General features: G+C 32.1%; 10 protein-coding genes and 1 long non-coding RNA gene across 18 annotated transcripts; 7 read left to right on the top strand and 4 right to left on the bottom strand.

Moving 5' to 3' along the window:
• The first annotated feature begins 8,017 nt into the window (after positions 1 to 8,017).
• Positions 8,018 to 42,651, top strand: LOC134726692 (E3 ubiquitin-protein ligase RBBP6-like). The gene is made up of 19 exons (XM_063591107.1): positions 8,018 to 8,170; positions 12,242 to 12,440; positions 13,711 to 13,810; positions 14,286 to 14,313; positions 23,478 to 23,531; positions 24,127 to 24,215; positions 24,613 to 24,721; positions 25,300 to 25,454; positions 25,913 to 26,082; positions 26,984 to 27,236; positions 27,702 to 27,783; positions 28,927 to 28,966; positions 29,761 to 29,788; positions 30,446 to 30,540; positions 31,227 to 31,401; positions 32,506 to 32,625; positions 34,146 to 34,745; positions 37,708 to 39,072; positions 39,716 to 42,651. The coding sequence occupies exons 2-19, from the start codon at positions 12,275 to 12,277 to the stop codon at positions 40,692 to 40,694; spliced, it is 4,608 nt and encodes a 1,535-aa protein (XP_063447177.1). The 5' UTR covers positions 8,018 to 8,170; positions 12,242 to 12,274; the 3' UTR covers positions 40,695 to 42,651.
• A 3,804-nt stretch (positions 42,652 to 46,455) lies between these two features.
• On the top strand, positions 46,456 to 64,605 carry LOC134725887 (transmembrane protein 26-like). Its single transcript, XM_063590148.1, has 3 exons — positions 46,456 to 46,765; positions 62,319 to 62,466; positions 63,418 to 64,605. Exons 1-3 carry the CDS (start codon positions 46,569 to 46,571, stop codon positions 64,144 to 64,146), a joined length of 1,074 nt encoding a protein of 357 aa, XP_063446218.1. The 5' UTR covers positions 46,456 to 46,568; the 3' UTR covers positions 64,147 to 64,605.
• Positions 64,606 to 69,861: 5,256 nt separating this feature from the next.
• On the bottom strand, positions 69,862 to 73,920 carry LOC134726691 (uncharacterized). Its single transcript, XM_063591106.1, has one exon. It carries the CDS (start codon positions 73,918 to 73,920, stop codon positions 69,862 to 69,864), a length of 4,059 nt encoding a protein of 1,352 aa, XP_063447176.1.
• A 4,498-nt stretch (positions 73,921 to 78,418) lies between these two features.
• Positions 78,419 to 88,740, bottom strand: LOC134725886 (uncharacterized). Of its 2 annotated transcripts, none has more exons than XR_010108609.1 (5): positions 88,701 to 88,740; positions 82,224 to 82,289; positions 81,148 to 81,213; positions 79,620 to 79,687; positions 78,419 to 78,616 (listed from the first exon to the last, which is right to left on the bottom strand). It is a non-coding gene; the product is annotated as an uncharacterized LOC134725886 (long non-coding RNA). The 2 variants fall into 2 exon arrangements; XR_010108608.1 differs by having other exon boundaries at positions 88,709 to 88,740.
• A 12,432-nt stretch (positions 88,741 to 101,172) lies between these two features.
• Positions 101,173 to 111,174, bottom strand: LOC134727268 (dnaJ homolog subfamily B member 1-like). Of its 2 annotated transcripts, XM_063591648.1 has the most exons (7): positions 111,078 to 111,174; positions 108,112 to 108,218; positions 106,746 to 106,897; positions 106,037 to 106,156; positions 103,348 to 103,445; positions 102,313 to 102,419; positions 101,176 to 101,403 (listed from the first exon to the last, which is right to left on the bottom strand). In XM_063591648.1, the coding sequence occupies exons 2-7, from the start codon at positions 108,192 to 108,194 to the stop codon at positions 101,256 to 101,258; spliced, it is 708 nt and encodes a 235-aa protein (XP_063447718.1). In that variant the 5' UTR covers positions 108,195 to 108,218; positions 111,078 to 111,174; the 3' UTR covers positions 101,176 to 101,255. The 2 variants fall into 2 exon arrangements, with proteins under 2 accessions (XP_063447719.1, XP_063447718.1); XM_063591649.1 differs by lacking the exons at positions 108,112 to 108,218; positions 111,078 to 111,174 and adding an exon at positions 107,905 to 107,995 and having other exon boundaries at positions 101,173 to 101,403.
• A 2,346-nt stretch (positions 111,175 to 113,520) lies between these two features.
• On the bottom strand, positions 113,521 to 115,735 carry LOC134726690 (paired box protein Pax-6-like). The gene is made up of 4 exons (XM_063591105.1): positions 115,673 to 115,735; positions 115,142 to 115,243; positions 114,329 to 114,561; positions 113,521 to 113,842 (listed from the first exon to the last, which is right to left on the bottom strand). Exons 1-4 carry the CDS (start codon positions 115,733 to 115,735, stop codon positions 113,521 to 113,523), a joined length of 720 nt encoding a protein of 239 aa, XP_063447175.1.
• Positions 115,736 to 124,109: 8,374 nt separating this feature from the next.
• LOC134727267 (chitotriosidase-1-like) lies at positions 124,110 to 137,590 on the top strand. The gene is made up of 12 exons (XM_063591647.1): positions 124,110 to 124,390; positions 124,739 to 124,802; positions 125,194 to 125,301; positions 125,980 to 126,108; positions 127,329 to 127,503; positions 127,924 to 128,176; positions 129,934 to 130,058; positions 130,998 to 131,118; positions 132,904 to 133,092; positions 133,976 to 134,098; positions 134,648 to 135,047; positions 136,822 to 137,590. The coding sequence occupies exons 1-12, from the start codon at positions 124,388 to 124,390 to the stop codon at positions 137,016 to 137,018; spliced, it is 1,887 nt and encodes a 628-aa protein (XP_063447717.1). The 5' UTR covers positions 124,110 to 124,387; the 3' UTR covers positions 137,019 to 137,590.
• Positions 137,591 to 138,885: 1,295 nt separating this feature from the next.
• LOC134725885 (uncharacterized) lies at positions 138,886 to 140,759 on the top strand. The gene has a single exon (XM_063590147.1). The coding sequence runs from the start codon at positions 139,111 to 139,113 to the stop codon at positions 139,717 to 139,719; it is 609 nt and encodes a 202-aa protein (XP_063446217.1). The 5' UTR covers positions 138,886 to 139,110; the 3' UTR covers positions 139,720 to 140,759.
• Positions 140,760 to 157,081: 16,322 nt separating this feature from the next.
• LOC134725884 (multidrug resistance-associated protein 1-like) lies at positions 157,082 to 169,958 on the top strand. Of its 2 annotated transcripts, none has more exons than XM_063590144.1 (28): positions 157,082 to 157,250; positions 157,615 to 157,791; positions 158,012 to 158,134; positions 158,325 to 158,453; positions 158,674 to 158,735; positions 159,054 to 159,185; positions 159,324 to 159,494; positions 159,752 to 159,929; positions 160,112 to 160,366; positions 160,561 to 160,626; positions 160,948 to 161,085; positions 161,238 to 161,384; positions 161,800 to 161,884; positions 162,187 to 162,253; positions 162,566 to 162,692; positions 162,864 to 163,040; positions 163,308 to 163,475; positions 163,841 to 164,158; positions 164,495 to 164,714; positions 164,876 to 165,186; positions 165,785 to 165,984; positions 166,166 to 166,292; positions 166,739 to 166,840; positions 167,044 to 167,190; positions 167,468 to 167,626; positions 167,862 to 168,028; positions 168,358 to 168,552; positions 169,286 to 169,958. In XM_063590144.1, the coding sequence occupies exons 1-28, from the start codon at positions 157,215 to 157,217 to the stop codon at positions 169,395 to 169,397; spliced, it is 4,296 nt and encodes a 1,431-aa protein (XP_063446214.1). In that variant the 5' UTR covers positions 157,082 to 157,214; the 3' UTR covers positions 169,398 to 169,958. The 2 variants fall into 2 exon arrangements, with proteins under 2 accessions (XP_063446214.1, XP_063446215.1); XM_063590145.1 differs by having other exon boundaries at positions 160,112 to 160,370; positions 160,565 to 160,626.
• Positions 169,959 to 187,786: 17,828 nt separating this feature from the next.
• On the top strand, positions 187,787 to 193,105 carry LOC134726689 (uncharacterized). Its single transcript, XM_063591104.1, has one exon. The coding sequence runs from the start codon at positions 187,787 to 187,789 to the stop codon at positions 193,103 to 193,105; it is 5,319 nt and encodes a 1,772-aa protein (XP_063447174.1).
• Positions 193,106 to 194,251: 1,146 nt separating this feature from the next.
• On the top strand, positions 194,252 to 238,135 carry LOC134725883 (multidrug resistance-associated protein 1-like). 5 transcript variants are annotated; one of them, XM_063590139.1, is made up of 28 exons: positions 194,252 to 194,347; positions 200,187 to 200,363; positions 200,584 to 200,706; positions 200,900 to 201,028; positions 201,244 to 201,305; positions 201,623 to 201,754; positions 201,896 to 202,066; positions 202,322 to 202,499; positions 202,682 to 202,936; positions 203,135 to 203,200; positions 203,518 to 203,655; positions 203,808 to 203,954; positions 204,340 to 204,424; positions 204,711 to 204,777; positions 205,111 to 205,237; positions 205,409 to 205,585; positions 205,853 to 206,020; positions 206,391 to 206,714; positions 207,276 to 207,495; positions 207,657 to 207,967; positions 208,567 to 208,766; positions 208,945 to 209,071; positions 210,136 to 210,237; positions 210,439 to 210,585; positions 210,885 to 211,043; positions 236,388 to 236,554; positions 236,874 to 237,068; positions 237,982 to 238,135. In XM_063590139.1, the coding sequence occupies exons 1-28, from the start codon at positions 194,300 to 194,302 to the stop codon at positions 238,103 to 238,105; spliced, it is 4,326 nt and encodes a 1,441-aa protein (XP_063446209.1). In that variant the 5' UTR covers positions 194,252 to 194,299; the 3' UTR covers positions 238,106 to 238,135. The 5 variants fall into 5 exon arrangements, with proteins under 5 accessions (XP_063446209.1, XP_063446210.1, XP_063446211.1 ...); XM_063590140.1 differs by having other exon boundaries at positions 202,682 to 202,940; positions 203,139 to 203,200; XM_063590141.1 differs by lacking the exons at positions 236,388 to 236,554; positions 236,874 to 237,068; positions 237,982 to 238,135 and adding exons at positions 211,301 to 211,467; positions 211,664 to 211,858; positions 212,656 to 213,117.
• The last annotated feature ends 949 nt before the right edge of the window (positions 238,136 to 239,084 follow it).

Raw genomic sequence — 239,084 nt, 5'->3', positions numbered from 1 at the left:
TTTTAGATAGAGATAAACTGTAATCAGCAATAATGTTCAGCAAAGTAAGATCTACAAATAAGTCAACTTGACCGAAATGGTCAGTTGACCCCTTTAGGAGTAATTGACCTTTATAATTATTTTTAACCATTTTTCGTAAATCTTAGTAATCTTTTACAAAAATCTTCTCCTCTGAAACTACTGGGCCAAATTAATCCAAAATTGGCCACAATCATCTTTGGGGTATCTAGTTTAAAAATGTGTGGCGTGACTCGACCATCTAACCAAGATGGCCGCCACGGTTAAAAATAGAACATAGGAGTAAAATGCATTTTTTGGCTCATAACTCAAATACCAAAGCATTTCGAGCATATCTGTCATGTGATAAAATTGTTTATCAGGTCAAGATCTATCTGCCCTGAAAATTTCAGATGAATCGAACAAACAGTTGTTGGGTTGCTGACTCTGAATTGGTAATTTTAAGGAAATTTTGCTGTTTTTGGTTATTATCTTGAATATTACTTTAGATAGAGATAAACTGTAATCAGCAATAATGTTCAGCAAAGTAAGATCCACAAATAAGTCAACTTGAACGAAATGGTCAGTTGACCCCTTTAGGAGTAATTGACCTTTATAATCAATTTTTAACCATTTTTCGTAAATCTTAGTAATCTTTTACAAAAATCTTCTCCTCTGAAACTACTGGGCCAAATTAATCCAAAATTGGCCTCAATCATCTTTGGGTATCTAGTTTTAAAATGTGTGGCGTGACTCGACCATCTAACCAAGATGGCCGCCACGGCTAAAAATAGAACATAGGGGTAGTATGCAGTTTTTGGCTTATAACTCAAAAACCAAAGCATTTCGAGCATATCTGTCATGACTTGTGATAAAATTGTTTATCAGGTCAAGATCTATCTGCCCTGAAAATTTCAGATGAATCGAACAACCAGTTGTTGGGTTGCTGCCTCTGAATTGGTAATTTTAAGGAAATTTTGCTGTTTTTGGTTATTATCTTGAATATTATTTTAGATAGAGATAAACTGTAATCAGCAATAATGTTCAGCAAAGTAAGATCTACAAATAAGTCAACTTGACCGAAATGGTCAGTTGATCCCTTTAGGAGTAATTGACCTTTATAATTAATTTTTAACCATTTTTCGTAAATCTTAGTAATCTTTTACAAAAATCTTCTCCTCTGAAACTACTGGGCCAAATTAATCCAAAATTGGCCACAATCATCTTTGGGGTATCTAGTTTAAAAATGTGTGGCGTGACTCGACCATCTAACCAAGATGGCCGCCACGGTTAAAAATAGAACATAGGAGTTAAATGCATTTTTTGGCTCATAACACAAATACCAAAGCATTTCGAGCATATCTGTCATGTGACAAAATTGTTTATCAGGTCAAGATCTATCTGCCCTGAAAATTTCAGATGAATCGAACAACCAGTTGTTGGGTTGCTGCCTCTGAATTGGTAATTTTAAGGAAATTTTGCTGTTTTTGGTTATTACCTTGAATATTATTTTAGATAGAGATAAACTGTAATCAGCAATAATGTTCAGCAAAGTAAGATCTACAAATAAGTCAACTTGACCGAAATGGTCAGTTGACCCCTTTAGGAGTAATTGACCTTTATAATTATTTTTAACCATTTTTCGTAAATCTTAGTAATCTTTTACAAAAATCTTCTCCTCTGAAACTACTGGGCCAAATTAATCCAAAATTGGCCACAATCATCTTTGGGGTATCTAGTTTAAAAATGTGTGGCGTGACTCGACCATCTAACCAAGATGGCCGCCACGGTTAAAAATAGAACATAGGAGTAAAATGCATTTTTTGGCTCATAACTCAAATACCAAAGCATTTCGAGCATATCTGTCATGTGATAAAATTGTTTATCAGGTCAAGATCTATCTGCCCTGAAAATTTCAGATGAATCGAACAAACAGTTGTTGGGTTGCTGACTCTGAATTGGTAATTTTAAGGAAATTTTGCTGTTTTTGGTTATTATCTTGAATATTACTTTAGATAGAGATAAACTGTAATCAGCAATAATGTTCAGCAAAGTAAGATCCACAAATAAGTCAACTTGAACGAAATGGTCAGTTGACCCCTTTAGGAGTAATTGACCTTTATAATCAATTTTTAACCATTTTTCGTAAATCTTAGTAATCTTTTACAAAAATCTTCTCCTCTGAAACTACTGGGCCAAATTAATCCAAAATTGGCCTCAATCATCTTTGGGTATCTAGTTTTAAAATGTGTGGCGTGACTCGACCATCTAACCAAGATGGCCGCCACGGCTAAAAATAGAACATAGGGGTAGTATGCAGTTTTTGGCTTATAACTCAAAAACCAAAGCATTTCGAGCATATCTGTCATGACTTGTGATAAAATTGTTTATCAGGTCAAGATCTATCTGCCCTGAAAATTTCAGATGAATCGAACAACCAGTTGTTGGGTTGCTGCCTCTGAATTGGTAATTTTAAGGAAATTTTGCTGTTTTTGGTTATTATCTTGAATATTATTTTAGATAGAGATAAACTGTAATCAGCAATAATGTTCAGCAAAGTAAGATCTACAAATAAGTCAACTTGACCGAAATGGTCAGTTGATCCCTTTAGGAGTAATTGACCTTTATAATTAATTTTTAACCATTTTTCGTAAATCTTAGTAATCTTTTACAAAAATCTTCTCCTCTGAAACTACTGGGCCAAATTAATCCAAAATTGGCCACAATCATCTTTGGGGTATCTAGTTTAAAAATGTGTGGCGTGACTCGACCATCTAACCAAGATGGCCGCCACGGTTAAAAATAGAACATAGGAGTTAAATGCATTTTTTGGCTCATAACACAAATACCAAAGCATTTCGAGCATATCTGTCATGTGACAAAATTGTTTATCAGGTCAAGATCTATCTGCCCTGAAAATTTCAGATGAATCGAACAACCAGTTGTTGGGTTGCTGCCTCTGAATTGGTAATTTTAAGGAAATTTTGCTGTTTTTGGTTATTACCTTGAATATTATTTTAGATAGAGATAAACTGTAATCAGCAATAATGTTCAGCAAAGTAAGATCTACAAATAAGTCAACTTGACCGAAATGGTCAGTTGACCCCTTTAGGAGTAATTGACCTTTATAATTATTTTTAACCATTTTTCGTAAATCTTAGTAATCTTTTACAAAAATCTTCTCCTCTGAAACTACTGGGCCAAATTAATCCAAAATTGGCCACAATCATCTTTGGGGTATCTAGTTTAAAAATGTGTGGCGTGACTCGACCATCTAACCAAGATGGCCGCCACGGTTAAAAATAGAACATAGGAGTAAAATGCATTTTTTGGCTCATAACTCAAATACCAAAGCATTTCGAGCATATCTGTCATGTGATAAAATTGTTTATCAGGTCAAGATCTATCTGCCCTGAAAATTTCAGATGAATCGAACAAACAGTTGTTGGGTTGCTGACTCTGAATTGGTAATTTTAAGGAAATTTTGCTGTTTTTGGTTATTATCTTGAATATTACTTTAGATAGAGATAAACTGTAATCAGCAATAATGTTCAGCAAAGTAAGATCCACAAATAAGTCAACTTGAACGAAATGGTCAGTTGACCCCTTTAGGAGTAATTGACCTTTATAATCAATTTTTAACCATTTTTCGTAAATCTTAGTAATCTTTTACAAAAATCTTCTCCTCTGAAACTACTGGGCCAAATTAATCCAAAATTGGCCTCAATCATCTTTGGGTATCTAGTTTTAAAATGTGTGGCGTGACTCGACCATCTAACCAAGATGGCCGCCACGGCTAAAAATAGAACATAGGGGTAGTATGCAGTTTTTGGCTTATAACTCAAAAACCAAAGCATTTCGAGCATATCTGTCATGACTTGTGATAAAATTGTTTATCAGGTCAAGATCTATCTGCCCTGAAAATTTCAGATGAATCGAACAACCAGTTGTTGGGTTGCTGCCTCTGAATTGGTAATTTTAAGGAAATTTTGCTGTTTTTGGTTATTATCTTGAATATTATTTTAGATAGAGATAAACTGTAATCAGCAATAATGTTCAGCAAAGTAAGATCTACAAATAAGTCAACTTGACCGAAATGGTCAGTTGATCCCTTTAGGAGTAATTGACCTTTATAATTAATTTTTAACCATTTTTCGTAAATCTTAGTAATCTTTTACAAAAATCTTCTCCTCTGAAACTACTGGGCCAAATTAATCCAAAATTGGCCACAATCATCTTTGGGGTATCTAGTTTAAAAATGTGTGGCGTGACTCGACCATCTAACCAAGATGGCCGCCACGGTTAAAAATAGAACATAGGAGTTAAATGCATTTTTTGGCTCATAACACAAATACCAAAGCATTTCGAGCATATCTGTCATGTGACAAAATTGTTTATCAGGTCAAGATCTATCTGCCCTGAAAATTTCAGATGAATCGAACAACCAGTTGTTGGGTTGCTGCCTCTGAATTGGTAATTTTAAGGAAATTTTGCTGTTTTTGGTTATTACCTTGAATATTATTTTAGATAGAGATAAACTGTAATCAGCAATAATGTTCAGCAAAGTAAGATCTACAAATAAGTCAACTTGACCGAAATGGTCAGTTGACCCCTTTAGGAGTAATTGACCTTTATAATTATTTTTAACCATTTTTCGTAAATCTTAGTAATCTTTTACAAAAATCTTCTCCTCTGAAACTACTGGGCCAAATTAATCCAAAATTGGCCACAATCATCTTTGGGGTATCTAGTTTAAAAATGTGTGGCGTGACTCGACCATCTAACCAAGATGGCCGCCACGGTTAAAAATAGAACATAGGAGTAAAATGCATTTTTTGGCTCATAACTCAAATACCAAAGCATTTCGAGCATATCTGTCATGTGATAAAATTGTTTATCAGGTCAAGATCTATCTGCCCTGAAAATTTCAGATGAATCGAACAAACAGTTGTTGGGTTGCTGACTCTGAATTGGTAATTTTAAGGAAATTTTGCTGTTTTTGGTTATTATCTTGAATATTACTTTAGATAGAGATAAACTGTAATCAGCAATAATGTTCAGCAAAGTAAGATCCACAAATAAGTCAACTTGAACGAAATGGTCAGTTGGGCCCTTAATCCAAAATTTGTCACAATTATCTTTGGGGGTATCTAGTTTAAAAATGTGGGGCATGACACGACCATCTAACCAAGATGGTCGCCACGGCTAAAAATAGAACACAGGGGTAAAATGCATGCAGGTTTTGGCTTATAACTCAAAAACCATAGCATTAAGGAGCAAATCTGGTGGTTTGAAATTGTTAATCAGATCAAGATCTATCTGCCCTATAATTTTCAGATAAATCTGACATTCCGTTGTTGGGATGCTGCCCCTGAATTGGTAATTTGAAGGAAATTTTGCTGTTTTTGGTTATTATCTTGAATATAATTATAGATATAGATAAACTGTAAACAGCAATAATGATCAGCAAAGTAAGATTAACAAATAAGTAACAATGACCGAAATGGTCAATTGACCCTCTAAGGAGTTAGTGTCCTATTTATCTGGAATGTTTCGCCAAGGTATTTTGCTGAGTCAACCAATTCTAAATTATGCCCAAGAATGTTGTAACTTGTGGGATGTTGATTGCGCTTGTTGGTTAGGCATAGGAGTTGGAATTTGCTGGGACCATGAGAATTCCATTTGCCAATCAGAATCCCATCTCAGCAAGTTATTCGTGTTTTCTTATAGTTTTAGTCTGCAACATTTTGGATCCTTTTGTACAGTACACAGTCATCTGCGACCGTTTGCAAATGAACGAACTGTCAGTGATGACTACGTAGTCCGGGAGGTCGTTGATAAACAGAAAGAATATTAGTGGTCTAAGTACTCTGTCATGTTGAACTCCTGATTGGGCAGGTGCAATGTGAGATGATTTACCATCCACAACGACTCTCGGATTTCTGGAGCTTAAAAGTCCCTGGTCCATTGGTTGCTTTGTACAGTACGATATTGAACGCAACCAAGTTATCCATTTCTCTCTCTCGATTGAGTCGATTGTAATAAACGATTGTGTCTTCCCATATCAGTGATGAGTTATCTGATTTAATTGAAAGCCACTGTTAACCGTGCCTTGATATTAATTTAAACATTTTGATTGAGGGTGGTAATGGGGATACTTTCATGACGAATAACAGGCCGGTTGCGTTCAATATCGTAGCGGCTATACATACAATACAATACAATATTTTTATTTTCCAAATTAAAGGGCCCATTAAGAGCATAACATTAATTATGACATAAACATGACAGAGTGATTAAAGAAACATAAAATAATAATTCAAATGCACGAGGAAAGGATCAGTGGTCAAGGGGAGATAATTTTGATATCTTTTATAGTATTTAAGTTAACTAATTTTCTTATTTTCTTAGTTGCAGGCCTTTTATCGAGGTTAATACTGTATGCACATAGAAAAAGATAAAAATCTGCTATTCATCAGTAATCATGATCCATGAAAAAAAACCTTTTCTGTTTAAATTATCTAAACTGGGTTATTTTTTTTTATATAATCAGCCATATCTTTTCTGAGGTTATTGTAAAGAGAGCATTCCAGAAGAAAGTGCATTTCATTTTCAATACAATTTGAATTACAATATAAACATATCCTTTAATGTCGATGTAATATTTCACATTTACCACATACATTGGCAATTCTTTCATGTCTCAGCGGCCAGTTTCTATTCTTTAACAGTGATCGCTGAGTCTGTATTTTGTTAACAAATGTTTTTGTGGGTGCTTTAAATCTCAATAGTTTTCATAGTCAAATGAGCGTGGCTTTTTGAGTGAAAAATAAGTGTTCAATTTGCCTTGATTCTGTAAATAAAAATCTCGCATTTTCTCCCAATCATTTTTAAAAGTTAATTTGAGCTGTTTTTTCAGTTAATTTTTTAATTTATTTTAGCCTATTTTTTTTACATATATTTAGAGCTGCGTAGATTTTTTACTTTTTTAACGTGTAGCTATATTGATAGCCAGCTAGGCTAACTTGTCGTTTGATTGATTGATTGATTGATTGATTGATTGATTGATTTTAACAAAAACAAATTTATCATCAAAACTCTTTCGTCAAAATGTGCTTTATAGGTGGCTGTCAATTTACTTGATTTTCACAGTTTTGTGTGCTGAAAAGTGATATTAAACTTGTTTCATATTTTTAAAAAAGGTGCCTGTAAATCAAATCATTGCAGAGTAAAATAAAGTCAGTGCTATATCTCCGTAATTTGTGGTAACTTATCTATGAATTCAACTTTATTCGTCTATACACATATCCAACAATATCGTATGTATATATAATTAGCGCTATTTTGTGCATTTTTCCTTTGATCTTTTTTTGTGATAATTTTCATATCATGCTTCTCGCTTGATATGGAAAAATTATTGCTAGAAACTAAGGAGGCCACGTGGCGTTGTTAACGAAATTGACATTGAAATTGACAACGTCGTCATAGGTAAAATAGCGATAAAAAGATTATCATTGGTCATCTCAACTCGATTGCTTTTCTCACTTTCGCTGTTCCAGCTCAAGCGAGAAAATCAATCTCGTTGAGATAATCAACGATAATCTATAAGTACCCATGTTTCAACTAAAGAAGCCTGATTTGGCCGTGTGAAAATAGACGTATTTACACTTGTATGCAAATTTGTCCGCCATCACATAACATCACACAGGTTCCCGTAAACTTTGACTTCATAATTCAAAATATTTGACGTCACAACTAAAAAGTGATTGTTGCTTGACGTCAAAAGGTTATTCAGAGGTGATATAAGGTCATTCGGAGGCAAAATACAGCTAAATACCAAAAGTGTAAAGATATTAATATCCATGAATTATCTAGATAAATTAAATCGCAAAAAGTTAAACATGTGATGACAAACAAACTATCTTCTAAATTCAGTGTTATATTGAATTTCCTTTTATGTACGTAGCATAATTCTAAATATTTTTGGTACTATAGATATACCAGAACAAATATCCGTCTTCAGATCCAATCCATTTAGTATTGTGTCCAACGTAGTTTCACGAGAATTTACGAGAGGATTTTCCAGAATGACGCCATATGCAAGGATATCACAATGTGAATGTCACGACTTTTTGTAGAATTAGAACTTATTTGCTGTATTTAATCGAAACATGTAAGTATCTTTCACACTATAGACTCAATCTCATCTGATTAATTAGAATGGCGTGTCATGATAGATTGTAAGTGGTGAACCTTTTTGATTCTTTTGACTTGGCATCATGACATGGATAACAAAAGTAACAACATGCCTTTGGCTTTCAAATGATTTCTAGCAATACGATGTAAACTGTACTGCCTAAGTTAAAGAATAAACAAGAGAAGGGTGTAAAAATTTAAATCAAGAAACTAATGAAACAATCATCATAAAGAATATAGCCAAAACCTATTCGGCTGTTGTGTTTATAGAGGGGTCTCATTTAGGGTTCTGATCCAGGATCCCGCTTACTGTTTTGTCAGATTCCTGTATCCCTCTAAAACTATGTAAGAAAGCAATTCCCGTTTTTTTTGTAAGTTTTCTGCGTCCCACTGTCCCACTAGACTTCATTTCATGGTTTCATCATCATCATGGCACAATAACAGGTCAGGAATAACCACCAATTGGTGTATTATACCTCAATTGACGTATAATCCACCAATTGAGGTATATTGGTATAGACCAATTGATGTATAATGCAAGTTTTTTGTAATTAAATGCTAGTGTGAGATAGGAGCATGATTTTGCAATTGCAACCTATTTCCTGACCCTTATTGAGTCCTCTGAAAGTTTCAGTTTTGTCAAGGCCTGTTGCATCACTTGAGAATGCATGTGTACAACAATTCTTTTGTGGGAACATTTGTGCTATTGACCATGATTGACTTTTTATAATGAAAGTTAAGTATTAACAAAGAGCTCCATTCACCTGTGGAGTTGTACTCATGACTGCAGACAGTCATGATGTCCATTGACAGGTGATTGCAGGTAAATTTGCCAATCAAGAATTGACAAGATAACAATAGAAGAAACTTCAAATGTAATTATTGATTAAATGCAATATGTTATGTTACAATACTAAACTAGGAATACTAAACTACAAAATATCTGACGCCACTATACATATATAGCTATGGAAAATTGATTTGATAATTGTATGCGTCTAAAGTTCAAGCAGCCGAGTCAGCCTTCATTAGTGATAATTAAGGTGTATCTGACCTTAACCTGTCAGGCTTTAAAAAAAATCGGCAATCCCGCATTATGCTAATACCCCAATGAGACCCACTATAGAGGGGGGCAGGACCAAATGACACTGTTATGCAAGACCAAAAATACAATCTAGTGAGAGATTTTGTAAATTTTGCAGAGGAAAATTTGAAAATGAGATACATTTCTAGGTTGAATGTCCGCATTGTAACAAAATTTAATCTAAATATAAAATTAATGATATTAATTCAAATAATTTGGATGAAAATTTTACCAAAATGTTAAATCCTATGTCTGGAAAAAAATTATCTATTTGTATGTATATTGAAAAAGTTCTTCATTTGAGAGAACACCATACCGTTAAATCTGACAGATAATAATCTTTTTCAGTAGTTTGTGCAAATTCACATACATCTTATATAGGTTATTGTGTGTTTAAAGTAAATTTATGAAAATTTAGACTACTTGGACTAGAACACAGGACCTCTGTATAACAAAGGCAGTGTGTTAACTGACTGAGCTAAAAAAAATACTTCTTTAGCTCAACAGCTAACGGCTGACTCTAAGTATCTAACATGTTTTAAGGGAAGTAATTCCATCTCAAACATATTTTATTGTCACTAGTCAGTAAAAAGTATCTCTGCTTAAGCTATATATTGTCAACTTTGGTACCACTATTAAACAGTGATGTTGAATTGATAGAGTTCAGGGCTTTCTGGTTGGTAGCTGTCTCCATATGTTTTGTCAAGTCAATAGGCATTGTTAGCTTTGCAAGAAATGTAGTAACCATGGTCTTGACCCTTGGCACTTGACATGCACCATTTGAAATCAGATCTCAAGGCAGATAAGCTCGGATAGAAAAGAAGCCATAGATATCATATTTGAGTTCACTTTGAGGTTCAGTAAGGCCAAATAAAATAATATGTGTGTTTCCTGTTTCATCTTTGAAAAAAATAGGGTAGGTAGGTAGGGATTTTTTTTTATTTTACCATTTTTTTTTACATTGAGTCTATGGGAGAGAAATCCTGACTTTAACAGTGCTTATTGAAAAATGACCAAAAAAACCTTAGGGTAGGCTATTTCTAAGCTTAAAATATAGGGTAGGTAGGGAAACAGGAAACACACATGCTTTTTTATTTGGCCTAACATAACTGTTCAATGTTTTCAATAGCATCAACTTAATCCATTGTCAATATTTCACTTTTAATCATCCAGATTGTCCACTGAAAATTTTTCGAGATTCAAATTTTCAAATAGCAGAAGATTTAAAATTTAAAGGGAGGGGCAGAAGAGGGTCTGAAAAACTTGAAGATTTTGGCTCCTGTCAGACGCATCATGTGTATGATGCATTATTTTATGTTTTAAAAAAAAAAATAATCGGTCAACTTTACTTTTCAAGCTCCGCTAAGGTGTGGCCTTACTTTAAAGATTATAATTCAAGAAAATTTCTCGTCTGAACAAGCCAACTTTTACAAATTAAAAGTTGTTTATAAAAATTTATATCTCATAGATGATGGTAAATTACGTTTTTTTGGTAATCAGTTATACTGCATGTTGCTATCAATAACATGGGGAAACGCCTTTCATTGCAGGGAATACAACACATTTTTGTACACACATTTAGCAATTGGAGTTATAATTTTACAATACATATATAGTATACGTTTAGATACAAAGTGAAAACTATCGTGACGTGCGCCACTTGGGTGCTTACATTTGTCACTCTATGTGTTATTTCTGGTCGAAATGTGCAATTGGTGCATTGCGCTTGACCTTCTGAATCACTTCATTGGAACTAAGCTGTCATTGTGAGGGTTCTCCCTTGTTATTTCAAAAATGAAACATGAAAATGCATCAATCCATTACCATCAGCAGTCACGTCTCAGTCATTACAGCTGAACAGACGTGCTGGGCCAACTCTTCTTTACCCGCTATCTTCGATGAGGGTTTACAGATAGATGATCAACGACTTACTACTTAAGATGACAGAAACCAATCCAAGCCGTACAGATAGACGTAGAAGTTGGTGTACCCGCGTTAACATGCACTCCAAAACCATTGTATCATGGGGAGTATTATGCCGATTAACATCCGAGGGCTGTATCCTAGGTGTTGGGTGATACGACCCTCATTTCACTGCCTCACATCTTTGGTCCTGATAACGCTTCCTGTCATCTTTAAAACTCCGTCCACGATTCATCTAGGTTAGCGGGCTGCCAAGCTGACCAAACTGGCCCTGAAAGCAGCCGTTGTGAAGAATTAAGATTCAAAATAGTAAACAAACCAAATCTACTCACCAAAACCAAGATGGCAGCCCCCATTTGGCGTTCTTTGCTACCTGTTCCTGACCCATGGCAGAAAATATTTTAACGCTCATCAATTGCCTTCCGGCACCGAGCTGACCATGCGAGGGCTGTATAGCCAGTTAAGGTTGTTCAACACTTCCATTTGTTGTTTGAAAATGCAGTTTCCTGTTGATCAATCAATATAGCTACTGTTACTTAAAAGAGAACATTAAGTTCAATAAAAAAAACAATTCAATTTTAAAACTCTTAAAACACATAGCCTATGTACATGAAAATCACATCAAGTTCTTAAATATTTTGAATACAATTCAGAATTGTCATGATTGTTTGTATATTAAATGTATAATTTCTCGCTACATTGAAGACCTGTTGGTGACCTTCTGCTGTTGTGTTTTGTTTTTTTTTTTTTTTATTTTGGTCGGGTTGTTGTCTCTTTGACACATTCCCCATTTCCATTCTCAATTTTATAATCCATTTTATTTTCAATGTTTAACCTTATGTTACAATGTAGCTACCTAAGGCAGTGTTGTTACATGTACAAAAAAATGTAGTATGTAATAAGTAAATTTGTACGATGAAACAGCATGTTAAGGAAGTTAGTATTTAGATCATTGATAATTTGTATGCAATGTGATATGTCACAATTTAAAGATTTCTGTTTCTCAAATAACATTCTATTTCATATCATAATTTTTTTCAGATTTTTCATTTGAAGCTGTAACCCACTTCCATCATGGCTTGTATTCATTACAAGTTTAAGAATAGTTTGGACTTTGATTCCATCACGTTTGATGGCTTACATATTTCTGTAAAGGATCTGAAGGAATCCATCATGCACAGGAAGAAGTTAAATGATACAGATATGGATTTACTCATCATAAATGCATTGAATGCTAAAGGTGTGTATGATCATTTTGTTATTTCAACTCATGACCATGTTTGCTGTCTAACTTCCATGACTGGACCATTTTGACAGATAATTTAATTCACTAATTGAACATGTTGAATTTAGAGAAATTTGACATTTGTTAAGGGTTTCCTGATATACATGTACATGATGTTATAGTAAGACTATATAGCTACCCCTCAAGTTTTTATTAGGATTTCTTGGGGGAAAAAAATTAACCTAACAGAATTATAAAATAAAGGGAAAGGAAAAAAATATGTGCACAAATTATTTTGGTTTTAATTTTACTAATTTAGATTGATCTCTTCATTCTCACATTTGAAGTTACATCAGTTAACTTTAGATCTATTGAAACTAAATTACCTCTTTTGGTGTTTATGTTTAGACCAAATCAAGATAAATTCAAAGAATTTCCATTGGGCTTAGATTGATCTGGAGTGAACTGATCTAGTTTAAATAGATCTAAGTGTGAACAAGGTCTTCTATAAAATTGCAAAGTAGTATCAAATGTTGGTATGGAACCTTTATGGCCCAAAATATTACACCACTGTACTTCTTCAGAATCTTAGAGTACTGTAAATTCAGAAATTATTGTGTGCATTTATTGTTATGATTTTGTCATTTTATACTTAAAAATGCTATTTTTAATTTTATGATTTTGAGAAAAATCTTGTTTAATTCATATCAAACATTTCGAAATGCGAGTTTAAATTATTGCGGTCACATTTTTTGCAATAACAAAAAACTCACAATAATTTATGAATTTACTGTATTGACATCTCTTTTTGACACTGATAGGGAGAAGTGTTGTGATTTATACACAATGCTTATTACTGCAAAACACAGACATTGACAGATCAAGTTTTAATTTTGGTGGAGTAATGCCCCTTTACAAACGAAAATGTTAACTTTAGCTTGCTTGACTAAATGTTAGGAAACTTATACACAATGCTTATTACCACAAAACATAGATATAATTTAAATTTCAGTTGCCTCATATCTACAGTCCTAGAGTAAAGCCCCTTTACAAATGGAAAAATTGCTGAATTTTTCAGTTCTGTTCTCTAACTTAATTTTTCCTCAATAAAATGTTGTTAAATGTATACACAATGCCTTACTTTTACAGTCCTTCAGTCATGTTACATGTAAATGTATGTGAAGGCATCATCTGTGCTTATTTTCCATATATATATACGTATATATATATTAGAAAATAGCAAATAATCCTCTTGTTTCTAATGTAAATTCATTCAACTTTTCAGCATACAAAGATGAAGATGAAATGATTCCAAAGAATGCCTCTGTGATTGTAGCCAGGATACCCAAATCTGATGCTCCCAAATCAAAAGGACCTAAAACTTTGTAAGTATAGCTTGTGTGTTAAAATTCTTGTCTGTTACACTTCCAAAACTTCACAATTCAGTATTTTGAAAGCTTGAATTCACTTCACTAAAGTAGTTTTCTCCATTATGTCTTCATTTTTTTGAAAAAAGTAAAAATAATGTTAAGTGGAAAAGGAAAAAAAAACACTTTTGATTTAGCAATTTCTACTCATCATTAGACTTTGACTATTCTAGGCCTATTGTGTCAATTTAAACTTCTGCAGGGGATATTTTGATACTTTTCAAATAAGAAATTACATCAGGAAATTGTATATTATAATTTTTAAAAATACTTGTCGCTAAAATTTGGTATTGTTTTTCAACACTTATGTTATAAATATTATTCATAAAACTTTGTGTATAAAATAAGTTTTGTTATGTATATGATGCTTATAAATAAGAACTTTTGTGGTTCAATATATAGACATTAATTTTTTTTTGGTTTTATTTTGCAGGAAGGCCTATATAGAAGATCCAAAGCCAGTATGTTATTTATTTTTATAGTGGTATAGTATTGGGGTTAAATAAGGGCTTACAAGAGGGTTACAGTATTATGTTATGATGTTTGATTGTATTGTTTAATATAAATCATGTACAATTACTTTTCAGATATATATGTTGTTTGTTATGATAGATATCTGTTAAGAATTACTTGTGTTTTGATATAAATACAATGTTTAATTATGTAAACATTATCCAATCATATTATTCACAATGACATATTTGTATGAAGGGATATAAACAGTATGTACACTTAATTGCATTTTAAATTTACTGTGACAAACTTGATAATATACCAATCTGCTTTCTATCCCCATGATATAGAATATATAAATAAGAAGGTGTTTATGATTGCCAATGAAACATCTCTCCATCATAGACCAAATGATGAAAAAAAAGTATGTCCTAGGTTTTTTTTTATAACAAATTCGTCCCCATTTTAGTCTTTGCAGTGTTAATTGATTCAACTTATATTTGAAGTCTTTTTATTGATATTTTATTCCAAATATGTTATTACACATGTGTTGCACATAATGACAAATACATGAAATTTAGTTTAAACTTTGTCCTCATCATAAAGCCAGTAGTTTTGATATTGTGCAAAATATTAATAAACTACCTAATTTCATTTATTTAAATATTTCATGGTTGTAAATATGCATTGATTTATTAAATTTGAACATGTTGACTATGGTATGTGCTATCTGACTGCACATCAGTCACTTAAAAAGATCTGTTGTGTATTAAAATTCATTGTTCAGATTAATCTGGAACAAAAGACAAATAATCATGAATGAATGAAGTTTGTTTAACATCAGTACTGTAAATTCAGAAATTATTGCGAAAATTGTGACAGAGTTGTAAATGGAATAATTTAAACTCGCATATTGAAATATTTATATGAATTAAACCAGATTTTCTCAAAATCTTAAAATTTTAAATCGCTTTTAAGTCTAAAATGACAAAATCGCAATAATAAGTGAACGCAATAATTTCTGAATTTACAGTATTTTAATGTATATTTTGGCAAACTGCTACTATGCAAATCAATGTTATGTACATTTCTCATTAAATGTCAATTTACCATATTATATTTGTATTTTAATAACCAGTATGTATGTTTATTGACTTTTAACCTATGTTATAATTCCTGGCAGTACTTATTGTATATCTGTTGGATTATTCCCCCTTAATTAGCAAAATTCCCTTTCATTAGCTATTTATACATTTTAAAAAGAGGATAGCATGGTAGTTTAAACGAAACAAGAAAATCAACTTCGTTTTTCCCAGGAATTATTTAAATCTGCAGATAATTGTTTTTAGACCAGCATTAAAAAAGGAAATCTTTGCAATAAGGCAGTTTGAACTTTTCAATTATCATATCCTTACAAGTAAAATTACATTTAAAGGTGATATATTTTGTATTAGTACATTTTCTGTCAATTAATTTTGAAATTTTTGGGAGTAAAATATTGATTGCTGTTATGTTTATGATAATCTACAGATTTTTTAAAAAAAATTATGTTAACATCAGAAATAGCAGTCTTCCAAAATAAATTCCTAATTTCCAATTTCTACTAATATTTAGATATCTGTATATCATTGACTGTTGTTAGCTTATGTTGTCACAAATCAGGAGTACTCTTTAAGAGGCAGCTATGTGTGATTTTGTTACATTTTATATTTAATATCGTTTTAATGATTATTATGTTTTTTCCATATACAATTGTTATATCTTTTTTACGAAGATACTTTTTGAGGTTTAATCCTCAATTTATTTACCAATGTTATTTTTTTGTTACACTGTCTTGGAAATACTATTTTGATAATAAAAGTAGACGATTGAAGAATAAGTATTGTTCATTGGAGTTAAAATTTAACTGGGAACCAATTATTATCCTTTCACATCTATTTTTTTTATATTGTGGAATATTTGGTTTTGAATATACATTAAGTGTAGTTCTGTTGTTCATCATGTTCACACAGACTTGACTCCAATCATTGGATTTCCAGTTTTCTTATTGAAGGTCAGTGGTATTCTGCAGGCACTCTGGCTTCTTCCACCAATAAAAATTGGTCGCTATGAAAGCCCAAAAGCGGTCCTTAAAAGTGGTGTTAAAACACTCAAAAATCAAAATCAAATCACAAAGATTCAGTTGTTTTGTTAGCAATAAGAAAATACATTTGATATCCCAAGTTGATATACTATCTTCCATAGGTGTTAATTATATCCCCTAGGCCTACTAAATATAAAAATTACGAGATATGAATGCCATTGAGACAACAACCATTAAAGGACTACAGAAAAAGATTGAGCCATTACCAGTCACCGTAAAGCCTACAACAATGAGCTACACCCATAGTTAGCTTTGAAATCTTTATAAGAGATTGTTTGTTTGTATGTGCATGTGTCCAGCATCCTACCGGGTCTTACATTTGTCAAACATGCTACTTCGATTTGATTATAAGTTCAAGATCTATGTTTAGTTCTTGCATACACAGGTGACACTGTCTTTATTGCAAACATGTTATTCTTGTGTAGATATATATTAAAAGGAAACATTCTTACCTTTATATTATGTGTCTGATAGTTGACAAAATTGTTTTAATACTACAAAAATAATAGAAACATATATGAGTGTTTCTCTGTATGTTAAACTGAAGTTATGATGAATACAATGTATTTGTAAATTGAAAATTCATGGAAAACTGATATGTATGCTGACTTCATAGAATCATATATAAACTATTTAATTATAAGACATTTGATAAATAAATGGACTCCAGAACTGTGACAACCATGTGATGAACTTTATAAACATTATCCATGAACTGACTTGATCAGTAATATGAACATTACGTGATGTGGTGCTAAATGAACTTTACATAATATGGTTTTCGATGAACTTTATTAGCTGGAGATAATATGGACTTCCTATTGCTGGTTTGGTGGACTACAATATGAGGATATCATTTATCTACAATGATCTTGATATCTGTCAAAATAAAAAATACACCAGTATCTCTCTTTGTTTCATTGTTGGTGTGTATGATTGTGTGTGAGAGTGCAGAATTATGCTCTGTCCAGAAACTACAACAACATTGAGCAGAGAAGAAGGCATAGAACAACTATACACAGAACCAGAGCTAATACTGTAATGTTGTTTTCAAACTTATTTTGGGTGACTTGTCAAGAACAAGGTAGGGAACTAATAATTGTCCTTTTAACTGTTTCAGAGTGCATAAAAAAATGATGTAATTAATTCTTTAATATTCATGTTAGTCTTGAATCTTGTTCTTTATATATATAGAAAAAAACAAGAAGGAGTTTTTATGTTGAATCTTGCACATGGTACACTTCAGAATGTATCAAATGACAAGATGGTTTCTATCATTACAGAACAAAATACAAGTTTATCTTTTCAATACATCAGGAAATATTGCTCAGAGAAAATCAGCATTTTGATCATTCTTTAAACTACTCCCAGGTGATGGAATGTCTTTATCATTTTTCACAACTTTATTTTAGAATTTTCAGTTTCAATACGGTCCTTCCACTCTGTATTGAATTAAGCCTTACAACTGATTTTAACATTACTGATTAGACTTGTGTAGACCTGACTACGTGACTATCATATGTAAATACAGACCTGGTATCAATACTGAGTTTCTACATTCATTATTTGATTAATGTGGTAGGTTTCTTTTTATCAATTATATATTGGAAGGGTGTATACTCTATGAAAGTTATGAAAATGTTATTTCTCAAAATTTACACATTGATCTGAATTGCCAACCTCCATTATTCCTATAAATTGACGGAAACTCGTTATGTTTCAAGTGTTTTCTGAAGGTTAATGGGTAAAAGCACCTATCGATTTGATTTAACAGTACTTCAGAATTCAAATATATTCAATCATATCAATATAATATGGTCATTTACATCTATCATTATTTGTCCTGAACATGCATGAAATATTTGCCACTGGATCAATCAATCAGTTACCACTACTCACAATAATGATATATTTTTCTAAAAATATCTTTCCCGTTTCAATTGGTACACCAAAAAGAAGGAACTCTTGTTTCATAAAAAGGCCATGGTTCTTAATAAGTGTTTCTATACTTACAGACATAAAAGTATGCGACAAATATGAAATGGCATATGACTAATTACCATAAGATACTTCATGTATCGTCATACCAATACATATGTCAATTATTAAGACCTGTTCAATTGTTGATTTTAAAGAAAGTTTTTGTGGATAGAACTCTATCTTTTGACATACAAGTAGATATGGTGTTCTTGATAATATTAATAAAGTTGAAACAATCTTACAGTTTAAACTACACACATTTACCCCATTATGGTAATTTGTAAGACTTCCAATATTTATGCCCTGCTGCTAATGGGGCATTAAGTTTTCCCCTTGTCAGTTGTGTCTGTCTTTCCTTTATGTCCCCAAAATTGGGTTCAGTTCTCTAACTTAAGTGTGCCTCAACCAATGTTATAAAACTTAACGCAATGCATAGATCAAATTTAAATTTGGTTGGAGTCATTTTTACAGGTCTAGAGTTTTACGCTCTCAAATGGAAAAAAATGCGATACTTTTAACCACAAAACTTAAATCAGTTTTGAGTTTAGGTGGCCTCACTTTAATTGTTCCTGAGCTGTGTCCCTTTGTGACAATACACACAAAAGGGAACATCATCTCTTTCATGGACACCTCCATTTTTGTCTCCTGAGAACACTTTAACGAGGGACATAAAAATACGGTGATCAATGATGCGCCAACATGGTCATCTGCAATCCATCTTTTTTCTACATCAGGCGTACAGATTACATTAAACAATTAATGTTTACTAACTCCTGGTACCCTGCACCTGTTGTGAGCAAAAAGTTTCAAATGTTTGTTCTAATTACTGATTATATCACAGTTCAATTAAAAGAACTTTGCATTAAAGTCATGGTAAATCATTCATAAACAAATTCAGCTAAAATCACCTGTTAAGCTCAATGTTAATAAAAACTGCAGAGTAAAAACATTATTTGTTCCTTGTATGAAAATTTAAAGTTGATACTCCCTTTCAATAAGGAGAAAATCTTGTCAAGCCTCACATCTCTCATATTCTAAAGCTCTGACAAAGAACTTTATATTTTCATACACTGCATGAATAATGTGTATTTTTGGAAAGTAAGCTGAGTCCCAGACTTCCAATTTTTATGCCCCACCTACAAAAGTATAGGAGCATTATGTTTTCTGGTCTGTGCGTTCATTTGTCCGCCTGTTCGTCCATTTGTTCGTTCGTCTGTCCAGTTTCAGGTTGAAGTTTTTGGTCGAGGTAGTTTTTGATGAAGTTGAAGTCCAATCAACCTGAAACTTAGTATATATGTTCCTTATAGTATGATTTCGAATTTTAATGTCAAATTAGAGTTCTGACCCCAGTTTCACGGTCCACTGAACATAGAAAATGATAATGCGAGTGGTGCATACGTGTACTGGGGACACATTTTTGTTTGGCATGTTTTGTATCAGAAGTTGGACCTTCATTATGGCTATCTGACATTTGAAGTTTTAATTATAAGTCTTTACAAACTTATCCTCAATATTTTTTGTATTTCTGTCCGTAGACTATGAGCTGTAAAACAGCCTGACAAACATATGACTAGCTAAAAGTCTGAAGTCGTTAATAGAAGATGATTGAAACAAATAATCATAACCATATACACTGGTTGGAAATCAGACTCAAATATATCATAAGTTGCCAGATAAATCATCATTATTACTGCTTCTAGTAACTACAGCCATGTATCACCCAGAAGTACTCTTGATTTTATTGATTATGTGAATCCTATTTTAGTGTGAGTTACATATGTTTGTTGAATACTGTAAAATCAGAAATTATTCAAGCGTATATTAATTGCAAGTTTTGAAGAACGGACAAAAAATCGAGCATATATATGACATGTATCTGTTATAAGAACTTGAGCTTTAATTATTGCATTACTCATCCATTTCATAACATTTATTTGCAGTATTAGAAACCTCAATAATTTCTAAATTTACTGTAACCATTAATAATGCTTGTTACCAAAAGATTCTCAAACCAAATTCATAAGTTATTTGAGAGCATCAAAACCAAAAAGGCCTAAGACTTTAGTTTTAGTAATATAAAACATTAATGGAAAGAAAGAATAGTCATTCCAAAAGTTGTTCTTATTCACATCTGTCCCTAATGACATTGAAGGTAGGATGCATGTTTTATGAATAAAAGGAGTTGAAGGTTATACATCAATGAGCCAGCAATCAAGCATAGGACATACAGAGGGAAAAATTGAGAGTTAAAATGGTAGATAGTTAAGACATTTTGAATGCATGTCCAATCTGTTTGTTCTTCACAGTTTGTTGGTGAACTTTGGATAATTTGTTGAAAAAGTGAAAAGACTGAAAATTGCATCCTATCAGTTTACAGTTTAAAGGTAATAAAATTTAAGGGATTCACTAATGAAACTTTGATAGTGAGCAAAAATTATATATGCTGATCAGTCCATTTTATCATTTGATTTTCAAGATATGTTAAGTGATTTAAAACATATGAGATCATCCATTTGTAGACTTTATACAAAGATGTATATGAATTATGCTAATCAGCTAAAAATTCCTTCATGGAAAATACTTTCATTGAAGCTTAGTTTCCTGGAATCACATTTTAATTATATCTTTAAAAATCTAACCAGTCTAAAATTAACTTGAAAGGCAAATGTATAATCTTTATTTCTGAAATGGTGAAGTTCTTCTGACAATTTGCTAACAGTTTCCTTGCTCTAACCCAAGAACATGCATAAAATATTTGCCACTTGACATTATGCAAGCAACAATCAATTAATCCTTGATAGATTGGAATATAGCCATTCATGTGGCTTCTGTACAATAACTCATGAACTTTTTAACCAAATCTGTTCAAATTTAGAAATTTTGTTATGTCAAGTTTCATATTAAACAAGAACTATCTTTAAAAAAGATATCCGACATATTTAAATTTGAGTATATGTGTAAAACTATCAATTATGTTTTCTCTGTTTGTGCTCAGTATTCTCAGTCCTCGTATCTTTCTGTTTACATTCACCAAAACCCCGCCGAAATCACACATGCGTAGGGGCGTTCTTAAAGTCATGTACGTTCGAACAACAAAGTTTACTTCAAAAATTATATAATTGTCCCGAAAAATCAGCTGTCATGGATGCAAAGAGCTATTGGAGAAACAATTATTTTAATAAAAATATAAATCTTTGTAAGATCTAGTTCAAATATTTATAGTTTTTCACTTGCTTTCCATCACGATATTATTAACGAGACGTTCTTTCAAACACAACCAAATCACCCACCATGACAGCATTTTGTCCAATCACAGAAAGGATTTTCAAACATGTGTATTCTGCTGCCATAGTTAAGCGTCCTTAAGTTCAAAGGGCACAAACCGAAACTATACAGACTACGTCGAAAAAATTTCCTTCTTGACATTCATTAGATATGATCCTTGATTGGCTTTGAAAAAGCGGGCCCAGAATATGGCAAATCAACCTAACCTTAAAGTGTCATACATAGGAATAAATCAATTTCATTCTTACTGACTACACTTTTAAGTTAAATAACAGTTACCTTCAAAATACAGAAAATTCAGTTTTCTGTCTATTTGATAGCTCATTTAGTCTTGCTTTGAAAATTATGTTGAAACATAGGGATGCTAATCAGGCAACAGTATCAAAAACTATTTGTATAAAAAAATATATGTCTAATACCTGGTATTCAGAAGTTGTCTGTCATATGCCCTTTGTCTTTGTCCTCATGGTTCATTGACTTATTTAAAAAAAAAATGTCTCAATTATTATGATTAATGGGATAACTATCTTTGGTATATGTGAAAGCCTGCTTGTCTGGCAGACATTGTTCGAATGACCTTGTCCTTATGACATCAATGTTCAAGGTTAAATTTTACTATTCAAGTCCATATATGGAATAATTGTAAAGTGTACATTTCTGACTGACCTTGATAAAATTTTAATGGATAATTGATCAATGTCAAGCTTTTGTGTTTAGATCTGTATCATAGAAAATATATAAGCAATAGATCAACTGTGTTTATAAAATAATTAAAAAGCAAACATGTCTGTTTCATCTCACCTTGACCTTTGTAAATGAATCTAAGGAAGTTTTTTCAGTTTTATGGTTTGGTCTGTTTCTCCAGTACAATAAGCAAAATAGGTCAATTAAATTTGGTTTTTGGAATTACTGTAAGGTGTGCATGTGACATTTACAAGATTTGAATGGTTGTCTTTTCCTGAGATAATATGATCTATAGGTCAAATATAATTGTATACTGAATCAAAGCCTTATAAACATGTAGTCTAGCATGGTTCCATTGCCCTCATTTTCTTTATGGTTTCTCAATCACTGTCAAGCTTTGTAACTACAGGTAGGTCTATTTCTCAGATAAGTAATAGGTGTTCACTTCACGTTCAAGATTACAAATTCAGAGAAGCAGTCTTTCTTGACACGAAAACAAAACTGTCTTGAGTATAAAAGTCTATCAAACTTGTCTGTTATCAAACACTTTGTTTTCTTTCAAGCACTTATGTTCTCCAATTAGAATAGTATTTGCTTAAATGCATGTTGTTCCTTGTTATAATAATAGAAAATCCAGATCTAAACTTGTCTATTTTAAAAAAAGAAAATTATCCAAGTACAGATGTCAATTTACACAGACATAGATTTAGAGAATTGAAATGATTTTGTCAGACAGTTCCTGATGTAGTCAAATGTCTATTGTATTCAGCCTTGATACAGAAGAAGTTATGGTTGAAAACATGTACAGTTAAATGTATGATAAAGAGCCTTGCAGAAATGACTGGTAAACAAATTTATCAATTTAAGAATTATACAAAAAAAAAAATACAACAGTAAGTTTATTTGATCGCTCAAAGTTTTCCTTTGTATATTGTTCTTTGACAAGTCACCTGAAAGTAGAGCGAGAGAGAGAGAGGAGATGATGTTAATTGTCCTATTGTGTGTTATATGAAAGTTGATTTTTAGGAGGCAGGGTTTTTATAATTTATTTAAATGCTTTTGATTGTCTTTTATAAAAAGGGACCGCAAGTGAAGTTACCAGATCCAGTCATTAACAAGGACAACCTTGCAGAGGTGGGTTTACTTTTATAAAATTTCATAAATGCAGAAGGATACTTTATGAATACTTAAAATAAGATCATGTTGACTTTGAGAAAAGAGGAACAGACATATATTGTTAATTGTGACAAGGAAAGTCAATCATTGATATGCAAGATGTAAATTAATATTTTATATAGACATTTTTTTTTATTAGAAATATTCTCTGAAGTTACTTCTATAGATCCCACATGTACTTAATGGTTTGTAAATCATAGATCCATAGTGACAACATAAAATCTGAAGGAAATTTCTTTTATTTTGTGTTAATTAAACATTATAAATATGGAGGATGCGTCAAAGAGACAACAACCCTACTGAAAGCAGAAAACAGCCCAAGGCCACAAAAGGTTCTTAGCCAATAGTCGGAAATAGTAGTTCAAAGATCATACTTATGCCTCATTACAATTTGTGGCTTTGCAATCTTATATCTTGTTCAGCAACCTAAAAAAAATAATGGCTACAATTTTGAAACATTATCTTTTTTTTCATATAGATTTTCCTGCAGATTTAAGAAAAAATAGTTTTATGAAATGTATTTCCATGCACCAAACATGTAAATTTGTTGTAGATTGCTGATTTGGTGACAGCAGTAGGATCTGAAGAGGACAAGATTAAAGCCATGATGTCGCAGTCCACTAAAGACTTTGATCCAGCCAAGTAGGACTTCTTAAAATACGCATTGCCATAAGATTTCTCTGTATAATGTGTACCTCATTAAGCCATAGAACACCTTAGATTCAAAATTTTTGAAGAAAATGTCAATAACGACTTAGATCTGATATATCAAACACTTTCTTAAGATACTAGGCGTAAAAATTTATACTCCTTGGAGCTTATTGGTCTACATTAGACTCATTAGGTTTGCGCAAATTAAAACATTTAGAATGCCAAATAGGAATTTGAAGAGCATTAACCAAAAAAAGGTTCAAAATGTTACATCAAAAGAAAGATTTAACATAGTGTAATTTATAACTTAACCAAATTGGAAATATTTTGAAATACTGTATGTTCTTCAGAGAAAAGTGATCATGTAAAATTTTACTTATTATTTCAGTTATCAGAAGAAGCTGCCCATAGGAACACCATCACCATCCTATATATGTTTTAAATGTAACAAGCCTGGACATTTCATCCACAACTGTCCAAATGCTGCTGCAAACACGGTTAGTTTTATATTCAACAAACCAATACAGGGCATGCATAGCTACTTTAATGGTATCATTGGTATAGTAAACTTCTGCTGAAGTCTGCATACAAACCCATAGAAAATGTGTCAATTGTTGAATATTTCATTTCATGGTTCACCTGTACCAATGAAATCCACAAAAATTGGTATCCAACGGATAATAATGAATCCACAGTATAGTGAAATATTCATTCCAAAAGCTATACAGTGTTAAAACACAACTAGTCCCGGAACTAATGCTGATGTTGATACAGTAGATAGTCAAGATTATATAAGATAAATAACACACTGAAAAATCTCCATTGTATTCTTTGATAAAGATTTCAAATCTCACCATGATAGTCAACAATTTATCTGTTTTAGAATCGAATGGTCTGTGTATTCAAATAATTATATTGCAAAAGTAAATTGCCTTATAGTAATTGTTTAAATATGGAACACATGTACATTATTCTCTCAAAAAATCATTTGTTTTGTTATTTTGTCATCAGTGGCAAAATATAAAAATATTTTATACTTATATATACTTTACAACAAAAGTTTCTTAAATTTCAGGAAACAACTGGTTCCCCAAAAACAACAGAAGTAAATGATATTAGAATGAAGAGACCAACAGGAATTCCTCATACTTTCCTTACGGTTGCTAAGAAATCAGAACCAGGAGCTATGTCACTTGGAGGGGGCAGATTTGCTGTGCCTACTATAGATCAGTATGTATTTTGTGAAAGGATTGTGTAGTGTTGTAAACTCGTCAATGTTTCTGTACCATAATAACAAGATGTGGTATCATTACCCATGAGAAAACTCTCCACTAGAGATGAAATGATGTAGAATTTAGCAGCTATAAGTCACAGCCTTCAACATTGAGCTAAAAAGATCATGCATATTGCAAGCTATAAAAGGTCCGGAAATGATGAATTTAAAATCAATCAAAAATGAAACAAATAGCGTCTTTGACTCAGTGAAACTTTTTTATTTCAATAAGTTGAGAACTATTCTACCATTGCTTTTCAAATTTAAACATGTTACTGCTGTCAGTGTGTCTGAAGTTATTACAATTCTCACATGCACAATGACTTCCTCAACCAATTAAAAAGGTTGATTTTTTAATGAATTTAAACCATACATGTATAGAAAAAATAATATAAAATGTTCATTTCTATTACAGGCAAGCATTTAAGAAAGGAAAGAAAGAGAGACCCCCATTTTTACCAGCTCTACCAGAAGAGAAGAGAGAGGATGTGTCAGTACCTTCAGAACTAACATGTTTATTATGTAAAGATCTATTAACAGATGCTGTAGTTATACCATGTTGTGGAAATAGTTACTGTGATGAATGTAAGTGTATTTTTACTAAAAAACAATGAATTTGATTTAACAATGGATATTTGAAAAAAAAAGAGATATAACTGTCAGGCCTGTAGCCAGGAATTTCCAAGGGGGGTTCATTGGACTCACAAACTTGATTTTAACAGTCACAATTCGAACAAAACATTGACTTTAACAGTGCTTATTTGTTTTCAAGGGGGGTATGACTGGATTCATTTATTTTCGTGAGTCTCAATTTTTGTGGATTAGGGAAAACTTACATGTTTTTTTATATTAAATTTTGTGGTTTTGCCAAAGTCTGTATCCTAGTTTATAGGAAATTTGTCCTTCGTTGTACATTTAATTTTGTGGTTCACCTTTACCCATGAAACCCAAGAAAATTGGTATCCGATGAATAAAAATGAATCCTTAGTAGTTAGAACACAGTCATAAATTTTAAAAAGACAAAGCACATAAATCATCTTATTATTTATATAAAGGATTATACTTTAAATGTGGAATATTTGAAATTGAAGGAAAATTGAACTTTGCATTTGGTTATACATTTTGTAGTTCATTACTTTTTTATAAAAAAAAATAATTGATACTTTTAAAAATATTATCTGGAAATCAAAATTGTGTGTAATAGGTGAATCATCTGAAACTAAGACCAACTTATACATTGCACACTTCTAAGCATGGTATAAAAATAATAGGATCTTTAAAAAAAAGATTGATCTTGGCTTCATAAATTTTGAGCTCAATGTTACTAACATTATGGATTGTTTTTAAGTTTTATAAAGTGTTTTAAATTACACTAATTACAGCTATGTACAGCATCTTCCCATTTTAGAATTTCTTCACAAGATTGAAGAGTTTATGGTCAGAAATCATGATTTTCAAACTGTCCTATTTTACTTTTTCATTACAGGTATAAGAAATCATTTAGTAGAGGATGATGATCACAAATGTCCCACCTGCCATGAGGAAAATGTCTCGCCTGATAAATTAATTATCAACAAGTCATTACGAGTCTCAGTAAATAACTTTAAGAATGAAACATTGTATCAGAAACCAGAAAAGCAGAGGTCTCCCTCACCCCCTCCGCCACCCCCACCAAGAATAACACCTACGACCAGTACCCCAATAGAAGTTACATCATCTCCACTAAGGTTAGATACAGGGTAAGTATTCTAAAATATAACCATGTTAAAACAGATTTTGTTTGTTACCATAAATACATGAGGTTTTGGCAACGGTTTAACATATAAGGGAATTGATTTATTGCATTACTTTTAATTTATTTTCATAAAATTACATAAATAAAAATTTGTAAAGCCTTACCAATTATGAAAATGTAAATGCTGCTGAAAATGTTGTACATGTAAAAACAAATGGGAGAAATTATTAGATGAAAGTTTTGAGAATGTCATTTTTTTTAGTTTTATATAATAAATCCCTAAGTGTTTTCAATAACAGATCATTTCTATATTTAACTTAAATCATTATATAAAAATGCTGGAATTACTGTTATTTAAGATGTTTGAAAGCTGAATGCTAAATTATTAGAATCATTGTCAAATGACTTTTGTTTTATCACACTAAAGAAATCCTAGCTGCATATTACATTTATGATTTAAAATTTTCAGTAAAACAATAGATTTAACAGCTGAACCTGAACCAGAAACACCTGTCTTAGACGAGAATCAAGCTATAGAGGAAATGGGAAAGGTAAGAAAAAATAACAGCAAAAATTTACGAGTTAACAACAACTTATAGCCATGTATCAAAAGAACTGATAATTTTCTTGACATTAATTCAAAATATTCTCTAATGATCCAAACAGCCTACATATCTAAACGAGGTAGATGTAAGCAACTTTAGGTTACCATACGGCTTTTAACAATCAGAAGAACCATACTGTATAAAAAGCTATAGAGAGCCTATACATGACAAAAGGTGAAACAATTCATGAAAACCAATGGCCTGATCAATGGTCTAATTTTACAGCCGATTGCAATGAGTGTGTAGGTAAAGGTAAAGGTAATACCTTTGGTTAGATTACTCGCTAGCTAAACTGTAAAGTCATTATAAATAAGGTTTACTATCCTCCTTTAAGAGTAGACTGGTCTGACAGATAACCAATCTATTTGTCTGTAGGACTAGACTACTTTGAAATAATGGCAGTATACCTTTCCTCATAATGACTTCACAGTTCAGCTAGAAAGCAATCTAACCAAAGATATTAGCTTTACCTACACACTCAATACAATCAGCTGTAATTAATCTCTAACGGCTACATACTATATTGGAAATAAATATTACATGAACATACTGATGAAATTTTTATACAAACACTGTCAATTGTTGACTTATAATGAAAAGACAACCGTTTATTTATGAGGATTATAAACATACATTCATCTGAATGACAATCATAGCGGGCTTTAATATGTGTAAAGTTAGCAAGTTAGAATAAATACTGAATAAGTCTATGAATATATATTTAATTTGCAAAGTCAAATTTTGATTTTATAGTAAAGGTATTAGTCACACTTAAAACTTATTATTTAGAAATATGATAAGTATTGACAACTCAGTAGGAAAAGCTAGACTTTCATTCTCAAATATTTTAAAGATAATGTTAAATTGTTACTTTTCCCAATCTGAAAAAAAACAACCACAAATATCCCAGTAAAAATGGAAAAAAATGTGAAATGGAAAGGTACATAGATAAAAGGTAAATAGATTGTTATCTAATAAAATAGCACCTATTGTAAGCCATAGATAAAAAAAAATAAAACTATTAGGAGTCAATACTAGATTAAAAGAAGTGTGGAAAATTACTTTCTAACCATGTGTATGTTGTTTCAGGGCATTGCTGTTTTGAGTGGAAGAAAGGCTGTTACTGCAGGTATGCTTTAGTCTCAATGAGAAATAGATCTATTAAAACGGTAGCACATTTTAATTCAAATCATAATGCAATAATTGTTTGAAATGTATTAAAAGTGGAATATTCTTCCCAATTTATCTCTGCTAAACAAACCAAATGAATTATATAAAGGAATAGGCATTGATTTGAACAGTTTAAAACATGAACATATAATGACAGTAATACATATTAAGCTAAAGTTGTTGGTAATTGTCTTACTCAAGATCATAGATAGTAACTTTTGAACTAAGGTGTCAAACAAAGGCAGTGTTGCTACACATCATGTCAGCCAAGTTAGGACATGAACTTTCATCTCAAATAAAATGTAAACAGCTTGAGAAATTTTCTATCAGTTGGTATATAGAAACAAGAAGATGTGGTATGAGTGCCAATGAGACAATTTTCCATCCAAGTCGCAAACAATTTGTAATAGTAAACCATTATAAGTCAAAGTACTGTCTTCAACATGGATCCTTGGCTCACACCAAACAGCAAGCTATAAAGGGTCCCAAAAAATAGTTATGGTAGTTTACAACCAAAATTTCTTCCATTATGATGATGTTTTACTATATCAAGTAATCATTGTTAAAATTTATTATCAGTGGACTTTTCTTTCGGATTTAAAAGCAGTCATAGAAAATATGAAATTTATGATCTAGAACAACTTCAATCATGCAAAGAAGGTTTTGTAGAAACAACCTTTAGTACAGATGTCTTCTAATTTCTTATGTGCTTATGTCTAATTACATAATTGTATGATTATGTTTATATTTCAGATCAAGACCAGACTTCTGCAACAAACAGGTATCGATTAAAATTTCTAGAGGAAGGAAAAATGAAACAAGACTCAGTCAAAATTAATTAAATTTCTTATTGTATGATTAAAAAAGAAGATGTGGTATTGATTGCCAATGAGACAACTCTTCACAAGAGATCAACTGACACAGAAATGAACAACTATAGGTCAGCCTTCAACAATGAGTAAAGCCCATGTGTATGAGAATAGTTTGCATAGATGTAGTGGATGTATTGTTAAGCTTAATTAATATTGATACTGAAAAAGACCAGTATTTATTTTATTATATTTAATGAATACTTAGCCAAAAGGGAAATCAACAATCTAATCTGTATAAAAAAACTAGAAAAGAGAAACACTTATGAACCACATCAACAAAGGACAACTACTGAACATCAGACAATATGCTAATTATACAATGAATATGTACAACTTACTCTTAGTCTCTAGTATCCTGGTTGAAATAACATACATTTGTATTGCTGTTTTTCATTCATGCACCTTCAACACCTTCAGGAATGAAGACATTACATTCCACCGAAAATATACAACCCAAACAGTAATGATTTATAGTTTTCTCAATTTGTTTGATTATTGTATATTTTAAATTATTGAATTTATATATTTAAATGTATAACTAATGTTTGATTGTTTTCCTTATACAGAGTAGCTGAGTCTAAGTCTTCAGTAGAGAATTACGTAGCTCCAGTACAAGTACCTATACCATCTTTAGGAGCATACAGACCATCCATGCCACCTGGTAGGTGTTTATCATACTACACCAATATTGGTTGTGGCCACCTCCATTATATTTGAGTATAAAGAAGTTCAATTGGAAAATATTTATTTTCTCATTTCTTATTGGTTGAGTGTGAAATTTAAAAGGAAACTAATCTTCAGGTCTTTTCACCAAATGATTGCAATAAAAGTGATAGTGTCCTACATTTACAAAATTTGCTTCATTTTTCCAATTTAAGCAATCATTCTTAATTGGACATGGACATTTTATAAAGAGGTAACATTTTCAGTATGATTAGAAATTAGATAAAAGGACACAATGACAAAATTTGATGGAATTTTAAGAGTCTGCAATGAAATGCAGAGCATCAATGTATGAAGAGATTTAGTGGGATAAAAAAAAAAACTTTTGAAATTGCTATTTACTACTGCTCACCTGTATAAACATTGAGGAAAATACATTTATATCTATTTAAAAAGTTTTGAAAATATTGAATTGTATATGAACAAAAATCTGCTTTATTTTACTTGAGTCTGGAAAAATTAAACAATTTTACACAACTATTGGAGAAAAAGTCTCCCATATTTATTGTTATTGTTAGATTATACTTATTTTAAAAAATGTGCTTCTCTTTGTAACTTACAATTATCATTTTATAGTTTTAACTGTGCTAAAGTATAATAATGATACCTACTATTTTCTTTCAGTATCTCTACCGAACACTATGCTACCACCCCCAGGATACAGACCCCCATTGTTATATCCTCCTAGTCTGGTTCCTCCTCCATACAGTGTACCTCCACGATTTATACCACCTCAGGTGTCCAAACCACTGTCAGAACATGAATTTTACAGAGAAAAGAATAGACTTTTAAAAAACAAGTATGTACAATGTACAACAAATGGGACAGGTATTTTGTTTTACACAGGTTAAACTAACTTTTTAAAGAATAATCATTGTATGTCTGATATTAGAGTTAAATTATGGCAACTCCACTGTTAATACAAAGAGTGCTTTAGAAATCTCGTATTAAATTCCAAATCATAACTATTTAGAGCATATGAACCTACTGTGGAGTCATTATTATTCTTTGGATAACAATTTTTCGTGGTTTTAGTGGGCACAGGTATCAAAACTATTTAGATCATATACTTTGGATTCATTAAATACCAATTTTCGTGGGTACAAGTTAACCATGAAGTCATGCTCAACAAATTACACACTTTCTATAGGTTTTGTATGCAGAGATTTACAAAACCACTAAATCAAATACCAAAGAAAATCCAAGTTTCAAAATCCTCAAAAATTGAAACCAATGAAAAAAATTACACCACAGTATTAACAGTTAATTTCTTTATACATATAGATATAGGAAGATGTGGTGTGAGTGCCAATGAGACAACTCTCCATCCAAATAACAATTTAAAAATTAAACCATTATAGGTTAAAGTACGGCCTTCAACACGGAGCCTTGGCTCACACCGAACAACAAGCTATAAAGGGCCCCAAAATTACTAGTGTAAAACCATTCAAACGGGAAAACCAACGGTCTAATCTATATAAACAAAATGTACATTCGTGAACAACAATATTACACCAGACCTGCATGTGCACCACACAATATTTTATTTCAGACTATATATAGATAATACACTCCCTACAAAAACTAAACAAAACAAAAATATCACAATGTAAAACACAGGAATGAACTAAAAAAAAACAAACTTGTTGACTTCTTTAGCTCAAAGGGGAAAGCAAACGCCCCAAGAACACACATTGGAAGTTGATTATTGTGTTTATAAATGAAGTTATTATAGTGCAATGCATGTGTGATGGAAAAATGTACACAAATCCACACAATTATAGTTATATTGGAGAAGATTGTGAATATCGGTTTTCATCATGTTCTTCATACTACTATGTAGATACATGTTTGAGTATTGACTTTTTTTTATTATTTAATTCTTATTTGTTGTTTTTTTCAGTCCATTAGATGATTACACAAGACCACCAATAGAAAAGGAAAAAAAGGAAACTAAAATAGAATCAAGGTCTAAAAGTCCAAAACTCAACAAAATATCCAAATCTTCAAGATCTAGGTCAAGGTATGTTGTTATATGATACTCCAAAAATAATGTTTTCAATACAAAATCTGAAATTAATGACACATATTCAATATTTCTCTCAAAATAGAAGGAATGATTTTGTTGTAACAGTTATAAATTCTATTGAAAGGAGTAGGTTCAGTAAGACCCCTTTTTGGCCCAAAAATATAGCAGTTTTACAAAATTGTGATAATTTAATCATGAAGCTATTTATTGGAAGGTAGAATGATTCTGCTACATAAATATGGGCTGTTTTTGACAATACAATGCACATATATGGGGTACTAGCAACATAAAGTCATGCTAAATTACTGAAATCTTCACAAAATTAGCATTTTAGTTAAATTTTAGACGGTTTCTGTCTAAAATGAAAGTGGCCGCATTCGTGTTCATTCATAATATTGAAATGCAAGTTGTATATGACGATAATACATAATATATATAAAGGTTCAGGATGAACACAGATTCGGCCACTTTCATTTTTGACAAAAATCATCTGAAAAGTGATAATTTTTGGCAAATTTGATAGATTTTTCATATTTAAGCTTGAATCTGAGCGTTTTTAATGACTTAATCAGTTTAAATCTTTCAAAAAAACTAATTAAATCAATTGAAATAGACACTTAAGTGTTTAAAAAGTGTCTAAAATATTTCGTCAGATGAACTTGAAAATTGAGGCCAAAATCAGCCTTTACCAGACCTACTCCTTTGTTGCTAATTCCTTTCATTTTATACATGTAAGTCACATATTTGAAAATATCTATATATATACAAAGATAAAGAAAACTGAAATCGTATTCTGAGCTTATTATCTGTGCATTGATATTTAAAATGCACACTTTCTTCTTATTTTTAAATAGGATGTGCTATATCCTCAAAATATAAAGACATTTGAATATATTTTTTTTTCTTTTAAGTAAAAATGTGTTTTAGAAAACTATTTTTTTTTAAATTTAAGAAAGTTGAATTGTAAAATATTATTTTTACTTTGTACTCTTTTAAGTTCACCCACAGAGGCTTGTTTAGTGGATCAGACAAGGTTTTACTGTCAATCGCTATCCTATGGCTTGTTTAGTTGGTCAGACGAGGTTTTACTGTCAATATATAGGATAGCGATTGCCATTGACAGCAAAACCTTGTATATAGGATATCGATCGCCATTGACAGTAAAACCTTGTATATAGGATAGCGATCGCCATTGACAGTAAAACCTCGTCTGACCTTCAAACAATCCCCTGTGTTTCACCCCAAAAATAATATTGTAATGTAATAGTTTGATTGATTGATTGTTAAGGGTTTTAATGCCACTTTTGGTCTAACTACTCGTGGACGAAGCAGAAGGACATGATGATTCCATTTAATAAGGTTTACATACAAACCAAGAATAGAATGTACATTTTATAAGAAGAATATGTCCCCCAAAAAAATCATCTTGATAGTCCATTTGAATGCATTGTATTATTACAAATAAATTATGTGTTAGTTTATGTAATTTGATTCCTCTTTTTTATGTTTTTCAGATCAAAAACCCCCAAAGCAGTTTCAAGAGATAAAAAGTCAAAATCACGATCTCCACCACCAAAGAAACGTTCATATTCAAGAACTCCACCTCCAAAGAAACGTTCATATACTAAGAGTAGATCACGATCACCATACAGGAAGAAAAAGTCATTTTCAAGATCACGTTCACGATCTTTAACACCAAGGAGAAGTAGATCACCAAGACCTAGATCCTTTACACCAAGACCAAGGTCAAGGTCATGGACACCTAAAAAATTCAGGGGTAGATCAAGGTCGTATACAAGGTCACGAACAAGATCCAGAACTAGGTCACCAAGATTTAGAAGGAGGACATATTCCAGATCTCCCCCATTAAGACGAAGGTCATATTCTAGAAGTCTAACACCTAGAAGAAGGTCATTTTCCAGAAGTCCACCACCCAGGAGGAGGTCAAAGTCCCCATTTTTCCGAGGAAGACCTAGATCTCCTGGTTATTATGGAAGGGACTGGTCACCACCGCCACCATACAGAAGTTACAGGAGTCCACCGCCCAGAGGATTCTCCCCACAGAGATATGGTCCAACACCTTATGGTTTTGGGGGAAGAGATTTTCCTGCTAGGTGTGTTAAGTTCATCCAATTACACAAAATACATATTCTTTCAATATCTGTGTCATTGTTACTAATTGTACATGGCTGATCATTACATGTGTTGTATTGGATCAATCTTGTTACCACCATTCAAATACCAGTAAAAGTGGTTTAGGTTCTTGCAATCTATTATCTACACCATACACTGCTCTGCATAAGGTTTGGTTTCAATATTTTATTTGGCCATTTACACAAAAAATAATTGGATTTATAAAGATGCCATTTCTGTGCGTCTCAAATTTACAAAAAAATGACAGTGATCAAATATATAAATTATGAATGGAAGATCTCATCATATGTAAACCATATAGAGTTCAAAAGTCATTTGAGTTTTTCAAGGCATTGACTCTATTGAATAAAACAGCAAATTCTTAAGTGCCAGATTGTGAAGTTCAAAATCAATGGAATGTTGGAAAATGGGCTCAAAATATCTGTATGAAACACCTTTTGTCTTCAGTCCATAAATAAGTTGAGGTAGCATCCATGAGTTGTTCTATAAACATGCATTTAAAAAAAAGCAGAAAACAAGAGTGAGATACAAACAAAATAACAGAATTAAAAATGCATAATCTTGGTTACCTGAACCAGTTGTAAATGTTCAAAAAGAAATAAAACAGAAAATAAAATACATAACAAAAATGCAAACTTAGAAGACCATCCATCAGAAAGAAGTCATAGTGTCATCTTTTTTTGATTCTGATCTTAATTGACCAAGATTGTCAGTTTTCCTATGGAATGTCATGGTTAATCTAGGCACTAAGGCTTCCACCTCCACAAAATAGCCAATAATACCGAAGGTGGCCTGAACAGCAATTAATCAGTCCAAACAAATGATTGGCCACCACTGTCAAACAGTACTGTGGATTCATTATTATACTTTGGATGCCAATTTTCATGGATTTCGTGGGTACAGTTGACCCACGAAATTAAATGTTTAACAAATGACAAATTTTCTTAATGCTTGTATGCAGACTTATTCTAAACCACAAAATTAAATATACACGAACATGTAAGTTTTCCTTAATCCTCAAAAACTGGTACACACAAAAATAAATGAATCCACAGTATAAAAAAAAAACCACTTTTATGAAAGTGTATAACAAGTTCAATAGCAGCAAATTTATAGTCAATACAATAGTCTGAGTAGACGCTAAAAATAATCTAACTAAGACGAGATCACTTACTTTTAACAATGGTACCCAAGAAAAATATCTTAGAAACTCCTTGTGAAAAGAGAGTATAAGACCTAGACAAATCAAATGTGCCAACTTGGAGCCAGAAAATTCTAAATACATGACAATATGAGAAGTGATGAATAACAAATGAAAAGGAAACAATAAGAAAATTACTTCTGACTTGGTAAACGTATATAAAAAGAAAAATGGTGTGTGTTGTATAATATGCATACTTATACTTTATTTTCCTGCAAGCATGACCCTAATCCTATTGGTTGGTATTCTTTTTTTAGCTGTATAGATCTATGTGAAATATTGTAAGCTCTTTGTGTCTGTCTTCTTTCCACCTAAGAGAGTTGATTGATTTATCATTTCAACTGTTGAAACCTTAAGTCCAAATTGAACCAAAGAAAATATTTGGAAGGATCTTTATACAAAAATGTTCTTCCAGTTTGGAATTTCTGAAAAACAAACACATAGTGGCAAATTTTAACAAATATCATTTCCTCTAAAACTACAGCGCAAAATATTTGATTCTAGGAGATAAATGATTGGAAACTTTTGCAAACATCCCCTATTGATTAGGGGCTTACTGTGGATTCATTAATATTCTTTGGATACCAATTTTCGTGGGTACAGGAGAACCCGAATTCAAATGTTTAACGAAATACAAATTTTGTAAGGGAATGAGTGTAGACTTTGCCAAAACCATGAAATTAAATATCCGCTAATATGTATGTTTTCCTCAAACCATGAAAATTGGTACCCACGTAAATAAATGAATCCACAGTACATGGTGTCACATACCTGTAGATTTGATTAAAACCCAATAAAATCCAGAAAATTAAGTTTTATCTATTTCTTTGGATTAAAATAGTCAATTTTAACTATTATATGTAGAAGAGTCATTGAAGTCGTTAATGATTCTCATTTTGGTTCTAAACCAGAAAATACAGGTCAAGTTCTATTTTGACTTGATTTTCATGTTGTATTGATCAACAGTTTCTCAGCTATTGCAGGGGCGGATCCAGCCATTTTAAAAAGGGGGAGGGGGGTTCCAACTATATGTCCCCATTCAAATGCATTGATCGTCCAAAAAAAGGGGGGGTTCCAACCCCGGAACCCTCCCCCTGGATCTGCCACTGTATTGTTAGAAACCAGTAAACTTTATTTGGTCTGTAGAATCATTGTAAGGTTAATATATAGATATTGGTTGATTGGGACCTGATTCAAAAAAAATTCTATCTGCCATAAGACCTGTCAAGAACTTTTTAAAAAAGAAAATTGACTTTTCCAATGAAAATTGACGTAGTAGAACTTTTTATTTCAAACGACAGCTTTCATCTGAAACTCTCATTGATAGATTGGTGTTAAACGTCACTTTATACACTATTTCATTGTGGTCAGCTTTTATTGGTGCAGGGAGCCATAGTGCCCCCCCAAAAGAACTTTGAATTTTAATAGGAAAACTGACATTCCTAGCTAAAGTTAATTAGGATTTGAATCACGTGCACTTGCCCGGAGTGAAATTCTAACTCATAACCTTAGTATTGACAGGCTAGTAATACAGTAGTTCAACTACTCCGATAAGTCCTCACAGAGGCCCCCTTAAAATTTTTCAACCTATTATTCAAACACATTCAGTTATTCAATGGAACAGTGTGGCACAATACATCTTGTTACTTGTATGGGTTACCAGAGAATGAATGAGGAAATATTCCAAGATTATGTAGAGAAGTATGTTTTTCTATTTGTAGGTTTGACCAGAGAATTTATGAGGAGATATTTCAAGATTATATAGCTAGATATGGTCTTCCTCCACCCCCACCCCCACCCTCAGGACAGTTAGAAAGGGGCATGTATTATGATACAAACAAAGGTGTATATAGGAGAGGATCCAGATCTAGGTCAAGGTCACCTAGAGGATCCAAACGTGACAAGCCTAGGGATCGTAAAGATGACAAATATTCTAAAGGTAGAGACAAAGACAAGAAAACAGATAAATCTGATAAATCTAGTAAGACAAAAAGTAAAAAAGATGATGACAAATCTAAAAGTAAGAAGGAAAATGAAAAGTCTAAAGGAAGAGAGGACAAACCCAAGGAAAAGACTAAGGACAAGGATAAAGAAAAGGAAAGCAAATCTAAGGATAGTAAATCCACAAAACCTGTTGAAAAGACAGAATCAAAATCTGAAAAGACAAAAGAGACCGATAAGAAAGGTCCTGAAAAGAAAATAGTGAAAAAAGTGGTAAAATTAAAAGATGGAACAATTGTAAAGAAAGAATCACTTGCACTTAGATTAAAAACAAAGGGAGCTAATCCAAAATCTCCTGTGAAAGTTGCTAAAGTTGTAACAGCTAAAGCAGCAGTCAGTGAAAGTGATGACAAATCAACTTCTGTAAATAGATCAGGAGCTCTCAAGACAATTCAAACTACAGAAAGTATTAGAAACTTACCTCAAAAGGAAGCTCTGCACTCAAAGAGAAGCAATTCTAATCTGATAGAAATTAACACTCAGCATGTTTTGCCGGAGTCGAAGAAGCCTGAAATCAAAGAATCAGATGATGAGGAGCCTAAATCGAAGCTTGTTGATGAAGCGAGCAAACTTGAACCTATGGAAACTGAACAATCGAAGATGGATAAAGAAAACACCGATTTGGAAAATAAAGATGGTGCAATAAATGGAGAAGGAAGTGATCAAACTAACAAAACCGTTGATAAAAAGGAAGAGGTTCCAGCAAAAGAAGTCACTCCTGTAAAATCTCAAAAGAAGGTTAAGGTCGTGAAAAAAGTTAAAAAGGTTAGAAAACTTGTTGATGTAGAGGCTTCACAAAGTGATTCTGCGTCAGATTTAGAAAAGGTCAAATCAAAAAAGAAAAAACGTGTTCAGGAGATCAATGAAAATAATGAGAACTCTGAAGATGAAAGTCCAGCTAAAAGAATAAAACATGATGCTGAAGAAGATATGGAAATTAACAAAAACACTTCTAAAAGTGAAGATCAGCTGATGTTATCTCCACCTGAATTGTCAAAATGGGAAAGGGAAGATTACAATGAAGACAAATCACCAGATCTCAGGGACAAACTCAAAAAGAAAACAGAGAAAAAACCATTGCCAAGGTTGGTATATAAATCAGATGTCAATCAGAACTCAAAAAAATCATTTTGGAATCTTCTAAAAAAAAAAAGTTCTAGTATCAGGGTGTTGATATGATCACATATTTATTTATAATTTGTTTATGGCTTACGATATCAGTAATGTTCAAACTATTTAAATGATGAAACTTAACCAATAATAGCTCGAGAATCATGAAGGATCGATTAATTTAATTCAATTAAACACTCAAAATGCATGAATTCAAAAATGTCTGAAAGTAATTTCACTCCACTTGCTATATAGCTAGGTTTCTTAATAGTTATTCTATTAACGATTCAAGATGAGCTTGTTAAATATGCTATGAAATCAATAGACACATAGGAAAAAGGAGATATGAGGTTTTATGTCAATGAGACTGCAACCTTACACAAAAAAACAAACATGAAAAGACTTCTTGAGGTCTAGATATGGTCCTAACAATAAGTAAGGTATATAGATCAATTATCAAGCTCTCACCTGCACAGAGTCTGTAAAAGTTGTTAATATAGAAGTTGTGTTAAGCCTGAAATGCTCATTACTTTTATGTGCCATTTGGAGTAATTAATTATATCAATCGTATTTTGTATATAATTCTATCATTACTAATTAATCCTTTTCATATTACAGATCCATAATTGAAAGTGCAGAGAAAGCTATAACACAGAAACAACCAAAACCAGCTACAGTTGCCTCTGCTGTGGTGCCTGCACACCCTCAAAAGAAACCCACGGTCCATGACCGATTACAGAAATCACCTGTTAGACAAAATGACGAAAGACACCGTAAATCTCCAGTCTCCAGTGATCATAATAAAAAATCCCCTGGCCAACAAAAAAGAAGAGTTTACATGGATGATAATCAGAAACAGAATCAGAAAGATGACGATGATGGTCGAAGGGTACTCAGTAGGGAAAACTCCATGCAGATTACAGTCTCTTCTGATAAAAATGAAAAAGAGTGTGAACGAGTTCACAGGAGAGTTTCAGAAAGTGAAAAGGTAGATAAACGTAGGGTCTCAGAGAGTGAAAAATCAGATAAGCGTAAGGTAGTGGGAGGAGAAAAAAGTAAAATTGATGTCGCTGAAAAATCAGAGAAAATAGACAAGCAAAAATCATCTAGGAGGAATGAATCTCCAGAAAAAGAAAGTAGACAAAAAGTTTCAAATAAAGTTTCCACTAAAGTGAAACAGACAATTGCAAAGAGTGTGAAAGATAAGAAAAAAGAAAGTAAAGATAATGAAAAAGTGAAAGATACTGATCAGTATGAAGGAGATAAAACAAAAATGGAGAAAGTAAACGGACAGGAAGAAAATACCAAAGCAGAAAATGAAAATCAGATTAAAAGGAAAAAGTATGAGAGGAAAGAGTCTGTTATTGATGAGTCAGCCTTTGTACCTGATTATAATGAACACAGTGATTCAGATGTTGAATCTGAAGGCGAAGGATCAAGCATGGAGGAAGAAAAAAGTGATAAGGAAGAGAAGAAACACAAAAAACACAAAAAAGAGAAAAAGAATAAGAAGAACAAAAAACATAAACATAAACATAAAAAGAAGAAGCATAAGAAAAACAAAGAGGAAAAGGAGACTACTAGTAAAGTTGAATGAAAGTTCATTCTCATCATTGGTGCTATTATTTAGGAGAATGTGATAGCTAACATACTTTTAGTGCTAAATTGGGTATTTTTTATTTTTTTTAAGTTTTTTAATCTGATGCCTACGAAATTCATTTGCAGTTTATAAGGTTCTTCAACAAAGGATTTGGGTACATAAATTAGAAGAGAGTACTTACAGGAGCTCTTTAGGTCCATAGTAGTCTCTTTTGGTGGAAACCCTCTCTTGTGGGATATGATTGAGTATGGTATGTTTGATTTTGGAGAGAGTCAAAAAAGATTTGTGTGGACTGTATAATTGTTAATCAGTAAAATGATGGATGTTGTTTAAAATCTGTTTCTAAAACGAGAAAGTTTGACTGTTCATTTACCTGAATATATCCAAGTTTTGTATTCCCCTAAGATTGTATTTTAACAGGTTTGCAGTTGCAGAATAAGAGTGATTTTAATGATAAGTTCTTATCTTTCTATTGATCTTGCTTTTGGTTTGTTTATTTGATATTTCTGGTTATATTAGAGAAATAGTCTGTACATACTGTCTTTGAATTGGCTTATTATTCTAATAAGGATGTGTGTATAAAGTTCTTCTGATCAGATTAGCTAGGTATTTTATATAGGATCTGGTTGTTTTGTTATGGTCAGTATTGGTCACTTGTGATTAAAAGTGAATTTGTTTTGTTAACTAAAGTATTGATTTTATTCCCCAGCAAAACAGTTGGCCATTTTTATGTTTCATTTCAATATTTATTCTTAAAAAAAACCATGTGCTTGTCAGCTAATCTTATAGCATGGATTCCTATTTTATGGTACATTTTCTATTTTGTGGTGCATTATGGGAGTGAATGCTTTTGCCATGTATAGTAGTGGGATAGATGTAAATATTGTTCTGAGTTATTTATAGAAAAAAACAAATCATTCATTCCTATAAATAAAAACATTTGTATGTATCGTAAGTATATTGTAGGTAAAGTGATTTATTTAATCTGAATTATTTAAAGTGGGAAAAAGATGAAGAGGTCAACCTTTTATTATCAATGTGTTGTTTTAGCCTTAGGAAACATTTGGTTTTATAAACAATCTGTGAAAAGGAAAATGCTAAATAACTTGTTCTTCTAAAAGTAAGCTTTGTAACAGTTATTGTTTTATATACTATTTGAGAACATATGTTTGGAGGTATGAATGTAGAATATGAATATAATTTTTAACATTGATAACCCAAGGTGGACAGTATACATTCATGTAATTTGTATGATAAACCTTTTTTGATAGAAATTTTGTATATATATTTGTAAATACTAATGAACTTGTACAGAATAAATAATTAAAACTTCATATGATGAAGTTTGTTAAATGTACATTTACAAGTACATATGTTTTGGTGTAAATTTGGTAAATCTATTTAATCATGAGTTACATGTCAAGTGCACATATAAGCTATAGTAAGTAATCATTCAGGACCTCTTTTATCATGTTTTTCAAAGCTGTAAATACTCATTGCAAAGATATCTAATTGTTAAACTTCAAATTAAAAATCATGGTATTACAAAATCATAGATTAGCAAGGGTTTCTTAAGGGGCATTAAGACTTATGTTTTTTTTTGTTAAGCCATTAATTTTAATGACATGTTGCAAATATGAACCCAACTGTTTTGATTTTTTGCAGAACCTCAAATTCTCTTTGAAGAAGAGTTTTTTATAATAATTATTCTCTTCAGAATCCTGTTTTTTTAAATCATTCAACTTTTTATAATTGCAGTAAAAATGTGTGTAAAAATTATTGTTTATTCAGAATTGAAATATTTTCTCCATTTTATAAATGTATAATTGATATGAAAGAGAATGTTTATGAGTAAATTGTTGCAATAACTTGATACAGGTTATACCTTTGTCATTGATTGTGTTCATATTAAATGCAGTGGTGAACTGTCAATAAAAATGAAAAAGAAAATTTATTTTTTGTTAATATTTGTTATATCCTGCTATGTGAATTTTGACATTTAGCATTATGGTCCACGTTTTACTTGCAAAGCTCAAATGAAACAACCCGTGGGGCTATATCTCACATTTAGCATCCATTTGTTCATAAGTTTCCGTCTGTCAAATGTAAGATTTGGGTTTTAAATTATTGTTTTCCCAGTAACGATAACATAGAAGCTGTAAATGGTGTATCATATATTAGCAATTAGCCTTTAAAGTCACGAATTGGTTAAGTGTAACTTTTATTTATGTACGTATCGTGAGGTCCTTAGGTGGATTTGATGATAAAATTGCCTTCAAAACAAATATGTTGATTGTAATAACTTCTATTTCATTTTTATTGAGATATTAAAATATTGAAACAGGTGTAATATATGAGATGAACTTATGAACTTCAGATACACTCAATTGCATCCGACTTAAGTTACAGTTACAATAAAGAGAAAATAAACACTGATTCATAAGGCCAGGATTCTAAGTTTGTCCTTGAAGGTGTAGTATGTTGTGCAATGCTCAGAGTAAGACTGCAAATACCGCATTGGCTTAACGAATAACGAATTGTATTGATTATCATAACTCCCCTTTTGGTGTTGTGTCTGTTGTGTATGCTTTCCCAATTATTGAAAGTCTCTTATTATATCTACCAACTAAATGCAAATAAGACTGAATGTGATTATGCATTACTACATGTATTTATGTTATACAGTTAGTGATTGTTGGTGGATAGTAAACATAGTAATCGCTAGACCAGTGGACTTCTTAACCTTTGTATATTCAACGACTTCTAAATCAGCGAAACTTGAAGACAACTTGTAATATCTGGAGTGTGACTGTCTATTTCTGTGGTATCATTGGTTTCTTTTCTAGATCAGAAGTGGGCCACGTATTGTTTCAATGTGTCATTGGTGTCCCTATCAGTTCGGGAGTTTGACAGATTGTTGCGATTGCATCATTTGTATCAATGGTATCAAAGATTTCTGTACCAGGTCGGGAGTGTGACGGATTATATCAATGGTATCAATGATTTCTGTACCAGGTCAGGAGTGTGACGGATTATATCAATGGTATCATTGATGTCTGTACCAGATCAGGAGTGTGACAGATTATATCAATGGGATCATTGATGTCTGTACCAGGTCGGGAGTGTGACGGATTATAGCAATGGTATCATTGATGTCTGTACCAGGTCAGGAGTGTGACGGATTATAGCAATGGTATCATCGATGTCTGTACCAGGTCAGGAGTGTGACGGATTATATCAATGGTATCATTGATGTCTGTACCAGGTCAGGAGTGTGACGGATTATAGCAATGGTATCATCGATGTCTGTACCAGGTCAGGAGTGTGACGGATTATATCAATGGTATCATTGATGTCTGTACCAGGTCAGGAGTGTGACGGATTATATCAATGGTATCATTGATGTCTGTGTCGGATCAGGAGTGTGACGGATTATATCAATGGTATCATTGATGTCTGTACCAGGTCGGGAGTGTGACGGATTACGTTCATCTTTTCTACCATGTCTTCCCATTTCGTTTATTGTTTGCGATATTCAGTTATTTTGTTTGATTTTCCTTCATATTTTTGTGATGTTGTTTTATGTACAAGTATCTGTCCATTTCTTAATTTTCCTATCAAAAAGAGGAAATTAAATTTAACTTTAAGACAATATTTTATGAGAAAAAGTGTGACGGTTAGATTTCAAGGGTTATATAAAATGAAGGAAATAGAATGCGTCACAAAGAAATATTTACAAGTATAACTATTATCAGTTAATGCCTTAGTTTTCAAATGCGGTAAATATATCCTTTTGTCAGTATAAGTCAATTATGTTAAATAGCTATTTGACAATTGCAGTCTTCCATTTCGTATTATTTAATGTACTGAAACCATTTGAAAAAACGAAATTGATGATCCCAAATTGCGACGGTATACACGCCTTATCCTATATCACAACAATGAGAAATGTGTCGAGTTGAGGCATTTTACATAATTTTTAGGTATTGACGGAATTATTTCGCCACGATTTGATTTAAATGAACATTGAAGACCATATAATACCAGAAATTGTATAGTAATGTTATTTCAATATACGAAACTACCGCATAAGTGTTGTTAAATATTCATTTAAGATGGTTAACGTCAAGAATAACTTGATATTCTTTACACAAGTTAAAATTCGTTGTCATGCAGTCCATTGTCGGATTAGTGGAATCATTTTCATTTTAACCAAAAGATATAGTATACAGATTGGGAAAATTTCACTTATAGATGACAATTAAAAGGTGTAATAATAAAATCCGAAAGATAAAAGTTAAACTAATTGAAACGTTTTTCGCCCGGTCACCATGCATGGGGTCTATTTTCATTGAAACGACAAAGTATTGTCTATTATGTGTCATAGAGTCAACAGTCAACAGATTTGTTTTGGGAATGAACATTAATTGCTAAATCCAAAATTAAATTTTGTTAAAAGACATTAGCCGTAAACACCAAACATTTTGATTAGAGTTGCTTGGTTAAAAGCGGTAAACAGAAAATAATTGAATAAACGACCATACAAAAATATAGGAGAAGTTAAATTGAAATATTGAGTTCGATGCTTACGGCTAACGTCTTCTCTAAGACATAAGCTGATTGTTTGTCTTGTGTACCATCTCAGAATATTGTTCTCTGCTGTTTATTATGTGTCACAGTGTAAATATGTTTGTATTGCAATATAATATAACTACTGATTTAATAAAGAATTAATTCATTCGTTTATTGTTAATGCGTAATATTAAATACATATATGTAACTTTAGATAATATAATTAATGTTCATTGTTAATATAAATCTTTTAGGACTTGTCTGTGTCATGTAGATATAAATCCATTATTGGATTAGTTACCTAAACTTTTCTAACCGAGTCCTCGCTTGGTTTAAACATTGTTAGCAATCAGAATTTCATAGCACTGTTAAACTGAAACCAATTTTTAAACCAAACAATAAACAATTCAGTAGTCGGTTTCACAAAAAAGATACGACTAAAATTGATAGTAAGTATTCTGTCAGAATTGTTTTTGACGTACGATAAATCTTAGTCGTTAGTTTTCTTTTTAAACCAACTGAAACCGAAGCACTGATATTGGCCTGAATGCAAAAATGCAACAAATTCACCTACGGTAAACCCAAGGACTTTCACACAAATGACAGTAAACTTCAGATCAACAATAAACCAAATCAAAACTATAAACACATGTAACAAGACGATCAGCATGCACATAGAAATTTATGTAAATATCCTCACAGAATAAACCAAATTACTTATCACCGAAAAAAATATACAAATTTCAGGTCGAATAAAAAGGTTCAAGTTACTAAATGCTTGAGAAAGTCAGGTGTTAATATAAAAAAGAAGATGTGGTATGATTGTCAATGAGACAACTATCCACAAAAAGACAAAAATGACACAAACATTAATGTTGGTATTTTTCCCCTTCAATTTCTAATTACTAGTAAATATCTTAATAACCTTTATAACTATGTTTAAGTGAAATATTTTTTGATTGCATCTTGTCCAGAAAATGGTAAAAATTTATAGAAATGGCAGTAATTGGAATGTACCATTAATATTAATATGAATGTCATTTAACATGTTTATAACAAAATACATGACAATAAATATTTGATTTAAAAGGGCAAAATAATTAATTTAATATAAAAAATGTCGATTTTACGAAATTTCGCACGGTCCAATAGACCCTATTTAAATACCTTATAAATAACAACATCCACCTGTATATATAAATATATCCTGTTTATAACCAACCTAGTGTTAACTTTGTGTTAAAACCCAATAATTTATGTATTCGGATTTATAAATGGATAGAATTTAACAAGAAAACAATGTTAAAAAAAACTTGGAATATTATATCAGCTGTAGCTGTTCGTGTGATTTTAATGGTCCATTGCTTTTTAGCAGTATGGAGAGCTGCTGATGTGAAAAATAATGATTTATACTGGCTTATGGCCTTGACCAATGTGTTTATGGTGGCCGAAGGAATATTTAGAATAGTAAAAAAAGAGTCTCAAGAATCCAAATGGTAAGTAAGATTTCCAATATAACATATAGAATTCCTACTATTTTGGTATATTCTTGTTAAAATAATTGTATCGTTATACGGCAACGAGAAAATATCACTTAGGACTACGATAGGACATCTTTGTTAAGATTATCCTAGGATACCTTCGATGTACAGTCTGAGACAGATCATAAGACATCTATATGTTTTTACTGAGATATATCTTAAGATAAATCTTCGAACACTTTCGATGACACGGTCCCAGATTTACATACACTTCTTTCCTTAGTTTTTGTGTTTTAACGTTATAAATATGTTCATTCGCCGTAAGTCTAGACATTGTACCTAAAATGAAAAGAAAACATGATGACAAGGGAGGCTTATTATCTTAGTTGTGCTCAACGATTCACTTGTCATCCTTCTTCTTTACCTTAAAACATGGGCAAATTTCATAAAATTATTTTTGAACATATATTAGGAAATGGTTTGCAAATGATACAGACATGAAAGTAAAATTAATTCGCTGAAAATAATCGAAAGTCTTTAGAAAATATAGGCAACATCGTAGATTAGAAGTTTTAATATATTCTTATAAGTTAATATACATGTAACTTTGTGATTTTTCTGATTTTGTTGGAGGGGGTAGGGGGAATGAAAGGATTTTCTAATACACTATAAGTGATCGGTATAGTCTTAGTAGACATTAATTAACTTTTCTTTTGATAATTAGTCATTTTAAGAAATTTTCAGTTTTCCAGTTGCATAATTATTTAAGTACAAGTTGTTCCCTTTGGCCATTGGTTCGCATTATCGAATACATACATCAATTCACAAATTTATACAGCACGTTTTCCTGCAATATAAATCAAATTTTGAATTAACTATTCATATAAACACTTTTTGTATTCCCCTCTTTTCTTCCCGGAATTCTTTTGAGGTCTTTTATTTACAGTCTCTCGATTTGTTCTACTTGATTCATTTCGCGATGCTTTGTCGTCAGATATCTCGGCACATACAATATATGAAGTTATAATTTGTTATTTTTTCGCATTTTTGTCTTTTCACAACATTAAGCATATCTTTATGTTTGTTAAAACGTATTAAAGGTTGGTACTTTTTTAATTTTACGATGTTTTTTAAATTTAAATTTTTCCTTTTGATAATTTGAAATACGACGTTTTTATTAAATGAAACTGTTATAGAAAACGATTGATTGGTTGAGTGATATTTTTAAATCTGATCTGACCAACCTTTACCTTGCAAAAGAACATTTGCACTCGTTTGTTGAAATATGCGTGCCTTATACAATAACTCATTTCATAGTTTGTTTTATTGAATTTAAAGTATAACAAATAATCCCAAAACTATATTTAAGAACACCAGCATGATACAAGTAGGTTTTAAGGACGTTGTGATATCGTTTTCCATTGCATGGTATGAAAAACCTACTTCATCATAAAACAGTTATAATTAGTCTGAATTTAAAAAAAAAATGGTACATTTACCACCATTTTTATTTTATATTATCTAACCATGCATGTTTACAGTTTGAAATACATTCGGTCGAAAACTGTTTTTTTCTCTGTGACAAAATAGATATAGCTATACCTTTAAGAAATCAATGTTTCGTGCAAGAAAAACGTCTGAACCTGAAATTCATAAAATGTACTTTTTATACAATTTTCTCTACTCCACGATACAGATACACTTACTTGATGAATTTTCTTGGGTATTTTTCAGCCCGTTTTTATATAGGCTGACTCTTAACAATTCTGTTTTCGGGAACATAGAATTTGCTTTCTCATTGACGCATTGAAATAATTCTTTGTCGCAAATGAGATGCAAATTGCCACAAAGCATAGATATGGGGCGCATTGCATTTGTGCCAATTTTTTAACGTTGATTTATAGCAGAACTGTGTTTTATCAAAGTCTTTTAAACATTACATGCACCTATTTTAAAAACTTTGTTCAACTCGATCTTTGCTATCGGAATATATCCAGAAAATTGGACTGAATGCTTAATTATAACTGTGCCTAAAAGTGGTGATCTTACGAATCCGATTTATCATAGACCTACAATATTAGTAAGCATCCTTTCGAAGTTGTTCATTAGTATTGTAACTGACCGTTTGTTATCGTGGTCTCAGGACGAAAACTATTTAATAGGCAACAAATTTGGATTGCAGCAACTGTTGACGCTATATTTACTCTGCATGGAATTATTTCACATACTCTTCAACATAAATTAAAGTTATATTGTGGTTTCGTAGACTTTCGAAGGGCGTGTTGATAAGGTGGGCAGGAGAATTTTTTTATACAATCTTCTCAAACCTGGAGTTAGCAGTAATTTCGTATCAATGGTGAATTCTATTTATTCATCTGTGCATTAACGTGGAGTTCTATCAGAGGCTCTTGACAACCATATTGGTGTAAAACAAGGCGAGCCCTTGTCTCCCTTACTTTTCTTAATTTTTTTTATAAATGACATTATTCAAGATATTTCCACTGGTGTAAACGAATATGTCATATCTTTGAATGTAATCCTTATATATGTAATACTATTTGCTGACGACACCGCTTTATTTGGAGAAACACCAACTGTTCTGTAACACCTACTTGATATTTTACTTTACTGCAATAAATGGAATATCGTAGTAAACGCTGATACAACCAAAGTATTGGTATTTAGAAATGGATTGACCAGTAGACACTCCATTCTTTAATTTGATTCTTTGTAAAATCCTCTTTTATTACTATCTTTGTATTATTACATTACAACGGAAAGTTTTTACATACTCTAAAACGTTTAAGCACAACAAGGATCTAGAGCCATGTCATCTTTAATGAACTCTCTCAAACAATTCGTTATCACTCCAGAAGAACAGATGTTTCTTTTAGACAGTATGTCGGTCCATTTTAGGCTATGCATCAGAAATATGGGGTTTCCAACGTGCTAAAGATATCGAACTCATCCATAATCGTTTGTAAATTTGTGTTAAAATTGGGTCGAAATGTACCAACATATTTTTATATGGCGAACTTACAAAAAAAAATATTGAAATATTGGTTACATATTATTACAAATAAACCGAAAGTTGTATACAATATGTATAAACTCTTGTATGACGATGCTATCAATGGTTATGTAAACTGGGCCTCAAATATTCGTGATATATTATATGATCTTGATTCAAATGATTTATGGCTAACCCAAGATACTACATGTAGCACAATTTGTATAAATAACATTAAAACTCGTTTTAAGAACAATACTTGTAGAATTGGTCAGCAACTATTCAGGAATGTAGTAAACTGTATTTATTTTTAGATAGATTGAAATTAACTTTCATATATTGAAAATATCTGTCTTATAGCAATAATGTTAGTCTGTTAACAAAGTTACGGAGTGGAACATTAAAGTTAAAATTGAAGTTGACCGTTATAATAATATTCTTAGAGAAAATCGTTTATGTGAATGTTGTAAAGCAGCGTGTTCATTAAGAACCGATTGTCGATTGAAATGGTCGTTTATAATCAAATTCCCATGAATCCCAGTAAAGTGTGTGTTATTGAAGATGAATACCATTTTGTTCTTGTTTGTCCAGCTTATAGATCTGTACGTTCACAATGTTTACCAAAGTACTATTGTCATTATACTAATACTATAAAACTATTAAATTTACTACAAGCTTCTAGTTAGTCCCCTACGATCAAATTATGTATTGATTGTACTTGTTGAGAGATGAGACTTTAATAAAACATTGAATTATGTAAAAGCTGCATAGAATATTCGATCTAATATAGTCTCATAACTTCATTTGTATGTCATTGTATTATACTATTGTTCTCTGGTGTCTATTCATGTTTTATATTATGTAATATATGTTGTTAATTTTGCCATAGCATGTTTATGCTTGTGCAATAAAGATTCATTCAAACATTACATGAACTAGTATCGTTTATTCAAGGTATTAACATTTAATACTTGTATGATTTTAATATGTCGACTAATTACTGATTAAAACTGTCTATATTGAAAAATTATATTTTTTTTATACTGTTTACCTGTAATATTAGCGCAAATGATATTTTTGGGACGTTTTGAGGAAAAAATATGAAAAAAGGCAAAATCACAAAAAAAAACCGAACTCAGTAGAGGAAAATCAATTCGGAAAGTCCATAATCACATGGCAAAATCAAATAACAAAACACATCAAAAACTGTCATATTCCTGAATTGGTACAGGCATTTTCAAATGTAGAAAATGGTGGATTAAGCCTGGTTTTATGCGCTAACCCTCTCAATTTCATGACAGTCTCATCAAATATTTAGACACAGCTTATTGAAATCTTATGCACACAAATGGAAGGTTGGACATGGCGTTTTAAGCATGAAAATGTAATAATTGAGTATTATGATGTTGTTAACTTTGTTCTTAATATCATGTTCACTATTTGCAAGCCTATTAAACTCAATTCAACACAAAATGGTAATATTTTTATTGATTTTGCCAATCAACTCCTTATTCAGAAGATGTGGTATGAGTGCCAATGAGACAACTATCCATCCAAGTCACATTGTTAAAAAAGCTAATAGCTATAGGTCAACGTACGTCCTTCACGCAGAGCCTTTGCTCACAATAAATAGCAAGCTATAAAGGTCTCCAAACCAAGAGGACTATAGTGTAGAACAATTCAAACAGGAAAATAAACGGTCTAATCTATATAAAAAACGAGAAACGAGACACTTTTGAGAACCACAACAAATGAAAACCACTGAACAACATGTTCACACTGTCCCGATTTTTATATAAGATGGACACCCGAATGCGAAAATTGTAAGTTCGTACGAAGTTGGTCCCGATCTCGTTAAAATACCAAACAGTGACCGAAGCAAGTACGATGAATAACGAATTCAATACGATGGTGCCAAAATTATATACGATAGTAAAAGATGAACATATACGAAGGTTAACCGAAGACGGATATTTAAGCTTCATATCTCAACCGAAGCCTACACGATGGATTACGAAGGCAACACGATGGATTACGATGATGGCGCGATACCCATACGATGTCTAAAAGACGTTGTGTACAGCTTACGATACAAGGTCACAGTGGCAGTTGTAATACAAGGCAATATCACCCGGGCGTATGACATTTGCGCCGATTTTGAAAATTTTCATTCTTTCATTGGCGCCGATTTTATATTTGCTCCTATTTAGATTTTATACAGGTAAGTTAAAACTTGTAGTACATGTACTGTGCTATACCATTGGTAAAATCTGGTTATAATTGTTTTTCTTCCATGTTTAAGTTAATTTTGATTCATTTTGTTCTGGAACTTCGTTGTAACTTGATTGACATATTGCACACTGAAACGGACCGAGGAGTCAATTCTTTAATCATCGAGGGCCATACATTTCGGGAGGTCAGTGTTCTTAAACATAACTACATATCAGAACTTATAAATGTACCATAAAATCGTGTAAAGCCAGAGTTACCACGGATTCTATTGTCAAAACACAGATCGAGCATAACCGTGTGGCAGATGTCCGAAAGACAGATGCCAAAGAACTACGGATACGGTCAAGAAGGAAAAAAGTCTGGAGATGTATCTTGTAGGCCTTCTTCCACCTCCCAGTGGTGAGCAGGGAATAACAGTTATATACATGTTGTGATTGATAATTCATTACATTTGTACAAGTGGCTAATGGAAGAGATCTATACTGATAAATGACAAATAACATGACTTGGATGGAGAGTTCTCTCATTGACACTCATATCACATCTTCTTATATCATTTCACCTGTAATTTACCTGTAATGAAAAAGGCGCAAATGAAAACAAAAATAGGCGCAAATGAAAGAAATAATCGGCGCAAATGCAAAACGCCGTATCACCCTTGTGGACACTCTAAAACCAATATGCTTCAAAAGATTTTAACCGCATTTGGTATATTGTTCCTCCTTGTAATGATCTGACATTTCTTACGTTCAAGGCCAAAGGTCAAGGTCATGTAGATGGACTTGTTTTTGATCCTTTAGGTATTTCCAGTTACTGAATGTTTTGGTTGATTTCTAAAAAAATAGTTTATGTATAAAATATGCATATTCAATTTACCATTTTCTGCATGTGTCATATACAAATATAGTGTCCATATTTGTTCCCAATATGATACATACGAGGGGATGCCACGCTCGGCATTGTCTAAGCCCTTGTTTGAACTGTAAAACGTGTGCACTAGTCTGAATACTCACCCATAATTATGCCCATGTTTATTGATCTATCTTAAAGGTAAGGTTATGGGTTCGTTGATCCCTTTTATTAAAAACGAGCTGCTCTTTCCAGGAAAATATCATAATAATAAAGACAAAAGGAAGGATGTGGGGAAAGCAACAAATGCGGCAAAATATGACATATAGAAAAAAAAATGGTTATAGAGTAAACATTCGTGTGACAACAACTCAGACGATGCATAAAATATCAGAATAATGAAGAAAAAATGTGTTTCCCTATATACGTGTACATCAGTGTTGGTGTGCGAGGCGCGTTTATGATTTTCATTATGTTACTTGATATGAAAAATTGACAAAAAAATAACATTTTACTTGTAAAAGTAAATCCTGAGCCTGTTATAACTGCTCATCTTGTTCCATTTGAATTAATAGAAACAACGCTGTCGTCTTTCTTGTTCTCATAGAATCATATGATATGAGCTCTATGTTTTGTGAACGTCTTTCTTATAACTGTCGTATTAGACATAACTGTCGCATATCGCGCATGACACTTTAAATGTATTTTAGCGCGAAAATAAACTTACATTTAGCTAGATTTATTGCCGTGGTACTTCCATCTTGTCGCCTTCGTACTTTTATTCGATGGCAACACGACGGGATTACGAGGTCTTCACGAAGTCGTGTTGCCATCGTAAGACCTTCGGGTAGCTTCGTGATTCATTCGTGTAGACATCGTAATGTCAAAACTGCCCGATGGAAACGATGGAAACACGAATGCAATACGATGTTCAAAGATGCATTCCCGGTGCCATAACGATGGTCAGGATGGTGATACGAATTCAATACGAACCCTCAATATCGGACGCACCTTCGGGGATTTTTTAACATGTTAAAAAATTTAGAACCCTTCCCGAAGTTGTCCCCGAAGGCTAGACAAAGTGGCCGATGGTTCTACGATGGTTAAAGATGGCACTACGAATAGCCCGATCTGGATACGATCAGTCCCGATTTAGAAAATTTCCATAATCGTGTTGCCATCGGCGTAAAAATCGGGACAGTGTGACGCGGGCATAAGGAGAGATGCATAAACATGCAACGGGTGTAAACGTTTTAACAGTCATCAACCTTCACCTTAGTCTGAGACAGTAATGTTACATTACAACACAGAAAGACTCACAATAAAATATCATTTGAAATGGTTCAACTCGATCAAAAAGACATTTAAAACAAGTAAACACACAATGAACGAATAAGTTTGATCTATGGCACAATATAAATACAATATTAATAAAAAAAACAACAAAAAAACAAAAAAACAGAAAAAAAGAAACAGTGTTCCTAATCTGGGACAAACTGGCGTTAAATAAAACGTATACAGGTAATTTTATCTACAATAACTTTGTTTTTAGTAGTACGAAATAAACATTTTTTACAAAATTTGGAAATTTGTTATTCGCAGTCAGAGAACAGAAGTGAAAAAAAATATGGTCATACATTGTTCTTATCAACGGTGTTTTAAAAATATAAACAATAGTGAGAAAATATTCAACACAAAATGAGAATTTATTAAATTACAAAGATGCATTACAAATTGTGTCAACAGGTCAAATAACCACGAAAATACCATTTGAGAGGACTCGCAATTACTGAGAGCCAAAAAACAATTAATAATAAACAAATCAAAATGTCCGTAACAACCAATGTTTATTCTTTAAGAGAAGTGAATATTTAAGCGTCCAAATTTTTTCTTTATAAAGTATTAAAAAAATCTGTTTCACAAGTTACCAAAGATAACACAATATATAACACTTAATATTGCTTAGTAGCAATATAATATTTCCCACAGAAAGTAACCAAAAGTTAGTATGCTCGAATAAGTATAAATAAAAAATATGAAAGGAAGCTCATGATTACACATTAAACAGACCAATGATTTGTTGGTTTTTAATACTAGTAGCTGTACCGGATATAACCCGGAACTTTGAAAATATTAATAATGATTAAGGAGGATCGTGGGTATAAATTTTTCAGAAAAAAATTAAACATTTATTTTTCATTACAAATTTCATTTATTACCTTAAGTAGTTGTTACTTTATCATATGGTACAAAAATCTTTCCAAAAAATCAATTCGTGTTGGCCCTTTATGTGACTTTTAAAATTGTAAATATCATTGATTAAGCTTCAAATTATCTCCCTTTGGTGCACAAATGCCATTTTTTGGCATTAAAATTGAAATATCTTTTTTTTAACTCATTGGTGACTTATTCTTTTCTTGTTGCTTTCGAATAAGCTGTACATAAAGTAAATACTTGTAAAATTTAAGCGAATTCTGTAATTTAGTTCTTTTTTTATATCGATATTACCTCTATTTCTCCTATTAGTTCAACAAAAAAAGGACATTAACAAAAATGTATGCTTCTTTCGATGGCAGATTGTGAGCGTACATAAATTTTTCTATTAAGTATAAGATAAAGTTCTTTTATAGAAAAATATAGCGAAATCCTATAGTAAATTAAAAAAATGATTAAGACCCGCGAGCCCCCTTAATTTAATAGAGCATGAAGGAAATAGAAGAAAAAGATCAGATAGAAGAAGTGTCCAATAGTTTTAAAAAATTTTAAAATGCACGCATTTTCGTTTTAACGTGGTCGCTGTCTAAAGAAAGAGTTCGTACAATGTGCACTTATTATAAAAAGAAGGCCGATCGCCGTCAACCAACGGGTCAACAAGGTCGTTTGATTTTAGATTGTATAATACCCCCATTACGAACTATAGTGAGCAGGTTACAAGCTGAAGTGAGATATTGAGGGGGAAAAACATTGTATATGCAATTGATGCAAGTGGAATCAGATTAACTTCTCGCTTCCAACAGAAACCCAATTTTGCAATGGGGATGCAGTTATATTAAAAGGGGAGGAGGGTGGATTGTTAGAATCTCAAATTCAAAAATTAAACATTTTTTTTTGTATTTTGTTTTAAATTTATTTTGTATTGAAATCTTTACGTTCCTAAAATAAACTCACCATTGATACCAGGTTTTTTTTCTTCCTCTCGCTGAAATGCGAGATATTATTATCCAAATGAAAAAGGTAGGAGACCAGCACCAATGATAGGAAAACATGTATCTCAACGTTAGTAAGAAGGCACTCGTGAGAAATTCTGAAATCAAGCTCCGAAAAAGGACATATTCGTACCTTTAATGTTTGATTAATAGTTCATTGCGATAAATGTCAGTGGTATAATTACATTGAGTCAATGGCTTTGATTATCTGCATGAAAAATGTTGAAAACTTATGTAATATGTCATTCCATTTTCACGAGAAAAAAGAATTGCATTGCGGGAGTCACTGTAAGATATACATATTTAGTGTACCTAGAATTCAAAGTCTTTGATTAGTCAACCAGAAGTTAAAGGGACGCAACATATTTTATGATACGAAGCACAGAGATATAAAATGTATTGTAAATATTTATGTTTTGCTAGTTTGTCATATTAAAATATCTACAAAGCAGCATTGTACCCCGCGATATGTAACGGCAAATTAAAAGTTTAGAACTTGATTTGTTATTTATACTAACAATTGTCCTATGCAATACTTACTTTCACATCACTGCATAAAATAAGGATGATTATCAAAAGATGAAATTGCAACACCGCCCGGATAGTAATTACTTATACTTTAACTTTCGGTCAATCTTATTAAAAACCTATCTCTCATCGCTCCTGTTTCTGATATGTCGCTCCCCACGAATTAAGTTTGTATTTCGGTACACTGTTTACGAATATAAACTCTTTTGTTGGAGGAACCAGAGGGTCGGATCCAGTCATTTTCAAAAGGGATGGTTCCATGCCTAGGATAAAGGGGTCAAACTGTATGCCAAAAAAGGGGGTTCCAAGCCCCTCCCCTTCCCATGGATTCGCCAAATTGCGAAGTAACCGGAAAAGAATACCGTTCATACCACAAGAATAAATCGAATAAATACCATTATTCCATCTAAAATAATTTTAGGATTTAAAAATCTTAACATGGCCTTTTTATCAATTACAAGCAAAATGTATTTTATATGTAACGTCAGTTAGTTTTCAGCTTACGATACTTGGTAACTTATATCGTAGAGAAAATACAGTCTATCAGATTTTTTAAAAATCTAATTCAAATGATTTTTTAAAATCCAATTTAAATGATTTTTTTTTAAATCTAATTTAAATGATTTTTTAAAAATCTAATTTAATTGATTTTTTTAAAATCTAATTTAAATGATTTTTTTCCGTTGAAGCTACTCTTGATTAGAACATTTGTGAACATGTCAACGATTTGTTGTGACTTTCGTAGATTATGCAACAATCGGTGAGATATAAGAACTTAAACTATGCCAAAACATCATTTGTGTTTGTTTAGTGCATATATAAAATATATATATATTTATAGGCTATGGATTTGTAATGAATTTAAAAAAAAAGCGTGCACAAAGGACTTAGTTTAGTACATATGCATACATTGCTTCAATGACACAATTACGATTACAAGGGGCTCGTTACATATGACTTTATATTATAGAGATTAAACCAAAGATCAGCTCAGCTTAAGCCTGGTGATCAGCTCAACACGGAAAAAAGCAATTGGACCAAGGTCAACCCCTGCTATTAAAATAAACTAATTGGATCATTCGACTAAATGTGATGTTTAGATAATATATCATATCATAATTATTACAAATAATTCTAACATGACATTTGGTTCTTTTCTTTATTATTCGCCTTCTTTTGGACATTTAACTTTTTATATCTTGAGAAATGACATGCTTTAACCAATCGGCTGTGAAATAATCTTTTACTACTTAATTGGACTATTTTTATGTATACTATTCAAGGTCACTTAATAATACTCTCAAGCACCGAAACAAATCGAAAAAAGTACTCAGTGAATTTCAACTGCTCATTTTTCCTTTTTTTGCCATTCATGATATTAAGAAATCATTTTTTCCAAATGATATAGATCTTCAATTCCTAGATTTGATTTTGCAATAGCGTTATTACAGCTCTTTGGCTTGTTTCTGCTCAAATCACTATGGATAAACGAGAGTCAAGGTCAAGAGTTCAGAAGTTTATTTATATAGCTGTGCTTAAGGACTCACTCACTATATTGTTCTATACTGCTGTGCTTGGACAACTCGATCACTATTTTGTTCTAATACCACTGTCTGACCGTTCATGACAAGAAATTGAATTACACATAACCGTTTCGTGACCTCTAGCTAAGTTCAGTATTTTATCGAAAAGATCGTCCATTAAAGTACATACATTTACATTATTTACTTTAAATAGATACGTTTTGTAATGTTCAGCTCAAATGATAAAACTAAAAGTAGGTAATTTAATTATCATTTCTATACCACCCTTGATAATTTCAATAAATGTGAAAAAATATTTACATTTCTTGCGACAGTCAATGTAACAAATAAAAGTTTAAGTACTTTGATTAATTATTGCGTCCTTTTGTCAACATTTGTTTTGCACCAACATAGATTCAATATTTTATTAAAGTATCGCCATTTGTAATACATATCATACAAACTCCATTAGTTTACACATATTGTATTTGCTTGCTCAAAGCAAAATGGATCAGACACAAGTAAAACCTACTTATAAAGTCTTCTCCACAATACAATATTATACAATTATATATCAATACTAATTTAATGTCTCTTTGGTCGGGTTGTTGTCTCTTTGACACATACACCATTTTAATTCTCAATTTTATGCATTACATAATATAAACAACATAAATATTACTCAACTTTCCTGAAAAAAAAGAAAAGGGACGAAAAAAGAACGAAAAAGATTAGGATGATGACTATCATCATTCCTTTGGCTTTCATTTTTAACCAATAGTATCAAATCATGATCTTCATCATGTCGTACCAATATACAACTAGTATAAGGGTTTTCTCCTAAATGTATCAGCTCAATGTACAAAATTCACAAATTTATCTTTTGAGCTTAATAATATTTAGTGCTATTCTTCTTGTCCTCAGACTGGAAATATGGACACCTGAATTGTTTAAATTCTATTTTTTTTTACATACACTTAAATCATATCCATTTAAGTCTTTTTGTGTTCTTATAATGTTTTTTTTTTTTTGGCTTGCACAAATGTGTTTAATGTTCTGGTCTTTTGGTTTCGAGCATATCTGTTGAGAACAATCATAGAACAACGGGTCATTTGGCCTTTGGAAACTTGAAACTCCGTACGTGTTTCTTATGTACATGAGTACAGAGGATTTTGTATCTAACATTAATTAACTTCTGTCTGATTAAAAAACACACACACACACACAAAATCAACTTTTTTGTTAATATATATACAAGTAAATTGATGGATTTACTTTTTGGTAATATATCAACTTTAAGAAATTCATATTAAATGATAACGTCTATTCAAATAACGCTGAGTGAAATTCTTTAATCAGAATCATTTGTAAAGTTTCTTTTTTTCTTTTTTTCAACAAATTAGTTTCCCTCTATTTTATTACCTGTCATGGAATTACGCTCCGATGGCAGTCTATTAGGATGTATAATGTTTATTTTAAAAGCTATTTAAAGTTATTATACTGTAGAAGAAAATACGATCATCCCATGAAAATGAGGAAATGGAAATTTAAGTTTTGACCTTTCCTCGTTTGAAGAAAAGGTAGCAACACGCCCTACTTTCAAAAACAAACAGAAGGTAGTCAGGAAAAGGCCATAATAATATGTTAATTATTAATTTATATAAATTCTATGAAATATTATCTCGGTATAGGATTTAAAGACTTTACAAAAATTCAAGATAAAAAATACCAATCAGAGACCAAGGTTTTGTACGAGCAAATGAAATTGAGCTACGCATAATGTTGGCAAATTAATGGATATAATAGTCTTTTTTTTATTATAATGTTCTTTGGCACCATCTTACGGTGGTCATATCTCACAACACGTTCGCTGTACCCGTGCTAGTTGTGGCGGTTTTTTTTTAAATTATTATTTTAACGAACGTAATCTATGTTATTGGTAAATTATTAAGTAATAGATTTCGTTAACACAAATTCCTTAAAACATTTACTTAATTATTCCATAAATATGCAGATTTAGCTCAGAAAACTTATTTTGAACGGGATAGGACATCCACATTTTTACAGAGATGTTATTTACAATACTCGGAAATTTAGAAACGATCCTGGTAAATTATCCATCCTTTTAATAATATTACCAATTCAGCACTGTAATTAAATCTTTGAATATTGTTTTAAATTGTATAAATATGTTTTATCAGTAAATTAAAAGCAAACTTACTATTATTGTTATACATATGCACATTCATGGATCTACAGTCTGTCGATACCTGTATCTTGGCATTGCACAAGGTCATGCTTTTAGCTCTCTGTTTAATGACGGTTTTACGCTAAATCAATTGGATGTTGGATATGTGTACTGATAGATATTTTAGTCTTATAAGCATGATTTTTTTTAGCTGATATTTGATATAAACTAGCTATCAATAACTGCAAGTACTCTCAGATCAGTATTTAGGGTCTTTTTGTTGTTGGGATGTACAAATACCCGGCCACACCTACTCGTTTGTTGCTGTGGTACATATTTTTTTCGTTCCCTTTTTGTACATTGATTAGGCGTATAAATAATAATACAAGTTATTTACCCGGTAATACGTCTTATTCGGTCAGGCATATTCGTGAAAAGAATATAAAATATTAATCCCCTCCCTAAGACAAAATACTTAGGCACTCTTTTTTTATGAAATAAAGCAAGACCAACTCTTTTAATTATATGTCTTCTAGTTTGGAATTGGGAATATTGGTATAAAGTGAAGAAAAGTCAACTGGTTTAATACTATTGCAAGATGTTTGACCAACAAGGGAAAATATTGCCTTTTTTTCTTAATATCACGTGATATAAAATAGTACATGTACATGATACATGCATGTCATGTATGTTGAAATTAAAATAATCAACATAACTCTGATCATCAATAACGAAGTGCGGGATAAAGCATTCAATTAAAGCTACCTGTTTTAGTTAGCACTTTTAATACACAAAGAACTCATATGATATTGTAGTTAAAAGAAAAATAATTTGACATTGACAAATCCTACCTGTTGAAATGATATGTTTGTCAACACAATATATATGAGATTAAACATATATTGTCAGGAGCTGTTATACTACAATAAAAAAAAAAACTGTGCATCAACAATACAGCATTGCATGACCTATCTTATTTTCCAGTATCGTTGAACAAATCTTAAGACTTATTTATATCCAAAAAGATTCTTTATTCATAATTTAATTAATATGTGTCAATACTTAAAAAAATTGTTGACAATCGTCCGTGTCAATCTTATTTTCAAAAATACAATACATTGCCGTATGTTCATACGATGCTATCTTATAACGTAAAAATGTATGTCTGATTTGCAAGCAAATACTACATACCTAGTTTTTTTCTCACAGTCACTCAATGTTACTATACAAGTACCCGGCCACGTCCACTCTGTTTTTTGTACGACGTATTTCTATATGTATCCATCTGATGAGTTAACCCTTTTTCAACTTATTCTATAGTTCGTTCTTATGTTGTCTGTTACACCACTGTCCTAGAAGGGATGGTTGGTATCCCGCTAACATGTTTAACGTCGCCACATTCTATATATGTATATGTCTGTCCTTAGTCAGGAGCCTGTTATTCAGTGGTTGCCGTTTGTTGATGTGTTACATGTTTTATCTTAAGTTAATTTTTTGTACATAAATAAGGCCGTTATACTTTTCGCGTTTGAATTGGTCTACATTTGTCATCGGCATCAGCCTAGAATTATAACACAGTCAACGATGTATGGTGGCATGGTGGAATATCTTACAGATTAAATATTTGTATCAGTCGTCTGCAGTCACATCAATATGTGTTTTTATTATACACTTCTAAATACGTGACAACGTTACTACTGACATTTTTTTCGTGAAGTCTTCTATTTCAGGATATTTTAACTTTCAATAGAAGTTTAAAATCTGTTGAACTCGCCAATGATATTAACTTCGTGATGTCCCAATACTTCATAACTGTTAATTAAATATATGTGTGTCAAATACGAATGTGGAAATATCTAAGTTTCATGGATTAAAACAGTCATCGTGATTTTGAAATATGAATTAAAAAATTTAGCATTTGCAACTCCTGCGAATGATAAACAAAAATGAAGAAAACGCTTCACAAAATAAGACTGACGAATTAGTCTTTGTTTGGTTATTCTAAATTTATTCTTTTTTCTTCTTCTTTTAGGTTTAGTCCGTGTATATTGTTTTACGTAGCGGGGACAGTTCCAGCTATATGGATACTTGAAATTGACAGACTTGAGAAATTTACAGAAATCAGTGAATCAGTCAATATAACAAATGCTCAAAACGAGGCACTATCTGCAATAAGTGGAGTAAGTGTACAAACACAATAAATACTTGTAGTAATCACTTATTTGTAATAATGCTGAGTTCACACGTAATTCGAATTCGATTCGCAATAACTAATTCGAATAAGTTTAAATCGCATTCGAAACGTTTTACGTCCAAACGTCAATTCTAATTCGAATTGCAATGCGCGTTTAGCTCGCTTTACCGGCCATTCTAATGCGAATTGGATAATTCGGATTAGCCAATTCGAATCAATTGGAATTAAAATAGAAGAGTGTGTGAACGCGATTCGCATTCGATTCGACTTCAATTCGAATTAAATGTACGTGTGACCGAGGCATAAAACACAATCTTCAGTGTATAATGACATTTAGAGAATTACTACATCTATTAATCACAGTATTGATTATTTTCAAAAGTCATTTAATTAATTTACGTATCAATCCACGAACAGTTAAAAGTAAAATAACAAAAATATCCAACTCCCAGGAAAATTTAAAAGTCTCTTATCAAATGGAAAAATCAAAAGCTCAACACGTCAAACGAATGGAAATCCACCGTTATATTCCTGGCATTGATAATTTGGTACAGCTATTTCCTTATGTATAAAATGGTGGATTAAACCTAGTTAAATAGTTAGCTCAACCTCTCACAGTCGCATACAATTTCATTATATTGACAACAAAATTGAAAATGGAGTCGGGGAATGTGTGAAAGAGACAAAAAAAACCGACCAAGTAGGCAAAAATATCAAGAAAAAAAAAATCATAAATAATACTCATCAGTTTCGCTTCAATCAAAATAGCAATTACGAAAACCAAAAATTAAATTGTTATGTCCACTCAACAATCGTCCTGAACATGCAGGAACTAATTGCCACTGGACCTTAAACAACTAACAACCAATAAAATTTAACAAAGTCCAGATTTTACTGTTGCTAAATTAAATTAATATTTCTTCTATTATGCTAACAGGTAACACTACCAGTTAAACTTGATGCGGACACTTGGGTATCCGTGCTAGAACAGGCTATGTTATTCATATTCATTCTCGCAAGATGGATGTTGCCTAGAGGACGAATAACACGTGATCAGTTATCCCAATTGCTATTTGTTTATATTGGATCAGCGTCTGACGTCATGGAGTTATTTGTCGTGTTTGAAGAACCTGAAATTAGGTCAGACTTATACCTGAGCTATGCTACATTAGGAGTCTGGTCATTGAGCTTGATTCAGTTTTGTTTGATATTAACTTCAACCAGGGATATCGGTGGTAAAATAGTTGCAAGGGAGACTGACCTTGAAGCTGAGGTCCCAGAAAATACCCCAAAGGGTGAAGAAAAGGAAAAAATGCCAAGTTGCTGCGATAGAGTATTTGAAGTCGAAATTTGGAGCTTATGTATTTCCATGTTTTTACAAGATGGTCCGTTTTTAGTTGTCAGACTGTACTCAATAATTGTTAAGGGTGTATTGTCTTACGGAATACTTTTCTTTACGGCCAAAAATGTGCTTGTTCTTTTTTTACAGTTCTATCGCATAATAGTAATTTGTAAGAAAATTAACACTGTTGGCTCAGAGGAAGAAGACAAACCGACTCCTTTAAAAGATAGAAAGTCAGTCCCGCCTGCAAAGAAAGCATCAAAACAATCACTTATATCAAATATTGGTTCCACCTCAACTAAAAACAGTTTTCTCGATCCATAGCAGATTGTCAACATACGTACCAAACCAAAAACGATATTCTTGTTTTTAATACAGCGCTGACTAAATAAAACGTTGGTAAATAGTTCCACACTTGATTTACTGACTAACACCCTGATGACATCACATTTATTAAAATATCAACTTGATATTTTGATATTTTAAAATGTGTACAATAGAGAAATCAAGCTTACATTATATAGACAAATGTATGCTATTCATGTTGGCATACACACATTAAAAAAAAATCTTTCTTAATATATGTTCGAGGTCAAATCAAAAGCCGTAGTATAAACACACTGTAAGTATTGATGAAAGATATCGTAAGAATTTACTTTGAGGATTGATGATGTACATATATAAACATTAAACAGTAGTTAATATATCTTGCCATGTTTGTAAGAACCGATGTAATCCGTCCATACATGTCTGGGTATTTCCATGAACTGTGATAATAATCTTGTTATTAAGGTCTTTCCTTTCTTAAATGGAAAGACCTTACTGTATTTCGTTTGTTTATTAGGTCTTTCCACTTTTCGTGGAAAGACCTATTGTTTTTCTTCTGATTATTTTTTTTTTTTTTTTTTTTTTTTTTTTTTCTTCTGCCGTCTGAGATGCTTTTTTGTTTTACAACATATCGAATGGATGTTTGGCCAATGATGTTGTTTAGTAATGGAGGTTTCAAAACTCACCCTGTGTGACCGAACACTTATTCTTATAGGAGTTATCTCCCCGCGTCCCCTTTTTCTTGTTATCGCTATATCTCAAAAACCGTATAAGATTTTTACAAACTGTTTGCACCAAATTGTTCGTATACTCTAAAGAATGATTTGTTTTACTTTGACTGGGGTGATCAGAAGACATCTTATGGGAGTTATTTCCCTTTGAAAATTTAAAATAAACGATATGTTGGATTAATTCATACAGTATAACTTGTAGAGGCCTACAGTCTTTTGATATGAAGTCCTTGGTCCATATAAAGGAAATTGAGGTCAAGGTCAAAGGTCAAGGTCATGTTATAAATTTTGAATTTTGCTTGTTATCGTTATTCAATAGAAACTGTAACAGTTGATGATATGATATGTTTGCAAAATCACTGTTTACAATAAGGCGCAACTTCAACTTATTCAGTCGAAGTGTTTTGGTTAACCCTTATAGGAGTTTTCTCCCCTTATGTATTTGAAATCGTTATTTCTCCACAACCATACAAGTGATTGACCTCGGACCTTCCAATTTGAGTTCACTGACCCATGACCTTGAAATTAAGGTCAAGGTCAAAGGTCAAGGTCATGTTAAAAATTTAGAATTTTGCTTGTTATCGTTATTCAAAAGAAACTGTAACAGTTAATGATACGATGTGTTTGCCTAATTACTGTTTACACCAAGAGGCAACTTCAACCCATTTGAGTCGAAGTGTTTTGTCAACCCTTTAAGGAGTTTTCTCCCCTTTTGTTTTTGAAATCGATATTTCTCTACAACCATACAAGTGATTGACCTTGGGTCTTTTGATTTGAGATCACTGACCTATGACCTTGAAATTGAGGTCAAGGTCAAAGGTCAACTTGACGTTCTAGATTTTGACCTTTGCTTTAAATTTGCTTTTGTTCATTATAAAACAATTAAATCTTCTGTATATACCTATATTTAATCCTATTTTTCTATATCAGTTGAGGTACTAAATTACATCAACAAGGAGTGACCCTTTCTAACTTTTACTCTAAATTTCATTCTAATTATCGAGGTGGAAAGACCTTCAATTGTTCTCTGAAGAATTGGTTTTTAATTATTATTATTATTCTTTTTCTTCTGCCGTTTTTCAAAGTTAATCGGTGATAAAAGTACGCAAGATATCAAAATGATCTTTGGTATCTAGTATCGGGTTAATAAAAGCTATCTTGTATAAGGGGCACCGAAGTGTACTATTTACTTTATAGGAGTTATCTCCCCAATTACAAAAAACACTGTTATCGCTATATCTCATAAACTATAAGACTTAGCGGCAAATGGTTTTTTTTTAAATGTTCCTTGCCAAAAGTTACAACTTCAAGTTACTTTAGCCGAAGCGATCCAGTGACCTATTATAGGAGTTATTTCCCCTTGAATTTTTAAATTTTCGATATGCATATAAATCTCATGAACCGTAAGTCGTAAAGACTGCGGGTCTTCAGATTTGAGTTCATTGGACCAAAACTTGAAAATATAGGTCAAGGTCAAAGGTCAAGGTCATATTTTAGATTTTTAAAAGTTTTTAATTTCCCTATAATTCCTGAACGGTTAAAGATACAGAAAATTTAAGCAGTGAAAAATGCTTGGCACTTCAAGGGGCAACTTTTTTACATAATGACTATATTGATTTTACCATCATGTAAGGGACATAACTCCCACTGATGGTTTTTAAAAAGTCATTTTTAGGCAAAACTCTTAAACTAAAGGTCCTTGACCCATAGGGTCTTTTGCAATGACATTGTGGAGCAATGACCTTGACGAAGGTCACAAGGTCAAAGGTCAAGGTCATATTTTAGATTTCCATATGTCTTTGATTTCCCTATAATTATTGAATGATTATAGATACAGAAAAGTTAAGTAGTGAAAAATGCTTGGTACTTCAAGGGGCAACTTTGTTACAATATGACTGTATTGGTTTAACCATTGTGTAAGGGATATAATCCCCATTGGTGGTTTACAAAAATACATTATTAGGCAAAACTCTTAAACAAAAGGTCCTACAGCCATAAGGTCTTGTGCAATGACATTGTGGAGTAATGACCTTGACATAGGTTGCAAGGTCAAAGGTCAAGGTCATATTTTAGATTTCCACATGTCTTTGATTTCCCCATAATTCTTGAATGATTATAGATACAGAAAATTTAAGGAGTGAAAAATGCTTGGTAAATAAAAAGGCATCTCTGTTACAATATGACTGTATAGGTTTTACCATTGTGTAAGGGACATAATCCCCATTGATGGTTTACAAAAAGACATTATTGGGCAAAACTCTTAAACAACAGGTCCTACACCACTAATGTCTTGTGCAATGACATTGTGAAGCAATAACCTTGACGAAGGTCACAAGGTCAAAGGTCAAAGGTCATATTTTAGATACTCATTTAAAAAGTTTTATGTGCATTTGAATGCATTTCTTGGTTGACATTGACCTTTGACCTTACTACTTCTTAAGGGATATCTCAGGAAGTAGAATTTGACCGGAAAAAATCAAGAGATAATTCAATTTAATACATCATTTTGGCCTTTATCGTTTTCGTCAAAATCTCGAGATACATTTGATGAAATTAAAGTGATTTTTCAAACTTTTATTGGAGGAAATCAAGCATGATCCCATATTGATAAAAATCAAAGTGATTTTCCTCTCACAAACTTTTAGTGGATGAAATCAAGCATGATCCCATTTAGACTTCTGCTGGATTATATTGATTACAATTGCACAACTATTCTCATTGCAATTTCTATAGGGTACCATTATTTACAATCCTTATAATTAGAAAAAAGTAAACATGTTGCCTGCTCTATGGTCGTGGTGTTGTCTCTTTTGCACATTCCCCATTTCCATTCTCAATTTTATTTATGACCTTTAGTTGTTTATTTCTGTATTATGTCATTGACAATCATGCCAAATCTTCTTTTTTTATATACATTTTGCAAAGAAATTAATGAATGTGTGTATCATTCCGACAAAACCAGAGAATCCCGAAACGTCTAAACATATAGTAGAACCTATTACAACAGTTCCAGGATACAGTAGTTATATTTGATTATATCATGTGACTTCCATCACCATGTGACAGAAATGTAGGCATCGTCATTTCCAACACAGGTTGAGCGAACGGGTGAAACATGATAATCTTATACTGCACAAAATAATTAGTTACGGGAGATACACTGCAGAAGGACGATTTGCGGTAATTATCATGGTATGGTACTGCATTCTTTTTATAAAATTTGATATCCTTTTTAAAATGTTGATATTGAAGTTTGTGTTGTTTTAACTCCAATACCAAAATCAGTAAGACATTTACCGCACCGAGTTTGCCTTCTTCATTATCAACATACTGATAATTAATCAAAACCACGCAGAGACTAATCAACAGTACTCTGTTTGCAAATTTGTTAATAATTCCAAATACTAAGGATGTTCTTATCCCAGGAATAGATGATCTTAGCCGTATTTGGTACTTTTTGGGGATTTTTGGGTCCTTGGTCCTCTTCAACTTCATACTTGTTTTACTTTCTAATTATTGTGATCCGAGCGTCACTAATCAGTCTTAAAAAGACAAAAGACACGAGCGTCTGGGGCACCAAATTATAAGCCTGTTGCCTTTGATAACTATTATGATTTTATTTGTATCCTTGATTCCACAAATGAAAAACGAAATTTATGGTGAGCCGCCTATGCCGTTTTTTCTCTTGGTAACGTGGACGATGTTATCAACCAGCCATATACCATAGTCTGCAGATTTCACTAGTATAGGACTTATGGTGTTTTAAATACATTGATATATGTAACCAGAAGTGATTTCTTGAAAACCGCAAACCTGTTACTCTACTATTTCATACTTAAAAATATCTACCAACAATAGTTTATTGTTATCAACTACAATGATATCTTACTGGAGGTAATCCTTATGTTGAACGAAAATGATTGTGACTAAATAATTGGACATAGACAGTAAATATATTTATTGAAGTGACACGAATTGTTTGCAATAAAAAAAAAAAGAATTCATACACAATATTCATACGTAATAAACAATCAATATCAAGCAAAACATCTGGCTTATGAGACATTATATATGAAATATTATTTACAAATTAAAACAATGTAACAATAAATATATAAATATGGTTTTAAAAAAAATGTCACACCACTAAGTGGAATAAATGAAGACTTCTTTCTGTATTAATATTAAAATCATCCAAATATGACATATTTAAACAATAGTTTGATTAGTCAAACATTCAAGTAATCTTGCACACCACTGAAGTCTTTTGGTTTGATCTGAAATAGAAAACAAATTAATTGAGATCGTTTTAGGTGGAGTTCGTGTTGATCAGCTTTTTCCCCCTGTTGTGTTTTGTGTACTTTTGTTTGCCATTTTATCTTTTTTCTTATTTGCCATGGAGTTGTCAGTTTATTTTGCACTTTTCGGTTAAAATGGCTTTTTGATATGTGACATTATGTATAAATTTTACTTGGTGGGGGAGGGGTAAGGGTACAGGGAGGGGGAAGGATATTATTTCACCAATCTTTGGAATCTGAATAGTTTAAACAGAAAAGTCTCTCCCCCCCCCCCCCCCCCCCCCCCCCCCAAACACACACACACACACAGCACTGAAACTTAAATGGTCGTTTCCCTTTTATGTAGTTTTTGTAATAACATTCTGGCAACATGTGCGAGGGGGATAGGACCTTTATCGTGACTTCTGGATAGGGTGTTTTTAAGCTTAGGATTTCGGGATCGACAATTTCAGGATCCGGGAAATGTTTTTTTTTCCAATTTCGGGTTGTCGGGATTTAAATTTATTAAAATTCGGGACCTTGGGATTTTGCGTTTTTGAGTCCAGGATTTCGGGATCGGGACCCCTCCTATCCCACCCGGCCCTTCATCTGCGTATGGTGCGTTTCGTTGTTGTTGCTTGCTTAACTCGCAGTGTCATTTACAGGTACCAATTATATTCATATACAGTATATATATCTAATACTTATCGGCTATCTTTAAGCATTATGGAAACAGCATCGTGATAACTGTAGTAAGTTGGAATGCCTTTAACTTCTACTTTTGAGCAACCTTTGACATAGACATGATCAATCAATGTACCACCTTCTGTTGTGGCCTCTTCCACTAGCTGTTGAAATCCTTTTGAAGTCATATAGTCCAGTATGGATCTTTCTCCCTTTAATATGTCTTGATTAAAGTCACCTAAAACAATGATATTGTTTGAAAGTTCAGTCAATTTGCTTACAAACGAAATAAATGTTTTAAGAAATATTCCAATTTGATACTTCTGAGTTCTATATATTGTTGCCACAAGGACATTCATGGTGGGAATTCTGAAAGTCATACATTCTAGATTTTCCACGGTAATGTTACAATTTTCATATTCAGAATCTGTTTTTACATATACTCCTACTCCTCCGTGGCCCATAGCTTGCAAATTCATAAACACAGAATTAGTCGGTGTGTAGGCTGCAGATCTTGGTTGGTGATAAAAATCATAGTTAGGAAGATAAACATGATCAGAGGAAGATTCAAGCCATGTTTCAGTCAGACAGACATAATCTGCATCTGTACAGTCTGAATTAGCCACTAAATCATTTTTATGAGCTCTTAGTCCTTGGATATTGTGATAAACAATAGTTACAAGTGTTTCTTCAGATGATGCTTCTACATTTTCAGTCAGATAATGTTTCATTGTTTTTATGCCTGTTATGATATCAGGATCACAGTATATTTTTTTACCAAGTGTTTTGTCATCAATTGGTAATATATGAAGCCCTTCTTTTGTAGTAACTCTACTCAATGCAACATATGCCTGGCCATAAGTGAAGCATTTATTCAAATCCACAACTGCTTGTGAAACTGTCAAACCCTGAACTTTATGAACAGTACATGCCCAGGCTAACTGCAAAGGAAACTGTTTTCTCGTTCCATTTTTGAATGGTATGTCCTCTGTAGATGGTTCCAATCCAACGCATCTTTTCCCATTTATTGTTTTTTTAATCTTAGCGTTTTTTCCTACTCTCTCATTGTCAAAATTGATAAAAATAACATTCGGCAAAGACCCTTCTAAAAATTCTGCAATGCTGACAATAGTGCCCATTACCCCATTTACCAAGCCATCATTGACGGCTTCATTCTTTTTCAGCATTACGCGGGCTCCTTCAGCTAATAGAATTGAAGTTGGGAGACAAATATCAGTTTGTGAAAAATTTGCTGTTTTCTTTCTTAGTTTTCCTGTAGCTTTATTTTTTTCAAAATCTTGTGCTTCAATTAACTTAGGTTCACTGGACAGTTTAATAACCATTTCAGTATTGTGAATATTAATCTCATTATTAGTAGCATAAATGTGTAAAGCTTCATCTGTCCCACTACCTATACACTGCTTTAACATTTTTAAATCTGAGGATTCTAAAGGAGAATATTTGTCTTTTATCCTAAGTCTATTCAATAACTGAGCAAACAAACCATCTTCACGTTGTCTCATGACTTCATCTAATTCTACAATAGTGAAGAAATCGTTCCACAGATAGTTCAAAGGATTCGATGGATCATCTACATAAAGTTTATCAGTTTTTCGGCATTTTACTGGTGGTAACTGAAAAAAATCTCCAACAGCTATCACTGAAACCCCACCAAAAGGATCTTTTTCAGGTCTTTTCTTGATCTGACGCAACCGTTCATGAATGAAGAATAACAACCTCTTGTTGACCATTGAGACTTCGTCTATGATTAAAATTTGTAAATTTTCTAATTTTGACCTTAAAGTGTTCAGCTTATCTTCACCAAGCATCGCTTTGTCAACAGTAAGAGTTTTGAAAATAGAAAGAGCATGGTGAATCGTCAATCCATTTATATTGAAGGCTGCAGTGCCAGTTGGTGCAGTCAATAAAACTGTCAAATCGTCTGGACTAGGAGAGCAACGAGCAAGAATTCTTGTGGTTTCATAATGTAAGCATTTAATCAGATGGCTTTTTCCTGTTCCAGCTCCGCCTGTTACAAAGACGTGAAAGGGAGGGGGATTTTTACCATTGGCTTTTAGGTTGCACCATTCTCTTACCTTATAGAAAATACGCCTTTGTTTCATGTTTAAACCTCTCAACAAGGGTATAACTTCCGACCTTAGTAAACAAGTTTTAATCCCATTTCCACTAACTATTTCTGGCTTGTTACTTTTATTTAAATCTGGTATTCCAAATTCAGGACTGTCGACTTCTATGACAGTTGAAGATTTGGCTGCTTCAGTGCATTCACGTCTTTCACTCTCTGTTTCTGGACATAGGTCTGCCCACGCATCTTCTTGGTAATCATTTTCTTCCAATTTTTTTTCTGCAGCTTCTAGCTCTTTGCCACTTTTCACAAAGTTGGACATGTTAGTATTTACTATTTGTTCGACTTTAACAAGAACCTCTTTCTGATTATACCTGACCATTCCTGATTTGTAAAACAATTCATATGTCAAAAATTGTGGCGGTTTCAACTGTTCCTCTAATCTGTAAGGTAAATATAACTGTAAAATACTTTGGTAGTACTGTTCAGGCGATGTTTCAATGGAAAATCGTGCATATTTGATAATAGCAGGCTGGGTTCTTGTCCGCTTTCTGATGTATCCCATATCATTTTTAAGTTTGAATGTGGTATCTTCATTTATTTTATTTGGAATCTGTGTTTCTGCTAAAACTGAAAACTCGGAGCAAAATGAAGCTAAACACATCTGATTAAATAATTCAAGTTCTGGTCGACTTTTATATCTATCAGTAATGCTTTTCATCCAAAGTTCGATATCATCACCGTCATCAATGTCATCATCATCATCGATTTCCTTTGAAGGTTTTTTTGTATTTGCGCTTTTAGATTTGATTAAAAGTTCTTTTAGAGGAATACTCATTTTACATGGATTTTCTCCAACTGGAATGAATTCAACTTTTCTTGAACATTCTTTCAAACTTAAGCCGATCACTCTAAAAACAGCTTCTTGGGCACTCAGCTCTCGAAAGTGAAAGTATGCAGTACCTACTTGTTTCATTGTATGTTGTGCATTCAAATTTCCATCAGCGGCCTCATTTTTTGTTTGTTGTAGCAACAATCCAAGTTCACGTTCTGATTTACTGATGTAACTTATTATATAAACAACACAAGAATAAGCATCTAATATGTATTGTATGTCCATATTTGCATCCCATGCTTTCAGGAGATGCGGGTTGTACTGATTGATAAACATTTCATTTTTGTTTCTTTTTAACACCACAGTATTTCTATATGTAACTGACCTAAAGCATTCTTGAAAATCTTCCTGAGATACTCCTGCCCTTATGAATAACTCCGTAGTAGTTAAATTTTCCTTTTCACAGTCTTTGATTACAGCCCATAGAGATTCTAATATCTTTTTAGCTTCTAATGAACTAATTCCCGATTTTGGTTTTTCAACAACATCATCGTCAACATCTTCATCAGTGTCATCAGCAACACTACATTCTTCTTCATCATCCTTAGGTGGGCGTGATATAAATGTTTTTTCAGAGGGTGGTCTTGGGAAATTAAAACGACACACAGTTCCCTTTTTTCTACAACTTTTTGAATGTGTTTTGCTATGTTGTTGTACAGTTGTGACAATGTCTTTTAGCTCTGAGTCCTCGGTTTCCAGCGGTAGTTTACATGTTATATATTTGTCAACAAACTCAGTTACAATATCATCTTCATCTTCATTAAATTTTGGGGCATCTTCTACCCAGAACAAACAGTGCGTGTGTGGAGAACCTCTCTGTTGAAATTCAACTCTATAAAAGTAGTCTATCACATGACCAATTGGTTGAGCATCTGACATTATAACATCTTTTAGAAATCTTTTAAATCTACGATCAAACATTCGTGCAGGTGTAACAGGATTACTACAAAGGACTTTGCACTTTTCATCCCAAGTAAGTTCGTCAAACTTACGAATATCTCCTTGTTGCTTCAATATTGTTTCTATGATTTCTTTCCATCTGAAGTCTGCAGAAGAAAACGAGGCAAAGAATGTGGGAATACCTAACTGGCGAATCATAGCAAAAATATTCTTTTGTTCAGCTTGTCAATAAGGAGGTGTTCCTCTTACAGGTTTCATAAACTTTATTGCCTCATCTTTTCGGAATAACCCATGTAATGTGTCTTTATCACATAGCATTTTGCCTGTTACTTTCTTTCCATTTGAAAACACCGATCCTTTCCTTAAGGAAATTTGAACATTTGACATAACTCTATCTAGTTCAGACATATATTGACAAAAGAATATATAAGAAGTATCTCTTGCAAATCGGTTTTCTACACTCATTAATCTCAGATTGAAATATCTTAATAAAGATAACTTTTCTTCTCTCTCTTCATTCAATGTGTTTTTACCTGTAGGATAATGTACTGGAAACGTTTGAGCTTCAATACCCTTTGTTCTCAAAAGACTTACAGGGTTATTTTCCTCTGCAGGTGATAGATTGAATTCCTTATCAAACAATGCATCTAAAGCTTCCTGTGCAATATCAGCAGGCTGTAAACATGTGTCCAACTGAACGCCCTGTAAAGTATCATCTAAGTATGTATCCGCTTCATTTGTTTGTTCCTCTGTATTTGACCTATCTTGCAAATTATCATTTAGCGTTTCATTTGTTGTTGTTGAAGTGTCCATGCTCTCTACTTCAGGGCAACAGTCGTTATTTTGTAAAGGAATAGGGTTCAACCACTTTTCATTGATTACTATATTTGAATACCACTCATTTTTTTCTTTTAAAAATAGCAATGCTTCTTCTAAATGTTTAGTATCAACAAATTGATATTCCTCATAACCCTTATACTGTAATTTCCTTTTGAGCTTCACTTTAACTAAACAATTGTCATCTTCAGATCTAGGCAAAGTAGTAGTTACCTTAAAAATATCTGACGGTACACAAACACATGGTCCATTAACTGCCTTTTGGCCACCTTTAGGTAGAGCAATTATCTTCATGAAAGGTATATTAAGAGAAATTAAATGTTGTTCTAGTTGATTTAATTTGCTAAGTTCATTAGGAACATCATCTAATAATAAGTTGTTAAAAAAAGATTCAGCAGGCACTTTTCCTTTCTGGATCTTTCTGTGACATGTGTAACAAATCCAAAGGGATTGTCTACTAGTTCCTTGATACTTACATTCATCTTCGCATTCGTCTAAACATTTATGCAAATACTTATCAGAAATGCAAGTGTCTGCTACATCTTTTACAGAATCCTTTTGATACAAATCCTTCTTATATTCCATGACTTGATTTTGAAAACAAAGTCTAAAACAGCAAGCACAAATATATTCAGGTCCTTCACATACATCTTTCTTAAATTTTTTAATAACTTTTGTTATGTCTTTGCTTTCTTCTTTAGAAAGAATTCTTTTAGACAAAATCTGAGATTTAACATTTCTTCTGTGTTCATCATCAGTAGCATACTTGTGAATGCTTGCCTGTTTCACCTTATTTTGATATTCATCATCAGTAGCATACTTGTGAATGCTTGCCTGTTTCACCTTAGTTTGATATTCATCATCAGTAGCATACTTGTGAATGCTTGCCTGTTTAATTCTATTTTGATGTTCATTGTCAGTAGCATATTTGTGGATGCTTGCATGTTTCAGTTTATTTTTGAATTCATCATTATTTTTATATTTTTCAATGCTTTCATTTTTTTTTTCCTTCTCTGTGTTTTTCGTCTGCTATATACTTATCTTTTGAAGCTTTTTTAATATCTAATTTATATGTGTAATCATTCTGATACTTCTCCTTTCCTTGTCTTATTTTCTGAGCTTTGTACGACTTATCGTTCGAATACTTTTTCTTTAGTGCTGATAATTTGTTGTACCTTAATTGAGAATCAGTGTGATACTTTAATTTTTGTTTTTCGCATTTTGATACGTTTTGTTGTTCAGTTACATCTTTACCTGAATGTATTTCTTTCTGTGACGATTTAACAGAAGAATTGTTTTCATCATTTAGACTACTAGCCCGTTGATCCAGTTTTTTGTGTTTCTTTGAAACAAATAAATCATTTTGCTCACATTTTCTCTTCATTGCAACTCTATTACTTTCAAGTGGTATGTCCATCTCTGGTAAAACTGATAATACAACCTCATAGTGTTGTAAGTCTCCGTTGTGTTGAAGATAGATTGCACGTTCATTTATTTCACTGTTTGTAAAAATTTGAGACGATGAATACTTTATCCATACTCCATTATAAAACGTATAAATATCCGTTTTAAGAAGGTCTGCTGCAGCGATTATTTCCAATGCAGTTCCCCATGAATTGTTCTCTCTCATTTTACGACCACTTATATGTTCTTCCACTGAATCATATTGATTTTCTAATAGACTGGTCAATTGACATGAAATACTCAAGCTATGCTTTATTATGTCTTGTCTAACTTTTGTATGGAATTTTTGTCTTTGTGAAACAGCATAAGATATTGCTCTAAAGAGACAGTTTCCATCTGCTATGATGGGCTTTGTTTCCAAGGGAATGCCAATATTACACGATTCTGTACTGCACGTCTTATTCACTTCTTTTGAAGATATATTAAATATTGTACAGAGTTTCCTTTTAGAACAAAGATCTAATGGCTTGAAAGCAAAATTAGATCTACAATCAGACATCATTTCTATATCAGAAACTTCATTTTCTTTAATAAATGTACATGGAGACCCTACCTTTGAAAAATCTACTGATTCCATGTCATCTGATATGTCCATTAACCTGTCGGATTCAATGTCATCTGATACATTGTGTGATATGTTCATTAATCTGTCTGATTTAATGTCATTTGAAAAATCAGATACACGACTCTTGGTTTTTTTCAACAATCCTCCCTTTATATTGTCGATTGTTTCTTCATTAGTCTCATTTTCTTCAATACTATGCTTAGTATCTAAATAACCTAGTATTGGTACACTATCTTGTATTTCAATATGTTGCACATTATCTTGTAATGTCATATCTACATTACTGTCAACTGTGTCTTGCATTGCAACAGTAATTCCTGTTACATCAAAAGGTACAGATTGGTCATCCTGGACAAAATTACAAAAGTGTTGATAAACAGCTTGAATGTCAGGAAGTTCAAATACAATACTAGAACCATAATTATCTACTAGACCAAAACGATTTCTTGCATGAGAATCAAACATATATATTTTGTTATTCTGCTTTATTACTAATGATGTTGTTGCTCTTACAGTAACAAAGCATCCATCTGAGTCTATTAATGCATATTGCAGGGCTTGGTCCAAAGGTAAGACGCCATCAAAATCTGGGTCAACGTCATGTACAAATGCACAAATGGAACGTTTCTTGCGACAATGAATAATACGATTTCTTAGATCTACAAATTCTGGAAGGTCTTCCACACAGAGATAATTATTAGTACCGTGCACAGATGTATAAATGTCGTTACCTTCAATTAGTATATTGTCAAGATAAAACTTGTTCCATGCAAAAACTGGTTTCAATTTACTGTGCACTATTGCGGATAAACAATTACTAACACATTGTTTCCCAGCGTTTTCACCAAACCTGGTATTTCCTTGATGGAAACTACCCTGAATGACTCGATTATTTTGTTCTAGTGTTACTTGTGATCTTGATAAATCATATAAAACTACCGGATTTTCAAACCTGATATTTACATGCATACCTGTTTTCTGTTCACCTTTCCATAAATTGGAATCTACAGATTTGTCTGCTTTGTTATCAATGTCATTTTTATTATTTCTACCCAGACATGCTTGCTTGTTTTCTAACTGATTGTGGATTGAATCTGAATAACGTTTTAGTTTACTCAATTCTGAATTGTTCAAATTAGTCTTAACTAAATGTATGTTGCAGTCAACAGAAGGAGTAGTCAATTCATTAACAGTTTGATACTGTTCAGTGGTATTGGCAACAGTATGCCCAGTTAAATCAGTAACAGTGTCATTGCAATCAGAGTTAACAGTTAATTCATTATCAGTGAGATTTCTTTTGACAACAGAGTTAACAGTCAATTCATTATCAGTGTGATTTCTTTCAGTATTATTGACAACAGAGTTAACAGTCAATTCATTATCAGTGTGATTTCTTTCAGTATTATTGACAACAGAGTTAACAGTCAATTCATTATCAGTGTGATTTCTTTTATTGACAACAGAGTTAACAGTCAATTCATTAACAGTGTGATTTCTTTTATTGACAACAGAGTTAACAGTCAATTCATTATCACTGTGATTTCTTTTATTGACAACAGAGTTAACAGTCAATTCATTAACAGTGTGATTTCTTTTATTGACAACAGAGTTAACAGTCAATTCATTATCAGTGTGATTTCTTATATTGACAACAGAGTTAACAGTCAATTCATTATCAGTGTGATTTCTTTTATTGACAACAGAGTTAACAGTCAATTTATTATCAGTGTGATTTCTTTCAGTATGATTGACAACAGAGTTAACAGTCAATTCATTATCAGTGTGATTTCTTTTATTGACAACAGAGTTAACAGTCAAAACAGTGTCATTTATTTCAATTTTATTGACAGCAAATTCATTAACAGTGTTTTCTCCTTCAGGATAACCATTATCAGTGCTTTCTCCTTCAAAGTTATCAATATCAGTAGACTGTTGCAAAGCCTCCTCTGCCAACCTTCTTTCTCTCATTCTTAGTTTTTGTTCTTTGGCTTTGGAGGCTTTGCTCTTTTTTGATTTACGTGCCATGACCTGAAATGAAAAAAAAATGTATAAAAATATTGTTATGACAAAATGCAGTTTTGTAAAAGATTAACTATTATCAGTACCAAACTTATGTCATGTCCAACTTTGTTTTTAAAGCTTGAAATGCCAAACAAAAAAAAATATAAATAAAATTTTTAATCAAATCAATAGTACAATGATTGATTAACCTGTTTGTTTCAAGGATGTAACCTTAAAAACATTTTTGTTTACACTTTGTGAAACTGTTCATTTGAACAAAAGTTTTTATTGTATTTGAGAAGCTGATGAAACGTTTAATATATATATATATTCAAATTAAGAACTCCATAATGAACACAAAATAATATACATCTAAATGCATATTGAAAAAGTTTCAAGCATTAAATAAATCTATAGAAAAAATGCATAAACATACATGTATCCATATTCATAAAAAAATATAACTGCTTGAAACCATTGACGGGTAAAGAATGCTATGCTAACTTAAAATAAACATTGTATTGCATTTATCAAATATTTTAAATTTGAGTTATCTTTCTTTTATCATATAAATTGCACATTTATATACCATGCTTAACTTATTTAATATATGATTAAATGGTTTTCTTGACAAGTCTGGTTATTTAAATACACATCATTTTGTGAAATATCACCCCTTTTTTTTGGTGAAGTTTGTGTTGTTTATTCTTTAGTTTTCTATGTTGTGTCATGCGTACTATTGTTTGTCTGTTTGTCCTTTTCATTTTTTGCCATGGCATTGTCATGAGTTTGACTGTCCCTCTTTTGATTGATGAGTATAACAATATTATTAATAAATTGCATGAATGGCCTGGATAAAATGAAAAGAATGTTCACTTCTCTGCACTAAAGGGTTGGCAAAGTATTATATAGGCAGGATAACCCAAGTGGACAAACTTTTATAGGGTATGCAATACTCCCAGAAATGGGAAATATTGAGCAATATCAATTGTTAAGCTTTTTTATAAGTATGCTGAAAAAAAATACTTACTCTATTGGTAAAGTATAGAAATCAGCTATGGATGTAAACCAACTAGGCTAAAATTCCAAAATAAAATGCTGAAAAAAAAGTGATAATAAAAGCTTTACTATGGTATTCATGAACGAAGATATCACATATTGTTGATGTAAATAGTATTCAAACTACCTCTTTGACTCTTTAACATGTTTAAACATTCAATGTACATGATTAAAATAAATGTCATAGTGCACGGATGCCCCACTCGCACTATCATTTTCAATGTTCAGTGCACCTTGAAATTGGGGTCAAACTTATAATTTGGAATTATAATAACAAAGATCATATCATAGGGAACATGTGTACTAAGTTTCAAGTTGATGTAACTTTAACTTTATCAAAAACTACCTTGACTAAAAACTTTAACCTGAACTTCGCACGATCATTTTCTATGTTCAGTGGACCATGAAATTGGGGTCAAAACTATAATTTGGCATTAAAATTAGAAAAATCATATCATGGGGAACATGTGTACTAAGTTTTCAAGTTGATTGGACTTCAACTTCTTCAAAAACTACCTTGACCAAAAATTTTAACCTGAAGCGAACGGACCCACAGACGGACAAACGAACGAACGGAGGCACAGACCAGAAAACATAATGCTCCTCTACTGTCGTAGGTGGGGTATAAAAATATTATAAAAGCATTGCATACATGTTCTGCTGAAATAGCTGAATAATTGTAAAATCAAGAATGAACGTCATTTTATGCTTGTAACCGACAAGCTATAAGACTACCTAAAGTCACAAGAAAGAGGTACAAATTATCAACCAAACGCAAAATTAACTATTGATACAGAGAAATATCTGACCTTTCATGCCTTTATATCAATTTTAAACTGTAATGTAAAAACTGATATCAAAATGGCAGTACTGTAATATGATTGATTGTTGCTTACTGGTTACCTAACGTCCAGTGGCAAATATTTCATGCATGTTCATGACGATAAAAACTATAACAAGTAAAGTCATGATAGTATGAAAATACTCAGTCAAAGTCATGTTTTTTAAACCATGACAGAATGTGTTTATTTTTAACCTAGTTCATTTATATGTTTTGGATTTAAATATGACGTCAATTTTCACAGAATTAGTACACATTTTTATTTAGGGGCCAGCTGATTTTCTTGCTGTGTTGAAGACCCATTGGTGGCCATCGGCTGTTATCTGCTCTTTGGTCAGGTTCTTTGCTCTTTGACATATTCCCTATTTACAATAAACTCTCTCTAGAAGGCCAAGTAAGGTATGAAGTGAAGTTAAAGAACCCTTGATTGTGAAAGGTTATGCCAAATAAAGCTAAGGTAGCTAGTCAGTCTATTCCTGAGATATAACTAAGTGACAAATACATTTTTTTTTAATGATCTTTGTTATGACTATAGGTAAATGTACTTCAGAATAAGGTCTGGAATCAAGAGCAGGATATATATATGATATAAGCTTCTTCTCTTTTCAAGTAACAGTATTTTATGTGTATGTAGGTGACCTCTCTTGATTATACTTACTGCTTTGACAATGTCTGATACACAACAGCTTTATAAAAATGTCTTCTACAGTACTTCTTCAAAAATCTGCAAAAGAAAAAAACACTAAAATTTATATCACCATTTAACAATCTTTCTAAATACATATATGCAACATTTATCATTTATAGAAAAAAAAATCTTCCACAATTGATGATAAAAGACTGAAAAAATAATAATCAAAAAGTTAAAAACAAAAAAAGTCTTTTGTATTTGATATTTTTGTCCAATATACATGATTTTATTTTATTAGTTGGTATTGGCCTTGAATATTCTCAGATCTGTACTTGGTGCCTTTTTGATTTTGGGATGTATAACATGTATAAGTATCCCTCCATATCAACTCTGTGTTTTTGTTCATGTAATTCTATTTGTATCTATCTATCAAGTTAAGCCTTTTTTAACTGATATTTATGATATTTCTTCTTATGTTGTTCTGTTATACCGTTGTCCCAGGTTAGGGGAAGGTTGAGTGCTCGCAAACATGTTGAAAAAACTCCGCCACATTTTGTTTTATGGGCCAGTTCCAAGCCTGTAGTTGCTGTTTCATGTCTATCATATTTTAATTTTTGGTAATTGTTTTCTTATAAATTATGCCCTTAGTTTTCTCAATTCAATTGTTTCATATTTCTCATGTTGAGGGCCTTTTATAGCCAACCATAGGCATACAGAATGTGTTTTTCTCATTTTTGAAGGCCGTACAGTTTGGTTATAATTGCTTACATCTACTTCATTTGAACTTTGTGACCAAGCGAATTCAGACTATTTACCACATGATCAACTTGACAGTATCATATGCATGATATGTTGAGCAGGATCTGCTTACTCTTTTGGAGCACCTGAGATCACCCTCATTTTTTGTTGGGGTTCGTGTTGCTTAGTCTTTATTTTTCTATGTTGTGTCTAATTATTTGTCTGTCCTTTTTTTTTAAATTCAAGCGTCACTGATGAGTTTTTTGTAGACGAAACACACGTCTGGCGTATATACTAAATTCAATCCCGGAATCTTAATGAGTTTATTTATGTATATGTAGGTGACCTCTCTTGATTATACTTACTGCTTTGACAATGTCTGATACACAACAGCTTTATAAAAATGTCTTCTACAGTACTTCTTCAAAAATCTGCAAAAGAAAAAAACACTAAAATTTATATCACCATTTAACAATCTTTCTAAATACATATGCAACATTTATCATTTATAGAAAAAAAAAAATCTTCCACAATTGATGATAAAAGACTGAAAAAAACATAATAATGAAAAAGTTTTAAAAAAAAAGTCTTTTATATTTGATATAATCATGATTACATTGTATAGTCCAAGTAACATGAGTTTTTTTATTAGTTGGTATTGGCCTTGAATACTCTCAGATCTGTACTTAGTGCCTTTTTGATTTTGGGATGTATAAGTACCCCTCCATGACCACTCCGTTAAGTTAAGCCTTTTTTAACTGATTTTTATAGTTTCTTCTTATGTCATGTTGCCGTGTTTGTGTACACAACTATGAAGTGTTCCCTCCAATGATAGGAGCACGTACATTTTTTGGAGACGTCTCAGGTGTTTTCCTATGGTAATAATAGCAACATGCAGTATACATGTAACTTACTAATTAACCATCATTCATGATATAAGTTTTTATAAACAACTTTAAATTTCTGAAATTTGGCTACTACAGACGAAAATTTTTCTCTTATTATAATCTTTAAGTAAGCTTGCATTATTTCTGTTAATCAACATGTTGCAATTGAAATTACAAAATCGCAAGGCACAAAATCCATGATATCAATTAAAATCATACAGGTTACTACCACTAACTCTTTGCTGAAATATATACTTTCTTTAACTTTTTTTTTATAGTGAACAAATGGCCCACTCCTTTGACAACATGGGCCATCAACTCTAAAAATGGCCCATTGATTTTATTATTTGGTGGCCCTGGGCCCATAGAGAACAAATCTTTCCAGATCACTGGTTGTAGGAAGTACATATAAATGTGTAATACATGTACATACCGAGAGACAAGGGTAAACTTAATAGCCCCTCCGCTATGTCGGGGGCATAATAATTAAGCATGTACACCTTCTAACCATTTAATACACCAAATATAGTTGACCTATTGATAATAGTTTGTAAGACACAGACTTATCCATAAAACAGAGCTCCAGATAAGAATTCACAAATTGGGGTTTTTACCCACCATTTTCTTATATAATTGGGTGATAAAGTTTTTTAATTGCATTATCAATTCCAATTCACCCCTCAGGTTTATATCAAATTGGGTTTTTCACCACCAAGCTCCTTAATGAATTGGGTTTTTTCATCGACACAATATTGAATATTTAGGCAATATCAACCCATTTTTCCCCATCTTAAATATGTTTCTTTCTTTGTTTAACTGTTTTATTTGGTTTGGGGTTATGGTTAGGGTTATTTGCTAGCTGTTTTATTTGGTTTATTCACTGAGGAGCAATTGTAGGTTTAAATTGTGTCCCATTTCAAACCTTTTGCCAGTTTTGTATTTTCTCACAAAAACGGATATGTGTATTCACAGGCACTCGTCTTATACCTTAATATAATAAATTCTGAGACCAGTGCCTGTGTGCATGGTATGTGTATTCATTATATAAGTAGGCAGTGTCTGCGCGTACCCGCATGCGGGTATGAATAGTCAAATTGCCGTTCTAGGCTGCGCATACCCACATGAATAATAATAGTATATAAACTCTAATTATACCTGAATGCTTTTGTTTTATTCAATTGACATAAATCTGGGTTTAGTTGTATTTTATTTAGAACTTTTGGTTTCTGATGCTTTATCATTTCATAATTGATTTGGCCTTTTACATTTTTCAACTGATTTCGATTTTGATGAAACCCCGTGTTTATTAGCAATGTTCTCATTATGGTACGCACAAACGCCCGTGCATTTGATGTACGCTTCCTAAAAACACTAGCTGAGTCTTGTTATCATCATAACTTTCCCTCAGATTTTCAAAAGAAGCTGAAAACATGCTTCTATTCAATATTTTTACCGGACATTCACTTTCGTTTTAATTCAATGTATGTTATGATAAATCCCGAGCAGTGCGAAAAAAATATGACTCATGAAACATGCTCATTAGATAAACGCCGAGAAGATCGAAATGTTTACAAAAACACGTGTACCTATTGAGCAAGGGAAATCTCAAACAGGGACCCATTTCAGGTACTTGATGCAGGGATCTATTTTTAGAACGACAGGAAATTTCCAATTATAAATATTATAAAAATAGTTTACGCGACGACTTTAAACAGATAAGGGTAAATAACGCAAACGGTAGTCAATAAAAGGGTTGAAAACTCATGGTTTTGGCATATAATTGGGTTTTCCGTTGAATTAATTGGGTTGTTGAACCCTGCAATGGACAATTGCATTGGGTTTTCTAATATTTGTATTGCGTGATCACGCAAATACGCAGCTTATCTGGAGCTCTGATAAAAACTAAAAATTGACCTTTAAACCATGAAAATGAGGTCAAAATCATATGAACCATGCCAGACAGACATGTACAACTGACAATCATTCTTTGGATTAAATATACATGTAGTTGATCATATGACCTATTGCTTATAATATCTGAGAAAAAAACTCTGCCATAAGAACTCTGGGGCGGATGCAGGAATTTTCGAAAGGGGGGGTGCTAACCCAGGGCAAAAGGGGGGTGCAAAACATATGTCCCGATACAAATGCATTGATCGGCAAAAATAAAGGGGGGGTGCGCACCCCCGGAACCCCCCCTCTGGATCCACCACTGGAACTTAACATTGAACAGTGAATCATGAAAATGAGGTCAAGGTCAGATGATACATGTACATGCCAAACAGACATATACACCTTACAATCCTTCCATACAACACATATAGTGTAGTTGACCTATTGCTTATATTTTGAAAAAGCCAGACCAAAACACAAAAACTGAGCAATGAACTGTTAAATTGAGGTTGAGGTCAAATAAAACCTGCAAGACTGACATAGGTATACCATGTATACGTCATGGTGATAAAATATTTCCATAAACCAAATATAGTTGACCTATTGCATATATAGTTTAAGAAAAAAAGACCAAAACTCAAAAACTTCACATTGACTTAGTACTGCACCATAAAAATGAGGTCAAGGTCAAATGGCACCTGCCAGTTAAACATGTAAACCTCACAATCATTCCATACATCAGATTTAGTGAACTATTGCTTAGAGTATCTGATATATGAACTTGTCTAGGAAAACTTAACCCAGTGTTTTCCCTAGGCTATTCATGCATTGCGGTACCGCTACGCATAGAATTTTGGCAGCTATGCATTCATCATACCCGCTATGTGTGAAATTTGTATTATCTTCTAGTATACAGTGACAATTGACAAAACTCTACAGGTGTTTCAAAATCACTGGACTGATAATTGATCATAATTAGATGCAACGCTCTGATTTTACAACCATGTTGATTAGAGATAACAACATTCAAGATCCTCGTATTTTTTTAAGCCTCCGTAACTTTGTCAGACTTGTGAGACAGCCTTTTTGGTGCCTTTCATGGTCTCGCACTTACTGACAGTAAAGCCATGTATATTAATTAAACGATGTTTGTGACCAAAATTATGTGTACACTTTTGAAATGAAAACAAAACTGGTTCCACTTCCTCATAAAATTAACGGTAACCAGTCACTGAAGTTGTCCTAATAATCAATCGTCTAAAATAAACACGAAGACAAGCGGGCAGTTACGAATTAATATCTTCTGACGCAAAAATGTTCAATGTTTTTTTATTTTCTGTTATAATTATATTTTATTCAGTCTATGAAACATAAATCAATCAATAATTACCAAAATTTGACATTTTCAATACACGTGGTACTGACTGTTTTCACGCTTTTTTTTTTTTTTTTAATAATCACTTATTAGGGAGAAGGTCAAACCTGGTCTACGAAATTTTTGCAAGGAAGAGAGTATCAGTTTATTAATATTGATGGCGTTGAGTGACATTCTGCGTTAACTTACGGTAAGTAACAATTAACTAGAGGCTCTAAAGAGCCTGTGTCGCTCACCTTGGTCTATGTGCATATTAAACAAAGGACACAAATGGATTCATGACAAAATTGTATTTTGGTGATGGTGATGTGTTTGAAGTTCTTACTTTACTGAACGATTTTGCTTCTTACAATTATATATCTATCATGAACTTTGCCCATTAGTAACAGAGAACTATATTTGGAAAAAATTTACATAAATTTACCAAATTAATGAAAATTGTTAAAAATTGACTATAAAGGGCAATAACTCCTTAAGGGGTCAATTGACCATTTAGGTCATGTTGACTTATTTGTAGATCTTACTTTGCTGAACATTATTGCTGTTTACAGTTTATCGCTATCTATAAAAGTATTCAAGATAACCAAAAACGGCAAAATTTCTTTAAAAATTACCAATTGGAGGGCAGCAACCCAACAACCGATTGACCGATTCATCTGAAAATTTCAGGGCAGATAGTTCTTGACCTGATAAACATTTATATCCCATGTCAGATTTCCTCAAAATGCTTTGGTTTTTGAGTTATAAGCCAAAAACTGCATTTTACCCCTATGTTCTATTTTTAGCGATGGCGGCCATCTTGGTTGGTTGACCAGGTCACGCCACACATTTTTTAAACTAGATACCCCAAAGATGATTGTGGCCAAGTTTGGATTAATTTGGCCAAGTAGTTTCAGAGGAGAAGATTTTTGTAAAAGATTACTTTAATTTACAAAAATTGTTAAAAATTGACTATAAAGGGCAATAACTCCTAAACGGGTCAACTGACCATTTTGGTCATGTTGACTGATTTGTAGATCTTACTTTGCTGAACATTATTGCTGTTTACAGTTTATCTCTATCTATAATAATATTCAAGATAATAACCAAAAACAGCAAAATTTCCTCAAAATTACCAATTCAGGGGCAGCAACCCAACAACCGATTGACCGATTCATCTGAAAATTTTAGGGCAGATAGATCTTGACCTGATAAACATTTTTATCCCATGTCAGATTTCCTCAAAATGCTTTGGTTTTTGAGTTATAAGCCAAAAACTGCATTTTACCCCTTTGTTCTATTTTTAGCCGTGGCGGCCATCTTGGTTGGTTGACCAGGTCACGCCACACATTTTTTAAACTAAATACCCCAAAGATGATTGTGGCCAAGTTTGGATTAATTTGGCCAAGTAGTTTCAGAGGAGAAGATTTTTGTAAAAGATAACTTTAATTAACGAAAAATGGTTAAAAATTGACTATAAAGGGCAATAACTCCTAAACGGGTCAACTGACCATTTTGGTCATGTTGACTTATTTGTAGATCTTACTTTGCTTAACATTATTGCTGTTTACAGTTTATCTCTAACTATAATAATATTCAAGATAATAACCAAAAACAGCAAAATTTCTTCAAAATTACCAATTCAGGGGCAGCAACCCAACAACCGATTGACCGATTCATCTGAAAATTTCAGGGCAGATAGATCTTGACCTGATAAACATTTTTACATGTCAGATTTGCTCTAAATGCTTTGGTTTTTGAGTTATAAGCCAAAAACTGCATTTTACCCCTATGTTCTATTTTTAGCCGTGGCGGCCATCTTGGTTGGTTGACCGGGTCACGCCACACATTTTTTAAACTAGATACCCCAATGATGATTGTGGCCAAGTTTGGTTTGATTTGGCCCAGTAGTTTCAGAGGAGAAGATTTTTGTAAAAGTTAACAACGACGGACGACGGACGCCGGACGACGACGGACGACGGACGCCAAGTGATGAGAAAAGCTCACTTGGCCCTTCGGGCCAGGTGAGCTAAAAAAGTGCACACAGATATGCACTAGACCAGTCAGACTATTGGCAGTGTACGTTAACTTGTCCCAGCTTATTTAAACTAGACACTGGCTTCGGGCTACAACTCAATGTCTCAGACTGACATCACGGGTGGCTGATACAGCAGGCTTGCCATTGATTGTATTACATACAATTTATCTGTGTTTACAACTAAGTATATAATAAACTGTGATATTCATACTAATGGAAATAATATTCCAGAATACTTTTTCCTTTTAGAACTTATATAATGAAGGAACTTCTATCCTGTGACAAAAATGCGTGCAATATTTAGGGATACCCGTACGGTGACTGGTGAGTCCGTACGTTATTATTTACCATTGGCATTGTATTGTCCGTAATATTTTTGGGACCTTCTTGTGTTTTTCAGGGATGACATTTCAATCACGATTGCTCGAAGTGATAGGAGGTAGTCCAAATAAGTATGATGTCTGGCAAGGCTTTCTTTCGTCCCAGAAAAAATTAAAAAAAATAGCCTTGCCAGACGTCATGATTGTTTGGACTAGGTCCAGGATGAACAAATGGAAATTATTAGGTCACTTGTTCAAGCTTCGTCACATATGATTGATAGCGCGAAGATTAATTATATAGAGATGAAAGTGTACTGTAGATAATCATTCTCAGGTCTCGTGAATCTTACCAAGTTACCTTTTTTAAATATTATTTCTTCTTCCTCGTGTGTAACGCTATAAACATCACAGTCAGCTAGGCGCTTTAATCATACATCATATATTAGGACAAGTCGTCCTAATATTAGGACAAGTCGCCCAAATGTTAGAAAAACCAACTCGTCCTCTAGTTATTTTTTGTTTGTTTTTGTTTGCGTGAGCCCTCTATCTAGACATCTTTGATATTGAGTGTACATTAAATTATCAGAGATCTATTAGCCTATATGTCCAATGTATTTTTGTTTTACAATTAACTTTATGACTAGACCTGTGACAGAGCTCAACGTAGAGGCCATAGACTATATATAGATGCATGACATTTCATTTATATAGACAAACAGATTTGACACTAGGTGACAGAAAGATAACAAAGAAAATTAGTCAATAAAGGGCATACGATACAGGTACAGGAGAGGTAATGATGTTGCTAACGTAAACTGAATAACATATTATTTAAACTAAACTGTTATTTTCGCGACGTCAAACTGTGACACATCTGCATTTCGGGAATTGGTGCCTTTTTCGACTGATTGTATCATTCAAACTGATTTAATTTTAAATGATTTGCTGGACCACCTCTTTTTCAAAATGACATTCGGTTTGAATACGGTTTATTTATGACAGTATAATTAAAAGAAAATGGAAGGAAAGACCTATCAATTATTCAAGAAGAATTGAACTTTAATTTATATTTGCTGTTTCACATATTTAAAAAGCATTGTATATGGGTTTTTTTATTACCGTTTTTATTCATTTTTAAATCCAATATTTTAATATTAATTTTATGACATAAGACATTACATAATACATGCCATCAAGGTTTTGTATACTAAACAAATCCTTGATGCCAACAACCATAACTCGATGATATCGGTTAAAAGTTATTGCAACATTTATTTTTGGGGCTTTATATATGACAATTTACAAATGAGGACATAGTAATATATTTTTCACAAAAATTATTAATAGTTACATTTTTTTTGTTTTCAATTCTGTATAGTAGCCTTATTTCATAAATCTTGAATTGACTTTAAGTATACATTTCAGTACACGTTATTTCATTTGCTGTATTCATAATGTGAAATCTAACGTAAAATGCTACTAGTAACACGAAAACAGGTAAATCTGTGCCAGCTTATGCATGGATAGTGCGATAGAATCGCTTCTTCGATTAGAAGCTTCTCCTTGTTATAAAAAAAACCCAAATGTATTGCAAATGTTAAGCATTTTCTGTATAAATCTTATGTTTATATTATTGTTTTGTATAATATTGTTCTAATGTTGCTATTGTGCCGTCCAGCTTTTGACGTCCAATTTATGAATATTGTAAAATTGTGATCCTGTAGGATAGTCATTGACATAATTAAAAAAACGTTTTCCTTAATGCGTCAGTCATACTTCAAACTATCCTAACATTTTTCAATTATACCATTTACAACTTTTTATATTACTTATAACTATTTATATTTTAACATCTAAAATACCATACACTCAAAAAAGAAAAATGAAAAAAAAACATGTACAATAAAAAAAAAAGCAAAAGCCATGGAACTCACATATACAACAAACAAAAGCAATAGCCATGGAACTCACATATACAACAAACAAAAGCAAAAGTCATGGAACTCACATATACAACAAACAAAAGTAAAAGTTAATAGAACTCACATATACAACAAACAAAAGTAAAAGTCATGGAACTCACATATACAACAAACAAACGCAAAAGTCATGGAACTCACATATACAACAAACAAAAGCAAAAGTCATGGAACTCACATATACAACAAACAAAAGCAAAAGCCATGGACCTCACATATGCGACAAACAAAAGCAAAAGCCATGGAAATAAACTCATCATACTTTTGTAGATACCAGGACTAAATCATGTATATAAGCAGACGCGGGTTTGGTCTACAAAAGACTCATCTGTGACGCTCGAATCCAAAAAAGTTAAACAGACCAAATAAAGTATACAAAACCAAAAGCAAAAGCCATGGAACTTACATAAACGACAAACAAAAACAAAAGCCATGGAACTCACATATACAACAAACAAAAGTAAAAGCCATGAAACTCGCATATAGTATACAACAAACAAAAGCAAATGCCATGGAACTCACATATACAACAAACAAAAGTAAAAGTCAGGAAACTCGCATATAGTATACAACAAACAAAAGCAAATGCCATGGAACTCACATATACAAATAACAAAATCAAACTCAAATATGTATGAAATATTTATTTCGGGCGAAACTGAGATTTTGTATTCTAAATTAATCAAAACGAGTTTTCTATAGAAATTATAGTTAGACCACTACAAACACATTGTTGCACAATATCGGATCCAAACACATAAAGCAATTGAGCAAAAGATGTATGAACCTCTTTAAAACAAACAAGTGGTACCTAGAGACTAGTGCTACTATACTAGTTACACGAAAACAGGTAAATATGTGTTAGCTTATGCATGGATAGTGCGATAGAATCGCTCTCCGATTAGAAGCTTCTCCTTATTATAAAAAAATTATATATTCCAAAAATGTGAAGCATTTTCTGCATAAATCTTGTGTATTTTTTGTTGGTTTATTATTGTTGTAATGTTGTTATTGTGTCGTCCAGCTTTTGACGTCCAATTTATAAATATTGTAAAATTGTGATCCTGTAAGATAGTCATTGAAATTATAAGAAAAAAAAGTTACATCTTTTCCTCAATGATAAGTAATACTTTATACAACCTTTACAATTCTTAGATTATATATTTACAACTTCTTATAGTACTTATTTCTATTTATGTTTGTACATCTGAAAAACCATCCACACACAAGTAAACACATGCAAAAAACAGGTACAACAAACAAAAGCAAAATCAATGTAACTCTCATATACAACCAATTAAAGCAAAACCAATGGAACCACATATACAACAATCAAAAGCAAAAGCCATGAAACTCACATTAACAACAAACAAAAGTAAAAGCCATGGAACTCACATATAGTATACAACAAACAAAAATAAAAGCCATTGAATTCACATATACAACAAACAAAAGCAAATTTCATGGAAATCACAAATACAACAAACAAACAAAAAAGCTATGGAACTCACATATTCAACAAACAAAAATAAAAGCCATTGAACTCACATATACAACAAACAAAGTGGTAACTCCAGTATTTTGGATAGGTATGCTTTTCCTGCATCACCGATAACACCTGTCTAGTTGCTCGATGTAATTAAAACTAATGATAAATCACATTTGGATGTATGAAAATATTGGAAAATACATTTGATATCATATCATCGCTTGGAGGACAACTCTCCACCAAGGCAGCAAACGACGTACACGTAAGCAACTCTAATATGTAACCGTACGGCCTTCATCAATGAGCAACACTCGAACCATATACACTATTCTAGAAACGGCTACCAAATGAAAAATTTAAAACAATTCAAACGAGAAAGACTACTTGATTATAGCTGGTGAAATATACATGTGGTAATCTGTGTCTCAGATCACAGGTACTTGAAAAAGATATTGAACGACGGTCAACCAAATCGTAACGGCGTCATTAAAAGAGGGACGAAAGATACCAGAGGGACAGTCAAATTCACAAATCGAAAATAAACTGACAACGCCTGGCTAAAAATGAAAGAAGACAAACAGATAAACAATAGAACACATGACATAACATAGAAAACTAAAGAATAAGCAACACACACCAACCCCTAAATGTTTGGGAAGATGAAATCAACTTAACCATAAACGAGCCTTAGCTAACTAGGTTTCTAACAAGACACCAGTCCTGGATTATCATATTTACTGGTAAGGATTTATATTGTATGTTCTCCAATAGGTAAGTCCTGGATTATCATATCCTCTGGTGAGGATTTATATTGTATGTTCTCCAACAACAAATGGAAGTTTTAAATGACATTGACCGGCTATGCAGCCCTTGCACGGTCGGTATTATGTTCTCCAATAGATATTTGTAATGTATACTATCCACGCCAAGTACACCATACAGTAGGTATAGTTTCTCAGTAACTCTGCAGCTGTTTCAATTCCTGCAAAGAAATAGAAATTTATAATCAGAACACAAATTGTTAGGCATTTTTGGTTGATCCAACATAACACAAAGCGTTAATCATAATTATTTAATACAGGTATACAGTTGAAGAAATAATTGAAATACAAAGGGACATTAAGGTTTATGTACCCTTCTGTAGCCATTTTTGTACGAACTTTTTAAACTTCAATTGTATCAAAACTACAGATATAATGAATAATAGAGATAGGCCATTGTGTACATATTCCAAGGGGAAACTTGATGCAAAGCATTATTATTTTACTGTTTCATTGCATTTAATAGAAAAAGAGGACTTTGTGGGAAATAAATCAAGACTTTTATAGAAAATCCACAGCCTTTATCCTTGTATTCTCATATTTGGCAATTTGATGACTGATAGATATAGGATTATTGTATGCAGTGCTAGCATTGATTTCCTTAGAACAAGTTTATAAATGTTGTTATTGGTGAAAACAAATATAAATATGGCCAAAATCAAGTACAACTTTTAGGGTGCGCTCGACTTTAGTGATTCAGCACGAGGTGTTTTGAAATTTGGAGGTTGCTTAGAACTTTTTGTAAAAAATAAACACTAGCACATCAGAGAAAATCAAGTGAGTAATTTATGTTTCAAATTTTATAACAAAAATCTCTGTATTAAAGGCTGTGGATTTTCCATAAAAATCTTGATGTATTTGCCACAAAGTCTTCTTTTTCTATCAAATGCAATGAAACAGTAAAAAATAATGCTTTGCATCAAGTTTCCCCTAGAAATATGTACTAAATGGCCTATCTCTATAAGGGTACATTAACCTTAAAAGAGAAGAACTATGATTGTTCATGATTTTCTCTATAGTAAATGTATATGGAGTATTTCATGCATACAAAAGGTAGAAAAACATATACGTCACAACAAACAAAAGCAAGCAATAACCAACCATCAACATCCATAATTTCATTAAAAAAAAACACCACACAAACAAAGAAGGCAACGATCCAGGTATTATTTGTTTGGTTTCCATGCAAAATGAATTGTTAATACCGGATTCCTTTAATAACCACTTTAGTATATTTGGACCGGTTCTATTTGGTGTGATTTACATAAAAGTCCAGATTATTTTGGTTTTAATATACAGGCATATCAGCATATTTCTCATGGATGTAGGATAATTGTGTATTATTATTTTATGTCGATCTATTTAACGCGAGTGTTTCTAGACTTCTAAACTATTTTGTTAATTCCGAATTGTATGATTGAGCGTTTTATCCATTGCATAGTCTTATACTTTATGTGTATGGATAGAAACTTAATAGTAAACGGATACGTATAAATACTGTGGCCTGGTATCAGTTCATGTTTGTCTTCCTCGGGGATCAGGTCTATAACTGAGACACCTTTTATTAAAATTCAACCTTATACTAAACTGAAAGTTTGAACATGACTGTATACGAACGGTAATCAAGACACTTATACAACATTTAATTTGTTCTCAATTTCGTTTTATTAAATCAATTTACATTTTTTCACTATGAAGTTAGATTTCAGCCGTGATAAAAATTTATGATTTTAACTTAAATGAAGGCCATTTCTATAAAGGATGTGAAAGTCATCTTAAATATATATTTATATATTATATTTGTCAATGTTGCTATAAAAACTGTTGGTAAACAAGGACTGTACAGATTACTGGTGTTATGTTTGTACTTGTACCTTTTTTTTTTAATTGTCTATAAGATTGTTATGGAACAGTTAGTACTTTGTCCCCTTATATGATTTTTTATTACATGGTTTTAATGTACAATTCGAATTACAAAAATCTAGTTTAATCCTGTACAATTGTTTGTGCACCTGTCCCGAGTCAGGTACCTTGTTAGAGAACGACTATTTAACTTCAAAAGAGGGTATGTTTTTTTCCTATATAAATATTATGATCCTCATTGTTTAGAAAAAAAAATATTGTGGTCTAGCAGATGGCAAAAGAAAAATCTGAATCTATAGATTTTCACCATACCTCATAGTGTTGAATTTTGAAAAGTAAATAGCTTGATTAATAAGGTCGAAAAACAAATCAAAATAGTCGTGATATGTGCCAAAAAAACAAAACGACTCAGACCCCAAAAAACAAAACACTCTTGAAGCTCCCTTATCATCCTTATGGTTATTTTTTTGCAATTTTGAGAATTTGGTGTTAAGGGTAGATCATTTATGGTATTTATAAATCTTTTCGACATATTTGATGTACATTGTATATTGTTGAAGACTGTATTTTGGTTATTTACGTCTGTGGTTGCTGTCTCGTTGACTTCCATCTCAGTTTCTGCTTTGTTCATATCTCTAGCAATGGCCAACAGTTAAATATTCCCGTTATTACAAGGGAAAACAATGTGCTTACAAATCAATAGTAAAATCTAAATTAATTAGAAAGTATATGAAATTTCATACGAATCCCCCAACAGGACGAATAAATGCATAAACAAAACAATTGAACACCCGATAAAAACAGACCGACTTTTCAAAACAATAATTCACGTAAAACATTTTGAAGTAAACCATTGTAAAATTAAAAATTAAAAATGACTTAGAACAGAAACTAATTACCCGGCCGGCGCTCATGAGTTCACACCCGGTTTTTAGAGGCGATTTTGTTGACCAGTCATTAGTTTTCTAAGTAGTGCTTTGTCGACTTGTTCATACTTTCGTAGTTTTTGTGGTATTTGTTTTGTCAGTTTTTCTTCGACTTTTGAGTTTTGAATGTCCTTTTGTTATCTCCGGATTCTTATTTACAACACGCTACTAACGGGAAAATGTTTTAACATTCGTAAATAGTACTAAACACTGGCATATCATATGTTGAAATCAATTCCCAAATCGCTTAACGAAGAGGGGTTCGAGCGTATCCCATAATATCAAACTTTGGTTTTATAACTATTTTTTTCTAAAATTCAGTCAAAATTTAGGACACTATAATTAAAGTAATGGGACTGTGCTTGTTTGTTGTCGTTAAAGTGTCATAAAATGTATTTAATGTTAATGCCTTGGTTTAAATAAGTATGTTTTTGTAGACCACACACCCTAATTTCCATTTTATCGACATACTGTCCCTTCTCTTCTCAAGACAAAGAATCGTACCATTATGTCACCACTCTTTCAAACATTGAGTTAGTCTATCGTGCTGCGTGCAACTGCAAGAAAGTAGTAAACATTAACATGATTGAGTTGTCTTCTTTCATATTTTCATAACATTTACCCGTTCATCGAAATATTTATTAAATCGAAACCAATTATTTTCTCTATTCATTCAGACCAAGGATGGTCCAAAGTTGTAAAAATATATGTATTGTTTCTGTATTTTACAGTGATATTGTTTGGTAAAAAATGACAGCATTTGTTTCTATCTACGTTGTAGTCTAGTAATATTTTGATGTTACACCACATCTTAATTAAGGTCTCATTTGTACCTTATCGACATCTTCAAATAGAACCTATGGTCTTCATCTTGCAATGAAAAGTGTGTATTCGTTCTTTCCAATACTAATATTAGTAGTCATAATAATGTAAAAAAGACAGCTGTATATATAAGTTGTTCAACTTGGGGTATGTTTTTGCTTTTATGGTTTTTGATCACAAGCCTTCTTTTCAATTTTATTAAGGATGCAATGCTGATATACAGCAGGAAATTCTTGAAATGAAATACTCATATTACATTCTCATTGTATCCTTTTATTTTACCAGTCTCATATTTTATATGCATCCTGTAAATTATCGCCGAGTCGAGGATAACATTTGTAAAAATAGGAAGAAAATGAGTTTTGAGTAAAAATAGAAAGCAGGATGTGCAACTTGGCAAGGTACAGCTACTGCTTGGCCCTAGCTGTATATGTTATCTGTTTATTTTCATTCTTATATCGTGAATTTACTTGTTCATGTACAACATGTTTACTGAGCACAACCCGGTAGAATGGATATTTTTTAATTGAATTCATGACGTTAATTTCGATGCACCATGTTTAGAGAGTACCAACTGGGACTTCAGTAACACCATTGAATAGGGGTGGTTGTCATATTTATCTTTTATGCAACAAAAATTACATTTTCAATTTACTTAGTAACAGTATAACAGAAACAAATGATGACATGTTTCCGATTACAACACAACCCTGAGAAAGTAATGAGTCACATGCTTGTACCTGTAAGACGTATATGTATATAAAAGTATGTTCCATTACCAAGCTTGCTTGTTATATGTGAAGGCACAATCGGTAATTTTACGGGAAATATATCTGCCAATAGCTGTAAACAAATATTCCTTTCAAAATTATCACCAAGTTTCATTACCAGTACGTCAATGTTGTTTTTATAAGTGTTTTGACGATTTTAAATGTCTCCTTAATGATGTTTGATTCCAAAATATTTGAAACAGCCGAAAAAAGGAATGCATTTGAGTTCGCATAGCAGAAGATGTTATACCAGGCCGACACACAGTCTAGCTCTTTTGTGAATTCACCCTGATTTGTCTTTACTAAATCGATTTAAGAAATCTGAACATTTTACCTTCCGGAGCACATGAGATCACCCCCAGTTTTTGGTGGGGTTTGTGTTGTTTATTCTTTAGTTTTCTATGTTGTGTCATGTGTACTAGTGTTTGTCTGTTTGTCTTTTTCATTTTTAGCCATGGCATTGTCAGTTTGTTTTCGATTTGTTAGTTTGACCGTTCCTTTGGTATCTTTCGTCCCTCTTTTAGTTTACTAATATATTGATATTACACCACATATGAATTTATGCATCATTTGTAGTTTATCAACATCTTCAAATAGAAAGTAGGGTCTTGATCTTTCAATTGGGAGTGTGTTTTCTTTCTTTCAAATACTAATTATAAAACAAGACAGCTATAGAAGTTATTCAACTTGGGGTTTGTTTTTGCCTTTTATGATTTTCGACCACAAGCTTATTTTCAAATGTATTAAGGATGAAATGCTCGTGTACAACAGTATCTTTCGAAAATGAAATACTTGTATAATCTTAAATACTTTCTCATTGTACTCTTTTCATCTTATCAGTCTAATATTTTATATTTATCCTGTAAATTAGCATCAAATGGAGGATGAAATTGGAAAAATAGCAGGACAGGAGTTTTGAGAAAAAATTAGAGGGAAAATGTGCAATTTGGCAAGGTACTGCTTGGCTCTTGCTGTTTATGATCTTTCCTAATTATTTTCATTTTATAGCGTGAATTTACTCGCTCGTCCACCACATATTCACTGAGCTCTAGCCGGTAGAATTGATTCTATTTATTTAGTTAAATTTATGACGTTAATTTCAATACACCATGTTTAGAGAGTACCAGCTGGGACTTAAGTGACAAAATTGATAAGGGGTGGTTATCATATTAATCTTTTATGCAACAACATTATATTTTCAATTTAACAGTTATACAGAAATTAATCTTTCCGAATACAACACAACACTAAGAAAGTATGAGCCACATGCTTGCTTGTACCTGTAAGACATATATATGTAAATAAAAGTATTTTCCATTACAAAGCTTGCTTGTTATATATGTGTAGGTATAATCCGAATTTTATGCTAATAACATCTTTCAATAGCTGTTAACAAATCTTCCATTTAAAATCATCATCATGTTATTACCATGTACATCAATGTTGTGTTTATAACTTTTTTTGGACAATTTTAAATGTCTCTTCAATGGTGTTTGATTCCAAAATATTTGAAAGTCAAAAACTTTATCTAACAGTAGCAAAAAGACGAGGAATGCGTTTGAATTCGCATTGCAGGTGATGAATATGCATAGTAGGAGATGTTATACCCGGTCGACACACAGTATATCTCCTTTGTGAGTTCATCCTGATTTGTATTTTCTAAATCAACTGAAGAGATTTAACTTTTTAATTTACTGTGTTTCATTACATTTTACACTTTTTAATGAAAAAAAAATACGGCAAAACAAACCGGTAATAAATAACTAATCTTGTCTGTTTTAGACCTGATCCCTCTGAAAATTTTATATGAACGATTCCAGATTAATGGATATACATTCCCACTTCAGTCACCCCGACCAAAATGTCAATTCTTTCTTCCATATTGACATTTATGTAGTTTGTCGAAAGTTTAGAAATAAACAATTTCCATCTGACAAGGCATATGACTATCAACTCTCTGTTACACTGTATTATACACTTATGTTGTAATTTCCTTTAAATGTAAACAAATATTGATTTTTTTATAAATATTGCAAACTTTGGAAATGTCATTTCCAAATTTATTCAATCTCTAATTTCAAATAACTGTACAGAACAATACAAACATCGTTATCGAACAGGACAACATATATACTCTTTTCCGTAGGTAGATGAGAAATGCCATATGGCACCGATGACCTTTTGTAAATGACAATAAGAATTCTGATAACTTTTGTTTCAATGTATATGCCAAAGTTGTGTTTCTATTTGCAGCCCGCTTGCTGGTATGTCACTAGTTGTTTTTGAACACAAGACCCACACAGAAATATATTTATTTTTAGATGAAAATGAAGAGGTTTATATAAAGGGTTTTTGAGCTTAAATGTGAATGTCCTAAATCTTTTTGTGATTCAAAATTAAAAAAAAATCATAACACATTGCACATTGCACAGTACTTCTGATTAAGTAATTTGATCAATTTTTAAAATTGGTGCCAGTCTATGCATGTTTAATTTACTACGATTGTTTCTCCCTGAATGGCTTGGACAAAACTAAATCAACGCTTATAAAAATCTTTTAAAAATTGACCACTACAGACGCTACATTCAAGTTTATTAACCTTTAAAACTAGAACCAACTTTCAGTGAATGAAAATGTTGTTACTCATTTTAAACTCTAATTCTACTTCATTGGTCAAAACGAAATAAAATAGGCAACAAATCTAAATTGAAACGGTATCGGTAACAAAACTGACTTATTTATGTACTGTAAGGTAACGCAAATACATGTGTAAGCCATGCTTACTATATTAAAGGGGACATTGTGGTTTTCGTTCTACGCGTCCATCTGTCTGTCCGTACTGTTGCAGGTTTAAAATTTAAATTGATAGTTTATCATGAATGCTTAGTTCACATTTTTAACATGACAATCACACAGCCTGTGAAGCGACTGATTTTAGATTAAAGCTACACGTAAAATAATATTCAGGAAAACTCATAGACATGCCAAAATATGGTTTAATCAAAATTTCACCATTCATTGAATATGGAAAGGAAAAGTGCGAGCGGTGGCATGGTGTCAAATGGACACAAATTCTTGTAATTCATATCATATTGACGTAACGACCAAGAGAGTTTATAGTTATGCATTTGAAACAACAGCAACCAAACACAATGGATGTTTACAAATGGCTACGACACTATGACCTTCTTCTTTCCAATCAAGAACTGCTATTAATGAATTGGCACTTTCTACAAAAGATCAGATTAATTCGTTCATTGTAAGTTCATTTGTTTGTGTTGATATGTCTATTGAGTCGAGCCATTTCAATTGATATTTTATAGTGTGTCTTTCTATGTTGTGATGTTACACTATTGTTTCAGGTAAAATTGAAAGTTGGTACCATTAAAACGTTTAAACCCGCTGCAATTGTTTGCACTTGTCCCCAGTCACTGTTCCCAAGACAGCAACCTGATGTTCAGTGGTATTCGTTTGTTTATGTGATTTATAATTGTTTCTAGTTTCTCGTTTTTATATAGATTAGACCGTTCGTTTACCGTTTGAATGTTTTACACTAGTCATTTTGGGACTCTTTAAAGCTGTTCGGTACGAGTCAAGGCTTCGTGTTGAAGACCGTACTTTGACCTTGAATGGTTTACTTTTACATATCATGACTTGGATTGTGAGTTGTCTCATTTGCACTCATACCATATCTTATATCTATAGATTATGTCGTCAATTTGAAAAATAATATGTCAGCTGTTTAAACTATCCTTAAAGCAGACAGAAGTGTTTCATGTACTTGTCTTTTAATTGCTAAAATTTTCGTTGTACTGCGAACATAAGTGCATGATGTAACTGTTTATCATTACCCTAGTCCTATTACTAGTTTCACATGTGAGATATGAAATATCTCTCCGTACCACCTTTTTTTTTTATCTTGATCCTGGTTCGTACAGTCAAAACCATCACAAAGATAACCAATAGAAACAATACGTTCGTGGAAGAAATAAAACATAATGGAGAAAGAATGAGAGAGAGATAGCATGATCAAGTTCATACATTGCACAACAAGCATTCAAATTAACAGGATCGCAAATATCTTTATATTTTTTTTAAAATGGGCAATTTTCTTATTTCAAATTGACTAGAAAAAAATCTGTTGATTCTATGTCTGGATAATTTATGCCTGTTTCCTTTTACCTCATATGTATTTGTCAGAATAGTTATTAATTATTGTATTACAACAATAATTATTATGAATACGGATTCTTTTTTCTATAATATTTCAATTCTACATTGTTCTCCAAATCATGGTACGCTTGTAGATTACTTGGTTGATAGCCTTTCTTTACATAGTAAGGAATTCTTCTCACACTAGTGAAACGTTGTTCTGTGTATACTCTGAAAAATGAGCAAAGGCGGATAGGGTTCATGCTATATTAACAATTTGAATAGACTTCAAAGAATGTAGCTTTCGGTGTTTATCAAAATGAGAGGCATACATTTACAAAGATTTTAATAGCTAGTAATTAAAGAAGGTATACTAGTATACTCTTCCCTTTCTCCAGATGATAACTTTGAAATACAAAATAGATCTATCTTAAAAGTATCTATCGGTCAAATAAAAAGGAAACATACAGCAGGATCATGCTTACCCAGTATAGGAGTACCAGAGTTCAACCAGGTTGTTTTGACGGGGTTCGAGTACATCAATATATACCAATGTTTGGGTTTTTTTTTGTGAAATTTCGTTTTTTGCCTGGCGTTTTCAGCCTGTAATCGACTTATGAGAATTGAATATTCCTTTTGTATATTCCCCCTGTATTTTGAAATTCCCTTCAAAATTCCCCAGACAGGACACAAATGCTTATGCTAGTTCATTTCTTATGTTTTAACCATGTCTTATTTGATAATTATATACTTGCTCCTAGGCTTCGGTATGCTTTACTTAAAATGTCCTGTACTAAGTTAGGAATATTGCTGTTGTTTAAAATATCTAATAGTTCGTCTGTACGTGTGTTGCATTGGCGATTTTTTTTGTTGCACTTCAGTATTTCTGTTGTTTCGTTGTTTTCGTCTTATAGTTGGTGTGTTGCATTCGGTTTTAGCAAGGAGGTCATATAAACTTCTTGGTTTTAGTTTGCGACCCCAATTTATTTTCTCTCAATCGATTTATGACTTTTGAATAGGGTATACTACTGTTGCCTTCATTTACTTTGTATTAGTTATACGTCATATATGTCGATGGTATAATATCATCAGTGTCGTAACGGTGTGGTCAATCATTACAAAATAATTTAAAAAAAATACCCTGATCTGCGCAGCATGAAAATCTCGTTAGATGAAAACAGATAGCTGACGACTGGATACAACAACAGAATAAGTATAGGTACACCAACCAACAATAAAAATTTGACCTGGAAATAAAAGACAGTGAAAGACAGTTATACTTTTGACGCGACTGTCGTACAAGTGAAATGTTTATCGCTGTAAAACCAGGTTTAATTCACCATTTTCTACGTTTGAAAATGCGTGTACCAAGTCAGGAATATGACAGTTATTGTCCATTCGTTTGATATGTTTTATCCTTTGATTTTGCCATTTTATTAGGAAAATTCCGTTTTGAATTTTCCCCCAAGTTCAGTATTTTTGTGGATTCACTTTTTAAGTTTGTGTTCTAAAGCAATCTGATTAAATATGAAATCTTTTGGAACTCTCGTACTCATTCGAGTATAACGATATGATATCTATATCTTTATTAGATTGTATTCCTTTGATAACTTCTCATATGTACACTGCTTCGTTTTTTTCCTGTCTTTTTAGAAATCATAATACATTTGCCGCCTTATTTTCATAATATCCTGCAAACCTTACAAATAGTTTGAGGTGCCACATAAGTGTCCGACGGTTTGTGTCGTTTCTGCATTTTACCATAAATTCGTCGGATAATTTATCACAGGATATGTATTTAGATATCAACTGGATATATAGCTACCAAGAAATAATTGATTACAGATATGTTTGATTTTCCAAATACATTAACATAAATAGATATAGGAAGATGTGGCATGAGTTCCAATGATACAACTCTCCATCCAAGTCACAATTTATAAAAGTGAACCATTAAAGGTCAAGGTACGGTTTTCAAAATGGAGCATTTGCACTTTGTAACTTTTGTTTTCTTTTTTTAATTGTTGATTTGAATTGAGAAATTCAAACTTTCGAGTCAATTTATGCGATTTTGCTTTTATGAAAAGAGAATTATTTCATTGACAAAACGAAAGCGAAAATACTGAAACATAACGGTATATCATTAAGTTCGTAAATATGCAAAATGATACATACAAAATCTTCGTCCATCCTTTCAAAAAAAGTTTTACGTCGGACAAATGCTTGTTGATGATCACAATATGTCTGATTTTTTGCATTTTGGTCTTCTTCCGCTGAAGAGAAAATGATATTTATTTAATGCGTCACACTGTCCCGATTTTTATATACGATTGACACCCGAATGCGAAAATTGTAAGTTCGTATGTAGTTGGTCCCGATCTCGTTAAAATACCAAAAAGTAACCGAAGCAAGTACGATGAATAACGAAGTCTATACGATGATGCCGAATTATATATGATAGCAAAAGATGGACATACGAACGTTAACCGAAGACAGGTTTTTAAGCTTCATTTCTCAGCCGAAGCCTACACTATGGATTACGAAGGATATGCGATGGATTACGAAGGCTTTACGATGGATAAAGATGATTGTGCGATGGCAATACGATGTCTAAAAGACGTCGTGTACAGCTTACGATCCATTTAAAATTGTTATGGACACTCTAGAACCAAAAATGCTCAAAACTTGATATGGTGTTACTCGTTAAGAATATCTTAAGCGCTATTGACTTTTAAGTTCAAAGGTCAAGGTCACAGTGGCAGTCGTAATACAAGGCAATATCACATAAAGATTTTAACCACATTTGGTATATTGTTCTCCTTGTAATGATCTGACATTTTTTTACGTTCGAGGCCAAAGGTCAAGGTCATGCAGATGAACTTGTTTTTGCCTCCTTGAAATAGCATGATACACAAAAAGTTGGTGGCTCATTTTTTTTACCTGCTGGCTCTAAAGACAATATTAAAGGTATATCCAGTTACTGAATGTTTTGGTTGATTTCTAAAAAAATAGTTTATGTATCAAATATGCATATTCAATTTACCATTTTCTGCATATGTCATATACAAATATAGTGTCCATATTTGTTCCCAATATGTTACATACGAGGGGATGCCACGCTCGGCATTGCCTTGTTTGAACTGTAATATGTATGCACTAGTCTGAATAATCACCCATATGCATATATGCCCATGTTTACTGATCTATCTTAAAGGTAAGATAATGGGTTCGTTGATCCCTTTTATTCAAACAGAGCTCTTTCCAGGAGAATATCGTAATTATATAGACAAAAGGAATGATATGGGGAAAGCAGCAAATGCGGCAAAATATGACATATAGAAAACAAAATGGTTATGGAGTAAACATTCGTGTGACAACAACTCAGACGATACACAAAAAAATCAAAATATTGAAGAAAAGGTTGGTTTTCCTATATACGTGTACCTGAAGTGTTGGTGTACGAGGCGCGTTTATGATTTTCATTATATATTACTTGATATGAAAAATTGACAATTTGTTTTTATTTTACTTGTAAAAGTTAATCCTGAGCCTTTAATAGCTGCTCTTCTTGTTCCATTTGAATTAATAGAAACAACGCTGTAGCCTTTCTTGTTCTCATAGAATTATATGATATGAGCTCCATGTTTTGTGAACGTCTTTCTTAACTGTCGTATTAGACTGACCAGAGCATATCGCGCATGGCACTTTAAATGTGTTTTAGCGCGAAAATTAACTTACATTCAGCTTGATTTATTGCCGTCGTAGTTCCATCTGTCGCCTTCGTACTTTTATTCGACGGAAACACGACGGGATAACGAGGTCTTCACGAAGTCGTGTTGCCATCGTTAGACCTTCGGATAGCTTCGTCATTCATTCGTGTAGACATCGTAATGTAAAAACTGTCCGATGGAAAAGATGGAAACACGAATGCAATACGATGTTCAAAGATACATTCCCGGTGACATTACGGTGCTGAGGATGGTGATACGAACTCAATACGAACCCTCAACATCGGACGCACCTTCGGGGATTTTTTAACATGTTAAAAAAATTAGAACCCTTTACGAAGTTGTCCCCGAAGGCTAGAAAAAGTGGACGATGGTTCTACGGTGTTAAAGATGGCACTACGAATAGCCCGATCTGGATGCGATAAGTCCCGATTTTGAAAATTTTCATAATCGTGTTGTCATCAGCGTAAAAATCGGGACAGTGTGACGCGGGCATTAAGGAATGACTGTAATATTTTTTCTGTCTATGAAGAAATAACATAAAAAATTTGGTGCACACTGAATAACGCGCGTAGCGGATTATTGTTTTCTTTTGAAAAGCCCTATCCAGATTCGTTCGAGTCCAAAAGTGTTAAATATCCAGTACCAAAACAAATGTTGATTTATCATTTATTTTTTACAAGTACCTGTTGTTATCTCTTATCGCTACATTCGGAGTCCAGCATTATTAATAGAAGGACTCTGACCTGTTTACACCGATCCCTGTCGTATAGGTAGGTGTTACTGTAAAAAAAAAAACGCCTGTCCTTTTTCTGAGCGGTAGCGAGCCAATATAGCAATATGAATGTACAAAACCCTATTGCAGTGTTTGTGGATAACATAGCCGGGCTTACGATTAACTTCTAAGGAATTGCTAAAAAAAATGGATAAAAGTAAAAATGATCTTTAACAAGCGCGTGATAGGAAATGAAAAAAAATGTCTACAAATATGAAGAAAGGTCTACACTGAACTTATTAGAACGCAGGTGGAAAATATTATCTATGTCCAAGAAAGCTGGAACGTGTGTTCATACGCTTAACTTGTCCACTAGCCCCATTCTCCCTTACTTACAATTTTGATTACGAGATAATTTTACCTGGATAACTATGAGACCTGTTCCTTTGTCTCAAGAGTTCTTCAATTTTGGGTAGCTCTACTGTGTCATATAGATGTTTACCCTCTGTGTCACTCAGTTTGTCATAAGCGTTGTTTATCACTTAAATAAATAATCATTACATGCTTATGATGTATAAAATGCTTATACTATATTCGAATAGAAGAATGCTCTGCTTCAGATTCTGATATTACTTTCCTTAACGAATGCATCTTATAAAATATATTTCGGATGGCAAATAAAGGAGACGTTTATCAATCCATGACACACAATTTCAACGTACTTAATAGAAGAGACAGCATTTTTCTGTTTTTTTCGCCTCAAATTAGTACATGGTAGTTTTAAATACTGGAAAATATATTCAACATAACATTAAGCAGCAGAGTCGCATTGTTTGCTATGTTTGTTTGAATGTTTGGAAACAGCAGGTAAGTAGTCTGTTTACTATATACTGGACTTTGATTGGACAATAAATATAAACTTCATTTCAAGGTAGGTTTCACATTGTATGTCAATTTTTATTTTCCAATCAAATCCCAGCATATATCAAACAGACTGAAATTACGCCTACCTATTGCCAACATCCAAGCAAACATAGCAAGCAAGTCGGACAAAGTTTTGTTTTGCATGCTTTTATAGAAAAGCTGGTACATATACATTAAATAGATCATCTGACTTAGACATCTGGTACCTTTGCATGCTTCCTCTGCTCTTGGTGCTTTGTTTTTATCAGGATGTAGTTGTAAAGACAGCCTCCTGTACGACTTTGATATAACTTCTATAGGTGACCGTCTCGGAACTTCAAGGATGTCGTAATACATACATTCTTGATAGGCTAATGTCCTATTAAAACGATTCAAAAAAACTATTTCCAATTTTATGTATTATGTCAAATTGAGATTCAACATTTATTCACACTCAAATTGAAAGAAAAACTGATAATTTTTGAGATAACATACTGATTAATTGAGAGTATCTCTTGTGGTAGATGATAACAGAGCAAATTACTAACAAAACTTATTTTCATGGTATAAAAAAACTTCTGTCTGTTCTTTTAACTTTTTTGGATTCGGCCTTTTTAACTTTTTTGGAATTAAGCGTCACTGGTGAGTCTTTTGTAGATGAAAAGCGCATATGGCGTAATTACAAAATTTAATCCTGGTATCTATGATGAGTTCATTTACAACCACTGAGTCTGGTTTGGTGCCACTGCTGGTGTAGTTTTAATTCCCCGAGTGTATCACCAGTCCAGTAGTTATGCGCTGACATACATTATCATTGATATGGTCTTATTTCTAAATTAATTGTTTACAAAACTTTTGAATTTTTGATATTACTAAGGCTTTTCTACCTCAGGAATAGATTACTGGCTTAGATGTATTTGGCATACTTTGAGGAATTCTGGTCCTCAATGCTCTTGATTTGACCTTTTAATACAACTTTTTTCGATTCGGTCTTTTTTATTTTTTTTTGGATTCGAGCGTCACTGATGAGTCTTTTGTAGACGAAAACGCGCGTCTGGCGTAATTACAAAATTTAAACCTGGTATCTATTATGAGTTTATTTCCATTCAAAACTTATCAAAGTCGGAGATGGCAGAGAAACGTCGATCACACATGATGTTGGTTTCATTCATATGTTGAAGACGTGTAAATACTATGCCTATGTATATCTTTAGTGAGGTTACCAATATCACTTGAATTCAGATATCAAATTAAGGAAAAAAGAAAGTGTTTTACTATGTTTAAGTATTTGTTTTTGTTTTTCACTTCTAGTTTAGCTAAATATACACGGACCAATCTCTGTCAGTGAAACCTACAAATAATATCATCAAAAACAATTCACTTTACCTGTCCACGAGTACTTGTTGTTGCATTGTTTTCGTGGCTATCAACACTTCCGTTTTCCGTTTTGGTTTTCGAAAAATCAAAAATGAAAAACGAAAACACTTTCACATTAACACATTTCAAAACGAAAACCGATTGAACGCAAATATACACGGACCAATTTCTGTGAAACCTACATCTCGCTGCATTAAATTAAACAATTCACTTTACCTGTCCACCAGTACTTGTTGCTCTTTGGTATAATATCCAATATTGCTTTCATGGCTATTGTCGTTATCTTCATTTTGTGTCATTATGGAAAATTTCTAGATGTGCCACTAAAATAATGAAAATTGCATATAATAAAAAAGCAAACGTTTGTTTTTATTGGTCAATGAGACATAGTAACCAACGTTACAAAGAAATTTGGAAGGCAAAAGACATGTGTCTACTGTCTACAACATATAAAACAAGCTCTTAACCGTCTCGAATCAGGCCCGTAGCCAGGAATTTCCAAAGGGGGGTTCGATGGACTCACAAACTCGACTTTAACAGTCACAATTCCAACAGAACATTGACTTTAACAGTGCTTATTCGTTTTCAAGGTGGCGTATGCGAATCTATATTTGTGAAAGAATTTTTTATAATAAAAAGGATCTGCTATCGAATTTTCCAAATAAATAAAAACAAACCAAACCAAACAACAGGTGCAGTCAAACATCCAAACAAAATCTTTGCATCTACAAAAGAATGTTGTAAAGATTTGTCCTGTTTTTAGTTGCTTACACCATTTGCAAGTCAAGTTCACTGATCGAAATCGAAGAAAAATAAAAACTTGTGGAAACGAACGAAATCTGTTACAGATACGACCATAGTGCGAACGGTAAGGCGGGACGAAAGAACACCACCGTCTAAAAAGGAAAACTAGGGAACAGTAAGGCGGGACGAAAGAACACCACCGTCTAAAAAGGAAAACTAGGGAACAGTAAGGCGGGACGAAAGAACACCACCGTCTAAAAAGGAAAACTAGGGAACAGTAAGGCGGGACGAAAGAACACCACCGTCTAAAAAGGAAAACTAGGGAACAGTAAGGCGGGACGAAGGGAACACCACAGTCTAAAAAGGAAAACTAGGGAACAGTAAGGCGGGACGAAAGAACACCACCGTCTAAAAAGGAAAACTAGGGAACAGTAAGGCGGGACGAAAGAACACCACCGTCTAAAAAGGAAAACTAGGGAACAGTAAGGCGGGACGAAGGGAACACCACCGTCTAAAAAGGAAAACTAGGGAACAGTAAGGCGGGACGAAAGAACACCACCGTCTAAAAAGGAAAACTAGGGAACAGTAAGGCGGGACGAAAGAACACCACCGTCTAAAAAGGAAAACTAGGGAACAGTAAGGCGGGACGAAAGAACACCACCGTCTAAAAAGGAAAACTAGGGAACAGTAAGGCGGGACGAAAGAACACCACCGTCTAAAAAGGAAAACTAGGGAACAGTAAGGCGGGACAAAGGGAACACCACAGTCTAAAAAGGAAAACTAGGGAACAGTAAGGCGGGACGAAAGAACACCACCGTCTAAAAAGGAAAACTAGGGAACAGTAAGGCGGGACGAAGGGAACACCACAGTCTAAAAAGGAAAACTAGGGAACAGTAAGGCGGGACGAAAGAACACCACCGTCTAAAAAGGAAAACTAGGGAACAGTAAGGCGGGACAAAGGGAACACCACAGTCTAAAAAGGAAAACTAGGGAACAGTAAGGCGGGACGAAAGAACACCACCGTCTAAAAAGGAAAACTAGGGAACAGTAAGGCGGGACGAAAGAACACCACCGTCTAAAAAGGAAAACTAGGGAACAGTAAGGCGGGACGAAGGGAACACCACAGTCTAAAAAGGAAAACTAGGGAACAGTAAGGCGGGACGAAAGAACACCACCGTCTAAGAAGGAAAACTAGGGAACAGTAAGGCGGGACGAAGGGAACACCACAGTCTAAAAAGGAAAACTAGGGAACAGTAAGGCGGGACGAAAGAACACCACCGTCTAAGAAGGAAAACTAGGGAACAGTAAGGCGGGACGAAGGGAACACCACAGTCTAAAAAGGAAAACTAGGGAACAGTAAGGCGGGACGAAAGAACACCACCGTCTAAAAAGGAAAACTAGGGAACAGTAAGGCGGGACGAAGGGAACACCACAGTCTAAAAAGGAAAACTAGGGAACAGTAAGGCGGGACGAAGGGAACACCACAGTATAAAAAGGAAAACTAGGGAACAGTAAGGCGGGACGAAGGGAACACCACAGTCTAAAAAGGAAAACTAGGGAACAGAAAGTCGTCTCGTTTGTCGAAATTCATTTAATTAGTTTCCCGTTTGAAACTGACTATCGAAATCTACAAAAAAGGACAAGTCTTCTTGATATTTATCATATTTCTTTAAAGTCAGTTTCTCGTTTCCGCATTTCAGAAGCAATTTTTGGTTATCCAAAGTTAAAATTTCACCAAGATTTAAATGTGATATGTTTATCAATTGCATGAATGTTAACCAGATCTTATAGTTCGGTCACAAGCTCTAAATATTGTTCTGTAAGTAGGCTTATAAATATAAATTCAGTTATGACAAGGAATACTAGGTCTCTTTCTATAAAACTTCATTATCATCTTTCAAGCTAGGACTGTCGACATTACAGTTTATAAAACAAAACCAATGGTCACTCACCAGTTTCAATTATAAAACCGAGCTTATGGACACTCACCAGTAACAGTTTACATTGACATACACCTGAACGCCTGAACTCATAAAATATAATGTCCTATACATCGTACGTTACACTGAAACCAGGAATAAAAAAAAAAAGTTTATTCGCGAATTATTCAATATACATATGGAATTTGTTATGACAACTTACAATATGTTATGGAAAGTTCATAAGGGGAAGATCTAAATATTCTGAAAACAAAGAGTCCGGTTATTCCATGTGAAAATTTGAAATTCAACTTTCTTTTTGTTATTTTGTTGTGTCCTATTTTGTTGTCGGAAATATAAGAGGGTCTGGCGAGAGAAAATAATTCTATTTTGATTAGACTCTTCCATTCACCCTCTTATATTTCCGACAACAATATAGGACACCAACTAAATGAAACACATTTGAAAACCGCTATTTACATTTGTTAAAATAGTTGAAATGATAATCTGTGTACTTACAATTCTTATCTCATATATTTATCATTGACAAAGCACTATAAATAGATCGTATGCATAGTAATTCTTCCTTGTTAATCTAGTTATGATATATATCTATCTATAAAAAAACTACTGTAAAGCTGCCAAATAAAGGTTATAAACAGTTTACAGTGGGTTTAATTTCGTTGCACATTATACATTACACGTTTATTACATAAGAAATTTCAAACAATGCTGATCCATTAAAAAACCAAATAATAGATCAAGTTTCTATTCATTAAGTCGACCATACATTCTTAGCCATGTTAGCTTTCCATTGATTTATAATTTAGCCGTATGGTAGGTGCATTAAAAATGTAAACTTGGCTCCCATGTTACTCGCCTACCAGTTAAGCACCGACGTTACTATGTTTATACTATTTTCAAAATGCAATGATTCTTTTTTTTTACCTTAATCATGCGGAAGATAATAATTTTCGTAATTTCTTTGAAGTTTTGATAAGTTTAACTTTTAGTTTTTTCACACAAGTATTTTGGCAATTAGATAATGAAGTTTTATATTTGTGTCTGTCTTAAAATGTGTTTTAGAAATAATAAACTTGCACGTTTCCTTAAAAATATATATATACCATTAAAAAAGGTCATTTGCAACTTTGTAGTTAAGTTAAGATTTATTTGAGTCATACTGCTCATAGAAACAATAAAACGTATGAAAGTATGTGACATTTTATACCAAAAAAGGTGTGTTCTTGTGTGTATATATTTTAAACTGAAATCTAAAATAAAAACAGAATTGTAGCAAACAGCTTGTGAATTTAAGATATCTCTGCATAGTTTCTTTGACAACCTAATAAAGCATCAGCTGACTTCCTTACTATTTTTTCAAAACCTAAACACCATGTTTATTATAAGCTGTGGAACCGTAAATCTTTATTATGTTTTCTGATATGTGCGTACTAAATTGTCCAAAATAATCATTAGGACGCGAGAGCTTCGGTTCTGCAGGTATACTGAGTGGTTTACAAGCCTGCTACTCGTGTGATACAGTAACCATATAATATGTATAACTCCATATTTCGATCTCTGGCAACAATTGCATCGAAACACAGAGTGTAAAACTAGATTCAGTATCTATGCTTCACATTTTTCATTTAGGGCCCAAATTCAAAGTGCTACATGCGGTAAAGGGTTTGAACTTTGTTGAAGGTCGTAGAATGACATATAGTTGGTCATTTCTATGACATTTGGTCTCTAGCGGCGAGTTGTCTTTTTGGCAATCATACCAAATCTTCTTATTTTTACATAGTATTCTATGTATATATATATATGGGCGGAAGACCTATACTATTCAGATTGTCCGTCCGTCCGCATCAAATCATGTCCGTTCTATAAAACGACCACACAGTTCAGTAATAAAACATGGCATGATTATTCTCAAACTGTTCTCTGAAACACATGAACAACAAGCTTGTTTCAACTTTATAGCCACCCATGCGCGTGCGCACAGAAATCATTTCGTGTCTTTTGCATATTGAGCACATTAAGTCTTTGCAACGTTCATGTATTGTTTTCATAGCCAGGAAGTCTTCTTAAATCGGTGATTAAAGCTTGAAATAAGGCATATAAACCTCGCCACATTTTCCATATGCCTATCATAACTCAAAAGCCGAATTTTCCACAAGAAACTCATAAATCGACTGTTAACGCTCTGGCTAAAAAACTGTCATCGATCAAAAGACAAACCGTATACAAAAGTTATGGGAAGAGTAAAGCGCCCACAAATTTTTTAACCCCCACGTTTTTTGTATATACCTATCCCGCGTATCTGGTTCCTGTTATTCATTGGTTGCCGTTGGTTGCTGTCTATCATGAAAACAAAAAGTTGCGGTATGATTGCCTTCACAAGAGACCAAATACCACAGAAATCAACAATGAGCTAAGCCCATACCGCATAGTCAGCTGTAAAGACTCCGAAATCAAAAATGTAAAACAATTCAAACGAGAAAACTAACGACTTAAATAATGTACAAAAAAAATAAACGAAAAAAACAAAAAATTGTAATAAAAAAAAGAATAATCATCGGTCATCGTTCAGGAACATTCGGATACACTTGATCACATTTGTATTATGAAACAATTGCCGATTTTTAAAACATATAAGCAGATTTTTTTTTAAAGTTTAGATGGATACACATGTTATATGTTACAGTTTCTAGGACACCTACGTATGTGGGAATTCTCGCTACATTGAAGACCCATTGGTAGCCTTCGGCTGTTGTCTGCTCTATGGTCGGGTGGTTGTCGCTTTGACACGTTCACCATGTCCTTTCTCAATTTTATCTAATACAAGATTAAGAAATGAATAAAGAAATACATTCTAATGAATACAGCACTTTATATATGATATAATAGGATATGTACAAATTAGATAACTGGTACTACAATAGTACAATAATAACACAGTTTATAATAAAGTCAACTGCTGATTGGTCACTTGCGTTTGCGGAAAAAATGGATAGTTAGAAAACATGCATGATCGAACAGGTGCTGGTTGAATAGAACTTGTCACGTATGGTGACCAGAAACCAGGGGGAGTCACATGACCGCGGTACTGTATATCGATTGGATAGTCAGGTCTTGTTGATGCTGGGTTCACACTACAGTCTTTCAAAATGTCATTTGCACAAGACGAATAGTCAAACGGTGGTGATGGAGTTGTGTATCCAAAGTTATGCTCCCATGGTAAAGGTGTGGACAGTACGTCAGCATTTGGCTTGTAGTGTAAGCTAAAAAATAAAATGTGCAATGTAGAAAAAAGGCAAGCAGTTTAAATAATACATACATTAAAACAAGATTATACCGTTCAATTCATGTATTACTGTTTCTATATTATGAGTAGGTTGAATGATTAAAGACACGAACCCTTGTGATTTTGTTATCTTATCTAAAAAGCAATTTTCGTTGGTTTTACGTACGGTATAATTTGAGAATGGAAATTAAGAATGTATCAAAGACAAAACAATCCGACAAAAGGACAGAAAACAGCCGAAGTCTACCAATAGGTCGTCATCTAAGCGAGAAAAATCCCACACTGGAGACAGGTTTCCACTGGCCCCTAAACAAAATGTGTACTAGTTCAATGAAAATTGATGCTTTAATCGCAGTGAAGTCAATTATTGCCTAAGCTGTATAACCTGAAGATTTATCATGTATTTTTTACATTTCCAGCAGATGACTGCGTTTGTTGGGATTTTACTAAGAGATAAACTTACTTTGAAACTGGTTTCTTATTATCAACGGTGTGTTGGTGATTTGCTGTCGAGACTGTTAACACATGTGGTCTTCCTAAAATATCAGATGTTGGCTTCATTGGTCGTCTCGGTTCACTTGGGATGGTTAAAACTGGCGGTCTGTTTTCTTGGTCATACATCTGATTTCTCATCCATGTAACTTGTGAATCCTTGTATTGTCTTTTAAACTTAGATCTTCTGTTTTGAAACCAGATCTGAAAAAGAAATGACCTCTGTATTAAACCGATTGTCTTTCTGGTTGTGTTGCTATAGTGACAATATCAATTTTATCAGACTCGAATTCAACATGAGATGCTTTTTAATCAATATAGAATATCGCTGTCATTTGGAGATTAAACTTTTTAAACACGTATTTTTTAAGCCATCGGTGACAAAATAACAAGATTGATGAATCTTTCAGGTAATTCCATTTTTTTAAAATTATGTACACATCATATAACATGGAAATTAAATATATTGATTAAAATTTTGTTTACTTAAAGTTCAGCGACAAATATTACATATCAAAAAGTGGGAGAAGTGGTATGATTGCTAATGACACATCTAACCATCAGTCAAATTTAGAATAAAGGGGAAGTAAGAAGTTATAGGCCACTGTCGATACATATTCCGGCGCGAAAATACAATGTCAATGTATACAATAAATCGATTTTACCAGGTGAAAAGTTCTAAATATTTTCCCCGTACCTAGTTTTTAGAATTGCAAAATCGATTTTATATTTCAGACCCGGAAATCATCTGATTTTTTTTATGAAAATGAATAAGCATACTTACAGACACCTTTTCATTTGAGATTTCTAACTGATCAGCTAATTCGTCTGTAGTGAGAGAATCTGGGTACTGGTTAGAGATAAACACTCTCTCCAAAGCTTCAAGCTAGCAACATAAAGAATATAGGTTTTATTCATTTGCAACATTTATAATAATGAAAACAATAAGATTCATGTTTTAATCTTTAAATGAAAAAAAATCTATAACAAGTTGCCAAATATGAATATAAAGAACAACCTGTTTTCCATCTAGAATTTTAAATGCATTCAGAAAGCGGTCGTTTTGATTATTTTATTTATTTTAACGTCAAAACAAAGGTAACTGCCTAAAATTACAAGTAAATAATCTTATGTGAAAAAGTTTGATTTCCGTAAAGGTATATTTTGTTATTTTTAGATTAAGACCTAAAAATGCTTTTACATTCAATAACCACAAAGAATCAAAAAGAAAATCTCCCTTTGCAGAATTTTGAGAGATTTCGACAGAGGACAATGTAACACAATATAAATGATATCAAAAATATCAATCTCATACCTGTTCCTTGGTATATTTAGTTCTTTGACGCTTTGATTTGGCTGTCATTGTTCCACTACCCATGTCTGAAAATAAGTAAATAAATTAAAAACAGAAAATATAACTTCAATTACACTGACAGCTTTCACTTGACGGCTATTTCTCAAAACGAGATATAAGACAATTGTCGCCTATATTTAAAGTTTTTGTAAATGTTTTAACTCAGTTATATGTATACTGAATCTGACATTTGTTTTTAAAATACTCTATATTTTCAGGAAATATATTGTTAAAATAATTGCGAAATCTTCCTTTAAAAGAATTCATTACAATATACTGTCTATAAATGCAGTATAATTATTAATAACATAAAATATACTTACTTAAGTTTTAAAAAGTATTCTTTACGACAAGAAAGCAAAATGAAATATAAAAATCTGTTTTGGAAATTTAGTTTATAAAGATTTTTGAGTGAACTTTGTAATACATATTTTCTTTGATATTGCCGACATTTAGGATAATATCGTACCAATCTGTTTATTGATTTCTTTTATTAAGATAATTGCAATCATATGTTTTGTCAAACCCAAGCCCAGTCAGTGCTTCCTTCAAACCCAAGCCCAGTCAGTGCTTCCTTCAAACAGAAGATTTCAGGTAAAGCACACGGAACCTAATCAAAACATTGAGAAACCACCATATGTGAACTCTGTTAAGCAATCACTAATGACTTTGATCTTGCACAACCCAAGCCCTATTCGCAATTTTTTAGGGAATTTGTTCTATTTTTTATTGTTATATTTATAAATCTTGAACAAAAATCTTGAAAATAGAAGAACGTTAAAGATTTTGAGTTCAAGCAAAATTATGTATATTGTCCACCAAATAACTTTTATAAAAATCCTTTCATTTTTGTTTTTATCTATGATGAAATTGATGTTAAAACGTTAGAAAATACACAATTAAGGTGTAGTTTATTTGTCTTCACTTTTTTCATGTGGCTATTTTTATGTTTTTGTTTAACAACTTTTGCATGTCCTGAGTTCCCTTTGTTTTATATTTTCATAATTGTGTATTGCATTTATGGCTAACCCTTTGTTATAAATCAAATGTTTAAGTTTTAAATTTGCTGCTTACTTCAAAGTAATTTTAGTTAAGCCTGATTTGCAGAACGGAAGATCGATTTACAACGCTCAATAACTGTTCAGTGTAATATGTGGAATATGGTTCAAATGACGAAATTATTGGGCATGATAGCATATTAGATATCTATACATAAAATAATAATACAATCGGTATTTGTAAAAGGAAAGAAAATAAACGTTACTGGCAAAAGTTTCGTAGTCATTTATTACAGTGTTGTAGGTCAACATAGTCCGAAAGCCAAAAACGTAATACAAAAGTTGTATTAAAATGTAAAACTACGGATTGTGTCTATTTCTTGTTTTTTTTTTAAATTAACCAATATAATGTTCGTTTCTTTTTAAAGAAAGAAACTTAAAATGGCTAGTAACTTACATATATTTCATTGATTTAATTATACATGGTTTTTTTCTTCATTTTGTTGCTGCAGCGTCATTTTAATAATAAGTGACAGTTTTCAATTCATACATTATGTTTGTTTTTCATCCCTTCATCCCACCATACAGAGGAAGCATGTACTGACAAAAAGGAACATATTGGGAATTCACGTATGTCATTTTTAAGCAAGAAAAAAAGACCTTTAACTAAATTTGTCTTTGTATTCTCTAAAAGCACATAATAACACTATCTTCTCGCTTTCTATCTTAAATTCTATCGTTCATTTTTGTTCCTATCACACAATAAGGGTTTCTAAATGTCAAATTTATACATTATCTGACAATTTAGCCCTCAACCTGTCAGTAACTACGAGTACATTCATATACAGATATGTACTTAGTAAAATTGAGAATGGAAATGGGAAATGTGTCAAAGAGAAAACAACCCGACCATAGAAAAAACAACAGCAGTATATTTTTTGTTATGGAGTTGTATAAATACCGTGCTATGAACTGTGATAAATGTTTTCTGCTTAAACCCTTTTCAATTGATTATTATAGTTTGCTCTTATATAGTTCTGTAAAACTACTGTCTGGAGGGGGGTGGCGCCAGAAAACAAGTTTTACACAGTCACATTCTGAATGCACGTCCCAAGTCGGAATGTAATTCGGTGGTTGTCGTATCTTTCGTATTTTGTTCATTGTTTTGTTCGTGAATCAGGCCATTATATTTCTTGTTTGAATTGTTTTCCATATTCAGTTCCAGAGCCTTTTAAAGCTAACTTTGCGATATTGGTTTTGCTCATTGTTGAAACCCATACGGTGAACAGTTTTCTTGGTGTTTACTTCTACGTCGTTAGGTATCTGGTCGTGAGTTGTCTCATTTGTGTCTAATCCATTTTGCTTTAATTACCTTATTTATAAGCTAAGCAAATACACACAAAAGGTGTGGAAGTGTAAGAAACAGCACTATTATGTTTCAAAGCTGTAACATTAAGCATAAAAGTTCTTCTAAGCACATGCATTGTAAGAGAAAAATGTGTCAGCATTCCATGAGTTTATTAGACTCTTAAATTGGATAAAAGATGTTTCAGTTCTAATGTGGTATGGCAACTCATTCCATAGTTTGGCTGCAGAATATCTGAAGGATTTCAAGCCATACCTTGTAGTTTATGGCTTTAAATCCATTGTTGCGCTTTAGTTTTTATGTTGCTGCTTTAATATTGCGTTAAGCGTAATGCTCATGCATGAACATACCATATAGTATTTAGATTAGTTCAACCTTGCCTAAATGTGCATGAAATATAAACGGTCAACAGATCAAAGAGCTTATGTTATTGTTATATGACATGCCAACTTAAAATAAAGCTTTTGAATTTGAATATAAATTGATCTCCGTCGTGTGCGCTTATCTTTCAAGTGGTCAGCAAAACATTTTTTTATTCTATTTTGAGCTTGCTTGTCCCAATTTAGGAAAATTTTGTCATCGTCGGTAATTTGTTTTTTCTTCATAATTTACCTCCTTAAACATTTTATTTTGTTTGATTTTTTCGTTTTTTTCCCCGTCAAATTCCTTCACACCTTGACAAAACTGATTTACAACATGACGTATGCAATGAAAAGTGAATACTAAATTATCTAAACTACAAGGTAAAAATGTCGATATTTAAAAAAAAATGATATACATGGATGACTGTTACTGTAACATATATATGAAATTCTATTTTTGTCGAATACATTTATAAACATGTATATATAAAAAAGGCGATGTGGTACGATTACCAATGAAACAACTATCCACCAAAGTTCAAATAATGTAAAAGTAAGCATTTATAGACAACCTCACGGTTTAAACAACGAGAAAAACACATACTGTATAGTCGACTACAAATAGGCCCGACATAAAAAATATGAAACATCAATTGAGAAAACTAAACAGCGCCTAATTTATAACAGAACAATTATCGAAAACAGATATGATAGACATGAACCAACGACAACCACTGAGCTACTGGGTTCTGACTTGTTACAGACACATATATAATGTGACGGGATGAAGTATGATTGTGAGCTTTAGATCCACCCTGATCTGGAACAGTGGTGCAACAGCACAGCATAAAAACACACTTTACAAATCAGTTGAGAAAGATTTGACTCATTAAATTGGAACAAAGCCGAAACACATAAACAAAAGCACAGACCGGACGTGGCATTCCTTATTTCTAGCAACAAAAAATACACTTAGTAAAGCTCTGAAAGTACTCGCAGTTATTGACACCCAGTTCAAAACCAATAACAACTATGGCTGTTGTCTCGTTGATTATATCGACTTTTCACTTATTTCATCAAATAAACGAATCTCAACGATGATGTTTTTATTAGACGATAGAATATGGTTAAGGTGGTATATGTCTGATTTCGCTTTTACTAAAAATATAGGCATGGAATTGTCACTTTGAAAAGACTTGCAAAAAATTACTTGTAGATTTGCTAAATTCTGTTTTCTTTTTGGCGTTTGTGTCGAAGATAGAATTAGATGTATTAGAAACTTTACATAAAAGCGACAAATGCATATTTTTTTCTTCGATTTTCAGTTATAATGCGACAAGCCAAAGTTTCAAGCAGAACTTTACAAAAAACTGCGTTTTCTTGTAGCAATTTAAAATTGACAGTTAAATCAGTTGTTCAGACCAAAATTTGCTCTTTTTTGTGTGTTTTTCTTGTAAGGTTCTGGTTATTTAATCTGATCATTTTGTGGCGGATAATAGAAGCATTTATACTGCTTCCTATCCAGCTCGAGAAGTAGAGTGAATCGAGGGATTAAGTGATGAAATGTGATGCATGTAAGAGAAATTATTTTAGAAAAACCGATACGATCTAAATCTATATCTCCACGTGGTTTGCAGAAAATTCGGCAAACTCGTTTCTTTAGTACTCTAGATTTTTATAAAAGAGGGACGAAAGATACCAGAGGGACATTCAAACTTATAATGATAAATTATTACACCAGGGTTTTCGATATCACAAACTAGTCAAAACATTTACTAAATTTTATCATCGGTATAAAGACATCATTCGTAAATATAGCTCAACATGCAGACTTCTTATACGTTCAGGTATTTCACATCCAATTTTTTATGGAAATATTCTGTATAAAGCACAAAGGTGTCAGTATTCACCTCAGAAACTTACAAAACCTTTGAATAGACTTATTAAGAAGAGATATAATTACGATACTGTTGTCAAGTCATTAAAGATTGCATATTTTGGCGTTAATATTGAGTCACTGATAAGGTCTTTGCGTCGGAACTAAACACATTTATTCTAAAAACAGTTGTTGGCATGACACGGGTTATGTTCTTCTCATATATGTTATAATGGTATGATACTAAACCCCTAACGGGAAGGATTGTGCCTGATGTTCATATGATGAAATCATAATCTTTCAGTCAGTTTGATTGAAGTCTGGCGCTTGCATGTCAGTTAACTGCTAGTAGTCTGTTGTTATTTATGTATTATTGTCATTTTGTTTATTTTCTTTGGTTACATCTTCTGACATCAGACTCGGACTTCTCTTGAACTGAATTTTAATGTGCGTATTGTTATGCGTTTACTTTTCTACATTGGCTAGAGGTATAGGGGGAGGGATGAGATCTCACAAACATCATGTTTAACCCCGCCGCATTTTTGCGCCTGTCCCAAGTCAGGAGCCTCTGGCCTTTGTTAGTCTTGTATTATTTTAATTTTAGTTTCTTGTGTACAATTTGGAAATTAGTATGGCGTTCATTATCACTGAACTAGTATATATTTGTTTAGGGACCAGCTGAAGGACGCCTCCGGGTGCGGGAATTTCTCGCTACATTGAAGACCTGTTGGTGACCTTCTGCTGTTGTTTGTTTTTTATTTGGTCGGGTTGTTGTCTCTTTGACACATTCCCCATTTCCATTCTCAATTTTATTATAAATCGAAAATAAACTGACAACGCCATGGCATTATAAATTGTGTGTCTTTGATAAATGGCAATAATCATTAACCTAGATGGGTCTTCACTAAAGAGAACATATTATATAAAGGATTTTTTTTCGAATTCAATTTTAAACATTTCGCACATCTTGGATTGATTCTAACGTTAGATTACTAGTAAAGGTGGTGGCAAAAAAAGCCTCAAGTTGAGATCTTGTAGTTGATATTTAGATATGAGCACGGACAGCGTAAAACCTCTTTTATATTGTGCAACAAAATGTATTTTACAAGGATTTATTTTTTAAGTGGTTGCTCTTATTTTTTTACCAAAAACTATGCATGCAATTGGAATTTTTAAGTCAAATACGTAAATTTCGATATGGTTTTAATAAAATTTCATTTTAACATTGAAAGTAATCTTTCTCTACTGAAGAGTCCAGATTGTAATAACCTGTTCAATGATCAACAAAATTAGCACGAAAGTCTTGAACAGGATTACTACATTTGCAATTTCAGGGGTTAAACAATTCTTATCCTATCCCCTCCGTCTGCAGTTATTAATTTTTTAGAACAGACATAAACAAATGACCCAAAATACATTCTCTCAATGTTATGGTTTTGAAATAACTGTTTACAATAAACTCATCATAGATACCAGGACTAAATTTAGTATATACGCCAGACGCGTTTCGTCTACAAAAGACTCATCAGTGACACTCGAATCCAAAAAAGTTAAAAAGGCCAAAAAAAGTACGAAGTTGAAGAGCATTAGACCAAAATTCCTAAAAGTGTTGCCAAATACAGCTAAGGTAATCTATGCCTGAGGTAGAAAAGCCTTAATATTTCAAAAAAATCAAAAATTTGTAAACAGTAAATTTATAAATATAACCATATCAATGACAATTCATGTCAGCACTTTTTGTGCTGACTACTGGGCTTGTGATACCCTCGGGGAAATAAATCTCCACCGGCAGTGGCATCGACCCAGTGGTTGTAAATAAACTCATCATAGATACCAGGACTAAATTTAGCAAATGAATATGTGAACAGAATAATCTATCAGAAGATCAACAGTATTGTGTAAAGGTTAATGTAATGATTACAACGTTAAAACTGATGTAAAATCAATCTTCGATGAATGTGGTAGGAGTTTTATATATTGAATGATCAATTACATGTCAAAACCAAGTATTGAAGTCACCAGGCTGAAGCTAGTCAACATTTTAAGCAAGCGGACAATAAGACGATATATAGAGATAGAAAAATCTAAAAAGACAACAACGGCCGATTAAAAACAAATCTCCTAAAAGCAGAAGCTACGTCCATAAATTGAAATTTATATCTCTATCATGAAAAAGGATTTTCCATCTGTTTATAAAACAAGCCACAACCCTTTTCGAAGTCAATAGTAGAAAAGGTTATGTGATCAGTATGTATACCACTGATTTTTTTTTATAGAAATATAAGCATTGTCGCGCGTTTAATTTTAATCTATAAAAATATCGCCGGAGATTAATTTGTGCCAGTGTAGAAATTTAAACATCTATTAACAAAATTGTTGTATACCACATTTTCTTATATCTAATTATCACTGTGTTTGTACTTGCATGAGCAACACGACGGATGCCACATGTGGACCCTCCTAACCCTCCCGGCTCACCTAAGACCATGCTAACCCTTCCGGCTCACCTAAGACCATGCTAACCCTTCCGGCTCACAGACCCTACTCACCCTTCCGGTTTACCTAACACCACCCCAGTTTTATGTAATGTTGTTTGTTTGTTTGTCTATTTGTCTTTATTTAATCTTGGTTTTGTCTGTTTATTTATGACTTATGAATTCCTTTGTTATCTACTGCTTCTCCGTATAATTTAACAAGAAAAAGAATATCTCACTATTCTTGAAAAAGTTAGATAAAGTGTTTTGAATGGAAACACATAGTTATACAAATGTACTGGAGTTTGCGTTCTTAATTGGTATAGATTTATCTATACAAGTAAATTGTAATGTCAAGATATTTCCTTCTTGATGTTCATACTTCTAATTACATTTCAAAATATGTTATCATCATATTTTTCACGGCGTGTCTAAGGTTAAAAAAGCATCTTGAATGTTGGTTATGAAGTTGGAGACATTTAGTAAAGTTGCCAGTTCGTACCGGGTCATTTTTTTAGTCTGTATTCAAATCATGGTTTAGCAAAATGGTCATTGTAATATAATAGTTCTTTTCTGTGTGCGTTGCCATTTAGTGTTGCGTTTCTGTTGTGTCGTTGTTCTCCTCTTATATTTGAGGTGATTCTCTCAGTTTTAGTTTGTAACCTGGATTTGGTTTTTTTTCTCAATCGATTTATGAATGAACAGCAGTATACTACTGTTGCCATTACCTTATAAATTAATTTACTTTTTTGCACTTCCTTAAATTTCTTCATTGTTAACACCTCAGCAAAATTACTAGTACTTATTATTAATTCAAATATATTGTTTTTGCCGTTTACGTAACTTTCAAATAAAATTAGATATAACATCCTATAAACGTTATTTTATATACAATTAGCAATTCATCAAATTTGACGTATTTAGTTCTGAAGTACTTCCTTAATATACATGTATTATTGGAAATTATTCCTTTTCATTTTCTTTTTTTCCCCGGATTATTCCAATCTTGTGTCCTCCAATGGAATTAAAAGCAGGTATTGCAATAAATATTGATACATATTTTAACCTGTGAATGGTTATTTTGTAAACATTTTATTGTATCTGTATGGTGTTTTTTTTATGTTGACGGATTAATATAAACATCTTATTTATGCAATTGGCACACATAGTAATACAATGATTGAGTAAAATTTCTGAACAAAAATATGCAAACACATGTTTTTTGGTAATTATAGGTAATTATTATAAATCTATTTTACATGTACTTTTGACATTTTTATAGCCTATTAGCGGTTGTTTATCAAAGTGTATTGAATTGAAATGGTGTGCGACAAGGAAATACGATGTAGTATACTGTGTAACGTTGTGTAGTCTATTTGTATTATTTATACCTAGCCACCGTTTTTCTGTAAATTGGCATATGTACAAACCATTTAACAAAATGGGATCGTTTTTTGTGATTCCAAATTACCGACATGTTTTTCTACTTAAGAAATAACACTAATTGGTAACATTTTATATATTGTTGTCCATATTGTTGGAAAAATACAAATTTCAGACTGAATGAAATTTTACTTAAAATTGAGTTAACTTTAATGACATGGTAAGAACCAAATTTAATTAATTAATTATAAATTATGATAAAACATTAGATATTTTTATTCAAAATCTTTTGGTACGCAAGTTATAATATATTATTTGTATCAGTTTGAGAATATTTGTTTGCAAGCTCGTATTTATAACACGTGTACTAATAACGTTATAGTGATGGCTGTATTTATTTTCAAAACGATATCGGAAAGTAACAGTCGATTTTTATAAGTATTTGATAATAAAAACAATCATAATAATTTCATGCATGTCACTTTCTGCTGTACTATAAGTTTAACTTATCAAACAGTTTTCCTACTCACAAACATGAATGTACGCAATGCCTTAATTTCATTTTCAGGAACTGGGACTTAACGTTTTATTCATTGTTATAATTCAAATAGGATATTTAAATGCACAACAAGGTATGTATAGAGTTTTATATTTCACTAATGAATATTAATGGCGTTAATTTATCCTTTATACTAAGTAATCATGTAAAATTTATGCTTTAAAATAAACGTCAATCTTTGGTCCCAAAAGTATATTCGCCAATATTAAAACAAGCAGTTTAAACAAAAACAATTTAAGATGACTCATTTAATAGGCATATATTCAATTACACATATATAAGACTGATTATGATGACTCGTAATAATGATACTGCATACAAAAAGGAATTACACTGATTTTTTTTTTACTTCTTATTTTACGGGAAAAACTTCTGTCATAATTCTGATTTGATAGTGGGCGAGAGCATCGTTTGATTTACAGACAGTGATTATATATTAATGAACGTTTTTTCTTAACTTAAAGACTGCTTAGAAACACAATTCAGATGTAAGACTGGTACATGTATACCGAAACAATGGGTGTGTGACAATGATCCAGACTGCTCTGATAGTTCAGATGAACAATCCTGTCGTAAGTCATATATCACTTTTATATCAAATTCTAGATTAAACTTAGATTCTTGTTAGGACGAATTGACTGTTGTCGAGTTTTCACTTATACCCCATCCAGTTTTCACTTATACCCCATCCTATTTGATGGATTTTAAACGCCGTTTGAACTTGCATTGTTTTTTGCTTCGTGTGAAATTACAGTGAGATGTGTTGGCCTTTGCTTTAGACGGTCGTGCAGGGATTTTTTTATTCGTAGGCAGATGCATAGCAGTAGCTTACATGAAAACTTTTCAAATCGCCATGTATACGTACAGGAGGACTCTTTTGTAGTCCTAAAAAACCTTCAAGTGGGCTTACAAATGTATTTTAATGTTGTTTTTATTTGCTTCTACATACTTTTAAAAGCCTATAGCATTGTTAAATTAACTGTTTTGTTTAAAATGGTGGACACAAATCGCTCACATAGTTTCCATTTGGGAGCTTCCATGGGTGAAAGCTCCCGCAAATAGTGACATTTGGCAGCAGTAGAAGCGCGATACCTTTGCATTGGGATTTTCCAAGTGCATAGTTTGGTTCTAAAATTAACGAGTTTCGTGACATATTTTTGGAAAAGACTTGGAGGCTAAATTTTGGTCGATAAAGACAGTGAATCAGTTAAAGATATACAAAAAGCATGATTAATTTTGATATATTTTAGCAAGAACAGACGATAACACGAGAAGATGCCCGGATGATAATTTTCAGTGTAGTAATGGAGTCTGTGTGAACAATGCCTTTGTCTGTGATGGTGATCAAGACTGTTTAGATGGGACAGATGAACAATGTGGTAATAAAAAATATAAAATTGGTCCTTAGTAATCTTATAAAAAAAGATGTGGTATGATTGCCAATGAGACAACTATCCACAAAAGACCAAAATGACACAGACATTAACAACTATATGTCACCGTACGGCCTTCAACAACGAACAAAGCCCATACCGTATAGTCAGCCATAAAAGACCCCGATAAGACAATGTAAAACAATTCAAACGAGAAAACTCAGAAGCGCTTTTCTGGATTAACTTTATCAGAAACACCTGCGGCCTAATAATAGAATCCAAAGATGTAAAAGTTTCGAAACACGGGATGACCAATAGGGACAAAACACTAATAGCCAAACACATTTCAGTAAGGACAAATTTTTCTGAGTGACTCGTGAATCTATTTTCTTAATACATTTTGTCTTTCCAAAATTTAAGAAAAATATTCAATAAAACATCTCAGTACCGAAACACTGATTACATAGCTGACAACACAGGGTAAGAACATTTACAATCATCCCTTCGTAAATTTTACGAACGCCATCACGAGTTGGTTGACCGTTATGGAATAACCCTTTCACAAATGATATCGGATATTTTCCTTACGTCGTAACTACAATCCCCTTCCCTTTCATGAATTTGACCTACCGAATTATACTATTTACCGGATTTGTAATCAAATAAGCAACATGACGGGTGCCGCATGTGGAGCAGGATCTGCTTACCCTTCCGGAGCACCTGAGATCACCCCTAGTTATTGGTTGGGTTCGTGTTGTTTATTCTTTAGTTTTCTATGTTGTGTCATGTGTACTATTGTTTTTCTGTTTGTCTTTTTCATTTTTAGCCATGGCGTTGTCAGTTTGTTTTGGATTTACGAGTTTGACTGTCCTTTGGTATCTTTCGTTCCTCTTTTCTTTTACAAAAAGAGTCAACCTAGTAGTATATCTAAGATTCAAGCAATTTTTGTGATCTATGCATAGACACCATCAGCATGTATTTTCCTATTTCTACGTTCGGTAAATATTTCAAAAGCAGCTTAAATTCATCCCCTTAGAGTTTATCATCAATTGACAAAAGAAAAAAATGCATTTTGAGAACTATTTTTGTTTCCAAAGATCTAAGTTGTATGTTAAGATCAGCAGTAGCTTTTCTGGAAGAAATGTCTTCTAACAGTAAAACAACTAAAATATCTCGTGTTTATGTTTGATTGGAAGTAGACTTTGAGTAAGTTTTTCTTTTTTCAGAAATAAAGACTTTTCGACGAATATGCTACTTCACTAACTGGGCCCAGTATCGTAACAATGGCGCCAAGTTTACACCTGACAATATCAACCCAGATCTCTGTACACATATTGTTTATGCATTTGCTAGATTGGAAGGCAAGAAACTTGTGTTTACAGAGTACAATGATGAAAAGTTGTAAGTTATTTTTGACATTACAAACACATATAATTATCTTATATTTTTGATACGCCAGACCGAAGACTCACCAGTGACGCTCACATCAAAATAGTTAAAAAGCCAAATAATTGTAAACATTCAATTTGTGTTTTGTTTCACATTGTTATGCGAACAAAGATGGCCAACCATACAATACCAAACAAAATGTATTATTTTATGCAGTCATCAGCGAAAATTATATCTTTTAATAAAGATGGCAATTAAAAGATGGCATATCCATTCATTTCTATGCGTAATATATATTTTATGAAGATTTAATTGTGACCAAAACCGTTTGTTCTAATACATATCAAAACAAAAATATATGATTAAAATATAATTTAAATCATTGATACACATTATATAATTTAATTGACTGTTATTTATTTGAGTTTTCAGGTATAAAGAATTCAATGGTAAAAAGAATAAAACACGAGGAGTTAAGACAATGTTAGCTATAGGTGGATGGAATGCAGGCAGTAAAGCTTTTTCTGATATGGTGGCGACGCCAGAAAACCGGATGACGTTCATAATGTCTACGATGGAATTTTTACGTAAACACAACTTTGATGGATTAGATATCGACTGGGAATATCCAACTCTCAGACAAGGGAAAATGGAGGATAAACCTAACTTTGCCCTCCTTCTTAAGGTAATTCAAGTTATTTTCATTCCACTAAATTTGTGCTGTTCTCATTACAACCTTCAACTTTGAATTTAGTTTTAGCGTTTCCCTCGGTTGTAGTTTGTTACCCCAATTTTGTTTTTATGCCCCACCTACGATAGTAGAGGGGCATTATGTTTTCTGGTCTGTGCGTCCGTTCGTCCGTCCGTCTGTCCCGCTTCAGGTTAAAGTTTTTGGTCAAGGTAGTTTTTGATGAAGTTGTAGTCCAATCGACTTCAAACTTAGTACACATGTTCCCTATGATATGATCTTTCTAATTTTAATGCCAAATTAGAGTTTTTACCACAATTTTACCGTCCACTGAACATGGAAAATGATAGTGCGAGTGGGGCATTCGTGTACTGAGGACACATTCTTGTTTGTCCATGGATTTATGAGTTTTGAACAGCGGTATACTACTTTTGCCTTTATTTAACATCGTTTAACATCGGAAGGTACTAAGACCTTGTTGATAACTATTCCGTATCAAACACGATGGTCTTGGTGTATAGATTCTGCGTACTGATATTGTTTATCATCTTAACAACGTGTTTCATTGTTCTTTCATTTGTCTTTGTTCTATTATTAATATTACTTTTACTGTTGAATGGTTTTATGTGATATCCGTTTGACGTGGCTCGGTACTTATACATCTCGTCTATGTGTTTGTATTGGCTTTCATTTTTTGGTGGTTTGTTTTCTATATGCGACTTTTTGTATTTCTTTTGTTCTTATAACGTGACTCTGTACTTTAAAAGATCCCGTCAGTATGATATTGTTCTATTATATGTCATAATGATATATTTCTATTATGAATTACTATATACGTTGAACCAAAAACGTCATAATCATTCAATCGTGTAGTGGAATTAACTATACTAGTTTAAATCTCGGTCTATTTCTCAAATTTATTCTTACATACTTTTTTTTTTACACCTGTATGCTAACATTGCCTATGTAAATTTTAAAATTGTTTGTATGCACATTGAACGACAAATTTATGTGACGTATAAAGCAATTTGTGACGTCAGACACTCAAATCAATCAATGTGTTCGTAGATAGTAGATGCTTTTCTGTTCTGTTAAATTGTTCCTTTTAAAATTGTTATACGATGATGACTGATGTACCCATATTTTGAATATTTTATTTATTGTGTCTGTTTATTTAACGCATCAATGTAAATATAACGGAATTTGATAAGACTGTCATTAAAGTGAGAGGGTTAGCGCTATAGAACCAGGTTTAATCCACCATTTTCTACATTTGTAAATGCCTGTACCAAGTCCGGAATATGACAGTTCTTGTCCATTCGTTTTTTATGCGTTTTGTTATTTGATTTTGCCATGTGCTTATGGACTTTCCGAATTGAGTTTCCTCTAAGTTCAGTATTTTTGTTATTTTACTTTTAAAATGCATATTTATTATTATTTTTTTTTATTTTTCGTCTCATTATAATAAGGGACCAAGCTTTTGGTTTAAGGAGGGGGTGAAGGTAGGATAGTTTCCCCTGGATTGATCAATTGTTGTCATCTGTTGCTATGCATCTTTTCACTTTTGCACATATTTGATTCATTCATTTTGTGTTGCTGAATATTCATTTTAATTCACCCTTGTGCAAAGTTATTTACTCATTCTCTCTTCCAAAAAAAATAAAATGGTCATTCCCCGAAAATAATATTAGTATCATCAAGATCCATTTTACAACAATTACAGCTTTTCAATGCTTGTTCTATTTTTGATGTAGGAAATTAAAGAGGCTTTTGATATGGAGGCACAGAAATCTTTACGTCGTAGACTACTAGTCTCAGCGGCGGTACCTACTGGTAGAAAGGTGGTAGATTCGGGATACGATATACCAACACTATCTAAGCAAGTATAATACATACCTAAATCATAAAAAAAAAACACGGTACACAACTCATAGTCATAAGCTGCTGCTCCTATTGGTAGAAATGTTTAATATTCGGTTTACGATACACCAACACTATCTAAGTGAGTAAAATCATATTAAAAAACACATTGTATGCACCGCGTACAGTCTCAACAACTACTAGTCTCAGCGGAAGTGGAAAGGTGTAAAGGTTTCAGTTATACCAACATTATCTTAGTAAGGGTATATATTTGAATCGTAAATATCTAAGTAAGGGTATATATTTGAATCGTAAATAAATACTGCACACAAAGCGCATTTTACAGAGCGTTAAATATATTAGTAAACATTTCAAACAAATCACACACAACCGAAAGAGTGGTTGAAAGACTTTACAACAATAGTAAAGATAATTTTAAAAATTACAAATACTCCTCCTTGGCATACTGCCGTGACTTTTTTTTTTATTGTACTTGATTTATTAGGTTTGTAATTGTATATACTTCTTCTCTAAACATTTCCGACATATCCACGTAGATGATGATTCAAAATTTTAGTGAGTTAACGGTTGAACCTAAATGCTTAAGCAAAGCAAAACCATGGCCGACAAAACGATGACATAGAAATGCACCCGTTTATAATCAAACACCAGTCTACGACAAAAGCAGAATCAGTTAAAACCAGTTTAGTCTGGGCTTTATCAATAGTTTTAAATTGATAATTGTACCCTTTTACAACATTACCTTTTTACTTTTTTTCTGTGTCAACAAAACATATATTATACCAATATTTATTAAAATGAAATTGTCAAACCAACTTAGCTTTTGATCAGTTTTCTAGGAACGGGAAATTATCAAATGATATCATTTGTTTAATTATGCAAACACGAATTTACATAATCATAAAACATGCCTAATTTTAAATGTTCATTATTGCAGATATTTGGACTTTCTAAACTTAATGTCATACGATTTTCATGGCGGATGGGAAAGGAAAACAGGTCATAATAGTCCATTGTTTGGTAGCAGCAAGGATACTGGTTCTGCTAACATGAACACCGTAAGTCTTTGCTTAATCATATTGTAAAACATCAAAACAGCAGACTCGTGTTATGCTTCTTCGTAAGCCAAAAGATAAGGTCCAACCCCTCATGTTCACAGGGAACATTATCGTAATATAATCCTTCCTAGTGAATATCGTGATATGATATGTTTTTATTGTAATCCTTGCCAAGTGAATATCGTGATATGATATTGTTATTATTGTAATCCTTGCCAAGTGAATATCGTGATATGATATTGTTATTATTGTAATCCTTGCCAAGTGAATATCGTGATATGATATTGTTATTATTGTAATCCTTGCCAAGTGAATATCGTGATATGATATTGTTATTATTGTTATCCTTGCTAAGTGAATATCGTGATATGATATGTTATTATTGTAATCCTTGCCAAGTGAATATCGTGATATGATATGTTATTATTGTAATCCTTGCCAAGTGAATATCGTGATATGATATGTTATCAGAGGAGACAATAACAATCAACACCAAGGAGTAAACTAAGACTCACAAAATCAAGGGACATTTACATCAACAGTTAAAAATAATAAATAAGTAACAACACGCACTCCACTAAAAACGGGAGTGAAATCAGGTGCCCCTGAAGGGTAAGCATAATCATTTCCTGTACCGTATACGGCACCCGTCGTGTTATTTCTTTGTTCAGTTCGGTAATGATGGAAAGTTATTATGACTGAGGAAATTGTGGAGTTAATAAACCATATTACACGGAAACCAAAAATGTCGATGAAAAACTCATAAGGAGGCAACCAATTTTAAAATAGAATACAATAAAAGCACTATAAAATTAAGACAAGAGACAGAAACAAGGCATTAAAAACTGGCTTGGAATCATATACGCGTTTTAGAAAGAGTAAAAGAACATAATTACACTGATTCCACACAAAACCAAACAAGAATTGCCCAATTGTCAGTGGTGTGACTGCATTATATAGGCATGGTTTTACGACTGAATAATCATAGAAAAATGCTAGCTTTGCAGCAGCAATATCTATTGTAAAATATTTTGTTTTATAACGATAGCTTCAAACACATATGATTAAACCCCGTTGTACAAATGAAACTGATTACTTTCTATGGTATTTATTTAATTTGTCAAATGGAATTAAAGTTTAAAGAAAAACATGAGGGTTAATTGTCTTAGATAGTTTTTCTAGTTTTATACATTTACAAACAAAATAAATTAACATGGGTGAGATATTTTACAAGCTCCATACATATTTACAAATGTCAATTTTAAGAACATCGTGACAATTACTTAAAACATTGGTGTACTGAATAAACCTAAATTTAGAAAATGTTAGATTAGTTTGAAAGAGTTTTGAAAAATCACATGTATGAACTGAAAAAACGTATGACATGACACCGGTTGACATGACACTATATAATATTATAGTATTACTATAATATTATATAGTGTCATGTCAACCGGTGTCATGTCATACGTCTTTTCAAACACTAAATATGCAGGACTGGACGTCGTTCAATCAAAAAACTAAAATGACACTAAAATAGGAACACAGAAATTATATACATTTATATAAACTAGAAGTCTAAGATTTTCCAGTTAAAATAAAGGTACAATGTATTTAAGTTCAATGTTGTCCGCTTTGACTAAACATTTTATTTATTTTTTTAACAATAGTTATTTGTATACACATTTTTATAGCAATTACAACTTTACTTTGAAATACGGTAAGAATTATTTTTCTGTGAAAAACCATAAGATTTCTTTTATTGTAAAGACTATATTTTTTCAGGAGAAAGCAGCAAAGTACTGGGTTTCTAAGGGCACACCTAAACATAAACTCAACATTGGAATAGCAACGTATGGTCGGTCATTTGTTCTGGCAGATCCAGTCAATGATTTTGGTATCGGTGCACCTGTCACCGGACCTGGTCCAAAAGGATCATTTACTCAGGAAATAGGATTTTATTCATATTACGAGGTATATTACTATAACGTCTTTGTTGAATCTTCATGAATAAAAATTTATGTGTGACAACTGTATGAAAAAAGGTTTCTCTAGTAATGGAAAAATTATTAAAAAATAATGTTTAATAAATGTTTCTCTAATAAGAACAAAAAACATAAATATGTAAGTGATTTAAGAGAAAGTCTTTAGATTAAGCAAATGAACATTTTGTAATGTATAAACGCTAAGCATATTTAAACAACATGTGAACAACTAACTGATTGGTCCATGTGGTCACTTCCTGTCGTATAACTCGCACATTCATTTATTATTACCTCCCTTGCTTTAGAATGTTTGGGTTTAAACGTTCACATTGAAGGTATATTCAGAAAAGTGTTACAGACGCACAAAAATTATAAAAACTCTAGGTTCATTTATGACAATGCATTGAATCCACTTGTTTAATGGTTCACTCGAACATGAAAATTCAAAACAACTTCTCAAGTTTCTCTAGAGACTAACGAAACATGTACTGTGCATCAGATTCCTGACTTAGGACAGGTGCAAACATTTGCAGCGGGATTAAACGTTTTAATGGTACCAAACCTTCTCCCTTTTTCCGGAAACCAAAGCATAACATCACAACATAGACAACACACGATAAAATATCAATTGGCAGGCTTAACTCAATCAAAAAACGTAAATTAATACACTATGAACCAATAAATTTTATCTCCGATATCTGAATGCAAATGCACAGTTAATAAAATATTAGGGGCAAACATTCAAGGCCAAATAGTCTTGTTTCAATTTTGTTAACTGTTGATGCAAGTATTTTTTTATGCTATATTGTTTTTGTCTAATACACAAAGAGAAATTTATACAACCTTAATTTATATTGTTTATATCAAACTAGATATGTCAGTTGCAAAAAGACGGCCAAGGTAAGGTATACAGAGATGAAGAACAAATGGTGCCTTACTATGTGAAAGGAGATCTGTGGATCGGCTATGACGACGAGGACAGCGTGAGAACTAAGGTAAATTCAATATCCAGGTGCTTAAAAGTGGCGTACCAGAGATCAACCCTCTTATAAAGCCAAATATAGTAAATGAACAGACATTTTTTAAACAAGAAACCTATGTTATTTTAAACTTTTCAAGGTCTAGGACATCACCAGCTGTAACATCGAGCAGACGCCAAAATATCGAGTGTTTGATAGTTTGTTTTACATTTATTCGCTATTTGCAGCTAATGAAACCGTTACCAGATCACTGAAGACATATATTCTGTTTTTTTTTACTATATTTATTGCAAACTTCTTCCAATTGACTACTGTTACCTCGTCATGAGTGCCAATGAAACAACTCTCCATCCAAGTCATAATTTTTTAAAAGTAAACCAATATAATTTAAAGTACGGCCTTCAACACGGAGCCTTATACATACTAGCAAAAACCAAGATAGATTTTGTTCTGTTTACACAATTTCTAATGCTTTGAATGAATAAAATCCCAGTTTGACTCATACGAAATGTGAATCATCTCCAACCAAATTACTATTCAACAGTATAACTGTATTAATTGTAGGCAGAATGGATAGCTAGAGAAGGATATGGTGGTAGCATGGTCTGGTCTCTATCCCTGGATGACTTCAGTAAAACATGCTCATCATCAGTAGTACCATTTCCTCTGACACATGCATTATCATCAACATTAAAAAATATAGAAAGAACTAAAGTATTAAATCTCACATCAAGTACGACCAGAAAAATAGATCCGAAGACAACAACACCTCGTCATATAACCCCAACAACAGTAACAACGACTACAGCAACGACGACGACGACGATGAAAACTCCGACTACATTTTCTCCAATACCGGAAGCTACTACAAAGTTGTGGACAGCAGATTTACACTACGAAACCGAACCCAATAAGATAGCACCACCTGCAATCTGGGCACCAACCGCGATGGTTTACGGAAAATGTAAGTAAAAGTGTAATTGTAACCACGTAATAAATTTTTGATAAAGAAGACCAACAGATCCATTATGATTGAAAGGGGTTGTACTCGCATTAAAAAAACACCGCTTTGTAGTATCTTTAAAATCTAGTATTTTTGTAATTATGATGATATCAAAGAATAATTCAAGTATCTTTTGTGTCACTTTAGAGCTATCTGACTATTATCTTTATGCTCTTTATTACTTTTCTACTGTTCAAGTTTGTTTTTATACATCCTTGGGTTCCAATTATTAATTATTAGTACTGGTGAAGGTGAATCTAAAAATCCAAAAAGACAGTTCATCATTTCTGTTGTAAAATTGTCTTTTAATCCTTTTAAAAATTGGATGGAATTGTTGAATGTGTCAAAATGTAATTTGTGTTTCAATGGTATCACTTTGCATTTCTACATTGATTTTTTTTTTAACTTTCAGTAACATAACACACACACAAATACTATCATTGTATAATCAACAATTGTTAAATTTATTGTCCATGCAATTTAATGAATTCAATCATAAAAACATCAAAAGTGTATATATATCAGAAAGCATATGTATGAAATAAATATATCCCGGTCGTATTTAGGTATTTTTTAAATTTCAATATTAATTTCTATAAGAAATCAGGTTTGTCACCTTATAAATATAAATATATTGAGTTATGCCGCCTTTGACTAATATTTAAGTTATACTTATTAGTTTCATTATACAATTCTCTAACGTTGCTGCCTACATCGTATTTCACAATTTAAATTTTGAACTTAAATTAGAATGACATTCAAAACAGTGTGGCTGTGGCCATTGATTGACAGATTAAATTCATTTATTGACTGGGACAATTTACGTGAACGTTTGTATGTAACGATCACTGTTCACGACGTACCTACTATAGACATTTACACTGTGTGGTCACCAAAGGTTTCTAAACGCCTTCAATTATAAAATAATTCGAAAAATTAATCAGGAATAATCTTTATGTTTTGATTTATATAATTGATATAAATCAAAAAATCGTGTTATTTCTGATTAATTTTTCGAATTACTTTATTTAGGTGTTGAGAACCTTTGGTGACCCCATAGTTTAAGTGTCTTTTAAAAGTGCATTGTGAGCAGTGGTCGTTACATACAAACGTTCACTTAAATTGTCCTAGTCAATGGATAAATTTAATGTGTCAATCAATGGCCACAGCCACACTGTTTTGAATTTCATTCTAAATGATTTGCCTGAGTCAACCATACTTTTAGTACCTTAATAAAATTATACCATTTTATGAACAAAGTGTATCATTAAAAAATGATTCCAGTTCCATTAAAATCAATATTTGCTGTAAATGGAACGTAGGGGAAGCCCGACAAATAACGAAGAATTAGACCAGGGAGCACTTGATAGTTAAACTATTATTCTTTTTATGGATTCTATATGGACTCGGATGAACTGTATATGAGTGTATTTCATGTATATTCAGAACCTTAGAGAGTTGTTGAAAGGGTAATGTAATGTGCAGAAAGCTTGGCACTTACGCTACACGTACGCCCCCATTTCGACAGGACATGGCCGCGTAATTTGGCATTCCGGAGAATCAAACACACCAATTTAAGCTACCGTTCTACTGCTGGCCCAGAGAAATCAGGAACGACAGTTGTCAAACTATGAGGAAACTCTGGATATATGTTTAAAAACATAATATTAATGCTCCATTTTCAATTGCTTTATTTAAAAAATATTTCAATTCAATTTACTTTTGTTTTTTTCAGACTCATTCTCGTGTAGACGAAAACCATTTGGATATTTTCAAGACCCAAATAACTGTAATAAATATTTTGTATGTCATATGGGACGAACATTCCATTATAGATGTCCAAGTGAATTAAGATTTAATCCAAAGAAAATAACTTGTGACTGGGCAGACTCTGTTACTTGTGACGATGACGGTCGACCTACAAATAAATAGTAAGTGTAACGCATTAGCCAAATGTTATTATATATGCGTGTTCGTGTGTGTGTGTGTGAAAAGGAAAATAAAGGTATGCTAAATATCAAAACACATATACCAATATACATATCAAAGAATGCTCTTTTAAGTTTACATAGAAATATTAAATCCTATCCTCCTATACTCTTTAATCAGTTTATACATCTGTCTTATAGATTCATCAAAGATACCAGGCATATAATTCAGTTCGCCATACTCGCGTTTTGTCTACCTAAGACTCGAACCAAACATGTTAGAGAGTAGGCCTAAATCCAATATGAAGTTTAAGAGCATTCAACACCAAAAATCTAAAATTTGAGCTCAATGACTCATAACAAACAAGAGTTTACACAGCAACGACATAAACTTTAAAGTTCATATTGTCTTATATACGTCTTTCTTGTTTGTTTTCTGGTTGCTATTTCATCTGCAAATACTAACCACAATTTACCCTTTAGTTATCAAAACGAGTTAACATGAATTGTTATGAAGTTTTCATCTTATAAATTCCTTTTAAATTGACAGTAGATGACGATAGATATGAAAATAAATTATCGACAACATAGGTATTTTTAATGTATATTCTTATTTTTCATAGTGAGATTTAAATGCATTATAAATCTTTATATTTTCAGATTTAAAAGATTGATTTTAACTTTTACCATGTTATTTGTTAATGGTTTTGTATTTGGTTTTTTTATAAATAAATTATACTACACATGACTTATCGTATTTTTTAATGGGTAAACCTACCATAAGTTTTATCCCACAAGAATACCTATATATACCTCTACACATATTAAGTTTCTCCAGAGTCGGAATGTGGTAATATTTGTACTATCATCCAACAAATTTGGAAAATATAAACCCTTATGAAAAGTCCAAGTTTGTTTTAATAAACTAAGTCATTTATAAGAAATTGAAAATAGCCCTTTTTTCAACTTGGTAACACATATCATTTATGCCATCTGCAGAGTGGTACACCAAAAGAAATATTTTCTGGTTCGTTTACTTGTTCTCTAACAATGCTTTTGTTCCTGAACATTTTCTGTTTTCTTCTACTTTGAATTTCAATTGTCCCTCGGTTTCTTTAACATCTTTCGTCTATGTGTTCAGCTATTAAATTTTCATTTAACATTATCTATTACATGCTAAAGCTCTTATACTTGTAATACATAAACGGTTTCATAATTAGCGCAAACACTGGTTCATAATCTGCACAAACACTGGTTCACCAGACAAATGTCAATTACCTATGACAATACAAATCTCTTATACTTGTAATACATAAACGGTTTCACAACCTGCACAAACACTGGTTCACCAGACAAATGTCAACTACATATGACAATACAAATCTCTTATATTTGTAATACATAAACGGTTTCACAATCTGCACACACACTGGTTCACCAGACAAATGTCAATTACTTACGACAACACAAATCTCTTATACTTGTAATACATAAACGGTTTCACAATCTGCAAAAAAACTGGTTCACCAGACAAATGTCAACTACATATGACAATACAAATCTCTTATACTTGTTATACATAAACGGTTTCACAATCTGCACAAACACTGGTTCACCAGACAAATGTCAATTACTTACGACAATACAAATCGTGATACTCAACCACCTATGATTTGTTGAATGTTATTTCTCTCTAATTTTGCATTTAACTTAAATAGCCTGACAAGTTTGCTTTCTTGAAGGACGATTGATAAAAATATTTAAACTTTCCTTTATTGGTATAAAGAATGGTATAGTACCTTTAATAAGTATGTTTGTATTTCTATTTATCAAACTTTATCTTTTGTTTGTTTTTACCATAGACACATGTATTGTAGGACCCTTAACCCATTTGACATTTTCCTTAGTGATTGATAATTGAAGATAGTGATGCAATCTTCTCATTTACTCACCTTTACCAACTCACTTAATAAGGAAGTTTATACGCACAAGTGAATATTTTAAAAATCAAGTCAATAGATACACAATTATCCATGTTTGCACAAGATCACATGTTTATTTTATTGTAACTTGTGACATTTTTACGTTGGATAGCAATGGCTTTCAGTACAGGGTATCAATCTGTTCAGAAACACAACATTAGGAATATTTACAGCACAAACATTTCATTAGAGAACAGGACAATGAAACGGAAAGTAGAAAATCATCGAAAATGTGGCAGAAAGCCTGTTTTTGTGGATGTTAAAACTAGTTTAATCACCTACGAATATGTTCCGGAATACAAGGCATACATCCCAAAAGCACCCGCATTCAGAACTGTGTCGGGAAGTGAAGCGACAGAAATATCTAAACGATTATACACACCTCGGATGCGAACTCCTAAATTGGAAACTGAATCGGAGATAAAATCTCTACACCCAGAGCCGTCGTCATATGAATCTCAAAATTGTAGCGTTGACAGATTAAGTCAGCCAACAGTAGCAAGTAAAATCAGGCTACGAATGAGGAGTGCTAATCAACGAAAATTGAAGGTAACAGAAATTACAAATGCTTGTGACAGACTTAATTTACCACCATCTCAAAGGTATTTTCCAATGGCGTATAAGAATTGGTTGAATGTAAATGGTTCGAAAAGTATGAGATCTAGCTTTCTATCAACAAATACCAACAAAAGTAGTTTAGACTCGTTAGATTATGATATATGATAGTTAGGCCTTACTTGATGTATCTGTCTATTATGTGTTATAAATTACATTTCTCAATCGCTTAGCAGATCTGACATCGTTTTAGATTGCATTTAATCAACTGTGTTCTTAGGTAATATTACAAATATATTAAAAGAAGATATAAAACAGAATGTGTTGACACTGGAAACGTATATTAATATCTTGCATGGAATAGTGAATGTGAAATGTGAACTTTTAAAGTTTGTCAGTAGTTGACTTTTAAAACAGATACTAGTATTAACTTGTTTTTAAACCACAGACTTTGTATAGATAATTTGGTAAGCATTTAGTAAAATGAAACTGATTGAATATAGTTAAAAAGATAATTAATATATCTCAACTATATACGGTCGTTTAAAGAATGCACTTAAAATAACCAGCCGAAAATTAAAAATCCCAGCCTGGTGTGTTCCACCGTCATATGTCTAAACTTACAGAGGTATAAAGGCAGTTTGGGATTCTGACCAACATATGACAGAATATTTCATATATGCAAAAAATCTTGTATCGTTAATTTAAAAAGATATAAGTATAGGTCACCGCACCAAAAAAGACAAGAAATTAAGGTAGTATCTTATATCTTATATCATTTTGTAATTTTTGCCGGGTGACAATGATGTTGGTGTTTGCTTACTGTACTCTACCAAGAACTGAAGAAGAAAAATGAATTGAAAAATGTATGCAATGAATTATCAAATTGAAGAAGAAATATTATGAGTATTGAATATATAGCCGTATATGCAGCAATGCATTAGACATATTAAATGAAGAATTGAATTTTGTTCGAAACGATAGCGTTCGACGATTAGTACATGTATTGCTTTGCAAATGAAAGATACCAAGGGGCATTCAAAAGAAGCAAACAGACAGCAGCTCACAAAACACTACACACAAAACCAAAGATGGAAAGTACTGGGTTTTATATAAAAGATCAGTCCTATATTCATGTTCAATTTTTATATGCATACACCTGCATGCATGTGTGAAAATGTCACTTGAGTTTGCACTTTGTATTACTTTGAATATTATAAATCACGTTTCTATATTCTTGTATTAAAAAAAGTAAATGCACCAGGTTTTTGTTTATACATTTGACGTTTGGAAAGTTGACTGGTCACACGTCATGCTTCACATTCGCATATGACAAGTTTTCGTATTCAGCAAATAAACTCATCATAGATACCAGGATCAAAATTGTATATTTGCGCCAGACGAGCGTTTCGTCTACAAAAGACTCAGTAGTGACGCTCGAATAAAACAATGTTGTAAAGGCAATCAAAATTTCGTTTTAATCAAACTATTATGTAGTATGAGCAACTACAAAACCTTTGTCTTAATTAAAATCAGTTCTTTTCAATTCTTTTTATACAAATAGACACAAAAATATGTAACAGTAGGACAACGTTCTTATTGACAACACTAAATGACAGAATAACATAAAGAAAAATCAGAAAAAAATACTTTATGAAATTTGCACTATAAAGAGTTCTAAACTATTTATGTATCTAACTAGATTAGAGAAGACCGCTTATTGATAAATAACAAACATCAAGTTTTGCATTTTCAGTACAGAAGTGTTTGCAATATTTTAATATTTAGAAATGTATTTCTTTCTGAGTTTTGAAATAATATTATTATCACAAACAAAGTGATAATGACACTCATCATTAACACATTCATATATAAGGTGCCTGTGCGATGAGTTCGAGAAATGTTTTTATTATTTTTATTATCGCTCTGATTTATAGGGATTGTTCTCAGAATCTAATCCATATTCCTTTGGTTTCTGTAAGGCAAAGTAAATTATGTTCAAGCTACAATTTAACTTTTATGATGTATTCGCTTTCAAATAACTAAATAGAACCAAAACACTTTCGCTAATTTAACAAAAAAGTAAAATCACAAAAATACTAAACTCCGAGGAAAGTCCGTAATCACATGGCAAAATCAAATGACAAAACCCATCAAACGAATGGACAACAACTGTCATATTCTTGACTTGGTACAGACATTTTCAAATATAGAAAATGGTGGATTGGATCTGGTTTTATAGCGCTAAACCTATCACTTGTACGGAAGTCTCATCAAATCCCGTTATATTTACAACGATGCGTGAACAAAACAGACACAATAAATAAAATAGCCACGCTACAGAATAATGTCGCGCTAGAATTATTTTTTTCAACTCTACAAAAAACAAAATTTGAAAATTTATTTTACGTTAGCTCATTCCTCTTTCAAGAAATAAGTAGTCCAAAGTTCTGGAAAAATATTCGGAGTACTAGTAGTCTAAAAAAAAATCAAATAGTAAATCATAAGCAAGTTACCATGGTAAAGGTATGAAAAACATATTAGTGAGACAAAATACAAATTGCGGTCTAATCACATAAGCGGTATCAATCTTACTGCACCAGATGCGCATTTTGACTATTAATGGCTTCTCAGTGATGCACGAGACTAAATTATTTGAATCCCAAAAAAAATTCAAACGTCAAAGAGCTGAAGAAAACTAAAAGTACCAAAGTACACAGACATCGTTTTAGATTGCATTTAATCGATGGTGTTATTAATTAATATCATTGTATATTATTAGACTGAATACACATATATTGATTTCTTGCATGGAAAAGAGAATTATGAATGTGAATTTGTAAGTAATTGACAATACCAAATTGCATACACTTCTGTACTGATAATGCAAAAGATGCTGATCGTAATTTATCTCTATAAAAGAAGCGGTCTTCTTTCATCTAGGTTGACAATAAACAGTTTTGTACTTAGAATGCAGATTTCAGTAAGTGCATTTTTTTCTGATCTTGCTGTCTTATTCTATCATTTAGTGCAATTAATAATAAGTTCGATAAGAATTTCCTGGTTTTTAATTGGAATGCTTTTTATGTTTGGTCTGCATCTTGATAATATTGAGTTGTAGCGTATAATTAGTTGTAAGATCTATCGTGCAGCTACATCCTAGTTGACAAATTTAAAAAGTTTAACATACACTGTGCAAACACTTCCTGTTTGATATTAATTTGAAATTATATTTAAAACACTCATTGTACACAGACAATTTGCATCAATTTATATGGAGAATCGATTGAATTATGTTACACTCATTAACAAAGGAATTTCATATGCATGCAGGTGAAGACAAAGCATTTTGTCTTGCTTTTAGAAAAGTTTACATTGTTTTCATTTTTTTGCAACACTTGGTCGATACCTCTACTGTGGACCATAAGTAACCGAGGGTATCAACAGCTCAGTTGTCAGTTCTTCGATACTAACATGAAATTTTGAATGAAATTTGTCAAATTAAAATATGCATTACAAAATATTTGAAATTATGTTGATAAATGAATGTATCTCTCTCATGCAAAGCTCTAATTTCTTGCCCGGCTTTGTCCATTTTCGTCCTTTGTTGGTATATAGTTCTTCGTCATTTAAATAAGCTTTGGATTTTCTAAATGTTGGTCTCAAGCATAACTGAAGAAACGTGCATCTGGTGTAATAAAATTTACCGTTCATGTAATTATAATAAACCTTTCAAATATTTTCTGTTAATAAATTTAACTTGAAATTTTTAAAGAAAATAAAATTTCAACTACCTAAAACAATGTTCACCTTAGATATATTTGGGTATTTTACATTCCGTTGTAGTTATATAGCTCTTCGAATGAATCGGTTCTTATACATCCTTGGCTTTCAAAAGAGGACAAAAGATACTAAGGGGGCATTCAAACTCATAGATCGAAAATAAACCGAAAACGTAATGGCTAAAAAAGAAAAAAAGAACAAATTGTGGTACAAACAACACAACATAGAAAACTAAAGACTAAGCAACATGAATCCGTGATATTAGGTGCTCCGGAATTATATACAGTTTTGAGCGTTTCTGATGAAAGGAAATCCATATAGCGTTGCGGACGCATGCACTCAATAACGTGTTATTTTCATTTTATCCAAAAAGAAATAGTGCTGAATAAACTGTCCTTCTGCGTATTTAAAAATCGTACAGCCATAACAATTCTTCCTAGATCATGGTTTATATATTGAGAAATATATTTATACAACATGTTAACTTAACGGAGTGCAACGTGAACAGTGTTCGTCTTTAAGATGTAGAAGCAATATGTTCCTTATGATTAATGTCACGGAACGGTAAATGGACTATGTCTTAGATTTTGGTAAATTTGCATACAATTTGTGCTTGTTGAATTATATATGATAATAGAAATAATAGTAAACACTATACAAATTAAACTTTCAATAGCTCTTTTATGGAACTTATAAAAAAAAGTACAATTTTGATACTCTTTATACGAAATATAGCAGACAATCGAAATAAGACAATCAAGTTTTATGTTGAACGATATCGTATCCTTTTATCAACAGCCATATTCGGCTTATCCGGCGAAATGATATAGAACAATAGAGAATTTTGTTGTTTAGTGCCGTACATATCGCTGTCATTTTACATAAATTATCATTAACAAGATGCCCGCGTCAAGACATATCTTACCAACTGAATTTTGCATTCTTAATATTATCATTTGGTTTTGATATGTAATCTTTAGGGGTATATTAGGGATATATTGGCTTCAATACAAATAAAACTATCAGTAAATCAGTCCGATATGTAGTGAATTATCTTCTCTTTATTTATTTAATAACTTACTTCTATTCAATTGTAGCAACACGAAGCACTTGAATGTCAAACTTGTTAATACCGTCTTGAAAAGTGTCTCCACTTAGAATAAACATTAAACTATGCCTTACAAAACAAAACAAAATTAGAAATTTTACATTATGCATTTTGTATATGCGGTTCATTAGTTCTTAATTCCAGAGTGTATGTCCCTCTACAGTCAACCAGTTCCTATACCTCGCTTGTACATATCCTGGTGGAGGATGCCTGTTATATTTATCACAAGAATTCCTTATATCCTCAACATTGATCAATCGATCCTTTCTGCTTCTCATCTGAAATCTTATATAGCTTGATACAGTTGGTTGGTTCAGTCTAAGAATATTTAATCTGCAGTCTACCGGTGATGATTGAACGATGCCCTTTTTATCTATGGATGGTTCCCTATTGCTGCTGCTTCTTCTGCTAGCTGATGATGATGGAGTGCTTAATCTTTCCACCATCTCATTAATCTTGTCACCAGAAGCTGCTCTAAATGCAGGTGCTTTAGGAATGTAAGTAATATATTCTGGAAAGTACTCATAGTTGACGATGTTAACACTTTTGGATAGAGGTGCAAATCCCGGGCCTCTGTAAATTATCCTTTGGTTTCTCATTTTGACATTAGACTACCCTTTTCTGCATTATTTCTTAAATTAAATCTTTTTTTTATTAATTTTTATGAAACAACAAAATGTGGGATATACAATACTTTCATTGTTTTAACGGTTTTTTTTCAATTTATGATCGTTCCAAACCATTTGTCAACATAGATTACACAATTAACTTCTTGTATAGATTCATAGCCCGTTTATATTTTATCAGTTCAAAATGATTTATTTCAACATATAATTAAAATGTTCAATTTACACGAAATAATTAAGTTTGCTTTGTATTTTTAATTAATGTCCTTAATGTTATGTATGACCCTGTTGTAGCAAAATATCTCCCAAAAGGGACCAACATTGACACCTTTGTTGTATCAATCTTGCCTAAAACAGTTATCAAAATATGAAACATTATATCAGTAAAAATGTATAAGAAAATCAATTAAGTAAAGAAAAATGTGACATTTAAAATAAACACAATACAAGTATTCAGAAACAAATATTGAATTATTGATACAGTACAGAATTAATATTGTTCTACTCTTTAAACATGAATTAAAGGATATGTGACTGTTGTGTATTCGTCGATAATACAGCTAATCATTTGGTGTATAATGTTTTCTTTGTCACGTGTGGCTTTAATCTTAATCACGGAATCTTGTGATTAAGCAATGGTTGTCATCAATATATGAGTTTTTTTTTTCATATATCACAATTTTTTTTGAGAAGAATATAAGATGGCGAAACAAAGATAAAATGAATTTTACTAAATTGTTATATTATCTTGAAAGTTATGTTAATCGGATACAATTTAATAAATGTAAATTTTCAGCAAACGTTAAATTGGTAGTCAAGAATAAATCGATATACATGGAATGGGATGAGTTGGAATGATTAATATCTCAGTGCTGTTGCTTAAGTACAAATCTGAATCGCTTAGATCCAGATACATCTAAATTCAATTTAGAATTCAGTTTTATCTGGTAATTTTTGTGGAGATTTTCCATTCAAAATTCAAGTCCTCAATTTAAAGACCCACCAGTGCATTCGAATCCAAAAAAGTAAAAAAGGTAAAATAAAGAACGGAGCTGAAGAGCATCGAGGACCAAAATTCCAAAAAGTCTTGCCAAATACAGCAAATTATACACAAAATACATTATACAGTTTTACGTTCATTTTTTTTTTCTAAAAAATTATATGATAACATGATGCAAAACTTTTTATATTAACATGTTTATGTAAATATAAAATATATATTATAAATATGATACATATATAATACAGCATGTTATTTTAATAAAACTACTCAATCGGTTGACAAAATTTAAAAGACTTTTTATTATTGAAAAGTTTAATTTGAAACTTTTACGAGTTTGTGTTAAAAAGAAACAAGCATATAAAGGCAAATTTACTCTTTTGGTATGTAACATTATATTTTCTGGAGAAAGTGACAATTTTAGAAATGAAGTATTTACGTTCTGTAGTGATAATGCTTGTGAATTGTTTTTTAAGATTATCAGGATGAAAGTATATTTTGTTTCGATTGGTTTTCATGCCGTGTTTCTAATGGGATTTTGTAAAGTAAAATTTGTGTTTTGTAACACCGATTGCCACATGGTGTGAATGTCAATCATTTTATGACTTCTTCAGCATTTTTTAAAATGGAATTTATGTTTTATTCTATATAAGTACCTATAAAAATACTGAAAGTATAAAAAAAACAACATATGAAATACCAGCTGTATTATAAAAAATTCATGACTTGAATTGATGCTGTAAAATGTCGAAAAGGAATTACGAATATGTACCTGAATATAAAACATTCATTCAAAAAGCACCTGCTTTTCAAACAAAGTCTAAATATGAAGTCAACAAAATAGTGGAACGGTTAAATACGCCAAAAGCAAGGTCAAACAAGGATCAGGAACTGCAAGGAACAAAAAGACCTCCAACGGCAAGACCAAAACAATTCAGTGCACTAAGCCTTAACCAACCAACAGTATCTAGCTATATTCGTTTCCTTATGAGTGCCAGAAAAGCTGAGATATTTACAGCGGAGTCTATTAAAAATGCTTGTGCAAAGGATAAACGACACCCTCCCCAAGGACAGCTACCAGCAAAATTCCGGAACTGGTTTATTATGGAGGAACAAAGCCGTGACAAACAGTTTATCTCTTAGACCTTGGAACGACTGAACTTATATCCAATTTTATTCTCAAGATTACAAAATGAATGTGACAGAAGTTGTTGGAAGTAACATATGAGTAGGCATAGGAATGACAATCGAACCACCAAATAAGTTTTCTCAAATATAAGATGCATGTTTCGAAACATAATCCACATAAACATTAAGTTTTGTGACGGATCTGTCAAAAGGATTTCATTTCTTAAATTTCTATCATATCTTGCTACAATTCATCAAGAACAGATAAGTATAGTACCACAACTGTTTGAGTTCATCTTGCTTGGATACATGTAACATATTATATATAGAGGACATAAAAATCCGAAAGATGTCTCCAAATTAACTAAAATAATCTATGCATGGGGAAGTAAACCCTTAGTATTTCAGATAATTATTTCAAAGTTATGTAAACAGTTTATATATTAACACGTCAAAACCAATGATAATTCATGCCAACATAGAAGTGCTGATTGCTAAGTTGGTGATATAAGACATCAAAGAATAGTGTAGTGATTGATGTTTATGTATTTAATCTAACCTGTAGATATTATCTTATTTATACACAGTAAACTTAATCACTTTTTTTTTTAATTTGGAAACGTTACAACAGTACTTCAATACGAAGATATTACCACATAATAGAATATTGGTCGTGTGTACAAATGATCACAATTCTAAACCTACATTACACAGATCATATCGGATAGGTTCATTACGCCGTAACTACAATCTCCTTCCCTTTTTATGAATGTGACCTACTGAATTAGACTATTTACCGGGTTTGTAATAACTTGAGCAACACGACGTTTCGCACATGTGGAGCAGGATCTGCTTACACTTCCGCAGCTTACCTCAGAGATTACCCCAGTTAATGGGGTTCGTGTTGCTTAGTATTTAGTTTTCTATGTGTTGTCTTTGTGTAACATTATTTGTCTGTTTGTCTTTTTCATTGATTGCCATGCCGTTTTAAGCTTCTTTTTTCTTTTCTTTTTTTAGATCTATGAGTTTGACTGTTCCTCTTTTACATGTATCATAAATAGTTATACATTTCTAATGGTAAAGTTTGAAATGATATAACATTAAATGATGACAAAGAATAGACAACCCCATCACCGATAGAACCAACAAAGACAATGAAAAATAAATAAGCAAGAAAAAATGTGAATCTTTTGAAAAATAGGAGTTAACTAAAAATTTAGGTAGAATAACAATCAATTAAAACAAAAGGAACTCTTTTGAAGTATTTGGTAGATTCCGACCAAAAAAACATTTAAGATTTCTTTTCTTTATTATTGCTCTTGAAGGGTATGCAGCTTATGTCTTACTAGTTTTTTTTAAGTGTTATCCCATAACAAAATAAAATTGAGATTATGCATCGTAGTGATGTGAGTCAAACACGAGACAGTGGCTACGACAAATCAAACAGATATGTCGTCGTCAACTGTGGTGCAAGTTCGTTTCAGTCAATCAAAAACAAAGGTTTTCAATAAATTAACTCATCATAGATAGCAGTGAAAGTACATGTACTCATCATAAACAACAGGAAAAGGATGTGTACTCATCATAGATAACAGGAAAAGTATGTGTACTCATCATAAACAACAGGAAAAGGATGTGTACTCATCATAAACAACAGGAAAAGGATGTGTACTCATCATAGATAACAGGAAAAGTATGTGTACTCATCATAAACAACAGGAAAAGGATGTGTACTCATCATAAACAACAGGAAAAGGATGTGTACTCATCATAGATAGCAGTGAAAGTACATGTACTCATCATAAACAACAGGAAAAGGATGTGTACTCATCATAGATAGCAGTGAAAGTACATGTACTCATCATAAACAACAGGAAAAGGATGTGTACTCATCATAGATAACAGGAAAAGTATGTGTACAAATCATAGATAACAGGAAAAGTATGTGTACAAATCATAGATAACAGGAAAAGTATATGTACTCATCATAGATAACAGGAACAGTATATGTATTATTTATGATAGATAACGGGAAAAGTATGTGTACAAATCATAGATAACAGGAAAAGTATATGTACGTTAGACGAGATTCGTATACAATATACTCATCGAAATAGCAGTTACAAAGTCAAACAAATATAACGAAGATATTAGTGATATGATTTCAGTTAAAGTTAAAGAAACACTGTTGTTCGTTCATAGCAATGATAAAAAACTTAAAGTTGTTTTTTAACTATAGCTTTGGAAAAGTTTATATAAACAATCTCCTCCATAAATCTTGAACATGTCTTAAGATCAATTTATTATCATTATTGGAGATTGCTTTAAGCTTATTACACGGTATGGTTTCCGCTCATTGTTTAATGCCGAACGGTGACATTTATTGTTTTATCGTTGTTCGTTGATCATGGATAGTTGTTTCAAAGTAAATCTGCAGATTTAATAATCAGTTATAAAAACATGCATTAAACTCCATTAAAATATATCCACACTCTGACAATATCATTTAATATTTGCATCATTTCTTTCTTAATAAACCATGCAATACAACTGTAACTCTATACTGCTGTTTTCTTTCATTTTAAAATTTTTAAATACAGTGCTACTTAATATCCTATATGAAAACAACTGAAATAGATGATTTACTTTTCTACAAATGGTTCTCTTTCTAACATATTTAAATGCCTGGACAATCTTAAGCAATTTAAATATATAGTATTAAATTAACTATTCGAACCGAATAAGGTTCAATAACCATGACTAGTCTACATTGGTATAAAATATGTAGGGGAATCTGGCAGATTTAAAATAAAATCTATCAAAACGACCACACAAATTAAAGTCTGACTTTATATACTTATTTTAACCTATATGAATGTATAGAAAAACCTTCTCTGATCTTTCGTTCTTTAAACTAGTCAAATTTAACAGAAAATTTGACTCGTATAAACATGCTTTTGTACAAAAGGTAAACTAATAAGATATTGAACATCAAATCTTAAATCATTTTCTATTATCCAGCACTTCTGCGTTGAAATGACATATCATTGGTAAAGTAATTATGAAAATTACTGTTTTTAAAAAACTGTTGGCACATAAGGGTTCTTCTACAAAGCATGACGACACATCAAACAGAAACTCATCCTAAATTAACGCCAAAATGATAATGAAACAACTACTTTTACGTTAACAATTCAAAGCATTACATAAATAATGCAAGAGGAATTAAGTCGTTGAAATCACCAAGTTAAGAATATGAAAGTTGTTATCCATTTGTTTGAGTTTTTTTATTTGACCATTTAGACATTTTAGTTAGGAACTTTTTTATTGGATTTGTTTTTATACCCCCGCTTTAAAAAAGGGGGTATACTGTTTTACCTCTGTCTGTCCGTCCGTCATTCCGTCAGTCCGCCAGTCCGTCAGTCTTTCAGTCAGTCCGTCCGTCCCATGAATATTTATCGTCACATTTTTCTCAGGAACTACAATACAAGGATTTCTGAAATTTGGTTTCAGGATTTATATAAGTCAGCTATACCGTGTGATGCGTTTTCAGATTCATCACTCGACAACTTCCTGTTTACCGAACACTTGCATATTGTTACACTATTTATATTATCCACTTGCGGCGGGGGTATCATCAGTGAGCAGTAGCTCGCAGTTTCATTTGTTTAATTTTACTTTTAACTCGTATATAAGTTGAACCCTCATCCATGTATCAATCCATATCAGTATCATTTGCATGGTATTTATCCATGCTTAATTTGTGACCTTTGGGTCGAGTTTCCACTTAATATTCCAAGTAGACTTTTCATGTACCAACCGTTTTCGCGAAATAAGCAAAACATAAAACTTCACGATTAACAGTTTGACGAAAGCGAGATAACTCTATATAAAACTGCATTAACATATTGAGATGTGAAACCGTGAAACTACTTTCAAGTGAAGATTAAGTTCCATCACAAAATCATTCTGTATGGCATTTTAAAAAGTTTCAAATGATTAAAAAAACATTATATCTTTTTCAAATTTCAAAATACTTTAAGAGTACTGTGAAGCGAGATGAAATAAAGGAAAGTTTCGCGAATTGACAAAAGACTTTATTTATATCACCAAGAGCACAATCCATCTTAGGCATTCTTATCTCAAACACAGATTATGTTCGATCACAAGAGTTGTTTCATGAAATCTTCTTGTAGTTTATCTAGATGATTGTTGATCTTTATTCTAATATTCTTTATTTCATTTTCAATTTCCTTTCTCTTTTCATATAAAGTCGACAGATTGTTCTGTTGGTGCTGGCGAATTTTCTGTATAATAAAAACTTTATAAAATGGTCAAATATACAACAAACAAGCTTAACAATACGCTACAGGAAAAACTTTAAAATCGCCATTTCCTTGGCACCTTCGGCCAAAAAAAACCCCTTTAAAACGTAAAAAAACAACAATAACAAATTCAAAGGAAAATTTCAAATAGAAAGATCCTTTCATATAGCAAAATCAAAAGCTCAAACAAATCAAACGAATGGAAAACAACTGAGATATTGGCACTGGAGAACAGTTTAAAGGCAAATACCACTGTTGATAAATAAAAGTAGCACTTAACCGTACGGATCATTTACTTTTTCATATTTCTGTTTATGTTAGGTGTCAACTATACATGGTTCTGATGCATAGATGATGCAGTGTGTTCATATTTATAGTCATTTAAACTTCTTAAGCGGCTGACAATAAAAAAAAAAAGACTCTATCTGCCTGCAGGTTGAATTCTTATCTTTTTCACGAAAACTGTTGATTAATTTGAAAACATTTATGAGTTTGTATTAAATACTGAATAATTGTGAATTTAAATTTTTCGGTAGATAAATTGTTTTTAAACTTTACAATTGAAACAGAAATTGTATTTGGTAATAAGTAAGTATTCATGTCTGTGGTATTGCTTTTCAGGGTAAAATCATACTGTCTTTCTAATTGGATATTTGAAGCAGAAAGCGTGTTTTATAACCATTTTCTCAATAAGAAAATGCCTGTACTATGTCAGGAATATGACAGATGTTATACATTCGTTTGATGTGTTTGAGCTTTTGATTTTGCCATTTAACTAGGGACTCTCCATTTGGAATTTTCCTCGGAGTAAGGTATTTTGGTGATTTTACTTTTTTTTATAATATTGAATGGTGCATGGTGTGAATGCAAATAACTTAATTTTTTTCTCTTTATCATAAACTTACATTCACAATGACTAGAATTAATGGAATATATGAAGTGATATGAAAGTCTATGATGTGAGTTATTGCCTAAAAATGGTGATTACGAATCATGAATATATTACTGAATGTATAATATTCATTCTAAAAGCACAAATAATGAAACTGTGGAACTGTTATCAAGGTACCCAAAAAGACAAAATAAAAAAAGGTCAGCAGCATCTAAACATCACTTGATCTTCATCGAAGATTCAGTGCACTGGTCTTAAACCAATGATTTTTACACAGCCGTATTTGTTTCAAAATGAGAAAAAGGCCAGCACCTAAAAGTTGAATAATGAAAACAACTATTTATAAATCTAGTGCATCTGAAGCGCTTTTCTGTATTTGCCTTCATTAGGAACGCCAAATACATGAACTAGTCTTTAAAATATACTTGTGGTAGATATTAAAGATAAATGATACCCTCTTCAGAGATGTCTTGCAGCAAAATACGGGAATTAGTTAATAGTCGTAAAACAAACAGTCTATATATAGACTATGCAAACTGTCGATTTATGCATTCCATTTTGTTTTTATAGTTTGCAAATGTAAATAATTGATATAAGAAATGAATATCATTAAAACTAGTTGTTTGAGTAGGCGTAGAAATAATAATCAAAATGCAAAGTAGGTTTTGTTTCGGAAATAAGATTCTTGTCGACTAGGCTATATCAAAAGCTTGTTGTGCGTACAATTCGTAAAATGAACCATACCACTGCAAATATATCGCGTATCGTTCAACAAATACTTTTGTCACAGGTTTATTTGGCTCAGATGTTGCTGTCATATTAACTGACAATAACGTTGAAATAATTTGTATTTTGATCTATCAAATACCAATACAGTTAACTTTTCTATGTTGTGTTTTGATCTATTCGTCTTTTTTTGTTTCTTACCAAGGAAATGTCGATTTTCTTAGTCGGTTTTGAGTGTCCCCATGATATGTTCCGCCTGTTTTAGTAAGCTTATACGATATTGGGCATTAAAAGAGGGACGAAAGATACCAGAGGGAGAGTCTAACTCATAGATAGAAAACAAACTGACAACGCCATGGTCAAAAACAAAAAGACAAACATACAAATAATAGCACAGAAGACACAACATAGCAAATCAAAGACTTAAGCAACACGAACCCCACCAAAAATTTGGGTGATCTCAGGTGCTCCGGAAGGGTCAACAAATCCTGCTTCACATTAATTTATATGTATCATCATGTCAACTTATTGATGAACAACAATGCTGAATTGGTCTGCACAAAAAGCATTCGGTTTGTTTTTTACCCTCAAATCTCAATGCAAGGGAGATGCAAATACCAGGATTGAAATTTTATATTTGCGCCAGGTGCGCGTTTCGTCTACAAAACACTCATCAGTGACACTCGAATAAAAAAAGGTAAAAAAACTAAATAAGTACAAAGTTAAAGAGCATTTAGGACCAAAAATTCCAAATTGTTTTGTACAAAGATACCAGAAAAATGTTATTGTTCCCCTGAATGATAAACAGTTTCTAAATCAGGACCAATTTTAACAATGATAATTCTGTTAAAATAAGTTCATACGTCACATTCGATGATAAAACATCATTTAATCGCAATTGGTAAGTTATTCTTATCTTATCCTTTTGATAAATATTAAACAATCGGTTAATGAAAATCTTAAACCATACAACATGACTAGGTGTAAAAGTTTGACATAACATATTTAGAACAATGTGTGGACAATGCCATTCGAACAAATCGAAGGTCATCTATGACGCATTTTTTTTTGTTACAACAAAGGCGTCTGTTAAACTATTGATTAGAGTGATGTGAATTTACCCTTAATATCACTTCTTCAAGAACCTTCCATATAAGCAGCTATTCTCCACACCAATGAAAGTTTAGAAAGAAATGTAAGAATGAACTAAAATATGACAGCAAATAAGATGCATCTATATGAGAAAAAATCAACAGCAGTATACTACTGTTGCCTTTATTCAAATCTATGAATACTGATATAGTATGAAAACCAGAAGTCTCATTTGTTAGCTTTATAGTACTTTTCTATTTTCGAATTCAAAAGATTATTTTTTTTATCTTGTCTTACGTTTGCAGCCAGCACCCAGTCAGCTGTTCTAATTGCACACAAGCAATGTCATGTAACTTACGTACTGGGAGTCCTTTAAGTCATGTCTCGCTCATATGTATGAACTAAAAGTGGTCCAGATTGGAAAGCTGACAATCGGCTAATAAACATGTATAACAAAAATAACAAAATTTATTTAATCATATAGCTCTCCACGTGTTTTGGTAGTCATTCATCTTTGTCGCTAAATTTTTGTAGTATGGGCGTTTCTGATGAAGAAAATGCTGGAAAACCACTTCGGACTCAACTTTATCAAGTGTAACTTTCCTTTTTTATAACCTTACTTGCCAATTTTCCGACAAAAAAAAATGTTATATATTTGCTACATATGTGGTATGATTGCCAATGAGACAAGTCTCCTCAAAAGACCAAAAGACACAGAAATTAACAACTACTTGTCACCGTACTGCCTTCAACAATGAGTAAAGCCCATACCGCATAGTCAGCTATAAATGGCCCCTAACCGACAATGTAAAACAATTCAAACGAAAAAACTAACGGTCTAATCAATATACAAAAATGAACGAAAAACAAACATCTTGCACTGAAACAAATGACAACTACTGAATTACAGGCTCCTGACTTAAGACAGACACTTCATTTTAGAATATGGCGGGGTTGAACAAGTCAGTGCGTTCACAACTCTTGCCTTTCCTTGGATGTAACAGTACAACATACGATTACCAAACTATAAAAATCAGTTGAAAAAGCTTGTCTCATCAGATAAATACACATATAAGTACTACACAGAGTTGACGCGACCGGATACTTCTATAACATCAACAAAAAGACACTTAGTACAGATCTGAGAGTATTCGCATTTACTGAAAGCAAGTTCAAAGCCAATATCAACTTATATAACAAAACAAATCAGATGTCTAAGACTAAATTATAAATTAGTACACATCCAACATCCAATGGATTTAGTGTAAAGACGTCTTAAAAAGTCGGAGAAATACTTTTGTTAACCTCAAATCCTTAAACTAAAAGCCATATGTAAAACCGACCTTTTTCTTTTTTAAAACCAGTACTTTTAATTAGTATGTATATATAAAATTATTGCTATTTTGTGTCCTCAAACGGTTATTTTCTAACATGTTTACATGAATTGGGAATTTGAATCAAGTTAAAGGTTAACTTATTATAACTTATTTCAATTAAGCCAAACAAGGTTGAGTAACAATGACTTGTTGATATTGGTGTAAATTTTGTAGGGAATCTGGTAGATTGAAGAAAAGAAAATCTTGCAAAACGACCAACCAAATATCACTCTTTCTGTTTTCACACTCATTTGAATATATATACTTTTACTGATAACTTGTTTGATATTTTATTCACAACGTAACAGCATGATACATTTTCTGGGGTTCATAGAACCAATGAACTATTATATATTCAGAAAGATAATTTGCCTTGTTAAGGCATGTATGTGTAAGTAAAATATACATAAGATTATATACTTTATCTTGATGAGTCCAGTGTTTATTTAAACAATTGAAATAAAGCAAAGATCTACTTTTTTGTCGAGAAAAGATCAGATGCATCGAAGTCCTGTGTCTGCTTCACTCTCGACACGATATAATTATTCTTATTATCAATATTTGCCAGGCGTTGAAGTAAAACACGTAATTTATTAGTCATGGAGAGAATAAAAATAAACAATAGATCTTAATCCTACGGGTAGAATGACGGCCTGTAATATTAGAGCATTATTTTTTTTCTTGCATCTAAAATTTTCCAAAGAGTGGTTGCAAATATTTGTGAAGAGTGTGAACGACTTTTCTTTTTTTTATAAAATTTTGATAAATTGGTCAAGAAATCGAATTTTTTTTTAAGAAAAGGCCCAAAATCAAGTATCTTTAAAAAAAATTATGAAAACTCCATCGAAACTTTTAAGATTTAACGAAATATGTATTTGGTGTTCAAGTTATCTATGAATTCATTCATAACTTGTGATCCGTGGCGAAATAGAGTAGTATGATATGGACAGTTCTCCGACATTAACCAGTCTCTAATTTTGACCTCACAATTTTATTGTTTTTCTCTCTTTTTTTTTTATTTATGTAACATCGAAGTAAATAGTCCCCTCCCCCTCTTTTTTTTTTTAAACCTACCGGCTAGTACGAACATTAATCCAAAAGAATTAGTTTAGTTATGTCGTTGAATCATACTAGAATAACGTTTGAATACAATGAATAAAACGACACAAATAAGCAAATACCTTTGATGACCATGTAGATTTAATATATTAACGAAATCAGTCTTCATTGAACCAAATCTAAACTTAACGGGTATTCTCTCTGATTTCATTACATGTTACTGACGTCACACAGACATAACTCAACAATAAGATTATTGTAAAGTTCAAAATGTAAGCATAGTCTATTAATATATGGAGAATCCATATTATACTTTAACAATAATCGATAATATTAAATGGTATGAACGGGTCACCAATGTAAACAGATCAATGTAAATAGCCGCGTATACATTTAAGTATCTCCCACATGGTCAGTCGGTTGGAAAAGGGGAATTTATGGTTTATTTTGAATTTCTATTGTTATACTCCTCAGCCTATATAAAAGCTGATAAAGTCTAGCCATGGCATATAACAAACTAGCAATCAAGACTTGTACATCTTTTAAACATGGAAGACTCAATCTATTGTAACAGATCATTTCTGGTGGGTTTACTGGTAAATCGAGAAACGAATGCAACAAATAACTTCAAATTGTTAAAAATTAAAGATAACTAAATCACTAGAATTTTATAATATTTATTATTCAAAGTATTTTTTAAGAAGAAAAAAAAGTTTATCTTTAAGTTAACCATTTCTATTTATTGAAATTTCTGTTAAAGCTCTCCTGTTTTTTTTATGTTTTATTTAAATGTGTTCATTTACTATTGCTTACATCTGAACAATTTTTAAGATTAAATTTAATCCATGAATCAAAACTGCTTAAATTTGCGGATAGTTTTCTATGTTAAGCATATCTTTCATTCATTATATCGTGTTTATCTATTACAAATTTGCATTTACCATTCAGGCGTTACCGGAGACTTTAAATACGACAAATACAGAACTGACAGAGAATATACAAAAGACAGCATGTCAGTGGAATACATGGGCAATTCTGATGATGGGTGTTCCTTTATGCTTTTTCCAGATTACAAGTAGAAAGAAGGACCAAAAATGTTCTAAGAGATTAGTCAATTTTAGAATTGTAAGTCTTTGTTTTGTAATAAAAATTAAGTAAAACTGTAGTATGACTATCTGATCATGTTTTTTTTTGTTCTATTACGCAATAATTTTTCGCCTCTTCAAAAATTAAAATTCAATTGCAACCCATATGCTATGAAAACAATTTTTGAAATATGCTTTAAAAAAAAAAGCAAATGAAAATCGTTAAAAAATATCAACCTCTTTTTTTATTCCGTTTTCAGATCCTCACTGGACTGATTGTTCTTCTAACAACATATCACCTGATGAAGACCATCCAGGAAATGATTGGAGAAAATGGCGCCGTTATTGGAACTTTTACATCAGTTATTGTTCAACTCGAGATGGTAGGTTGTAAATAATTCACATTGTGACAGTTTTCTAAAAACGATTTAGAAAAAAATTATTGCAAAGCTAACCAGAGATAATTTTTAATCATAACTTGCATTATTGTTTAGATAGATACATGATTTTTGGTAAATTCAAATATATGATGAAAATGTGAGGATGATTTTAATATAAAATTATATTTTTCAGAAATACATCACAAATGCAACTATGAATGGCGTTTTATTGGCATTATATATGCTATTGATACTAACGATACTGACGCAAACACACCTTCATCGTTCGACACCGAAAGAACAGAAATCCAAATTAGAAGAGGTAAGCTGAAAATAATTTCTTCTTAAATATTTTAAACTTCCATGGCGAGTACTCATATTCTTTATTCTTGAATTCTCTGGATTTTCATTCTTGAAAAATCTCGCATAAAAAGAAAAAAAATCACAATTCTATCTAGAGTATATATTTCTTAATTTATGTAACAATCATGCAATATCGTTTACAACAAGTATTTTGATGAATTTATTTATTTATTTTATAGGAATCGACTTCAGTAAGCGGCGAATCTTTATTTTCCAAGCTTACTTTTGGATATTGCACAAAGTAAGTGTATTTGAACCTAGTTGACTTGTACATAAAATTATTCAAAATATGTCAGAAGTTCAGAAAAATGCATCAATGTGTATTGATTATTTTTGTGGTTTGGCAAAATATTCGACAATTATAAGAGCACGTACTTTTTGAATCATAATTTGCATAATGTGTTCGGGTAGGGTGCGGTTTGTCGTTGGCTTGTGCGTTAAAATCTATATGGTAAAATACAGATGAAGATGTAAACATTTTATTTCATGTTGTCGCATTGAATATAAATGCAGTTTATTTTTTAGATGTAATTAATCAAACATTTTTTTTTACCTACAGACTTGTCATGAAAGGATACAGACAAAAATTAGACAAAAAAGATTTATTTCCATTGAGTGAAGAGGAGACGTCAGCATGTGTTGTACCAAGATTTGAAAAATACTGGAATCAGGAAGTTGACAATATCAAAAGGTGCGTTGTTTATCCCCTTTCCCTTTGAAAACCTTTGAGAAATTATTGAAATTGTTATGAATCGACAATAGTTTTTAATAGACAGTTCTGATGCATAAAATCTTATTTCCCAATAAATTTTTTTCATTAATTTTGTAGAAGTTGTGTTCCTTCAACAACAAAAACAACAGACAAAATCAACGAAGAATCAAAACAACAGCCACGACTTGTTAAATGTTTATTAAAGGCGTTTGGACCATATGTACTAGGTGCTGCTATGCTTAATTTACTATCAAGTATTTTTGGATTGCTCACACCTTTTGTCCTCAGGTATGTATGAGAGATAGACAAAACGTATATCCTAATTACTTTTATATTAATTTTCTCAGAAAATTGTCAATTTTTAATCAATTGTGAATCTTTTCAGTAGCTGTAGTTAGCTTTACAGTTTTTTTTCACATACCAGTAACATAAATTTCTGTATAATCTGTAAAGCAGATATCTTTTGTTAAATTTTATTTACGGTTAGAAACCAATTACCTATGATAATTTAATCTATATTTCAATTTTTTTTATGCATTTTGCAGATCATTAATCCAGTTCACTGAAGATCATACCAATGTCATGTGGGGAGGATATATGTACGCTATGTTGATGTTTGGACTCACGATTGGCAAAACTATTTTTGAAACTCAACAAGGACTAAGAAATTGTAGCGGTGAAAGGCGTATGTGGATAGCAATTTCATCAGTCATATACAAAAAGGTAAATTTACTATATGTCATTTATAGGGATCAAAGCCATATTTATCTGACATTTTTTTTTATTGATATTCAAGGAGATAATAAAGATAATATGAGAACGGTTTTAAGTGAAAGGAATTAAATTAGCTATTGATTGCTGTCATGCACATAACAAAATATTCTTCAATGTGTGTTCTTTTTCAGACCCTTAGACTTTCCAACTCAGCAAAGAAGTCTTCAACATCAGGAGAGATAGTCAATCTACTGTCTGTAGATGCTGGTAGAATTTCAACTTGTTTCCATAATATAAATTACCTCTGGACTATACCGTTCATGTTCTGTTCCACGTTGTTCTTACTTTGGCAGACACTTGGAGTCTCTGCTTTCATTGGACTTGGCATCGTAGTTGTTCTCATTCCATTCAACTCATATTTGGTTAAAAAAGGAAAAGATTTACATGTAAGTAAAATAGTTTCTAATATTTTGTTTCATTCTTAATCAACAATGTTTTATTTATTTCATGATATAAGTTCAAGTTAAATAAATATCTCATAATGTGTTAATCCATTTGGCAAAAAAATTTACAAAGACAAATTAAAATCATAATATTGTAATGATCAAATTAATTTTGAACTATGTTTAATCTTTTTCAGTTAGAGGTTATGGATTTGAAAGACAACAGAGTTAAAATGATGAATGAAGTTTTGAATGGCATTAAGGTGGGTTTTCTTCTTTTTTTATTTCGGCATGCATTCGACCTACGTTATGCAAGTAAAATATATGATGTTTTATATAATAAACAAAATTGAAAGGTTTAGATAAAGATTCTTTTCATATATAATGATCCTGTTAAACTAACCAGAGATAGACTATACCTTACCATTTCGGTAAATTCCTAGATTGTTTCCTTATAGGTATTGAAACTGTATGCCCGGGAATCGAGTAAAAAAAAATGTTTCTATTAAATTAACCATAGTATAACAAAAGTACGACTGTCTACAATAATCATTGCGGTTAATTGCTATATTTTTTTCTTGTAGGTATTGAAACTCTATGCCTGGGAAGATTCGTTTGAGAAACAAATATCAACCATCCGTGACAAAGAAATGGGTGTCATCAGAAACCAAGCACTTGTTGGTACCTGTATGCATTTGGCATGGTGCTTGACGCCGTTTTTGGTAAGCTTCACGTTCAATTTGAAATAAAATCGAAAAAAAAATCAAAAGATATTTAGAAATGTTTGTCAATTTTTTAAGATTAGTATTGAAAGTAATTTTAATTACCGTATAGCAGATGACCTTTGAATTAATTTTTTTCTGCATTTTATTAGGTTTCATTGGGGACATTTGCCATGTTTGTTTTGATCGACCCTGAGAATGTGCTGACTGCTGAAAAGGCTTTTGTGGCGATGTCATTATTTGGAATGCTTAGCTGGAATTTGAATGCATTGCCTCACATCGTGAATCACTACGTACAGGTAATTACTTTATATCAATTCACAGGACATTTCAAAATATAAAGTTTGAATATAATGAATTGTTAAAGATGATTATGATTATGAATCCATCAGATTTACTTACGTATACTATGAAAATCTAATTTGGAAATTATTATTGTACAAAACACTGAATTTAAGAACTTGTTATTTTAGTTTGGATACACTAATCCAATCTAATCTTGCAAATAAGAATATCATTTCGTAGTTTATAATGACATAGACAATTTCATTTGAGATGACGAATAGAACAAAATGACTGCAATGCTTTCAAAGCAGGATTTTTATGATAAGTTTTGAGAACTCATATTACAATTTAGTTTTTTGAAATTTAGAGATTAAGGTGTAAAGAATCTTATAAAATGTTATATTAAACATAGAACGTTATTAATTTTAGGCCAATGTTGCATTGAAAAGAATCCAAACATTTTTGAACAAGGAAGAACTAAATGAAGAAGCTGTGACAAGAAACTTTGACAATAGTAAGATTATTATGAAATATAAATTATTATGAAATATAATATTTTATTTCATCTACATTTATATACGTATGAAAATAGATTAAAAGGTTTAATTTCATGTGTAATCTCAACATTGTTTTTTTACCTTTACAATAATGAATTCCCCTCGCATCTTTCATTTATATCAATGAACTTCTTTTCTGTTTTTGATAATCTACTTGTTAATTGTTCCAATTCCTTTTAATATCTGAAATGAAATAAAAACACAATATTGAAATTCGTTAATCAAGACAATTAATAAAAATGTTATATTATCCCTGTAGAAAATGCAGTCACAGTTGACAGTGGTACATTTGCATGGAATAAAGAAGATGACTTTATGTTAAAAGAGTAAGTTGTAAATATTCAATTAATTTGCACATATTTGTGAAAGAAGCGACACTTCGTTGCTAAATAGTACTGAATATACAAGTATCGACAAATTAAAATAATCATATTTTCTTGTATTTAACACTGCAGTGCAAATATTTATGAAATATAATAAGTAAGATTCTTTGTTTTAAATTCAGATATTTTAAAAGAATTTAAAAAACTTTATGTCGCTACATCTGATTAAGAAAAAATGAAATCACTTTAATACATACAAGCCTTGCTCTTCACTTTCGTTCATACATTATAATGTTCGTATGTTTTGATTTTCAGTATCAATGTCCACATACCCGAAGGATCATTTGTTGCCATTGTTGGGTCTGTTGGATCAGGAAAGTCGTCCATGTTGTCTGCTATTTTAGGAGAAATGGAATCAATGTCTGGAAAAGTCAATTTGAAGGTTTGTTATTTAAATATTTCTAATTCGTAGTCCGTGAACTTTTAAAGAAAAATCTGATAAAATTTATTTTATAATGATTTATTATTTTTTTTCAAAGATTGTACGTTAATTCTTTGTGCTTGCAACATTTACCGTGTGTATTTCCTTCTAACATTTTATTTCTTATCATAGGGAACAGTGGCTTATGTTTCTCAACAAGCCTGGATAAGAAACGCAACACTACAGAACAACATTTTGTTTGGAAAAGGCATGAATAAAAGAGAATACAACGATATCATTAATGCTACAGCACTTCGTACTGATTTGGATATGTTATCTGGTGGTGATCAGACAGAAATAGGCGAAAAGGTTCGTATAACTTGTATTTTGTAATTGTTGATTTTCAAAAGAACACTTGAATCTGGAGTGCATATTCAATAAAAACTGCGTATGTTTCCGATCAAAATGTTAAATAAAACTATCAATTTCATTATTATTGAAAGACAAAATAATGTAATACAATGTAATTCAAAAACACATTTTCAACAAATTGAAAACAATTACTTCTTCATATATTAGAATAATATTTATTATGACATATATTATATATCATATGTATTTTTTTCTATTTATTAGGGCATTAATCTAAGTGGTGGACAAAAACAGAGAGTAAGTTTAGCCCGGGCATTGTATCAGGATGCAGATATTTATCTACTTGATGATCCCCTTAGTGCTGTAGACGCTCACGTTGGCAAACATATATTTGATGAAGTACTTGACAAGAAAGGAAAACTAGGAAAGAAGGTAATTATACGTTTTATATAATTACTCTAGTGCTGAGAGATGTTTACCATCTAATGTACCTTTAGTTTTATTTTTGGCGATTTTCTTTTTTATTCTTTGTTTTGAATAAGGAATCTGCTCTGTTATTCTTATGCGATCCTTTTTTCAAATAAACTTAACCAATCAACTTAAGTAAAATAAAGATGTCTATAGTATATATCTAAAGGACTAAGAGTTGATATAGATTTCAGACAATGCACATCCAAGCAATAACGAATAGAACATTCAACTTATCACATCAAGTGAATCTTTGAAATAAAATATAAAGAACAGAAACAAAATGTGTTTTGTTTATCTTATCGGTTTTTTATTTTAATGTTTTGCAGACAAGAATTTTGGTAACAAATGGTGTTAGTTTTTTGCCAAAGACAGACATGATCATAACAATGGTAGATGGTAAAATCGGGGAAATGGGAACCTTTAAAGAATTGATTGGCCATAAAGGAGCATTTGCCGAATTTCTTGACAACTATATGATTAACAAAGGAAGTGACAAGGAAGAAACAGAGAGGGACGAGACTTCTGATTTATCTGAAACAAAAGATGAAAATTACAACACTGTGAAAACAAAGGATGACATTAAAGAAACGGATAATAAAACCGTGGATAACATTATTGATGAAGAATCCAATGAATCTGGAAAGGTAATAAAATTCAAATATCTACTTTTATTGTGAATGTATACAAGAAATCATTAACCAAAAAATATTGGTTATATTGATAATGCACATATTCCAAAAAGATAGTTCGAATATAATAGTATATCAATTACTTATTTCCTGTAAATAATCTTTCATCTGTTCTGAACAAAGTGTTGTCCTTTTTGGTATCTTATCACTCTCTTCTTTTTCTAGAATATTCCAGTTAGTTTGTTTTCTTTCCGGTTAGAATTGAATATGGAAATCAGTGTGTACGCAATAAAATTTTATATCTATAAACTAACGAAAGCAAATATATATCATTTTTTTAACGATTTTCAGGCTAGAAGTGCAGTGATGTCGTTCTACATGAGTGCCATAGGTGTTCCACTTAGTGTTTTTATCGTTATATTCAATATAGCATTTGAAATACTTAGTCGGTCTTCTGATGTGTGGATTAGCCAATGGACGAGTGACAACACAACTCACATCAATGGGACTGTTGATACAACACAGAGAAATATGCGTCTTGGTGTCTATGCTGGAATCGGAGCATTACAAGGTAATAAAAGTTTCATTTATTATTTTCCAAAACCCATACTCCCTTTTTCGAAGCTCCTTTTAAGAATTCCTCATTTTTGAATATTAATGTTTTAATAGGTAAGTTATAAAATAATTTACATTAAATTCGGCTTTAACATAGATTTGTAACTTTTTCTTCAGGTTTTGTTTTACTACTAGTTGGATATGGTGTCAGTACTGCAAGAATGAATGCATCAAGAAAACTTCATAAAAATCTTCTGAGAAACATTCTACGTTCACCAATGACCTTTTTCGACACAACACCAGTAGGCAGAATAGTGAATCGCTTTTCTAACGATGTTGCCAGAATAGATAACGAAATCATCTACCAATTCAAAGACTGTATTATCAGCGCTGCTGTAGTCATCTGTAATTCCGTGATAATATGTTTTGGAACACCACAGTTTCTCTGCGTTCTTTTACCAATAACAATCCTTTACTTCATTCTACAGGTAAATTATCATTAACTGCTATTTCTAATCCTTGAGAGATGTCGCTTTAAATATTTTATACGTTTTGGTGGGGACAAATTTTAAGGTGCACTTTAATATAGCATTCTGGTCTTCCATTTTAAGTTTCACTGTAAAAGGAGTCGGTTGAATAAAGTTTATGTATAGAGATATAAGAAGATGTTGATATGAGTGGCAATGAGACAACTCTCCATCCAATTCAAAATTCATAAGAGTAAACAATTATATGTCAAAGTACGGTCTTTAACACAGGGCCGTGGCTCACACCGAACACCAAAATATCAACGGCATAAAAAATTATTAGTTTAAACCCCATTCAAACAGGAAAACCAACGATCTCCTCTATATATATATATATATAAAAGAAAAACGAGAACCACATATGAACCACTAAAACAAACAACTAACACAGAACAATAGGTTCCGGACTTAGGACAGGTGAAAACAAATGCAACAGGCTTAAACGTTTTAACACGCTCCAACCATCATACTAACTTGATGTAGAGGTGTAAAATTATAATATAGAAAGAACCACTATAAGATATCAATTATCATGTTTATTTTTTTCAAAATTTTGTAGAGATTCTATACAGTAACTTCAACACAGCTGCGACGTTTTGAAACATCTGCAAATTCTCCTATTTACTCCCAATTTGCTGAAACTATTTCTGGAACATCAACCATCAGAGCCTATAATCAACAAGGAAGATTCATTGCTGAATCAGCAGAACGTATTGATGCACATAAAACAGCTCAGAATTCCGCAGGAGCTGTAAGCCGGTAAGGACCTAACAACCTATTTTATATTTCAATTGTGTTTGATACTCTTTATTTATATAAACAAAAACCAAGAATCATCAAAACTCTTAAGGAAATGGTAGAGGAAATTATAAAATAAATTGACTTCTTATGATCAGTCAATTACAAACATATTTCTTAAATATTACTTTACTTTTTACAGATGGCTATCGATTCGACTTCAGTTTATGGGAGCACTTATTTTATTGTTTGTGTGTATATTTGCTGTGCTTGGGAAAGCTACACTGTCTGCCGGAATAGTTGGACTTGTTATTACATATGCTTTAGAGGTAGGTTTCACTAAAGACAGATGCTTATTTATCTTTTGAAAAGTTTGTTACATACAATTTCTTACGTTAAGTTAAAAGGATAAGTTTTATGCAGCAGATATTCAATAGCTGCATTATCTTAAACTTTAATGTGTAAACGTGTTTTCTCACTCGTAATATGTCCTCGGTGAATTTTGATTTTAATTTTGACATTCAATATGTATTCATTACCTGATATTAGCTTCTCCTCGTCGCAATAGAATACAAGATGATTTCCAATGCTAAAAATTGGATCAAAAAGTGCAGAAGACTAATCTGTAGCGAATTATTTTTGGCAATTGCTAAAACCTTGTTAAAGAGAGCTGTATAATACCAAAGGAACATTTAAAAACTAAGTACGAGCTAATGCATCAAATCAATATTGATCTTTTTCTCTGACTTCTTTAAAATATATAATTTTGTTTCAGATAACCGGATGTTTGCAATGGGTTGTAAGAGTAATATCTGATTTAGAGAATAACACAGTGTCGATCGAAAAGATTCAAGAATATACAGAAACCCCAACTGAGGTATGCATTATAATCCTCGTAGATAAATGCTATCATATTTTTTAAATCAGTAAGATAAACAACAACTTGAAAAATAAATATAACCCATCGCCTATACTCATTTATTGGTTTTTTTTCAATCCTATTCGTAGCAATTTGTGGCTTGCACTTAAAAATCTCTTCAACAACAAAATCTTTAATGAGTTCATTTACACTAATTGTAGGCTGCATGGGAAATTCCAGAGAAGCAACCTAGTTCAAGCTGGCCAGAGATTGGATGCATAGAATTCCAAGACTATGGCGTAAGATACAGAGAAGGCCTAGACATGGTGCTGAAGGGAATAACATGTAAAATACAATCAAATGAAAAGGTAATTTGTGCCTATTTACTTTAATTTTTGGTTTGCATATGGTTGGACTTTGAAAATACATCAATGAGACAGCTACCCGAAAATAAATAAAATAGAAATAAAACATATATTTCATTCGCCTTAACAAATATACATGTGACCATCAATATGTCTCTAGTTAATAACTAAATGATTTTGTTTTATGGAGATTCTTTACATAACTCATATACAATATTATACCAGAAAATTAATAAATATTATAAAGGATGCTTATGTATTTCTATTTTTGTTTTTATAGATTGGTATAGTTGGCAGAACTGGAGCAGGGAAGTCATCATTAACCATGGCTTTATTTAGAATCCTTGAGAAAGCTAAAGGGAAGATAATCATTGATGGAATTGATATATCAACGATCGGTCTTCATGATTTGAGATCTAAAATTACTATTATACCACAGGTACATATTCAAACCTTCTTTTGTACATTTTGATTCAGTAAAATACACTTTTGACAGTAAATAGATTCAAATGACATAAGAATGTTAGAAAACGCTGCTTAAAAAATCCTTCCACCTTTTAAAGAAAAAATAAGATAAAACTACTACACAAACTATAAATGTTTAAAGTTTTATTAACCTCTTTATTGTTTTTTGCGATACTATTTTCATTCAAATGAAAACATTTTCCTTGTAGGATCCTGTCTTGTTTTCTGGCACCATGAGAATGAATTTAGATCCATTTGAGGAGTACAGTAACGAAGAGATATGGAAGTCTTTAGAACATGCTCATCTAAAGAAATTTGTTGATGGCTTGGACGAAGGATTAGACCATAAATGTTCTGAAGGAGGAGACAATTTTAGGTAAATATTCTACCACATGCCAACAACATTTTGTTTGAATGTGAATTTTGAATGAAAATAAATCGTACATCAGATATTCATAGACTCATAATTGAATGCAATATGTAAAAGATAGATGGAAATTTGAAAAAAAATCAGATAGATTATGAACGTTTAAATGATTAACTAATTGATTCATCAACAATGTCATATGAACACAAGATCAAAACCAAGAACCAAAAGGATACAAAATCAGAACTTCTTTCTATTCTTTTCAAATTCAATAATATGCCGAAAAAATATGAGTGTAAAATTACAAAACATTCAAATCAAATATTTTTTATTTTAAGTGTTGGACAAAGACAGCTAATGTGTCTTGCCAGGGCGCTGTTGAGGAAGACTAAAATCTTGGTTCTAGACGAGGCTACGGCAGCTGTAGATTTAGAAACAGACGATTTAATACAGAATACTATTAGAACAGAGTTTTCAGATTGTACCATCCTAACAATAGCACACAGACTCAACACAATCATGGACTACACAAGGTAATAATTGATAATAGTTGTCGCATATTGTGAAATATTGTCAGAAACACCAAGTCCTGTTTGACAGAGTAAAAACAAAGACAGCTGGATTTATTAAATAGGATTGATTGAGTGTTGCTTGATAAATGTACTGTGGGAAGCATTTCATGCATATTTAGGATTAGAACGAATTAACGATTAATCTACTAGTATATATATACATGTGAATGAATATTTGGACCGCTTATCAAAAATAAGGGACAAAAATACTGCTTTGCAATAGGTGACAGTACTACCAGCAGAAATTTGTTTTAAGGGTTTTGTATCATGCAGTACACAGAACACCCACCTTATACGGGACATTTCCGACTGGACGTGGCTACATATTTATACATCCCACACAGTCAAACGACATATTAGTTTACATGGTGGGGCCTTTCAATGCTGTCTATTCTATTTGGATTTTGCTCATTGTTGAAGGTCGTACTGTGTCTTATAGTATCTTAAATCAACGTCATTTGGACTATGATTGATAGTTGTCTAAATAGCAATCCTAATATATCTCGATATGTGTATACAAAGTACCTGAATAATTATATGTTGTATATTATTCATTTTAATGTTTAAATAAAAATGTCGAATTATTAAAGGGATTAATTGAATCTAACGTTTTGGGAAATATAATTACCCAACAAATTATATATATCTATCATTTTATCAACAAAATATGTCATATATACTTTTTTTCTTTTAGAATAATGGTCCTGGATGCTGGAAATATAAGTGAATTTGATACACCATCAAACTTGTTAGATAACTATGACAGTATGTTTTATAGTATGGCTAAGGATGCAGGATTGGTTTAAAGCAATAAATAAAGACATTTATCGATTGAAGCATTCTTTGCGACCGGAATAAAGAGAGCTGTTTTGGCGGGAAATACACGTGAATAGAGTTATTCATTTGGAACACGGAACGACGGTCTGATCTAATATCTTTTCTCGACCAATCCAAGGTGAAGGAGGGGCTAAAAGTTACTGACATGCGAAAACCATTTCAGTGTGCTAATGTTTTTCTTGCCATTGTTACGATTGAACTTTCAATACTAATTCAATCTATGCATACATATCGTTATCATTTTATTCATAATTGCTAAGCGAACACCTATTCTTGCATTTTATCAATCAATGTTTCATATCTATTGTATAGCATCATTTTGAATATTTCCATCAGTCTTTTTCCATTTCTAAATTTGTTACAATTTGGAGTTCAACATTCCTCTAGTGCAATATACAGTATTCGTTGTTACATGTATCTAAATATGTATTCAATTTTTTTTTTTTGGCAAAATTTCTTTCTTTGCCATTTGTTATTTTGATGTGTTATACTTTATCTCAATCTCGATCTCGATATTTCTAGCTGGCATTTTATAGGGTATCTACCTGATTGTTATTTTCATTGTTGAATTTGTTTATATGATTTTTTAAGTTTTATATTTATTCATTTTTTTTATTATTAAATATGTGAAAATAAATATGTTTGTTTAATTTTGTTTAACATTGGCCACTCGGCATTGTCAAAACGTTGACTTGTCCTTTTTAAAACAATAAACTCAAAAGAAATCAGTTGTAAAATTATATGGCCTCCTAGACTCCTCTCCCAATGTGAAACCAGTGATGTATATTTGAGTTTTATATTACTCCCGATCAAATCACCTACTTGTTTTTCGTTCAGTTTTTGTACATAATTTATGCCGTTAGTTTTGTTTTACATTTGTCATTTCGGGGCCTTTCATAGCTGACTATGAGGTATGAGCTTTGCTAATTGTGGAAAGTCGTACGGTGACCTGTAGTTGTTAACTTCAATTTTATTTGGTCGTCTCTTATGGAGAGTTGTCTAGTTGGCAATCATACACTACTACATCTTCCCTTTTATATTGAAGAAGATTGTTGATACTATATGCTGCACATTTTTTAAAAAGCAATCGACAAAGTCATGAAGGCAACCATAGTTTAGTGCAGTTTTCACGATGTTGATTATAATTCCTTGGAGAAGTCAATGTGTTATAAGGTGCATATTGCTTGAAACGTACGTAGATGAATCAGGCATATAGCTTCTTAACAAATTTAAGGAACAAACAAACAACAAACAAATAATTTATTAGAGTCTCACCTCTTTAAAACATTTGATATACAACACAATCTAATATTAACAATTTATAAAAGAGCCACTCTAAAAAGAGTTATGAGAGACTGTAAAAACACAGATTAAAATACATTTATATTACATCTATTACATATATCAATATATCTTAGCATAAAACACCATGTTATTAAAAACACTTATACAAAAGAAAAGAAACGTCAACATTATAATAACTTATTACGAGTATAAAATACACTTTCTCTTAAAAAGTACTTCATGGCAGATTTTGGCTGTAAAATAACAAACTCTATCATCATAAAACATAAATAAAAACTTTTCTTCATTACTTAAATTACTAAAACAACTTTCTATATTACATACACTGTTAAAAAATATCGTTCGCAGATCTGCATATTCTGGGCATTCTAATAAAACATGTTTTTCATCTTCAATTATATTCAAATTGTTTTTCTTACAATTGAAACAGAACCTTTCATTTACATCTATACCTTCATATCTGCCAGTTTCAATTTTAATCGGAGCAACACCTGCTCTAAATTTAGCATATGCACTTCTATATTTACCGGGCATAGTAATACTTAAATATTTTTCTGTACAATAATTTGATTTAAATAACCTGTAAGTACGCAATTTACTGCTTTCATTAGCTAGTAAATTTAAATGCCAATTATTCTGGTACATAATAAATAGATTGTTTTCAATATCTTTAATAACAGACTTGCTCAAAATACATTCAATATTACAATACTGATTAAGATCAAGTTCTTTAAACTTTGTATCCACTCTACAGTTCCAATTTTTTACTTTATTATAACTGATATTATTACTCCAAAGAAAAATTTTCTTATTAAGTCTACTATTAGACATTTTACTAGATCGTGACCATGTCCTAAATATGGAAGACCATTGTTTAAGTTATAGATATTTCATATCTTTTGGACAGTTTTGTGGTGTTTCGTAAATTATACCATAGCTTTTGTTGAAACTCCCGGCATTAACCTCACGAGACGAAGTCGAGTGAGGTTGCCGAGGGGTTTCAACAAAAGCTATGGTATAATTTACGAAACACCACAAAACTGTCCAAAAAATATGAAATATCTGTTTTAACCTATTGCATTCTTCGCTGTTAAAAATTGTGTATTTCACATATTTTTGTTTGTTTACATCGAAATTTATTAAATAAGAATCTGTAAAATAACCCTTTTCGGACCTTTCACTTAAGGATCCGCCTACTTTTTAAAACTAGCACGGGCTTCAGAAACGGCGGGTATTCAGTTTGAAAAGATTTTTCGACAGCGGTGGATGCATGTTTACATTGGTGATGAAAAAAACTGTTAAAGATGTTCTGGATAAGGACACAAGAACTTTCTAGTACAGATTTCTGATATTTTGGAAGATTGCTGCAATCCCAAACTTACATACAATTGAATTGCAAAGGGTAGGTTTTTTAATTTTATTATTTATTTTCAAAATGCTCGAAATGTTTTAATTTTTTTTATATTAACTAATGATGTTAAGGAAATTAATTTCACAAGAATCTGTCTGAGAGTTTGTATGAATTATTCCACTTTTAACTTTAAACTAAAAGTCCATGAGGTAGGTAGGAGTAGGAGGGGTCCTGATTCCGCAATCCCGGGTTTAAAAACACGAAATCACGTAATGCCGGGTTTTATAACACGAAAATCGAAGAAAAAAAATTAATTCCCGGAACCCGAAAGAGTCAATTTCGAAATCCCGAGCTTAAAACACCCGATCCCGGAGTCCCACCCTCTCTTGCCAATAGCGTACATTAATTAAATAGGATTTCAAAATGTTCTCGATAAAATTCATTGACATGGGACGATATAATTAAAAAAAAAGAAATCGCTCATTTAGAGCTGGGAAGTATATCTAACATATATAAATTCCTGTTTAGAGTTAAACTTGACAAACGCTATCTTATTTTAACGGCCAACATAGAGTAGCCTCATTTAAAGTCTAGATGTCAGCAGTGTTTGATAAAAGAAATCAATCTGCAATTTTTCAGATAATAAAAGAGGTAAATGTATTATTTTTTCGATTTTCAGTTGTAGTTCAACGAGCCAAGGTTATATGCAAATTTTTAGCAAAATCTGCGACATAGCCCTTTTACGGTTCCTTGACCTTAAAGTGGGGGAGGGGGTAAAGCAAGCAAACTTTTGAAAGTACTAATTAAAAGATTATTTGTTCATAATATTTAAAGTTCTTCAAAAGGAGCGTGCTGTGCTCCCTGTCGCCTCCATCTCCAAAAAACTTGCCCTGCCAAAAAACGGTTAGATGTGATTCATGTAAATGTAGCTGTACTATGGAACCTATAGAAAGTTTGCCATTTAATAACCGAATATCAACATATTTTTAAACCTTTTTTGTTTGTTCTGGGAGCGAATCTTGATTCATTTAAAATATAGGACAACAGAGTTGGTGTATGTGGGTTCGATTCCCACCCTAAGCAATCATTTATTTCAGCTGGTGCAAAGCGGGCAGTTTAGCTTAGTGGCCCCACACTAACTTTGTTGTATCTATCAAAAAATTCAGGCGGCCGCGGCCAGGTCTCGACATTTTTTTTCTTTTGAATTCCTTATACACCAAACCATGGTATAATTGTGAAAATTATACCATGGATAGCTATGGTATAATTTTCGGTTATTGGGATTTATACTCGGGTTGCACTTCCATAGGTTACATTGTACAGCTATAGGTTAACAATACATGGTTTCCATCCCATATCTCCATAAAGTGCTAAGTTAGGGGTATATCTACCCACTCCCATAAAAAATCTCATAGCCTTATGTTTTACAGCGTTTATACATGAAAATTCTTTAGTACCCCAAATAGAGGCACCATAGTCAATCACTGACCATACAATTGAATTGAACAATTTTGTAAATACATCATATTGAAAACCACCATGAGCTTTACATTTTGCTATTAGTAACCCTAACGCCCTACTGGCAGATTTGGCAACTGTTTTTGCCATCTCCTCATAACTCAAATGTTCGGTTAATAATAAATCTAAATATGTATAATTTGATACTTTATCAACACATTTTCCATTAAAAACAAAAGGAAAATTAGTACATGGCACAGAAGGTGTTCTAAAATGCATAACTTTTGATTTTTCTAGATTAACCTTTATCATGTTTCTATCACACCAACATTCTAAAGTATTCAAAATGATTTGTAATTCACTTTCACTTTCTGTTAAGAAAACTACATCGTCTGCATATAACATAATACACACTTTTTCTTCACCTATGCTAATACCAACATTTAACATTTTGACTTCATCAATTAAATCATTAATGAAAAAATTAAACAATAATGGTGAAATTATACACCCTTGTTTCAAACCAGTATTAACAGAGAACCAGTCAGATAAAATACCATTCAACTTAATACAAGATTGAACATTATTATACAAAGATCGTAATGCCTTTATCATTTTAGAACTAACACCAAGTAACTCTAATCTATTAAATAACAATGCTCTATTTATAGTATCGTATGCCTTTTTAAAGTCAATAAAAGCAGCAGTCTATAGTCCCTAGTGTTGACAGTGGGTTACTTGCCATTAATTTTTATACCCCTTCCAAATTTATTTCTCCATGTTCACTGCCTCAAATTGCAAGTAGGGGGATGAAATTGCACTGTAAAAAAATTTGGGTCCAGAATTTTAAAGGAAAGTAGTGATTTGGTCCAGCTGAAAAAGGTTGAAAATGAGCACTTCGGAAGCTGTCAAAAGATTTCAAGACGCCCTAAACATAAAATTGTCCATATTTTGAGTTAGAGGCGATGAAGTTTTCTATAAAATTGATATAATTTGTCCCAAAAGTAGTACAACACACTGTAAAAGTTTCTTTGAGAAAGCGCAGGTGGGATTTTTTTTATTTTCATTTATGTTCTAAAAGAAATGCACTACGAATTAATTGTGTTCTCGGACCATTCTGCTCATCATGGATACTGTCCGATGCATCAAACTTTTCCCGCAACCGACAGTCAAGAACACCACAGTACAACTTGTAAGTAGCTGGAGCTAAAGTTATTCCACGATAAGGATTAATTGTTTTACAATAAATATAAAAATGTCTAGACGGTTTTTGTTTTCAACTACCCTTTGGTATCGACAAGCCCAGGTATGAAGTTTCTGTTGTTTTTGTTCCTTATCGATTATATCTTCGGAATACGTTTTGTTAGAATATTAGAGTACTTGAACGTATTAATAAGTAGTCACGAATAAAATATAGTGCCAAAACATCAACATACCGTGACAAGTAAATCTTCATAGATATGTTTTACTTACTATGTAGATTGTTAGGAAATAAATTAAAAAGCTTACCAAAAACTCGTAAATCCATATATATTGGCTTTATAAATCAAGAGAAAATATTTGACAAAAAAACTCTTTTGTAGAAATGATACGCATCGTTTAACAATGAATGAATCATTCAACACGCAAATCCAATCTCACTAATGAGTTAACAAACAAGAGGCTCTCAAGAGCCTGAATCGCTCACCTTAATTTTTTTGGTTAAATCTCTCATCAATGATTATTTTGGCTTTTCAATTTATTTAAATGTTCTTTGAATCGTCCTATTTTCTTCAAAAGAGAAAAAAAATCATTTTCTCCTATGTTTTATTTTAAATAGAAGCTATGTTTCTTGACATACAAGGAAATAAAATATAAAATTTATACTAGATACTCTGAAACTCATTTAGCCTAAGTTTGGCTGAAATTGATTCAGCAGTTTCAAAGGAGAAGATTTTTTAAAGTAAGTCAACATGATGAACAAATTGTGAAAACAGTCTTTAAAGGGCAATAACTCCTTAAGGGGTCAATTGACAATTTTGGTCAACTAGACTTATTTGTAGATCTTACTTTACTTAACATTTTTGATATTACCAGTTTATCTGTATCTATAATAATATTCAAGATAATAACCAAAAACTGCAAAATTTCTTTAAAATCATCAATTCAGGGGCATTATACCTGCAAAACCAGTTACCCGATTCGGCTGAAAATTTCAAGACAGGTAGACCTTGACCTAATAAATACTTTAACTTCTTGTCTTATTTGCTCTAAATGCTGGAGTTTTTGAGATATAAGCCAAAAACTGTATTTTACCCTGTGTTCGATTCTTTGCCATGATGGCCATGTTTTTTAACGAAATAGAAAATAAAACACAAACTTTATTGTATACACCCTACTGATCATTCAGTTTAAGTTTAGTTGAATTTGGTTGAGTAGTTTTAGAGGAGAAGATTTTTTAAAGTTAGCAAATATGATGAACAAATTGTGAAAAATTGTCATTAAAGGACAGTAACCCCTTAAGGGGTCAATTGACAATTTTGGTCATATTAACTTATTTGTAGATCTAACTTTGCTGATCATTTTTGCTGTTTACAGTTTATCTTTATCTATAATAGTATTCAAGATAATTACCAAAAACTGCAAAAAATCCTTAAAATTACCAATTAAGTGGCAGCAACCCAACAATGGGTTGTTTGATTCATCTGAAAATTTCAGGGCTGATAGATCTTGACCTAATGAACATTTTAACCCCATGTCAGATTTGCTCTAAATGCTTTCGTTTTTGAGATATAAGCCAAAAACTGCATTTGACCCCTATGTTCTATTTTTAGCAATGGCGACCATGTTTGTTGAAAGATCAAAACTTCGGATGTAATTTATAAACTAGATTCCCTAAGGAACATTTAGTTAAAATTTGGAAGTATTTGGCCTGGTAGTTTCAGAGGAGAAGATTCTTGAAATAGTTTACGACGACAGACGACGACGACAGACGACGGACGACGGACGACGACTGACGCCAAGTGATGGCATAAGCTCACATGGCTATGCCAGGTGAGCTAAAAAGGAGAAGGAAACAAAGTATAAATATACAGATCAGAAGATTGGTGTATCGAGATCTAAAACCCCGACATATATATCGAGATATCAAAAACCGAAATATATCTCGAGATTTCAAAACCCGAAATATGTCTTGAGATCTCAAACCCCGAAATGTGTCTTGAAATCTCAAAAGCCGAAATATTTCTTGAGATCTCAAACCCCGAAATATGTATCGACAGAATTAAGACTAGCAACTTGAATCGCCGAGTCATCTGATATACATGTGACGTTGACTTTTAATGAAAATAACACTTTTTAAATTCAATGCATCCTAAATTCTTTTTCTCTATGGGCCTTAACCAAAAATGCTAAAACATAAAAACTTAGAAATTTATATTTTTAAATATATAGAAACATTTAGGAACTAAACGACCAAAAGAAAATGCTACCTAAAAAGAAACATTTATCTGTCAACTTTGCCTGAGCTAGTTGAAACCGTAGTATCTAAAACTTTCGTAGAACCAATATATGTAATTATTCTTCATAACCCTGCCGTTTTGATTTTTGTTTAAGGAATTATCAGTGTGGGAACGAAACTGAACGGTTTTCTAATAATTTGATCATTCGGGAGACTGTCAAGCGGGGCTCCGACACTGCAAAATAACAAGTTGATTGATGGAAACTTTGATGAACTCTTATGTTACTATATAACGTTTCTGCTTCAAGTTTAGTTAGCTAAAACATTCTTTATGTAAAAAAGAACCAATAAAATAATAAGAAAGATATATGCATCCAAACTTTTTTCTTATAAGGGTGGAGCTCCGTGTAAAACGATCAATATTGCCACACAACAGCGATCAAAAATGTCAAATAAACATAGAAAAATCAATGTTTGCTACCTGAATTTTCACAGGTACCTTTTCTAGTATATAGTCTTACCTGTCTGAAAGTTTCAAAGCCATTGTCTCAGTAGAAATCAAAATCTATTAATTTTCTACATGTCGGATATTTTTATTGACTGTACAATCGCTTGCAAGTTTACTGGACAATCACTCGGAGCCTTCCTGTACAATCGCTTTGAGCTTTTCTTTTCATCAATTCATTCACCCAACTAAACTACTCCGAAAGGAGGGTAATCTATTTGGCTTTGTTATGATTTCACGGTCCAGCTATCAAGCAAGCTAGGCAAAGGTATTTCCTTTAACCTACAAACTCATTGCATTTTTCTGTAATAGTTTCTAATGGCATATGACCAATTACCACTCAGAATTAGAAAATGCTTTCAAAAGTTTCAAAGCCATTTTCCCGGTAGAAATCCAAATATATTAATTTTCTACATGTCGGATATTTTTATTGACTGTCACAATCGCTTGCAAGTTTACTGTACAAGCACTCGGAGCCTTCTTGTACAATCGCTTGGAGCTTTTCTTTTCATCGTTTGGTCAACTAGAATACTCCGTAAGGAGGGTAATGTACTTTACCTTGTTATGACTTTAAGATCCAGCTATCAAGCAAACTAGTCAACGGTATTTCCTTTACCTACACACTCATTGCCTTTTGCTGTAATAGTTTATAGTGGCATATGACTAATTATAACTCTGAAGTAGAATATGCTTTCAAAAGTTTCAAAGCCATTATCCCAGTAGAAATCCAAATGTGTTTAATTTTCTACATGTCGGATATTTGTATTGACTGTACAATCGCTTGCAAGTTTACTGTACAATCACTCGGAGCCTTCCAGTACAATCGCTTGGAAATTTTCTGTAGAATTGCTTGTCCAAATTTATTGGATATATTGCATATGCATTGAATTGATTGTTTCTTGCTGTCCTATTATATTCATCTGGTCCGAGTACACAGTTATCGTCCTTTGATTTTCGTTGTCACGAATATAGTCATTAGTGTGGACAGTGTGTTACTTGCCAATGTTTGTTATACCCCTTCCAAATTTATTTCTCCATGTTTTATGCCTCATATTGCAAGTTGGGGGTGAAATGACACTGTAAAAAAATTTGGGTCATAAATATTAATGTAAAGTAGTGATAAGGTCCAGCTGAAAAAGGTCAAAAATTAGCACTTCGGAAGCTGTCAAAAGATTTCAAGACCCCCTCAACATACAATTGTTCATATTTTGAGTTAGAGCTGATGAAGTTTTCTATAATTTAGATATAATTTGTCCCTAAAGTAGTACAACACACTGTAAAAATATTATTGAGAAAGCGCAGGAGGGATTTTTTTAATTTTCATTTATTGTCTTAAAGAAATGCACTACGAAATAACTGTGTACTCGGACCATCTATGGGATTTGAAATGAAAATAAGCACAAAACCAGTCATTGTTACAATTAAGATTCTTTCAAGGAACCCTTCTAAGGTGACTATATCAGAGACGAAAACAAAATGTGTACAATAGATATAAAAATAAGAAGTTGTGGTATGGTTGTCATAGAGACAACTCTCCACAAGAGACCAAAACGACACAGAAATTACCAACTTTAGGTCACCTTACAGCCGTCAACAATATGCAAAGCCAATACCGCATAGTCAGCTATAAAAGGCCCCAAAATAACAATGTAAAACAACAAAACTAACGGCTTGTTTATGCACAAAAAATTAACGAAAAACAAATATGTAACACATAAACAAACACAGAATAGAAGTAAGTATACAAGACAAAAAAAAAAAGGACAGTAAAAAATATGTTAAGAATCTAATCTAAAATAAAAATGAAAATAATCCTCGTACAAAATAAATATTTATATATACCGAAAAGGTGACTAGATGCTCTTGAAGGGTAATTAGCATATTTTTAATTTTACTTAATATATTATTTACCAGTAATTTAAAAAAAAATGATAAATACATATTTGAACAATACAACAAAGAATTTTTTTATCACAGGATCGGGATATTGTAACTTGATAAAGTAATTCGAATGTGGAATGGTGGTAGCTTACCACGGATCCAAGAAAAGACACGTATAGGTCAATAAACATGATATTGAAATAAGAAGATGTGGTATAATTTTAAATGAGATGTCTATTTGTTACAAGCTATAGCTACTGGTAGAAAAAGCTCCAGTAAAATTAACTTTTATCAAGGATGGGAGAGGACTTGTTATCTGAAAGACAGATAAAACTTAAAATCCTTCAACATGATTTTTTTTATATCAATGTCACAATTCAGAAACTTTTCAGTATTCCCAACTATAGCATCCGCCGAACGAACGTAACAGTTTTTTTGTTCTTTTTTAGTGAGAACAAAATTTTATCAAACCACATTTATATCTTCAATATAAAGATAGGGAGATGTGATATTATTGTCAAAGTTAAAAATAGAAATGGATTTAAGCAATTATAGTCGGCTATAAAAGGTCCCTACATGAAAAATAAGAATCAATACATTTCGAAAACTGACGGCCTAATTCATAATAAAACGATTTACGAAAATTGACAGACATGAACCAACGACAACCACTGAACTACGGGCTCTTGACTTGAAACAGGTACATAAATAATTTGGCAGGGTTAAAAATGTCTGTGTGCGTTTATTTCTCCCCAAAACTAGCACAGCACAAGACCAAACTATCAAAAAAGATCAGTTGAATGGTCGGATCATCATTTAATACTATCATTGACGATATCAGACAAGGTGCGAATCCCGCCTTTCTGCATAAAGGTGGATCCAAACCACGAAACACCCTGAATCGTCCACACAAAATTAAAAAAAATCGAAAAAAAAAATGGGGTTTCAACCACCAAAACTCCATCCCCCGCATACCGGATCCGCTAATGCAGGCTGCATCCGTTAAAATAAAAGCTTCAAACATCAGTAACACTTTTGAGTTTACAAAAAAATGATAACAATACGAAATAACTAACTGTTATCAAATCGTAACAGAAAAAAGGAGAGAAAAACCATGCCAGACATATATTGCATTGGATTGCAGTAGTTTTAATAAATATTTTTTTGACAAAAGAATCATGGAAAAAATAAACTGATCATGAATGTGGCAGAATAGTTAGAAATAAGCATTTTCTACTTGACAGTTATTATTAGTCATATGCCACTAGAAACTATTACAGCAATATGCAATGACTGTGTAGGTAAAGAAAATACCTTTGACAAGCTTGCTTGATAGCTGGACCGTGAAATCATAACAAAGCCAAATAGATTACCCTCCTTTCGGAGTAATCTAGTTGGCTGAATGAATCGATGAAAAGAAAAGCTCAAAGCGATTGTACAGGAATGCTCCGAGTGATTGTCCAGTAAACTTGCAAGCGATTGTACAGTCAATAAAAATATCCGACATGTAGAAAATTAATAGATTTTGATTTCTACTGGGACAAAGGCTTTGAAACTTTCAGAAAGGTAAGACTATATACCAGAAAAGTTACATGTGAAAATGCAGGTAGCAAACATTGATTTTTCTATGTTTATTTGACATTTTTGATTGCTGTTGTGTGACAATATTGATCGTTTTACACGGAGCTCCACCATTCTAAGGAAAACGTGTTGATGCATATATTTTTCCTATTATTTTATTGGTTCATATTTACATAAAGAATGTTTTAGCTACCAAAACTTGAAGCAGAAACGTTATATAGTAACATACGAGTTCATCAAAGTTTCCATCATGCAACTTGTTATTTTGCAAATGCCGGAGCCCCGCTTGACAGTCTCCCGAATGACTGAATTATTTGAAAACCGTACAGTTCCGTTACCACACTGAATAATTATCTACAGTGATCACTAGCCTATAAAAGCACGATGTTGGTACAAATTCAATTTTGATATAAATTATCATAAAAATAGATACGTAGACTGGTCAGTTCTAACACTAGAATTGAAAATAAAGAAAAAAAAGGAACTGAAATTTAGAATATCAGAAATTATTATCCCATTTTACGCAAAAACGTAATGTCAAATTACATTGTGTATGCAAAAGATCAGAGTTCCGTTTCTTTCACGCCGTATTTTTCTCCCATCATCGTATAACTTCACAACAGAGAGTTTTGCTATTACAACAGTTATTTGCGTGTTAAAATGTTTATTTCATTGAAAAAGTGAATTCGAACCTGAAAATGTCATTTTTAAAAACGGTCTGAAAAAATGTCCAAGCATATACAAGGTAAGCATATATCGGATTTGCGCATTCAAATTAAAAAAAAAGCAACTGTATATCGTACGGCCTTCGTCAATAAGCAAAACCCATACCGCAATAAGCAAGCCAAAAAGGTCTAGACATTACAAAATGTGAATTATAAGCGTTCCAAAACTTGAAATTAAAAGCCTGAATTATGCACAAAACACCAAACGATCGCGCGAGTAATAAATATAACACACAGCAACGAATGATAATCTCTAAATTACAATCTCCTGTTTTGGGACAGTCACATAATCTATGCGAGTAAAAAAACATAATTTTGTGGGTTTTGAATTACAACACTTTTTTTTTTATTAAAACAATAAGTTCAGATAATAATTTAAGACAACAGAGAAGATAATTCTGTTCACATTGGTTATTACGAAGACATATATAATATTTATACTGTAAATTTATGATGCCTTTACTAGTCTGGTCAAAGGGTCAGAGTGTCCTATACTTAATCAAACGATAAATAGTTGAATAGTTGAAATTAGATAACATGTTTTCTCATGCAGAGAAATTTCACTTATGACCAATGCATGATTGGATTACATTAGTCAATGATCTTGCGGGGTCATCACAAGTTCACGTGTAAGTGCATTGTGGTCATTTCCTTTTATTATTAGCATCTGATGTGTTAACTCGTGATTCTTATCAAACAATTTGTTCAAAATTATATGTGGATTTTTATAACTTTATGGGTAATTTTGGACTGGAGTAATTTCCTTTTAGCAATTTCAGGTAACATCGAACTACAATGTATACTTTGATTTTTATATCTATTTTGATGGTTACATTCTGAACAAACGTACAGTTAACTTTTTACTATTCTTCCATTCGGATAGACATCACGATTAAGATTAATGCAAAGCCAAATCATTTGGTCCAATTCATTTCTTTGTCAAAGAGAAAGACATGTGGGTCAAATTAATTTTGGTGTTGGTGACGACACTGTGCGTTTACGATCAAAATGTTATTATTTATCATACTTGATAACAAATGATAGCTGATGTATGTATGTATGTTGTAAATTTACAATATACAGAACCCTAATAACATCATATTTTCTTGTAGAACGTAAATCACTCGGAGTATTGAATCTGTAGGAGACATGGTTCATTTAAATTCTAACTACCACTACAAATACAAAATTGTTTTGCATAACGATACCAATAACATGATAGAATGCAAAGTTACATACTTATAGAGCTTTCTTACATTTTTACGAAAGTTGCGTACTACGAACGAACGTAACGGGGGCACTTATATTATCAAATTTCCACAATAACAATGAAGAGTCATTTGTTTATCCGGTAAACAGTATTCTTTTCAAAATCTAATTTATCTTTCAAAAATAAGCATAGCGCAAATAATACACGTTTTAATAAAGAAAAATAGTATCAAATACACTTACGTCTGAAACGAAAAAAACACACAAAAAAAGTTACGGAGAAACCATTCAACTTCGAAGGTGGGAAGGGGTTTATGTTTTTTTGTCTAATTTTTTTTTAAGATCTTCGCACTATTAATCAAATTATTTTTTTGAACATTTTAAAACTGTAAGTTATGTGGAAAGTGTGGATTCAGTATATTTTTTTCTGTCATCTGCAGGACCACAGTACTTTTGTAAGTCATCAAATTGGAAATCAGAAATATTTGTTTAGAAAAAATCATAACCACGTTAAAGCTTCAAATGTTCGTTCCCTTATACTAAAAGTAAGTGAATCTGCCCTTAAACTAATTATATACATGTATACATGTCGTTTTGTTCATTTACATACACATTTGAAAACCTAAATGTACAATTTTTCATCATATACATTTTGTGGATTTCATAACGACGATTAAACAGTAAACGTGTTTGAAAGGTAGATGCCTAATGGTTTACAGCGTCCAGTGGTTAATTTTTCATTAATGTTCAGGACCAAAACTAAATTACACATTGAAATAACTGTTCCATAGGAGAGCCTGACTCTGGTGTTTGGACACATCACATGGTGACAACGAGTATAACACAGGGAGATACGCGATTCACTGCAAGTTATTAAAAAGCACCGGCATATGGCTTAATATGGAGGTCACCTTAGATCTTAATTTTATTATTTTGGTCGTTGCAAATCATGGGATAATTCCCGCGTCACACTGTCACGATTTTTACGCCGATGGCAACACGAATATGGAAATTTTGAAAATCGGGACTGATCGTATCCAGATTGGGCTATTCGTAATGACATCTTTAACCATCGTAGAACTATCGGCAACTTTTTCTGGCCTTCGGGGAAAACTTCGGGAAGGGTTCTAAATTTTTTAACATGTTAAAAAATCCCCGAAGGTGCGTCCGATGTTAGGGTTCGTATTGAGTTCGTATCACCATCCTCGCAATCGTAATGTCACCGGGAATGCATCTTTGAACATCGTATAGACGTTACGCACGATATTGCGTCCCAATTGGTAAAGTCAAAACGTCGGTAATCGATTATCGAGTATACTTTGTTCGTTTTGATTGTAATCAATTTTGATCGATATCAAAGTCTTGAATATGTATGAAATATTTGCTACTGGTAGGTACGCAAGCAAATGAACTTTTCGGACTTCTGATTCGGCTTGTGTTGTATTTTTCTTTATATTTATTGTAATTTTTATTTTTTTTGCTCTTTTCTTTTTAGTTTCTTTATCTCTTTACATTATTTAATTCTCTCTGTCTCGGATATGAAATTCTTTTATTTTGTAATTAATATTTTGCCTATTTATTGACAAATTACCATATGTTGTTTTTTTTTCATTTTAGATAATTATTCATTTTCTATTTGATTATAACTACTTTTATATATTACACTACAGTTCTTATCGTGGTTTCTATGATTCTATCTATTTTCGAAATTTGTAATTTGGTTATTTTGTTTTGTCCCCTGATCATAAAACATAAAATCGAACCGTACTTGTTATTTAAAAACAATAAAATATCGTTCATATATCATATGATAATACGAACTGCTTTCAAATTCGATGACCTAGGAGGATGATTTGCCTAATGAGTTCATATAAAGTGATAAAAAGCATGATAATTTTAAGATAGTTTTTACGCTCGTGGCGAGATTTGTTCGACTCCGATCCTAATCGACAGTTATTGCAACTATTTTAACTTAAGGTCGCCTGATGTCCGGCTTCTCCTACCTTTGATGACAGGTCAATAAAATACAACAAATGTCGCTTATACGTGATGTGGTGTTTAACACCAAAACACCAAAACAAAGAAAAAACTTTTAGAAACAATTTGAAAACACATATATGTATAGCGTCCCGAATCGAAAACGTTCAAAACGTAAGAAAATTGCTCAGTGGACAAACATGCAAGACATTTGATTTGTTAAAAAACGAAGTCATTTCGACTTTACAGCTTATCAAAAAGTATGTTATCGTATTGTGGGGTGAAAGCACAATTACGAAAAAGCACTGTTTTATATGCTACAATTTGAATATTTAATAAAATGACGTTGAAACTGACGGTGTTTTTGTAAAAAGCGTCGAAATTCGACATTGGACAATCTTGCAAGACATTTTCCGGAGGCCAATGCGTTTTTATTTGTGGTGCGAGTGCTGTAAAATTCCGGATTTGAAATGGTCTATCTAAGCACATTTGTAGGAATAATTTATAACAACAAAATTTTATATCATCTGATATTTTAAAAAGCGATAAATTTTGATAACTTACCATTTTCAGAAACCTGACCATGGCAAGGATTATTCGTTTTTGAAAAAATATTTTTTTACCGTTGGATCAACACAAAAAACAGCAATGGCGTCATACATTATATTAGACGTTTATCATTCATGCGAATTTTCGCGGATTTTAAACTTTTTATTAGACCACAAAAATTCCCGCAAAAGTTATTTTGCGAATAATTTGTTACGTCTGACACGCATATTTTTGACGTTTAAGTAACATTTGTATCATTATTTGAAACTATTATGAAAAGTTAAAGAATATTTTTAATATTTTTGGAAACAGTAATACCTGCCTAATCTATTGATATCAATTTCGTAAAGATGAACTAGTTAGTTTTCATAGAAGAGCTATTTATCGAATTGCTCTGTCGCATTTTACGGCATTGACGCAATAACGTGCTTAACGTCATTGCATTCGTGTTTCCATCGTTTCCATCGGGCAGTTTTGACATTACGATTTCAACACGAATGAATCACGAAGCTACCCGAAGGTCATACGATGGCAACACGAATTCGTTAAGACCGCGTAATCCCGTCGTGAACAAGAACGGCGACAGCGTTGTTTCTATTAATTCAAATGGAACAAGAAGAGCAGCTATTACAGGCTCAGGGTTTACTTTTACAAGTCAAATATTATTTTTGTCAATTTTTCATATCAAGTAACATAATGAAAATCAAAAACGCGCCTCGTACACCAACACTGCAGGTACACGTATCTAGGGAAACCAACTTTTCTTCATTTTGTTGTCACACGAATGTTTACTCCATATTCATTTTGTTTTCTATATTTCATATTTTGCCGCATTTATTGCTTTCCCCACATCATTCCTTTTGTCTATGTTATTATTATATTCTCCTGGAAAGAGCTCATTACCTTACCTTTAAGATAGATCAGTAAACATGGGCATAATTATGGGTGATTATTCAGACTAGTGCACACATTTTACAGTTCAAACAAAGCAATGCCGAGCGTGGCATCCCCTCGTATGTAACATATTGGGGACAAATATGGACACTTTATTTGTATATGACACATGCAGAAAATGGTAAATTAAATATGCATATTTGATACATAAACTATTTTTTTAGAAATCAACCAAAACATTCAGTAACTGGAAATACTTAATATTGTCTTTAAAACGCGTGATGCATTACCTTCGACATATAATTTAAATGCATCGTAAGCTAACACGACGTCGTTTAGACATCGTATGGCCATCGCGCTATCATCGTGATCCATTGTGTAGCCTTCGTAATCCATCGTGTAGCCTTCGTGATCCATCGTGTAGGCTTCGGCTGAGATATGAAGCTTAAATATCCGTTTTCGGTTAACCTTCGTATGCCCATCTTTTGCTATCGTATATAATTTCGGCACCATCGTATAGACTTCGTTATTCATCGTACTTGCTTTTTGATATTTTAACGAGATCGGGACCAACTACGTACGAACTTACAATTTTCGCATTCGGGTGTCCATCGTATATAAAATTCGGGACAGTGTGACGCGGGCATTAAGGAAGTTCTTTTTTTATAATTTTTATGTGAAAAAATAAGACAATTCATTTGATTTGGGTATTTTAATAGGGGTATATTCTTCTTCTTACAAGCCTATATTAAGGAAATGTTGTAGAGTTATCTCATTTCACCTGGTAGCATTATATTTTTATACGACCGCAAAAAATAAAAAGTTTGGATATTAGACCATGAAGTTAAATATCCAATTAATTTTATTTTTAAGTTCTTATACCACGTTCATTTTGTTTCAGAAACATATGCTGTGTCAACTTTTCAATCACAATCGAAACTCAAAGTTGTATCAAGCATGAACGTTGTGTCCATACTTGTCCTAACTGTTCAGGGTTTGACCTCTGTGGTTGTATCAAGCTGCGCCCTGCGGAGTTTTTTTTTACCCATCGTAAGTCCCAAAATTCTACATCTCACGAAAAAATTCAATTCAACAAGTGTCGTTGCATGTATGGTAATGATCCTTAATAGACTCATATTAAGGTGAAACACCATCGAAGTTCCATGACGATTATTAAAATATGTGAAAATAAAGGATCCCTAAATCGAGTCTTACGTATGATTCGTCAAATTGTGAGAAAGCACTAATTGTCGGTGATTTAGAGACAGTTTAACTTACGCGTCAAACGTTAACACTACTTTTAACGCCGTTTCCATTCACATTGTTAACGTCATCATTATCTTCTGTTAACGTTGTGCTATTGTTATGTATCATGTTGCTATATTGAGTTGAGATTATACGATCAAACGAACCAGACGTTGTTTTACTGCCTGTCTAGACTTTAGTTAACCCATCCGTCACATTGGTGCTGTGACCAGAGGATAATGACGAAAAAGAAAGCCATTCGAGTGGGCCATCGAGGAGCCGCAAGGAGATTAATTTCAAAGATTGAAGAGGAATTAGAGAAAGAAACAACACAACGCGACGAAATAGAAAGCCTATGTGAAACCTTGAAGAAAAAGAGGGATATTCTTTCGGAACTTGATAGTGAAATTTTAGAGGAGATTGCAGAGGAAAACATGGAAGCCGAGATAGAAGACTCAGATCGGTATGTTTTAGATATAGAACGAATTTTGACAAAAGTACGCAATTCATCAAGTTCAAAACAGAAAAACAAATCAAATGAAACTAGCTCTAATCAGAACTTAAATCCAAATGCAGCAGATTTTGTTTTTATCAACTCCACATCTACATGTAATACTCCACATCCCATGCAGAATAATGATATGCAATACAGATCGTCAATGAGCGCAACAAATTCAAGCATCTACCACAAGCTACCAAAATTGAATTTACCATATTTTAATGGCAATTTGTTAAACTGGCAACCTTTCTGGGATGCGTATCAATCAACAATACACGATAACCAAACATTAACAGACGTGCAGAAATTTACGTATTTGCAAAATCAGATTCAGGGAATAGCCGCGCAATGTATCGCCGGTTTACCACTCACAAGTGCAAATTACTATCAAGCCGTATCAATACTGAGAGAGAGGTTTGGTCAGAACCACAAAATCACGAACGCATATATTCAGAATTTAATTGATTTACCCGCACCGAGGTCAAACGCAGACAGTTTGAGAAACTTTTCCGACAGAATTGAGTGTAGCATACGCGGATTAGAATCGTTAGGAACAAACGAGAGTACATTTGGAGCTATTCTTACGCCTATAATATACAATAAGTTGCCGTCCGATGTACGAAAAAACATAACCCGAGACCGCGGAAACGACGACTGGGACATCGAATCATTGAGAACAGCAATTAAGAGGGAAGTATGCGTACAGGGCGCAGGACAATCTACAGGTCCAAGTAATGAAGATTTAGAAATTTTACCGACCGCTTCGTTTATTGCCGAAACATTTCCAGGAAAGAACAGGAAACAGTCACGTAAGAAATGTTTATTTTGTGAAGAATCCCATCATCCAAATACATGCAAAAACGTGAAAGATGTTGAGAAACGAATAGAAATTGTGAAGCGAAAAAAGGTATGTTTTAACTGTTTCGGAAGTCATAGAGTAGCTGAATGTAAATCAGAATTTAAATGCCGCCAGTGCGGAAAGAGACATCACACGAGTATACATGTACAAGTACATAACACAGAACCAAAGAGCTTGACCGAAAGCCAGTATAATACACAAAAGACCGTAGCACATACTGCCGTAGAGGAAACGCCACTAGAGCTAACCACATCATTGCATTCTACTGTTACTGCACATACAGATGTTTTACTGAAAACTGCTGTAACTCCAGTTTGGTCCGAAAATCGATCTATCATGACAAATATTTTACTTGACGAGGGAGCACAGAATTCATTCATAACTGAAGATTTAGCTAGAAAATTAGAAATTGAGTCCACCGAAAAGATTGCACTGAAAATATCTGGATTTGGAGGAAACGAAGGACAAGTTCGTCATCTTGATAAAGCAAACATAGCTATTGAAACAGTTGACAATCAAAGAATAGAAATTGAAGTAATAATTGTACCGAAAATTGCCGCTCCTATTCAGACAAAATCACAAAAGGAAATCAAAGCACTGCCATACTTACGTGGTTTACGACTCGCACATCCGATATGCGCAGAAGACAAGTTTAACATATCTTTATTGATTGGCGCAGACTATTACTGGTCAATAGTTGAAGATGAAATAATAAGAGGAAATGGACCGACCGCAGTTAAGTCGAAAATTGGTTACCTCTTGTCGGGACCCGTACTTACTAAGAACGGAAGTACTTCAAAACAGTCAGCAATGCTGAATATTTTGACTGATCACAGAGCCGTTGTTTGCGACTTGGAAAAGTTTTGGAACTTAGAAGCGTTGGGGGTTTCAGGAAGCGATACCATTAAAAGTCAGTCTGAAGTTGTACGAGAATACGGAGAAAAGTCTATAATACTAGAAAATGGAAAGTACACAGCTAAGTTACCATGGAAACCAGATTTCCTTCCGCTGCCGCATAACTTGGAATTGGTTAAACAGAGGACAGGAAGCGTTATTAGACGTCTAGCAAACAAACCTGATTTATTAAAAATATATGGAGATATCATAATGGAGCAGGAGAGAAGACATTTTATTGAAAAGGTTGAGGAAACAAAACTTCCTACCGATCGACCCGTGCACTATATCCCGCATCATCCAGTTTCAAAGGAATCATCTACTACGCCAATACGCATTGTTTATGATTGTAGCTGCAAAGATGGAAGAGATAATCCAAGTCTAAATGAATGCTTAGAATCACACCCACCTGTTATGAATGACATTACGGGAATACTTATGAGATTTCGCGCTAAGAAATATGCTACAACATCAGATTTAGAAAAGGCATTTCTACAAATACAGCTCGACGAGAAAGACCGAGATGCAACGAGGTTCTTATGGCTTAGCGATCCTACAAACACATCAAGTCCTCTAATAACATATCGCTTTAAGTCCGTACTCTTCGGAGCTACATGTTCGCCATTCATTTTGAGCGCCACACTTCTCAAGCACTTTAAAGAAAATCCGGGGAAACTTTCAAATACACTTGAAAATGGGTTATATGTGGACAACATTTTAACTAGCTTTGATAACGAAAATGACGTAATAGATTATTACAGGAGATCGAGAGAATTACTTATGAAAGGCGGATTCAACCTACGCTCATGGAATTCAAATAGTCCAAAATTACAAGAAATCGCTAGCAAAGAACAAACCTTAGACAAAGATGAGCTTACTAAAATTCTTGGTATGCAATGGAACGCTAAATCGGACAAGCTGTTTTATCAAAGTAACACGTTCGAGATGGACAAAAAAGGAAAACTGACTAAAAGATATATTTTACGGCAATCATCCAAGATTTTCGATCCGTTAGGACTATTAAGCCCAGTTACTGTAAAAGCGAAAATCTTTATGCAATCACTTTGGAAGCTAAATTTGGAGTGGGACGAAATATTACCGGAAGATATCCAATCAAAATGGATATTAATTTCACGAGATCTAGCATCGAGCTTAGAAACAGAGATTCATCGAAGTACTCAAACACAGAACGAGAATAACAGAAAATTACCAACTCTTCATGTATTTACCGATGCTTCAACTCATGCGTACGGCGCATGCGCGTACATCTTGTATGACAGAAAACCAACAATAGTAATGGCAAAGAATCGAGTTGCGCCTATCAAGACTATAACTTTACCAAAACTAGAGCTTATGGGGGCTGTAATTGGAGCAAGACTTGCTGATCATATCTGCAAAAACTTTCCAGAAACTTTCAGTGAAATACAATTTTGGAGTGATAGTCAAATCGTACTTAGTTGGCTTTCATCCGTAAAACCACAGAGACAATTTATCAAAAACAGAATTGAAGAAATTAAAAGTTTGTGTGGAGATAATGTATGGAGATACTGCCCTACGAAAGACAATCCCGCAGATCTACTTACACGTGGTATAACATCTGAAGAACTGAAACAGAACGAAATATGGTTTAGTGGACCTAAATGGTTAAACAGCAAAGAAGATTGGCCGACATGGAACGGAAACAATGTAACGTCTAGTGTATGTACAACAATGTTGGAGAACGATGACAAAATTGAAACTATGGAGAATAATCAAAATGTACGTATTGGTATAGGAGAAATCATAGATATCGAACGGTACAATTCTTATAGAAAACTAACCCGCATTACCGCATATGTAATGAGATTCGCAACGAACTGCAGAGCAACGGAAACTGAACAAAAGAAAGATTTGTTACGTAGTGATGAAATTGAAAATGCAAAATTCCTATGGATAAGATATACACAAGGTAAAATATTTAGTGACGAAATAAATTGTATAGATAATTCTACAAAACGCAAAACACTTGTGCGACAATTAAAGCTCTTTCTAGACGAAAAGCAATTATTACGATGTGGTGGCCGCCGAATAGACAATGCGACAGTAGGAGAAACAGTCAAGTTTCCATATCTGTTACCGGCAAAGGACCGTCTCACACATTTGATAGTGTTAGAAGCACATGAGAATACACTACATTCAGGAATAAATATCACTCTAGCATACATACAACAAACATTTTGGATTCCGAAATTAAGACAGTGCGTCAAATCTATATTGATGAAATGTGTAACGTGCCGAAAAGTAATCGGAAAATCTTATCCCGCACCAGAAATTCCACCATTACCAAAAGAGAGAGTTCAAGATGCCACACCCTTTAGCATAACCGGTGTAGACTTCACAGGTGCGCTAACGACAAGAAACAGACACAACGAAGAATCGAAGGTTTACATTTGCCTATTTACATGTGCTGTCACTCGAGCCGTACATTTGGAATTAGTTTACGATCTCAGCGGAGAATCTTTTTTATTGTGTTTCCGGAGATTTGTAAGTCGACGATCAGTGCCGAAAATAATGATGTCAGATAATGCGCTAACATTTAAAGCTGCTTCAAACGAAATTTCACGACTTTGCAATTCTAGAAAAGTTAAAGAAAATATTCAGAATTATGGCATCGAATGGAAGTTCATCCCAAATAGAGCTCCATGGTTCGGGGGCATGTGGGAAAGAATGATTGGCTTAACAAAAATATCACTTAAGAAAGTATTAGGACGTGCACATGTCAACAATGAGACTCTAAGGACTGTATTAACAGAGATCGAAGCCACACTCAACGATCGACCAGTGACGTATATTTCAACAGATATCAGAGATCCGGAGCCGCTTACACCATCCCATCTTATACATGGACGAAGGATAACAACTTTACCGTATGGATCGTCAAAAAGTGCTATTGACAATCTAAATATTTGTGAATTAACACACACAAACTTGAACAATCAAGCGATACGACAGAGACAATTGATTGAGAACTTCTGGACAAGATGGAAAGGAGAATACCTTACTTCATTGCGAGAATATCACCAAAGAGCTGGAGTCGACGTTCGGAAGATCAAAGAAGGCGATGTTGTTCAGATACACGACGAATCAAAGCGCGTGCATTGGAAACTTGGAGTTGTGCAGGACACTATTAAAGGCAAGGACGGCTTAGTACGCGTCGCTATGGTGCGTACCAAATCAGGAATTACAAATCGACCCGTGACGAAACTCTACCCATTAGAAGTCAACAGCATGGACTGTTATCTGAGACGAAGTGAACGAAGAAACTAACGTGTGTGAACAGACTTGTTATTTTTTCTTATTTGTGAAAAGACTGTAAATTCAAAGAGTTTTTTACGTAATTTAATAATTTAATCCTTTTTTCATTATTTGTGAGATCAATCTATTTTTGTTCTTTCCGCATGCCACTACAAATCACAGCTAATGGACATTGCATCTGGTGGCCCCGAGTATGTCGGTGATTTAGAGACAGTTTAACTTACGCGTCAAACGTTAACACTACTTTTAACGCCGTTTCCATTCACATTGTTAACGTCATCATTATCTTCTGTTAACGTTGTGCTATTGTTATGTATCATGTTGCTATATTGAGTTGAGATTATACGATCAAACGAACCAGACGTTGTTTTACTGCCTGTCTAGACTTTAGTTAACCCATCCGTCATACTAATATACGATGTTATTAACGATTTCATACATTTTAACACTCTCATATGAAAAAGCAAGACAGTTTAAGGCTAAGCTATTGTTTATTGTGTTACAAACCCATTTGTCTTACTTGTTTGGGTAAGGTGACGGTACTTCAATTGGTTCAGAGAGCTTGATTGCTTGTACTTATGACCTCTGTATATTTCCTTTCGCAATTATGTTTTCTGTAGTGTTCATTGTTTTATGCTATGTCACTAAATTCATGCTACATTTGCAAATATCGTCACGATGGAGCGTATAGTTTTTGCAAGTTAGGTATATCGGCATAATATTTAGTAATTTAATTGCCATGCAAGTGTACCTTGTTTGCTTTATGTTAACGGTATAAAAAGGATATGTCTCTTAACTATATCGCAACCTTATGGTATTTATTGCGAATCAATTACCCGCTTTTGCCTGTTTGGGTAATTTGGACGATTATTTAACTTTTGCAGAGGGCGAGGTTGCTTGTACTTATGTTCTCTGTGTATAGTTTTTGCAAAGGTTGTGAAAGCTTGGTCTATGACTTCTGTGTATTTACTTTTGCAAATATATTTTTATGTTGTAGGTATTGCCTTATGCTTCGTAATGAAACTCATGCTACTTTCGCAGTGGTCGTAGAAGCTTGGTGGATGACCTCTGTGTATTTTATTTTTAAACATGTTAATATGTTATGTATGTAGTGGAAATTGATTTATGCCTCCTTAAAAACTCATGCTACTTTTTTGCAGAGGTCGAGGTAGCTTGGTCTATTATCTCTGAACAGTCGAAAAGGAAATGGTGTACTGTCTCACTCTGGATGTTAAATCCACAGAAACAAGATGGGTAGGCAATTATATTGACTGGAAACAAGTCATTTTTATATTTTTCGTTCAATTTTTGTAAATACATAAGGCCGTTATTTTTTTCTCATTTGAATTGTTTTACATTGTCATTTAGGGGCCTTTTATGGCTGACTATGCGGTATGGGCTTTCGGGGACCTATAGTTGTTGGTTTCTGTGTTTTTTTGTCTTTAGTTGGGAATTGTCTCATTGCTAATCATATCACATCTTCTTTTTAGCTGACCTTGCACAAAAGGGCCAAGTGAGCTTTTCTCATCACTTGGCATCCGTCGTCGTCTGTCATCGTTTACTTTTACCCAAAAAAAAATCCTCTGAAACTACTAGACAAAATTTAACCAAACTTGGCCACAATCATCATTTGGGTATTTAGTTTGAAAACGCCAACCAATCACATTGGTCACCATGGCAAAAAGTAGAACATAGGAATAAAATGTAGAGTTTGGCCAATAACCCATTAGCATTTAGAGCAAATTTGATGTGGGAAAAATTGTTTATCAAGTCAAAATTCATCTTTCCTGAAATTTTGAGATAAATTGGACAACTGGTTGTTGGGTTGCTGCCTCTGAATTGGTAATTTTAAGGATATTTTGCAGTAAGATCTACAAATAAGTCAAGGAGTTATTGCCTTTTATGGTCAATTTTTATACGACCGCAAATTTTGAAAAAAATTTCGTCGTATATTGCTATCACGTTGTCGTCGTCGTCGTCGTCGTCGTCGTCGTCGTCGTCGTCCGAATACTTTTAGTTTTCGCACTCTAACTTTAGTAAAAGTGAATAGAAATCTATGAAATTTTAACACAAGGTTTATGACCATAAAAGGAAGGCTGGTATTGATTTTGGGAGTTTTGGTCCCAATATTTTAGGAATTAGGGGCCAAAAAGGGCCCAAATAAGCATTTTCTTGGTTTTTGCACTATAACTTTAGTTTAAGTTAATAGAAATCTATGAAATTTTGACACAAGGTTTATGACCTCAAAAGAAAGGATGGGATTGATTTTGGGAGTTTTGGTTTCAACAGTTTAGGAATTAGGGGCCAAAAAAGGGCCCAAATATGCATTATTCTTGGTTTTCGCACAATAACTTTAGTTAAAGTAAATAGAAATCAATGAAATTTAAACACAATGTTTATGACCACAAAAGGAAGGTTGGTATTGATTTTGGGAGTTTCGGTCCCAACAGTTTAGGAATTAGGGGCCAAAAAGGGACCCAAATAAGCATTTTTCTTGGTTTTCGCACCATAGCGTTAGTATAAGTAAATAGAAATCTATGAAATTTAAACACAAGGTTTATGACTATAAAAGGAAGGTTGGTATTGATTTTGGGAGTTTTGGTCCCAACAGTTAAGGAAAAAGGGGCCCAAAGGGTCCAAAATTAAACTTTGTTTGATTTCATCAAAATTGAATAATTGTGGTTCTTTAATATGCCGAATCTAACTGTGTATGTAGATTCTTAATTTTTGGTCCCGTTTTCAAATTGGTCTACATTAAGGTCCAAAGGGTCCAAAATTAAAGTTAGTTTGATTTTAACAAAAATTGAAACCTTGGGGTTCTTTGATATGCTGAATCTAAAAATGTACTTAGATTTTTGATTATTGGCCCAGTTTTCAAGTTGGCCCGAATCGAGGTCCAAAATTAAACATTGTTTGATTTCATCAAAAATTGAATAATTGGGGTTCTTTGATATGCCAAATCTAACTGTGTATGTAGATTCTTAATTTTTGGTCCAGTTTTAAAATTGGTCTAAATTAAAGTGCAAAGGGTCCAAAATTAAACTAAGTTTGATTTTAACAAAAATCAAATTCTTGGGCCTCTTTGATATGCTGAATCTAAACATGTACTTAGATTTTTGATTATGGGCCCAGTTTTCAAGTTTTTCCAAATCAGGATCTAAAAGTATTATATTAAGTATTGTGCAATAGCAAGTCTTTTCAATTGCACAGTATTGTGCAATGGCAAGAAATATCTTATTTCACAATATTGTGAAATAGCAAATTTTTTTTTAATTAAGAGTTATCTTTCTTTGTCCAGTAAAGTAAGCAAGAAATATCTGCAAGAATTTTTTTTAATTGGAGTTATCTTTCTTTGTCCAGAATCAACTTAAATCTTCGTTATATACAATATACAATGTATATTCACTTTTTACTACCAACTGATAAATTTAAATAATCTTTACCATTCAGTGATAACAAGCAGTTTTTTTACATCTTAATATTTTATGATGTATTTAAATGAGTAGTAATTGTTGCAAACTCCATTAGAATATCTTAATTGAAATTAGTTTTGGAATAAGGGAAAGGGGGATGTGATTAAAAAATTGGGTTCAATTTTTCTCATTTGAAATTTCATAAATAAAAAGAAAATTTCTTCAAACATTTTTTTGAGAGGATTAATATTCAACAGCATAGTGAATTGCTCTAAGAGAAAACAAAAATTTTAAGTTCATTTGAATACATTCATTCTGTGTCAGAAACCTATGCTGTGTCAACTATTTAATCACAATCCAAATTTAGAGCGGACTCCAGCTTGAATGTTGTGTCCATACTTGCCCCAACTGTTCAGGGTTCAACCTCTGCGGTCGTATAAAGCTACGCCCTGCGGAGCATCTGGTTAACAATTTTCATTAATTTGGTAGTTTTTTGTAAATTTTTACAAATATTTTCCTTGTAACTAATGGACCAAAATATAAAAAAGAAGCTGTGGTGTGATTGCCAATGAGACAACTATCCACAAAAGATCAAAATGACACAAACATTAACAATTATAGGTCACCGTACGGCCTTCAACAATGAGCAAAGCCCATACCGCATAAAATCATGCCTCTAAGACTAATCAATCAATCCGTACACATCCAACATAAAACGGATTTAGTGTAAAGACGTCATAAACAGCCAGAGAAAAATATGACCTTGTGCAATGCCAAGTTACAGGTATCGACAGATTGTAGATCCATGAAAATGTATATATGTATATAACATACTAGTAATATTTAGTTAGCTTTTAATCTACTGATAACAAGTCAGTATTTATACCAATAAAAACAATATTCAACGATCTTATTACAGTGTTGAATAGGTCAAGAATAAGTTTGTTTGAAGGAGAAACAAGTTTACAAGTTAATCATAGATAAGGAAAATTGTAAGTAGCAAGAAAGTTCAGTAAAGTAAGATTTTCAAACACATCATCATCACCAAAACACAATTTTGTCATGAATCCATATGTGTCCTTTGTTTGATATGCACATAGACAAAGATGAGCGACACAGGCTCTTAAGAGCCTCTAGTTTTATTTAGTTCAAGAAAGATGAAAATCATCGGAATTGTGCTAGAATATTAAGTTTCCTCAGTTCACATAAATAGTGCTTAAATTAGTCACAATCTATAAAAATGCAGTTTGGCTGATATCTCTGGAACTAAAGCATATAGGGCAAATCAAGCATGGTTACAAATGTTCATAAGGTCAATTCTATCCGGCTTTTGAATTTTCAGACGAATCAGACAACCCGTTGTTAGAATGCTGCCTCTGAATTTGTAATTTGAAGAAAATTTTGCACTTTTTGGTTTTTATCTTGAATATTATTATAAATAGAGTTAAACTGTAAAAAGCAATAATTGATGTTCAGCAATGAAAAAACTACACATAAGTCAACATGACCAAAATTGTCAGTCGACCCCTTAAGGAGTTACCCTTGAAAGAAAATTTAGATTTTTCGTAGATTTTTGTTATCTTTTATTAGGTGGCAACAATGTTCATCAGATCTAGATTTATCTGCCCTGAAATATTCAGACGAACCTTAAAATCCTTGTGTGGTTGCTGCCCCTTAGATAGTAATTTAACGGAAATTTTGCAGTCTTTGGGTTATAATGTTAGATATCATTTTAGTACCTAATAATATTTCATATCTATTACTATTAATATGATTTAAACATTTTTTACATAATTTCCAAAGCATTAGTACATGTAGTAAATCCACGTGAGCGAGAGCCTCTAGTTTGTAGTATTAAGCCTTTTTAATTGGATTTAAAACTTTAAGATATAGTCTGATTTTCGGTTGAACAAATCAGTTTGATTCCATTGCCTTATAGATTATGGCATAACAGATTTTTCGTTAGAGATAATCTATAAAAAGGAACAATGATATCATTGCCATTTCGCAAGGGATATATATGTGTGCTCAGTATACGCTAGGTGGATCAAGTGTGCATAGATAATCCGGATCGTTTTAACATTGAATGTTATGAAATATTTGTAATTTTCGTTCTTTGGCTTCTGTCAGCTAAAGTTTCCCACATAACTTCCTCATACAGGTTTTCAGATTTTGTAAATTAAAGCAACTAATCTGGCAGCTTCTAGATGCAGACTATCGTATTTATTAGTCTTTGAACTTCTTGCATTTCAGGAGAAAATCAATTAAAAAAAAATGACCATGAGACAACTTTCCATCAAAGACCAAGGGACGTAGATGTTAGTTTACATATGTCACTACATTACAATCTCCCAATTATCATTCCACTATGAACTGCTTATTCAAAAAGATATCTTGTCACCAAATGATTTATAGAACAGAACACCATTATTTCGCTCCCTTGGCATAACACTGGGAGCATATGGTTTTAACCGTGTCCGTTTGACAATCCGTCCCGCATTTATAGGATCACAAATGTAATACGGCGGATTACATACTCGATAGGACTACAGATTTTAGGCTTAAACTTTTGAATTATGAAGTCGGTGTTAGTACATATACTAAAGGTGCGCAATTTGTCATTTTTTTCTCAACTTGGCCATTTAATAAAATTTTGCGCCATTATTTGTTTTATGTATATTGAGGGTGCATTCATATTCTCAAAATGTTATATTTTTATATATATATGACCCCCTTTTTACGAGCCTAAATGCTAGTATTATCATTATTTAAAAAGAAATTATTTTAACATTGCAGATGAATCACTACAATAATAACATTAAAATGTAATGAAAGCAAATGATTTAAGTAAGCAAATACCTTTGATGACCATGTAGATTTAATATATTAACGAAATAAGTCTTCATTGAACCAAATCTAAATTTAACGGGTATTCTCTCTGATTTCATTCCATGTTACTGACGTCACACAGACATAACACAACAATAAGATTATTGTAAAGTTCAAAATGTAAGCATAGTCTATTTATATATGGAGAATCCATATTGTATTTCACCAATAATCGATGAAATTAAATGGTATGAACGGGTCACTAATGAAAACAAACAAACTGTAAATAGACTTTGATATTTAAGTATTTCCCACATGGTCAGTCGGTTGGAAAAGGGGAATTTATGGTTTATTTTGAATTTCTATTGTTATAATCCTCAGCCTATATAAAAGCTGATAAAGTCTAGCCATGGCATATAACAAACTAGCAATCAAGACTTGTACATCTTTTAAACATGGAAGACTCAATCTATTGTAACAGATCATTTCTGGTGGGTTTACTGGTAAATCGAGAAACGAATGCAACAAATAACTTCAAATTGTTAAAAATTAAAGATAATTAAATCAGTAGAATTTTATAAAATTTATTATTCAAAGTATTTTTAAGAAGAAAAAAAGTTTATCTTTAAGTTAACCATTTCTATTTATTGAAATTTCTGTTAAAGCTCTCCTGTTTTTTTATGTTTTATTTAAATGTGTTCATTTACTATTGCTTACATCTGAACAATTTTTGTCATTAAATTTAATCCATGAATTAAAACTGCTTAAATTTGCGGTATTTTTCTATGTTAAGCATATCTTTCATTTATTACATCGTTTTTATCTATTACAAATTTGCATTTACCATTCAGGCGTTACCGGAGACTTTAAATACGAAAAATACAGAACTGACAGAGAATATACAAAAGACAGCATGTCAGTGGAATACATGGGCAATTCTGATGATGGGTGTTCCTTTATGCTTTTTCCAGATTACAAGTAGAAAGAAGGACAAAAAATGTTCTAAGAGATTAGTCAATTTTAGAATTGTAAGTCTTTGTTTTGTAATAAAAATTAATAAAACTGTAGTATGACTATATGTACATGGTTTGTTTTGTTCTATTACGCAATAATTTTTCGACTCTTCAAAAATTAAAATTCAATTGCAACCCATTTAATATGAACACAATTTTTGAAATATGCTTTAAAAAAAAAAGCAAATGAAAATCGTTAAAAAAAAATCAACCTCTTTTTTTATTCCGTTTTCAGATCCTCACTGGACTGATTGTTCTACTAACAACATGTCACCTGATGAAGAACATACAGGAAATGATTGGAGAAAATGGCGACGTTATTGAAACTTTTACATCAGTTATTGTTCAACTCGAGATGGTAGGTTATAAATATTTCATATTGTGACAGTTTTCTAAAAACGATTTAGAAAAAAAATATTGCAAAGCTAACCAGAGACCTTTTTTTTTAATCATAACTTGCATTATAATTCAGATAGATACATGATTTTTGGTAAATTCAAATATATGATAAAAATTTGAGGATGATTTTAATATAAAATTATATTTTTCAGAAATACAACACAAATGGAACTATGAATGGCGTTTTATTGGCATTATATATGCTATTGGTACTAACGATACTGACGCAAACACACCTTCATCGTTCGACAACGAAAGAACAGAAATCCAAATTAGAAGGGGTAAGCTGAAATAATTTCTTCTTAAATATTTTAAACTTCCATGGCGAGTACTCATATTCTTTATTATTGAATTCTCTGCATTTTCATTCTTGAAAAATCTCACATAAAAAGAAAAAAAATCACAATTCTATCTAGTGTATGTATTTCTTAATTTATGTAACAATCATGCAATATCGTTTACAACAAGTATTTTGATGAATTTATTTATTTTATAGGAATCGACATCAGTAAGCGGCGTATCTTTATTTTCCAAGCTTACTTTTGGATATTGCACAAAGTAAGTGTATTTGAACTTAGTTGACTTGTACATAAAATTATTCAAAATATATCAGAAGTACAGAAAAATGCATCAATGTGTTTTGATTATTTTTGTGGTTTGGCAAAATATTCGACAATTATAAGAGCACATACTTTTTGAATCGTAATTTGCATAATGTGTTCGGGTAGGGTGCGGTTTGTCGTTGGCTTGTGAGTTAAAATCTATATGGTAAAATACAGATGAAGATGTAAACATATTACTTAATGTTGTCGCATTGAATATGTATGCAGTTCATTTTTGAGATGTAATTAATCAAACATTTTTTTTACCTACAGACTTGTCATGAAAGGATACAGACAAAAATTAGACAAAAAAGATTTATTTCCATTGAGTGAAGAGGAGACGTCAGCATGTGTTGTACCAAGATTTGAAAAATACTGGAATCAGGAAGTTGACAATATCAAAAGGTGCGTTGTTTATTCCCTATCCCTTTGAAAACCTTTGAGAAATTATTAAAATTGTTATGAATGAGTCGACAATAGTTTTAATAGACAGTTCTGATGCATGAAATCTTATTTCCAAATAAATATTTTTCATTAATTTTGTAGAAGTTGTGTTCCTTCAACAACAAAGACGACAGACAAAATCAACGAAGAATTAAAACAACAGCCACGACTTGTTAAATGTTTATTAAAGGCGTTTGGACCATATGTACTAGGTGCTGCTATGCTTAATTTACTATCAAGTATTTTTGGATTGCTCACTCCTTTCGTCCTCAGGTATGTATGAGAGATAGAAAAAACTTATATCCTAACTACTTTTATATTAATTTTCTCAGAAAATTGTCAATTTTTAATCAACTGTGAATCTTTTCAGTAGCTGTAATTAGCTTTACAGTTTTTTTCACATACCAGTAACATAAATTTCTGTATAATCTGTAAAGCACATATCTTTTGTTAAATTTTATTTACGGTTAGAAACCAATTACCTATGATCATTTAATCTATATTTCAATTTTTTTATGCATTTTGCAGGTCATTAATCCAGTTCACTGAAGATCATACCAATGTCATGTGGGAAGGATATATGTACGCTATATTGATGTTTGGACTCACGATTGGCAAAACCATTTTTGAAACTCAACAAGGACTAAGAAATTGTAGCGGTGAAAGGCGTATGTGGATAGCAATTTCATCAGTCATATACAAAAAGGTAAATTTACTATATGTCATTTATAGGGATCAAAGCCATATTTATCTGACATTTTTTTCCCTTGATATTCAAGGAGATAATAACGATAATATGAGAACGGTTTTAAGCGAAAGGAATTAAATAAGCAATTGATTGCTGTCATGCACATAACAGAATATTCTTCAATGTGTGTTCTTTTTCAGACCCTTAGACTTTCCAACTCAGCAAAGAAGTCTTCAACATCAGGAGAGATAGTCAACCTACTGTCTGTAGATGCTGGTAGAATTTCAACTTGTTTCCATAATATAAATTACCTCTGGACTATACCGTTTATGTTCTGTTCCACGCTGTTCTTACTTTGGCAGACACTTGGAGTCTCTGCTTTCATTGGACTTGGAATCGTAGTTGTTCTCATTCCATTCAACTCATATTTGGTTAAAAAAGGAAAAGATTTACATGTAAGTAAAATAGTTTTTAATATTTTGTTTCATTCTTAATCAACAATGTTTTATTTATCTCATGATATAAGTTCAAGTTAAATAAATATCTTATAATGTGTTAATCCATTTGGCAAAAAAATTTACAAAGACAAATTAAAATCATAATATTGTAATGATCAAATTAATAATTTTGAACTATGTTAAATCTTTTTTCAGTTAGAGGTTATGGATTTGAAAGACAACAGAGTTAAAATGATGAATGAAGTTTTGAATGGCATTAAGGTGGGTTGCTTTTTTTATTTCGGCATTCATTCGACCTACGTTATGCAAGTAAAATATATGATGTTTTATATAATAAACAAAATTGAAAGGTTTAGATAAAGATTCTTTTCATATATAATGATCCTGTTAAACTGACCAGAGATAGACTTTACCTTATCATTTCGGTTAATTGCTAGATTGTTTTCTTATAGGTATTGAAACTGTATGCCTGGGAATCGAGTAAAACAAAATGTTTCTATTAAATTAACCATAGTATAACAAAAGTACGACTGTCTACAATAATCATTGCGGTTAATTGCAAGATTTTTTTCTTGTAGGTATTGAAACTTTATGCCTGGGAAGATTCGTTTGAGAAACAAATATCAACCATTCGTGACAAGGAAATGGATGTCATCAGAAACCAAGCACTTGTTGGTACCTGTATGCATTTGGCATGGTGCTTGACGCCGTTTTTGGTAAGCTTCACGTTCAATTTGAAATAAAATCGAAAAATAATTCAAAAGATATTTAGAAATGTTTGTCAATTTTTTAAGATTAGTGTTGAAAGTAATTTTGATTACCGTATAGCAGATGACCTTTGAATTAAATTTTTTCTGCATTTTATTAGGTTTCATTGGGGACATTTGCCATGTTTGTTTTGATCGACCCTGAGAATGTGCTGACTGCTGAAAAGGCTTTTGTGGCGATGTCATTATTTGGAATGCTTAGCTGGAATTTGAATGCATTGCCTCACATCGTGAATCACTACGTACAGGTAATTACTTTATATCAATTCACAGGACAGTTTTGAAAATAATGTATTGTTTAAGATGATTATGAATCCGTCAGAAGTACTTACTATGAAAATCTAATTTTGAAATTGTTATTGTACAAAACACTGAATTTAAGAACTTGTTATTTTAGTTTGGATACACTAATCCAATCTAATCTTGCAAATAAGAATATCATTTCGTAGTTTATAATGACATAGACAATTTCACTTGAGATGACGAATAGAACAAAATGACTGCAATGCTTTCAAAGCAGGATTTTTATTTTCAGTTTTGAGAACTCATATTACAATTTCGTTTTTTTGAAAATTCAGAGATTAAGGAATCTTAGAAAATGTTATATTAAACATAGAACGTTGTTAATTTTAGGCCAATGTTGCATTGAAAAGAATCCAAACATTTTTGAACAAGGAAGAACTAAATGAAGAAGCTGTGACAAGAAACTTTGACAATAGTAAGATTATTATGAAATATAATAGTTTATTTCATCTACATTTATATACGTATGAAAATAGATTAAAAGGTTTAATTTCATGTGTAATCTCAACATTGTTATTTTTACCTTTACAATAATGAATTCCCCTCGCATCTTTCATTTATATCAATGAACTTCTTTTCTGTTTTTGATAATCTACTTGTTTTTTGTTCCAATTCCTTTTAATATCTGAAATGAAATAAAAACACAATATTGAAATTCGTTAATCAAGACAATTAATAAAAATGCTATATTATCCCTGTAGAAAATGCAGTCACAGTTGACAGTGGTACATTTGCATGGAATAAAGAAGATGACTTTATGTTAAAAGAGTAAGTTGTGTTTAAATATTCAATCAATTTGCACATGTTTGTGTAAGAAGCGACACTTCGTTGCTAAAAAGTACTGAAAATACAAGTATCGACAAATTAAAATAATCATATTTTCTTGTATTTAACACTGCAGTGCAAATATTTATGAAATATAATAAGTAAGATTATTTGTTTTAAATTCAGATATTTTAAAAGAATTTAAAAAACTTTATGTCGCTACATCTGATTAAGAAAAAAATGCAATCACTTTAATACACATAATCCTTGCTCTTTACTAGAGATCTAACTGGTTTTCGTTCATACATTATAATGTTCGTATGTTTTGATTTTCAGTATCAATGTCCACATACCCGAAGGATCATTCGTTGCCATTGTTGGGTCTGTTGGATCAGGAAAGTCGTCCATGTTGTCTGCTATTTTAGGAGAAATGGAATCAATGTCTGGAAAAGTCAATCTGAAGGTTTGTTATTTAATTATTTTTAATTCGTAGTCCGTGAACTTTTATAGAAAAATCTGATAAAATTTATTTTATAATGATTTTTTTTTTTTTTTCAAAGATTGTACGTTGATTCTTTGTGCTTGCAACTTTTACCGTGTTTATTTCCTTTTAACATTTTATTTCTTATCATAGGGAACAGTGGCTTATGTTTCTCAACAAGCCTGGATAAGAAACGCAACACTACAGAACAACATTTTGTTTGGAAAAGGCATGAATAAAAGTGAATACAACGATATCATTAATGCTACAGCACTTCGTACTGATTTGGATATGTTATCTGGTGGTGATCAGACAGAAATAGGCGAAAAGGTTCGTATAACTTGTATATTGTAATTGTTGATTTTCAAAAGAACACTTGAATCTGGAGTGCATATTCAATGAAAACCGCGTGTGTTTCCGATCAAAATGTTAAATAAAACTATCAATTTCATTATTATTGAAAGACAAAATAATGTAATACAATGAAATACAAAAACACATTTTTAACAAATTGAAAACAATTACTTCTTTATATATTAGAATAATATGTATTATGACATATATTATATATCATATGTATTTTTTTCTATTTTTTAGGGCATTAATCTGAGTGGTGGACAAAAACAGAGAGTAAGTTTAGCCCGGGCATTGTATCAGGATGCAGATATTTATCTTCTTGATGACCCCCTTAGTGCTGTAGATGCTCACGTTGGCAAACATATATTTGATGAAGTACTTGACAAGAAAGGAAAACTAGGAAAGAAGGTAATTATACGTTTTATATAATTACTCTAGTGCTGAGAGATGTTTACAATCTAATGTACCTTTTATTTTATTTTATTTTTGACGATTTTCTTTTTTATTCTTTGTTTTGAATAAGGAATCTGCTCTGTTATTCTTATGCGATCCTTTTTTTCAAATAAACTGAACCAATCAACTTAAGTAAAATAAAGATGTCTATAGTATATATCTAAAGGACTAAGAGTTAATACAGATTTCAGACAATGCACATCAAAGCAATAACGAATAGAACATTCAACTTATCACATCAAGTGAATATTTGAAATAAAATATAAAGAAAAGAAAGAAAAAGAGTTTTGTTTATATAACGGTTTTTTATTTTAATATTTTGCAGACAAGAATTTTGGTAACAAATGGTGTTAGTTTTTTGCCCAAGACAGACATGATCATAACAATGGTAGACGGTAAAATCGGGGAAATGGGAACATTTAAAGAATTGATTGACCATAAAGGAGCATTTGCCGATTTCCTTGACAACTATATGATTAACAAAGGAAGTGACAAGGAAGAAACACTATCGGAGAGGGACGAAACTTCTGATTTATCTAAAACAAAAGATGAAAATTCCAACACTGTGAAAACAAAAGATGACATTAAAGACACAGATAATAAAACCGTGGATAAGATTATTGATGAAGAATCCAATGAATCAGGAAAGGTAAAAACATTAAAATATTTGGTTTTATTGTGATGTGAGTGCATACAAGGAATCATTAACATATAAATATTGATTGTATTGATAATGCACACATTCCAAAATGATAGAATGAATATAGTAGTATATAAATTACTTAAAAAAAGAAGATGTGGTGTGATTGTCAATTAGACAACCTCCCACAATAGACCAAAATGACACAAAAATTAACAATTATAGGTAACCGTACGGCCTTCGACAATGAGCAAAGCCCATACCGCACAGTCAGCTGTTAAAAGTCCCAAAATAACAATAGAAATCAATTCAAACGAGAAAACTCACGTCCTTATTTTTATAACAAAAAGAACGAAAAACAAACTTATTTGCTGTATATGATCTTTTATAACTTCTTAACAAAGTGTTGTCCTTTTTTGTATATTATCCCTCCCCCTTTTATCTAGAAAAAACCAGTTAATTTGTTTTGTTTCCGGTTGGAATTAAATATGGAAATAAGTTCGTATGCCATCAATTTGCTATCTATAAACTAACGAAAGCAAATATATATCATTTTTTAACGATTTTCAGGCTAGAAGTGCAGTGATGTCTTTCTACATGAGTGCCATAGGTGTTCCACTTAGTGTTTTTATCGTTATATTCAATATAGCATTTGAAATACTTAGTCGGTCTTCTGATGTGTGGATTAGCCAATGGACGAGTGACAACACAACTCACATCAATGGGACTGTTGATACAACACAGAGAAATATGCGTCTTGGTGTCTATGCTGGAATCGGAGCATTACAAGGTAATAAAAGTTTCATTTATTTTTTTCCAAAACCCATACTCCTTTTTTCGAAGCTCCTTTTAAGAATTCCTCATTTTTGAATATTAATGTTTTAATAGGTAAGTTATAAAATAAGTTATATTAATTTCGGCTTTAACATAGATTTGTAACTTTTTCTTCAGGTTTTGTTTTACTACTAGTTGGATATGGTGTCAGTACTGCAAGAATGAATGCATCTAGAAAACTTCATAACAATCTTCTGAGAAACATTCTACGTTCACCAATGACCTTTTTCGACACAACACCAGTAGGCAGAATAGTGAATCGCTTTTCTAACGACGTTGCCAGAATAGATAACGAAATCATCTACCAATTCAAAGACTGTATTATCAGTGCTGCTGTAGTCATCTGTAATTCCGTGATAATATGTTTTGGAACACCACAGTTTCTCTGCGTTCTTTTACCAATAACAATCCTTTACTTCATACTTCAGGTAAATTATCATTAACTACTATTTTTAATCCTTGAGATGTGTCGCTTTAAATATTTTATACGTTTTGGAGGGGACAAATTTTAAGGTGCACTTTAATATAGCATTCTGGTCTTCCATTTTAAGTTTCACTGTAAAAGGAGTCGGTTGAATAAAGTTTATGTATAGAGATATAAGAAGATGTTGATATGAGTGGCAATGAGACAACTCTCCATCCAATTCAAAATTCATAAGAGTAAACAATTATAGGTCAAAGTACGGCCTTTAACACAGGGTCGTGGCTCACACCGAACACCAAAATATCAACGGCATAAAAAATTATTAGTGTAAAATCCATTCAAAAAGGAAAACCAACGATCTACTCTATATATATATATATATATAAAAGAAAAACGAGAACCACATATGAACCACTAAAACAAACAACTAACACTGAACAGTAGGTTCCGGACTAATGAAAGGTGAAAGCAAATGCAACGGGTTTTAACGTTTTAACACGCTCCAACCATCATACTAACTTGATGTAGAGGTGTAACATTATAATATAGAAAGACACACTATAAGATATCAATTATCATGTTTATTTTTTCAAAATTTTGTAGAGATTCTATACAGTAACTTCAACACAGCTGAGACGTTTTGAAACATCTGCAAATTCTCCTATTTACTCCCAATTTGCTGAAACTATTTCTGGAACATCAACCATCAGAGCTTACAATCAACAAGGAAGATTTATTGCCGAATCGGCAGAACGTATTGATGCACATAAAACAGCTCAGAATTCCGCAGGAGTTGTAAGCCGGTAAGGACCTAATAACCTATTTTATACATTTCAATTGTGTTTGAAACTCTATATTTATATAAACAAAATCCAACAACCATCAAAACTCTTAAAGAAATTTTTAAATAAAAGATAAATTGACTTCTTGTGACTAGTCATCTACAAACGTATTTCTTAAATATTACTTTACTTTTTACAGATGGCTATCGATTCGACTTCAGTTTATGGGAGCACTTATTTTATTGTTTGTGTGTATATTTGCTGTGCTTGGAAAAGGTACACTGTCTGCAGGGATAGTAGGACTTGTTATAACATATGCTTTAGAGGTAGGTTTCACTAAAGACAGATACTTATAGGGATAGTAGGACTTGTAATAACATATGCTTTAGAGGTAGGTTTCACTTAAGACAGATTCTTATAGGGATAGTAGGACTTGTAATAACATATGCTTTAGAGGAAGGTTTCACTTAAGACAGATTCTTATAGGGATAGTAGGACTTGTAATAACATATGCTTTAGAGGTAGGTTTCACTTAAGACAGATTCTTATAGGGATAGTAGGACTTGTAATAACATATGCTTTAGAGGTAGGTTTCACTTAAGACAGATTCTTATAAGGATAGTAGGACTTGTAATAACATATGCTTTAGAGGTAGGTTTCACTTAAGACAGATACTTATAGGGATAGTAGGACTTGTAATAACATATGCTTTAGAGGTAGGTTTCACTTAAGACAGATACTTATAGGGATAGTAGGACTTGTAATAACATATGCTTTAGAGGTAGGTTTCACTTAAGACAGATACTTATAGGGATAGTAGGACTTGTAATAACATATGCTTTAGAGGTAGGTTTCACTTAAGACAGATACTTATAGGGATAGTAGGACTTGTAATAACATATGCTTTAGAGGTAGGTTTCACTAAAGACAGATACTTATACATCTTTTGAATGGTTTGTTATAAATAATTTCTTATGTAAAGTTAAAAGGATAAGTTTTATGCAGTTGATTTTCAATAAGTGCATTATCTGAATCTTTAATTTGTAACGTGTTTTTTTTTTTACTGTCCCTTTGGTATCTTTCGTCCCTCTTTTTTCATTCGTACTATGTCCTCGGTGAATTTTGATTTGAAATTTTTATATTCCATATGTATTTTCTACCTAATATTAGCTTCTCCGCATCGCAATGGAATACAAGATGATTTCTAATGCAAAACATTTGATCAAAAAGTGCAGAAGACTAATCTAAAGCAAATTATTTTTGGCAATTCATAAAACATTTTTAAAGACAGCCGTATAATGCCAAAGGAATATTATAAATACGATCAAATGCATAAAATCAATATTTATCTTTTTTTCTGACGTCTTTAAAATATATGATTTTGTTTCAGATAACCGGATGTTTGCAATGGGTTGTAAGAGTAATATCAGATTTAGAAAATAACACAGTATCGATCGAAAAGATTCAAGAATATACGGAAACCCCAACTGAGGTATGCATTATAATCCTAGTAGATTTATGTTATCATATTTTTTAAATCAGTAAGATAAACAACAACTTGAAAAAGAAATATATCCCACCGCTTATACTCGATTGGGTTTTTTTCTAATCCTATTCGTAGAAATTTGTGGCTTACTCTTTTAAATCTCTTCAACAACAAAACCTTTAATTAGTTCATTTTCACTAATTGTAGGCTGCATGGGAAATTCCAGAGAAGCAACCTAGTTCAAGCTGGCCAGAGATTGGATGCATAGAATTCCAAAATTATGGCGTAAGATACAGAGAAGGCCTAGACATGGTGCTGAAGGGAATAACATGTAAAATACAACCAAATGAAAAGGTAATTTGTGGTTCCTATTTCCTTTAATTTTTGGTTTGCATGTGGTTGAATTTGGACTATGAAAAAACATCAATGAGGCAGCTGCCCGAAAATAAATAAAAATAAAAATAAAACATATATTTCATTTGCCTTAACGTAATGTCTTCATTAATATATATGTGTTCATCAATATGTCTCTAGTCAATAACTAAATGATTTTGTTTTATGGAGATTCTTTACATAATTCATATACAATATTATACCAGAAAATAAATAAATATTATAAAGGATGCTTATGTATTTCAATGTTTTTTTTATAGATTGGTATAGTTGGCAGAACTGGAGCAGGGAAGTCATCCTTGACCATGGCTTTGTTTAGAATCCTCGAGAAAGCTAAAGGGAAAATAATAATTGATGGAGTTGATATATCAACTATTGGTCTTCATGATTTGAGATCTAAAATTACTATCATACCACAGGTACATATTCAAACCTTCTTTTGCACAGTTTGGTTCACTAAAATAAACTTTTTGACAGTAAATAGATTCAAATAAAGTAATTTGTTAAAAAAACGCGGCCTTAAACTCATTCCACCTTTTAAAGAAAACAAAATGAGGTACAATTACTATGCAATATATAAATGTTTAAAGTATTTTTGCCTGTTTATTGTTTTATTAGCCAGTTTATTGTTTTTTGCAATTCTTTTTTTATTCGAATGAAAATATTTTTCTTGTAGGATCCTGTCTTGTTTTCTGGGACAATGAGAATGAATTTAGATCCATTTGAGGAGTACAGTAACGAGGAGATATGGAAGGCTTTAGAACATGCTCATCTAAAGAATTTTGTTGATGGCTTAGACGAAGGATTAGACCACAAGTGTTCTGAAGGAGGAGACAACTTTAGGTACATATTCTGCCATATGCCAACAACATTTTGTTTGAATGTGAATTTTGAATGAAAATAAATCGTACATCAGATATCCATAGACATTATAAAAGGTTGAAATCATAATTGAATACGATATGTACAGTAAATTATAAAAGTCAGATAGATTATGAACGTTTTAAGATCGTTAAACTAAATTCGAATTTGTTTTCAGTGTTGGACAAAGACAGCTTATGTGTCTTGCCAGAGCGCTTTTGAGGAAAACTAAAATATTGGTGCTAGACGAGGCTACAGCAGCTGTAGATTTAGAAACAGACGATTTAATACAGAATACCATTAGAACAGAGTTTTCAGATTGTACAATCCTTACAATAGCACACAGACTCAACACAATCATGGACTACACAAGGTAATAATGGATAATTGCTGTCGCATATTGTGAAATATTGTCATAAACATCAGGTACTGTTTGGCAGAGTAAAAACCAAAACAGCTGGATTTATTGAGTGTTGCTTGATAAATGTACTGGGTGAAACATTTCATGCATATTAAGGATGAGAACGAATAAACAATTAATCTACTACTAAGTAGTATATATATACATGACCGTACTCTAACCTATAATGGTTTAATTTTTAAATTGTTATTTGGATGGAGAGTTGTCTCATTGGCACTCACACCACATCTTCCTATATCTATGTAAATTGATATTTGGACCGCTTAGCAAAAATAAGGGACAGAAATACTGCCTTGCAACAGGTGACAGTAGTACCAGCAGACATTTGTTGTAAGGGTTCTGTATCATGCAGTAAACAGAACACCCACCTTATACGGGACATTTCAGACTTGACGTGGCTACATATTTATACATCCCACACAGTCAAACGACATATTAGTTTACATGGTGGGCCTTTCAATGCTGTCTATTCTATTTTGATTGTCCTCATTGTTGAAGGTAGTACTGTGTCTTATAGTATATTTAATCAACGTCATTTTGACTATGAATGATAGTTGTCTCAATAGCAATCCCAATACACCTGAATAATTATATGTTGTATATTATTCATTTTAATGTTTAAATAAAAATGGCGAATTATTAAAGGGATTAATTTGAATCTAACGTTTTGGGAAATATAATTACCCAACAAATTATATATATCTATCATTTTATCAACAAAATATGTCATATATACTTTTTTCTTTTAGAATAATGGTCCTGGATGCTGGAAATATAAGTGAATTTGATACACCATCAAACTTGTTAGATAACTGTGACAGTATGTTTTATAGTATGGCTAAGGATGCAGGATTGGTTTAAAGCAATAAATTAAGACATTTATCGATTGAAGCATTCTTTGCGACCGGAATAAAGAAAGCTTTTTTGACGGGAAATACACGTGAACAGAGTCATTAATTTGGAGGACGGAACGACGGTCTGATCTACTATAATCGTTTCCCGACCAAGCCAATGTGAAGGAGGGGCTAAAAGTTACTGACATGCGGAAACCATTTCAGTATGCTTATGATTTTCTTGCCATTGTTACGATTGAACTTTCATTAATAATTCAATCTATGCATACATATCGTTCTCATTTTTTTCATAATTTCTAAGCGAAATTCATTTTTTGCATTTTATCAATCAATGTTTCATTTCTATTGTACAGCATAATTTTGTCCATTTCTAAATTCGTTACAATTTGTAGTTCAATATTTCTCTTGTGCAATATACAGTATTCGTTGTTACGTGTATCTAAATATGTATTCAATTTTATTTTTTTTGCAAAACTTCTTTCTTTGCCATTTGTTATTTTGATTTGTTATACTTTATCTCAATCTCGATCTCGATATTTCTAGCTGGCATTTTATAGGGTATCTACCTGATTGTTATTTTCATTGTTGAATTTGTTTATATGATTTTTTAAGTTTTATATTTATTCATTTTTTTTATTATTAAATATGTGAAAATAAATATGTTTGTTTAACATTGGCCACTCGGCATTGTCAAAACGTTGACTTATCCTTTTTAAAACAATAAACTCAAAAGAAATCAGTTGTAAAATTATATGGCCTCCTAGACTTCTCTCCCAATGTGAAACCAGTGATGTATATTTGAGTTTTATATTACTCCCGATCAAATCATCTATTTGTTTTTCGTTCAGTTTTTGTACATAAATAAGGCCGTTAGTTTTGTTTTACATTTGTCATTTCTGGGCCTTTCATAGCTCACTATGAGATATGAGCTTTGCTAATTGTTGAAGGTCTTTCGGTGACCTGTAGTTGTTAACTTCAATTGTATTTTGTCGTCTCTTATGGAGAGTTGTCTCGTTGGCAATCATACACTACTACATCTTCCCTTTTATATTGAAGAAGATTGTTGATACTATGCTGAACATTTTTCAAATAGCAATCGACAGAGTCATGAAGGCAACCATAATTTTGCGCAGTTTTCACGATGTTGATTATGATTCCTTGAAGAAGTCAATGTGTTACAAGGTGCATATTGCTTGAAACGTACGTAAATGATTCAGGCATATTGCTTCTTAACAAATTTAAGGATTAATTGTTTTACACCAAATATAAAAATGTCTTAGGTTTTTATACGCCCGTCAAAATTTTGACGGGACGTATAATGGTATACAAATGTCCGTCTGTCCGTCCGTCTGTCCGGCGTATTACCAATGTTATTTTAACTGATCGGGCGGAGCTTACGTTTTAATTTGCATAAGGACAGTCTACTTGAAGATGTGTGTGGCAAGGATTATTACCGTTATAATCATTACTGATTTCTAATCACCTATCAGTGTTTTCAAAGTAATTTACAAATGAATAACTGGACACTTCATTAATGAGTTTATCCTAAAACACCAATTCATAGATGGACTGGTTTGTTATGAGCTAACTGGTGAAACTCCGCCCAGTCAAGTGAAATAAATCGAGTAATAAACATGTCGCACCGTAACTTGAGAACGACTTATCAAATTTCATGAAACTTAACATAGTTGTTTCTTATGATGGTCAAATGATCTGTATACATTTTTGTGAAAATAAGATTAAAACCTTTTTAGTTACGGCACTTTGTAACTAAAACAGGGGTGTTTTTTTTCACATGTCGCACCGTATCTCAAAAACGATTCTTGATTATGGCTTAAAACTTTAAATACTTCTTAGTTATATTAATCTTAATATCTGTATACTTTTTGGTGATGATTCAAAATTTAATTTTTGATTTATTGAGTATTTTGTAAAAAAAGGGGGAGGGTTTTTTACATGTCACACCATATCTCAAAAACGATTTATGATTATTGCTTAAAACTTTACACATGTCTTTGTTATATTAATCTAAAGATCTGTATACTTTTTGGTGATGATTCAAAATTTCATTTTTGAGTTATTGAGTATTTTGTAAAAAAAGGGGGGGGGGGGTTACATGTTGTGCCGTATCTCAAAAACAATTTATGATTATTGCTTGAAACTTTACACATGTCTTTGTTATATTAATCTAAAGATCTGTATACTTTTTGGTGATGATTCAAAATTTCATTTTTGAGTTATTGAGTATTTTGTAAAAAAAAAAAGGGGGGTTACATGTTGTGCCGTATCTCAAAAACAATTTATGATTATTGCTTGAAACTTTACACACTTCTTTGAAATATTAATCTAAAGATATGTATACTTTTTGGTAATGATTTAAAACTTTATTTTGGAGTTATTGAGTATTTTGTTAAACAGGGGAGGTGTTTTTTACATGTCGCGCCGTATCTCAAAAATAATTTATGATTATTGCTTAAAAGTTTATTAATCTAAAGATCTGTATACTTTTTGGTTTTGTTTCAAAATTTTCTTTTATTGATATTTAGTTTTTGTAAAAAAAAACCAGGGTTGGGGGTTTCACATGTCCCGCCGTGTCTCAAAAACAATATATGGTTATTGCTTAAAATTTCTCAGAAACTATTTTTGATTATTACATAAAACTTCCGCACAAGAAAGACGTCGGGCGTATCATGCGCTCATGGCTCAGCTGTTTATTTGTTTTCAACTACCTTTTTGTAACTGTAAGCCCTTGTCAGGGGCGGATCCAGTAATTTTGAAAGGGGGCGAAGTTTTGAAAAATTGTCGAGCGGAGCGAGTCCAAAAGAAATTTGGACCTTTTTTGAGCTAAAAACATAAAAAAAAAAGTAAAAAATGTACGTTTTAAACGGTTCATGGGGTCGGCATGTATAAACCTGATGCAAAGCAATCGTTAAATAAAAGATGGCCGTTGACCTACATACTTTGAGGTACAACCGACACCGAATCTTGAGACGACAAAGGGTTTTCAGGGAAGAATTGATATTATTGACAATTTAAATGACACATAATCATATCTCGCTACCGTCTTAGTAGACAGAGCATATTTAAGTTCTGTGCACACAATGTAACGAAAACAGTACGTTTTAGATATCGAGACATATTTCGGGTTTTGAGATCTCGAGACATATTTCGGGTTTTGAGATCTCTAGACATTTTTCGGGTTTTGAGATCTCGAGACATATTTCGAGGTTTAAGAGCTCGAGACATATGAGGGAATTTGAGATCTCGAGACATTTTTCGGTGTTTGAGATCATGTCTGCAGAATAAGTTTTTTCCAAGTATTTTCTGATTTATTTTTTTGATTTATAAAGCCATGCAGTCACTTTTCTCCGATCATAGTAAATCTTCACAAGAGTGTTGCTATTGTTACAGTTATTTGCGTGTTAAAATGTAAATGTCATTAAAACTGGAATTCGAACCAAAATGTCATTTTTCAAAACGTTCCGAAAAATGTCCAAGCATATGCAAGGTAAGCATATATCGGATTTGAGCATTCAACGTAAAAAAATCCATGAATTTTAAAGCAACTATAGGTCATCGTACGTCCGTCGTCAATAAACAAAACCCATACCACAATAATCAAGCCATAAAAGGTCCAGACATAACAAAATGTAAAGCATTCAAAAAAGAAGAATTAAAAGCCTGAATTATGCACAAAACAACAAAAAAGTGTTCTTCTAATATAGGTTATCATTGTGTGATACTAAACCACTAACGGAGGGATTGTACCTGATATTCATATGATGAAGATATAATCATTCAATCAGTTTAATCATAGATGGGTATTACATCTATGGTGTAATTGAAGTCTGGAGCTGACATGTCAGTTAATTGCTAGTAGTCTGTAGTTATTTATGTGTTAATGTCATTTTGTTTACTTTCTTTTGTTACATCGGACTCTGACTTCTCTTGAACTTTAATGTGCGTATTGTTATGCGTTTTCTTTTCTACATTGGCTAGAAGTCTAGGGGAAAGTTGAGATCAATACATGTTTAACCCCGCTGCATTTTGCGCCTGTCCCAAGTCAGGAGCCTCTGGCCTTTGTTAGTCGTGTATTATTTTTAACTTTAGTTTATTGTGTATAATTTGGAGTGATTTGAAGTTTAGTATGGCGTTCATTATTACTGAACTAGTATATATATTTATTTAGGGGCCAGCTAAAGGACACCTCCGGATGATGGAATTTCTTGCTGCATTGAAGACTAATTGATGACATGCTGTTGTCTGTCATATGGTCGGGTTGTTGTGCATTCCCATTTCCATTCCCAATTTCAATTTTAATAAATATGATACACCGCAACGAATGATATTCGCTAAATAAACTCATCATAGATACCAGGACTAAATTTAGTATATACGCCAGACGCGCGTTTCGTCTGCTAAAGACTCATCAGTGTCGCTCGAATCCCAAAAAGTTTTAAATGCCAAATAAAGTACGAAGTTGAAGAGCATTCAGAACCAAAAACCTAAATTACAGTCTCCTGTTTTGGGACAGGTACATACATAGTGCGAGTCAAACATATTTTTGTACGTTTTAAATACACCACAGACTTTCTTTATTCAAAGAATAAGTTCAGACAGTAATTTAAGACAGCAGAGAAGATATGGGTTTTTTTTAATTGGTTATTACTAAGACTTATTTAAAGAGTAAGCTATTTATACTGTAAATCTACCAGTCGGGTCAAAAGGTCAGAGTTTCCTACTAAATTAAACGATAAATTGTTGAAAATAGATAACATGTTTTCTCATGTGGAGAAATTTCACTTATGACCAATACATGATTGGATTACATCTTTCTTTAATATTAGTCAATGGTCTTGCGGGGTCAGCTTAAGTTCATGTGTAGGTGCGTTGTGGTCACTTCCTTTTATCATCAGCATCTGATGTGTTAAATCGTGATTCTTATCAATCGATTTTAGATAATATTTGTGATTTTTTTTAATTTTATGGATAATTTTGGATGATTTCCTTTTAGGCATTTCAGGTAAAATCGAACTATACTTTTATTTTTTTATCTATTTTATGCTTACATTCTAAACAAACATGACAAACGTACTGTTATTTTTCCCATACTTCTATTCGGATACATCTCGCTATTTAAATTTATGCAAATCACGAAGAAGTTGGTCAAATTCATTTCCTTGTCAAAGAGTTAGTGGGTCAAATTAGTTTTGTTGTTGGTGGCGACACTGTGCTTTCACGATTAAAATATATTTATTTATCATACTTATAAAAAAATGCTGGCTGATGATTTATGAGGCGCCGTTTTACTATTTATTCGTCATTTTCTTATACAAAAAATATTTCTTAATATCAAAAATTTAATTCCTGATATCAGAAATTGATTTTTTTATATCCTAAAATATTTGTTAATATCAAAAAATATTTCTTGATATCAGGAATTCAAAATTTTTTGATATCAAGAAATCCACTTTTTATTATCACAAATTCGATTTCTTGATATCTGAAAAATTTATATCTTGATATCAATAATTTGATTTTTTTTTATATCAGAAAATCATGTTTCGATATCAGAAAATATTTTTTTAAATAAGAAAATAGAAATCCTGATATCAAAAAATGATTTTTTGATATCAGAAAATAAGAAAAGTATCAATGATGTCAGTTAAAGCTCCCGAGCTCACCCACGTGCCCTAACATATAGTGTTTCGTTCTTGTGTGAGGAAAGAATATCACAGATTTCGGCTTCATTAGTCATAAGATGTTTTTTATGTTTGTGTATCTCACAAATTAATTATTAGGTTTACGTTCCCGTTTCTTTTATAAGCAATTATTGGTTTCTTCTTAAACAGATTTGTGCAGCTAGTTTCAATGAAGTGGATGTAAGAAAGTATAGGCCATCGTTCGGCCTTCAACAATGAGAATCCCCAATACAGTAAGGTCGGCTATAAAATGTCCCGACATGAAAAATATGAAACGATTTAGAAAGCTAACCGCCTAATTTTTAACAAAAAATATGCGAAAAACGAATATGACAGACATGAACCACCGATAATTACTGATCTATAGAGTTCTTACGTGGGACAGACACATAAAGATTGTGGCGGCCTGGGACACTGGTGTTTTATCAGAACATAATGTAAGAACAAACAATATATGTCTTTATTGGTATTAATATTGAATTTGTTATCAGTAAATTAAAAGCAAACTGAATATTATTGTTAAATACATATACACATTCATGGATCTACAATCTGTCGATAAACCTGTATATCTTGGCATTGTACATGCAAGGTCATGTTTTTCTCTGACTATTTTTTGTTGTTGGGATATACAAGTACCCGGTCACGTTAACCCTGTGTAATTATTGTTTTTGTATTATTTAGTACAACAGAAGAACGAACTATAAAAAAATCAGTTGAAAAAGGCTTAATACATTAGATGGATAGTATCCATATTATTAGTTCAGCCTTTTTCGACTGATTTGTTTTTATAGTTCTTTCTTTTGTTGTACTGTAAGGATGTTGTGATCCTGCTAATATGTTTTACCCTTCCACATTCTGTATGTATGTGCTTGTCCCAAGACAGTGGTTGTCGTTTGTTTATTTATAACATATTTGCTTTTCATTCGTTTTTTTTACATAAATTAAGCCATTAGTGTTATCGTTTGATTTTTTTTAAACATTTTCATTTCATAGCCTTTAATATGTGCGTCTGTGGTATGGGCGTTGCTCATAGTTGAAGGCCACATAATGACCTATAGTTGTTAATTGCTGTGTCATTTGATCTCTTCAGGTTAAAGTTTTCATACACAAGAATTGCGGACAGCTCAGCTGGATGGCCTTATCAACTATCCCACAGAGAGCAGTTATCATTGAAATTTTTTAACGTTATTGTCTACGGGAAATTACGACCACTAGTTAGATAAACGAATACTATGCCTATACTATAGATATCATATAAAATTAACAAATTATAAAGATTGCACCATTTTTCTAGCTTTAAAATGGTGTAATAAAATTCACTTTATCTTGAAATTTACTGGTGTCCTCGTCGTGTTGAGCGTTGGGTCATCTTCTGGTTGAATATATAGCAAATACGAGGTATACATGTCTACTAAAAAAATCATATTCATTTTATATTGTAAATTAAATTAATACGTAATACAATATTGGCAAAAAGTTTTCCTATCAAATGGTATAAAAATCATCATTTTAAAATAATGTTTACTGGTGTCCCTATGCTTTTAAAAGTGGAACTTCATATTTTTTTGTTATACAACATATATTCAGACAACTAGGATTGACCGTATTCAAAGACGAATTGTGGTTGGTGTTATAAGTTGAATTCTCCATTTTATGATGTGAATTTCCTTTTTTTTTACATCCATTATTTAAAATATCTAGTTAGGTTTTAAGCAATAAATAAATTTCTGTTATACCAAAGATGTCTTTAAAGTACTTCAAAGTTAAGTAGTGTGGTTCTGTCGACATCTTTGAGAAAAGAACAGATTTTTTTTTGTTCTAAAAAAGGCTTTGTCTAAATAAAATTATTTAGTTTCAAGTAATAATAGCATTAATTTGTTATCAATTAATTGAATACACAATGATTGTATTGATGAAAAAAAATGGTTACATAATCTGAAAAATTAAATTGAAATAGAATATAGATGCCAACGTGAAATTTTAATGTTATTCAAAACATTAACAATGAATGAAAATGACAAAATACATCGAAAATCGTTTTTAAGAAAAGCTCCATATTAATCGATCTAAATATGGAAGTATTATATAATACATTTTGTACTTCCATGATCTTAACTGCCATATAAACACAAATGTGTCAATATTTACATTATATATAAGCGTCCCATGGGGCCACGACAAATCCTTTCCAGTGCTGTATTCCAAATTAATACCATATGTTGCTATTTTATCTTATCATGGAAGTATTATATTGAAAATAAAGTATTTCACGCACAGGCTCTTATTGAGTGCCCCCCTCTTTTTTCATTTTATTTTGTTTAAGTTTTATATTTGAAAATATTCTTTTCATATTTCATTTTTTCTTTCTTGTATAACTCTTATTCTGGCGATATAACCATACTTATTTATATTTGTTGTTCTCTATTCTTTTGTATAAGGGCATTCTTATTTCTACACATAAGAATATACAGAGGGTTATACATAAACAAAACGTATTTTATTAAGTGAAAATAAATTTAGAAACGTTAAAATATGAACGAATATTTTTCAAAAAATTGATTAAACAAACAATAAAAAAGGAGTGGACTAAACGAGCAGCTGACTTTCGGGTGTCACGACATTCTTCATTGACAAATGTTTTGCGCTATTAGATATTTTGTTTCTGTTTTGAATTATTTCCGTTTATTTGCTTACTGACAGCGGTTGTTGGAAATACTTGACCAATAAACCCACAGGAGGGTTACAATCTTTTCTAAATCACAACAATTTTGTGTCAGGATTTGTTTATTTGCGGTCATTACTGGTTCTCCGTTCATAAAATGTATTAAATTTCTGTTCCGTGTATATTTGGTTATAATATGCCTATGGATTCAGAGGCGGATTTAGGGGGTCACGGCCCACCCCCCCCCCCTTTTTGGGAAAAAATTTGGTTGCTTATATAGGGAATCACTGAAACGTGACTGGAGCGGGCCCCCTCTTAGGTCAGAAGTGGGCCCCCACTTATGAAAATTCCTGGATCCGCCACTGGGATTCTCTCTATTAAACTTGTGAATAAAGAAAATTTCCTACTCTGTGTTTATCACTGCTGAATTAGTTAGGTCTAGTTTAACCCGAATAATCCAGTCGTTATATTACGATCACTTCGGTCACACCCTCGAGAAGTAGTGGATAGAGGGCACTGAATTATTCGAGTTGGGTCTAGTTGACTGTTTCGAATGTTTGTAAATGAATTAATAAAAATCGACGTCATACTAAACTCCAAAAATTAAACACATAAATGAACTATACAAATCCTTGAATGAACTAAAATTAAAAAAAACCCACAAGAACAAAAAAGACAGACAAGGAGCTCCCGACTTGGGACAGGCGTAAAAATGCGACAGGGTGAAACATGTTTTGTCTCATAAGAGAATTCAACCAACTCGCTATACTTTAATTTTACCTCTGGCAAATGTAGAATCAAAACTTGTTGATACATTTGTCTTAAATAAAGTATATATATAGAATTAACAATAAATACATAGTTAAGCAAATAATTTTATAAATTTCAATGACAAAATCAGACTTTTCAGCTTCAAGTTCTCTATTCCACAACTTTGTTTTACACCGTTACTTTTGAAATACAATTTAAGAGAATGGTCTGTATCATAGAACCTCCTTGTTCATATTTACAAAATCAACAGATAATTTATAATGGATATCTGCTTCGGATATTTCTTCTAAAATCAAGGATCATTAACCTTTATTTGGCTGACCTAGAGTTTTTTAAAGTCATAGTGGGGATCCCTTTTAAAATCTATTGCTTCTGGAATTATCATGTAATTGCTAATATCATTAATTACGCAATATGCCTAATGGCAAATCGACATCTATTGGTGGGGTGTTTGTTTAGGGGAGTTATCTTTTCTTATCTACTGGTCACCAGACGATGAGAACAAATTGGGAACCAGAATAGAAAATTAACACGAGTTATCTCGCCTTGAAATGTCCATAATTCTTGTACATGTGTTCCCTATGGTATGATCTTTCTAACTTCAATGCCAATTAAATTTTACTCTTTTTCATGGTCCATTTAATATGGAAAATGATAGTGCGAGTAGGGCATCCGTGTACTTTGGACACATTCATGTTTTTATATATAAAAACAAGAATAGGTCTTTATTAATCAGATCAATACAAAGAGCAAAACAGCTAACAAAAACACAGACCGGACGTGGTAGGGCAACAGCATCCAAAAGACAAAAATATAGATGTAAAGCATTCTCAGTTACTGACAGCTCATTACAACAAAACAAAAACAAAAAATTCTTGTATATTCGAATATTTCGTCTTTTTATGAGACGTTTTTTAGAGACTGCAAGTATCTTTTTTATTCCACATAATAATTGGTATACCGGAAATATTATTTCACACAGGTAGCCTTCATTCATTCATTAATTTCTTATTATCTGATATCAGAAAATTATTTTTTGATATCAGGAATTCGATGTTTTGATATCACAAAATCATTTTTTGATATTAGGAAAATCTATTTCTAAATATCATGAAATCTATTTCTTGATATCAAAAAAATAAATTATATTTTCTGATATCAAATATTCGAATTTCTGTTATAAAAAACCCCGCTTTTTTTTATATCAAGAAATCGAATTCATGATATAAAAAAAAAGAACTGCAGGATGGACGAGCAATTTTTACTGCTAATTTGTAGATAAAGTAAAGTTTTGTTGGTCCTTTGAATTAGGAATTTAACAAGTATGACAAGTTTTAAATCTGTCAAATTGTAACCTCATATGTTACCCTCAATAGCCAGATGTTAACTGTAACAGCATGTTTCAGCCTCCAAGTACTATTTATTAGTCTTTAAACTTCTTGCATTTCAGGAGAAAATCAATTAAGAAATAAGGAGATGTTTTATGATTGCCAATGAGACAACTTACCACAAAAGACAAAGGGACGTAGATGTTAGCTTACCTACGTTGATACATTTGAGATTACCGTGCAATGGCTATATAGACAGTCGAGGTCGTTTAAAACTTACATTTGTTGTATTTCCCAATTAGTATTCCACTATGAAATTCTTATTCAATAAGATATGTTGTCATTAAATGATTTATAAAATAGAACATCATTATTATGTTCCCTTGGCATAACATAGTTATCATCATTCAATCAATTATCATAAAAACATCACTGTTTCAAAAATCCAATTTTCAAAGCTTTTTATTTTAAGCAGTCATGGATACATTGGTGACACAAATTGTTTATTCTGGTAGGATGAAAAATTGATGATTTAGTTTTAAAAAGCTAAAAGTGCACCAAGTTATGACGAAATTAAACTAAACCCATCGAATGTTATATTGAATTATTAAGACATTTACGACAAGATAGATGAAAATAAAATAGCAAGCGTCATTCAGATCCATTTGCATTAGTCCCCTGACTAAAATAGCGTTATTCTGTGTTCAGCAACGTTACATGTTTTCTGTAAAATTATAAGCGTATTTGTCAACTTTGAACTAATGTATCTGAAAGAAAACCCAAAGATTGTGACATATCTTTTTCTAACATAAATGGATTCAATGAACAGTCCTGGATTTTTTGTTAGTTGTTAGTCTTTCTCCGTAAAAATATAGATATCTTTTGAAAAAAGTTTAAAAAAAATAAGTTTAAAAAAGGCATTTCTTTATATATCTAAGTGAATATGTCGCTAAAATTGACGTTTTCTTATTAAAATTATAACAACAAATAATTGGTAACTCCTATTTTATATTTCATATTCCAATGTAATCAAAGTACCAGTGTGCTAAAAATTGTGAAAATTGGAAGATATGACATTCGGTATCGTGTTACCATAACTGCAAAATGTGTTCCCAATTTCTATATATCTTTCAATTGTGTTGTTGTTTTTTTTTAATATCAACGGCAATAAATTTCAATGCTCTTCAGTTTCATTGCTGACTGTGTCGTCTTACTATTTTTTATTCGAGCGTCCCTGATGAGTCTCATTAATATAAGACGAGAATTGCGTCTGCGCGTCTATGATGCAGTTTTTAAAGCACTCGCTGGATGCTATCACCCAACAGACGTTTATAGTCACCTTTTTTTAGAATCTTACGGCTAGTCAGTAAAATCATTATTTCAAAAGAAATTATTCATTTAACATTACCATTGAATCATACAAGAATAACATTTAAATGTAACGAATACAAATGTTTAAAGTAAGCAAATGCCTTTGTTGACCATGTGGATTTAAAATATTAACGAAATCAGTCCCCATTGAACCAAATTATAATTTAACGGGTATTCTCTCTAATTCCATTCCATGTTACTGACGTCACACAGACATAACTCAACAATAAGATTATTGTAAAGTTCAAAATGTAAGCATAGTCTATTAATATATGGAGAATCCATATTATACTTCGCAAATGATCGATGAAATTAAATGGTATGAACGGGGTCACCAATGTAAACAGATCAATTTAAATAGCCGCGTATATATTTAAGTATCCCCCACATGGTCAGTCGGTTGGAAAAGGGGAATTTATGGTTTATTTTGAATTTCTATTGTAGTAATTCTCAGTCTATATAAAAGCTGATACAGTCTAGCCATGGCATATACCAAATTAGCAATATAGATATAACATCTTACCATGGAAGACTCAATATATTGTGACAGATCATTTCTGGTGGGTTTACGGGTAAATCGGGAACGAATGCAACAAATACTTCAAACTGTTAAAATTTAAGATAATCAAATCATCAGATTTGTCTAAATTTATATTGAAGAAATAGTTTATCTTTCTTCTATTATTTTTTTTAAATTTCCGTTAACTTGTGTTTTGGATGGATTTTTTTTTAATGTGGCACATCATATACTATTGCTTACATCTGAACAATTGTTGGACATTAAAACTAATCCATGAATTAAAACTGCTTTGAGGTGATAAAATTTGCGGTATTTTTCTATGTTATGCACATTATTTATTCACTATATCGTTTTTATCATTTAAAAAATATGCATTTACCATTCAGGCGTTACAGGAGAATATAAATACGACGCATATAGAACTGACAGAGAATTTACAAAAGACGACATGCCAGTTGAATTCGTGGGCAGTTCTGTTGATGGGTGTTCCTTTATGCCTTTTCCAGATTACAAGTAGAAAGAAGGACCACAAATGTTCTAAAAGATTAGTCAATTTTAGAATTGTAAGTCTTTGTTTTGTAATTAAAATCAAGCAAAACTATCCGTACATGTTTTTATTCTATTTTATCATGCTACAATTTTTCAACTCTTCCTACACGGTTTTTAATATGATCTATCACAAATGTTGAATGCAACCCAAATGGTATGAAAACAGTTCTTATAAGATGCTCAAAAAGAAAGAAACGTTTGAAAATGTTAAGAAATTCTGAAACAGTTTTTAAAAAAAGATAAAATATACACATATGCTTAAACGATTTTTTTTTTATTCCGTTTTCAGATCCTCACAGGACTGATCGCTCTTCTAACAACATGTTATCTGATGAAGAACATCCAGGAAATGATTGGAGAAAATGGCGCCGTTATTGGAACCTTTACATCACTTATTGTTGAACTCGAGATGGTAGGTTGATAATATTTCACAATGTCACGTGATAGTTTTCTTAAAAAAAATGATTTACCCAATAAAACACAAGGTCATTTTTAATCATAACTTGCAATATATTCTTGGTCAGAAAGAAACATTAGTTTTGGTCTATTCAGAAATATGATAAAAATGATTTTAATATAAAATTATATTTTCAGAAATACATCACAAATGGAACAATGAATTGCATTTTATTTGCATTGTATGTGCTATTGGTACTGACTATACTGACGCAAACACACCTTCATCGTTCGACAACGAAAGAACAGAAATCCAAATTAGAAGAGGTAAGCTGAAAATAAATTCTTCTTAAATATTTTTAAATTTCCATGGCGAGTACTAATATTCTTTATACTTGAATTACCTTTTTATTTATTCTCGAAAAATATTGTATAAAACGAAAAAAATCACAATTCTATCTAGTGTATATATTTCTTAATTTATGTAACAATCATGTAATATCGTTTACAACAAGTATTTTGATGTACTTTTTATTTATTTTATAGGAATCGACATTAGTGAGCAGCGAATCTTTATTTTCCAAGCTTACTTATGGATATTGCACAAAGTAAGTACATTTAAACTAAATTAGCTTGTTTGAAGTACATAAAATTATTTAAAATATATCAGAAGTTCAGAAAAGTACATGGATGTGTTTTGATTATTTTTGTGATTTTGTAAAATATTCGACAATTATAAGAGCACGAGATTTTGGCTCTCAGAATTTGTATATAGAATTCGGGTATAGTGCGTTTTTTGTATGGCTTGTGAATTAGAATCATAGATCTTATACTATATGGTAAAAAACAAAAGAAGTTGTAAACATAATTGTTAATGTTATCGCACTGTATATGCATGAAGTTTATTTTTGAGAAGTAATTTATCAAACAATTGTTTTTACTTACAGACTTGTTAAGAAAGGATACAGACAAAAATTAGACAAAACAGATTTATTTCCATTGAGTGAAGAGGATACGTCACCATGTGTTGTACCAAGATTTGAAAAATACTGGAATCAGGAAGTTGATAATATCAAAAGGTGCGTTGTTTATCCCCTTTCCCTTAGAAAACCTTTGAGAAATTACTAGTTTAAAAAGTAGTGAATATTTTTCGCATCAGCTCGTTAGATTTAAATTGTTATGAATCGACAATAAGTTATTAATAGGCAGTTCTGATGCATGAAATCTTATTTCCCAATAAATGTTTTTCATTGATTTTGTAGAAGTTGTGTTCCTACAACAACAAAGAAGACAGACAAAGTCAACGAAGAATTAAAACATCAGCCACGACTTGTTAAATGTTTATTAAAGGCGTTTGGACCATATGTACTAGGTGCTGCTATGCTTAATTTACTATCAAGTATTTTTGGATTGCTGACTCCTTTTGTCCTCAGGTATGTATGAGAGATAGACAAAACTTATTTCCTAATTACTTTTACATTAATTGTCTCTAAAACTTGTAAACTTTTAATCAACTGTGAATCTTTTCAGTAGCTGTTATTAGCTATAATGTTTATTTTCACATACCAGTAATATAAACCTCTGTATAAATCTGTAAAGCACATATCTTTTGTTAAATTTTATTTACGGTTAGTCACCAAATTACATATCATCTAATCTATATTTCAATTTTTTTATGCATTTTGCAGATCATTAATCCAGTTTACTGAAGATCATACCAATGTCATGTGGGAAGGATACATGTACGCTATATTGATGTTTGGACTTACCATTGGCAAAACCATTTTTGAAACTCAACAAGGACTAAGAAATTGTAGCGGTGAAAGGCGTATGTGGATAGCAATTTCATCAGTCATTTACAAAAAGGTAAATTTACTAAATGTCATTTATAGGGAACAAAGCCATATTTAAATGACTAATTTTTTTTATTGATATTCAAGGTTAAAACGATAATATGGGAACGGTTTTAAGTGAAAGGAATTAAGTTATCTTTTGATTGCTGTAATGCACATAACAAAATATTCTTCAATCCGTTTTCTTTTTTTAGACCCTTAGACTTTCCAACTCAGCAAAGAAGTCTTCAACATCAGGAGAGATAGTCAACTTACTGTCTGTAGATGCTGGTAGAATTTCAACTTGTTTCCATAATATAAATTACCTCTGGACTATACCGTTTATGTTCTGTTCCACGTTGTTCTTACTTTGGCAGACACTTGGAGTCTCAGCATTTATAGGACTTGGAATCGTGATTGTTCTCATTCCATTCAACTCATATTTGGTTAAAAAAGGAAAAGATTTGCATGTAAGTCAAATAGTTTTTAACATCTTCTTTTATTATTAATCAACAATGTATTTTTGTCTCATGATATAAGTTCAATTTAAATGAATTTTAATAAAGTGTTACTCATTTTGGGTGGATTACAAAGACAAAAAAAACCCTAATATCCGAATGATTAACTTAATAATTTTGAACTATGTTAAATCTTTTTCAGTTAGAGGTTATGGATTTGAAAGACAACAGAGTTAAAATGATGAATGAAGTTTTGAATGGCATTAAGGTGAGTTTTCTTTTTTTTTATTTCGGCATGCATTCGACCTACAAGTACAATATATGAAATTTTATTTAATAAACAAAATTGAAAGGCTTAGATAAAGGTTGCTTTTTTTTAATTATGATCATATTGAACTAACCAGAGATAAAACTATTGACTGTCTACACTTGTAACTGCGGTTCATTGCTTGATTTTGTTTTTGTAGGTTTTGAAACTTTATGCCTGGGAAGATTCGTTTGAGAAACAAATATCAACCATCCGTGACAAAGAAATGGGTGTCATCAGAAACCAAGCACTTGTTGGTACCTGTATGCATTTGGCATGGTGCTTGACGCCGTTTTTGGTAAGCTCCACGTTCAATTTGGAAAAAAATTGAAAAATAATTCAAAAGATATTTAGAAATGTTTGTCAATTTTTTAAGATTAGTGTTGAAAGTAATTTTCAATAACCGTAACGCAGATGACCTTTAAATTGATTTTTTTCTGAATTTTATTAGGTTTCATTGGGGACATTTGCCATGTTTGTTTTGATCGACCCTGAGAATGTGCTGACTGCTGAAAAGGCTTTTGTGGCGATGTCATTATTTGGAATGCTTAGTTGGAATTTGAATGCATTGCCTCACATCGTGAATCACTACGTACAGGTAATTACTTTATATCAATTCACAGGACAGTTTGAAAATAACGTATTGTTAAAGATGACTATGAATCCGTCAGATTTACTTACTATGAACATCTAATTTTGAAATTGTTATTGTACAAAACACTGAATTTAAGAAATTGTTATTGTACAAAACACTGAATTTAAGAACTTGTTATTTTAGTTTGGATACACTTAGTGCGAATCTAATGTCGAAAATAAGAATGTAATATCGTAATTTATAATGACATAGACAAGTCCATTTGGGATGATAAATAAAACAAAAATGACTTTTATGTTTTACAAGCAGGAATATGATTTTTCAAAGTTTTGAGAACTCAGATTACAATTTCCTTTTTTTTTTTAAATTCAGAGATAAAGGAATCTTAGAAAATGTTATATTAAACATAGAACGTTATTAATTTTAGGCCAATGTTGCATTGAAAAGAATCCAAACATTTTTGAACAAGGAAGAACTAAATGAAGAAGCTGTGACAAGAAACTTTGACAATAGTAAGATTATTATGAAATATAATAGTTTAATTCATCTACATTTATATACGTATGAAAATAGATTAAAAGGTTTAATTTCATGTGTAATCTCAACATTGTTTTTTGAATTCCCCTCGCATCTTTCATTTATATCAATGAACTTCTTTTCTGTTTTTGATAATCTACTTGTTTATTGTTCCAATTCCTTTTAATATCTGAAATGAAATAAAAACACAATATTGAAATTCGTTAATCAAGACAATTAATAAAAATGTTATATTATCCCTGTAGAAAATGCAGTCACAGTTGACAGTGGTACATTTGCATGGAATAAAGAAGATGACTTTATGTTAAAAGAGTAAGTTGTAAATGTTCAATTAATTTGCACATGTTTGTGTAAGAAGCGACACTTCGTTGCTAAATAGTACTGAAAATACAAGTATCGACAAATTAAAATAATCATATTTTCTTGTATTTAACACTGCAGTGCAAATATTTATGAAATATAATAAGTAAGATTATTTGTTTTAAATTCAGATATTTTAAAAGAATTTAAAAAACTTTATGTCGCTACATCTGATTAAGAAAAAATGCAATCACATTTATACATACAAGCCTTGCTCTTCACTAGAGACCTTACTGGTTTTCGTTCATACATTATAATGTTCGTATGTTTTGATTTTCAGTATCAATGTCCACATACCCGAAGGATCGTTTGTTGCCATTGTTGGGTCTGTAGGATCAGGAAAGTCGTCCATGTTGTCTGCTATTTTAGGAGAAATGGAATCAATGTCTGGAAAAGTCAATCTGAAGGTTTGTTATTTAAATATTTCTAATTCGTAGTCCGTGAACTTTTAAAGAAAAATCTGATAAAATTTATTTCATAATGATTTATTAATTTTTTTTTCAAAGATTGTACATTCATTCTTTATGCTTGCAACCTTTACCGTGTTTATTTCCTTCTAACAATTTATTTCTTATCATAGGGAACAGTGGCTTATGTTTCTCAACAAGCCTGGATAAGAAACGCAACACTACAGAACAACATTTTGTTTGGAAAAGGCATGAATAAAAGTGAATACAACGATATCATTAATGCTACAGCACTTCGTACTGATTTGGATATGTTATCTGGTGGTGATCAGACAGAAATAGGCGAAAAGGTTCGTATAACTTGTATATTGTAATTGTTGATTTTCAAAAGAACACTTGAATCTGGAGTGCATATTCAATGAAAACCGCGTATGTTTCCGATCAAAATGTTAAATAAAACTATCAATTTCATTATTATTGAAAGACAAAATAATGTAATACAATGTAATACAAAAACACATTTTTAACAAATTGAAAACAATTACTTCTTTATATATTAGAATAATATGTATTATAACATATAGTATATATCATATGGTTTTGTTCTATTTTTAGGGCATTAATCTAAGTGGTGGACAAAAACAGAGAGTAAGTTTAGCCCGGGCATTGTATCAGGATGCAGATATTTATCTTCTTGATGACCCCCTTAGTGCTGTAGATGCTCACGTTGGCAAACATATATTTGATGAAGTACTTGACAAGAAAGGAAAACTAGGAAAGAAGGTAATTATACGTTTTATATAATTACTCTAGTGCTGAGAGATGTTTACAATCTAATGTACCTTTAGTTTTATTTTTGGCGATTTTATTTTTTATTCTTTGTTTCGAATAAGGAATCTGCTCTGTTATTCTTATGCGATCCCTTTTTTCAAATAAACTTAACCAATCAACTTAAGTAAAATAAAAATGTCTGTAGTATATATCTAAAGGACTAAGAGTTAATATAGATTTCAGACAATGCACATCCAAGCAATAACGAATAGAACATTCAACTTATCACATAAAGTGAATCTTTGAAATAAAATAAAAAGAACAGAAACAAAAAGTGTTTTGTTTATATTATCGGTTTTTTATTTTAATGTTTTGCAGACAAGAATTTTGGTAACAAATGGTGTTAGTTTTTTGCCCAAGACAGACATGATCATAACAATGGTAGATGGTAAAATCGGAGAAATGGGAACATTTAAAGAATTGATTGACCATAAAGGAGCATTTGCCGAGTTTCTTGACAATTATATGATTAACAAAGGAAGTGACAAGGAAGAAACACTATCAGAGACGGACGAAACTTCTGGTTTATCTGAAACAAAAGATGAAAATTCCAACACTGTGAAAACAAAGGATGACATTAAAGAAACAAATAATAAAACCGTGGATACGATTATTGATGAGGAATCCAATGAATCAGGAAAGGTAAAAATATTTGGTTTTATTGTGATGTGAATACATACAAGGAATCATTAACATATACATATTGGTTGTATTGATAACGCACACATTTCAAAATGATAGTGTGAATATAAAAGTATATCGATTACTCATTTCCTGTAAATAATCTTTCATCTGTTCTGAACAAAGTGTTGTCCTTTTTGGTAACTGATCCCTCCCTTCTTTTTCTAAAATATTCCAGTTAGTTTGTTTTCTTTCCGATGAGAATTAAATATAGAAATCAGTTTATACGCAATCAATGTTTATATCTATAAACTAACGAAAGCAAATATATATCATTTTTTAACGATTTTCAGGCTAGAAGTGCAGTGATGTCGTTCTACATGAGTGCCATAGGTGTTCCACTTAGTGTTTTTATCGTTATATTCAATATAGCATTTGAAATACTAAGTCGGTCTTCTGATGTGTGGATTAGCCAATGGACGAGTGACAATACAACGCATATCAATGGGACTGTTGATACAACACAGAGAAATATGCGTCTTGGTGTCTATGCTGGAATCGGAGCATTACAAGGTAATGATAGTTTCATTTAATTTTTTCCATAACCCATACTCCTTTTTTCGAAGCTCCTTTTCAGAATTCCTCATACAGGATAACTTTTTTGGAATATTAATGTTTTAATAATGTTATAAAATAATTTACATTAAATTCGGCTTTAACATAGATTTGTAACTTTTTCTTCAGGTTTCGTTTTACTACTAGTTGGATATGGTGTTAGTACTGCAAGAATGAATGCATCAAGAAAACTTCATAAAAATCTTCTGAGGAACATTCTACGTTCACCAATGACATTTTTCGATACAACACCAGTAGGCAGAATAGTGAATCGCTTTTCTAACGATGTTGCCAGAATAGATAACGAAATCATCTACCAATTCAAAGACTGTATTATCAGCGCTGCTGTAGTCATCTGTAATTCCGTGATAATATGTTTTGGAACACCACAGTTTCTCTGCGTTCTTTTACCAATAACTATCCTTTACTTCATACTTCAGGTAAATTATCATTAACTACTATTTTTTATCCTTGAGAGATGTTGCTATAAATATTTCAAACGTTTGACTAGTGTAAAACCCATTCAAACCAGAAAACCAAGGATCTAATCTATATATAAAAAAAACGAGATCCACATATGAACCACACAAACAAACGACAACCACTGAACAATAGGTTCCGGGCTTATGACGGGTTTAAACGTTTTAACACGCACCAACCATCATCCTAACTTGATGTAGGGGTGTTACAAAACAATATAAACAGACACACTATAAGATATTAATTATCATGTTTATTTAACATAATTTTGTAGAGATTCTATACAGTAACTTCCACACAGTTGAGACGTTTTGAGACATCTGCAAGTTCTCCTATTTACTCCCAATTTGCTGAAACTATTTCTGGAACATCAACGATCAGAGCCTACAACCAACAAGGAAGATTTATTGCTGAATCAGCAGAACGTATTGATGCTCATAAAACAGCTCAGAATTCCGCAGAAGTTGTAAGCGGGTAAGGACCTAACAATCTTTTTTTATATTTCAATTGTGTTTGATAGATATAGGAAGATGTGGTGTGAGTGCCAATAAGACAACTCTCCATCCAAATAACAATTTGTTTTTTAAAAGTAAACCAATATAGGTCAATATACGGCCTTCAACACGGAGCCTTGGCTCACACCGAACAACAAGCTATAAAGGGCCCCAAAATTACTAGTGTAAAACCATTCAAACGGGAAAACCAACGGTCTAATCTATATAAAAAAAACACGAGAAACGAGAAACACGTACATATTACAGATACTCTATATTTATATCAACAAAAACCAACAACCATCAAAACTCTAAAGGAAATGGTAGAGGAATTTATCAAACATTAAATAAATTGACTTCTTGTGACTAGTCATCTACAAACATATTTCTTAAATATTACTTTACTTTTTATAGATGGCTATCGATTCGACTTCAGTTCATGGGAGCACTTATTTTATTGTTTGTGTGTATATTTGCTGTGCTTGGGAAAGCTACACTGTCTGCAGGAATAGTAGGACTTGTTATTACATATGCTTTAGAGGTAGGTTTCACTAAAGACAGATTCTTATAGGAATAGTAGGACTTGTTATTACATATGCATTAGAGGTAGGTTTCACTAAAGACAGATTCTTATAGGAATAGTAGGACTTGTTATTACATATGCTTTTGAGGTAGGATTCACTAAAGACAGATTCTTATAGGAATAGTAGGACTTGTTATTACATATGCTTTAGAGGTAGGATTCACTAAAGACAGATTCTTATAGGAATAGTAGGACTTGTCATTATATATGCTTTAGAGGTAGGATTCACTAAAGACAGATTCTTATAGGAATAGTAGGACTTGTCATTACATATGCTTTAGAGGTAGGATTCACTTAAGACAGATTCTTATAGGAATAGTAGGACTTGTCATTATATATGCTTTAGAGGTAGGTATCACTTAAGACAGATTCTTATAGGAATAGTAGGACTTGTCATTACATATGCTTTAGAGGTAGGTTTCACTAAAGACAGATTATTATAGGAATAGTAGGACTTGTCATTACATATGCTTTAGAGGTAGGATTCACTAAAGACAGATTCTTATAGGAATAGTAGGACTTGTCATTACATATGCTTTAGAGGTAGGATTCACTAAAGACAGATTCTTATAGGAATAGTAGGACTTGTCATTACATATGCTTTAGAGGTAGGTTTCACTAAAGACAGATTCTTATAGGAATAGTAGGACTTGTCATTACATATGCTTTAGAGGTAGGTTTCACTAAAGACAGATTCTTATTGGAATAGTAGGACTTGTCATTACATATGCTTTAGAGGTAGGATTCACTAAAGACAGATTCTTATTGGAATAGTAGGACTTGTCATTACATATGCTTTAGAGGTAGGATTCACTAAAGACAGATTCTTATAGGAATAGTAGGACTTGTTATAACATATGCTTTAGAGGTAGGTTTTACTTATATTAAGACAGATTCTTATATATCTTTTGAAAAGTTTGTTATATACAATGTCTTATTTTAAGGAAAGGAAAGCTTTATACATTATATTTTCAATAGCTGCATTATCTGAAACTTTTATTTGTAAACGTGTTTTCTCACTCGTAGTATGTCCTCGGTGAACAAAACGAGAAACGAGAAACACGTATATACTACATAAACAAACGACAACTACTGTACATCAGATTCCTGACTTAGGACAGGTGCAAACATTTGTAGCGGGATTAAACGTTTTAATGGATCCAAACCTTCTCCCTTTTTCTGAAACAATAGCATAACATCACAACATAGAAAAACATACGATAAAATATCAATTGGCAGATTTAACTCAATCAAAAAACGTATGATTACACAATGAACGAATAAATTTGATCTGCGATATCTGAATACAAATGCGCAGTTAATTAAATATTAGAGACAAACATTCATGACCAAAAAGCTAACAAACAAATTCAAACACAGGACATCACTGAGAAATATTTAACCAATCAAAAACCGTTTTTTTATTATCTTGAAGTTTATTCAAATGTTGTAAGAATAAGTGAAAAATTGAAGATATTACAAATAACCAAAGCTGGTGTACAGACAAGATCCATATAAATAAAAAATAACAAAAAAGCATTATAAACAGTATCAACAGGTCGAATTAACAAGAAAATACGATTTGAGAGTACTCGCAGTTACTGACAGCTAGTTAAAAGCCAAAACCAATTAATAATAAAAAGTCATGCATCAGAGACAAATCTACATGTGTTCATCAATATGTCTCTAGTCAATAGCTAAATGATTTTGTTTTATGGAGATTCTTTACATAATTCATATACAATATTATACCAGAAAATTAATAAATATTATAAAGTATTCTTATGTATTTATATGTTTTTTTTATAGATTGGTATAGTTGGCAGAACTGGAGCAGGGAAGTCATCCTTAACCATGGCTTTGTTTAGAATCCTTGAGAAAGCTAAAGGGAAGATAATCATTGATGGAATTGATATATCAACTATCGGTCTTCATGATTTGAGATCTAAAATTACTATCATACCACAGGTACATATTCAAACCTTCTTTGGTAAAGTTTGGTTCAGTAAAACAGCTAATTGTTTTGGCAGTAAATAGATTCAAATGAAAGTAGAATGTTAGAAAACATGGTTAAAAAAATCCTATCACATTTTAAAGAAAACCAAAGAGTTAAAATAACAATACAAGCTATAAATATTTAAAGTTTAATTAATCGGTTTTAGGCAACAATATTTTTCATTCAAATTCAAATTATTTTTCTTGTAGGATCCTGTCTTGTTTTCTGGGACCATGAGAATGAATTTAGATCCATTTGAGGAGTACAGTAACGACGAGATATGTAAGGCTTTAGAACATGCTCATCTAAAGAAGTTTGTTGGTGGTTTGGAGGAAGGATTAGACCATAAGTGTTCTGAAGGAGGAGACAATTTTAGGTAATTATTCTAACACAAACCATCAACATTTTGTTTAAATGTGAATTTTGGATGAAAATAAATCGTACATCAGATATCAAAAGGCTTTAAAGGTTGAAATCATATTTGAACACGATATGTACAGTATTGTTAGATGGAAATTCTAAAAGTCAAATAGATTATGAACGTTTTAATGAAAAACTGATTAGTTCATTAACATTATCATATTCACTAACGGAACATGAAAAACATACATAAAACCAAAATGAAATAATATCTTCTTTCTAATTCAATTATTTAAAAAAAAATATCGTATAACTAAGTTCGAATTTGTTTTCAGTGTTGGACAAAGACAGCTCATGTGTCTTGCCAGAGCGCTGTTAAGGAAGACTAAAATATTGGTGTTAGACGAAGCTACAGCAGCTGTAGATTTAGAAACAGACGAGTTAATACAGAATACCATTAGAACAGAGTTTTCAGATTGTACCATCCTTACAATAGCACACAGACTCAACACAATCATGGACTACACAAGGTAATAATTGATAATTGATGAGCACAATACGTGTTAAGATATTGTAATCATTTATCTAACTCAATACATAAAACAAAGGAAAAATGACTTAAAACTACGACAATTTGATTTAATAAACCAAATTGCTCGATCAATATACAATACCACGTATTGCATGTATATGAAGGATAAGAACGAATTAACAGTTGAATTATAGGTTTTTTCTGCATGCAAGATTTACTGGTGTGAATGATTATGTGGACGTTTCTTTAAAATCTAGGGACAGAGCTACTACCTTGCAGTACTGTTGGCATTAAATTACCAGTAGACATTTAACATGCAGTAATCGGGACAACCATCTTATTTAAGACATTTTCGACTAGACGTGGCTACATGTTATATATTCCACACGGCTTAACGATATCGTTTTACATGTTGGGGTCTATCATTATTGACTATACAATTTATGTTTTGCTGAATTGGTGTCTTGTCGTATATTAAATACACGTCATTTAGACTATTTTTAAGATGAATATTTGTCTCAATACCAAACCTAACACATTTTGTTAGTTATTAATGAAGGACCAACATATCTCGTTAGTAATTAAGTTATCAAAAGTACCAGGATTATAATTTTATACGCCAGACGCGCGTTTCGTCTGCATAAGACTCATCAGTGACGCTCAGATCAAAATAGTTAAAAAGCCAAACAAATACAAAGTTGAAGAGCATTGAGGACCCAAAATTCCAAAAAGTATTAAGAACCGGAATAATTTTCTAAGGTTTAATGAGGTGTATTATTTAATTTATTGCTGAAAAAAATGTGAAAGGTGGTCATTATTGAATCTGACGTTTAGAGAAATATAAGTCACTTGAGAGATGACATCTTTATAATAGTTACAACCAAATATAATATCATTTTTTTTCTCTTCAGAATAATGGTCCTTGATGCTGGAAATATAAGTGAATTTGACACACCATCAAACTTGTTAGATAACTGTGAAAGTATGTTCTATAGTATGGCTAAAGATGCAGGATTGGTTAAAAGCAACGAATAAAGATACTTATCGATTAAAAAATACTTTGTGTCTTGACTAAAGAGAACATATTTTAGTGGGTATGAGCATAAACAGAGTATTCCACTTGAGAGAGAAGGGGACCATCTGATTACGTATCTGTTTCCGACCAAGCCAAGGAAAGGAGAACAGTAATTGAATAAGGAATCTTTCATGTAAACTTATGCCTTTTCTTGCCATTATTACAATAGATGAAACGTTCCATAAGAAGAATTGAAATTATTCACACATATCAAACATCGTTTTCATAATAATTGATTCTATAAATAAATATTTCATTTATATCGTACAGTTTCATTCTGAATATGTCAATGAGGTCTTCTCTTTTTCTACATTTGCTAGAATTTGGAGTTCAATAATTCTCTAGTGCAATATCGAGTATCCTTTTTAATTTTAATGTATAAATTATAATAATTTTTTTTTTGCAATATTTCTCACTTGTTATTTTTATTTGTTATACTTTATCTCAATATTTCTAGCTGGCATTTTATAGGGTACCTACATTATTGTTATTTTCATTGTTGAATCCGTTGTTATGATTTTTTACATTTTGAAATTAGTTTGTTTTATTAAACATGTGAAGATTGATTGTTTGTTTTAATTTTGTTGAATTATGTTGGCCTCTAATTATTAAACTGTTTTCTTGCCCTTTTCAAAAGGTAGCAGTAGTACAATGCCATTCCCTTCCCAAAGTTAGACCAGAATTGACTGACGTTTATTTTACTCGATCAAATTAAGGAGACGAATTGCTTAAGAGAGATAGTTACATTAACAGTCTCCCTAATTTTGCAATTTTGGAGAAGTCTGTTCCGAACAGCAATCGAAAAATAAAAGCAACAGTAAAATACCGCTGTTCAAAATTGATAAATCGATAGAGAAAAAACAAAGATGAGTTACAAACTAAAACTGAGGGAAAAGGTCACAATGGCACCCGAAACCTTTTTGTAGTTTGGAGCAGTTT

The sequence above is a fragment of the Mytilus trossulus genome, chromosome 7 (genome assembly GCF_036588685.1).
Source record: "Mytilus trossulus isolate FHL-02 chromosome 7, PNRI_Mtr1.1.1.hap1, whole genome shotgun sequence".
NCBI lineage: Eukaryota > Metazoa > Mollusca > Bivalvia > Mytilida > Mytilidae > Mytilus > Mytilus trossulus.
Note: the sequence above shows the minus strand (reverse complement) of the source record. Positions and strands in the feature narration are given on the sequence as shown.

Excerpts from the sequence above, each read along its gene's own strand:
- LOC134726691 (XM_063591106.1), bottom strand. The coding sequence starts at position 73,920 with ATGATTCGCCAGTTAGGTATTCCCACATTCTTTGCCTCGTTTTCTTCT.
- LOC134726690 (XM_063591105.1), bottom strand. The coding sequence starts at position 115,735 with ATGGGTAGTGGAACAATGACAGCCAAATCAAAGCGTCAAAGAACTAAA. Across the intron at positions 115,244-115,672 it reads CTAAATATACCAAGGAACAG|CTTGAAGCTTTGGAGAGAGT; the intron begins GTATGAGATTGA and ends TTATGTTGCTAG. Across the intron at positions 114,562-115,141 it reads TCTCAAATGAAAAGGTGTCT|ATCTGGTTTCAAAACAGAAG; the intron begins GTAAGTATGCTT and ends TTTCTTTTTCAG.
- LOC134725884 (XM_063590144.1), top strand. The coding sequence starts at position 157,215 with ATGGAAGACTCAATCTATTGTAACAGATCATTTCTG. Across the intron at positions 158,135-158,324 it reads TTATTGTTCAACTCGAGATG|AAATACATCACAAATGCAAC; the intron begins GTAGGTTGTAAA and ends TATATTTTTCAG. Across the intron at positions 161,885-162,186 it reads GACAAGAAACTTTGACAATA|AAAATGCAGTCACAGTTGAC; the intron begins GTAAGATTATTA and ends TTATCCCTGTAG.
- LOC134726689 (XM_063591104.1), top strand. The coding sequence starts at position 187,787 with ATGACGAAAAAGAAAGCCATTCGAGTGGGCCATCGAGGAGCCGCAAGG.
- LOC134727268 (XM_063591648.1), bottom strand. The coding sequence starts at position 108,194 with ATGACACAAAATGAAGATAACGACAATAGCCATGAAAGCAATATTGGA. Across the intron at positions 106,898-108,111 it reads CAACAAGTACTGGTGGACAG|GACATTAGCCTATCAAGAAT; the intron begins GTAAAGTGAATT and ends TCGTTTTAATAG. Across the intron at positions 101,404-102,312 it reads TTCATGCTGCGCAGATCAGG|AGTATACACAGAACAACGTT; the intron begins GTATTTTTTTTA and ends CTCATTTTTCAG.
- LOC134725885 (XM_063590147.1), top strand. The coding sequence starts at position 139,111 with ATGGCTTTCAGTACAGGGTATCAATCTGTTCAGAAACACAACATTAGG.
- LOC134726692 (XM_063591107.1), top strand. The coding sequence starts at position 12,275 with ATGGCTTGTATTCATTACAAGTTTAAGAATAGTTTGGACTTTGATTCC. Across the intron at positions 13,811-14,285 it reads TCAAAAGGACCTAAAACTTT|GAAGGCCTATATAGAAGATC; the intron begins GTAAGTATAGCT and ends TTTATTTTGCAG. Across the intron at positions 24,216-24,612 it reads AAAGACTTTGATCCAGCCAA|TTATCAGAAGAAGCTGCCCA; the intron begins GTAGGACTTCTT and ends TTATTATTTCAG.
- LOC134725883 (XM_063590139.1), top strand. The coding sequence starts at position 194,300 with ATGGTGTACTGTCTCACTCTGGATGTTAAATCCACAGAAACAAGATGG. Across the intron at positions 205,238-205,408 it reads CTGGAAAAGTCAATCTGAAG|GGAACAGTGGCTTATGTTTC; the intron begins GTTTGTTATTTA and ends TTCTTATCATAG. Across the intron at positions 210,586-210,884 it reads AAATACAACCAAATGAAAAG|ATTGGTATAGTTGGCAGAAC; the intron begins GTAATTTGTGGT and ends TTTTTTTTATAG.
- LOC134725887 (XM_063590148.1), top strand. The coding sequence starts at position 46,569 with ATGTTAAAAAAAACTTGGAATATTATATCAGCTGTAGCTGTTCGTGTG. Across the intron at positions 46,766-62,318 it reads GAGTCTCAAGAATCCAAATG|GTTTAGTCCGTGTATATTGT; the intron begins GTAAGTAAGATT and ends TTCTTCTTTTAG. Across the intron at positions 62,467-63,417 it reads CACTATCTGCAATAAGTGGA|GTAACACTACCAGTTAAACT; the intron begins GTAAGTGTACAA and ends TTATGCTAACAG.
- LOC134727267 (XM_063591647.1), top strand. Across the intron at positions 126,109-127,328 it reads TGGGACAGATGAACAATGTG|AAATAAAGACTTTTCGACGA; the intron begins GTAATAAAAAAT and ends TTCTTTTTTCAG. Across the intron at positions 134,099-134,647 it reads AGGACAGCGTGAGAACTAAG|GCAGAATGGATAGCTAGAGA; the intron begins GTAAATTCAATA and ends TATTAATTGTAG.